We start from the raw sequence: 288,358 nt of genomic DNA, 5'->3' as shown, positions 1-288,358 counted from the left end.
TAACTTATAATCAGATAACTATTCTATTTTCAGTATGGACAAACTTGAAGACGAAAATAAACAGAAGGGAAAACTATTTCCAACATTAAACTACGAACAAGAGATAACCACGATTACTATGTTGTTGCATGTTCTCTCAGACTGTGTTCAATACATATACCTACCTATATACATTTCAAACAAACTTCTAACCTTACTACTTTATGATCCAACTTTTAATATAAACACTGAAGGAGGAAATATACATATAAACTGATTCCCTGTCATAGACACACACACAGAAATTTAAGGTTCATATTTTTCCCTTCTCATTATTTTCTTGGCTAATTTTCCCACCCACACTTACCTGTAGGGATGGGAAGTTATAAACTTATAAAAAAAAAGGATGAGGGAAATTTCAATGAATACTAAACATTAAAGTTGGATTTATGTAGTATTAATATGTGGAACCACCCTCACTAATAATTATAACAAAGTAAATAATTCACTGATTTTGTAAAACGTGTAACAGATGTATCTTTCAGGGAAATACTATATATTAATATATATACCTCTGTTTTCCACCTCCCTTTTTAACAGAGACATATTTTTAATAAGATGTTTACTTATTTTATTGCTTTATTTAATGAAATAAATTGTAATTAGAGAGAAAATATCTACAGTTCCATATTTATGATATATACATGCACAGAGCACAAGCATATATGTGTCTCTGTGAAGATATACGTGTGTGTGTGTGTATATATATATATATATATATATATATATATATATATGACATATATGGAAAGTGATTTAGACTCTATCCTTTTAAATTTATTTTTAATGATTATTTGTTTTTGAGAGAAAGAGAGAGAGACAGAGACAGAGAGAGAGAGAGAGAGAGCACGAGAGGGGAGGGGAAGAGAGAAAAAGAGGGAAACACCAAATCTGAAGTAGGCTCCAGGCTCTGAGCTGTCAACACAGAGCCCAACGCAGGTCTTGAACTCGTGGACCATACGATCATTACTTGAGCCGAAGTCAACACTTAACCAACTAAGCCACCCAGGTGCCCCTAGACTTTTAAAATTATTTAAAAATTATTTCTATATTCTTATTCTAGTTACTTTATACTAATGGTATAATGTATCAGAAAATATAAAGTTATTATGATTTAAAATACTAGTTATGCATCATATTCTGTTAAGTACCCATCATATTTATAAAACAAATAGAAGTTTAGTAAGGACTAGCTAACATATCTTTATCTTGTTATGGATAATTATATTTATTAATGTAATTGTAGTCAGCAATTTCTGAAAACTAAAAAAAAACACAAGTTAAACTCTAATGTGCTATTTTTAAAGTTGTATGTATATGTATATACTATACATATACACATATACATTTACTCCACCATATGACTAGGGAAATTAGACTGACATTTAATTTCAGTAATAGAGAGATAAATTGTTCAAATCACTTGCAGTTAGAACTACACGCTCATAATAGAATATTCCTACTTAAATATCCATTTCAATCTTATTCTACTCTTTTGAGAACTTTTATCATAGATACTGAATTTAATAGTTAACTTCATGCAACTTCCTAATTACTAGAGGTGGAAACTGGGACCTGTCTTGGAAAGGTCAGGTGACCTGTAAATTGTTACTTTGCTAATATACATATTGAAAGTAGGATAAATCAGAATCTCCTAATTCCAAGACCTCTGTTCTCTCCTCCATATAAAATTGTCATTCTCTTTTTTATTATAACATAAAGGTACTCAATATCCTTTTGAAAAGCTGCTGGAATTTGGAACACTAATGGTATAAAATGTAATATTATATTAGTGTTGTATTTTTTAGAGTCCACCCCATGCTCTACATATATCTTGGTATGATTCCTGTGATAATTTAAACACACTCTGAGCTTGCTACCTAAAAAGTATCAAACATCAATTTTTTTTGGTCAATATTAAGTTCTAGAAAATAATAAATAATTTATCAGATATGCATATATAACACTAGTAATAATAGTTTATAACTGTCAAAAATAAAAATAACTATAATGTCCCTTAAAAAGGTGTTTGAATAATGGGAGATTTATTGAGTGCTTATGTGCCTGGCTGTCTGATAAGCTTTGAGATACATTCATGTGAAGTCTGTCTTCACCGGGCTGACAATCTAGCACAGAAGACACAATCACACGATATCCATTAAATGCAATTGGATCACCTAACCTAAGCTAATTGGATTCAGAGGATATTTTTCAGTAGATGTGAAACTCATGTGAGAGTGGAAAGAAAAGTTTCAGTCTAATAGAATAAAAAGTATGAAGCTCCCAGCCAGGGAAGAGATGCTTAGGAAATTTTAGTGTGTCTGAGGTCATAAAGAACCTTAGGTCTATAGGTCCTAATTAATCTTGGTGCTATGCCCCAAATGTTTGTGTTCTCAAAACTAATATATTGAAATCCTAACTTCTAATGATGATGGTACTTGGTGCTTAGGTCACTCTGGTAGAGCTTTCAAGAATGAGATTAGTGCCCCTAGAAAAGAGATCTGAGAGAGCTCCCTCACCACTTCCATTCTGTAAGGATACAAGAAGTCTGTGACAAGAAGTTTCTCACCTGACCTTGCTGGCACCCTGATCCCAGACATCCAGCCTCCAGAACTGTGAACAATAGATTTCTGCAGTTTATAAGCTACCCAGTCTGTGGTATGTGTTATAGCAGCCCACTAGCAGCAGACACTTGGAATCCATATTTCAGGGGTTTGAATTTTATTCTAAAATCAAAGAGAAACAATAAAGCATGTCAAACAAACAAACAAACAAAAAGAGTCACGATCCATTTTTAGAAGAATTTCTCTAGCGGCACAGGGAAGCATCAGTTGAAGGGTAGTGGGATGACATGCAATTAAGTTGACGTAGTAATTTTAGATGAAAGTCATTTTTCAAAACATTAATGCCATTGTGGGTTAAGAAGGCAATTAAATTCAAGTCCTTTGCTCATTAAAGGAGGGGAAAGGGTCAAGTTCACCTTCCAGGTTTCAACATGAGTTACTACTGGGTTTATGGTAGGATTCTTCACTAAGATTAAGAATTCGTGATGAACAAGGTACTAGGAGGGTAGGATGAATTTCCATAAGCAACGCACACTGATGTTTCCCAAACAGAAGTGATTTGTGTAGATTCTGTAAAAGGATGTTAGGGAATTCTTGGATGGTTTCATTATTTAAAGAAAAACTATAGATGAAAATGTATTGAGCTGGGAAAATGTTAAAGATACAGTGAATAAACGTATTACAAATATGTATCTTTAGCATGATGTAGAAAATGTCTGGAAAAATACACAAAGTATTAATAGTATTTATGATTTGGTAGTATATGTTTTATTACATTCACTTTTATTATTTTCATTCTCAAATCTTTACCACTGTATGTATGCTTTCTTAATGAAAAATAAAGTAGTAAAATATTCATCAGATACCTTGTTCCTATGTACTTATGCAATAATCCAAAAACCTGCGGCTTGTTATTTTGTCTCACCATATTGTTTTTTATTATTTTAATTTTCATTTTAAAGCATCATATCCATATTTTAGAGGGTACTATATGTTAATAACAGCACTACTTATATTTTCCTCCACTAAATATTCTTAACTGTACTTCCATTTTTGTTTCATATCTTTTCATAACAGCATTTGGTTTCTCATCTAATAGCATCTCTTTTCCATCAGCTCTATTAAAGGTGTAATTTTTAAATGTTATTCCTTTCTTTAGCATTAAGACATAAATTCATCTATAACAACTTGCAGGGATACTCATATGGTAGTAGATGATTTTCAAAGGGAACTTACATATATTTTTGAGATAAGTTGCTAAACTTTTTGCTATGCTCAGAAAAAAATGCTCAATTCTAGTATCTAATCATATATATATACAGATAATATACGATAAATTGATCACATAGTGATAGTGATTAAACACTGACCCAGGAACCAGAACTAATTATGACTTCTACAGATAATAAAAAAAGAAAAAAGTCAGACACACTAAAAGAAACCCAGTCTGAATAATCAAGTGAAAGAAGTATTGTGTGATTATAATTATGATTCTTCTGGATGTACAATTCATTTTAGGGATGTTTCAATAAGTCAGATCCTTTGTATATAACTACAATAACGTATGTGTCATAAAAAAAAAGACTTGAGAAATGTTTTACAGGCTAAAGTTAAAATACTAAATATAACAGGATAAATAAAACAAGAACATTTGTCTTACAAAATGACTACATGATAAGCCAATAGAAATGCTCTAGCAACATCAATAAAATTAATTTTAAGCATTCATCATAGGCTCACATAACCAAACCACTGCCAAATGTGAAGTATACTTTTTATATATTCCCCTATAAAGAATAGCTGTCTTTAATTATTTCCTTATTTTGGCACTCTGAGGAATGCAAAAAGTTTAATAGAGCTTTAATCATTGGGGATGTCTGTCTAAAAATAAGGCTCTTCAGACTGTAAGTATGGTATGAATTGTGAGGAAAGAAAAGTGAATGAGGATTCAGCAGTCAAGAGACTTTGTAGGGCTGGTTTTAAAGGAGGAAGAGGTAAAGATAGGTTAAGTCTTTCATGAGGAGAAATTTGGGAGAAGCAAGCTACTGCAGTTGAACCTTACCACAGTTACACACATTCAGTATAAACTAAGGAAAATGTTAGGGCTAATCCAGAGCACAAGTGGTCAGAATATTATGTAAGAATCTTTGAGTCTGACATACAAACAAGAGTCTGGATATATCTAATTCTGATGGTAACATGAAAATGGGATGCACTGGAAATATTAGTTGGTATGGTAATTTTAATTTGTAATTTCTTATTGCTATTATATTTTAATTTATAAGTAGACAGTAATTTGCACCTTTCTTTTGATGGATATTGCAATTGCTTCCAATTTAGTATACTGTAAACAAATCTACTATAATTATATGCTTTAGCTACACATATTGCCTCATGTGACTTCCAGAATAAGCTAGAGGGAATGCAAGGGTTAATAAAAGCAACTGCTGCATACATAGTGAAGTCTTCTGATTATTTTTTAAACATAAATATTTTTTTCTAAACCATTTGAGAGTAGATTACTTACATCATACATTAGTGTTTATTTCTTAAGAACATATATTAAGGAGTGTAATTTCTGAAGTATTAGTAAGATATTACCCAGAAGTTTTCTGAATAGATATTGAATATATATTTCCATCATGAGAATTCCTTCTTATTGTTGTTTTCAGGGTATATGAGTGTGAGAGCCTATGTATGTGTCTTGTAATCCATTGCATTATGTCATTGTGGTTTTAATTGATTTCATTTCAATAATGTTAAGTGCATTTTAATAAGTTAACAGAATATTATGTTATTCCATTTTGTTAAGCACTTATCAAATATCAAATTTGATTTCCAACAAAAGCAGGGCCTGAGATGAGTTCAAGCAGTTATCTGGAAAGTGCTCCAAGGAAAGGCCTATAGAGAAATGGTAAAGAGGGATAAAGGAAAGCTACTAAAGCCTGTGTAAGTGAATGGCTAATTGTTGTGAGAAAATAGAAATGAATCCACTGGGGATTGTGAACACACTTAAAAATTTCACACTTAGGGCCAAATACATTGGGGTATGAAGTGGGCAAAAGATGTTCCCTCAAAGCGTCTATGTTCCAATTCCCAGAATCTGCAACTATTTTTGGTTATCTGACAAGGGAGAATTAAGATTACAGATAGAATTATAAATCAACTGACATAAAAATAAGGAGATTAGATTATCCAGGTGGGCCCAACAAAATCATCGGGGTCGTTAAATAAGCATTCGACAGGTGGAAGTATTAGAATCAAAGAAAGCATCGTGAGAATGTGTCAACCAGCCATTGCTCGCTCTGAAGAATGAAAGGAGACACAAACTAAGATATGTAGGCAGGTCTAGAATCTGGAAAAGGCAAGGAAATGGATCGTGCTACAGAACTTCCAGAAAGAATATTAGTCTAGCAAGATGCATTTTGCACTTATGACTTACAGAACTGTAAGATAATAAACTTTTCATTTTAAACAATGAAATTTATGGTAAAGTGTTACAGATTAATAGAAACTACTACAGGGAATGTGTCCATCATTTCATTCCTCATTTGTTAAGGGTCATATCTGGGATATTTCCTTTCTTCAACCTTCCCCCTTGAAACCTAGTGCAATCCTGTAGCTAGAAAACTCTTTTGTGGGCAAAGGTTCAGGAAGACTTCGTCTGAAAAGTGCCCTCCAGGGTAGGGTGTAATGTATTTGTTAGAACATTGATAGCATCCATTACATGCCTTTCTGGTTTTCTACCCTTTTTAAAATAAACATATATTTTTTTTTCCAACGTTTTTTAATTTATTTTTGGGACAGAGAGAGACAGAGCATGAATGGGGGAGGGGCAGAGAGAGAGGGAGACACAGAAGTGGAAACAGGCTCCAGGCTCCGAGCCATCAGCCCAGAGCCTGACGCGGGGCTCGAACTCACGGACCGCGAGATCGTGACCTGGCTGAAGTCGGACGCTTAACCGACTGTGCCACCCAGGCGCCCCAACATATATATATTTTTGAAACCACTTGAGAGTAGCCTGCTTATATCATACCCTTAACTCCATAAAGTTCAGTGTGTATTTCCTAAAAAATTGATTAATTCCCTATGTCACCATAATACAGATACAGCACAGTGTTCAAAATCAGAAAAGTTAACACTGATGCAATACTTTTATTTAATGTAATCTCAGGGGTTTTTGTTTGTTTGGTGTCTAGGAGTATCTACTTCACCTTAATTTTCAAAAGATAATTTTTCACAGTATAGAATTTTAGATTTCTTTTTTCCCCCTCCAAACATTAAAATGTTGTTTGTCTCCTTACTTCCACACTCTAAGTTGAAAGGTCATCTGTCTATCCTTGTTTTGCTCCTTGAAGAGAATGTATCTCATCCATCTGGCCACTTTAAGATTTTAGATTTTCCCTCAGGGTTGACATTCAGAAGCTTTACTTTGGGAGTGCCTGGGTGGCTCAGTTGGTTAAGCATCCAACTTAGGCTCGGGTCATGATGTTGCGGTTCATGAGTTTGAGCCCTGCGTCGGGCTCTGTGCTGACAGCTCAGAGCCTGGAGCCTACTTTGGCTTCTGTGTCTCCCTCTCTGTGCCCCTTCCCTGCTCGTATTCTGTCTTTCTCTCTCTCAAAAATAAATAAAAACATAAAAAAGAAAATAAGAAAGAAGCTTTATAGTGCTATTCTGCGGCTTTCTTTTCTTTGTAATTATCCTACTTCTTTTTGACAGAGACAGAGACAGAGACAGAGACAGAGACAGAGCATGAGTGGTGGAGGGGCAGAGGGAGAGGGAGACGAAAAATCTGAAACAGGATCCAGGCTCTGAGCTGTCAGCACAGAGCCAGATGCAGGACTTGAACTCACAGGCAGTGAGATCATGTCCTGAGCCGAAGTCAGCTGCTCAACTGACTGAGCCATCCAGGCACCCCTAAAATACATTTTAAACCCTTTTTTCTTTCATGCTTGAAATTGGAAAAGAAATAAGTAGAAAGCATCCAGTTTGGAATAATGAGAGAGAAAAGATTCAAAACTATAGCTGGGTGTGTTTATAATCCATTCCTATATTATTTTCTTTTTAAAAGTTTTTTCCTCTTTATATTTTAACACTTTGAACCTGGTGAGGAGTTTTTGTAGAGTTTTTTTGTTTTTTGTTTGTTTGGCATGTCTGGAAATTTTTTACTAAAAGCTCTTCAAGTTTATTAAAAAATTCAGTCATTGGTTGATATACTCTTCCTTAAGAAGGGCTTAATTTTCCCCTATTATTTAGAATTAAGACAATACATTTGATTCATTTGTGTCTAGTTTATTTATGGTTTCATCCTAGTCCATGGATACAGATTTTACTCCTGGAATACAGCCTTTATTATTAAAGTTTAGAACTCATGGACCCTCCTAAAAAGCCATCACTTTACTATGGCATGCCCCATACTTTAATCTCTGCCTCTCAGAACCAGACTATACATGCCTAGTTTAGAAGCTGACAAATGACTCACAAAGGCTGTATGCATGGAGAATTCTTGACCACCACATTTTTTTTTTTTTTCTCTTTAAGACCCAGCTGCCTTGGTAAGTCTCAGTTTCAACCTGTCTACAGAATCAGATGAGACTAGTGAAAACCCAAGGGAGTATCTTTCTTCTTAGATTCTATTTTCTTTGCTGGAAATTAAAAAAATTTCTTAGAGAAAAAAAAAAGGCTTATCTCAGTGCACTTCCCTTTTCTGTTGATGCCACACATTTTGTATTTTAAAAAATGGCTTATATTCTTTCAGAGAATTTTTGTGTATTTTCTAGCTTTTATTGTTGTTTTTGGCAGAAAGCTTATTTTTATAAAAACTATTCAGTCATGACCCAACGTGTAATTCTTATTTGTAAATATTTTTTAACATTTTTTTTACAATTATAAATAAGACATTTACATGTACATATGAGAAAACTCTGTAGTTAAAATTATCTCACTTGATGATTTTAAGTTAGAACTGTCATTTAAAACTAATATAATAGTCACTATCAACAATGTATGTTATTTTCATTCTATTTGGCTTGTTTTACAAATAATTTTTACTTGATGTCAAATGAAACATTAACATTTCTTCAAATACCATCAATAACAATAAGTTACAATAAGTTCATGTATTTATTTAGCAACATCCTTCAATAATTTAAGAGTACTTTCAAGTTTAAGGAGTTTAGGAGTGAAAGAGTGAATCTTATTCCAGTTAACACTATTTTAAAATACAGTCTCCCACATTACATAATTAAAGCTTTAATTAATACAAAGACACTTCAACAGAGGAAATTTGATGTTTTTCAGTATCAAATACTTGGAACTATTGCGGGGGAGAATCCCTCTTTTCTTTAGCAAGATCTTTAAAAGAACTTCAAGAAGACATATAGAAAATTAAGGGCAGTGACACTGAGCCACAGAATGTACTTTTAAACATTTACAAGCTTTTATTACTGAAGATTCTAAGTTTAAGTACAGTAATAAAAATGAAAATTATTTCATTTCTTGGCAGAATCTATAAATATTAAATAAAGAGACTATGACTTAGAGTTATCAAATAGAATTGCAATTTGTCTACTCCTACCTGGATATGTCTTTCTATTCTGAGCTTTCTCAAGAAACAGTATAAGGCAATTTGTGAGGTATTCAAGTTAGTTAGAAAGTAATTCTTTCATCTTGAAATTTACATAAATAATTAAAAAAATATATTTTCATGAAGTCAGTATCATGAAGAATTTCTCTTAAAAATTTTAGGCAACATATTTATTTATTTAGAAAATAATAATGATAGATTTTCTCAAAAGTAAACTTACTTACATTTCTAAATGTTTTTTTGTAACTTAGCAATAATTCAAAGAATTTTCCCTAATTCAAAGTGGTCTTACATTCTAGTATGTTCCATGTGATCAAGTTTGTTGCTAATTTTTACAAGAAGAATTTGGAGAATAGCTAGCTATGATGTCTCCTTTTTTCCCTGCAACTCTTTCCCCTTTTCCTTCTCATCTTCCTAGTCGTATATACACAATATTCCTTCAATTTTGACTTCCATATTAGAATAGGTTTGGGTTATGAGTACCCTGAGGTAAGAAATATATTATGCCAAAGCTCTATGAAGGTGGATATGTTTGTATAAGATGACAGATCAAGAGATTCAATTTGTAAAGGACGTATAGTAATTCAGAAAGACCAATCTGTTGGGTAGCATGCTTACAGGTAAAAGTCAAGAGATATATTTCACACAGACAAGAACCAGAGATGTTAAGAACTTAGGAAGCAAAAAAGTAAAGCTTAAATCAAACAGTCCAGATGGTTTGCAGCATTAAATCTGAAAGAGACATATAAGCCAAAAAATCTTTTCATCAAATAGACAACCCAAAAAGCTTGCATAAAATTTAGTACCACTGATTCAGTACATTGTGGTGTTTTATCATTAAAAAGACATTTAAAGTGAGACATTGCTTTTTAGCAGTGACTATAATTTTTTTTAAAGTGAAAGTGGTATACGAAATTAGAAAGGGAAACATTACTGGGTCTTTTAAGACAGTCTAAAATGAAAAGTACTTGAGTTTTAAGAAGTAGTGATAATGAAAGTAAAGTATGAGGCAAAGTGTTATCTCCAGCATATAAACATAGTAGTTCTTTACTGCAAAATTATGAGAGGGTATTCTGACAAATTATATATACTATCTCTGATAATGTTGACAAAAAAATTATCATATTACAAATAAAGAAACTGAGATATTTAGAGTTTGAATACTTTTCATAAAGTCACATATTTGACAGGTTTTAGAGTGTCTAAGCAGCACATAGGAAAGTGATAACAAATGGTACTTATTATTTGCAGCTTTGATAATAAACTCTCAAATATTAAAATCACAAAATCAGTAAACTATGATCATAGTGTTCCTAATCAAATATGTAGAAAGTACTTTTGGAAGACTATCCAAACAATTTAAAATTAAATAAATCATTTTCTTCATTCAAAAATATCTTAGGAGAAGTTTTTCAAAAATGTATATTATTTTCTTCTTTTAAATACAGGGTATTTATATTTATATTGATGTAAGCAACATAGAAAGTGAAACTTTTTACTAGTTGTGAAACAGTGAAAGTTTATATTTCATTATTTTAATCAAATACCTAAAAACATGTGGCATTATAGTCATATAAAACTTAAATATATGTAGCCCTGAAACTTTAATGTTAAAAAGATATTTTATGGTATCTTTAAGGAGCTTGTCTTTTTAAAATAGGGATTTTTAAAATGTAGAAGTCACATTAAATAATAATATATAAACCACCAAGAACACAGTATATAACCTGTCAAACCTCTGTGACATGAGAAGCAAACACGTTTCACCCAAGAGCACTGCTTGTCAGGAATGAATCATTGCCTAACAGATACCACTAAAAAGATAAATGTTTAATAAAAGAAAATTGGTATTTCCAGATGTGTCCCAGAAAATCTGTCAATTATGAGGTTAAATTCAAGAATCCTTTAAATGCAAAAGCCACAATGCTGGTTCCACTGCTTTAATAACTGCCTGTAGAATACAAACAAAATGAACTTTCTATTAATATATAAATAAATATCAATATATTAGCTAAGGAGGGAATTTCCTGGAGCTCTAGTACTCTGAGATTGTTTAGATACATAGTGGATGTTCAACAAATATTTGTTTTATTAATACACCAAAACCATCTTTTTTCTGTCTATAATACCTGCACATCACACTTGCATCTGTATTTAGATTAACTTTTAAATCTCTCTATCTGTGGATATGAGTGTATACTTTTGCTGATTTCTTTTGTTAAAAATTAGATTTTCCATTGCTTTAAATAAACATTTTTTAAATGTACTAGTAATTAGTGCAACTGCCCTGTAGCTGTGCTATTATCTCACTAAGGTAGCCATCTCATAGATGGGAGATTCTTGTGGTTCACAATGAATCTTTGCACGGCTCTTCCCCCTTCCCTGTTTCACTGTTATGTCTCTCATTTCTGTTCTCTGGTATCACATCATTATCACTCAAAATACACTTCTCACATAGAAGTGTTGCCTTGAGCTCTGCTTTGGGGTAAGAAATATATTAATCAGATTAAGAAACTCTGTTTATTTGAAATTCATAATCAATAATTCATATTTAGGAGTTAGTGAATGTGGCATTAAATTCCACCACAGAGAGAACTTACTGCTTTTACATGAGTGTAGGATTTTAAACAGTGATGATCTGTGATAAATTCATGCTTGTAATCCCAATTACAAGGATTACTCTCTTGTAATCCCCAGAGAGTCTAATGCAATGCCTCATATACATGATAAAAAGTTAGTTTAATACACTCAATAATGCTTACTGAAATAATTCTATCAAGTGTTTTAATTTATATAATTATGACTTTGTTACAGTAATGTTTCATACAAGGGTTTTTTTTTGCTAATAAATGTATTTAATAAAAATTATACTTACAGTAGTGACAAATGATACAGTCCCCTTTTTAAAGGATATTTTCTTTTTTTTTTCAGAATTTTTTTTTTAATATGTGAAATTTATTGTCAAATTGGTTTCCATATAACACCCAGTGCTCATCCCAAAAGATGCAAGGCTTATTAATATAGTAACAATAACAAATCAGAAATATCTTAAATTTGAAAAATATAAATGATATAATTATACTTTAATTGTGAAAGACATACTCAAAATCATAAATTTACTTAAAAATTGTGTTTCTACAGGAGTAGAAAGCATTTTCTATTTGCTAATCACAAAAAAAGTTGTTACAAAGAAAATGTTATTTCTCTAAATATAGTTGAGTTGATGCAATGCCATCTATGTAGATGCACATTTGCATTCTTAAAATTATTTATCCCAAATTCTTGAAATATTTTGAATAATGTTCTTTCACATAAATAACCTGATAATCATCTCCATTATTATTGTAACAATAACAATGCAGTGTTTCTTTTAACCATAGAATAAAATAATATTCCAAATATAAGGAAAACTTAGAAAGTTATAAATTATTGTTGTTATTTACTCACTAATTATTTCTATTACTATCTGAAAGTCTATAATCTTAATCAGGAAGCATTGCATTCAAAATAAGATTTGTTGCTATTTAAAATAGTTTATATACAACCAAAAAACATTTTATATGATTAGTATATGAAATGTCTAGGTCACCAAAATATTAAAATACATAATTTATTTTTTGCTACATCATGTAGCTTACACAATTTACAGTTTGCAGCTGCTCAGCTCACTGCAATCTGAAGTTAAAAGGAAACCTGATCAATTCAAAACCGATGTTGCCATATTTCAATTACTATTACTGCAGAAAAAATACTCAGTTAACTAAGGTAACTACAATTCTATCCCACCCAGTTGGTCCAGTGAAACCAAGCAGTTTTAATACCAGCCTCTGGGCCAGTGGAAGGGAGTACAAACATAAAATACATAAACATAAAGCTTATCTGCTGGAGGTACTGGTGAGGAGTAAAGATGTATAGAAGATGTTTTCTATAAACCTAATGGTAACCACAAATCAAAAACCAGTAATAGATATGAAAAAATAAAGAGCAAGAAATCACAAAAGTATATCACAAAAGAAAGTTAGCAAACTATGAAAGAGAAGGAAGGAACAAACAACTAACTACAAAAACAATCATAAAACAAGTAACAAAATGGTAATAAATACATACCTATCAATAATTACTTTGAAATGGACTAAATGCTCTGGTCAAAAGACACAGGGTGAAGGAATGGATATAAAAGCAAGATCCATCTGTATGCCATCTACAAGAGACTCATTTCAGACCTAAGGACACATGCAGATTAAAAGTAAAGGGATAAAAAAGCATTTATCATGCAAATGGAAGTGAAAACAAAATCACACAAAATAGGCATTAAAACAAAAACTGTAACAAGAGACAAAGAATGACAGTACATAATCATAAAGAGAACAATCTAAGATGATATAAAACTTGTAAATATTTATGCACCCAAAATGGGAGTACCCAAATACATAAAACAACTAATAGCAAACTAAAGAAAGTATAATACAATAATAGCAAGAGAGTTTAAACCTAACTTACATCAATGAATAGATCATCCGAACAGAATATCAGTAAGCAAAGAGTGGCTTTGAATGCCACATTAAACAAGATGGATTTCACAGATATATTCAGAATACTCAATCCTAAAGCATCAGAATACACATTCTTTTCGAGTGGAACATTTTCCAGAATAGTTCACATGTTAGGCCACAAAACAAGTCTCAACAAATTCAAAACAATCAAAGTCATACCATGCATCTTTTCTGGCCACAACACTATGAAACTAGAAATTGATCACAAGAAAAAATCTGGAAGGAGCACAAATACATGGAGGTTAAAAAATATGCCACTAAACAATGAATGGGTCAACCAAGAATCAAAGAAGAAATAAAAAATAGTTGGATGGCTCAGTCAGTTAAGCATCTGACTCTTGATCTTAGCTCAGATCTTGATCTTAGGGTTGTGAGTTTAAGCCCTGCATTGGGCTCTGCACTGAGCATGAAACCTACTTAAGAAATAATTAATACTAATGCTAATACTAATACTAATAATACTACTAATAATAATGATAAATAAAAATACATGGAGACAAATGAAAATGAATACACAATGTTCCCAAATTTTTGGGATACATCAAAAACTGTTGTAAGAGGGAAGTTTATAGCAAGACAGGCCTACTTCAAGAAGCAAAAAAATCTCGGGGCAGCTGGGTGGCTCAGGTGGTGAAGCGTCCAATTCTTGGTTTTGGCTCAGGTCATGATCTCATAGTTTCGTGAGTTTGAGCCCCATGTTGGGCTCTGTGCTGGCAGCTCATGCTGTCTCTGTCTCTCAAAAAATAAATAAATAGACTTAAAAAAAAAGTAAGCAAGAAAAATTTCTATAACACAACCTAAACTTACACCTAAAGGAGCTAAAAAAAGAACAAACAAAATCCAAAACCAGAGGAAGGAAGAAAAAAAGATTAGAGCAGAAATAAAATAGAAACAACAACAACAAAACAGTACAACAGATCAATGAAACCAAGAGCTGATTCTTTGAAAAGATCAACAATATCAATAAACATTTAGCCAGACTTATCAAAAGAGAAAGAGAGAAAGCACTCAAGTATATAAGAAATGCAAGAGGAGAAATAATAACTGACAGCACAGAAATACAAAGTATAGGAGTATATTATGAAAAATTACATGCCAAAAATTGAACAACACGAATGTAATAGATAATTCCTAGAAACATGTAACTTTCCAAAACTGAATCAGGAAAAATAGAAAATTTGAACAATTAATTACCAGCAATGAAATTGAACCAGTAATAAAAGACCTCCCAACAAACAAAAGTCCAGGACCAGATGGCTTCACAAGTGAATTCCACCAAACATTTAAAGAAAAGCTAATGCCTATTTTTCTTAATTATTTCAAAAAAATAGAAGAGAAAAGAAAACTTCCAAATTCATTCTATGAGGCAAGCATTACTTTAATACCAACACCAGATAAAGACCCTACAAAAAAGAGAACTACACGCCAATATCTCTGATGAACACAGATTAAAAAAAAATAAAAAATTTTGGTATTAGAAAACCAAATCCAACAATACAGTAACAAAATCATTCACTAAGACAAGGTGAAACTTATTCCTGGGATGCAAAGGTGATTCATATATTCACAAATCAATCGATGTGATACATCACATCAAGAGAAAGGATAAAAATAATATAATTTCAATAGGTGCACAAAAAAGCATTTGATTAAGCACAAAACCCATTTATGATAAAAACCCTCAATAAAGTAGGTTTAGAGGGAAAATAATACAACATAATAAAGGCCATATATGAAAAATTACAACTAACATCATACTAAATAAGAGAAAACTGAGACTTTTCTGCTAGGGTCAGGAACAAGACGAGGATATCCATTCTCATCACTTTTATGCAACATAGAATTGGAAGTACTAGCCACTGAAATCAGACAAGAAAAAAAAATGCATCCAAATTGGTAAAGTAAAAGTAAAACTTTCACTATTTGCAAATGACATGAATCTCTCTCTCTCTCTCTCTCCCCATAACCCTAAAGATACCACCAAAATCTACCAGAAGAAAGAAAAATTAAGAAAACAATCCCATTAACAATTGCATCAAAAATAATAAGACCTGTACTCTGAAAACTATAAGACACTGATGAAAGAAAGTGCAGATGACACAAATGGGAAGATATTCTACACTCACAGATTGGGAGTACAAATATTGTTAAAATTTCCATACGACTCAAAACCATCTACAGATATAATGTAATCCGTATCAAAATACCACCAGCATTTTTTACAGAACTAGAACAAATAATCCTAAAATTTGTATGGAACCACAAAAGACCCTGAATAGCCAAGCACTCTTGAAAAAAGAATAACAAAACTGGAGGTATGACAGTCCCAGATATCAAGATATATTATAAAATTGTAGTAACCAAAACAGTATGGTACTGGCACAAAAATAGACACATAGATCAAGGGAACAGAATAGTGAGCCCAGAAATAAGTCCATGATTATATGGTTAATTAATCTATGACAAAGGAGGCAAGGAGATTCAATGGGAAAAAGTCTCTTCAACAAATGGTGTTGGCAAAACTGGACAGCTACATGCAAAAGAATAAACCCAGACTACTTTCTCCCACTCTACACAAAAATAAACTTAAAATGGATTAAGGAACAAAATATGAAATATGAAACCATAAAAATCCTAGAAGAGAGCACAGGTAGTAATTTCTTTGACATCAGCCATAGCAACTTTCTTCTAGCTGTCTCCTGATGCAAGGAAAATTAAAGCAAAAAATATACTATTGGGGCTATATGAAAACAAAAAGCTTCTGCACAGTAAAAGAAACAAAACTAAAAGACAACCTTCTGAATGGGAGAAGACATTTGCAAATGGTGTATTTGATAAAAGCCAGTATCCAAAATATATAAAGACCTTAAACAACTCAACACCAAAATCATCATCATCATCATCATCATCATCATCATCATCTAAGTAAAAATGGGAGGAGGCATGAATAGACATTTCCCCAAAGAAGACATACAGATGGCCAACAGATATGTGAAAAAAATGCTCAAACTTTGTAATCATTAAGGACATGCAAATCAAAACCACAATGAGGTATCAACTCACCCCTGACAGAATTGCTAAAATAAAAAACATAAGAAACAACAAGTGTTGGCAAGCATGTGCAGCAAAAAGAACCCTCATGCACTGTTGGTAAAAATGCAAACTGGTGCAGCCACTGGGGAAAACAATGTGGAAATTCCTCAAAAAATTAAAACTAGAAATACCATATGACCCAGTAATTCCACTACTGAGTATTTACTTAAAGAGTACAAAAACTATTTCAAAAACATATATGCACTCCTATGTTTATTGCAGCATTATTTATAATAGCCAATTTATTGAAGCAGCTCAAGTGTCTATCAATAGATGAATGGATAAAGAAGATGTATATATATACAATGGAATATTATTCAGCCATAAAAAAGAATGAAATCTTGCCATTTGCAATAACATGGAGAGAATAGAAGTATAATGTTAAGTGAAACAGATCAGTCAGAGAAAGATAAATACCATATGATTTCACTCGGATGTGGAATTTAAAAAACAAAACAAATAAGCAAAGGGGAAAAAAAGAGAGAGAGAAGCAAACCAAGAAACAAACTCTTAACTACAGAGAACAAACTGACAGTTACCAGATGAGACATGTGTGGGGGGATGAGTGAAATAGGTGAAGGCGATTAAGAGTATACTTACCATGATGAGCACTGAGTAATGTACAGAATTACTGAATCACTATATTGTACATCTGGGACTAATATAACACTATATTTTAACTATACTGAAATTAAAATTAAACAAATAACCAACAAAGATAACAACCCCTCCCCAAAGTATTCACCTTACATACAGTTAATAATGTGTGCAGTTAATATTCTATTTACTAGGCCTACCCTTTGTCAACAATGAACTTTTGAGAAAACCCATTTCCTGACACCCAAAGCTAAATTACTCTTGACTAGGGAGTTGAATCCAATACATTTAAAGCAATTACTGATTGGGAAGGAAATACTATTGCCATGTTGTTTTCTGTCTTTCTTATAGCATTTGGTCACTCTTTCTTTTTGCTGTCTTCCTTTTTGGTTTGTTGGTTTTTTTTAGAGTGACATGCTTACATTCATTTCTCATTTTATTTTATCTACCTTCTATACATATTTTCTTTGTGGTCTTTGATCTCTCTTATTTTTTACATAAGCTTTCTGCTCCTTTGTCTCTCTCTTCTTCTAGGACTCCTGTAGTTAATGGTATCCCACAAATCCTGTAGGATTTCTTCATTCTTTTTTCATTTCTTGTTCTTCTGTTTCTCTGACTAGATAACTCCAAATGTTATTTAATTTCACCGATTCTTTCTTCTCCACCAAATCCACTATTGAACACCTCTAGTAAATTTTTCAATTCAGCTACTATAATTTTTAGCTCTAGAATTTGTTTTCTTCTTTTTAATGTTTTCCGTCTCTTTGTTAATGGTCTCATTTTGTTCATACATTATTTTCCTGAACTTGTATCTATATGGTGGTTATTTTGAGTTCTTTGTTAGGTAAGTCATATACTTCCATTTGTTTCCGGAGATTTATTTTGTTCCTTTAACTGGGCCATGTGTCTCTATTTCTTTGTGGCTTTTAACTTTGGGGTGGGGAGGATCAGTGGCTTTAGAAAAAAACAAAAACGAAAAAAACAAACTCTCCCAGTCTTTATGGACTAACTTCATACAAAGGAAAGACCTTTACTAGTCAGTTTGGCTAGAGATTCAGGGGCCCTCTAAAACCTTTTCTGTGGCTGCATCTCCTCTGGATTTGTAAATGCAAATTTCCAATTAGAGTGGTTAAAATTTTCTTTTTAAGGAGTTTATAATCTCTTGCTTCCAACGGTGTAAGCAGTATGCAGGTTCTCTGGAGCTGCTGCAGGTACTCAGCTCTCCTTTGTTTTCAACGGCCCCCCGGCTTCTATAGTATTCCAGTCTCATCATCACTCCAAGTTGAGTAAGACAGAAACCAGTCCCTTGAGCAGCCCCTGAAAAGCTGGAACATTAGACACATGCTTTCCTATTCTTTCCTACCCTTGCCCTCTCTCAAGGGAGAGGCTGTTGATCTGTACTGGCCTGTGTCTGCTGTACTGCGGGTCTTCTGGAGCAGCAGCAAGCCACCCAGCTCTCTCTTGTTCTCAGTGCCTCCCAGGTATGTAGAATAAGTTAAATCCCCTTGGTGCTCCAAGATGAGCAAGATAAATTATTCCCCTGAAGAGCTAAAACACTGGATGTGTGCTCCAACTTTTCCCCTCTTTAGGAAGACCTGGGAGAAAACCTCTCCCACTTGTTTCACACTAAGCAAAGAGGAGGGGCTTTGGAAAGTGACTACATGCTAGTCTAAATGCTGGTTCTCAGCAGACCCCAATTTAGTGCTTTCTTTTCAGTACTTTCATTCAGGCAAGACATAAGCAAGTCCTTTGAGAAACTTGTGGAAAGTCAAAATATTGAACGTACAGTTCAGTTTTCTCTTTCCCTTCCTGAAAAGAAGCCAGGAGCTGAGAGTTTCCTGCCTATGGCACTGCACTGAGCTAAGAGGGATGGACTGTGGTGAGGGTCATGAATTTTCCTACTAGCTTTAATGTGGTTAATTCCTGGGGTACGGGAGCCTCTTCACTAGTTTCTGGATTTCTCACAAAGGGAATTGGTCTATGTATTGTTGTTGAGTCAGTGTCCCAGAGTCAGGGGGCACAGGGAATGGAGAGAATCTGTGGCTTTCTATTCTGACATCTTGCTGATATCATTTCTCTCAAATTATTTTGACCACATGGTGAATAGAGACCTAAGAAAATTATTTGGAAATATATATGAAGGGAGTATGATTTCCATTAAGATAACAAACTTTTGATGCAATCAATCTTAAGATGTAATTTTTATTTAAGAGTTCTAAAAAATATTTCATTTAAAACCTAGAAAGTGACCAATATTACTTTATATTTCATTATGTTACATTATATCATTACTTTAGCTCAACTGTAACTTGAATTTGAAATAATAGGCTACAGAGCTGAGAGAATGACTATATGGATAGACAATGGCCAGACCACATACGGCAAGAGAACTCTAACCTACATAAGTCCATGAAGCCAATCCACAACCTCTGCATCTATTGGCCCAGAATGTTCAGGGCTTGGTTATGACTACCAACGTATCTACCCTTGTCTCTACCTCCGACTTAGGACCAACCAGAGAATATCAAATATGTTCCCCAAAACAATTACATAAAATGCCCTGTTAGTTAGCTAAACCTCAAGCAACCTCATGAAAATGACTTCCAATTAGCGTATTCATGAAGACTTCCATTGTTTCACTATAAGACATTCCCACTGCACTGCTCATCTTTGAGTCTCTGCCAAACTGAGTTGATCATAACAACCTCTGAACAGACTGTCTTCATTTGGGTGACGTTCACTTATTTCCAAAGAGCATATTAATAAAAGAATCCTCAGGTATATAGCACTTGCATTGACAGTTATCTTGACTGAATAATACTTGAATATATAATTACTGACCATTTCCTTCAATTCCAATTTATATGTTATACTGGCAACTTTGTAGTTTTCATGTACTGGCCATCAGAAAAACAAAGTAGGCATTACACCAGGTTTTCTTTGATGGGAACTGTTAAACAGTTTTTTCATTTCCTATACATAAAAGTCAAAAACGTGAAATTTTACCATTTTAACAGACCTCATCAATGCGGCGTATCAAGCAGACAACAATCCCTGGAGAAATGCAGAGAAAGTGATAGAAAGGGTGAAAGAGAAGAGGCTCTGACTACTGTGACATAATATGACCTTGTGAATTTAAGCACGCAGTGAATTTAACCCAGTGGTATATTATTTTGGGATTAAATCTTAGATTGTCTAATAAAATCTGCATTTCTTTACTGTGATGCCACTCTGCCTTACACCACAATGACCCTCTATTCACACAAATTTTTGTGTTTAAAATATATGGACGATATGTGAGACTATGATTAATGCGTCTAAGAAACCGAGTAGCTACCCAAACTTCACATGTAGCTCAGGGATGGGATAGCATGAGAAACACATTAAAATAGGGGAAGAAAGGGAGCATCACTGAAGCCTTCTTTCATCTGTACTGTGTGGAGACTGTGTAGTTCACCTTAGTCCATTCTGGTTCACACTCTAGAGTTTTCCTAGCCTTTTAACAAGTAGAAACTTAAAAATGCAGGCTATTCAACTATATATTTAGATCTGTAATGATTATAAATTTGGAAATCTATACTATAAAAGTGTATTTTATATAAGTAAACCATGATTGTAATCGAAAGACATGACTTTATATTTCTAGTTAAACTATAATTATAATATTTAAAACATGTCATTCAAAGTGAACCTCTTATGGTTTATATTATATCAAAGTAGTGTAGCTCTTTTTTTTTTATTTGAGAGAGAGAGAGAGAGAGACAGAGAGAGAGAGAGACAGAGAGACAGAGAGACAGAGAGAGAGAGAGAGAGAGAGAGTGAGCATGCACGTGAGTGGGGAAGCCAAAGAGGGAGAGAGAGAATCTTAAGCAGGCTCCATGCTCAGCGTGGAGCCCGACACAGGCCTCAATCCCTCAATCCTGGGATCATGACCTGAATTGAAATCAAGATTTGACCGGTCAACCAACTGAGCCACCCAGGTGCCCCAATATAGCTCATTTTTAACACAATGTTAAAACATAGGCTAAATAGAGTATATTAATAAAAATGATATCAACTCTGAAAACAAGAGGACCTCAGAAATGTTTAGTAAAATTTAAGTTCCGAATTTTTCAACATAACCTAAATGGTCCTACCAAGATATCTCCATGACTACTTCTTTGACTTTTGACTTTATCTCCTGCAATTATTTTCCTCATGTTCTAGCTCCAGCTGGAATATTGAGTATTAGACTGTTTTTCTGTTTCTAGAACATACCAAGCCTTCTTATATCTTCAGAATGTGCCACTTACTTCCTCTACTAGAAACACATCTCCAATGATATTTTCCTTTATCTTTATCCTTCACTCTATTCAACTCTCTGCTCGAATGTTGTTTTAAAATGGCATCAATTATTCTCTTTCCTATAAAACCCTGCTGCTTTACAATATGCCTTTGCAGCCATTTTAAGAGGGCTGGTCCTATGACTTGTTTTGACTAATAGAATGCAGCAAAAGTGACATTTATGCCTCTTCCTAGACTAAGATTTAAAAGGTTTAGAGCACTTTGGCTCAGTTTCTTAAAAGGGCTCTTTCATGTAAAGAAGTTCAGATTTCTCTCTTTGAGAATAAGAGGTGGAACAAAGAATAAGACATGGAACAAAGAAAAGCCATCCCAACTGAGATCATCCCAAACCAGTCACTTTAGCAACTGATCACAGATGCATCAGTGAGGCTGAGATTAGAAAAACACCCAGCTAATCCTCAATCAAATTATCAAACCAAAAAATTTTAAGTAAAATATGTCATTGTTGTTTTAGGGTCCTATATTTTAAAATGAGTTGAGAGATAATAATAAGTAATACATTTTCTCAGGTGGGTATATAACCCTTGTTAAGTAGCATTTGTTGATTTCATCTTTTTTTTCTTCACAGAACTCATACTGATCATTGAATATATGTTTATTCTTACTGAATATATATGTATGTATTTATCTGTAAGTGCCATTCAAGCTGTATCACCAGCACTCAGAACAGGGCTCAATACAGAATGGTCATTAAATAAATATTTGTTGAATGAATGAATAAATGATTGAATTTTGTATTTTACATTCTCATAACGTACAACTAAAACAAAACAGAATAAGTAAACAAGAGGCCACAAAATGTCACAAAATGACAAATATTGATGATTCTAACTTATATGAAGTACCTAAAATAGTCAAATTTTTAGACACAGAAAGTAGAATGGTGGCTGCTTGTGTCCAAGAAGAGGGGAAACTGTGAAGTTGTTTTGTTTAAGGGGTAGAGAGGTTCACTTTAAGAAGAAGAAAAAGTTCTGGAGAATGATGGTGGTTAGGGTTGCACAGCAATATTAATGTATTCAATATCATTGCACTATAAAGTTTAAAACACTTAAAATAGTGAAAATTTTTAAACATTTTTTGTGTTTCTGGACCTTTAGAGAGAAGGCCATTAATAGATGAAAATTTACATTTTTAAATCATGAGGAAGTCACTCTTGACCAGAGTATACAGGAATAAGAAGTGTTTCCAGAACTGAGTTTTGGAGAATGGTATCTTCCTCCAAAAGTCCCAATTCTTTTTTTTTTTTTTTTTTTTCTTTTCAAACCTATCTCTCTACCCACCTCCATTCTGGCAACCACTAGTTTGTTCTCTATATTTAAGAGTCTGTTTTTTGGTTGTCTCTTTTGTTTCTTTGTTTTGCTTCTTATATTCCACACGAGGAAAATCATATTGTATTTATCTTTCTGTGACTTATTTCATTTATTATTATAGCATCTAAATCCATCCATGTTGTTACAAATGGCAATGTTTCATTCATTTTTAACAGCTGGCTGAGTAGTATTTCAGTGAGTGTGTGTGTGTGTGTGTGTGTATGTGTGTGTGTGTGTGTGTGTGTATGTGTGTGTGTGTGTGTGTGTACCAGCTCTTTATCCATTAATCTATCGATGGACACTTGGGCTGCTTCTATATCTTGACTATTGGAGGTAATGCAGCAATAAATCTAGAAGCACCTGTATCTTTTTAAACTCGTGTTTTCATTTTCTTTGAGTAAATATCCAGTAGTAGAATTACTGGATCATACAGTATTTCTATTTTTATTTTTTTGAGAAACCTTCACACTGTTTTCCCATTTGTATTCCCACCAAGAGTGCAGTAGGGTGCTTTTTTCTCCACATCCTTGACAACCCTTGTATTTCTTGTTTTTTTTTTTTTTTTTTTTTTTTTTATGTTAGCCATTCTGACATGGGTAAAGTGATAACTCATTTTTTATTTGCATTTCCATGCTGATGAGTGATTGAGCATCTTTTCATGTGTCTGTTGGACACCTGTATGTCTTCTTTGAGGAAATGTCTATTTATGTCTTCTGTCCATTTTTAATTGGATTATTTGGGGTTTTTTGCTGTTGAGTTGTATAATTCTCTATGTATTTTGAATATTAACCCCTTATGAGACATATAATTTGCAAATATCTTTTCCCATTTGGTGGGTCACCTTTTAATTTTGTTGATTTTTCTCCCTGTGCAGAAGCTTTGTATTTGGTGTAGTCTCAATGGCATATTTTTTGTTTCAATTTCCCTTGTCTCAGGAGACATATCTGGAAAAATGTTTCTATGGCAATGTCAAAGAGATTACTGCCTATGTTTTCTTCTAGGAATTTTAGAGTTTCAGGCCACATTTAGGTCTTTAATACATTTAATTTTACTTTTGCATGTGGTATAAGAAAATTATCCATTTTCATTTTGGTTTTTTTTGCATATAGCTGTCCAGTTTTCTCAACACCATTTGTTGAAGAGATTTTGTCCCATTCCATATTCTTGCCTCCTTTGTCATAGATTAATTAACCATATAATCATAGGCTTATTTCTGGGCTCACTATTCTGTTCCCTTGATCTATGTGTCTACTTTTGTACAAGAACCCCACTGTTTTGCTTACTACAGCTTTGTAGGATAGCTTGATATCTGGGACTGTGATACCTCCAGTTTTTTTCCTTCTCAAGATTGCTTTGGCTATTCAGGGTCTTTTGTGGTTCCATACAAATTTTAGGATAATTTGTTCTAGTTCTGTGAAAAATGCTGGTGGTATTTAGATATGGATTGCATTATATCTGCAATGTTTTGCAGACGTTTTGCGTAGTATGGAGATTTTAACAATATTTGTTCTCCCAATCCGTGAGTGTAGAATATCTTCCCATTTGTGTCATCTGCACTTTCTTTCATCAGTGTCTTACAGTTTTCAGAGTACAGGTCTTTCACCTCCTTGGTTAAGTTTATTCCTAGGTATTGTATTATTTTTGATGCAATTGTTAATGGGATTGTTTTCTTAATTTTTCTTTCTTCTGCTTCATTATTAGTGTATAGAAATGTGACAGATTTCTTATGTTGATTTTGTGTCCTGTGACTTTATGGACTTCATTTTTCTGGTCTAGTAGTTTTTGGTGGTATATTTAGGGTTTTCTATATATATAGTATCATGTCATCTGCAAATAGTGAAGGTTTTACTTCTTCCTTACCAATTTAGATGTATTTATTTTTTTTCTTGCCTGATTTCAGTGGCTAGTACTTCCAGTACTATGTGCATAAAAGTGATGAGAGTGGACATCCTTGTCTTGTTCCTGTTCTTACAGAAAAAACCTGAGAGCTTTTGAGCATGATGCTAGCTGTGGGGTTTTCATATATGGCCTTTATTATGTTGCAGTATCTTCCTTCTAACTTAATTCATTGAGGGTTTTTATCATGAATGGATGCTATACTTTTCAAATGCATTTTTTTGCATCTATTGAAATGATCATATGGTTTTTATACTTTCTCTTATTGATGTGATGCATTACACTGATTGATTTGCAAATAATGAACCATCTTTGCATCCAGGAATAGATCCCACTTGATAGTGGTAAATGATTTTTTAATGTATTATTGTATTCATTTTACTTATATTTTGTTGAGGAGTTTTGCTCTATGTTCATCAGAGATATTGGCCTCTAGTTTTTGATTTGTTGTTTTCCTCTCCCCACAGACAACTTAGTTTCTTCCTGGATTTGCTGGGTTAAACACATTTTTGTATCAATTATAAATGTTACAATAACAATCATTTTTCTAATCTAATTTCTTACTCTACTATTATACTTTAAAAAATCTTTCTATGAATTTTAGGTATCCTATTACACAAGAAAGAGGAAAAGGACTTGGGATCTCTCAGTCCATACAAAGTTCAATATCCAAACAGTCATAGTTTCCAATGTCCCAGAGTTGAGTCCCTCTCTCTGGTTAGACCTTTACAGATAAAATCTGGTCTTTGCCAGAACTGTTTCCTGGCTAAGCAAGAGAATATCATTGAAATAGTTACTTTACACAATTTGTCTCTGTTTAATACCAGTTAGCACTTCTACCTTCAGAATGCCTGCTCTTTTTCTGGGTTATGTGACAAAGTTCAAGTTCCTGCTGTTAGCTTTGTCTATTTCCTATGCTGAGACTTAGCTTTCAGCTACTTCTACTCCATTAAGTCAGTTGAAACACCATGTTCCCAGTTTCCAAAAATATTTTATTCCTTTCCTATGAATTTATGTTTTTGACACTATTACTATGATTTAATGCAAACACAAGAGGAAAGAAGTAAGATTGTGTTCAGTTCATCATGCTTTTCTTCTTCATGCCAACTTACTCTTAAATTATTTACTTTTTCAATTCTTTTGTTTGTTTAAAATTGAATTACTTTGTTCTCTGAATATGCTCTCTGTACTTTGGTTTACACTATCTTTTCTTTCATAGTCACCTTAGCTTTTACACAAATTCGAGATTATTTTACATGGCACATGCTCCTGGGAAACTTCATCTTCCAAACTAACATATTAGTATCTTCTCAATAGATGATATTAAGTGCTTAAACTCCAAACAGATAAACCATGGAGAATGAACATATGTTACAGAAATAAATGCCGTACATATTTGTGTTTGTGTATGTTTTTGGGTTATTTTTGTTAGTATATAAATGAGCATCCCTATTTATGTAAATAGTTCAAAAGGAAAACTGAGGAAAAACTTAAATCTGGGCATGTATCTCTTTATTATCCCCAGATATAAGGTAAAAGTACTACCTTAGGAAATTTTAAACTTTAAAAGAAAATTTCTAGAGATTTTTTTAAGGAAAATGAAATTAGAATTCCACAATGATAAAAAGACAATCAATTAAAACCAGTAGGTTTATTGAAAAAAAAATTAAGTGATTAAGTGTTTAAGTGTGCAAATAATTAATATGTAAAAATTAATTATGATATAAGGTATCTAAAACTGTTTATTTAGGAAAGGGTTGAGCATTTTTTGGCATAGGAAACACAGATTAAGCTAATTAATTTACTGACATTATAAAAACCACATATTATTAAAAACAAAATGATAGGCATATGATTATATATTTGTACATCCATACATATATATGTATATATAAGAGCAAATTATTAAAAAGAATACACTCTGTAAAGGACTTGTCAAACACATAGGTGTATTTAATCCTACCTTTTTTGTTGTTGTTCTAGGGATAAAAGCAGTGAAATTAATTGCTTTGACAGTTATAATAATAACTAGTGGGCAACAAAAAATATGGAGACTAGAAGCAAAAGGGAATGCAATGTATTTATAACATTTGTCAAAAGTTATTCAATGAAAAGACATCACAGTTAATTGTAACTAGTACATTCTATTCAATTATCAAGTCGTTTAACGTTTGAAAATTCTACAATCCTTGAGAATAGGTACAATTTTAGAAAACAAGTTATTCTATTAATGCTACATTTTAAATTGATTTAATGGGTTGAGAAGCATCCTACCAAAATATTACTAGTGAAAAATTACTTGATATATAGATTCTTTGGTCATGCATATAATTTTCCATAATTCTTTAATTTATTCACCCATTTCATAAATAGAAAATTTAAAATACAAGCAGTCGGATCCCATGGTAAAAGTTAAAATAGAGTTGCCTGGCTGTTAAGATTAATTCTAAAGGTATTATACTTTTTATTATAAAACAAACAAACCAAAATACCAGCAAAGAGGTTAACAGAGACACAGAGAAGTGAGAATTGGGAAACTGAAGACTGCTTGGATTGACATGGACAATCAAAAATGGGAGAATGATTAGTCCTATCCATATTAAGAGAAGCAAGAAGTCATAGGAAAACTTATTTTTGCAAAAACCTTACCTTTCTTTTGTTTTACTTTTTCAGACAACATTCAATGTACTTCTTCAATAGCTTCTTGACTTAGACATTAAACCTGCATTTTAAAACTTCTATTAATGGTGGTGATGGCTTCCACCTTAGGTGGGAGTATTAATTTTGAGTTCAACATATTGAATTCCATAATTATTCTTCATAGTATTGAAAGAAGTAAAATCAACCAACAATAATCTTCTACTATTGACAGATAAAAGTGAGAGTATTGGTTTTTTCCAAAAAAAGAAAAAAAAAAAAAACTGGTCTTTCATACTGAGCAATCATAACTAAATAAATTTATATTGATAAAAGGTGAAAAAACATATTTGTAAAAAAATAAATTATATGTGTACAATATTGCATTACTATTCTTCACTATTAACTGGCATTTTGCAATTGTGCTCATTTTTTTTTTTTTCAACGTTTTTTATTTATTTTAGGGACAGAGAGAGAGACAGAGCATGAACGGGGGAGGGGCAGAGAGAGAGGGAGACACAGAATCCGAAACAGGCTCCAGGCTCTGAGCCATCAGCCCAGAGCCTGACGCGGGGCTCGAACTCACGGACCGCGAGATCGTGACCTGGCTGAAGTCGGACGCTTAGCCAACTGCGCCACCCAGGCGCCCCATCAATTGTGCTCATTTTAATGTATTTTAAAATTCTGTAATTCTATGGGACTTTTTTTTTTTTTTTTTTTTTTTTTAACGTTTATTTATTTTTGAGACAGAGAGAGATAGAGCATGAACGGGGGAGGGGCAGAGAGAGAGGGAGGCACAGAATCGGAAGCAGGCTCCAGGGTCTGAGCCATCAGCCTAAAGCCCAACGCGGGGCTCGAACCCGCGGACCGCGAGATCGTGACCTGAGCTGAAGTCGGACACTTAACCGACTGAGCCACCCAGGCGCCCCTCTATGGGATTTTTCAATACAAAAACATTCACATTGTGCTATTAACCCTCTTAAAATAAGAACATTGATTTTGACTTAAAATTAACGCCCAGGATTTAACATGTATACTTTGAAATTTCAAGTCTTTTAGATTGGAAAAAAGGACAGGTTTTAAACAAACAAACAAACAGATATAGATAGTGACATAAATATATTTGAGGTAACTCATCTGCTAATTATTTTTAAGTGAATTCACTATAAATTTTTTTTGCATTTCTTCAATTTGATGCATTTCACCATTTCAATGAAGTATTATTTAATTACCATTAGAGATCAACACGTCAAGAAAATAACAGATTTGATAAAACATGATTAACTTTGTCTTCTGGGTAATAACTGTCATTATGTGAGAATTAACCACTTTAACACAAAAATGTTTTTTGGACTAAAAGTATTGTCTGTTTGTACATTTTTAAAGGCAAGACACCAAACTCAAGTCTAAATTCTTATTTTGATTGCACTTTTTAAAAATGAACTAAAACTCCAAACTGTTTTCAAATCTTAATGAGTTATTACATTAATGGTCTTTTCTGTTCTGAGATTACAGTACAGTAATGCTCTTTTCTGCTCTGAGATTACAGTACAGATTACCTCATTGCATTTACTTGTCATGTCTTTAGTCTCCTCCAGTCTGTGATAGTTTCTCCAACTTTCCTTGTTCTTCATGACCTTAACAATTTTGATGACTCAGATTCAGATCTTTTGTAGTATATCTCTCAAGTTGCGTATGTTTGGTGTTTTTCTCATGATTAAGGTGTGGTTATGTTTTCTGAAAAGAACTCTACCCAAAGTCATCTTCTCATCACACTGAATTAGGAGTTATAGGATATCCACATGACATCATTTGTTATGTTAACATTCATCACTTGGCTAACGTAGTGTTTGCCAGCTCTTCCAAGACTTCTCTTTAGAGGCCTATAGAGTGCCCTTTCAATACTCTTATGATTTGGAAGCAAGTCACAAGTCTGAAGAGGGAGATATTAAGCTCCTTTGGGACGGGGATTACCTTACTTATATTATTTGGAATTCCCCTGTAAGAAATATGTTTCTTCCTTACTGTTTATTTATTCAATAATTTATATCAATTTGTATTTATTTTATACTTGGGTTTGTAACTTAACGATATGTTCTTTTTTTGCTCCAGATTTGGCCATCCATTTTATGTCAACTATTTTAAGTTGGCTCCTTTGTCCCTTAACACACTCTCATCCTTTTGCTTTTTGATCACTTCCTTATGTTCCAGCATAATGCAAGATGCTCCAGATCCATTTTGTATTTGCCCTGTCCCTGCTGTATAGTCAACCATTTCTCACAGATGTCCTGGTTCTCGTAAATGAAGAATGGTATTTAGTGCCTAGATGTGGGGGCAAGGTATGCCTTTGTTACTGGCATGTAATTGATTCAAGGTCTTCTCAGCAGACAGAGTTAGTAATATATTTACATAGGTCAATCCATGCATATCTATAATTGCATTTATATTAAACTTACCATAAATTCATATTGTCTTCAATTCTAATTAATAGTTTATTCTAGCCTTCCCTTCTTGCTTATCTGCAACTTCCATGCTAACAGTGAGAAGCTTGCTCCCATCATAAACCATATATTTACACATTTGTTCAATCAAATATACATGGAAAGGAGTTTCAGGATGTTAAAACTGTATGGCTATAGGAAACTAATTTACAATATGAGTACAGTGTTTATTATGCACAATTCACTTTGTCTTTAGTCTTACAGATTCCATTCAAAACAATTTTTTTTTGTAATATTACTTAGGCCAGCTCCTTTTTCTCCCCCTTGAACCATTTAAGGGTAGTTATGTCCATGTACTTATAATGTAGTTAAATTCATTTCTCATAGTATACATCCTATCATAGGATCCCCAACCTCCTGGTTGATTTTGTTACTGTTGTTTGTACACATTAAGTTTCACTATTTGTGATGCATGCTTCTATGAGTTTCCAACAAATGCACAGTCATGTATTTACCACCCCAAAACTATAGATAATGCTCCCTTTACCCTAAAATGTCTCCATTGTTCTTCTGCAGTTAACCACTTTCCACCCACCAAAAACTGGAAAACATTGACCTTTTCCTAGTCTCTATAGCTGTTTTTTCTTTTTTGTGATAAAATTCACACAACCATACAATTAACTTTTTTAAAGTGTAAACTCAATAGTTATACTCACAAGGTTGTGAAATATTTACTAATATCTAATTCTAGAACATTTTTATCATGCCTTAAAGAAGCCCCATATCAGCACCATTCCACAATCTTCTCTCCAGTCAGCAATTGGCCATCACTTTCTGTCCCTAAGGATTTGCTTATTACAGACATTTTGTATAAATGAAATCATAAAATATGTGAATTTTTTTCTTTCATCTAGCTTCTTTAATTTAGCATAATGTTTTCAAGGTTCATCTGTTTGACACATTTATCAATACTACATTCCCTTTTATGGCTGAATAATATTTCATTGTATGGATATATCACACCTTGTTTATCCATTCATCACTTAATATGCATTGGGTTGTTTTTATTTGGGGGGTATAACGAATAATGCTATTAAGAGCATTCATGTATAGTATTTTGGTGTTAACATATATTTTTAATTCCCTTGGGAATTTACCTAGGAGTGGAATTGCTGGGAGGAAATGTATAACGGTTCCAATTCCCTTATATTCTCATGAACATTCATGAGGTTAAGTAATTATACAAAGGAGCACAGTGGAATTTGTTGGGTTGGTGGATTTTCCTTTATTTTGATTGTTGTAGTGGTTACAGAACTGTATGCATTTATCAATACTCACAAAACTTTACACTAAGAAAGGATTAAGCATGCTGTATGAAAATTATACCTTAAAATATTATCATTTAAAAACATGATTTAAAATAACCACAATAATTCTGTGACACACAAACATCACTGGGAAGAGATTGATATAATTAGATATACAGTGTTGAATAGTTCACTCGGTTTTTGTGGTAGCTGTAAATTTAAAAGATGATAATTTTTAGTTGAAGTTCATGGATTGGTGTCAAAAATCCCTAAATATTTTCATTTGTTTAATCTAATTTACCAGTGTTACATAAAATCAAATTGAGCACATATTTATATGAGGGTAATTAATAGTGTTTGTCACATTTATCATTACATTCCACAAATGCAATACATAACTTACTTTATCTTTCATGCATTATAAAACTTGCTTTCTCTTTGGAATTAACATAAAGTACTTCCAGATTTACATGTATAGCACGCCAAAGAAAAGGAAACTCTTTGTAGATTGTGACATAAATATTATTGACTTATCTTCAGAACAATGGGAAAATTTTATTTTTTTAAAATTTTTTAATGTTTATTAATTTTAAAGAGGGAGAGAGAGACAGAGCACAGGCAGGGGAAGAGAGAGAGAGAGAGAGAGAGAGAGAGAGAGAGAGAGAGACAGAATCCGAAGCAGGTTCCAGGCTCAAAACTGTCAGCACAGAGCCTGCTCTAACTCATAAACTGTGAGATCATGACCTGAGCTGAAGTCAGAAGCTTAACCGATTGAGCTACCCAGGTGCCCCATCTCAGTTTTGACTATTATATTAAGTATCTAGGGTAACTATCAATAGGACTGAATGTGTACTTCCCTGGGTGTGTGTGTGTGTGTGTGTGTGTGTGTGTGTGTGTGTGTGAGAGAGAGAGAGAGAGAGAGAGAGACAGAGACAGAGAGAGAGAGAGAGAGAAAGAGAAAAGGCAGAGGGAGATCACATTTAAAATGCTTCTCTAAGTACAAAAGGGCAAGAGTAAAAAGGGCAGTTATTAATATTTAATGTATAGTTTAAATCTAAGCACATCCACTCCTATGTAGAACTGCCAAACAGGCAAAATTTCAATCAATATATATATATATTTCTATATAGAAAGTCTTGTGACAGACTCAGTACTAGTCATTGGAACTACTGTGATAAATAAATCAAGCTCCTGCAATGGAAGCCTTTATAGCACATTGAAAGAGAGAAGCTTGTTATCAGATAAACTCACTAAAAAGTCATGGGTGCTTTGAAAATGGCAAAGGTGAAACTGGAGAAGTCAGAAACCCACTGTTTCACTGAATGCCCTCATCATTTTCCAAATTCAATTTATTTTAATAAATATTGATGACGCTATATTCTGATTACTATACACGTCTGAGATTACTTAACTGTATAAAGCTATTCCTCAAGAAACTCACAGTTAAAAAAAAAAGACTCATAGTTAAGTCACTTAATTTCTACTCAAATGATGTCTATACTCTATTTACTGTATGTATAAACCAACTTTCCCCAGTACAATTTTACTCTTAGTCAGATGTCTAGTCAGATGATAAGCTTTTCCTTGATGTGAGTCTTCCCTACAATATATTGATGAAAACTGAAAAGAAAATGGAAGAATAGAAAAAAAGCATTAAGAATAAGAGTACTAGCTATAAATCTTGAATAAATAAATGTATACATGTGAGCCTAGTCACTAATTATTTGCTCTTATAAAGATATGTGATTTACTGACTCCCTTGGAAGTTACTAGAGGACATTCTTCCAGGCTATGTATCTGATTCTAGTCTTCCATTGCCTTTGCTCTATTTTATAATTAACTCTGTAGTGGCAAGAGACAGCCAAGCAAAATTGTTCCTATGACATTCAAATTCCGTTACGACCAGTAGATTTTCCATTAACTAACTTCTTACTCTCCAAAGAAAAAAATTGCCTTCTTTTACATATTCAACATTCCTGATTTGTAAATGTGTCTCTTCTTTGCATTCCTTTTTGAATCAGTTACATTATCAGCGAGGATCCCCCATGAGTTAATAAAATCTCTAACAGTTTCAAAGTTGTACCAGTATGAGAGTCATGATTTTACTCTTTTTTAAAACCATATTTTAACACTATTAATAATACCCTCTCTAAGTGTCTCTAAGTTTTGTTTGTTTTTGTTGTTGTTTATTTTATTTTATTCAGAAAATATATAGTAAGCTGGACTCTTAGAACAAGTTCACTAGAAGCAGGACCTGAGACAGGTCAAGGGGTGCTTGAATTGGGGGAGGAGGGAAGTACTCTTTAACGAAAGAATTGAAGCAGGATAGGGAAGGGTCAAAGAAGAACAAAGATGTTCTTATCTACAGGGGAAAGCCTCTGGACTATTTGTTATTCCACAAGACTGTCCCTCCTTTAGGTCAGAGGGTGGAACTCTTGAAATTTCTTTTTTTTAAATCATGGACTGAAGGCCAGTCTCTAGGGAAGGGATGGTGGTGTAAGTTTCCTAGTGAGATGGCCTCTATCAGTCAAGGGTAATTCTCTGAAAATATGGGGTAGTTTTGAACCATTACCAGTGAACAGCTGGGATCTGGATGTAATAGTCTAGGCTTGACAATTCTACACTTGTCACTACTCATAAAGATTCTCTATTTTAGACTCTCATACAACAAAGTCTAAATGCAGAAAATATTTATACTTAGCAAATTATATTTATTTACCAGATATATATAAACATTTTAGCAAAGGATATTGGTAATCCTATATACAAAGCCATAAATTTTCTTCACTTTTACATTAAACTATTTCAGAATTTACACATTTTTGAAAAACTGCTATCATTCTTCCTAAAACCCAGAAGCAGACCATTCAGGCATAATATGTATGGCTGACTTCAATACAGAAATGGGCAGAAGGAATTCACAAAAGAAGAAATACAAATTTTCAGTTAAAATGTAACTCAGTATTTACCTTTGCTAGAAATAATAATATTTCCTATTTTTAAATTTTTTAATGTTTTATTTATTTTTTTGAGAGAGAGAGAGAGAGTGAGAGAGGGGGAGGGGCAGAGAGAGAGAGATAGAAAGAGAGAGAGAGAATCCAAAGCAGGGTCCAGGCTCTGAGCTGTCAGCACAAAGCCAGACATGGGGCTCCAACTCACAAACTGTGAGATCATGACCTGAGATGAAGCCAGATGCTTAAACAACTGAACCACCCAGCACCCCAGAAATAAGAATACTTCATTAAAAATGAAGTAATTCTCCCACCTAACTTACTAAAATTTTACTTTCTTCAGTTAATAAAAGTGGCAGTAAACAGCTTCACTTGTAACTGTGAAACTTTACTTCAATACAACTTTTCAGAGCAATTTGGTAAACAGGAGAATGTTTTTTGAAACATCAATTCCACTGATGAAATTATCTAAAAGAAATAAATGAAAGCTATATAAAACTGAAAGTCACTTTACATAGGCAAGGTTGGAGGAAAGATTCTGTCTGAGCCATATACTGAAAGTACATGTAGTAAATTCCAATAAACTTCTTTGTATAAGAGGACTTCTGTCATGGCAGGCCTGGGAGATGTACATGACAAAATTATTTACTCTAAAAAATTATTCAGGGGCGCCTGGGTGGCTCAGTCAGTTAAGCGACTAACTTCGGCTCAGGTCATGATCTCGCGGTCTGTGAGTTCGAGCCCCGCGTCGGGCTCTGTGCTGACAGCTCAGAGCCTGGAGCCCGTTTCAGATTCTGTGTCTCCCTCTCTCTGACCCTCCCCCATTCATGCTCTGTCTCTCTCTGTCTCAAAAATAAATAAACATTAAAAAAAAAATTAAAAAAAAATAAAAATAAATAAATAAAAAATTATTCACGTATAAAAGTGATACAAAGGAAAGAAGGAAGGAAGAGAGGAAGGGAGGGAGGGGAATGAAAAAAAGGGAAGGGAAGGGAAGGGAAGGGGAAGAGGAAGAGGGAGGAAGAAAGGAATGAAAATCTTACAGATTCAAGGATATAGGATTATAGAAGTCCTTCTTGAAAAAACAGTGTCAAGATAATAAAATTCCAAACCAAGAATTTAGACATAGTTCCATTTCCTTCATTCTTGTCCCCACTCCAAAAGTGACAACATGGCACCCATGATATGGTACTTCCAGGTCCTTTAAGCCTGTATTAATACTTTCTAATGTTGCTTCTCAGAAACCTTTGAATTGACAGTACAGGGCTTAATATTGAAAAATCCAAGTTAAGTTAGTCTTCATTATTTTAACCAACTAGAATTATACTTATCTTTCTTGATCAAATAAACTGTAACACCAGACTATAATATGACAGCACATAAAAATATAAACTATAAAATTTCAGTTCTAAATTTTTTGCTACTTTAAATATTTAATAACATTTCACCATAATGTTAATTTCTTGTTCCCACAGAAAAGTGCCTTAACAGTTACAGAGGAAGGGATATTTTTCATCGGAGGGTGCAATATGGCTGGTCTGATCTGAATCAAAAGATTACATTCAAATTGTATTATCCCAAGCCTAAGTATTCAGTATACACATTTTTCATGGCTCTGAAGATCCTGGGCAGAGAATAAGACCCATTGGATTAGCAGGGCAATAGCTAACTGTCCATAGGTTCTGTCCTGATCATTTAGGAGCTTTTAAGAACTTGTCATTCACTCAAGGTTGAAATAGACCTTCCCTCTATCTCAAGTATAAAGAGGCTAGAACCCTCAGTAGCCCTGAGAAATGACTCAGACTCAAGACTCATACCATTCTTTGGAACTTTCTTGCTCAAGTGTAGTATGTAGTTTCTACCATGTTAACTTGTATTCAGAAGCGCTAATTGTCCTAATTACAAACTGCAATTCAGATGAGTCTCACTGTCCCAAGTAGGAATTATTCACAACTCCAAGTTCTTCAGTCAAACACTCCCTCCTGTACCAAACCCCTGCTAATTAAAAGCTTCCCACCCAACAAAATGAAAGGAATTCAAATACATCTTTGGCTCTTTACAGGATACCAAAACAACATATTTGCAAAGAAATAACACTAGTATTTTGGTTTCTCTTCAATCATTCAATACATGAATTTTATTTCACTATGTAAAATGTATTAGAAAGAAATACAGAATTTAAAAAAAATCTCTTTAATTATGAGCCACTGACTTCTTTACCTTTATAAAAAGTAATAGCAAGAACAGTCATGCAAATCAGGTTCATAACCAACCACTTTTGTATCTCTTTTCCTACTGTTATGTGACAGAAATAACTGTTTTGAAATAACTAAAGCCATATCTACTGAACACAATCATAATTTTATCTATTTTGAATATCTTTGAACAGCCTCCCAGTGGGGTCATGGTCTCTAACAAAGCCTATTCTCTACTTTAAAGAAATACCTATGAGCATTTGTGAAAAAGTCAGGTATTTTCACTCATTTTATGCACGAAGAGAAAATACAGTTATTTTAAAAGCCTGCTAATAATTAAGTGGAGATCTAAGGGACCAATTTACAATAAGCTTTTTTTTAAGAGGCAAGTTCATCATGTTGAACGGAATTTATAATTGTTCATGAAATAATTGCATATGAGAATTATCTGCATTCCTCAAAACAGTGGGTTGAAATTGGAATTCTCTTTCAATATATTTGAATGCATCTACAGGTACACAGTGAATTGGAGAAACATGGTTAGTAATGGGTAATTCATGTAATGGGTGTCATAAATCTTTGTCCAAATGTATTATTTTTATAGAAAATATGAAAGTTTCAGTCCTATTGATTCCAATATTGTTTAATAAGCATGGCTCTGAAAAAGTATCTAACTCTGTCTGCTACTTATAACACTTGTTATGGCATCCCATTAGATAATTCCATTATCTTATCAGAGATATTATTATTTTTATGCATAATTTCAATTGAAAATTGAAGATGACAACAGTATTAAAAAATCTAAAAATAAAAAAAAAATCTGTAATTTCTACTTTCAACCCTTAATTCGTTTAACAATTTTTTTCTATTAAAACATTCTAGTGTTTTTATTATAGTCTTTCTTGGCCACAAGTGTAGTAGTTAACTTTACATGTCAACTTGAATGGGTTAAAAATGCCCAGATAACTGCTAAAACATTATTTCTGTCTGTGAGTGTGTTTCTGGAAGAGATTAGCATTTGAATCTGTAGACTGAGCAAGGAAGACTGCTCTTTCCAATGCAAGTGGGAATCCATTGAGGCGCTGAATAGAACAAAAAAAGCAGAGGATGGGTACATTTGTTCTGTCCTCCATATCCACACTCCTGGGCCTTCAAACTCAGACTGAATGAATTATACCACCACCTTTCCTGGGTCTCTAGCTTGCACATGATGGCAGGTCATGGGACTTAGCCTCTTTAACAACATGATCCAATTCCTATAACTCAGTCTCTGTCTCTGCCTCTGTCTCTCTCTATAAATCCTATCAATTCTGTTTCTCTGGAGAATCCTAATACAAACATACACAAATTTCCTAATTACAACTTTAGTGCACATATCCATTTTCCACATTATTCTTAGAACAATTTTAGAATTAAAGAAATGAGAAGTTAGTACAGAGAGTTCCCATATACCTCCCCACCCCATGCAGTTTTCCTATTTTTAACATTTTACGTTGGAATATATTTGTCATAATTAGATGACTGATACTGACAGGTTATTATTAACTAAAGTTCTGGATTTACCAGATTTCCTTAGTTTTTACCTAATATCTTATTTTTGTTCCTGAATTCCTCTAACACACCACATTACATTTAGTTGTCATATCACCCTCTTGGCTGTGATAGTTACTCAGACTTGCCATGATTTTGAGCACTTTTTGGAGATTATTGTTTTGAGGAATACTGGTCAGGCATATTGTAGGATGTCCTTCCATTAAAATTAGTCTGAAATTTTTCTCAGGAGTATACTGGGGGTATGGGTTTTGGGAGGAAGATCATAGCTAGTGCTATTTCCATCACATCATACAAAGAGCACATACTATCAAGTTTTATGACTGTTGATATAGACCTTGATCTGGATGAAGGTTTGTCATCTGGATGAAGGTTTGACAGTTTGTCATGTTTCCCACTGGATGAAGGTTTGTCATCTGGATGAAGGTTTGACAGTTTGTCAAGTTTCCCACTAGAGAGTTACTGTTATTTTTCTCCATTCCCACACTGTACTCTTTGAAAGGAAGTCATTGTGCACAGCCCACACTGATATGGAGAATCATGTTCTCCCTAAGAGTGGAGTTTCTGCATAAATTATTTAGAATGCTGCATGGATGATTTGTCTTTTCTTTTCCATTTACTATTACTTGATCACTATGTGTATCAGTATAGACTCATGGGTATTTCTTGTATAGTTTGATTTATAATCCAATATTACCTTACTTATTTTTTGCTCAAATTGTTCCCACTTTGGCCACTGGGACTTCTTTCAGTTGGGTCTTGTGCCCTTCATCAATGTGAAAGTTTTTTTTATTTTTGTTTTTGTTTTGTTTTGTTTTGTTTGAGCACTTCTTTCTTTATTTTTCTGGTACTAAAAGATGCTCCAGGTCCACATTTTATATTTCCTGTCCCAGTCCTAGAATAAGCTATTTCTCCAAGGAGTTCTACTTCATTTTATTGCAGAATGATTTCAGAAACTAATATTTGGGTGCAAGGTGTGCTCTTTGCAATTCAGAGGTAATTTCATTTAGGATCTCTTAGCTGATAAAGAATGGAAATATGTGTGTATATGCTAACCTCTGGATATACACACAGATCTGTAAGTATTCTTTATATAACCATCTGTATTTTTATTAAACTAAACATAAATTCTAACAACTATCATCAACTTGTATTCTATTCACATAACGACATGGACCACTGTAGCTTCCTCTACTGTAAATTCCCATTCCAACAGTGAGAAACTTGGCTCACCATCCACCATGATTTATTTAATTCTTAAATTTCAGAACAGATTTATGATTGTGTCAGAATTTTTAAACTATAATCCCATGGAAAGTAACTTTATCAACCAGAACATATCAAGTATCCTTTATTTTTAATTCTTTTTACAGATTGCTTTACCATTTGCAAGATCTGTTTAAAATTAATGTAGGTCCACTTTCAAATAAGTTCAATTCCAAATTCATGAGTAGTGCAGTTACTTTATAATACAGTTTTCCTAATTCCTTCCCCACCATTATCACATTCTAGTTATCTATTAAACCTTAATTTAATCTTTAATATCCCTTCTGGGACATTTTACCTTTCTTTAAGATAGATGTGTTATTAACCTGTTCCGCCTCTCTAAAAAATAAAAAAATAAAAAATAAATCTAACATTTCTTTTTCTTTTTCTAATTTTTTTAATGTTTATTTATTTTGAAAGAGAGAGACACACAGGGACAGAGAGATAGAGCGTGAGGAGGGGAGGGGCAGAGAGAGAGGGAGACACACAATCTGAAGCAGGCTCTAGGCTCTGAGCTGTCAGCACAGAGCCCAACGTGGGGCTTGAACTGTGAGATCATGACTTCAGCAGAAGTCAGATGCTTAACCAACTGAGCCACCCAGGCTCCCCAAAAAGTCTAACATTTCTTAATTCCTTCTATTTCTGTTCAGCTGAGAAAGTCATTTTTCTACTTTACATTTGAAGAATAATTTTGCTGGATACAGAACTCTTAGTTGGTGGATTTTGTTTGTTTTTTTCTTTTTGGTTTTTGAACACTTTAAATGTTTCAGTCCATTTTCCTCTTTCTTGCATGGTTTCTAATAAAAAATCTCTCATAATTTTATCTTTGTTTCTCTACAAGGAATGTATTATTTATCATTTGGCTTCTTTAAAGATTTTCCCTTTTTGTTTTTGGTTTCCTACCATTTTAATGTGATATGCCTAAGTGCAGTTTGTTGTTATTTGATTAGTTGGTTGGGTTTTATTAGCATTTATTCTGTTGTTCTCAGAGCTTCTTGGATCAGTGATTTGGTTTCTGTCATTATTTTTTCAAAATCCTCAGCCATTATTACTTCAAATATCTTTTCTGTTTTGTCTCTCTTTTTCTTCTGGTATTCCAATTATGCATATGTTACATTTTGTTAAAGGTGCCACAGTTCTTGTTCTTTTCTGTTATTCATTAATTTTTCTCTTTGTATGTCAGCTTGGGAAGATTTCTCTTGACCTACTTTTGAAGCAAAATTACTCTTTCTTTGTCCATGTTCACCCTACTGATGAGTATATCAAAGGTATGTTGCATTTCTTTTCTCTTTTTAAATGTTTATGTATCTATTTTTGAGAGACAGAGAAAGAGAGAGAGAGAATGAGCAGGGGAGGGGCAGAGAGAGAGAGGGAGACAGAGAATCCCAAGCAGGCTCTGCACAGTCAGCAGAGTCCAACACGGGGGTCCAACTCAGGAACTGTAAGATCATGACCTGAGCCCAAATCAAGAATCAGATGCTTAACCTACTGAGCCACCCAGGTGCCCTGGTATTTCTATGACAGTGTTGTTGATTTCTAATAATTCCTTTTAATTCTTTCTTAAAGTTTCCACTTCTTATATCACATGTTGGTTCTTGAATGTTGTTCATTCTTTCTGTTAAGGCTCTTAGTGTATTCACCAAGGTTATTTTAAATCCCCTAACTGATAATTCCAAAATCTGTGTCATTTCCAAGTTTGGTTCTGATGCAGGGTTTATCTTTTCATCTTTTTAGACTTTAGTGTTTTTTCTTCTTGTCTTTAGTATGCTTTGTATTTTGTAGTTGTTGTTATTGAAATGAAGGCATACTATAAGACATAATAGGAACTGAGATAAATAGGTCTTTAGTGTGAGGTTTATGTTAATCTAGCTAGGCTGGGCTGGGTTTAAGGTTTGTTGTAGCTGTAGTGCCAGAGGCTTCACTTTCCTCCAGTGTCCTTATTTTTTTCTTCCCTATTTTCTTCTGGTTACTCATTCATTTGTGGTATGATTTTGTGGACTCAATGAGCCAAGAGTTTATGATCCCAACACTTCAATGATATAAAGATTATATCAAGATATAAAGATTATACCAAGATTATATCAAGGTATAAAGATTGTACCTCTGCTGCTACAATTATGACTTACAGACTTGAGAATGTTTATAGCATATACTGTATTCTGTGTGTCCTTTTCTCTGCAATTTGTCTTTAATCCCTCAAACCAGAACCACTTCTCTCAAATTATGCTTTTATTATTGAGATATTCCCATACATAAAACTAGCCCACAAATGGAAAAATGTATAATATGGAAAATCACCATGCCAGTTCCCTCATGTTACTAATTATTCTTTATAGATACAGTGCTAATGACATGGGAAAATAAAGAAAATTTACATGTACAACCATAACCATTGTGGTTATTCTGGTATGACATTCAAACTCATACCTTAATTTTACTGCTTCTTAAAAATGCACCATTATAAATATTAACTAAATCCCAGTGTCAAAAGTAGTCTTCTATGCTTTGTTACATCCTGTATCCACCCATTAAACCTCTGCAGAAACAGTGAAAGTACATGATAAGACAAGCATACTCCAAGGATGATATATATTATCATAAAGCAGATTAGGGAAAATAATAACCTAAAAAGAGAAATACGCCTGGATAGTTTCAGGGCTAAGTTACTCATTGCCTGCTATCAGCTCACTATACAACCACCTGATTTCCATCTAAAGGTATGTAAGTGGTTCAAGGGACTTGGGGGTTGATCAAGGAAAAAGGTATGACCACAAGAGACAGTAACTCACAATGAGTTTTACTGGGGAATACTCAGGCAGGATTGTGTAAGAAGGGAAGTCCCTGAGACCATGAGACCATTCAGAGACTTAAGATGGGACCACCATCCAGAAGGAGACACAGGTAGTGGAACTCCCAGGGAAGACAGGGATAGGAGAGAGCACTTATATGTGTAAATGAAGTTGCTCAGGAGCATGCCACAGAGTCTCTGAGTCAGAGAGCTACAAAGAGCCTTAGAAGCCTGGGGCCTTAGAACTCCAAGGTCCTAGGACTCTAAGGTCCTGTTTTAACAATGGACAGCACATCCTGGGTGAAGTTTCACAGGTATGCAAAGTAGGCAAGCTCTAAATGGCTAAAAATATGCTTTTCAAGGCTATTTTTTAAATAATTGGATGTGTGAGAGTTGGAGTCTGGTGTTGGTGGGCTTTCAAACTAACGGGTTTTAGCCTGCAGTAAGAAACCAAACAACCTACACAGAGGCCATCTTTGGCTCATTTATATTAAAAAGTGGGAGGATAATTTGTGCCACATACCTGCCACTTAAGTGTTGGGGGATTAATGAAACAATATTTGTGAAGCCTTTTGGGGTTCTTCTCAAGAAAGTACTTTATTAACATAAAACCGACTATTCTGGCTGAAGACTTTCACCAAAATAACTTACACACAACCACTGCTGGTATATTCATTGCACTGAAATGACCTGTTCATGGAGATTATAAAAATTAAAATTATTCTTTAGATTTTATTGGGAGAGCGCTAGTTTTCCTATTAAAAATATCTCACGGACTTTTAAAAAATTCAACTTAAAGCATGGCTTAAATAGAATTATACAATGAACATTTGGATTTGAATGAAAATATATAAATGATTAGTTTCCCAAGGATTATTTCTATTTAAATAAGATTTTCATTAAACTAAGGGAAATATTCTTACTATTATAAAACATAAAACATTGTTGGGTCAATAACTTGTTTCAACATATCTTTATAAACTACTGCTATATAATTTAACATAGATCTACATCTGTACCTACCATCCCTTTAGGGGAAAATATTTTATTTGACTTTTTAAAATAAATGAATTAGTTCTTAGTATTTGAATAATATTCATATTCTTCATACTCTTTTAGTCACTTTAAATTAGTCACACTTTAGAAAATGTGTGTGTGTGTGTGTGTGTGTGTGTGTGTGTGTGTGTGTGTATGTTTCTGGCCAACTTTTCTCTAGTTTTTTAAAGACATAAATTCTTTTAGTATTTTATTATTTTAAAGAAAATTCTCTCTTTCTCTTTATACACACACATATTTAGTGAGATTAAATGTACACATTGAAATTATCTGATTAGTATACCAGTGGAGCAAATATGTCATGGTTAAGTGTAGGTAAGCGAAAAGTTAATTCAAATAATCCCACACATTAGCCAATTGTATATATTTTCACTGTTAACTTTTCATCAAGTATAGAGTAAATGCTAAAAATGGTAACTGGGGTGCTTGGGTGGCTCAGTCAGTTGAGCATTTGACTCTTGACTTCAGCTCGGGTCATAATCTCACAAATGGTCCTGGGATTGAGCCCCATGTTGGGCTCCATGCCCAGTATGGAGCCTGCTTGAGACTCTCTCTCTCCCCTGCTCCTCCCCCACTTGCATGTGCACCTGCATGAGTGCATATGTATGCTCTCTCTCTCAAAAACATAAAAATAAGTGGGTGCCTGGGTGACTCAGTTGGTTGAGTGTCCCACTTCAGCTCAGGTTATCTCACTGCTCATGGGTTCGAGCCCTGCGTTGGGCTCTATGCTGACAGCTTGGAGCCTGGAGCCTGCTTCAGAATCTGTCTCTCTCTCTCTCTCTGCACCTCGCCCACTCATGCTCTGTCTCTTTCTCTCTCTTCCTCTCTTTCTCAAAAATAAATAAACATTAAAAAAATTAAAAATAATAACTGATGCTTGCATTTCTTCTCATTTTTTAAACATATCTTCTCTTTAAAATGTGAGTTTTATGAAAAGAGAAGCAAATATCTAGGCTAGAGAAAAAAGATGTGTAAAAACTACATAATCTGGCCTGATTATTGTTAAAGTACTATTTAATAGTTATATACCCAAGATGTTACTTTCCATTTTCTCTTACTGGATCTATGAACTTGTTACATATTATCTACTATGGTCATAGATTCCTGTGAAACATCAGTGGGCAAGTGGACACTCTATTTCTGCTTGGGGTCTTGATACTGAACTTATCCTTAGTCAATGTTATCAGTCCTGAACAGTAATTAGTGTCAAAAATATTTATTGTTAGAACTACCCTATGATCCAGCAACTGCAGTAGTAGGTATTTACCCAAAGAATACAAAAACACGATTTCAAAGGAATTCATGCACCCCAATGTTTATAGCAGCATTATCTACCAAATTATGGAAACAGCCCAAGTATTCATCAACTGATGAATAAAGAAGATATAAACACACACACGTACACACACGCACACACACACAATGGAAAATTACTCAGCCATAAAAAAAAGACTGAAATCTTGCTATTTGCAATACATGCATGGGTTGAGATAGAAAGTATTATGTTAAGTGAAATAAGTCAGTCAGAGAAAGACAAATACCATGTAATTTCACTTCTGTGTGGAGTTTAAGAAACAAAACAAAGAAGCAAAGGGGAAAAAAAGAGAGAGGCAAAGCAAGAAACTGGCTCTTAACTATAAAGAGCAAACTGATGCTTACCAGAATGGAGGTGGGTGGGGGGATGGGTTAAATAGGTAATGAGGATTAAGGAGTGCACTTGTTTTGATGAACACCAGGTATTGTATGGCAGTGTTGAATTACTATATTATACACCTGAAACTAATAGAAACATCTATTGGTGTAAATACAGACATATTGGGTAATTTAAGAAAATAGAGTTAAATAACTCCTTTTCTGTGTTCCTACTAAGTCATTAAACATATCCTCCAATAATTAAAATAACCAGATATTAATAGGAGAAAAAAATCCAAAATATTCAGGATAGTCAATACTCCAATAAGGTTGGTACTGTCATTTTCACCTCATTTATTCTAGGCTAATCATCATGCTCAACTTTCAAGGAGACATTAAAAAAAACTATGAGTACCAGGTCCAATTTTCCTTCCAGTACATAGAATTGTGAGCTACAGTGTGGCCACATCAATAAATTCTCTATATTTCACTTACTCTATTTCTAACACATTTCTGGTCTACTTACAGAGTGTTCCCTCAGTTTTTGCAGGAGTTATTTAACAGATACTAGACTCTTCGTGGCAAATAAACTATTTCTTTTTGACGGATGAACCACACTGCCCTTCCTAGGCTCTTATCCCGATTAATGGCCTACAGGCAATGAGAAGTGATACAGATAGACACTAAGGAGAAAGCCCATCTCATTGTGGGGAACTTGCTTCTTGAGAGGTCACTGTACATGTTTAGGCATGAGGACATTTTTCACATGTGATACTAGAAAGGGTGTTCTGTTTATGTTGGCCCAGAGGCTTCAGAGGAATATAAGCATTCAAATATCTTCAGGTTCAATTTCCTGAATCTCCTTGCCAGGTTGAAAGTTCCCAGTATTTACTTATCAGAGCCTTGCTAGAATATAGGAACACTGTCAAGGCTGGCTATTAATTTTAATTGTCAGCTTTGGCTACTTTTACAATTATGTCTGTGGCTTAATTTTCAATAAAAGCTTAAAAGCTGTCCTAAGCCAGTAAGAGATGAGTCTACCCAAAGCTGCCACAGCAGCTCTTCACTTTTACAGTCTTACGTACACTTTCAATTTCTAGTTGGCTGCCCTGAGCCTATAATTTTCTTTCTGCAGGCCTTCCAATGTCATTAACAGAAGCCTATCCACTCTTCAGTCATTATCATTATCGTTGCCCTCATACTACTCAGGAGCCACAGGCCCATATATCCAACACTGCTCCATGCACTTACACCTTGTCCCAATTAATCAAATGTGATGCCCTTAACACCTGGGAAGTGAATGCATGCCGTATTTTATCACATTTTTATTTCTGGTATCAGCCCTTTCTTGTGGGCACTTCAGAAAGGAGACCTTGAGGCAAACACGTTTGGATACTACTTGATAAGGAAGTATAATCCAAAAGAAATCAGAGGAGAGAAAATGTGACCAAGGCAAGCAATGTCAGAGAGAAAATAAAACCCCATGTTACCAGGGTGGTTACCACTAAGTTTGTACCAAGTGACACAATTTTTCTGAAAACAGTATGTTACTTTGCCTGTCAATAACCCAGGCCTGGGTGGAAGAATAAGCATTTATCTGCTCACTTCTCTCTCTCATTGGTCAAAACTGCTTTGATGTCTCTTTAGAGTGTGACATGTGACAGGGATATGCATGTCCCATGGATTTGCATGTCTGGAGGTCACAGGATAAAAACTTAGGGGGAGGTGAGAAATGCTTGCTGTAGACACAGGTAAAGTTACACTGGGTTGTGCCAGCTACTTGGGCTAAGCTTGGTTGAGCCAAAACAGAGGTTGTTGTAAGGTTAGTCGGCAAAAAACAACTTTGCAAGAACTCCAGACATATATAAACCACAAATTTATGAAACAGTGTAAATGAAGTGGCTTAGACAAATTTCTACCAAAAACTAAAGCAAACAGAACAGCAGTTTTCTTCCCCATACACGTCTGCCCCCTTGATTCTTACCTTGTAAAGGAAAAACTTTCAGCTCTTTTTCTTCCAGTGTCTAACAATATATATATATATTTTTAATTTGAGAGAGAAAGAGACAGAGTGTGCACAAGCGGGGGAGGGAGGAGGGGGGGAAGAGAGACAGAGACAGAGACAGAGACAGAGAGACAGAGAATCTTAAGGAGGCTCCGCACTCAGCACAGAGCTTGACGCAGGCCTCGATACCATGACTCTGGGATCATGACCTGAGTCAAAATCAAGGAGTCACTCAACCAACTGAACCACCCAGGTGCCCCAGTTTAACAAAATATTTTTAAATAACATACTTGGTATTTAGGCAAACATTTAAAAGTAACACACTTCTGTTCTTTGTTCTTTTAAATCCTTTAAAAATTATTTAGGCATTAATTACTGACTTTCTTCTGAAGCTGACAATTAGGTTACTTGCATTACACTACCACATTCAATATTTACACACGCACATCATACATAATGCACAATACTCTAATAAACATACACACACATATCTGTTCTACCCATTTTATAAGTAGGATTTCATTATAATTTATTGAATTAGTATCATGACCTCTGAAATGCCATTCATAGATGTCCACATTCCTATATAAATTTTTGTTGCTGTTCCACTGATTCAGTTTTAATAACTGACTAATTTATTTACTTGCATCATTTCTCCTAATGCTTTTAGTAATTCAGCATCAATTTTTTTAAGTCCCCATAATCTGCAGCAGAGCAACAGAGGATCCTATATACCTTTTTCTTTGCATAATCATTCCTAAGAAAACACAGAGATTTTAGAGGATGCATGAATTTCATGTATCTTTTCATTCACATTTTAGACAATATTTTGATGTGACAGAAGGAGTTTTACAAAATGTGATATTTTTTCTTCTTTAAACTTAGTTTTAGAAAGCAAATATTTTAAATGTGACACTCTACTAAACTCACATTGAATTTTTGCCCTGTACATTCTGCAATATATTTTAAATGCAGTATCAGTCTGTGGCGTCAGATGGTTGGGTATATGAATTATTAGAAGTGGAAAGGAGTTAAATATTCCATTGCTATGACTATAATTATAAAATAACATTTTTACATCAAAAGCTCCTTTTAGAGAAGTAAAAGCATAATAAAGAGCTTCTTGTCTAATATCTTCAGTAATGGAAAGAATGAGAAGTGTAAAGTGCTGTAACCTGTATAACCAACATTAAAGAGATTAGCCTTGGTTCTGTAGAAAAGTCAAATTAGCCAATTCTACTTTTCAACATGATTGTGCTAAAGGAATTTAAGAAGAAGCAGCTGAAACTTCTTGATGTTGTTAAGAATCAGAGTCTTCTGTTTTCAGATGGCTCACTAAATAATTTACCTACATATATTCTGTATTATCTGAAATCCTAAATTGATTTCCTTTCCATTTCTGACTAACTTTATTCTAACCCCTAATGTTTTCCTTTAGTAATAAATGCATTCTCATTTAAACATGTTCAACACTGATTCAATTGTATAGGTTAGTTTTATTTAAGGTTTTTGATAGCATTTTTTAAATAGATAAATGGTCTAATGATTTATTACATTGCAATGATGCTGGGAACAATAATAATGGATCTAAAGGCCAATGGCCTTTTAAAGAATATATGAAAACCTTTTGGGTGAATGATTAATACAAAGTACGTACAAAGACAGATGGCGTAAGATCTTTGACATTATACCATGTTAGTATTTCAGACCAGTTTGTTATAGAAAAAGGTCACTCAATATTAGAGACAGGCTGTAATAGAAAATGTAGCTTGAAAGACTGAAGAAACAGAAGTTGAAAATGTGGTAGGAACTCTCTCTTTAAGTATTAGCTGTATTATGATTGCAGATTTAAGTAAGTATATTTATAAGTTCTTAAAATGCATAAAAGGGTAAAAATGCTGTCTTTGATACAACTACTAGAGTACTTTCAGGTATTTTCATTTCCAATTAACTCAATAGTTAAGCTTTATGATTTTTAAACAATAATTTTTTAAACAAAAATCTGCCTTTGCTCCTCTAACTTTCTCTCTCTGATCACATTTCCCCATGTATGTAAATACTATACATACTGCTGACTCCCAAATCTATGATTTTTAGCTCCATCATCTCCACAGACCTTGCATGTACAAATTTCCTTGAAATCTCCACTTGAAAATCTAAAACGTATTAATGTTAACATGGACACAAACAGAATGATTGATTCCTACCCTCCCCAGTGATCTGTGCCTCTGCAGTTTTTCCCAATTCTGTTTACCTATCACATTTACCCAACATAAAAATCAAGGACATATTCCCTTTCCCAAACCCCTAACTCATCCATCATCAAATTCTTCAATTTAAGATGTATATCAAATTCCCTCACATATTCCATCTCTACGACAACCATCCACATCACCATTAAATGTCTCCTAAGCTACTATAATATGCACTCTGCTTCTAATAAGGCCTTTACAATTCTTTCTTCACACAGCCAGTTATTCCAGACAAAATTATTTATGGAATTTCATTGCTTAAGTTGTTTCAGTGGTTTCCCAAAGCAGTAAGAATAAAACCCCACCACTTTAAACTGGATTACAAAACCTACGTGAATGATTCTACCAGTATCTCCCTTAACTACCTCCACTCCCACATTCTTTCAATGGCGCTGGCTTTTTAAAAAGTCCAGACTGTTCCTGTCCCAGGATCTTTGCAATAGTTGGTTACTTTTCTTGAGATATGTTTTTCCTTGGTTTTCATATAGCTGACATCTTATCTTTTTATGTCTTAGCCTTAATGCCCCATTGCAGAGTGGCCTTTCCTTAACCAGAGACTTAGTAATACATCATCACATCATTCTATTTATCTGCAGAACTCTACTCACTTTCTAATATAAATTTTCATTTATTTCGTTGATTTTTAAATTAATTTCTGGCTTCTGACCAAAAAATGGCATATATAAAAATGAAATAAATCTGAAAAGAAAATATAAGACCCAAAATATAGGCAAAGAACAAGAGGAGAATCCTGGAGTCACACTGAACAGAAGGTGTAAAAGATTAATGCAGAAGCCTAGACTTTAGACTTATTTTTCAACTATAAACTCACTTGGATGTTTTATAGCAAATTACTGATTTTTGCCACCATGTCAAATATGTCTCATATTTGCTTATCAATTGATGGCTAATACATCCTTCTAATTGCTCCTGTAAAATTCCATACAGATCATCTTTGACAACTATCTTTCTTTCATAAACTATGTCTTATCTGTCTGATTTTTTTGGTTATACTTTTCTAATATATCAAGAGTTTGATCACTTATCAACACAGTCATTACTACATTTTGGATTAAATCACCATTCCATATGGCTACCTGCAACAGCCTCCACATGGATCTTAACAAAAGTCAGTCATATTATATTTCTCTTCTGCTCTAAAACCATCCATGGACTTTCTACATCACTCAGAGAAGAATGAATGGCTATTAAAATGGATAACAGGCATGAGAGATTCTGGCTTCCCACTCAGATCTGGTGTCATCTTCCACTTATTCTCTCTGATCTTGTCACAAAGACCTCACTGATCTTTTAAATCAAACTAAGCCTACACCAGCCTCTGGGATTTGTCATTTCCTTGGCTCTTTGCCTTAAATATTCTCTCCTCTGGTAATCGCCTGGCTTGCTCACTCATCAATTTCAAGTCTTTTCTCAAATGCTGACTTCTCAGTGGGAGACATCTAACCACTATGTATAAAATTAAATTCTCCCTCTCTTCTCATTCTTCCTTTCCCTTTCCTGTCTTATTTTTATAGCATTTCCTGCTATCTAACTTACTGTAAACTTTACTTATTTACACACTTGTTCTTTTTCTCTTTTCTAAATAAACAAAAATTATACAATTGTAGGGATTTTTATCTGTTTTGTTCAATTCTTTGTCCATGAGCTTACTAGAAAAGATGGAAATACTAGATGTAAAATAAATACATAAATAAATATATAAATGAACACTTAATGAATAAATCTAACACCCAGTGTGAGAACTTTAAAGGAGAAAAAAATAAACTTCATGGCATGTCTTTAAAAGATACATAAATCAACATTTAACCCATTTTCACAGATAAGAATGATCAACATTACCAATTTATCAATCTTCAAATAGGTTACCAGATTCAATGCAATTTAAATCAAAGTAGCAATACAAATAGTATTCTTCTGGAACCTTTGTAAGCTTATTAATGTTATATAAAATAATAAAGGCTCAAGGATAGTCAAGATACTCCTAAAGAAGGATACATTGGTGGCACTTCCCTGTCAGATAGAAATTCGAATTATAAATACACCTTGTGGTAGGCAGCTTCAAGGATGGAGTTCAATACTTTGCCCTTCCTGGTCTCCACACACTGTAATCCTCCCACATTAAGTGATCCCTGGATTTACTGACTTATATGTAACAAATAGCATGGGGCAGGTATTATGTAATACCAACTTAGATAATAGGTAGAAAAGTAAAAAGATTGTGTCTTTTGTCTTGAGTATACTCTTTCTCACTCTTCCTCAGATTGCTCTCTCTGTAGGACAGGAATCCAGTTACCATGTCATGAAGCAGCCTTGTGGAAAGCTCTAAGTGGTAAGGTACCAAGACTGATCAAATTTGGTAGATCTTCCCCCAAGTTGACACTGCCGCCCAGCCAATAGTTGGATTACAACCTCATAAGAGACCTTGACCCAGAACCACACGATGAAGTCATGTTTGGATAGCTGATCCAAAAAAAGTGTGAGATAATAAGGGCTTGTTATTATTCCAAGCTTGGGTATAATTTTAATGCAGCAATACATAACTAAAAATCATTGTTTTTAGGAAATGATGTATCAGAAAGGAGATATATTAATATTAAAAGAAGAGAACAGAGGCCAGAAACATAACTATTCATATATAAAATTAATACAAAATAGATGTGGAATTGCAGATTAAAAAAAAAAAAAGAAGAGTACCACTTATTGCTGACTTGTGTCTAATTAAATCTAAAATGTGATTTTTTTTCCTTATAAAATTGCCAAAGTCAAATGGAAAATTACTAACCAATCTAGAGTGTCACTTGTTTCCTTAGAACTGATGCACTGAAAGTTTATTCCCAGCTTGTGGAAGGTAAGAGTATTATGGCAAAATTCTTATTGTTACTAGAATATCAAATGTTATAACAAATTGGCACTGACAGAAGGACTTGATTGAATTATCAAATGCACTCAGCCAAAATTCTAATACAACAAAGTCAATTGCACTTCTGTTCCTTTGTCATTTAAGTTAATTTATCTTAAATAAATGGAGAAAGAAATGGGGGAAAAAAACAAAGTCAGGATATAATTTCACTCATTCACCAGAATATTCCAATTTGGACATAATAAAAACTATATAAATTACCCAATTTTAATGCTGGCAGTAGTCTGAATTGCCTAGTCTAACAAACAGGACATGGAAACCTCTCATTATTACCCATTATCTTAGTAAGTGTATATATGTGCCCATGTAGCTAATTAATCATCAAAAGCTACTGGAAGATACACTGGTAAACTAGTACCAATCATCAGGCATTTTACACACAAGGTCATCTGAACAACAGCGGTTAAGTGCCGTATCAAAAGTCACACATCAATCTGTTAAAAAATAAAAATCTATTCTCATGTTTCACGATGAAGACAAACTGCTCTGTTGTCATTGCACAAATACTTCTTGAATAAGTGACCGTTATGTATAACTAATCACTGTTTTGGTCACTACCCTTTTTATTAAAGTCAATTAAATATGTGCTTGAAATAGAACTGTTTTCTTTCTATACCCAATCTAATTTTTAGCCTTTATGCTTTCATAAAATAGGATATAAACATCAAGATGATCTCCAACAGTATATAATTTCTTCATGATGCTCACTAAATTTCTGAGTTGTAAAAAGAAGAGCTTAAACTATAGCTTTATCAGACCATAATGAAAAAGGCTCAAAGTATCTGACCTCATAGACTTTGTATGAATTAGTATCCATTATGGATGATGAAAAGCTATTAATTGAAAAATATGAGTATATCATAAAAGTTCTAATAGAAGTTTAGGATTCCCATCATCCATTGATAATACATAATTTTAGGAATTATTTTGGCAAACTGTCAGACTTAACTGTGTGATGGAGTTAATGACATACATGTAATGGTCTTAGCAATATATCTTGCAATTAAAATATGGAGTGATTTAATTTCTATGATTCCTTAAGATAAACTTCTGGTAGCGTATGATCATATATATGTTATATATGTGTAGTTCCTTTAAATCCTTTCTTTTGTATATGTGTGTGTGTGTGTGTGTGTGTGTGTGTGTGTGTGTGTGTGTATATATATATATATGAAATATTTGAAATGGGGTGGGGCGTCTGTGCTCTATCATTTTAACTTATCATAATATGCATAAATTCTCTACCTTGCCCTTAAAAGATAGTGCTGCCATCAGTCACTGATGGAAATTATAGGAATTAATGACTGTTATAACAGGTTATTTAAATTTCACATATGATGCAAAATCCAAGATAAGAAAATATCAACTACTCATATATTGAAGTTAAACGTACATCTATTCTGCAAGACAAGCAAAGAAGTAGCCTGAAACGTCTGTGACTCCTTCAACATCACCCACATCAGTACACAAAATGGTGAGGACTGGAGATTAAAATAGAAATAGGTTCACTGAAAGAAAAATCAATAAATTGTATGTCATCCAAATTAGAAACTTCTGCTCTGCAAAAGACCTTATTAATTAGATGAAAAGAAAGGCCATAGAATGGGAGAAAATGTTTGCACATCACATGTCTTACAAAGGATTTTTACCCAGACTATAAAAAGGTCCTTATACTCAACAGTAAGAAAGCAAATGATCCAATTAGAAAATGTGCAAAGGAGTTACACAGTGACCTTCATTAAAAAGGACAATTTGGAAAATAAGTACATGAAAAGATGTTTAACATCATTAGTCATTAGGGAAATGCAAATTCAATCTATGATAAGAGAGTACTACACACCTATTAGAATGGCTAGAATAAAAAATACTAACTATTCCAAGTGGTGGTGAGAATGTGGAAAAGTTGAATCTCTCATACATACATTCCCAGTGGCAAGTAAAATGATAGTCTTTCTCGAAAACAGTTTGGCAGCTTTTTATAAAAATACAACATGCATTTGCCATACAGTCGAAAAATCACAATGTTGGATACTTATCCTAGAATAATGAAAAAATTATCTTCATCAAAAAACCTATTCATCCATAGTCATAGAAGCATTGGGCTTATTATACAAGCCCAAAACTGGAAACAATCCAAATGTTCTTCAATGGGTAAATGGGAAAACGAAGGGTGGTATACCCATGCAACTGAATATTACTCAGCAGTAAAAAGGAATTGACTACTGATTTACACAACAGTTTTGATGGATTTCAAGATTATTATGCTCAGAAAAAAAGCCAATCTCAAAAGGTTACATAATGTGTAATTCCTTTTACACAACTTTCTTCAAGGTACACAATTATTGTAATGGAGAACAAATTAGTGTTTTTCATGGATTAAGGTCTTGAGGAAGGCTATAACACAAAGAGCTTCTTTGGGTGATGAGACCATTTTGGTTTTCTAATGGTGATTATGCTTATACAAATCTACACATGTGATGAGCTTACATAGACTTATACACCAAAATATATATCTCCATGTAAAATAAGTGAACCCGAATAAGGTCTGTAACTGTGTTAGTACTGTGCCAAAGTCAGTTTCCTGGTTTTGATACTGTACCATGATTATGTAAGATATTATCATTGAAGGAATCTGGGTGAAGGATAGAGAAGAACTCTCTGCATTACCTGTGCAGTCTCTTGGGAGTCCTTTTCAAAATGAAAAGTTACGAAAAAAACTCTAAAATTCAAAAGGACTATTGGTGTAGCCATGAAGGGGATATTTGTGGTGACAACGATTCTCCTGATACCTGCCTTTAATTCTCTGAAAAGTTGGTAGTAATAAAATATAACCATTTATTGTGTTTTCATTCCATTCTCATCACTTCTCAGTGCCAAAAATAAAGGTTGGGAGGTACTTGTGCCTCACCTCAAGCCTAGGAAATGGAGCTTCACCAAGAACATTTGATAGTTTCTTGGCATTTTAGAGAACTCAGTAGAATTGCCTCAGACTCACCTTCAAAAATGTTTAAGAAAAAAGAAGGTAGGTGGGTAGGTGGGAGCTGTTACACAGGGAAGCCAAGAACATGGACTATGCTAGCACTGTCCTGTAACCCGGTAGGGATTCAGACAGCTATCTTGAGTGATGGAGAAGGCACTGGGATAGAGTTTGAAAATAATTAATGGAATACGAAGTTCTAACGGTTTCCAAAGTTATTACATGTTTGACTTATGTTTGGCATATAAAGCCAAAACTGCCAAAGTTCATTTAAGGAATAGTGTCTTTTTTCTTTTTTTAATGTGGCCACAATAGAAATTTCATCAATTAATATTTTTCCCCAAAACTGAAAGGATTAACAAGGAAATGTATTAAGAGTTTTATGGAAAATTTCTTTGCCCTGACTCTGGTACCCCCAAATCCTGGGAACTTTTCTTCCTATTGCCTATTTTTCTGTTACTTCTATCCCTAGAAACCTAGTGTTTCTTCTCAGTCCACTTGCTCAGGATTCTGCCCAACTTCTATTGGTTCTTTTCTCCATAGAGAAGTGATAAAAGCAGCCTAATAGTGATGTTCAAATGCTCTGGTAGGAGTGCAGAGGAAAGGTATAAACACCAACACTCTGATATTTTCATCCTTTCAATACTACTTGTTAATTGATCAAATTTATAGAATTTTTTATTTAAAATAATTTTGGGGGAGGCCTGGGTGTCTCAGTCAGTTAAGTGTCTGAATTTGGCTCAGGTCATGATCTCACGATTCTTGAGCTCAAGCCCCTCATGGGGCTCTCTGCTGTCAGCACGGAGCCTGCTTTGGATCCTCTCTCTCTCTGCCCCTCCCCCGCTCTCTCACTCTCTCCCAAAAATAAATAAATGTTAAAAAATAAAAAAATAAAAATAAAATAATTTTGGGGGGAATTTTGGATCTTCATACTTTCCACATTATCACTCCTTATTCAACAGTAGATATATTAGTCTTAAAGTTCTAAGATTAATATTTGTTAATGTCTATTTCTAATGTTTGCCAATGAGTGTTTTTTTTAAAGGATAACTGAACAGTTATAAGGACATGGCTTTTCATTGACCAAAAAAAAAAAAAGACTTGTTTATAAGTACAATTCGTATTAACAGTATTATATTTTCTATCATTTCTAAGTAAATTAAAAGTAATTTTCCCATTTCATTGTTAATAAACATTTTTTTAAAGTCTTGCTAAACCTACTACTATTTATCATTTGAGTCTTGTCCACAGTAAATTTTTATATGTATATTTTTTTGAAAACAATATTTAAAAAAATTTTTTTTTGAGAAACAGAGTGAGACAAAGCATGAGTGGGGGAGGGTCAGAGAGAGAAGGAGACACAGAATCCAAAGCAGGCTCCAGGCTCTGAGCAAGAAAGAGGTCAGCACAGAGCCTGATGCGGGGCTCAAACCCATGAACTGTGAGATCATGACCTGAGCCAAAGTCGGACGCTCAACCAACTGAGCCACCCAGGCGCCCCTGAAAACAATATAAGTTTAATTAGGTATGGCCTTAATCAGTACTATAAGGCACCGATATGAAAATTAAGTGACAAAACTACCCAGAGAATAACTAAAGGAAAACACCTCAGTATATTATAGAGAATTCATGAAAATAAACTTCATGTATTCAAAAAATACTTATTTTTCTAATTCTATAAACCATTACTAAATAAATAAGCTGCTGACATTTTATCTGTTTGCAACTTAACAGAACATGAATTTGTTTTAAATGTTACTTTAAATATACTACTGTGTGTTTTTCTTTAAATGTTATTTATTTGTTTTTGAGAGAGCATGAGGAAAAGCATTTGTTTTTGAGAGAGCAGGGAAGGGGTAGAGAGAGATGGAGAGAGAATCCCAAGCAGGCTCTGCATTGCCAGCACAGAGCCTGATGTGGGGCGTGATCTCATGAACTGTGAGATCATGACCTGAGCTGAAAGCAAGAGTCTGATACTTACCCAACTGAGCTGCCTAGGTGCCCCTACTGTATTTTGTTCTTAAATTTAGAATTTGTTGTTGCTTTCCAAAAAATGGAAAAATAACTGTTTCTTAGTGTTAATTTTTAGTCATCTTACAAAATAGCAACATGCAAAAAGCGTTATGTCTAATAGCCCCAGGAGGGAATATTCTAAAGCTGACAATCATTCCCAGTTTTATTAGCATTCTGATTACATAAAACTAAGTATTAAAGCAAATCAAAATTCCTGGCCTTAGAGGTCAATTTTTTTATCACAGATAGAAAAATATTTTTTACTTTTCCTTATATCTAATTTTTTGTCACATTCTATTTTTTAAAGAAATAAGAAGTGAAAGCCTAATGTTTTAAAAATATACAAAGTATGGGTGATATTCCTGATCAAAGAAATCATAAGCAAAGTGGGCTCTTCCAGAATACATGGAGCCTTAGCAGTCATGGAGGTATGATTTATGGGGTCTCATCCACCAACCTACTTCAAGCTAAGCAGTCTTGGTTTATTGTCTATATTAGCTGTTACACGCAATTCTACCTGAAGAAAGAGATCTGCTGTCGGAAAAAACAAAGAACATCAAACTCTCTCAAGAACTTCAGAGTTAATCACGCTTTGTGTGATAGGCTCCTAGAATTCATGTAGTATCTGGAGTGGCCAAACTTACATTATCTTGACCTAATTCATTTCTCCTCCTTTCCCTTTGGCCATGCTTTCTGCAGTCTTTTATTTTATTTAATTTTATTTATATTTTATTTTATTTTATGCATTTTTAATAAATATGAGTGATGAGTTTTTCCTTATGCTGTGGTTTTTCCTTCTTTGAATAGTTCAAAGAAAAATAGGGCACTATAGGAGTTACCACACAAAAATATTCTGGCGTAATTTTGTTTCAGTTTGTTTCCTTTGTTGTTATTCTAATTGTTGGCTGTACTTACAAAGAACTGGAAGAACAGGAATTGGGGAATGTACATAATTTAGAGGAAAATATTCTCTCAGGAATACAAGCATACTTAGGCCTAAAATAATCTGCTTAATCTATAGTGAGTATTCTTCAATTCTCTTGTGTTTGTTTAATTGTGCTTCAGTGGATAACTTTTATTTATTTATTTATTTATTTATTTATTTATTTATTTATTTAATTTTTGAGAGCGAGAGACAGAGTGTGAGCAGAGGAGGGGCAGACACTGAGGGAGACACAGAATCCAAAGGAGGCTCCAGGCTCTCAGCTCCAAACTGTCAGCCCAGAGCCCAATGCGGGGCTCGAACTCACAAACCATGAGATCATGACCTGAGCTGAAGTTGGACGCTTAACCAACTGAGCCACCCAAGTGCTTCTCACTGGATAAGTTCTTATGACCAAGGCACTTCTGTTTGGTTAGTTGGTTTGGAAAATAATATGTATGTATTGTCTGTCTTTTGGTTCAATTTGGGAATGTAGCTGTCCTTTCACAGAAGAGTAGTTAAATTTTCCTTAAATTTAATTAACCAGGCTGTCACATGCATCAATTTATTTTTTCTTTTTGTATAATTTATTTTAAGCATGTGTGGGTAGAACAAATTAAGATAGAGATCTGACATATTTTCCTTGGTCCAGTATGATCAGTCTTCTGTGATTTTACTTTGACCCATTACATTATGAGAACAAGAAAATTTAGGGCTTGGACACTGTCTAGTCCATCCTCACTTAGCATCACTGATGACGTCATATACAAGAATGAGTGCAAGAAGTGTACATCACTCAGCTTTGCCTTAGTACAAGTGTTAGGAGATATTGTGTCATGTGTTAGACACCATTCTCAGTTACTATTATTTAAGAGGTTTAAATTAACTGTCTTTGGGACATGTTTACAATACTAAAACGGTAGAAAACCTTCCACATCCAGGAGAAACAGCTGATTGCAAATAGAAATGTGTATAATAAACTAACATGGTATAGATGTTATTAATATTAAATTACTATGAAAGCAATGTGCTCAGTTCTGTAAATACCTTGAGAATTTAGTTGGCACATATTAGAACACAAAACTCTAGTTTCATATTTATCTACTTTCATTATTAAAACAAGCACTTACATTTTCCTTTCAAATATATTTAAAAGTTATTTTCTAATATGGAGAAGCTCAATTATTCTTTACTCAAATACTTTCAGTAACATTTCCAAAAACTATTTTAGTTGTAATAGCTTTCTAATATACCTATTGTTTCCTGTGTAATCTAGCTTCAGCAAGTTCTATATCATTTCATTTCTCCCAATGCAATCAAAAGGGTATGAAGCAATAAGATGTGACAGAAAGTGCTTTTCTGGGGGATGGTTTCCTATCTCCTGAGTCTTATAACCACAAAACCTAAGCCTTTTTCTTCCTATTTTAAAGCAAGACAGCTGCTTTTGGATAACTTCCATAAGGGGTACAGACAATTAGGTATGTGGGCTTATGATCACGAAAAAAATATATATATAGTGGGTTTGTAAAAGTGAACCAAGAATGCACCAAATTAAATGGAGAGAGAACAAGAAAGGCCCAGAGTTGTGCCAGAAAAAGCTTTAATCCACAAAAATGCAGAGGGTTAGTGATTTTAAGATTGTGAGTCAATATAAAATTATATTCCAGTGTGTTAGCTCCTTCAAGATTAATATTCTTTGCTTGTGAGAAAAGCAGGAAATTAAGCTTTTGAATATGAGCTTAAATTTAAATCAAAATAGAGGCTTGAAAATGGCAGAAATATATCACATGCCAATAAGATTTCATAAGTATTATATACACATGTACTTAAAAATGTGTATATGAGTGTAGATTACTTATGATTAGAGACAGCACTAATTAATTACTCTAAATGGATATTAAAATTATCAGGTAAACAACTTTGTGCTTAAAAATATATACCAAGCATTTGAAAATTTTTCTATGCTATATAAAGCTTTAACTCTTATACATGTACCTTATGTTTAACCATGTATTTTACAAGAGTTAGTTTAAACTTAGAAATTTTTTGGCCATTATGAATGAAACTGCCTTAAACTTTCAAGTTAAGGTGTTTGTATGGACATAATTTTTCAACTCTTTGTGTAAATACCAAGGAATGAAATTGCTAGATCATATGGTAAGGATATGTTTAGTTTTGTAAGAAATCATCAGACTGTTTTCCAAAGTGGCTATACTATTTTAGATTCCCACCAGGAATGAATGAGTGTTCTTGTTGCTTCCAGTACCTTGTAAGCATTTGGTGTTGTCAGTCTTCTGGATTTTGGACATAGTAATAGGTATGTAGTAGCATCTCATTGTTAATTTAATTGGCATTTCCCTGGTGACATACAGTATGGAACACTTTTTCATATGCTTCTTTGCCATGTGCATATCTTTTGTGGTGAAGATTCTGCCATGCTCTTTGCCACCCCCCCCCTTTTTTTTAATGTTTATTTATTTTTGAGAGAGAGAGAGCAGGAGCAGGGAGGGAAAGAAAGAGAAAGGGAGACAGAGGATCTGATATGGGCTCCATGCTGACAGCAGAGAGTCCAATGCGGGGCTGGAACTCACAAACCGTGAGCTGAAGTCAGATGCTTAACTAAGTAAGCCACCCAGGTGCCCCAGGCCCATGTTTTAATAGGGTTGTCTATTATCTTACTGTTGAGTTGTTCAGAGCTCTGTGGAATTTGGGTAGTAGTCCTTTACCAGATACGTCTTTTTCAAATATTTTCTCCCAATCTAGGGCTTCGGTTCTTATTCTCCTGACATTGTTTTGCACTAGGCAGGAGTTTTTAATTTCAATAAAGTTTAGTTTATCAATTATTCTGTTTGTGCATTGTATCTCTGGTGTTATATGTAAAAAGTGCCTGTTATAATCAAAGTCATGCAAGTTTTCTCCTATGTTGCTATGTTGTCATCTAGGAGTTTTGTAGTTTTGAATTTTATATCTAAGTCTGTGATACATTTTGAGTTAATTTTGAGCTAATTTATGAAACAGGTAAAATCTGCTAGATTCATTTTTTTTTTTTTTGCATGTGAATGTCATTATTCCGGAACACTTTAAACTTAATACCAATGCAAAGATGGCATTTTAAGTTGTACATAATGGGAGACAGCAGCACTAGCATCTATCATTTGGGGGGATGGGCACTAAGGGCATCAGAAAATCTGGGTTGTATTCCTTCCTTCTGTCACTTGGTAGCTCAGCTATGTGCCTTCTTTAGACTTTAATTTTTTATCTATACAATGAAAATAAAAATAAATATTGCATAATGTTTATTTGGTTATCCAGATTATGAATTTGAAATTGGTTTATACATTCTTGGATGCTCTAACAAACTCTCAACACATTTGAAACTATTGAGGACTCCTTGAAATACTTTTGCCTGGTTTCACAGACACCACAGTCCTATTACACCATGGTAAGGACTACTTACCAATCGTGTTTGCTGAATTTCCTCCTCTTTCTGACTCTAATTAATGGAGTGCTCTAGGAATCTGTGTTCACATTTTATGGCTTCTCTGTCTACCCACTACTTGAATGACTTCATCTAGTTATACAATTTTAATACCATGTATTAAATGTAATAAATACATTATTACCTCTTCAAAAAAACCCCAAAATATTATTGCTTCAAACCAAGATTCTATTCTTCCTCCCCTTTTCTTTAACGTTCTTAGTCTTCTTGACTTTCCTCTAAATCCCAAACATTCCCATTTATGGCTTTATTTAATTTGGTAAATGCTATTTACTAAGGCTTTCTCCTGCAGATTTACAAAACAGGTTATCTTTGCATAATCTAAGAAGTCCCACACTAAAAATAAACTGTTAACATGGATGGGTTTCCAAAAATCTTGAGTTAACCTCTGGAGTCATATACATTTCTTTCGAGTCTACACCTTCGTACTAGTGAGCTTCATATCTGCCATTGTTCTGCCTTACCGCCAGCCCATCCTACAAGTGGTAATTTATGTAATTGCTGGATTATCTGCCTCAATCACTAGAATGTAAACTCTATAAGGACAAAGCCTTTATTTATTTTTACTGTCTTATTCTAAATGTTTAGCACAATGGCTCACACATAATATATGACAGTTTCTTTGGGTGAGTATGTGTGTGAGATAGAGGAGAAGAGGGGGAAGCAGAAGGACAGACAGATTGAGAGAAAATAATGTATAGAGTACTGTGGAATCATCTCATGTCCATGTTCGATAGGCAATAATTATGTTTTGTTTCTCTTTCTAAAGCTCACATCTTCTATGTTGTAACTTACAAATTAGTTATATGCTCAGTGTATAAATTAATTTTTTTTAAATTTTTTTTAACGTTTATTCATTTTTGAGACAGAGAGAGACAGAGCATGAATGGGGGAGGGTCAGAGAGACAGGGAGACACAGAATTGGAAGCAGGCTCCAGGCTCTGAGCCATCAGCACAGAGCCCGACGCGGGGCTCGAACCCAGACTGTGAGATCATGACCTGAGCCGAAGTCGGACGCTCAACCGACCAAGCCACCCAGGCGCCCCTAAATTAATTTTTAATAGCATAGGGCATAAAATTTTTTCTTATTTCCTATGTATGTTAATAGTTTAAATCAGTTTTCAGAATTTGGCATATGCAAATGTGTACCACAGTAACATTAAATTGTGCTAGTAAAGATGCATTGACTATTTGCAATGATGGTAGAGAGGTAATCAGTTTGAAAGAATTTCACGTTGATTTTTTTATTCATGTAGCAAATATTTATGGAGTGCCTAGTATGTGCCAGGCATAATTCCAGGCACTGAAGTAAAACAGTGAACAAAACTGATAAAATTCTTATTGACATGATCTAGAGAAGCCGATATTTTTGCATATTTGAATGTTTTGTTATCTCACAACTTTTTCCCATGATATGTAAGCATAATTTAGTTTCTTTACACTGTAAGAGAAATTACTGTGGTAGTTGAAAATACATTTCGAATCACATCAAAATATTATAAAGTACTGTATCACTCACTAGATGAGTACATGAACATTGAAAACTAATATCCATAGAGATTAGGGAAAAGCAAAATCCAAATACAGAATTTGTTGACTATTTTATTGTTGAACCACTGGTGAGATGTATAATGTGGTTATTTACAAAGAAATAACCTGGGTGGCTGAACTGGTTGAGCGTCCGACTCTGGCTCAGGTCATGATCTCAAGGTTTGTGAGTTTGAGCCCTGCGTGGAGCTATGTGCTGACAGTTCAGAGCCTGAACCCTGCTTGGAATTCTGTGCCTCATTCGCTCTCTGCCCCTCCCCCCACTTGTGCTCTGTCTCTGTCTCTCAAAAATAAATACATGTAAAAAAAATTTTTTTTAAAGAAATAATTATTCTTCCAATTTTAAGTAATGATATTGATGTTAAAAATACTTGCTAAAATGGAGAAAGACAAATACCACTTATACATCAAATTTAAGTAACAAATGAATAAACACACAAACAAAAGGCAGAATCAGACCTATAAATAACAGAGAACAAACTGACGGTTGCCAGAGGAGAGCGAGGCAGAATTAGGCAAAATGGCTGAAAGGGAGTGGGAGATACAGGCTTCCAGTTATGGAACAAATAAATCATGAGAATTAAAGACACAGCATAAGGAATATAATTAATGATATTATAATACTGTTGTATGGTGACTTGTGGTAAGCATAGCATAACCTATAGAGAAGTTGAATCACTGTGTTGTACACCAGAAACTAATGTAACATCGTATATTAATTCTACTCAAATACAAAAAGTCCTGCTAGGAAGAGCAGTACTGTCATTTATTTATGTGTGGCTCTAGCCTAAATTAACATTGCACTCTCCTGTCTTATCCTGTTGTACCCATTTGATATTGACCAAGTAAATTTGTGATGGTTAAGTTAAATTCTTTACTCCTATCGGGCACACTGCTTACCATTTTTTATGAGAAATTATGTCAGTAATACAAACATTGAATGTTGCAGATTAGTTTCCTGATATCCTTGGCGCTTAATATTCTTAACTCTATGACATGTTCTTATATCCAATAATGCTCAAGACTACTCCTGCTCAAGACCATAAAGTGTAAAAAGTTCACTGGAGTGAGAAACAAAGAGTTGGATTCTGTCTTGGGTCTACACTTTAAAAGAAAAATATTATTAGTTATAAAATAATTCTATTTGTTAAAATTAGAGCATTCACTAATTACTTGAGCAGAGATGAAAATAAAGTAAAACTATCAAAATGGCAGAGTTTCAAAAATCTATTCATACTAAAGGGAACATATTATTATTCTGTCTAAAAAGAGTCTTTGGGTATAGTTTGCAATTTTACACCATTTTACTTTTATTTAATAAGAGTTCCCCATGTTAAAATTAAATTTACCCAAACTTGTGATGACTTAAGAGAATTAAAATATAAAACCAGGAAATTTACTCCTCAACATATATTTACACTTGGTCAAATTACTTAAAAGTTCAGGGGTTGATTTCCATGGCTGGCCTAAGAGGTTAAATTAATAATAATACCACCAATTTCTATGTATTTAGGTTTTTCTATGTGTCATGTTATTTACATACAATGAATCTAACCAGTTTCTGAATAACAATGTACCCAAATTCAAAGTTTTGCTGCTATAATGTTCCCACATCAGAGTGTATGCTGTAAAAAAAAAATGAAAAAGGTATGATAAATTGCTATAAATTTTTTTTTAATTTTTTTTTTAACGTTTATTTATTTTTGAGACAGAGAGAGACAGAGCATGAACGGGGGAGGGTCAGAGAGAGAGAGGGAGACACAGAATCTGAAACAGGCTCCAGGCTCTGAGTGGTCAGCACAGAGCCCGACGCGGGGCTCGAACTCACGTACCGCGAGATCATGACCTGAGCCGAAGTCGGTCGCTTAACTGACTGAGACACCCAGGCGCCCCTATCAATTTTTTATAAAATTTGTCAAATATTTATTTTTAAAAATTGAATGACATAAATGATGAAAAAATACCACTCAAGCTATTATGAATATAAAAATGTAATCAACAAGGTTATAAAATGCTAATATAATGATATTAGCATTTTAAGATCTATGATAGCCTGAAATTATAACCATATTTAAAATATTTGATGGGTTATTTTGGGAAGTGTTAAACAATATAAAATATGCGTACCTTTAAAAAATTTTTCAATCTTTGAAGTACATTATATAGAAACTACATGAATTCTAATAAACATATTTTCATTTAGGTTTGATAGTTATTGATCATTTGTAAAACGAACCAGGAAAACCTGAGATGGTGTAAGCCACCTTTTACGCCATACTTTCTTTTCATTTTATGGTAAAATAAAATCCTACTTTGCTATTCCTTTTCAGGATAAGTTGATGGAGAGCACCAGAAATACAAGAAACTAGTAAATAAAAATATTCTTAGAAACAAACTTAAGTAAAACCTTTAGTTTTAACAGAGAAGCCATTTTTATTTGCATTATATTTATCATAAAAATAAGCTTCAACATTTGGTTAAAACAAGGGAAGATACATTAGTCAGATAGGATAAACCAGAACGCCCAATTCTACTTTAAAACAATTTGAAGGATGCCTGGGTGGCTCAGTTTGTTAAGTGTCCACCTCTTGATTTCGACTCAGGTCATGATCTCAGGGATCATGAGGTCAAGCCCTGTGTGGGGCTCTGCACGGATAGTGTGGAGCCTGCTTGGGATTCTCTCTCTGCCTCTCTTGCACACTCTCTCTTTCAAAATAAATAACTAAACATTTTTAAAACATAAAGTAAGATGAAACAAACTAACAAAGTAGTAAGTTATAATGTAAAGACACTGTTCTCATTAGAACTTGGGAAAAGAAAATGAATACAGACTCATTCTTTATTTTTTATTTCTGCTTAATATTCAATTCTAGTACTACGATAATGAAATAGTATTCTTGCTAACTTGCTTTTATGTACAACTGTAGTTGGGTGAAATAAATATTGCCTGATTTTTTTAAAGTTCCTATAATATTTTAATAATTTGTTTTAGATCTTCATTTACTTTTTCTTTTTTTAAATTTTATTTTAAAAATTAGTCAGCCATGCCTGGTAAAAGTTAGCTGCTTATAGACTTCAGTAAGTTTAAAAAAAAAAAAAAAAAGGAAAGAAAGAGTAAGGAAAGAGTAAGAAATTTCTATTTACATAGAAATGCCCTTTATAATTTACTACCTTTTCTAATTTGTCAAGGAATATGGTTATAACAAGATCCTACTATTTTTAAAAGGCCTAATTTTTTGTTTGGAGACCTGCGACTACCAGGAGGTTATTTTATCATATACTGATATTGTTTCCCGCATTCTCAGCCACAGGGCACTAACTACTGGCAGGAATTACTAGACCACATATAGCTTCAGCTTCTATTATATTCCCAGTAGGAAGCTTTGCTGACTGAGAAATCTTTATGTAATTAGTTGGTTGCTTGCAAGCTTCATCCACTAAAATAATAAATACTTTCTATATATTTACATTCCACTTATGGTATCTTCTGCCTTCACTTTTTTCATGAATTATTATTTAGTTTCAGAGCCTCCCTTCCTCTTAACTAGCTTTAAAAATCTCTTGGCATTATGCAGACTTACGATCCATTATCACTCTTAATTCCTCCAAGATCCCAGTCTGTGGTCTTTTCAGTTAAGCTTTCTTTCTTGTCTCCAGTACCCAATGTTTTCAAATGATCACTGTATACCAAAAACTAGTCCCTATATATAAACTATATATTTGAATCAAAGTCTTCAACTTTAAAAGATGCAGAAATCCAATGCAGATGAAAATATTTCAAAGCATAGAGAATAATGAATATTTAACAGGCTATAAATCATGTATGATGCATATCCAAAATTATTTAAAAGCAAGAAAACTTTTGCAATCATGTTAATAAATATTAACACAATGCTCCAAATAAAACATTAGAAAACTGAAGCCAGCAGAGTACTATTTCCTATGTCTTATTAATTACGATAGGAATAATTACTAAAAATAACTTATTAATGTATTTAATCAAAATAATACACTAAAGTCATATTGAAAAAATCCAAAATTTATAAAATTCAACTAAATGTTTATGATAAAAATATTTTATATGAAATCATACAAATATACTCTGCAAAATATTTTATGTATAAAACAGGATAATCCACAATAAAATTTAGGATAAAAGTCCATTCAAAGGCATGGATATTATCAATGATTAGTACTCCTAATATTTGAGCCAGTGGAAAAAGATAACATAAATATATAAATACACATAATTGAAAGGAAGTTTCAGGATTCTGCTTGTATAAATCCTATGATTATTTACTTATAAAATACAAGGAATGCAACCAAAGTAATTAGTTCTATAAATTATGTTTAGCAAAGTGATCAAAGTTACATACATCTTTTTTTTTTTTTTTTTTACATATTTGCAGAAAAACTTACCCTGTAAGTAGTTACAGTAAAAGTGCAGGAGTTATTTAAAGAATATTACAAAAAGTTACTGAAAAGAAAAAAAAAAACACTTAGATATAGTGCTATAAAACGTACACTATTCCCAAACTATTGATGTAATCCAGCCAATTTCATCAAAACACCAAAGTGATTTTTTATTTGTAGTAACCTAACACAATTATTGTAATTAATACTCATCTGAAATAGCAACAAAAGAACAGCCAAAAACAGTTTTCAAAGACAAAAACATTGAGAGGTCAAGCATGACCAAACAAAATATACTAAAATTTATTGAACTTAAAATCTATAGAACTAAAATCTGTAGAAGTATAGGAGTAGAAAGAGCTTTATTTCTTACTATTACCCTTATCTTTATCCTTTATTAAATTAGTTCTACATTTATTTTCAACATTTTCAAGTCTGTTAATTATGGTTCCATATCTATAAAAGGTCATAGTGCTTTCTCTCTAAATATGCTGTAAATTTGAAACCAATGTGTTCTTCTATATATTTTGTAATTGCTTTTTATTGCAGGATCACATTACTATTTTATTATTGCTAAAGTTGCATGAATCCTGGGACTCTGAGACACATTCACTGTTCTTTTTTCCTTTTTTTAAACACTGATTACTGAAAACCCTTTGATTACTGAAAACCCTGACACATTGTTTGCTTTGAATATGAATTAGCAGGTGTTTTTATGCCCCTTGTGTTTGTGTCTGTCTGTCTGAGCATGTGTGTCTGGATGTACGTGCTATTTCTAAATTAACTTTATGTTTCTTCTTACAAAAAGTAGGTTTGCTTTATTTTTGCACTTATCTAGATTGGTAAAATCGAGGATATTTAACAGAATCATTATTTCTTCCCTGTAGACCTCTCTTCTAGTACCCATTGTCTTCCACCTCTAATTTGACCTATTTACTCTCCAGAGTTGCACTGAAGCTATTGCTCCGGAATTACCCTCTGCATTGTTTTCCACATGGAAGCCACTATTTCCTTGTTCTCACCTCTTCTCTCGATATCTTTATTTCATTTTTTATGGATTTTGATATAATCCATATGCAATCCATTTTCATCTCAAAGTTTGAAGAGCTCTTGCATTGTTTTCTGGCATCTGGACTTGCAGATAACAAGATTTATGCCAATCTGATATGCATTTCTTTGCAAATGACATGTATCACTTGGGTTCTCTTTATTCTTGTTGACATGAGACTATAAGCATGTGAATAGCATGGGTCAGATTATTTGATACAGTACTCAGAAAGGTGTTTTCCAAACGTTTTTAGAAATTTTATTATCTGATTGATAATCTCTATTCTTACATACTCTTCGATTCTTATTCTCAGGTACTGTATCTTTCAGGTGTTGACACTTCTCATATATTTTCCTTATTTGTATCATTGCTTATAATTTTAGAAGAATTTCTTTGTAGATAGTTTCTTTTCCTTTTTTCTTTTTCTTCTCTTTCTTTTTTTATTTTTAAAAATTTACACCCAAATTAGTTGGCATATAGTGCAACAATGATTTCAGGAGTAGATTCCTTAGTGCCCTTTACCCACTTAGCCCATCCCCACTCCCACACCCCCTCCAGTAACCCTCAGTTTGTTCTCCATATTTATGAGTTTCTTGTTTTGTCCCCCTCCCTGCTTTTATATTGTTTTTATTTCCCTTCCCTTACGTTCATCTGTTTTGTCCTTATAGTCCTCATATGAGTGAAGTCATATGATTTTTGTCTTTCTCTAATTTCACTTAGCATAATACCCTCCAGTTCCATCCACGTAGTTGCAAATGGCAAGATTTCATTCTTTTTGATTGCTAAGTAATACTCCATTGTATATATATACCACATCTTCTTTATCCATTCATCCATCGATGGACATTTGGGCTCTTTCCATACTTTGGCTATTGTTGATAGTGCTGCTATAAAAATTGCATGTGTCCCTTAGAAACAGCACACCTGTATCCCGTGGATAAATGCCTAGTAGTGCAATTGCTGGGTCGTGGGGTAGTTCTATTTTTAACTTTCTGAGGAACCTCCATACTGTTTTCCAGAGCCGCTGCACCAGCTTGCATTCCCACCAACAATGCCAAAGAGATCCTCTTTCTCCGCATCCTCGCCAACATCTGTTGTTGCCTGAGTTGTTAATGTTAGCCATTCTGACAGGTGTAAGGTGATATCTCATGGTGGTTTCGATTTGTATTTCCCTGATGATGAGTGATGGTGAGCATTTTTTCATGTGTCGGTTGGCCATCTGGATGTCTTCTTTGGAGAAGTGTCTATTCACGTCATTTGCCCATTTCTTCACTGGATTATTTATTTTTTGGCTGTTGAGTTTGATAAGTTCTTTATAGATTTTGGATACTAACCCTTTATCTGATATGTCATTTGCAAATCTTCTCCCACTCTGTCAGTTGCCTTTTAGTTCTGCTGATTGTTTCCTTTGCTGTGCAGAGGTCCCAATAGTTTGATGAGGTCCCAATAGTTCATTTTTGCTTTTGTTTCCCTTGCCTCTGGAGAAGTGTTAAGAAGTTGCTGCGGGCAAGATCAAAGAGGTTTTTGCCTGCTTTCTCCTCGAGGATTTTGATGGCTTCCTGTCTTACACTGAGGTCTTCATCCACTTTGAGTTTGTTTTTGTCTATGGTGTAAGAAAGTGGTCCAGGTTCATTCTTCTGCATGTCGCTGTCCAGTTTTCCCAGCACACTTGCTGAAGAGACTATCTTTATTCCATTAGATATTCTTTCCTGCTTTGTCAAAGACTAGTTGGCCATACCCCTTTTCTTTAAATATCCATTTCTGGGGGTGCCTGGGTGGCTCAGTCAGTAAGCGTCCGACTTCAGCTCAGGTCATGATCTCATGGTTCGTGAGTTCGAGCCCTGCATCGGGCTCTGTGCTGATGGCTCAGAGCCTGGAGCCTGCTTCAGATTCTGTGTCTCCCTCTCTCTCTGCTCCTCCCCCACTCACACTCTCTCTCAAAAATAAATAAAAAACATTAAAAAAAATTTAAATCCATTCCCACACACTGGGAATTTAAAGTTTCTTTTTTAAATTTTTTATTTTTTAAATTAAAAAAAATTTATTTTAGAGAGAGAGTGAGTGGGGGAGAGAGACAAAGGGAGAGAGAATCCTAAACCATGGAACATAATGCAGGCTTAATCCCATGATGTGATCATGACCTGAACCGAAATCAAGAGTTGGACGCTCAACCAACTGAGCCACGCAGATGCCCCTGTAGATAGTTTCTTATTCTTTTGAATCTTTGGTTTCCTTGTCAATCATATTTTTTTTTTTCCTGAGACAGAGTGTGCACGTGCATGTAAGAAGGGAGGGACAGAGAGGTAGAGAGAATCTCAAGCAGGCTTCTCACTGTCAGCACAGAGGCCAATGGGGGCCCAATCCCTCGAACTGTGAGATCATGACCTGAGACGAAATCAGACGCTTAACCAACTAAGCCATCCAGGTGTTCCTGTCAATCATAATTTTTACTTCCATTAACTCTACATTTGTTTATTTCTTCATAATATTCTTTTAATCCTATATTTCTATAGTTCTTATATTATTATAACCCTATACCAAGGAGTATATATTTCACCACTTATATATACTTTGATCTCTAAGAAAGTTTTTTCATATATTTTCACCTATAAGTTAAATTGTATTTTTTCTACATTTATACCAGATTTTAAAAATTTGTTGTTTATCTTATCTACCTAGCTATTTTCACTTTTTATACTGAAAGCTATCAACTTGGTTGTCAATTTATATTTAAGAATGGAGTACTGTATTATTTATTTTAAATTAGTAAGGTGTGTTACTTCTGCCTCAGTCTATATAAGTCTATTCCCCTGAGGCACCTTTAAAAAAATAATTGGGACACTTATTCCGTGAAAGCTGCATGCTTACTAAACAGCTTCACTTTAAGAGTGCTCACTAGAAAACTAATGCCACCTGCCTCACACAGGGTATTTCATAAATAAATGCTTACCCTGGATGACCACAGACACTATAAAAACATCTGCTCTCCCCTGAAGCATATATAATTTCTTTAGAGAATTTCCCTATATCTTTTTAATTTCCCTGGTGTTAAACTCCTCACTTTATGTTATATCTTTACATTTAAATCCTGCAATCAACTCTCCCTGCCAAATTTCTGCTAGACGTCCTCTAGCATTGCAACTGAGACAGAGACATCCTATTCTCTTTTAGGTATCAAAGCTGCAGCTGCTTCTACTCTGCTTACATTTAAACAATATTTATCAATACTTTATATTCATGAATATAGTCAAATGGATTTATCCAATGTTGAAGGTTCATCCTCTCTCCAACCCTTATACCTACCCTCTTGACTGTTATGCTGTTTTTACTTTAGTCACTTGGCATCGTTATTTAGTAGAGGTATTGTGTATTGACACTCAAATGATCTTTTTACTCAATGGATGAATTATCTTAGATTCCAGTATGTCAAATATATGATAATTTCATGTGAGTTGCATGTACGTATGTATCTATGAGCTGTGTATATGTGTGTATACAGATGTGTGAGCTGTAAATATATGTGTGTGTGCGCGTGTGTGTGTATGTATAACTGATGGCCTATTTGTATTGTTCTGGATGCAAATTCAATTAATTTATTAATATTATATTCAATATTTTGCTTATGGCATGTCTTATATAAGCTATTTTTAGTTGAACAGTAAAAAAAAAAATCTCAAACTAAGCAACAAGAACAAAACTTTTATAGGTTGGTAAAAATACATGTCCTTCTGTTTTAACTATTATATGCTAGATATACACGGACTTTTTAAAAAAAACAAGGTCCCTGACAGTTTATTTGTAATAAACTAGACTGGTCAGACTTAGGTACATATAGTCTAAGTAACAAATAATATTTACATTACTCTCTGTTCTGAAAACATATTTTATATTTAAAATTTTTGTTTTTACCTTTAAATATATATTTATAAGCATCTTTGATCTTTTGATTTATTGAGACTTCTGGTTAAGTGAATTTCTATGTTTTACTGTGTAATATATGGCAGTATTTTTAATGAATAAAACTGGTCAAACTATGAACTTATTAATACTTCTTTAAAAAAAGTTGTTTTCCCCCCTCTTTTCCATTGAAAGACAATGACCACAATTAGATTAAATCCAAAATTCTAATACTAAACTTTTAGAAAAAATTTTAATTTTAATCATTTTTCTTTCAATAGAAAATTCACCTTGTGACCATGAAGAATTAACTTGAAGGCACTTTAAGGACATTTCTGTCCTTCTCAATTGGCAATTGATTTTTAACATATTTTTTAGAAATATATTTAATTCTTTTAAAGTATCATTTATAATCGACATCATACATTGGACAAGAATGCATGTAAAATAAATGTATTATGTAAATGAAACTTCAAATAAATTAGAAAACCGGTAATTTACATTTCATGTGTTTAAGTTCATTTTTTTTATTTAAACTCTGCATTTTCAGAGTGACATATTAAAAGGGATAGATAATGTTTTCCTTTATAAAACACAATGCTAGGAATTTTAATTTTTATGGACTATATTAGATTGGATACGATGTATTGTCATCCATAGGAAAGAACTGCATATTCACTCAGTGTAAGTTCTATTTTTAGTAATCTATTCATTTGGTTGTATAACTTCCATTGCAATTTACGTTCTATTTTAGCAATGTAAACTTCAATACTTTGAAAACAGTTCTCCCAAAATATGAATCTGAACTTTTATTTTCAATCAGTGCAATGTACCTAGACTGTCTCCATATAGTAAACATAAACTGAAGGTTGCAGCTATTCAAATGTCTCCCTAAGTTAAGGAATGCAAAGATCTTTTTCTTTGTCATTCAATTTTTTTCTTCAGTTTCCTTAATTTCTGTATCTACTATATGTCTCAGCATGTCCAATTCATGTTTGTGGTGCAAATCTAAAAAAAAAAAGTGAACTTCTATGACTGATGTCACCACTCACACATTTTAAATGACATATGCTGAAAGGATGACAAGCTGGAGAATATAATCTGTGCAGCAACATGACTTTTATTGGCACATAACATCTATGTGTAACTGTAACAAACACTTTGCTTACCGAACATTCTGGTTGGCACCTCTGAAAGGCCATAGGACATATTTACATAGTGTTATAAAACCACAGTTCACACTGCTGGCAAGTTTTTGCTTGCAGAAAGGCTTCATTATTTATATTTCCCATAAATTATATTTATATTTTTATAAGGGCTTGAAATGTTCTATGATATTAAATCTTAGCAGCATCTTAGAGGATGCCTAAGTAATTTTTCAATATATGCTTTCATTTTTTATTTTACCCTTGGCATTTTTAGTGAGTCAAATAATTGTATAAGAATACCTCCTTTCTCTTTTTGGATCTTATTCTAGCCACTTGGTCATTTTCAGTCTAAGGATCGAGGCTACACTTCAGTTCTCACAATGTTGGTATACTCGGCGTGTGTGTATGTGTGTACATAATAATCCTTCCTCTCCAGTTTCCTTCTTTTGGGAGATTCTATTTATGTATCATCTGCTCTTATATACTGCTTTTATATATGCGTCTTTTCCCTCATATTCTCTGGGATCCCCCCCCCCCCACTATATTTGGAAACATTTCAGGATTTTTATCTACCAGAAGTTCCATATAAGTTTTATTTTCACCAGTCTTATACCTAATATTCAGGACTCTTTAATTTTCAGCTGCCCAGATGCCATATCTGTTATTTAAATGTATTAAGTACTCAATATTTTATACTAACATTAATTGTGTTGTTGATTTAACCTTCTTTTTTTCTTCTGATTTACCTCTATGCCCTTGTGCCCTGTTTATCTTGTTGTTGTTGTTTTCATTGGGTACATTAAGGTCCTACCTCATTCACATTTCTACTGTCTTTTCTTATGCTCTCCCAATTCTGTTTTCCTACTCTCTTCCAGAATTTTTTAATCATGTTTCGTGCTTCACTTCCTCCTGAATTCTGTATTTTTTTTTCAAGTCCTTTATTTTGTGCACTTTGGCAGTGTTACTCTCTCATGAAAGGTAAGGGGAACACATATGAGTTTTGAGTGTCATCTAAATGTTGTTTAGATTTTATACAGAAAACATATAAATGACAATCCTAGCATATCTGTTAAATTGAAGCCTACATAATTTATGAAAAATGAATATGCAGTTACCCTAGCATTAATTTCATACAGTGTACATAAGTATATCTCAACTGTTATTTAGACTATAAAATAAAGAAATTTAAATCTTTCAGATTATCTCAAATATGGTGGACTATAAGCTGTAAACACAGGGTGATGTTTAGTAGTAAACAGTAAAACCAACAAAATACACATTGATGAGAAGGAAATTTTTTATTTGATACCAATGATCAATTTTGCACCATTAAAACATACATCGTTTTATGGACTGAATTTCAACTCCTCCAAATTGTGTTGAATTATTACCCCCCAGTATTTTAAATATGACCTTATTTGAAAGCTGGATCACTGCAGATGTGATTAGTTAAGACGAAGCTTTTAGGGTGGGCCCTAATTCCATATGACTAGTATCTTTATAAAAATAGGAAATCAGAACGTAGACACACACAGGGAAAACGCCATGTGAAGGTTGGAGTTATACTGCACAAGCCAAGGAACTACCAAAAGGTAGGAGAGAAGTGTTCTGGTAAGATTCTTCCCTAGTATCTTCAAAGGGAGCATGGGCCTTCCTACATTTTGATTCAGACTTCTGGCCTCCGAACTGTTGAGACAATACATTTCTGTTATTCTTTTTTTGTGTCGTTTAATGTTTATTTATTTTGAGAGAGTGCGCATGAACAGGAGAGGGGCAGAGAGAGAGAGAGAGAGAGAGAGAGAGAGAGAGAGAATCCCGAGCAGGTTCCTCCTCCTAGCTGTCAGCGCAGAGCAGACACAGGGCTCGATCTCATGAACCATGATATCATGACATGAGCCAAAATCAAGAGGTAGACGCTTAACTGACTGAGCCACCCAGGCACCCCTACACCTAAGACACCCAGTTTGTGGTACTTTGTTATATCAGCCCTAAGAAATTAACACATCTTCCTTATCTTCATGAAATATCGTCATTCGGTCTGCGAATTTTTATTTTCTGGGTTTTGTTTGTTGCTGTTAGGATACGTACAAAAATACTGATAAATGCAAAGCTGTGCACGGTCTGGCATCTGCCATCCATTCCGGCTTTATCCCATCATCTGACATGATTTCACTCCTTGCTCCCTGCTCCAGCCACACTGGTTGCTGGCACTACTACTCACCCGACTTCCTCCTTCCCCATCAGTGGCAGCATCTACTCCTTGAATGGGCCATTCTCTCGCCTATTAAGTGTCATTTCAAATATTGTTTTTATCTTCTTAGAAAAATTTCTTCTCTTCCCACACATTTCACATAGTTAACTACTATTTATCTATTTATTTACTGGCTTAATTCTTGGCCAACATCTATAAACTGAAAGCAGAGTTGTAAAAGTTTCCACTCATCACTGCATTTCCATTGTCAAGCGCATTCCTTGATACATAAATAGATGAAACACAGAGAAACACTGCTAATTTTAATAGCTGTAGCTGAGAATGTAGGAGTAGATATAACAAAATTACTGCATTTTGGTTACATGGGCTTTGAATATTCTTTATATATATGAGAAAATAAACATGGTCTAGCTACATGGAAATAACTCCTACCATTCTGATGCTTCTCACTGTTTCAATACATACTCTCTTTAAACCCTAAGAACAGACTTGTGAGATATGTATAACATCACCCCTCTTTTTTACAATGAGGAAACAGAGCATCCTTCAAATTAACTAACTTCCATGATCTCACTGCTAACTATCCTATTAAAATAACCTATCATGGGTTACACTTTAAGTAAATTTAAAAGGTACTGTAGTCACGAAAGTCAGGAAAAGTTTCATGTGTCCATGTTTGACTGATGTTTGAGGAAAGACATAATTTTCCAGGAAGAGAATCGAAGGTGGGAGGAAACATTCCTGAAAGCAAGAACAGAATTAGTATTCAAAGTTTCCTCTCCCATCATCCCCATCAGTGAGTGAATGCTTCCCATTTCACTGATTGCCAGATATAGGCCCATATTTATATCAATGAATCAACAACTGAAAAGTGCTTTCATCAATTGCCCACGTTATTAAATTAAACAGAGCGATCTGCTAGCCCATTAAATTCATCTCTACCTGAAATTTTACTTACTTTGTACATCCAAATCAATCACACAGAAAATGCTTGTACACATAATATTTCATGCTCCTTTTTGGCCAAGCAATTTTTCTGGATGGTGATTTCTCTCACGTTTTGTTGTCACATGTGCTTTTTGGGGGCTATGGCAGTACCAGCAGATATATTTCTGGTGTCATGTAAGATCAAGACAGAATGAAGGTGGGATGTATTTTTGAAGAGATGGATAGAAGGTTATCAGAAATGCCTAATATTTGATTCCTCCAAGTATTTAAACTTCAATATTTAGGAACTTTGTATCTGCAAACAGAGAAGCCTAAGGCAGTAGAGAATTCAAATGGTGGTGTAGTTACACGATGCAGAAGAGCATGATTTGGATCAAATTTTCAGCAATCTCAGAGCTCTGGCTACATCTGGAAATGGTCCTTGCTGTAGCAATGACATCACCATTAACAGCAGCAACAACAGATACTTACATTATTGTGTGCTTATCTTATGTCAGGCCACGTTTAAGATTTTCATATGTACTGGGGCGCCTGGATGACTCAGTCAGTTAAGCGTTCGACTTCAGCTCAGGTCATAATCTCATGGTCCATGAGTTCAAGCCCCGCATCAGGCTCTGCGCTGACAGCTTAGAGCCTGGAGCCTGCTTCAGATTCTGTATCCCCCTCTCTCTCTGTCCCTCCCCTGCTCGTGCTCTGTCTCTCTCTGTCTCTCACGGGTGAATAAACATTAAAAAAATTTTTTTTAAGGTTTTCATATATATCAACTGGTTTAACTCAAATCATATTCCTTATCTACTTAGATGATATAGAATTAAACTGGTCTGATTCCTGCTGCAAATTATTTAGTGACATTTAAAACTCTCAAATTTGGGGGGTGCATGGGTGGCTCATTGGGTTAAGCTTCCGACTTTGGCTCAGGTCATGATCTCACATTTCATGAGTATGAGCCCGCATTGGGATCTGTGCTGACAGTGCAGAACCTGCTTGGGATTCACTCTCTCTTCCTCTACTTCTCTGCCCCTCCCCTGCTTGTGCTCTAAGTAAATAAATAAACTTAAACAAACAAACAGAAAAGAGGAATGCCTGGGTGCTCAGTCGGTTAAGCACTTGACATCAGTTCAGGTCATGATCTTGCGGTCCATGGGTTCATGCCCTGGGTCAGTCTCTGAGCTGATAGCTCAAAGCTTGGAGCCTGCTTCAGACTCTCTCTCCCTCTCTCTCTCTGCCCCTCTCCCACTCTCTCTCCCTCTCTCTCTCTCTCAGAAATAAATAAGCATAAAAAATTTTTTAATAAAAATAAATAAAAGAAACTCAAATTTTTACCTTAAAATTGCCCTAAACCGTCAGCAAGCAAGGTTTCCATGAATTTTAGATCCCAAATGATAGCCAGCAAAACACTATTAAGCACATCAGCAACACAAACTATTTGCTACCAGCCTGATCTCCAGACACTGGGAGATTCCCATAGCCTGCTGTTCAGGGTTATGCCTCAACTGGCTCAATAAGCCCTCTGTAGCTTTGTTCCTAGACTCCCCCTCCACCTTTTTGTGTAACTTATGCTTTTCTGACTCCAAGGAACACAGACTGATGCATTAATAATATCTACAAATTATAACCCAATAAATAAAATGAGAATGCAAGTATTCATACTTAAATAAAAATATAAAGAGGGAGAAGGAATGTTATGCATTTAGATTTGAATTCCACTTAATGTGCGGGAATGATAGAACGACGAGGATTTTTAAAAACTTCCATTTAGCAAACATGATATTAATAATAGTTTCAGGTAAATGGATGCTAACACTCATCGGTAAAATGTTGATAAGAAATGGTATAAGAACGATGTATGCATAATATATGCATACAGACACTAAAAATGACAAAATTTTAAAGTGAAGAGTATAAGGAAATTATTTTTACCACTCCTGAAACTGTGTAAAAACAAAGTTATTAAAAATGGGAAATTATTTGAGGCACCTGGGTGGTTCAGTTGGTTAAGCGTCCGACTTTGGCTCAGGTCATGATCTCACAGTTCGTGAGTTCAAGCCCCGCATCAGGCTCTGTGCTGACAGCTCGGAGCCTGGAGCCTGCTTCAGATTCCGTGCCTCCCTCTCTCTCTCTCTGCCCCTCCCTCACTAGTGCTCTGTCTCTCTCAAAAATGATTGAACATTTAAAAAAATGGGAAATTGTTTAACACTTGTGAGCCCTATATTATTTGGTAGGAAATGGGATACATGGTTTTGACTATGAAAATTACTTAAGTAACATACTACATAACTAAGCCATTGTAAAGTTTATATTCTAAACATATATCGGTTTTCTCCTCTTCCTGAAAGGTGTCAATATGGGTGGTGAAAATATATTTTAATCAAGTCACAAACAATTCTGTGGTGGATGCTATTACAACACTAACTTCTAACAAAGTTTCTCTGCTTAAAAGTGAGGGTTATCAGAAATCATTTTCAAAACTGACAGAAAATATATGGCATAAAAATAAGAACGAGATTCTGGAAGCTGACAGACCTGGGTTCAGATTCCAGTCCAGCAGCTCTGAGCTCTTTGATATTGGAAAAGTTCCTCACATTCTCTCAGGTTTTGTTTTCTCATCAATACCATGAGGATAATTAGTAGGAGTCATTTTATGGAGTTTTTATGGAGCCCAAGAAGAAAATTCAAGAAAATATCTAGCAGGGTCTGCACCAAATTAGTTTTTGTTTGTTTGTTTGTTTTTTTAACTACATGTTGGTTATTATAATTAATAAGAATTACACATAATAAACAGAGTTAGGTACTGTTTCTCCTTAAACCACTACATATGAAACCCTTCAACAGATATAAAATCTTAACCAATTCACCATCTAAAATTAAGTTGGTTGTTTATTTTATTCACACATCAAGGTGAATGAACATAGATTTCTTTTTCAATACCTTTCTTTTAGAAGAAAAAAAAATAAAAGCAAACTATATCTAAAGTAAGTTTTTCGAAGTGACACTTCAAATGATTTCCATTGCTTTTCATTTCTACTTTCATTAGATATGCTCTGAAAATACTTCACTGCCTGAACAACTACTTGATAGTTTATAGGAGTGCTTTTTTATATTATTTGCAGGAGAGAGACACAAAGTTCAATTGAAAATTCCAAAAAGCTGTCACATTTCTTTTATTTGCCATTCTGTAATTTATTAAATATCCATTTTAAAACATTTTTATTGTTAGTTACTAAGCTTTACTCTGGAAGCTCAAATGCTTTATTATTGTTTCACTTTGCTAAAAAAAGTCAGTATTGCAAGAAGAGCAGAGAAAATCAGTTTTCTTCTCAATTTTTCAGGTTCACATGATTGGACTGCTTCTCTGCCTTCGGACACTGCACACTTTGATGAATACTGACTTCAAGAGTTTTAGAACAAAAATAATTTTTAGCAAAAAAAAGTGTGGAATAAAGGCATTATTTTAGAAACATCAAAATTACATACAATGAAGATATATTAGTCATAGAGGTTTTAATATGAATTTAGGAGCTATGATGCTAAAAGGCTTGTATGGTGCTTGATTAATTTTGCTGACTTAATTCTATAACATCCAATTATAGGAAGAAGAAAATGCTATTTTAAAAGATTTAAAAAATAAAGGTACCATCTATTTTGTTTTCATTCTTTTGATAATAATTAACATCTTTATTGCTTTAATTATTTCACAGTCACTATGTATTAGTAACATGCAGTATTTGAAAAGATGCAAGTCCTGATTTAAATGAGTTACATGTTTCATTAGAAAAGGTAAGCTTTTTTTAAAATAAAATGTATATTTCCTGAAAAGAATAAAGGAATCATCTTAAAGACTCTTTCTTCCAAGGATCTCTGATTTTCTCTTAAGTATAGCTGTAACTACATTGATACCTTGATATCAATATCAAAGTAATTTATAGTAATTTATAAATTTAACAAAATATCACTGGGCCATTTACAAAAGGCTCCAGTATGTGTGGCTTAACACCTATTTGCCTTCATGAAGCATAGTCTGAGTTTGAACAACTGGTGACAGTTTAAAGTCTGCAGTGTTCCACTTCTTTGATTTTTATAGATCTGTATAGTAGTCTTTATCCTAGAAAATTAGCCATTGAATTCATTTGGGGCAGCATGTGCCCTGAGAAATGTATTCTCAGGCCCAAGCATATCAATAATTTAAAATAAAAGGGTGAAGTGGTATTAACAATTAAGCTCTTAAAACGTGTCTTTTAATTAGAAAAGGATGTTAAAATAGGGCAACACTTTTAAAGTAGTAAAATGAAACCCATTTGTAACATATTGGCAATTAAACTTATTCCTTTTATTATTCCTTAGACACCCTGTGTTGTACTTATAAGGCAATCCTAATTCTTTAATGCTAGTTTTGAATCACAAGTTTAAGCTGACAGTTACTAGGTTTCTTATTCCAGGTCTTTAAGTTCTTATGTGCTGCTCTTAACAACTGAAAAGCTATTTCCTTCTTTAGGTCTTATGTATTTCTTTAAAAAAAAAAAAAAATGTTCTTTTCAGGGCATCTGGGTGGCTTAGTCAGTTTAAGCGTCCAGTTTAGGCTCAGGTCATGATCTCATGGTTTGTGGGTTGGAGCCCTGCATTGGGTTCTGTGGATCCTGCTTGGGGTTCCCTCTCCCTCTGCTCCTACTCCAGTTGCACTCTTTCTCTCAAAATAAATAAATAAAAATGTTAAAAGTGTTCTTTTCTTGATTTGTAACAGTCCATCTTGTAGACTGTACCAAGTACACTCAAAATACAATGAAGTATTAAGTAAACTTGATGTTCAGAAGTCTGATACTCTTAATGAGGGTCTGAGAATTTTTATACATTATATTTAATACATTTAAATGAACAAGAACTTTTTCTAGAGGCAAAATGTAAGATTTTTGCCTGACAAATGATGATATTTTCAACAACTCACCTGAGGTTCATTGTCATATATTTAAGGACAATACAATGAGTGCTTACCATTTGGCAGCAGTATGACCATAATATATTCTTATTCTTCAATCAAAAAAAATGTTCTGCAGGGGAAAACTCTTTAGTTTACATTGTATTTTTATAAAACACATTAACACTTCTACTTCAAAAAAGTAAAGAGGAATTTGTACCTTAAACCACTTGTAACACTAATAAATCTGGAGATATGACCATACCTACGGTCCAAAGCAGTGTTGGGCTTGTATCTAGAATATCTATTACATAAGAAAATACTTTCTGCGGTGAGCAGAAACATGATTGATCAATGAAGCACACTGTCCCCAAGAGCAGCAGAAGTGAATATGTTGTAGAAGACATAGAAGTCTTTCTCCATCACATGAGCTAATGTGGATGAGAGTTCCACTCAATAACTCCATCTTCCTCTATATCCTGATATCTTTCATAATTTATCAGAACCATTCTTCAGGCTATTCATATGGAGGGGCTAATTACTACGGGATTAACAAATGTCAAGGATTTATAATTCTATCATTTCTTTATTTGACTAATATTTAATGGAATCAATTATGCCCCAAGCATTTAGTTACATTTGCATGCCCCTTTCTTATGTTTTAGATTTACTCTCGTACCTTTGGGCCTTAACTTGTGTCATTCCTCTTGTCTGTAATGACCTTTTCCTTATTCTTTACCTGGATAATTAATTTGCTTTCAGGTTTTAGGCAAAGTTTGACCTCAGGGAAGCCTTCTCAAACTCTCCATTATGATTCAAATGCTCATCTTCCCTGTTCGCAGATGATTCTTTGCTCCATCTATAAATGCATTTACTGTAATACATTATAATTATTATTTTACTCATCTATCCTATAGTCAGTCCTCTACAGTGGGTAGTTTATACAACAGTTAAGGCTTTGAACTGTTATTCATTTAAAAGAATTCACTCCACATTTCAGGTAATTCTCAAAAGTACTCATAGATTTAGAATTTTTCATGGTTCTCATTTCCATGTAGTTTTAAGAGGTTGTATTATTAAAGTGGCTTGTACAATGTTTCTTTAAACTAATATTTATTGAGGAAGTATGTGTGCTACGCGCTGTGCTGGGTACTGAAGGGGAAGTCAGGAAGGCATGTAAAGAGACTATGACAAATCTGTTTCTGAACATGAGACAGTAGCTGATGTTACCCAAATCCTGAGAAAAAGTCAGTAAAAAATTACCCCCAGTATCTCAAAAAAAGCCACTCTCCTCATTGCAAAGAGCAATCAAGTCAGCCAAAAGACTGCAGAGAAAGGAAGGCCAATACAATAAGTGGAGAGAATAGAGACTTTCTGGGAAGTAGCAGCTTGGTGTTTCTATCATTCTAAGTAAACTGGAAAGACTGAGATTGAGGTTTAGACTTTGGAAGTGGTTATGAGTTGAAAAGCCAAGATCCCAGAGAAAAGAGTTAGAAATGACTGAGTATGAACTAAGTATGAACTTTCCCTGGAGATCTGCTTACCCCCAAGTCATATTTGTATACTAAAGATCTATGCATCTCTGCATATTATACATGCATCTGTGTACATAAATGTCTTTCTAGAAACAAATGGAATTTAAGAGTTGTTTTCCTTAAAAGTGTCTTAGGTCCTTCCTATTCTTAAAATATAAAAATATTCATTTTGGATGCACTGTAACAACTCAAAGATATATAATCATTACAGTAAATTTTTAAAAATGATTAAAAACTATTTCTATTTATGTATAATTAACATAAAGCATTATATTAGCTTTAGGTATAATTATAATGATTCAATAGCTTTATACACTTCTCAGTGCTTATCACAATAATTGTATTCTTGATCCCATTTATCTATTTCATCCAACTCCCCAACCACCTCCCCTCTGGAAACCACAAGTTTATTCTCTGTACTTAACAGTTTGTTAAACCATTTGTCCCTTTTTATTGTTTGTTCCTTTGTTTTGTTTCTCAAATTTCACATACGAGTGAAATTATATGGCATTTGTGTTTCTCTCTCTGACTTATTTCACTTAACATACCCTCTAGGTCTATCTATGTTGTTGCAAATGACAAGACTTCTTTTTTTTTTTTATGGCTGAGTAATATTCTGGTGTGTGTGTGTATGTGTGTATGTAAATATATACATATAAACACACCACGTCTTTTGTATTCATTAATCTATTGATGGATACTTGGGTTGCTTCCACATCTCGGCTATTGTAAATAATGCTGCAATAAACACAGGGGTGCATATATATTTTCAAATTAGTGTTTTTATTTTCTTTTTTGGGAAAGGGGCAAATACTCATTGGTTGAATTACTGGATCATATGGTATTCTATTTCTAATTTTTTGAGAAACTTCCATATTGTTTTCCACAGTTGTATTAATTTGCATTCCTACCAATAGTGTCTGAAGACTCCTTTTACTTCATATCCTCATCAACACTTACTATTGTCTTTTTGATTCTAGCCATTCTGACAGATGCGACATATCTCATTGTACTTTTGATTTGCATTTCCCTAATGATTAGTGATGTTGAGCATCTTTTCATGTGTCTGTTAGCCACTGTTCCATTTCTTTGGAAAAATGTCCATTCAGGTCTTCTGCCCATTTTTTTTTTTTTTTCTAATGACTTGGCAATGGTCAATTTCAGTAAGTGTTTTATAGTTTGAAAAAATTAAAATTTGTTATTAGGCTTGGTGTCACTCAAGGCAAGTGTATGAATTAGTTTCAGCTCTGATGATAAAAACATTTTATATCTGAGCATTCAAACAAGATAACCACTCTTCACATGTGGCTATTAAGGATAGGAAATACCTCTGCCTATTTTTTAATCAAATGGTCATTACTCTTTTTAGTTGAATCTGATTAAAAAGTGATTAAAATTATAATCACAATATTCATAAAGGGATACACAGGATAATAATAAGCATTTGATTCATCTAAAAGAAGGTAAAGAGAAAGAACAAAGAACAGATGGAAAAATAGCAAACAAAGAGTATGGTGGCAGACTTAATCTCAAAAGTATGTGTACCTTTAAATGTCAATCAAAGAAATATTCCAATTAGAAATATTAGAGACTAAATTGTCACCCAACAACTGCATAATGTAACTACACTACAAAAGTATACCACAACTATTAACTGTTTATGAACTATGTATTTTTAAAGATATACAGCACTTAAAGCAAAAGAATGACAAAAAGATATGTCATGCTAACATACACATGTGTGCACACACATACACTCACAAATGCTAGCATAGCTATACCAATATCGCCTAAAATAAAATGTTAGGCAAGATATGCTACTAGAGATAAAAAATGATCGTTTATATTTTAAAAACTATGTTTTATTTACTGTATTCATAAGTTGTGATGATTATAACAAATTCTTAATTATACTGCAGATTTTAAAAATAAAATCAGTAAATTATAAAAAGATCACAGTATCAGTAAGTAGATAATGGATTGGACAATATGATTGACAAGTTGTACTTTATTTTCATATATAAAGCATTATATGTGCAACAGCAGAATATTTTATTGTCTAATTCACAGGGAGCATTCACCAAAATAGGATACACATAGCCCAAATTTAAACCACAACAGGCCATAAATCAAGTGTCAAAAATTTTTTAAATAATAATTTTTTTTAGAATGTGGTGTCCCAGCACAGAATTAAACTCAAACCTAGCAATAACATAACTAAAACATCTACATATTTAGAAGTTATGGAATTGACTTATATGCAAATAATAAAAGATTAAATATAAATTTGAAAATAATTACACTTGATATATAATGAAAATACGATATAAAATTTTGTGGAAGTGCTAAAAGCAATTGTTATAGGAAAATTTACAGTTGAAATGCATTTATTAGAAATAAAGAGAGGCAGGGGGTGCCTGGGTGGCTCAGTCAGTTAAGCATTGGACTCCTGATCTCGGCTCAGATCATGATGTCACAGTTCGTGAGTTCAAGCCCAGCATTAGGCTCTGCGCTGATGTTACAGAGCCTGCTCTGGATCCTGTCTCTCCTCCTCTCCTCTCTTGCGCTCTCTGGCTCTCTCGCTCTCTCTCTCTCTCTCTCTCCCTCCCTCCAAATAAATAAACTTTAAAAAAGAAAAAAAGAAAAAGAGGGTAAAAATCAATATCCTACATCAAAAAGGATATAATAGGGGTGCCTGGGTGGCTCAGTCGGTTAAGTGTCTGACTTCAGCTCAGGTCATGATCTCATGGTTGGTGGGTTTGAGCTCTGCGTCTGGCTCTGTGCTGAGAGCTCAGAGCCTGGAGCCTGCTTCAGATTCTGTGTCTCCCTCTCTCTCTGCCCCTTCCTCGCTTGTGCTCTGTCTCTGTCTCTCAAAAATAAATATTTTTTAAAAAAATTTAAAAAAGGATATAATAAAGGTGATAACAAAAGCAATGAGTTAGAAATTGGTCATATAAAAGAGTAACCCAACAAAACTAAAAGCTGGTTTTTTGAAAAGTTAATAAAATGCCCATATCTCTAGAAAGACTGGTCAAAAACTAAATAAAAGCTACAATTTATAGTTCACCAGAATGAAAATAAATGGATTCTATCAGTTAGATATTAAGATATCAGAGGAAAATTTTATGCCAATAAATGTTTTAAATTATATGAAATAAATGAATTTCTTGAGAAATATAGACTTTCAAATTAATTCAATAGGAGTTAGAAGTATAAACGGTTCTATATTTATGCAATACTTTAATCAAGGTTTAATCTACAACCTTGCCAAAAAAGGTTGACTAGAGAATTCTTAAAATATTTTAAAGAAGCATCAATGCCAATTTCATAGAGACTCTCAGAGAATAGAAAAAAAAGGGAATATTTCCAAGATATTCTATGTGGCTAACATATCAATAGTATTTAAACTTCACAAATACAGTACAAGAAAGGAAACTATGAAGCTGGTATATTATTAGTACCATACATAACCTTGCAAAGACCATGCAAGAAAAAAAAATACCAAATCACTGGCATAAATACAAATTCAAATATGTTAAGCAAAATTAAATTGAATTCATCAACACATAAGTAGAAAACATATAATGGATGGCAAGGTTTACTTTATTGCAAAGTTGAATTGATGTTAGATGATAAATCAAACTTGGATGTTTATACTAGTTTTGTTTGTAACTGCCAAAACTTAGAAGCAACCAAGCTGCAGGTGAATGGATAAACTATGGTACATCCAGACAATGGAATATTATTCAGCAGTAAGTAAAAAGAAATGTAGTATCAAGTCATGGAAAAACATGGAGGAATCTTAAATGTTTACTACTGAGTGAAAGCAACCAAACTGAAAAGGCCACATACTGTATGATTCTAACTATGTGACATACTGGAAAAGTCAAACCATAGGGATAGTAAAAAGATCAGTGGTAGACAGGGTTTGGGAAAGGAAGGAAGGAATAGGTGGATAATAGAGGACTTAAAAAAAATTAAGCTTATGTATTTATTTTGAAAGAGAGACAGAGAGAGCAAGTGGTGGGGGGCAGGCGTGGGGGGATGGGGCAGAGAGACACGGAGAGACAGAATCCCAACCAGGCTGTGCACTGTCAGCGCAGAGCCCCATGTGGGGCTCAAACTCACAAACCATGAGATCCTGACCTGAGCCCAAACTAAGAGTCAGACCCTTAACCAGTTGGGCCACCCAGCTGCCCTGAGAATAGAGGGGTTTTAGGGCAACAAAACCATTCTGTATCATACTTTACTGATGGGATATAGCCCATCATCTATTTTTCAAAATCTAGGGAATATACAGCACAAAGAGTGAGCTCTGATGTAAACTCTGGGCATTGGGTGTTAATGATGTATCAGTGTAGTTTCATCATTCATAACAAAAGCACCACTGTGGTATGGGATATTGATACTGAGATTGTATGTGCATGTGTGAGGGCAGTGGGGATAAGGAAGTTCTCTGTACTTTCCAATAAATTTTGTGTGAGTCTAAAAATCACACACCTCTCATTACATGCAACAAAGCATATGCAAGATCTCCACATAGATAAATATGCAATGATATTCAAAGAAAACTTTAAAAAATTAAGTAAATTCAATATTCCATATATACATGAATAGAGAACCTAATACTTTATGCTGATCTTCCCAAAATTGATCTATAGATTTAATACGATACTGATTTAAATTAATTACAGCAGTGTGTGTGAATGACAAACTAAGTACAAATTGTATATTAAAATGTAATGGCCGGAAACAGAAAAGATATTTTGAAAGAGGAAAAAGTTGGTGGACTTGCATTATCAAATATAAAGACTTTTCATAAAGATGTACTTCTCACCATTATCTGCAATATATTTGTTTAGAACTATGATAGTATGCTTTTTTATAAACAGTTTTTGGAGCATTTGCATAAGTCAAAGGGATAATTAATTAAAAAGTAAATGGAATGTTCATCACGTACTTTTACCAAAAAACAAAGCATGTCCTCTCCTTTGTCTCTTAGGAATTCCAGAAATTCCTAAATCTCCTTCTTAAGGTTTTTATTTATATCAGAAGACTTCTTTAAGTGTAACATTTCCCACTGTTCTCAGTCACCCTTTCTTTTCCTCTCATGCACAGAGAAAAACCCAGGGGCTGTTTTAAGTGTGGATGGTAAGAATCCTTTCAACTTAAAGTCAGATTTCATGATATAACATAAATTGTGTGTGAGGCATATTTTAATAAAGGGTGGGGGAGGGTGCACCAGCATAATGATGATGTTATCTATCTTCATTTATATAGACTTCTAAAAAGATAGAGCTCTCTGTAACAGATCCTTTCTTTTTCTGCATCTCACCTCAAGGCCAACCTGTTTTCAGCATGCCAACGCAAGTGCACGGTATACATTTTTCTGCTTTCTGCCACAGATTCTTTACTGAAACCATAGACAAGCGTAGTTGGGAAGTGAGTTAACGTCTCTCATCCCTCCTAACAAGAACACTGAAAGGATGGGATCCCAGTGATATATGTCCCAGACAACCTTCCTTTGAACAGACAATTCTGGGAGGTATCTATGATTCCCAGTTGCCCTGGATGAATCGAGTCTTTTACAACTGGCATGAGAAGTCACTTGCAGATCTCTCCCTCCTCCCCCGCCTCTAACTTTTCCTTCTGTCACTCCTATTCACCCACACCACACATACCATACCGCCTATACCCTCACCCTGTTTCATACTGTGCTTTTGAGGTAACATAAGATAAAAACTATGCTTTGGAACAAAGCAAGACCTGGCCTTTGATTTAATATGTAAAAGGCAGAGGGAAGTGTAAAGTCACACAGAGGTTTATATTTTAGGATAGCATAGAGATTACTATGGGATTACAGCCAGGAATGGAAGCATGCCCATCCCCTTCCAATGTTAATAAAATTATAGGTCATGCTGTTTGCCATTTTGTAGATAATGAAATGCAAGTTGGAGGGTAGAATCCTTTCAGAGATGGATGTAGAACTGAGAAATCCTTAATCCCTGTCTGGTCTGACAGAAATACTTCTTTTCTGTGAACTACTTTGTTTAAACCTCTGATGAATGCTCCTGTTTAATTGGAAGATAAAATAATAATTTTACAACAGAACTCTTAATGTTTCAGTGCCATTTACAATAAATGTCACATTCTGAAACGCATTGTGATTTGTATGCAGCCTTCAAGTTTTATTTTTGAATCAGTTCCTTCTATTTATTTATCTCTTCTATTTCCCTACATTCCTATGCAATTTAAGTGCATAGACCACTGAGTTTAAAAATAAAATCTTCTTAGTGAAAAAATGAAAATTTTTCACAATATACTTTTCAATGTATTACTGCCACAAGTACTTATTTATGTGATACTTTTGTTTTATTCCTGTTGCATAAAGCAGAAAATATATAGAAATTAATGGACCATCATTTATATTTTCCTCCAAATTACAATATTTAGAGACCCTTAGAAAATTTTATTGTACTGCCTACCTAATGTAATGTGCTCATAGTAATCTTTTTATTATAGTGTTGCTTAAGCTACCACTGCTTTAGGTGTTAACAGCCATATTATTTAATCAGTGACATCAAACTGTGGTGTCGAGAGTATAACCGTACTTCATAAACTGGTAGGTCGTAGTGCTGGGTTAAATAAAACAAAGAACAATTTATGCCTGTTGTTACGACATATTTTTACTGCTCATTTGCTCTTAAAGTCTTTTCTGTTAAATCAATGGCAGGAGAGTATTTCATACTAATTTTTGTTTTTAGTCTTTACTTTAAATTACATTAATGACATCTCCTGGTCTCCCTATTGAGTCTCCTGAAATGGAAATTTGACAGCTAAGTGTAATATATAGCTTATTCAGTTTGAAAATAAAGTGAGTATCTGTATATTTATAGTAGTACAATAATGGATTCATCCTGATAATTGCTAAGGTGTTTTGAGCCAAAAGTATTTAGAGAGGTTGAAAACATACTGGCATACATATTTGTTTTTTAGGATGGGAAAACTGCGAAACAAAATAGCCCAGGATATAAGTGTAAAGTAAGTCAAATAAGCAAAGGTTTCTGGAGTTGAGCAATTTCCTCCTGCAAGGCAAATGTAACTGTTTCAGGAGAGCAGGGTATTATATACAAAGGTAGAAAAGATGATTAACTAAATTACCTGCTGTCCTGGAGAAATTAATTTGCTTCACTGGGAAAGCTATTTATTCTCAGAGTATTTTACTGATTGAGATTCATGATAGGGTAGAACGCATATCTTCCTGCTCATAAGTCAACCCCACATTAAAGTATTCATGAAGGATAAAAGTAAATTCATTATCATTTATTTCTCAAGTTCTTTTGAAGGCAGAAAGTAGATTAAATTGAGAACATGGAAGAGTTTAGGCTTCAGATAGAAAATGTTACATGCTTGTTAATATCTCAATGTGTAATTTAAATCTAAATCTTTTTTGAATTTAATGACATCCCCAATTTTTGGTATTTTAATGGCTGACATTGAAAACAAACATGTAATATCTGTGTTTTCATAATCACAAATAACAAGGCTTGTAGTTCTATTATTGTAATTATTTTTGTCATTATATAATATATTGAGTTGCATGGTGCAGTATCTATTTAAAAATGAGAAGTAACTAAATACTGAGAGAGTATAGGAACTGAATACTGAGATGGGTCCAGTTGGGGCAATCCACCAACCTGGACCGTGGTCACTATTCAGCCCAATACTGACACCACCTGGATGGAAACAGGAACGAATCACAGCAGCCAGTGTACTGAAGTTAGCACTTTGGCTTATGATCATTAAGGAGTCCTGCCATGAACCTTTTGCAATGACATTGGACTGTTCTAAAGGGATTAACCCTATGGTCAGGATGGTCATGAATAAACCAGAATATGTAGAATGATATTTGGGTTCACTTGCAAGAGCCTGAAGCAGTTCTTGCTATTTTCTCTGTTCTGGCTCATAAGGTGCTGCCACCACTGAGACTCAGGAAGCTGATGATCTTCCCCAGGTACAAGCCCAGGCAACCAACAATTCGGTAGATAGAGCCAACTGGGTGCTTAGAAAGGGTTGCTACTGTAGTATCTGGGTGGGATGGTACATTGCCAAGGATGCCAGATTGTCTTTGAGATGCAGTGACTTGATTAATGAAGTGACAATATGTCGTGTGTATTCTAAGCAATATCCAAAGCAACTGCCAAAGGAGTTGGGGACCATGCACCATAGTTCTCAACCACTGAGTCCTTGGCAAATTGATTACATTGGCTCCCTCTCTCTGAGTGAAAGTTTTAAATATGCCTTAGTCTGTGTGGACTCTCAGTGTGGCCTAACCCAAACTTTCTTGTTGCCAAGCAAACTGGGCTGCCACCATTAGGCAATTAGAAAAGCTGACTACCACGTACGGATACCCTTATTGAATAGACAGTCATCAGGGGTCACATTTCAAAGGTCACTACGTGCAAGACTGCAAAAGAACATGACATTGAATGGAGGTTCCACCTCCCCTATAATCCGCAAGTTAGCAGTGTTGGTAGAAAGGAAAAATAGAATATTAACACAGGTTAAATTACTAACAAGTAAAACCACCTTGGTTGGCCTAGTGGACTGAAATACTCTCCCAAGCTTTAATATTTTCCAATAAGAAGCAAGTTGGGCATGTTGTCCCATATGCCAGATGGGAACTCCTGCCAAGGCATGCAACACCACAGAGGTATGGAAAGGGAGGGAAACAGCCATTGCCCTCTCACTATGGATCAACGTATTATGTTGCTGAGAACACCTAAGCCCCATCATCTGGGAAAGGCATGATCTATTGGAATTCACAATGGGGTGTCCACCAAAATGGGTGAATTACAGTTCACCTGAGTGAGGAGGAACTACTCAATCTCCAGTGGAATCCTGTTTTCCTCCTGCAAGTTGCACCTGCTGTAATGCACTATACACAGAATGGAACATACATCATTGAAAGAGGGGTTCTAGTCTGGCATACCTGAACCCCAGTCCATCTCTTCATGCCTGACAGTGCTGCTTCCTCTCATCAACATGTATGGAACGCACAACTAGGTTAAGTTCTTAAAGTTGCAGCAACATTAATATCCAAGGATTGGGCCACAGATGTAATTTTTATAGAAGGGAAGACGTGATTTTTTTCTATTAATCAAGCTACACAGGCAACCAATCAAATAGATAATTGGAAGGGTCCTAAAATACCATCATCAGAGCCATGGGTGGCTACATTCAGATTTGAGATGGGTTCGTGTTGTTTACCTCTGGTTATGGACATTTGAGCACTCACACACCCCTGTGTTGGGACTAGAAGAATCTAAACAGAACCAACCCAACTGTACCAGTGATGTGGATATCACTAGAACTATGTAGTCATTCTGCTGCATTAAAGGACAGCAACTGGTTTGATGCTGACTGGTAGCACAGCCCAGGTATGTACCGGGTAGCCACCAATGGGACCCAATAATTGTGCGGCACAAATCTTTAGCCCTGGCTTCCAACCCGGGTGGTTGGACCACTGCACCCTGGGTTTTCCATGAGCATAGGACAGAATCTGCCCTACTGTAAGAAAAGTTGCCAGGCACTCTCTCAAGGCCAAACGGGCACATTCTGTCTTCCACTGGTATGATCATTTAGCCACTGCCTTTGTTCCCTTCACTGGCCCAGAGAGGTTATTGCAGCACATACAGAGCCCTTAGTAAATTCACCCAGCACACCTTAAATTATACCTAACATTTCAGTGTCTCTAATGAGAAAAACTGTCCTCCACAATAGGACGGGTCTGGGGCATTATTACTATCTCGTAAAGAGGCACCTGCACCATTATCCAAACAGAATACTGTGTGTTCACAACGGATCATTCTGCTAACATGCCATCTTTCTTAAGTCACACGAGGACACAAGTGAAGGCATGGACTGTCTGACCCCAGCTCAGGGGACTTAATAAATCAGTAATTCAGATCATGGGGCTCTTGGTGGAAAAAACATACTTATTTTGGGAATCATTATCTTAATCTGTGTCTTCTCGTGCATGTGTCTCTATTGTTGCTGTGGCATCTGCCTCCGATGCAGCCAGACAGCCACCAAATGAGACACTCACATGCTAATAAAACCCCTTACTGACCGATTAAGTCACATGGTCTAAAATGGGCTGTGTGGGATTTTATGAGCTGGTCAAAAAGCCGTTGGGAGGACCCGACCACCAGTTGACCAGCAACCTGGACCCAGATAATTGGAGAGGCTCCTTACCCCCCCCCCCAACTCCCATCCTTGGAAGGTGCATTGGACCCACTTTTCCCACACTACGAGCCACTTTAAGGCTGCAGCCTTGAGGTAGTGATGTATTACTGAGACCATTTGAACCCCATTGAGTCCTCTTTATATATAAACTCAAGATTCTAGCGTGTGGGTGCAGAGATTTACTCATTTTGCAGCCACCAAGACACGCCTCGTATGTGAGCTCCCTTTGTCTAAAACAGACAAACAAACAACAAAAACACAGGCCCCAAAATGGTGTCACTTGGACCAAGTTCCCAAACTGGGGCTTGATACCTCATCTAACTGCAGTTTCAAAGTCCCCCCCAGAAAAGGAGTCTTACGCGGTCAGTCAGGAATTTTTCCATCGGCGCCAATGAGTCTGCCACTTGGGCCCTCTCCATGCCCCCAAAAAAGATGAGGTATTCTGCAAAGTCTTCCGCAGATTAGCTCATAATCAGCTTTTACCCCCAAGGGAAAGCCACACAGCAGGAAACAATCCTTTTCTTTTGTTAATAACTTTCTTGCCCCTCCCTCCTTCTATAAAAACTTACTTCTTATAAACACCTCAGAGTGCCCCTCTATTTCACAGGTTACTGACCAATTCATGAATCATTTAATAAAACCAATTAGATCTTTAACTTTTACTCAGTTGAATTTCTGCTACTTAACATCTTGCTTATTCAACTGCCACTTACCAATATGGGGAGCTCTGCTTGTTTCTTCACTCTCCGTGTTCTCCGGGTAAGGGGCCAGTTTCAGACTTCAAACAGAAAAGTCAGACTTCAAACAGACTTCAAACAGAAAAAAGTTGCGAACAAGCATCAGAAAGACACGTTTTGAGACGTGCTGAGTATGGAGGGCAGCTCCGAGCAAGGCAGAAACAGGCCTGAGCCACTGTGGACCCAACCACTCTTCCCTGAGGCAGCCCAATCTCACAGGATCTTGGGATCTCGCGGGATCTCCAGGGTTCTGCGCGGGAGGCGTGAGAAACTCCTGGATGACCCGGATACCGGATGGCCCCTGGTGCTAGTCTTTTCAGTACGGAGCTCTGGTTCCTACCGCCTATACTGCAAACCCCAGTTTTCGTGGTGGCCCGAAAACACCCCATGCAGAGGCACCACGCTAGAGTACTTCGCCCAGAGGCTTGCCCAGGTATGGGGGAACGGGCTTGGCCAGAGACTGCACAGGGCAGGGCCTACCCAAAACCAGAAAGGGGGCGGGGTGCCTGGGTGGCTCAGTCTTAAGCACCTGACTTCGGCTTAGGTAATGATCTCACAGTTAGTGAGTTTGAGCCCCTCTTCAGGCTCTCTGTTGTTCGTACAGAGCTCGATTCGGATCCTCTCCCCACCCCCACCCCTCCCCCATTCATTCTCTGTCTGTCTCTCTCATTAATAAACATTTTTAAAAAATGGGGGAGTGATGCATGCTTGACTGGGTTGCAAATCTGTAACCTTCTTAGTACCCCCAAAGGTCCTGGGGCAGGTTTACAGGCTTCTAGCACAAAAGCATGGGTCCCCGGTTTGGTATCTACAATGTTCCAAGGCCATAGCAACCTGAACGCATACTCCATTGCACATCCTCAGTCCAGTTGTTCCTCCTGGCAGCTTCATAGTATCTAAAATTTGCCCTAGGAGACTGTTTCTGAGAGTTCTTCAAGTTTTTCCCCTGAAGACCAACCTGAGGACATTACTGTCTCTCTGAACCTTCGCATCTCTCTATCTAGCTATAGATCTCTCTCTATCCATAGATCTATAGGCAAATGTATAGCGATATGTAAATATATAGATAGGTATATAGGCAGATAGAGATAGGTATATAGATAGATATAAATACAGGTACAGATATCAAGAAGAGAGGAGAAATTTATTTAAGGAATTAGCTCATGTGATTGCAGAAGCTGGCCGGTACACCTTCAGGCTAGAGTTCTGGAGAAGTTTATGTTGGAGCTTGAGTCTGAAGACAGCCTGGAGATAGAATTTCCTCTTCCTTAGGGAGCCTCAATTGCTTTCTCTTCAGGTCTTTAACTGGTTAGATGATGCCCATCTACATTATGGATGGTAAGCTGCTTTAATCAAAGTTACTAATCTTGAGGCATCTGGGTGGCTCAGTCAGTTAAGCTTCTGACTCTTGGTTTCAGCTCGGGTCATGATCTCACAGTTCCCGAGTTTGAGCCCCATGTCAGTCCCTGCACTGACAGTGGGGAGCCTGCTTGGGATTCTCTCTCTCTCCCTCTCTCTCTGACCCTCCCCTGCTCGCTCTTGCTCTCTCTCTCAAAATAAATAAATAAATTTTAAAAATTTATTAATCTTAATGTTAATCTCATCTAAAAAATACTTTCACAGAAACATCCGGACTGGTGTTTAACCAAGTATCTGGGTGATGTGGCCTAGGCAAATTGACATATAAAATTAAACACTGCAGTCACCTAAAATCTGACATAGAATGCATGTCTATATATACCTGTGTTTTTAGTTTTGCTGCCCATATTGCTTCACTTTATCAATTTAATTTTTCTGCCTCCAGCTATGTCTATTCATATTTTCAAACTTTTTTTTTTGTATTTTCAAAGATTTTAGGAGAAGTCTTTCATCCAATGCAACCCTAGGATATTTCCTCTGTATCTGCAATTTTCATCACAATTGGATTCCTTATGCACTACTTCTTTCTGACTTTCAGAACTCTGCCTTTTTCTGCATACCAGGGAGAGATCTTTTTAGAGTTCACCTGGCTTTTGGATGAAGACAGCCAGCCTGTCAGTTGAGTGCTACTCCATAAAAGGCTCTCTCATTTTAGAGATATGATGTTTTATTTGGTGAAGTATCAAAGTTCATCTATTCCCCAAATCCAACATTGTCAAATGTTTAATAATCTCATTTTTTATTCATGACAAACTATAAAAACCCTAAAGTGAAATCAACTCAGCATAAATTTTTCATTAAGCATAGACTTCATTAGGCATAAAACTTTTGAGAGTGCATGTGCACACAAGTGGGGGGGGGCAGATGGATAGGAAGGAAAGAATATTTTTTAATGTTTATTTATTTATTTTTGAGAGAGAGGGAGTGAGCGTACAAGTGCTGGAGAGCAGGGGAGGAGCACAGAGAGGAAGAGAGAATTCTAAGCAGTCTCCACACTGTCAGCACAGAGCCCAATGTGGGGCTGGAACTCACTAACCATGAGATCATAACATGGGTGGAAATCAAGAGGATGCTTAACTGACTGAGCCACCCAGGCTCTCCAGGGAGGGAGAAAATCTTAAGCAGGCTCCACACCCAATGCACAGCCTAACAAGGGGCTTAATCTCTGGACTTTGAGCCAAAAGGAAGAGTCAGACACTTAACCAACTGGAGCCTCCCAGGCGCCCAAGCATAACACTTTTAAATATACTCTTCCATAAGTCACCAAATTAATAAATTGCTACATGCTACTAAGAGCCTGAGTAAAGCTTCATGGTAATAGAAACAAATGTACCTAACACCCAATACAGTGTCTGGCACATAGTAGGTAGGCAATGAATAAGTTATAAATATCAATTAAATGAGGTTGGTAGATTGACTTGCCAAAATACTTAACCTTATGGTATGTACCATGTGGTGTAAATGAAATACAAAATATAGCTCATGGCCACAAATGATTTTTAAATTACGTTGAAGACTTTAATCTTTAATACATAAGCCACTAATAAGTATCATGAATGATGTTACTTAAAGATACTATAAATTCCTATATTATACTGTTCAAAATAAGGCAATACATTATGGTGTAATTTTGTAAAACAAAGAGGCAGCATTTTCAAAAGGCATAAAGAATAGTTTACTAAACTTTTCTACGGCTATGTGTAGAATCCTCTAAGAATTGGGATCTTTAATGCTACATCGGGCAGATCATGAAGAAAATGTTGCAGAGATGGACAGTGTGGAATTGAGTATAGGGTGCTCTCTACACAAAATACAACAGCAGGAAATTATGGGAAGGGCACTGTGATAGCTTTATAAATACTGATCAGATATCACACACACACACACACACACACACACACAAAACCTTACAGCGATATGTGTGTAAGAAATGCCTTTATCCTGCAAAACAAAATAAAACCAGTGATCCAGCAAGTAAGAAAGAGAGCTTGAAACTGTTTTTCAGGAATGTACAAGTTTGTGTGCTCCAAACTGAGGACAGGCACCTGACACAAATTATCTTCCAAGAATAGTACACCCAAACAATCCATGTATAAAGTTAATATTAAATGCCAGTTCTCAGTGTTGAAAAATTTGCTGGCTTTGCACAGTACATAATTTAAGCTAATTTGCTTCTCTGACTAACATCTATAACAAAATCTCACTGGTATAGTAATCAGTGACTTATTGGCAATATAAAATAATTGAAATTATCAACAGATAAAATTAAAGGAGAAGGTTTAAATGATAGAATTATGGTACATGCCAGCAATTTCTCAAAGTGAATTACTCAAATATAATTGCACATCTCTGCTGTGTTCTAAAGTTCAACAGCCTGAAATGTTACTGAATTATGTATGCATTAATAAGACACTTCATATCAAAAGGGGGAAAATAACAGAAATGGCTTAAAATCTGTATGGGATAGAAATCTATTAATGGTGTGTATGGATTATATGCTCCATTTTCTGTTACATTCACTTCCACATACATCAACTAAAAAGTATAAAGCTAGTATAAATTAGGCATTTATATATTATATTGATCTTATCACTAAAATCTTAAAACCTAAGCTCATGCTTTTTACATGATTTTGCTTCAAAACAATTGACTTTTTTAAAAAATTTTTTAATGTTTATTTATTTTTGAAGGAGAGAGAGACAGAGTGTGTGAGTGGGGGAGGGGCAGAGAGAGAGGGAGACACAGAATCTGAAGCAGGCTCCAGGCTCTGAGCTGTCAGCACAGAGCCCGACACGGGGCTTGAACTCACAGACCGTGAGATTGTGACCTGAGCCGAAGTCGGACGCTCAACCGACTGAGCCACCCTGGCGCCCCAAAACAATTGACTTTTTATGTGCCTGCTGTCAATAGAGTTTTGTATTGTAACATAATAAATTTGAATTTTTTAATTTGGTCTTGTACATAGTCACAGATAGATGACATGCTTTTGAAGACACTTGCTAACCAATTACCTTTTTGAAGGGTTATGTTTCTATAAAAGAGATGGAGCATAGATAGTATAAAGTGATGTTGATGGTCTCTCTGTTTGCATTTCTAATGAAACCTCTATTGCTTAGTGGTGACTCATTACCATTGGCAAACTTACCAATTTAGTATGTTCACTACTTAGATATAGTAACTTGTCTTAAGTAATACTGATGGAGGCATTTAACAATAGGGATTAAAATCTAGCATCTTTTAAAGAAAAAAATTATTTGCAATATGTTCATAGGATCGGAGAACAATGGAAGGGATACTCTAAAATGCTAAGGAACATATGAAGAAAAATAACAAGTGAAGTTAAAAACAGTCCAATTCTACAAGTGTAGAGATACAGTTTTCTGATGACTGCAGGTTTTTCTCCCAAATTGTAAGATCTGAGACAGCAATTCCAAACTACAGCTTGAGAATGCACATGTACTCTGAGAACTGTCTGCAGACTGAACAAATAGGCAAGACATGTATGCCTGCCTACAATCATATTTATATTTAAAAAGTCTCAAATATTTATAAAATAAATGTAAATCTGATCAACATTCTCTGGATTTATAATGCTTTCCTCTCAATCAGTGTATGCATAAAGTATAGATGCTCCTTAAAAAAGATCTGCAGGGGGACCTGGGTGGCTCGGTCAGTTAAGCATCCGACTCTTGATTTCATCTTAGGTCATGATCTCGCCATTCGTGGGTTTGAGCCCCGTATCAGGCTCTGTACCAACGGTGCAGAACCTGCTTGGAATTTTCTCTCTTCCTCTCTCTCTGCTCCTGCCCTGCTCATGCGCTCGCTCTCTCTCTCTCTCTCTCTCTCAAAATAAATAAACAACTTTAAGAAAAAGAAAAGATCTGCAAAATAAATGAAAAAAAAAGACTATTTTGAAACAGGATACCTGGACAGATCTTTTCTTTTTTTTCTAACAGAGGCAACTGAATTTTACTTTATTTTTTTCTTGTCATTTTTTTAAGTATAATTAACATACAGTGTTATGGACAAATCTTTGTGTATAATTGAAGGGATATATGTTATAGAAAGCAACTCTGATATAGAATGTAATTGTCCATGTTTGAAAATAAAGCTGCTTGCTTAAAACATATATTTTAATGAAACAGAAAAATCTATTCTCCAACAATAAATTTTTAATATTTAAAAAATGTTCATTGATGTAATATATCCACATTGCTTTAAAAACATATGTCTAGAAGTCCTATAATAAAAACTTTTACTCACATTCCTTATCTCTTCTCTGCTTTCAAAGCAGCCCTCCTCAACTCATATGGTAATTTTTTATAGAACTTATATCTATATTTCTAAATTACATAATTGAAAGGCTCTTTTATGATCTATGTATTTTTTACATAATTTCATGACGGCTGCAAGGTAGATACACCATTAGCATTTTCATCCTTGTCATCCCTCACAGGTAAAACCGTAATAGTTTGTTAAATAGATAATATCTGCACTCTGTCTATGCAAAGACTCACTAATTAATACTCAGGGGCACTTGGTGGCTCAGTTGGTTAAGCAACTGACTCTTGATTTCGGCTTTGGTCATGATCTCATTGTCATGGGATCAAGCCCGGTATAGGGCTCTGCACTGACAGTGTGGAACCTGCTTGGGATTCTCTCTCTCTCTCCCTCTCCCTCTCCCTCTCCTTCTCCCCCTCCCCCTCCCCCTCCTCCTCCCTCTCCCGCTCTCTCTCCCCATCTGTCCCTCCCTTAGTTGCTCACACATGCATGTGTGCAAGGACATGCTCTCTCTCTCTCAAAATAAATAAACTAAAATACTCAGTCTAACTAATGCAATATAGTTCCTGTTTTCTCTTGAATATCTTTATTTTTCTTTGTGTAACTATGTAACTATTGTCTAATTATTTTCACTTACATCATTTTCTATGTAGTTACTAATTTTATACAAGCAATTCATCCACTTGCCTTCAACAATGTATTTAAATGTTAAAACACATCAGTTCTATTTCTTTTTCCTTTAAAGACCTCCACCTGGAATCCACAGTGCTCTGAATGCTATTTGGATTGTATGCTCTTTGGATCTGAAATATGGACATCCAACTTATATAATTCAATTATATAATCATTTTAGGATTCCCAATCACCTATCTCCTGCATAGATCCAGTGTCATATGAATTCCTTATTTTTAGGTTTTTTGATTTACATTCTGTTTTACTGCGACATATCTTTCACTAGCTTCACCAGCTTCTTAAAAAGAGCTAGAGATTTATAAGTTACCAGTTAAAAAACCTAAATGTACATGTAAGAGCACATACAAGACAGTATCATACAGCATTGTAAAGAAGGGATAAATATATACTCAACATGTTAATCACTCTTTATTGTTAAATTAACCAAAAATGCTTCTCACATTGAGTTTTTTGACCATTTGGGGAAATAAGTTTAATTCTTGTAGGTATAATACATTTAATATTATCTAGAAATTATTATAGTGGTTACCAGTTAAAAATAACTTGAAAAATCTTACTAGCAAAAGAGCCTAAACATTTTGTTAGATTATTGTATTTTCATACATTATCCATTTTATACAATTAGCTTTATCCTGGTTCATATCATTAAAATTTAATTTCATACAGTCTTTGCTTACTATTTGTTAAAGTGATAAGTGACTTATTAAAGCACCCTTTGAGGTTTGTTTTCCTTATCTGTAACATAATGGAGGGAATGTATAATTTCCAGGATTGTATATATATTTTTTAAAGTACATGTGCAAGTATAAACAATTGGAATTTATTGAGTGCTCACCAAGTGTCAGGCACATTTCTATGTAATTAATGTCAATTAAATAATTCAATCTTCACAATTACCCTGTTAATGTTGATACTAAAAGTACCCAGATTTATAGATGAGAAATTGGCTTAGGCACAAGATATTCAGTGGTTTGTTCAAGTTACAAATTCACTATTGTAGTTTTATACTTAATAGCTACTAGATAAGTGATCATTTATTATCGGTATAAAACTACTTAGCTTTATGAATGTGATTAAGCTGTATAATTTCTAACCACAATTATATTTTTAAAAATACATATTACTGTCAAAAAGTAAAGTCTACATTATTGCTTACCTAAATATTCTAGAGTGATACAGACAGTAATTTTTTTTTTCAATTTCTGTTACCTAATGTGAGTATATATCAAGTGTTAAAAGAATCGTTCAGTCATTCTTTTAAAGCAAATATTCTGACCAGTTGAACAATTATTTAATAAATTGAACTAGATTTTTTTTTGGTTACAATTTGCTATGAAATTAATACTACATTTAATCTAACTTATAAATTAACTATAGTTATTTGTAGTTTCTTAAAAGCTGGCATAGTTACTCATAGCTACTTTGAGTCCCTTATTAATAAGGAGAAAGAGAAATGAGAAATCATATTATTGATAATATGGAGAACTTTTAATGGAAATAAGAAAAATAAAATTTATATATTGCTATTTGTATACAGTTATGATATGTTTAACAATAACATTAATGGGGCACCTGGGTGACCCAGTCGGTTAAGCATCGACTTAGGCTCTGGTCATGATCTTGCAGTTCAGGAGTTTGAGCCCTTATTGGGCTCTGTGCTGACAACTCAGAGCCTGGAGCCTGCTTCAGATTCTGTATCTCCCTCTCTCTCTCTGCCCTTCCCCTACTCATGCTATCTCTCTGTCTCTCAAAAATAAACATTAAAAATTTTTAAATAAAAATTGCTTTTTAAATTATGTTATTTAAAATACATTTTTGTACATTCGATGTACATGTACATTACACAGGTAAGTGAGATGGCATTCTGCTGTTTGGTATGCCTCACTACTTTTCTGAAACCAAGTTTATGTTAATAAAGGGATAAAAACATTTTAACAAAAGTGATAGCTGGCTTTTTGCTAGAGATTTCTATTTGCTTGCCATACCCATTATTCACTGTCTTGGACACATACGTAGGCCACACTTACCAGACTTTCTTGTATTCGCTGTAGCCAGGTGGTTGATTTCTGGTTAACATTATGAATATGCTAATGACATTTCCAGGCCAGTCACAAAAAAATTTCCCCTGTGTAATCTTACTTTTTTGTTTCTCCTTCATCCATCTCACTGGTTAAGACCTCAAGGTCATAAGGAAGGATGTAGCCCTGAATGGATGGAATCTTGCTCTTGGAATCTTGGGTTTTATATGAGTATATATAGATCAATATCCATGTAGGCCAAAAAGATTTTCTCATTGATTACAACCACTTACAGTGTACCCTGACTAAAAGAAGGCCAAACATTAGTCAGTCATTACAGGAAATAAAGGTATTTTTAAATATTCAAGGGCATAGAGAAAGCTATAAGAAAATATTCTTCACCAAAAACAGAGATTTGTGAGATCTATTGGCAAAGAATGCAACCGGTCTAAAATAAAGACACATGAAAGAGTGATCATTAAGAAGAAACATAAAACTAGTATATTATTTAATGTGTTCTTTCTTTAGGGAGAGCAGTATTCAAATTTTACAGCTTAACAGAAATTTTCAGATTAATGAGGGTTTATCTGCAAGGAAAAAAATCTGAAAGAACTGGGAAATATGAATTCTGAGTACAAGAGACCATTGCATAAATTACTTAGTTATTAGATAACACAGTATGTATATTAAATAGATAAAAGCAAGTAAGTTGCATAAGCAAAACTTAAAGTTTGTCAGATCTGGTGATTCATAGATAAATGTGTACATAGAGGAAACTGTTATTTCTATAATAAGCCTTATAGTATCTTTTTATTATTTTAACAATATGCACTTAATCATTTCAATTCTTCATATGTTTAGGAGGTAAAGGACATTAATACCTCTACCTATTTACAAAATAAGAAATGGAGAAATTTACATGACTATTTTCCAGGTTGTATTAATCTTTGTTGATGGACATTCAAATGAGAAAAAAAGAAAAAGAAAATTTCCAGGCCTTGAGTGTCTTATTTAATTGAGTCTATGATTTTTTTAAGAAAATAGTAATTGTTAAAATTGGATTAAAATAATAGTTGCTGTTTTTGTCAACATAGCATAGAATTATGGAGTGTTAATATAACATATTTGGGCACACACATATACATATATATATATATATAAATGTCTATTCTCTTTCTATTGATTTTGAGTACATAGTACTAGAAATTAGCTGCTGAAATGCTTGTTGAAAATTTGTTTTTCTATTGCTTTGCACAGATTACTCTCATGACATTAGGTGGGAATTAGTGTGATTAGTTTGATGAAATGTTCTGATTGAGACACCTCAGGTATAAATCAAAATTGACTTAATTTAATTTCTATTCGTGATTTGATTAGAATCATATTGCAGCTAAACTTATGCATATGGGCTAGAATTGACAATCTTTTTTTAAAATTATTACTTGAGTTTCATTTTTGGAAAACCTAATCACTAAAAAATATTAAGTGATATTAATTTAAAGAGCATAATTTCCATATACCTACTGATTTAATTCCTTGATTTATTTGGAGAATATTTTCTAATGCTCTCATTTTTTAAAGTTTGCTTTTTTGGCATTGTATCTGTTTATGCAGTGTTCTAAGATATTGTAATTTTTTATTTCACAATTTTAAAACCTGTAGATTCCAATGCAAAATATGAAAATATTCATACTCCCAAGAACTTAAAATAGAAATATAATGAAATAATACTCATATAAGCATCAGATTCTTGAGGAAAATCTTCCTTAAGCTGTAGGGTAACATGTTTATAGATACTCTAACATGTTAATGAGAGTTTCTGGGCCACCTAGCTGGCTAAGTCGGTGCAACACACAACTCTTCATCTTGGGATTGTGAGTTTGAGCCCCATGTTGGGTGTAGAGATTACTTAAAAATGAAATTCTTAAAAAACAAAAAGAAGTTTCTGACAAAAATCTATCTACATTAGTTTCTTGTGGCTGTTCTTAACAAATAACCTGGTGGGTTAATACTACACAAATCAATTTTGTCTTGGTTCTGAATTTCAGAGTCTGAAATCAATACCACTGCATGGAAATCAACATGTTAGCTGGACCTTGCTCCCTTCAGAGGCTGTATGGGAGAATCATTCCTACCTCTCCCGGCTCCTGGTGTCTGCTGGGATTCCTTGGCTTGTAGCTGTATCACTCTAAACATTCAGGTCAGTCTCTTCAAATCTCTCCTGCTCCATCTTGACATTGACTTTTCTGTGTGTAAAGCCTTCTTAAGCCTCTCTCTCATAAAAATGTGCATGCTTATCCCACTAGGATAATCCAGGACAATCTCTCCATCTCAAAATCCTTAACTTAATCCTATCTCCAAAGACCCCTTTTTATGCCATGTGAGGTAATATTTATAGTTTGCAGGATTAGAATGTGCATATATTTTAGGGGTGCAGTTTTCAGCTACCCTACTAGTACTTGAGCCTTCAGGACTACTAGGTCTCTCTGATTTCTCTAGAACTAGTGTAGAATCCCTCAAAGGTACAACAGTTTCAAAATTGCATGTTTTGTCTCCATGTAGACCAGAAGTTCTTATGACCTGATAACATTCTGAATCTTACTATTCAACATGTAGTCACTAGGTTAGACTAGTACCATCAGCATCATGGGAGATACTGTTAGAAGTGCAGAATTGGCTGGATCCATCCCAGAAGTACTGCATCAGAACCCGAATATTACCAGGATGGCTCATATGTATAGGTGGTTCATAGGCACATTGAAGTTTGAGAAACACTGTGCGTGTTAGTGTGTCTTTCCAGACATTGTCTAAGAACAAAATCACAAACTTTTTAAAAAGTCAGAAGTGATATGACTTATGAAAGATATGAATGACTGAAGACTACATGTTTCTGTCACAACAGTCTTCAGAAACATGAAATCATAGATAATCATGTAAGTAATTGGTAGAGTTGTCAATTTAAATGCATATAGTCTTTATCATTTCAGGGTAAGTAGCTTTCTTAGACATGTAACTTCACTAATGAAAATGGATTTTATTTGCATTTCAGATGATTTGTTGTGCTTTATGTTTTTTCTGTTATGAAGCTTTGATTATGAGTAGGTTCTCTCTAGGATGTGGTATGTTAGTTTCTTGAGCATATTAAAATATATTTTGTTTTGACCAAAGAAAAGCTAAACTGCACAGTGTTTAGCAGAGCAAGGGTCCTTTTCCAGTAATGCTAGTTGTTTACACAAGCAATTATAAAAATATGGGTCCTGGAGTGCCTGGATGGCTCAGTCGGTTAAATATCTGACTCTGGATTTTGGCTCAGGTCATGATCTCAGAGTCATGGGATCAAGCCCTGCATCAGGTTGTGTGATATCAGCACAGCTTGGAATTCTCTGCCCCTTCCCTGCTTGTATGTGCTCTCTCTCTCAAAATAAATAAATAAACTTAAAAAATATATACATAGGTCCAATATGTATTTAGGAAATCACATTATGTAGTCATAGATTACAACTCAGTATATATTAAGGATTTTTGTAGGGGTCCTGAAAGTATTCCCAGACTTCTGAAGTAGACACTATGAGAAGTCAACATTAAATTAACTCATAAAATATCTATTGATCCCATGTGCAAAACAAACATAATTGGCATGTCAGCATGTTGAACAGAAAAGAAAAACCTTTAGCTTTGGAAAGCTTTCTGATTTAGGAGAAGAAAAATACATCAATATTTACTATGATTTTATTGTTTTCAAAGTAATCTATCATGACCTTACCATGTGTTACCATTTCTGTGTTATAAGGGAAAATATGATGTCATAGTATTTTGTGTTTCACTGGTAATGTAGAAATGACATTTCACTGGTAATGTAGAAATCACAGTCTTAGTTAAATGTATCTAATTAACTTGATGAAGAACAACATAAAAAATAAGTTTTAAAAAAACTAAAGAAATATTACTGTATATGGGCTTAATTTCTATCACAACTTAAAGTTTTAGCTACCAAGGTGCACCTGGGTGGCTCGGTTGGTTGAGTGTCCAACTTCGGCTCACGTCATGATCTTGCGGTTTGTGAGTTCGAGCCCCGCGTCGGGCTCTCAGAGCCTGGAGCCTGCTTTGGATTTTGTGTGTGTGTGTGTGTGTCTCTCTCTCTCTCGGCCCCTCTTCCACTCACACTCTGTCTCTCTCTCCTTCAAAAATAAACATTAAAAAAATTTAAAAAAAAGTTTTAGTAACCAAGTTATCACAAATCTTCATGTTGACCTCAAATGGAGAAATCATTCCTTGGCTGTAAAACTTATATATACATACACATAGGTGTATGTACACACACACACACACACACACACACACACACACACACACACACAGTAATTTGGCCACATGTTGAAAAAGTTTGGCATAGAAGACAGAGTAGTTTGTTAGGATATAGCAGAATTTCTGCCTTCCAACTTTCTTTGTTATCTGGGCCTCTCAGATGCTTCATATATAACCTTAGCACATTAATAACTTACCAGCCTGAAAATGGTGGGCTGGTCACAATAATTTCCCCAAATTTCCATCAGATCCATATTTATAATTCTATATTTCTACTATATTCTTCAACCAGATTTTTAAAAAAATTTTTAATGTTTATTCATTTTTGAGAGACAGACTGTGAGCAGGGGAGGGAGGAGGGAGAGAGGAAGACAGAATCTGAAGCAGGCTCCAGGCTCCCAGCTGTCAGCACAGAGCCCCACACGGATCTCAAACCCATGAACCAGGAGATCATGACCTGAGCTGAAGTCAGACACTAAACAGACTGGAGCCACCCAGGCACCCCTTCAACCAGATGTTTTTAAAATATATCAATAATGTTGAAAATGATGAAAGTTTATTAAAGAAAAGCTAGTTTTCATTTTAGAACATTTGAAATTCTTCACAGTGAAAATATATTTTATGAATGCTAAATGTCCCAAATTTTGTTCACTGACTTTGCTGTTAGTACACTGGATAACACAAACTTCAGGTCAGAGTTTTATCTAAAATGTCATATTTTATTCTGACCTTTTTCCTTAAGAGTAAATATGGAATAGATGAGCATTTTGTTTTTTTTTTTTTTTTTAATTTTTTTTTTTTTTTTAACGTTTATTTATTTTTGAGACAGAGAGAGACAGAGCATGAACGGGGGAGGGTCAGAGAGAGAGGGAGACACAGACTGTGAAACAGGCTCCAGGCTCTGAGCTGTCAGCCCAGAGCCCGACGCGGGGCTCGAACTCAAGGACCGCGAGATCGTGACCTGAGCCGAAGTCGGACGCTCAACCGACTGAGCCATCCAGGCGCCCCTAGATGAGCATTTTGAACATTAATATGGTCAAATAAGGATAGCTGAAATCTGATCTATTTTATTGTCCTTGTAAATATTTCCATATGGAAGTTTGTAATATGTACAATCATGGTTCAGTGAAAGTTTGCCTTTCAAGATCACACAGTATGGCCTATCACTTGGCAATTATTTGTTTATTTGTATACTTAGGAAAAATTCTTTATCTTAGAGTAAAACTCCTAAGAGACTTCAGCTTTCAGTATAGTGGATATTATCTGGATAGTATGAAGTTACTGGAAGACAAAGAAAGGTGCATTTTTTAAAATTCTTATCTTCCTATAAGACACAAACTAAATATCCATAAGTATAATATTGTAAGGACTATCAAAAAAGAAAATAATTTTTTACATATTTTAGATCATGAAAAAAAGATTTTAAATATGTATATTGAAATATCTTAGTTGTAGAAATGATTATGTCTGAACGAAGTTGTTATGTATCTGCTTAATTCTAACAGTTATTGGCCATTGTTTTTTTTCTCAAAGATCTATTAAGAAGAATAAGGTGTATTCTCCCTGAATGCAAATAAGGCACCAAATTCAGTTTCTAACCAGGTAATGCCCCTAGTTTATCTTTTAAGGGATTTCTGTCTTCAAAGTAGAATACAGATCTATTTGTATTCTTTCTTCTTTATAGAACAATCATATGACCCACTCTTTGAGCATTTTAACCAGAACAAGGTTGCTTTACTATTTTTTTTCCAAAAAGAGGAAACTTTTATATTCAGTGACAACATTATCAGTGCTCCTTTTGTTTCTGTTTATGGTTTTCTCATTCATTTTGTGGTGACTTTTTGTTGTTTATTTCAATGCTATTGTAATTCAGTTTGTAAAAAGATCAGCTAAATAGTTACTCAACAATAGATCATTTTATTAAAAGAGTATATCATAGGTAGGACTCATACAGTTTTACCCAATTTATACATCTGCCTAAAGGTAGATTTATTTTGTTTTTTTGTTTTTTCAATATATGAAGTTTATTGTCAAATTGGTTTCCATACAACACCCAGTGCTCATCCCAAAAGGTGCCCTCCTCAATACCCATCACCCACCCTCCCCTCCCTCCCACCCCCCATCAACCCTCAGTTTGTTCTCAGTTTTTAACAGTCTCTTATGCTTTGGCTCTCTCCCACTCTAACCTCTTTTTTTTTTCCTTCCCCTCCCCCATGGGTTTCTGTTAAGTTTCTCAGGATCCACATAAGAGTGAAACCATATGGTATCTGTCTTTCTCTGTATGGCTTATTTCACTTAGCATAACACTCTCCAGTTCCATCCATGTTGCTACAAAAGGCCAAATTGCATTCTGTCTCATTGCCACGTAGTACTCCATTGTGTATATAAACCACAATTTCTTTATCCATTCATCAGTTGATGGACATTTAGGCTCTTTCCATAATTTGGCTATTGTTGAGAGTGCTGCTATAAACATTGGGGTACAAGTGCCCCTATGCATCAGTACTCCTGTATCCCTTGGGTAAATTCCCAGCAGTGCTATTGCTGGGTCATAGGGTAGGTTTATTTTTAATTTTTAGAGGAACCTCCACACTGTTTTCCAGAGTGGCTGTACCAATTTTCATTCCCACCAACAGTGCAAGAGGGTTCCCATTTCTCCACATCCTCGCCAGCATCTGTAGTCTCCTGATTTGTTCATTTTGGCCACTCTGACTGGTGTGAAGTGATATCTGAGTGTGGTTTTGATTTGTGTTTCCCTGATGAGGAGCGACATTGAGCATCTTTTCATGTGCCTGTTGGCCATCTGGATGTCTTCTTTAGAGAAGTGTCTATTCATGTTTTCTGCCCATTTCTTCACTGGATTATTTGTTTTTCGGGTGTGGAGTTTGGTGAGCTCATTATAGATTTTGGATACTAGCCCTTTGTCCGATATGTCATTTGCAAATAGCTTTTCCCATTCCGTTGGTTGCCTTTTAGTTTTGTTGGTTGTTTCCTTTGCTGTGCAGAAACTTTTTATCTTCATAAGGTCCCAGTAGTTCATTTTTGCTTTTAATTCCCTTGCCTTTGGGGATGTGTCAAGTAAGAGATTGCTACGGCTGAGGTCAGAGAGGTCTTTTCCTGCTTTCTCCTCTAAGGTTTTGATAGTTTCCTGTCTCACATTCAGGTCCTTTATCCATTTTGAGTTTATTTTTGTGAATGGTGTGAGAAAGTGGTCTAGTTTCAACCTTCTGCATGTTGCTGTCCAGTTCTCCCAGCACCATTTGTTAAAGAGACTGTCTTTTTTCCATTGGATGTTCTTTCCTGCTTTGTCAAAGATGAGTTGGCCATACGTTTGTGGGTCTAGTTCTGGGGTTTCTATTCTATTCCATTGGTCTATGTGTCTGTTTTTGTGCCAATACCATGCTGTCTTGATGATGACAGCTTTGAAGTAGAGGCTAAAGTCTGGGATTGTGATGCCTCCTGCTTTGGTCTTCTTCAAAATTACTTTGGCTATTTGGGGCCTTTTGTGATTCCATATGAATTTTAGGATTGCTTGTTCTAGTTTCGAGAAGAATGCTGGTGCAATTTTGATTGGGATTGCATTGAATGTGTAGATAGCTTTGGGTAATATTGACATTTTAATAATATTTATTCTTCCAATCCATGAGCACGGAATGTCTTTCCATTTCTTTATATCTTCTTCAATTACCTTCATAAGCTTTCTATAGTTTTCAGCATACAGATCTTTTACATCTTTGGTTAGATTTCTTCCTAGGTATTTTATGCTTCTTGGTGCAATTGTGAATGGGATCAGTTTCTTTATTTGTCTTTCTGTTGCTTCATTATTAGTGTACAAGAATGAAACTGATTTCTGTACATTGATTTTGTATCCTGCAACTTTGCTAAATTCAAGGTAGACTTATTTTGTAACAGACAAACCTACTTAAGGGAAACATTTCCCTAAAATATCTATAAAATATATTAATAGAAAACTTTAATTTCATAAAATACTTTATTGCCTAATAATTATTCTAGATATTAAAATCAATTAATTCTTTAATTTAGATTCAACATAATCAGCAGTTCTTTTCCTTGAATGGTTTTCGTAGACCATATTCAGAAAAATAAAGTATGTTGTTTGATTTTGCTATAAATGTTTACATATTCCCATCAACTGATTAGATATAAGAAATAAACAAAATGATTATATTCAATGACAACTGAAAGATTAGTCTCACTGTTATATATGAAGTTCCCATTGAGTTACCTGAAAAAAAGTTTCCTACTAATCAAAAAGATAATCTAAGTTAGTTTGAATATTTGAAACACATTGATCAGGGAATATTTTGGGTAAGGTAGTCTATTTGTTCATAAACCATATCCCAGGTTTCTGACTGAAATATCAATGAAAATGGATATCATTGAAAATATGCATATAATAAAAATTAGTAATAGTCCCAAATATAAAAGGTTTCAGTCTACCATGTGCCTAATTCTGATCTTAGGTAGTTAGCTTTTGAACAGCAGCAATAATGAAAACAACAGGACCAGCAAAGAAGAGAAGGTTTTGGACAGTCATCATTCCTAATTTTATATGTGGGTCAGTGAAATGTCACTCACTTAACGGACAGGTGATTGCCAAGGATAGCAAATTCTTTAGAATGTCCATTTGGGTTCTATAGCAAGCAACATTTATATCATTTTTTTTTTTTTTTAATTTTTTTTTTTCAACGTTTTTTATTTATTTTTGGGACAGAGAGAGACAGAGCATGAACGGGGGAGGGGCAGAGAGAGAGGGAGACACAGAATCGGAAACAGGCTCCAGGCTCCGAGCCATCAGCCCAGAGCCTGACGCGGGGCTCGAACTCACGGACCGCGAGATCGTGACCTGGCTGAAGTCGGACGCTTAACCGACTGCGCCACCCAGGCGCCCCAGCAAGCAACATTTAAACTTCATTTAACTTCTGCATATCAGCCACATTCAATTCTTATAGTTAGGCTTTAAACAAGATAAACCACAATAGGTTATTAATCCATTAAACATACTGTTATTTCTGTGTGAAGTCCTGGGAATCTAGATATTAAAACAACAGACCTTGTCCTTAAGGAGCTCAGAGGCTAACAAAGGAGAGAGACACAACTTCAAGTGTGTTTTCATTGTTAGAGATGAGTGAAACAATAGGAAATGCATAAGATACACTAGAGCAGAATAGAATGAGATCAATTTAGAGTTAGATATATATGTTTGCCTTTTACCAAGGAAATATCAATTCAAAATACAGAAATAATCATAAAATACTACATATTTAAAATCTTGTTATATAGAAAGCTAAAGATGCTTAAAATATGTTAACCTTATGGTAAGTATAGAGAAAAATTAACACATTAAGTTCCTATGGGTTTAACAATCACCAATGAACACAAAATGATTTAAATCAAACATAAACATTTTTTCATGTTGTTTAGACCTTAAGTAAAACCACTAAACCAAATAAACAACTCACCGGATATTTTAAATGGATTATATATCTTAATTGAGTGAAAACTTTGTCAATGTAAGAATATCAGTAGGAACAGCAGGTAGCATAGTTTTAAATGTGTCACGTGCCTAAAAACTATGGTGGTGGTGCTTATGGAGTGAAGGGGTTACGTCTGCAGTGGGACCTGTGCTGGACTTGGAGGCGGAAGCCTTGGATTGGATTTGCAGCTCTGCCACCTGACAGATATGTGATCTATACCCAATGCCACTTCTCTGAGCTTCTATATGTACATTTGAAACCATATGTATTTTGCTCCATATAACTGTGAGAATTAAAGATCGATATTTCTTAAAAGCATTTGGAAAAGAGTCTGGTACACGATGAGTTCTTACTAAGATTACACTGACTTGAATTATGGGTAATCTCTACTGTGTCCATATGTTTGGCTTGACAATTAAGTAGAAAGACGTGTATTTTAAATTTTGACACGCATTTCAAATAACATTTATTCATTTTGTGTTACCCATATGCATGTGTTTAAAAGTATAGTTTTGTTTGTCATATTTATTGTAGTGTGGTGAAACAGAGTAAATTGAATCTTACAGTGCAGTCCTATATTATGATTAGGGCTTGATTAGTGCGCATGATGTAAAAAAAATAAGTATCACATGTGTTCCTTTTAAGACATGATTATTAACTTATTGGAATTAGTTGAAAGGAAACATAGTCACTTTTCTTACTTGGATTTTTTTTTCTTCAGTTTCTTAAGAGTTAACAGAGATAGTCAAGTTAGGGAAAATAAAATGCAATTAATATGTTTTTAGACATGTTTCCTGTTTTTCTGCCTTCACTACAGAAGGTTTCACAAAGTGTTGACAGATACAGTTGCTTGCCTGTGTCTGTCCTTTTGTGGTTACGGGTCCCTTTGCTAAGCAGATTTCCCTGTGTGAAATATTTTATCCTGCCGGGGTCAATAGATACAATACCACCGTGACATGAATTTATTTTTTCTTTTTCACAGGAGAATTTCTGAAACCTAGTTATTTCCCTGAGGTTGTTTAGGCTTCTTCCTTTTACATGAAGTCCCAGTATTTTTGTCTTTAACACCTTGAATTTTCATTTGAGTTAATACAGTTTTTCTTGCTATTTTCTTATTTTATTATAAATCAGACATACTAGAATGTAGGGAAGTTTCTTGAATCAAGACAGGTGCAAGCTACAGCAAGATGTGAATGTGTTTTAAATTGATTTTTGAATCAATTTTGAGATGTTGAACAACTGTTCTTTACAACATTATGGAACGTATTCTGAATTTTTCATTTGATGTCATAGGTGGGTTCCATAATTTATCCATTTATATTTTCCTTAAACTGTGTATGGATTACAGGAGGGAGTTCTCTAGTATATAATCAATTTCCTTGGCATTAACTTCTTGATTTTCACATGAAATACTTTTGCTTTATCAAGAACATTAGTAAAAGTAATATGTAAGACTTAACCTATGCTTAGTCCAAAATGCAAAATAATGAATTAACCCTTTGAGAATCTCATGCTTGTTACAATCCAATTCCATATGAATGTAGAATGCTCTCAACACACTACCCTAATCACCAGGCAGCCTACATGTTCTCACATTCTTTCAAGACTTTTTACTTTTAACTCTTTCATAACATTGTATTATCTTTTGGGGTTTTTTACTGATAACATATGGTCTTTTATTTCTACTAAATTTGATATAAACAATTCATTTTGTTTAATTTGTGATTATTTTTGTAACATTTACTTCTTTTTGAAAGTAATTTTGTGTCTAAAAAGTAAGTCCTGGTAACAGATTTCTCCATACGTAATGTTATGTAAAAAGCTATTAATAACATGGAATAATAACTTTATTGCCCCCATTATAATAATTTCCAATCTTCCATGGGGCCTGTGGAAAAATTAGGAAATGATGGTTTTTTTATAAGTCTGAGAAAAATAACTTTTTTAGGGTAAAGATGCATTCAAGCTTGACTAAAAGGCTATCAATTTCCGCAGAATTTCAGATCTACCAAAAAAAGATGGAATAGTGTTTTGTATAATAGCATAGAGGAATTTTGCTAAAAGAGGAGTCATGGTAGTTACAGAATACCAATAATATGAATACTGCCTGTTATGGACTGAATGTTTATGACTCCCCAAAATTCATATGTTGAAACTGTAATCCCCAGTGTGATGATATTAAGAGGTTTTAGGAGGTAATTTGGGGGGGGGGTAATTAAGTCATGAGAGTGGAACCCTCATGACATTAGTGATCTCTGTGTTCTGTGCCATGTGAGTATACAAGGGGAAGATAGCTATCTTCAGGTCAGGAAGACGGCCCTCCCCAAATACTGGATCTTCCAGCACGTTGATTTTGAACTTTTAAGCCTCCAGAACTATGAGAAATAAATGTTTAAACCACCCAGTTTATGATAGTTTGTTATAGCAGCCCAAACAGAGTAAGACCACCAGAGGCTCAAAACTGAGGGTTGGTTGGTTTTTTGTTTTTGTTGTTGTTGTTGTTTTTGTTTGCAGAATGAGAAGCTGTATTAAAAAGAAAAAAGCTTGAAATAAAGAACAACATTCTTCTTCATATATCCTTGACTATTGCAGGAGAGTTGTTGGCTCTCCTGTAATAGATTAAAACGGATTTTTAAAATAGTAGTCATAAATGAGTGGTACAGTTGCATTTTATATGCACCACAGGGCTCACCAATAAGCCATGTAATACCTGTCAGGGAAGGGGTGCCTGGGTGGCTCAGTTGGTTAAGAATCCAACTTAGGCTCGGGTGGTGATCTCACAGCTCCTGAGTTTGAGGCCTGCATCGGGCTCTGTGCTGACAGCTCAGAGCCTGAACCTTGCTTGGGATTCTCTGTCTCCCTCTGGCTCTGCCCCTCCCTTCACATGCTCTGCCTTTCTCTTTCAAAAATAAATAAACATTACACAAATTAAAAAAAAAATACCTGTCAGGGGGGATGTGAGCATTCCTGAAGGTCCTAAATTTCCCAAGGAGGAAAATGTCTGACAGCTGGAGATTATTTCCTGGGAACTCTTAACAGATACAATGATTTATACAAACAGACTCCTCTTAAAGATAGAGAATCACCTCAGTGCTCAGGAAAAAAGATTTAGAGCTGCAGAGATTAGTAGAAAGGCATATGTGGTTTTTCTGGTGAGGAGAAAGTGGCTTCCTCATGAGGTGTGACATCTTCATCTGGATAAACAGAAGTAAGCAGTCATTAATAAGGTCTGTGCAAAGAACCACACTGCCTCATAACAGTTCTGTGTAAGCAGTTGGTCCTGTTGAGGGTCATATGTGAAACTTGTGGCTTTGTGGGGGAGATCTTAGAGCTGTTTGGTGAACAGGTAACTTAGCACTCAAACTACTACACTTTTGAGACTAAAATGAGTTAGTACTATTTATGATTATGTGGGGATAATCGGCATAAACCAGCGCTATCCTAGGCAAGCTGTAAATGTCTGCACTCTAAGTTTAAAACTTGGTTTCTCTGCTCTAAAATGGCAATGAATGTTTGAGCAAAGGTAAAAAAAAAAAAATAGTCTTAATGAATTCACTGGAAATGTTCAACAAATAAGACCAGGAACCTCCTAGATATAGCATGCATGTATTTGCATCTCTTCTAGACCATATAGCCCCTAACCAGGTAACATACCACATGTTCATCAAATAATATCTTGGCTACAGCTATGCACATCCTGTGAAAAATCAAATGGCTTCTTATGTGGAGTAAGTGATTTTTTTTCCCTTTATGGATTGGCCGTTTCCACATAGTATGACCCAGGCACTGTACAATTCATTACAAAACAGAGTGAATCCATTGGTGAAAATCTGAAAGATGAAAAGTACTTCTTAATTTAACAAAAGTTAAGATTATTCTCAGCATGGGCCTCAAACTGTGAGATTAAACAAAATTTTATTGATAACGCCACGAGCTCTTTGTTTAGAAAGGAAAATAGATTGCCTAGTCCACATTTTCAGAGAAATAGTTTCTCTTTATCTTGAAATACAGGAAAGAAACATGGCTCTCTGTTGGGTTGGCAACAGCAGAGCAGGTTGGAATAGTCTCTCTAAAACTGACAGAAAATTTGCATTTGGCTTACTGATTGGTTGTTGTTGGAGCTCACATGCATAGAAAAATATATACTCTGATACCCAGAGAGTGGATGGAAAGTGAGTATTCAAGGCTTGGTATGAAACTGGGAGCACTTAAGCTAGCAGACAATGGGAAAGGACCCTAAGATTTGACAACAGATATTAGAACAGCTTCCAGTTTAGAAACTGCTGCAGGACAGTGGAGCTACGAGATAGTACATCAAGCCAACATTTTAATTCACTAAAGAAATAGAGTGGAGGACATCTCTCAAACCAGAATATTGAGCATTACACCATCATTACAGGAGTGCCTTGTTTTCTTTGTCAGTGTGAGGGGTTATGTTTATTATTGTATTAATATTATTGATCTCATCATCATCATTATCATCTTACCTAAGGAGAAAATCATGTAGACTGACAGGGTAATATTTGATAAAGAAACAACAAAAGATGACAGTAACTCTCTTGTATCATTGGCTGGCATGCATATATGCTCTATTAAGTTTAAAATGTTTCTAGTAATGGGTTATACCTTCTCAACCTTTTATATTTAAGGCCTATACAACAAAAATGTGACACACACAGGTATCCAGACATAAAATTCTGTTTTCAATTTATTTATTTTTTGAATGCTAATGCTGGAAAACATTATGTGCATGAAGTCTGGGGAATCACATTACAAACATAGTTTGAGTACTTGTCTGCTAAATATGATGGGAATGGTGGATCAGTTGTTAAGCATTTAAAAAGGTATTTAAAATACACTGTGTATTCAAATTCTAGAGTTTTACTTTCCAACCTCAGCAAATGTTTTCTGTAATGAATTTTAATATACGTATGTTTCTCTATTTCCTTAATTGAGTTGTCTGGGGAGGTCATAAACTGCTTATAAATATGGAGCCTTTTGTGTCTATTCAGAATCACCAGTGCATGAGGGAAAGCAAAAGTGAAACACATTTAATTTGTCAAGCACACTTTTTTTTTTTGCAGCCCATGAATATTGAAAGAGAAATCTAATCTTATTTTTAAAATAAATGACAACAATTAATTTCCTATTGTTTTAGTATTTTTCTTAATTAGGCATTTAGATATTTTTCTGTGAAGTTATATTTAAAATTTGATGTCAGAAAAGTGTTTTCAAATTAATTCACGTATTATAATAAATTAAGAACCCATGGGTTTTTGAAAAACTGTGAAACTAGCCAAATGATGTCGACTTTCAATATTCTTCTATAGAAAGAACTATCCAGTGTTTTATTTTGTGGGTCTTTTTTTTTTCATATTTCAAAGTTGAGTTTATTCCTTACGTTTTAACTAGAAGCTTTAGATTATAGGTTAAATAGATTCTATCTGGTTCTATAAAAGGCTTTCATTTAGGTTAATCCTAAATTTACTTTATTGTTAAGATATGACTGGTTTAATACAAAAGCACTTTAGCTGTATTCTGTTAAAAAATATGCAGTGATATCTGTGTATTATTGAAATGGAATAAGACTTTAATTAAAAAAACCTGTTTGAACCTTATTTATTGTAATTTAATATGTTTATGTATATTTATATATTATTTATGTATATTTAATTTATGTATATATTAGCTTTGACCACATTCGTGTTTTACTTAACTGGAAGTTTAGTTTTTATGAGTATTTGTTTTTATATTGCAGACATTGAAACATCTACAAGTGACCATCATTGCTCCCTCTCAAGTTCCTTTGATGAACTTGAGTGGGTCATAAACATCTTCATTTAGCTATTACATTTGATATTTGTAATACATTTCTGGAATTGTTGCAAACCATTTCCCATTTAAACTACTTCTCTTTCTGGAAGTTTTTTCTGTGGACCCCTTCATCATCTCATTTCAGCTGCTTGAACTTTCTTTAATACACTCTACCCTGTGTCTTTGGATTATTATCGTAAGTTGGAATTTTCCCTGTTGTTGGAATTTCTTATTTAACCTAGTATGTCACTTTCTATTCTATTCCTGAAGCACCCTCATATTTACCTTTAAAAACTCTACTCTGATTTCTTATTTTCTAAGTCATCTATTTTTGTCACTCTCCTTCCATCCATCCAATAGAAATATGATACTTAAAATTGTCCATGTGTGATGAAATAATAATATTTATGTATGGAATATTTTAAAAATCTGTAAGTTAGAACGTATGGCTTCAATTAGGTGAGTCCTAGTTTATTTGCTAGAAATTACATTTGAGTAGCTTGTTGAGTAAATAATGACTACTAGGACTTTAATTCTAAAAATCAAAATTGTTTACTCTTCATTTAATCTGTTTTCCCTTAGATTGGACTCTTATTCCAAAGACATGCTTTTACGTCTTTGAGAAAAGCCAATAGTTCCAATATGTTTAAAAATAATAGAAGATAAGAATTATTTTAAATGTGACCAATGAGAAAAAAATTTTGATTTCATTTTATTGAAATAATTACAGCTTGAGATTTCTTTCTAAATAATTTTATAGTCAGGTATCATGAAATTCATTTTTCCTCACATTTACAATATAATGCCTCTGATATAATATTTCTAAGTTTTGGATAACTGAGTCTTAAAAATACTCTCTGTAAATCCATTTGACTATTTGACCTAGAAATACAATATTTCAGTAAACCTTTAACAAAATCAATAAATGTATGGCTACCTAGAGAATAATTTATCAAGGCTATTGTATTTTTAGCTGTACTTGAAAAATTTGGACAGAAGTTGGATCCATTACATTATGATAGGATACTTTATAATAGTATAGTAAATTAAATATTTCCATTTTATTTTAATTATGGCATTGATACTTATTCCTATGGGAAATTTTGTTAAGATTTAGAATACTACTTTTAATATAATAAATTATATACTTTAGCTTATTATTTATGTAGTTTAGCATGTATTTAAATCACTAACATATTTCTACTCTCAACAAATATAATTTATAATTTCAATAGGAAATGAGATTTGAACTACACTAATATTAATTTTACCACCTGAGATTTTAACCCACCTCAATGCTAAAATGTAAAAACTAGCTTGATTTTGTCAGATGGAAATATTTGATAGATTAAAAATTATTATCAAATGCTTAGTGTCAAATAATCCTTTTAAGTGAAACTGATAGATTATATAGTTATATGTATATACAAAAGTAATTTGGTTATAGGAAATTATTTTTTTTACATAATTGGTTATTTTAATAATATCCTGTTATATGTATATACATATATATATATGAAGTTCCTATTGCTAGAGAAATTTATTCTTATAATATTTATATAATTTAGACAAATTTCTTTACCTATTGAACAGTTTTTCTTTTGTTTTAAGAATCCCTCTTGACCACACACATTATTACCCCTTGACAAAGAAAAGCTCAATAAAGATCAAATTAGTATCTCTTTCAATATCTCTTTCACAAGGGTATCTAACCTAAGATCAAATTCAAGATTCCCAAATCCATTTTTCATTTGGTCACATGCATAGGTGGTGAATGAAGACCACTCGTTTCTAAAACAACAGACTAACAGTAACCTGTCTATGGCCCTCAGATTTCCACCCTAGATAAGACTGTACAGCCATCAGCTAGGTGGCAGTGAATCATTGGTGAAGCAGTAAATCTATTAGGATTTTCCTCTGTACATTGATGTGTCCAGAATCATAGCCTCATGACCCCTTCTTGATAATGTGTAGCCTTAGAGGACTCCTCAGCTTAAAGTATTCTCAGAGGTTTCCTAACTCTGAAAAATCTTGTGTACTCTTTATTCAAGTATTGTCATGACAGGGAAGAAAACAGGCTGAGATTCTGTAACTCTCAAAATCTTATGTTTGAAGATTCTCATGAATGTATTCTTTAACACCATATCCTGACAGTCATCTTTGAATTTGGCCAAGCACCAGGCAAATAAATTCCTGTTTTAATATTACCTGTTCACTTATTCAGGCAAATCTTAAATAGTTATCATAAAGTGACATCTCTCTGCTTTAAAATATATCAGTAAAAATATATTGGCAGTGCTTAGGGAGGCAATACAAAAATCAGCTTTGGTATATGGCTGCAAAGTGTTGGTCTTAAATTAGATTCACTGACCCAACATCATGACTATATTAGCTCACACTACTCCCAAATTCTTGAAACTCACTTGAGCCTGTCTAAACTTGTTTCCTGCATATTCTAACTTTTTCTTTTCTTTGTAAGGAATCAGAATATTTGCAGGTGTTTAAGCTTTAAAAGAATAAAAAACTTTTTTTTTGAAGAAAGAGTGATTTTTAAGATCTCATTTTAAATAAAAGCTAAAATACGGTTATTGCAGATACATGCTCATAAAAGAATGACCAAGTTTTGCATCACAGATACAAAGATTTATATTAAATGCAAAGAAAACATACAGAGAATGTGTCACAGGAAAATTGAAAAGTATTTTATTTATACTGTTGCATGTTAAAAGCCCAGACTCTAATTTAGTTTTTTTTTCAATGTGACCTAATTTTCTATTAACACTGTAAGTTCTGATTTTTATTTGCTACTCATTATAAAAGCCTCTATGTTCAATTAAAAGAAAGAATTATTATCCTTGGACTAGAGAATGATACCTTTTATATTAGTGTAACTGGACTGGTGTAGCTGAGCCTCTGAAAGAAGGAATCCAAAATAATCTGAGATTTTTTCATGTCTTATTTCAACCTCAAGTATATGGTTTCATTAAGTCATTTAAAATAGTTTCAACCTTAAATACAGTATCACACTTTTTTACTTGAGAAATAAAAATAAATACATCAGGAGGAGGAGTCAAGAAGGTGGAGCAGCATGGAAGTTTTCTACTTCTCTTGTCCCTGAAATTCAGCTAGATCAAAACCAAACCATCTTGCACACCTAGAAAATTGATCTGAGCATTAACACGACAATCTGCATAACTTGAGCCACAGAATTCAGCAAGTATGTGGCACAGAGAGGTGAACTGGGGAAGAGAAGCTGCAGAGGGTAGGTAGCTGTTTTTGCTTGCAAAGAGAAGATGGAGATGGGGAGGAGTACAGGAAAAGCACTCCCTCCAAAAGCAGCTGGACAGAAAGAGAAAGACTGGAAACACCCATAAGGGAGTGAACAAGAAAGAAAGGAGAGTATTTAAATACCATTAGGACTCTATAAACAGAAGAGTGCAGAGTCTGAAACTCTGCAGCTCAATACCTGGCAGAGCTCTGGTGGGAAGGGTGAATCCCCAGGAGCAGACAGTGAGGACTGAGGGGTCTTCGGGCCACACAGGGAGAGGTGGTTCCCCTGATGAAAGGACATTTGGTAGAGGCTGTGTGGCCTCCCCACAGGCAAAGGTCCCAGCGGACCCTAGAGAACAGCCATGTTTGCTGTTGGCAAGAAGGACATGGGGGTGGTGAAGCCTGGTGCCATATGTGTGTTGTGATTTACCATAATCCCTGAAAAGCTGCTGCTACATGATTGCACAAAGTTTTTCTGGGGCGGACTGGCACCCGGCATCAGTCTCTGGGAATCTGCAGTCACAGAGAACTCCCATTAGATTCAACAAAAATTGACCATCAACAAGGCATATCATAGTCAAATATGCAAAATAACACAGACAAGAAAGGATCATGAAATCAGCAAGGGAAAAAAGTTCTTAACCTACAAGGGAAGACAGGTCAGGTTTGCAGCAGGTCTATCTACGGAAACTTGGCAGGCCATAGAGGAGTGGCAGGATATATTCAGTGTGCTGATTTGGAATAATATGCAGCCAAGAATTCTTTATCCAGCAAGGCTATCATTCAAAATAGAAGGAAAGATAAAGAGTTTCCCAGACAGACAAAAACTAAAGGAGTTTGTGACCAATAAACCAGTCACGCAAGAAATTTTAAGGGGAACTCTCTGAGGGGAGAAAAGACGAAATAAAACAAAAAAAGGCAATAAAACTAGGCAATAACTAGGCAAAGCAAAGGCAATAAAAACTAGAAAGGACCAAGGAACACCACCAGAAACTCCAACTCTAGAGACAACAAAATGACAATAAATTCATATCTTTTGGTATTCACTCTAAATGTCAATGGACTAAATGCTCCAGTCAAAATACATAGGGTAACAGAATGGATAATAAAACAAGATCCATTGGGACACCTTGGGGGATTAGTCGGTTAAGCGTCCAAATTCATTCTCAGGTCATGATCTTTCAGTCCATGAGTTTGAGCCCTGCATCAGGCTCTGTGCTGACAGCTCAGAGCCTGGAGCCTGCTTTGGATTTGTGTCTGCCTCTCTCTCTGCCCCTCCCCACTCATGCTCGCTTACTCTCTCTCTCTCTCTGAAAAATAATAAACATTAAAAAAAAAAAACAAGATCCATCTATACACTGTTTACAAGAGACCTGTTTTAGACCTAAAGACAACTTCAGATTGAAAGTAAGGGGATGGAGAACCATCTATCATGCTAATGGTCACCAAAAGAAAGCCAGAGTAGCCATACTTAAATCAGACAATGCAGATTTTAATATAAAGACAGTAATAAGAGATGAAGAAGGGCATTGTATCATAATTAAGGGGGCTGTCCACAAAGAAGACATAACAGTTGTAAGCATTTATGCTTCCAACATGGAAACACCCAAATATATAAATCAATTAATCAAAAACTAAAGAAACTTATTGAAAATAATACCATAATAGTAGGGGACTTCAACACCCCGCTTACAACAATGGACAGATCATCTAAGCATAAACTCAACAAGGAAACAATGGCTTTGTATGACACACTGAGCTGGATAAACCTAACAGGCACATTCAAAACATTTCATCCTAAAGTAACAGAGTACACATTCTTCTCGAGTGCGCATGGAACATTCTCCAGAATAGATCACATACTGGGACACAAATCAACCCTCAACAAGTACAAAAAGATCAAGATCATACCTTGCATATTTTCAAACCACAATGCTATGAAAATCAAAATCAACTATAAGAAAAAATTTGCACAGACAACAAATATTTGGAGACTAAAGAACATCCTACTAAAGAATGATTGGGCTAACCAAGAAGTTAAAAGGGGAGTTAAAAAGTACATGGAAGCCAATGAAAATGATAACATCACAGCCCCAAACCTCTGGGACACAGCAAAGGCAGTCATAAGAGGGAAGTAGATGGCAATCCAGGCCTTCCTAAAGAAGGAAGAAAGGTCTCAGATACACAACCTAACTTTACACCTTAAAGAGCTGGAAAAAGAACAGCAAATAAAACCCCAAACCAGCAGAAGATGGGAAATAATAGAGATTAGAGCATAAAACAGTGCTATTGAAATCAAAACACAGTAGAAAACATCAATGAAACCAGGAGCTGGTTCTTTGAAAGAATTTTTAAAAATTGATAAATCCCTAGCCAGTTTGATCAAAAAGAAAAAGGAAAGAACCCAAATAAATAAAATCAAGAATGAAAGAGGAGAGATCACAACCAACACTGCAGAAATACAAACAAAAATAAGAGAATATTATGAGGAATTATATGCCAATAAATTGGGCAATCTGGAAGGAATGGACAAATTCCTAGAAACATATAAACTGCCAAAACTGAAACAGGAAGAAATAGAAAATTTGAACAGATCCATAACAAAGAAATCAAATTAGTAATAAAAAATCTCCCAAAAAACAACAGTTCAGAGCTGGATGGCTTTCCAGGGGAATTCTATCAAACATTTAAAGAAGAGTTAACACCTATTCTTTTGAAGCTGTTCCAAAAAATAGAAATGGACGGAAAACTTCCAAACTCATTCTATGAAGCCAGCATTACCTTGATTCCAAAACCAGAGACCACACTAAGAAGGAGAACTATAGACCAATTTTCCTGATGAACGTGCATGCAAAAATCCTCAAGATACTAGCCAAGCAGATCCAACAATACATTAAAAGAATCATTCACCATGACCAAGTGGGATTTATACCTGGGATGCAAGTCTGGTTCAATATCCACAAAACAATCAATGTGATACATCACATCAATAAAAGAAAGGGCAAGAACCACATGATCCTCTCAATAGATGCAGAGACATTTGACAAAATAAAGCATCTTTTCTTGATAAAAACCCTCAAGTAAGTAGGGATAGAAGGATCATACCTCAAGATCATAAAGGTCATTAAGGAAAGACCCCCACTAATATCATCCTCAGTGGGAAAAACTGAGAGCTTTCCCCCTAAGGTCATGAACAAGAGAGGGATGTCCTCTCTTGCCACTGTTATTCAACATAGTGTTGGAAATCCTGGCCTCAGCAATCAGACAACACAAATAAATGAAAGGCATGGAAATCAGCAAGGAGGAAGTTAAACTTTCACTCTTCACAGACAACATGATACTCTATGTGGAAAACCCAAAAGATTCCACTGAAAAAACTGCTAGAACTGATCCATGAATTCAGCAAAGTTGCAGGGTATAAAATCAATGCACAGAAATTGGTTTCATGCCTGTACACCAACAATAAAGCTACAGAAAGAGAAATCAGAGTCAATCCCATTTACAATTGCACCAAAAACGATAAAATACCTAGGAATAAGCCTAACCAAAGAGATGAACAATCTATACACTGAAAACTATAGAAAGCTTATGAAAGAAATTGAAGAAGACACAAAAAAATGGAAAAAGATTCCATGCTTATGGATTGGAAAATGAATATTGTTATAATGCCAATAATACCCAAAGCAATCTACATATTCAATGCAATCCCTATAAAAATAACACCAGCATTCTTCACAGAGCTAGAACAAACAATCCTAAAATTTTTATGGAACCAGAAAAGACCCTGAATAGCCAAAGCAATCCTGAAAAAGAAAACCAAAGCTGGAGGCATCACAATCCCAGACTTCCAGATATATTACAAAGCTGTAGTCAAAATAGTATGGTACTGGCACAAAAACAGACACTTAGATCAATGGAAAAGAATAGAGAACCCAGAAATGGACCCACAAACGTATGGCCAACTAATCTTTGACAAAGCAGGAAAGAATATCCAATGGAATAAAGACAGACTCTTCAGCAAATCGTGTTGGGAAAACTGGGCAGCAACATGCAGAAAAATGAACCTGGACCACTTTCTTACACTATACACAAAAATAAACTCAAAATGGATGAAAGACCTAAATGTAAGACAGGAAGCCATCAAAATCCTAGGAGAAAGTAGGCAAAAATATCTTTGACCTCACCATAGCAACTGTCTACTCAACACGTCTCTGAAGGCAAGGGAAACAAAAGCAAAAATGAATTATTGGGACCTCATCAAAATAAAAAGCTTCTGCAAGGCAAAGGAAACAATCAGCAAAACTAAAAGGCAACTGACAGAATGGGAGAAGATATTTGCAAATGACGTATCAGATAAAGGTTAGTATCCAAAATCTATAAAGAACTTACCAAACTCAACACCCAAAAAGCAAATAATCCAGTGTAGAAATATGCAAAAGACATGAATAGACACTTTCCCAAAGAAGACATCCAGGCAACTAACAGACACATGAAAAGTGCTCAACATCACTCATTATCAGGGAAATACAGAGTAACACCACAGTGAGATACCACCTCACACTAATCAGAATGTCTAAAATAAATAACTCAGGCAACAACAGATGTTGGCAAGGAGGCAGAGAAACTTTGCACTGCTGGTGTGAATGTAAACTGGTGTAGCCACTCTGGAAAACAGTATGGAGGTTCCTCAAAAAGCTAAAAATAGAACTACCCTACGACCCAGCAATTGCACTACTAGGTATTTAAACGAGGGTTATGGGTGTGCTGTTTCAAAGGGGCACAAGCACCCAATGTTTATAGCAGCTTGTCGATGATAGCCAAAGTATGGAAGGAGCCCAAATGTCCATCAACAGATGAGTGGATAAAGAAGAAATGGTATGTATATACAATAGAGTATTACTCAGCAAACAAAAAGAATGAAACCTTGCCGTTTGCAGCAACGTGGATGGAACTAGAGGGTATTGTGCTAAGCGATATTAATCAGAGAAAGACAAATATCATATGACCTCACTCCTATGTGGAATTTAAGATACAAAACAGACTAACATAAGGGAAGGGAAGCAAAAATAATATGAAAACAGGGACGGGGACAAAACATAAGAGACTCAAATACAGAGAACAAACAGGGTTGCTGGAGGGGTTGTGGGTGGGAGGATGAGCTAAATGAGTAAGGGAAATTAAGGAAGACACTTGTTGAGATGAGAACTGGGTGTTATACATGGGGGATGAATCACTGGAATCTACTCCTGAAATCATTATTGTACTATGTGGTAAATAACTTGGATGCAAATGTAAAAAATAAATAAATAAAAAATTAAAAAAACCAGATACATCAAATTTTAATATCACATTTTTATTTTAAGAGCATCAGCTTGACTGGCTTGGCTGGAGGAGCATGAGACTCTTGATCTCAGTGTTGTGGGTTTGAGTCCCACATGGGAGGTAGAGATTACTTAAATAAATACAACTTTAAACAAAAATAAAAATAAATAAAATAATTTACATCAGTATTCCAAAGAGTGACTGTTTTAAAAATGGATTCTTCTGAAAGTTTGGAATTTGTTTTCTATTGACAGTCTCATCTCTTTAACTTCAATTTCAATATATTTATTATCATTTGGCTGATGGCATACAACAGCTACTTATTTTACCTTGTGCTGATCATAGAGATCTTTCATTATTTTCATAAATTCAGCTTAAAATATGAAAGATAGAATTTTAGATAATTTTCATCCTCAAAATAGTTGATCAATAGTAAAAAATAATAGCATTGTGTGTTGTGCTAAAATAAGTTGTAAGCATTATATTATTTGTATCTCAAAAGGAACCTCTACACTCAATACAGTTTGATAATATACTGTTACATGAGATTTAACATGGCAAGAATGCAGATAGGAAAAGCTAATTTCCTTTATATGGTCATGCCCCTAGTAAGTAACAAAGTTGCTATTCATATTCACATCTGTTTTACTTTGCATCTTTTATGGTGTGATGTCCTTTCATAGTTTCTTGGAATTATACTGTCCAACATACTTTGGGTAATCTGAACTATCACTGTATCATTTGTGGATTATTTTCTGTATTATAAAGCTTTATACCCTACCTTTTTTTTTTTTTTTTTTTTTTTTTTTGCTTTAGACATTTTAGAAAAATTTAAATAGCAGGTGTAACAAAACTGTGCATAGCTTCATAAAATAACTTTGTGACCAAACCTTACACTCTCTCTGTTTATATATCGTGGATTCCCAATCATTTTATAACTCTAAAATAATACATGTGGTTTTATAAGTCTATAATGTCCTTTCCTTTTGGAGAATGGCATTAATAAAATTTAATTTAAAATAAGTAAGTGAATGATTTAATTTCTGAATATTAGAGAAATTTTAGAATAGTATAAACTGATATGTGACAGAAACTTTTACTTCTGTAAAATTTTCATATGTTCCCTCTCTCCAATTCTCCAGTCTTTTTTAGTTTTAGAGTCATCCGACCAAAGTTCTGTCCAATCAACATTGATAGTAAATGTGTTATTCCCACACAAAAGCATTTAAGACCTAGTGTGTGACCCTCCAACTTTCTTTTCCCCTGCTCTGAGCAACTATGAAACTCTCTATTGGCACAGGAGACTTACGGTACACCCTGAAAATGAGCAAGAAATAGAACTTAATAGTGTTATGCCATGGAGATTTCAGGGTAAATGTTTTACTGCTGCATAACTTTTTGACTAATACAGAAGAAATCTTTTTGTTTTTATAAATTATATTATTGTATTTGTAGGAGAGGAAAAACTGTTTTCCTCTACTCATCTTAGACTCATTGGTCAGATCACTATGAATCAGATAGAGGAAGACAGATCAACAAGAGAAAAACAGAAGTTTATTAACATGTGTATCCTGCATAGACATGGGACACCCAGTGATGAGTAACTGAAAGGGGTGGTTAGAATTACAAAAGAATGATCTTTTATTTAAGTTTATTTATTTTGAGAGAGGGAGAGAGAGTGCGTGCCCATGTGCAAACAGGAGCAGGGGTAGAGAGAGCCGAGAGAGAATCCTAAGCAGCCTCCACGGGGCTCAATCCCACAAACCATGGGATCATGATCTGAGCTGAAACCAAGAGTCCTATGCTTAACCGCTCAACTGACTGAGCCACCCAGGTACCCCAAGAATAATAAATCTTTAGAAAAGTGACAAGACAAAAATAAGGACTTTGAGTTTCTAGGAGAGCAAATTGTGCAAAGGCAAACATAGGGGGACCTGATGGAAGATAGGAGCTAGTTAAGTGAAGTATTACATAGTTTCCTCTAGTGCTATGTATAGAGTTGTCTCTGGTGATTTAAGAATTATCCTGTATCCTGCTCTTTCTGGTAGAGAAGGCAGTGGGGAGAGCATAAAGTTTTTCTGTGTCTGCTTTTTTTTTTTTTGGTTGCCTTCAGTTCAAAATAATCTTTATACCAAAGTGGCAGTTTTGGACATCATGTTCTGCTACCCTATATGTTCCTTTTATATGTGTCTTATTTTATACTAGAAATGATTTGATGTTATATTGCTTCCAGCCATCAGATTCTATACTTTTTGTTTTTCCCCCTCTGCCTGAATTACTTCAAATTTTATATATTAACTACAATTAGACACCATATAGTAAATTTAGAAGCATGATAGGATATTGGGGATGGAAAAATGCTTCACTTTTTTCCACTAAGGTCAGTAATTGCTTCTCAGAGTGGATAACATTTGGACCTGGTCTTAGATATGGATGGAAATGTTACAACATGGCTTAGTTCATGCCATGCAAGAAAAAGAAAACAAGAGAACTTCAAAATATAAAGAAGAAAATATCAGAAGGCCCTAAACATTTTTTATTGTTAAAATTGAGGGAACAGGACAGATATTTCTCCTGGTAATTAGTGTGTACCACTAATTAACATTATCTTGAAGTCAAAATGATTTTTAGATACTGAGAAGTCTAGCTCCTAGTTAAAAACTTAGGTGTCATTTTTTAGGCCTGACCATGGGTGCACAGCCAGGGCATTGTAGTCTTTGAAAGGTATTGTGGTCAAAGACTCAGGCTGCCCTGTCTGGCCATGCTCTTACCCATATCCACATTCCTAGCCAGGCATCTTCAGTCCAAGATCTCCTTTTAGGCCATGGATGGAGGTCCTCTTCAGGTACCTCCACTGAGACCCTACTTACAGGAAAAAGAGGAGGAAACCTTGAAAGCACTTCTCCCTACTCTGACTCAATACTCACTACTATTCAATTCTTAGTATTCCTCCCTCCCTCTCATCTCAGGATCCATAAGTCTTCCGGAGACTTTTCTTCAGGGCTCCCTCAACAGTGAGAACCCTCCACATCCATACTAATCCATCTTACCTTCAACCAGAGTGCTGCTGTTCCATGCAAGAAATTGGGGGAGACGGAGCCAGCACTTTCTCTGGTTTTAGACTCTTGTTTATACTATGACAGTAACTGATTAAAGGTTTAACTCTTTATTTTTGGCTTGTTGCTTTAATCAGTTACTCTAATAACTGAAAGTAGAGTTCTCTCTCTTCCAGTTTAGCTGGGCTCCTGACAGCCTGTAAACTGTAGATCAAAATATAAGCCCAGATAGCAGACAATATACTCGATGTGATACATTTTACATTCAGAATTTACATTCTACCAATAATGTTGTACCTCTTTCTTAAAAATGACTTGCCCTTGAATTCAGAAGACATACCTTGTCATTCTGCAAAGAGTGAAAATTAAAAAAAAAAAAAACATTATGTGGTAGCACATGTAATTTATCTTTCATTTTCTAACAAGCATATCTCTTTCCTAGAAATCTAAGGTGAGTTACTTCTTGCTTACCCATTCTTATCAGAATTATCTCCTCAATATAGTGGACAAGGTTGTCGTCCTTTGGGACATTGAGATTATCAGTGTCCCTGTTGGCAAAACTATATCAGAGAGTGGAGAGATTATACAGCTATTAAGTAAAACAGGGAAGGATATTAAGCTTCCCAGTTGAAAGCACATCGCTTTTTGTGTTCTTTAACAATTACTATAGACCAGAGATAATTTTCCAAATTGACAGTTGCATGTAAATTGTGTCTATGTTGATTTTTCTCCAGTAAAAATACTTCACTGTAAGAGCAGGTATACAATTGGTTCATCATATGGTTAAATTTATCATAATCCACTGGCATTGTCCAGGATCCATAGATATTCTGCATAAGCTAAACACACAAGCTGAATGAAGTTGTATTTGGAATCCTCTATCTTTCCTCTCCCCACGATTGTTATTTTCATTGGTTTATTACCTGTATAGGAAATGTACTTCCAGTGGCTTCTTCACGACCACTTAAGTCATTATAATTCTCATTCTAAGTGAGCAATGTAGGAACGGAAAACATATGCCAAATAGAAAACACAGAAAAGCAAAACAAAACAAAACAAAATTGTGTATTACCACAGGATGGAGTCACGTATACATCAGGGACCCTGTGAGATGATATTCTTTCAAAACTCCCTTTTCCATTGACTCCAAGGATGCACTCTGACTAGTGGATTAGACTTGCATTCTCTGGCCAGGAATTAGTTATTAGCTAATAACGGTATCATAAATCCATTTATCTGATAGAAACCTAAGAATTTCTGGTCAGTTTCAGAATATATGTATTCCTTATTTGTTCTCAAGTTTAAAGATCTTACTCTTTTTTTTTGATTTTTTTAAATGTTTATTATTTTTGAGAGAGAGTGTGTGTGTGAGTGGGGGAAGGACAGAGAGAGAGGGGGACAGAGGATCTGAAGCAGGTTCTGTGCTGACAGCAGAGAGCCTCTATGAGGGGTTCAAACTCACAAACGGTGAGATCATGACCTGAGCCAAAGTCAGATGCTAATCCAGCTGAGCCACCCAGGTGCCCCAAGATCTTATTCTTTAACAAAGAAACACTACATTGACACAAGAGAGAACAAATTTCCCCCAGCTATAAAGCAATAATGATTTTTTAAAATTTATTAATCATGTTTAGTTAAATTCAGTTAAAGTGGTCCGTTTTTAAGACACGAGATAACTGGAATGTGTCTTAAGTGTAAAGAATTTTTTACTTGCCTACTTGTTATCCAACTAATTGTTTCATCTAATCAGTAGAATTTTTTTTTTTTTTTACCACTGATTGAACGTATATTTAACTGCATTATATGCAATGCATCTAAGTGAATTTTAACTTAGCTTTTTGGAAGTAAATAGAGAGTTTCATTTGTTTTTCTGAGATACTTGATGAAGTTGACAAACTGTACATATTTCTTATAAAGGTGAATTAAAATATTATATATCATCAATTAAACAAATTCATCATAAAGGCCACCCTCTTCTGATATGAAGATAATAGGAAGGAAAAGTGTATGTCTATGAAGAGAGATACCCAAGGTGAGGTTAGACTAATGCTGAACTGTGCTTACAACTCTACAATGTTTTATAAAATGTTTTATAAAACACACTTCTAAAATGCTAATCAGGATTAGTTTCTAGTTTTTATGACATTAAATACTCCCTTTTCTTAGAATGAGAGAGAAGAGATATTATATTCTTTCACAGAAAGGCAATCATATCCCAGGAAAATTGAAAATGTGTTACTCAAAAAAAAGATGTGATATGCTTTAGCTTACTCTATGTAGTTATATTTTACCTTATTAAAGTAAATTATTAATATTTACATTCTAGATTATATTCAATTAAACTGTTATTCTTAAATTATTGCATTTTTGCAGCACATGAATAACATCTACTTCTTAAATATTATGCTATTTTTTTGCTATGTAATTTTATAAGACTTATATAGTCATATTTTTAATACAGTAACAAAGACCTTCCCTTTAATGCTATTTAGCATTTTTGAATTTTTCATCATGACTTCACAATCAATTGCCTCTCTGCATATTGTTACAAACAATCTTTCCTTGAATAATATTTATACGGTACCCAATACATATTGGTATTAATATGAGCACTTGCTCTGTCACGCTAAATAGTATCTCTGGTTTTCTTAAATGATCAATTTCAGACTAGGCTGTTCTCCAAAACCATCATGACGTGGCCCCATAATTCCTTTGAGTAATCATAGTCTTCCAGGAATGAACTCCCTGAATAAAAGTTCAATGCACCTTTGATGACATGCACTTACTCTTTTGGAAAAGGTATTAATACCGTCGAGTCACTTGGGCAGCATTTGCTCCACATAACCACACAGTGGCTGCACATCTTAATGCAAGAATTATCATATAACATTTGGTTGGGGTGAGGTCATAAACAAGTAGAGGGTGAGTCTTTTATAAATTTACGTTTTAGATATAAATGTCTTCTCTGCCTCTGCCCTCTTAGGTCACAGGTTATCCCTTGAGACTAAAATATGACCTCTTACTGATCTTATTCCCTGAAACTTAGTCAGGACTTCTTAATTTCTCTACACTAACAGGCCAGTGCTGCACACTTGAATCTTCAATTAATTTGCTTGAGAGTGTCTTTCTATGCAAACTTTGCATTCTACTGATGAAATAGGTTTGCTTTTAGAGTAAATTTGCCTCCCTTATTTTGAATATTATAAAAATCAGTTAAGTTACAAACAGGAATGGAATTAACTAGAGCTATGATAAATTGAAAATTCTGTACAGAAATATTTAATTTTTAAATATTGAGGAACACCGTCAAAATGTTTAAGGACTATTTTACACAGAGTTGAATTTTATAAACTGAACAAAGTATGAAATAGGTTAATAAGGGGATGTTTTAAGATGTGGATATTAAACCATGACAGAAAATCTTCGAAATACAAATATATATTACAAATATATATACTGTATATATATATACACAAATATATATGTATATATAACTTTATATATACTATACATATGTACATATATGTATATACATATACATATATATGTATATATATGTGTGTAAATATATATGTATATATATATTTACACACATATACGTGTATATATATATATGGCCTAAATCAGATGAGGAATGTTTCCCTTAGCCTCTCTAGCTTATATATAAGCAAATTCCTAATGGAGATAAATTTGGTTTAGAATGAAAACAGTGTTTAACATTAATATTTTCCATGGATATTTAACCTTTAAAACGGTTGGAAAACAAATGATCATGCATCATACAATAGAATTATAAAGATCTATTTTGTTTGTTTGTTTTACTTCCATGTTACTATTGATGAAGATACTCAGTGTAAATATATTTGCCTATTTTCTAAGTCATCGGAGTTGCACCCAATACTGTGCTGGTAAGTGTTTAATAACCTGACCTCCAGTATAAACTGTATCAAATTTTACCGTTTTCCATTTTGTGTATGTAAGTTTCCTCCCATGACCCATTTCATGCTACTAATGTGCTGTTGCTGCAAAGTGGCAGCAAGGTACCATAAGTCAGCTTTCAAGAGTTGAGAAGCATTGGCTCCAGCCCAACACTGGACTCAGTCATAGATGAAAATGCATTACTCTGTTATTATTGTGATGGTTAAAGTGGCAATAAAGGGATCTGTTTCTCTATTTTTCCTAGTGGTTTACACTTTCTAACTCCCCACCCCCCCGCATGTCAGCATTTATTTGGGGCATCTCTGTACATATGTCCATTGCATGTAACATACCTTTATTGAATTTATATATAATAAATGTGTCCTATTGGGAAATGATGCTACCATGCAACCACCAAAAATCTATATCATGTAAAAAGGCTTTCTGGTAGCATTAACAAATTTAAATGAATTAGTCCACAGTTTTGTACCTATTCACTTTTGTTACCAGTACATTTATGTTTCCAAACACTGATATGCTCTTTTTTATGATCAGTCATAGACAAGTAATCCCATTAAATTCTCTTCATTTCTACAAACATATTATGAGCAGTATTCCTTACTGTTCTTTACTCTTTACTCACTGTTACGCTTATTGCCATGGACTATGGAAACAAATGCTTGAGTTAGTCATCTCTGAGTTGTTATGAGACTTACATGTGTTAATACAATATTTAGGAAAATGCCTAGATGTAATTAGTACTATATATATATATCGTGTATCCTTACTATTATATATATAATAGTATAAGTATACATATAATAAATATATAAGTATATATATCCTTGCTATTATATTATTTAGATTCTAAACTTTTTGCTTAGCAATGCAGCTAAAAAGATAAAAATGATAATGATAATACAGATGTATTGAACACTTAATATGTGCAGGTAATTGTTCTAACCACTTTGCAAGTATTAACTTAATTTCTCCTCCTCAAACCGCTTTGATATGGGCTTTATTACTTTCTTTTATATATATGTGAGAAAGCTGAGATGCACAGAGATTACTAAGTAAGTTTCCGAGATTGTGAAAGTGGTAAATACCAAGTAAGAATTTTAAAACATGAAGTCTACCAACTGAAAAGTTTTCCTAACCATTCCACTGCATATTTTCACAGAATACTCATTAAGAGGTCAAATGATTCAAAGAGGTGGGGTTAATGGAATGGATTTATTATATATAAACCCTATTGCTGACCAGGTTCAAGCAGTGAGACTAAGGCATATTCCCTTCTTTAAATAGTAAGAAACGCATTTGGAGAAGGATGGGCCAATATCATTGAGAATCTTTGCTTGAGTGGCTCTGAAGAATTTATTTTCTCCATGTGCTAAGCACCCTAGTAGAATTATGTTCCAGTTACTCACAGTTGTAAGTTGCACTTGGGCTTTTTTCTTCATTCTTTTTCCTCTTTGTTTCTCTATCTGGTTATCTTCTGCTGATACACTTACAGTATAATAAAATTTTTGTCTGATGTGACCATTCTTCTGTTAGATGCATCTTAATTTATTATATTTTTCAATTCTATAATATCTATTTGATTCATTTTTATCAATTTCTAATCACTGGTGATAATCTCCAATTTTCCACTATTTTGAATAATTTAATCACTTATTTTTAAGTCTGATATTTATAACTTCGATATCTTGTGCAAGTTTGAATCTTGGTAGTATTGTCTTTCATACCTTGGTCTTCTCTTGGCATGCCTAATAAGTCTTGAAATTCTTGAATGAATGAAAAATATTGTGTATGAAAAAATACACATATATAAAACTTTGGTTGAAATATTATCCCAATCCTATCTTCTACCAAGCAACAGAGGAGTGGGTCACCTTATTCTAAAGACTTCTTTTTGTATCATAGAAACTTTGTAAACTTTATAAAGTTTGGTCTATCTCTGGTTCGTTTGCACTTCTTAAATATTTCCCTGTAGGGTCCTAACTTTTTGTGTTTTATTTTCTTACTTATTTATTTAATTTTTTGTTTATGTTTAGGACCACCCTCCTTTCATAATCCTGAACTCTAATTTTTTGTTTCCTTAGCAACATATGATTGCTAAAAATTCTGCTTTATTTTTTTTTCCTTTCACTTTTTACTTGGCTTTCCACCTCATGTCCTTCAAAGCTGAAGATTTAGCAAATGTCTACATGAGCAATCCAAGTACCTGGCTCACTTCTCTGCTTCTTTGTTCTATCCAAGATTTTGGATCTTTATGTCTAAGGACCCTAGAAAGCATGGAGTGTCATGTTTAATTTCCATGTGACTGTGGTTACTCGTGTGGTCTATTCTGCATATTAGCAGCTGTCTTCCACAGTTTGTAGGACAAGAGTTGACAGATTCTCCAAGAGGAAAAGCAGCATGCAGAATATTGGGCTCAGTTCAATGACTCATTCTACTCCGTTGGATCTTGTTTTAAAATACTGTGCAGATACATTTCCAGGATCCACTAAAAGTTCCCTGAAAAAATTCCTCTAAAAGAAAGGAGTCATGAAACATAAGTCTTATTGACCTAACAATAAACCCAGCTGTGATTAAAATATTTTAATAAATATCATAGTGCTCCCTAAATATTAATAGATTCCATAAGATGCTATGGGGAAAAGGGTAGTGATCCGAATTCAGACTTTGCTAGGAGAGAGCAATGAAGGTTTTCTATTAGAGTTCATATTTAATCTAGATATTAAAAATCATTAATAAAGAGCTAAAGAAGTTTGAAGAGTCTGAAGGAGAGTAGGAACCTGTTGTAGCCTAAAGAGATATAAAGCAGTATGGTCAGTTGCTCAGCACAACTGGAGAATAGAGTATGACTGGCAAATGGGTGGAAATGATAAATAATAAAGGTGGGCAATCAGCCATAAGGCAGATCATAAAGATCTTTGTATATCATGATAAAGATCTATTCTGTTAGATATTATTCTTATAATAATAATAATTATACTTTCTAAGGGCAATTAAAAGTTTTAAGCACAGGTAAAACAGTGAATTCATTTTTTAAAAGGTGAGATTAAATGCTAGAGGACGTGGATATCATTATTGATCCTTTCCTTTTTAGCTATTTCAAATAAGGCAAGCTGTTTAATAGCTTTGAGATTTTGTTCTTAATCTATGATAGTATCATTTTTCCTACCCTCTGTGTCTCATTAATATATTCAGTAATGATTTATTATGGAATAAAATAAATTAAAATATTTCTAAGTAACTATATGAATTCAAGACATTAGAGAAATATGTTAGACTGACAGCATGGTATTTGATTCTATATTTTATTAGGGGCTAGACTCTCACTAGAAGACAATGAGTTTATGGTCAGTGTTACTGTGTTAGATTAATTGCAGAGGAACTCAATTCAAAATCACATATACTTGAGAATAATGTGTGCACAGCAGTCAGAAATCATAGGATATTTACATATTTAGCAAAACCAAAGTCCAAATTCATTTAAAATGCCCTGTCAGTTCTCAAATGCAGTAATCCCTCATGCACATTGTAGGGAAGGTCACTGAAAGAGTAGATCCAATTGCCTTATTAAAATGGCTATGAAACCAGTCAATATTGCCACACAAATGAGAATTTGAAGAAGTGTTTAAGCTTTCACTGGAGCATGTCCAGATGTTATGTGACTACATCATTTGGCTTGTGTTCTGATTTCATTTCATTGACCCTTGGGAATATTTTCACTTTACCACAGCTCTTACATTTCAAATGGCACAATGTTAATTTGTATTAACTTTAGTTCGTTTTGTATTCACTCTCTCAAATCTCTCTCATCTATTATCTCTCATTCCTGCCTATATCATTATCATTTTGTCCTTAATTTTTTTATTAAGTGGTTTATTTTTCTGAAATATGCACATTTTCAGGGAAGACACACCACTTGTGAAATATTATCTATTTCTTCATATGTATCTGGAAGGGGATTTTTTCTTTTCTACTTGCTCTTTGAAAATTAAGTCCTTGGGGACTTTTTTTGTATAATGAAGCTTACTTGTTAATTTCTATATTTATTTATTTATTTATTTATTTTCAAGTTATTTATTTTGAGAGAGAGAGTGGGGGAGGAGCAGAGAGAGAGAGGGAGAGAGAGAGAGACTCCCAAGCAGGTTCCACACTGTCAGCGCAGAGCCCAGTGAGGGGCCTGAACCCACAAACCATGAGACCATGACCTGAGCTGAAACCAAGAGTCAGATGCTTAACCGACTGAGCCACCCAGGCTCCCCTAATATCTATATTTAAAACACGTAAGATCACTGAGGTCTGTGCAGGTCCCAACCTGTCTATGGTTTGGGGTTGCTATCTGCCTCAAGTGGGAAGACAAAGTAGTCTCCTCTGAAAAACCTTCCAACATAGTTGGCTTTGGCATCTTCAGGATTAGGAGAGCAGGAATTGAGACCTCGTGAGTCTGGGTTTTCAATAGAGGTAGAGAGAGAAGACAGAGATTATAACCAGAAAGTCCAAACTGGGGTGCACTTACCTCAAGCACTCATCACTGTTAGCCCAGTCTGGGCTGCATGACAGTCATAGAAGTGGATACCTTAACAATAAAATAATAATAATAATACAGTTCTTAAAAATGAAAAAAATAAAGCAATATAATCTAGAGAAAAATTATTTGCTATGAAATCTCAATGGGCTAAGAATTGATAGGTCAATTGAACACATAGCTGATTTCAGAATATTAAAGGGTAGACAGACTAGGCATTAAATAAATTGAAAAAAGAAAATATTGATAATCATGGTATATAAATGTTTTAAAAATATTACATGTATTTTATGAAACAGTACAATAAAATATAAACATTATTTATAAAATCAGTTATTTTCATGGAGTGCGTGGGTGGCTCAGTCAGTTAAGCATCTGACTTCTGCTAGGGTCATGATCTCACGGTTCGTGGGTTGAAGCACCACATTGGACTCTGTGCTGACAACTCAGAACCTGGAGCCTGCTTCAGGTTCTGTGCCTCCCTCTCTGTCTGACCCGCCCCTGCTCACGCTCTATCTCTCTCTCTCTCAAAAATAAATAAACATCAAAAAAAATTTTAAATAAAAATACAAAAAATCAAAATTATAAAAATAAAATGATTATTAATAAATATTGGGTCTATAATAAATGAGAGACAATAAATTGTTAAGAAAAAGGGAAAAGGTTGTTCCAAAACCAGTGTCAAAAAATGATCTTCTGAGAAAATGTTAAACTAAATAGTAATTTTGAAAATCAAATTATAGCAACAATGTGCTATTACTTTTTATTCCCAATCTCCCAAGTTTAGAGCTCCCTTGAAAATCATAACTCTCCACTTGGCTTATTTACAGTAAAACAGTCGTTTTTATGAAGCTAGTGGAATTTTAGATTTGCATAATCTACCTGGAATGATATTTGGCAAAGTTTATTTTTCACCTCAAAGGCATGAAATAATTTATGGTACATCTGTTGGCTGAAATATAATTTAACCATAAATATTATCTTCTGATAAATACTTAATTGACATGGGGAAATTATTACCACATAAAACAATAAATACAGCATATTAAAAATAGCATGATCATAATATATAAGAAGCCTGTTTTTCTATTCAGCCATCCACCCATTCATCTATTTGTCCTCCATCTAAATGTCACGAAGATGGAATTAACACCAGACACCCTTTCTTTCCAAATGGTTGTGTTGCATTTGCTTTGTGGCATTTGTTTTTTCTAGAGAGGCAATGCATTTTTATAACTATTTTTAAAATGTTATTGTGATAAGAACTCTACCCTCTTAACAAAATGCTAAGTGTATTATACAGTATTGTTAACTATTGATACAATGTTTTACCAGAGATCTCTAGATCTCTAGATCTTCTTGCATGTTTGAAATTTATGTCAGTTGATTAGCAAATTCCTGTTTCCTCTTGTCTCTCCAAGCCCCAATCCACCATTCTCTCTCTGATTGTATGAATATGGCTATTTTAGACAATTGCATGTGAAAGGAATTATGCAGTATTTGTCCTTTTGTGACTATCTTATTTTCCTTAGAGTATTTCCAAGGTTTATCCATGCTGTCACAGGATTTTCTTCTTTTATAAGGCTGAATAATCCTGTGTGTGTGTGTGTGTGTGTGTGTGTGTGTGTGTGTGTGTGTGTGTGTGTTTGCGCACGCGCGCGCGCCATTTTATCTTTATTCATTCACCCTTGGTGGACATTTAGGTTGTTTTCACATCTTGGCTATTGCGAATAGTGCTAAAGTAAATGTCGGAGTGCTGGTATCTTTTCCAGGTCCTGATTTCAATTTTGGGGGCTAAATAATTCAGAAGTTGTATTGCTGGATCATATGATAGTTCTGTTTTTAAAACTTTGCAGATATTTTTTAATGCAAAAAGAGATAACTATACCCCAATATGTTAAAAGGTTAGGCCAAAAAAAAAAAATATAAAAACTTTCTCCAAAGCTAAAATTTCTAAAAGTAAAATTTCTGAAAAAAAAAAAAAAAGAGGTATTACACTTAGAGAGATATTGATGATTTGCTGCCCACTGATTCTTCACTAGTTTAAGCTTGCACAGTGTGTTTATATATATTTCCTCTCACCCATGCTAACATTATTATCAAACTTTTGAACTTTCCTCCTTAGGTAAAGTTCTTAAAATTAAATCTACATGGTTTTAATTATGTGTCAGGTTAGGCACTTCATGTTTTAAGCCTTGTGAACATATTTTTCCTACATAATGCTTATCCTTTTCTACTACCACTTTTTAGTTAACTGCTATTATTTTTAAAAATGGATTTTTAAGAACTGATTACTCAAGGACTTCTCTCCAACATATGTCCTATCTTAATCATTAATTTCCCCTTCTCTACTAAATTTATCCCTCTGGGAATCTATTCTAGCCAACATACTTTGATATTTTTCTTAAAAAATATTTTCTCAATTTCACATTATTTTACATTCCCTTTGGCCACCAAATTTATGGTGAAAATTATTATAATAAGCAATTATAATTCATGTCTTTGCCTTCTCATGATCCATTCTGTCCATATGTTATTCTGTATTCACTTTCACCTTATCTGGTAGACTGAAATGTTTCTTCCCAATCAAACCAAACTTTATCATGCTTCTTGATATATATATTTTATTCCAGTTTCAGACAGTCTTCTTCTTCGGGGACCACTTCATCTTCCCAAACAGTATCTTCCTTTGTGTCTAATAATATCATACTATTTTGTTTTGCTTCCTATGCCTAAACCTATCTGTTGACTTTACTGTGTCTTCCATTTCAGAGTAATGTCTAAATATTTCTTGAGTGAGACTCAGTCCTTGTCTTTTTACTTTCTAGGCAATCCCTTCTACTACCATGAATTTAGTCTCAATCAGTATGCTGATGATATCAGGGCCCTATGTCCATGACTGACTTGACATTTCCACTAAGATACATGAAATGCACCTGAAATTGAGCATGTCTGAAATAAAATCAATTCTGCATCCACACATACCCCAGTACTTCCCTGCTGGTAAATACCATGTAATTTCTTACGTAAGCCCCAAAACAAGAGATTTCCTTGAATACTCTGTTCATTTTATAAGCCAAAATTATTACAGCAACCTAGCAATCCTAGCAATATTTTATTCTAAAATATGGGATGACTTCAAGACCAGCATCTACCATCTAAGACTAGCAACCTTGTGTCTTAGTCTTCTCAGGCTGCTATAACAAAATACCATAGACTGGGGTGCTTAAATAATAACACATTATAATAACACATTAATAACACATTGATAACACATTTTTGTTTCTCACAGTTATGGAGGCTGAGAAGTCCAAGGTAAAAGTGCCAGCAGATTAGGTGTCTAGTGAAGGCCAGCTTCCTAGCTGGTAGACAGCTGCTTTCTCTCTATAACCTCACATGACCGAAGAGATCATCTCTCATGTCTTTTTTTTACAAGGGCACCAATCTCACTTATAAGAGCTCCATACTCTTTTTTTTCTCTTCTGAGATTTTATTTAAATTCAAGTTAGTTAACATACAGTGTAATATTGGTTTCAGGAGTAGAATTTAGTGATGCATCACTTACATATAACACCCAATGCTCATCCCAACAAGTACCCTCTTTAATGTCCATCAGTCATTTAGCCCATGCCCCCACCCATCTCCCCTCCAGCAGCATTCAATTTGTTCTCTTTAATTAAGAGTCTCTTATGGTTTGCCTCCCTCTCTGTTTTTATCTTATTTTTATTCCCTTCTCCTGTGTTCATCTTTTTTGTTTCTTTACCCCATGTATGGGTGAAATCATGTAGTATTTATCTTTCTCTGACTGACTTATTTCATTTAGCATGATACACTCGCTCCATCCACGTTATTGCAGATGGCAAGATTTCATTCTTTTGATGGCTGAGTCTGTGTGTGTGTGTGTGTGTGTGTGTGTGTGTGTATGTGTGTGTGTATATATATATATATATATATATATATATATATATATATAAAACCTCTTATTTATTCATTTATCAGTTGATGGACATTTGGGCTTTTTCCATAATTTGGCTCTTGTTGATAGTGCTGCTATAAACATTGGGGTATACATGCCCCTTCAGATCAGTATTTTTGTATCCTTTGGATAAATACCTCATAGTGCAATTGCTGGGTCATAGTGTAGTTCTATTTTTACCTGTTTGAGGAACTTCCATACTGTTTTCCACAGTGGCTGCACCAGTTTGCATTCCTACCAACAGTGAAAGAGGGTTCCCCTTTCTCCACATCCTCACCAAATCTGTTGTTTCCTGACTTGTTCATTTTAGTCATTCTGACAGGTGTGCAGTGGTATCTTATTGTGGTTTTGATTTGTGTTTCTCTGATGATGAGTGATGCTGAACATCTTTTCATGTGTCTGTTAGCCATCTGTATGCTTACTTTCAAGTAATGTCTGTTCATATCTTCTGCCCATTGTTAAACTGGGTTATCTACTTTTTTGGCTGTTGAGTTTGATACATTCTGTATAGATTTTAAATACTAGTCTTTTATCTGATATGTCATTTGCAAAGATCTCTTCCCATTCTGTAGGTTACCTTTTAGTTTTGTTGATTGCTTCCTTTGCTGTGCAGAAACTTCCTATCTTGATGAAGTCCCAATAGTTCATTTCTGCTTTTATTTCCCTTGCCTCCAGAAACCTGCCTAGTAAGAGGTTGCTATGGCTAAGGTCAAAAAGGTTGCTGACTTTGTACTTCTCTAGAATTTTGATGGTTTCCTGGCTCACATTTAGGTCTGTCATCCATTTTGAATTTATTTTTATGTATGGTATAAGACAGTGGTCCAGTTTCATTCTTCTGCATGTTGCTGTCAAGTTTTCCCAACACCATTTGTTGAAGAGACTTTTTTTCCATCGGATGTTCTTTCCTGCTTTGTCAAAGATTAGTTGACCAAATAGTTGTGGGTTCATTTCTGGCTTCTATGCTCTTGATCTAATTACTTCTCAAAGGTCCCACTTCCAAATGCCATCACAATGGAGACTAGGGCTTCCACATATGAATTTGGGGGACACAAACATTCGGCACACAACACCCTGTTTCTACTTTTATATCCCTATAATAAATTCTTCATATAGCCTTTAGGTGACCATTGTAAAACTTAAAAGAATGAAGCATAGTGGAGTGGTTATACATGCAGACTTTGGATGCAGACTGTGAAGTTTATACCATGCCATTTACAAAAGGTGCAGTTTGGGGGAAAATTTCTTAATCTTTCAGAACTTCCATTTTTTTCACCCCCAAATAATAATAGTAACTCTCGAGAGGGATTTTTGAGATACACTTTAATATCTGTCAAGCCCCTGGAATAATGGTAAGTGATACAGGCTTAAAGTTAACTTTTGGGGATCTTTTGAAAAATCACTCTCTCCAGATAAAATCTCCAAATTGTTTACCGATACACTTAACACTAACCACATATTGTACAACCTCAGTCATATGTATTTTCTTTGTGTTCTACCAATACGCCAGGAGTCTTCCTACTAAGTACACTGTACTTGGAGTCCCTTCTGCCTGGGACATCTTCCACCAGATCTTTGTATGGCTCTCTCCTTTCATTCAGGCCCCAGCTCTAGTGCCATTTCCTCAGGCTGTTAAGTCTTAACCTTCATGTCTAGTAGTTATATTGCACAAAATGCTATTATTTTACAGTTTCATTTTCACAATAAATCACATTGCCATATATTAATGCTTATTACTTTGGTGACTGTGTTCTATCTGTAGCAAGACTTTGTCTGCTTTCTTGCCTTGGATTATAGCAGTGCATGTCGTACCATAGAATCACCATGGACATTTGTTGTAAGAATAAGTATATGAATGAGTACTTCAGTGAACACATGGGTGAATAAATCTCATCCACTGGGACCTTGAAATGAGCTAGTAATGCCTTTATGACCACCTGGGCCAGTTCCGTGAGATCATATTCTCCCATTCAGGGATTCTGTTATACCCCACAGGTCCCCTTTTTCAATTCATTAGAACCATGCCCACTTCTAAAGATGATATACAAGGTATATGAGAGATTTTATGTCTTTGAGGAAATTCCATGTTAACATATACCACAAAGTTTTATGAACTTTGGATAAGCAGTATTGATAAAACATTTGACTTTCCATACCTATTTTCCTGCTCAGGAGTGTTTCAAATAATGGCAATAATTTTTAAATTATTCTTCAATTATCAATCACTAATTACTCTCTTCAATTAAAGAGTCATCTATTTACCAAGAGAAAAGAATTAAAAGTTCAAGGCAAGTATATCATGCTGTCATAAATTAATTTGTTCTGATTTATTGGTATGGAAAGTCAAATTTTATGCTGAGATAATATACTTTTGTATAAAAAATATATAAATTTTCTAATTTGTAAAATCTGTAAGTATCAACTTTTTATTCAACAGGAATAGGAGGCTAAATATTCCTTCTGATTATGGTATTTATTCAACTAATAGTTAAAATATCTGTGTTATGTATATGTGATTGCGCAGTAATTATCTGTGCCTTTTAGCCTTTTATTTCCTTTGGGTTTTTTGTATGTTTGTTTGTTTGTGTAATATTCTGTGCTTTACAGAGAATATTTCAACATACCTAGGAGTTTCAAAGAATATAAACAAAGAAAGAGAAAATGTGTTTTCTCTAAGGAAATTCAAATTCCCATAATCAAGTAGCTTTAGAGAAGGACATGAAGTTTATTCCTTACTGTGAGATTGCTTTGCCAGGGTTCTAAAGGACATGTATCACTTTGCATAATAACTTAAGTTCAGAAGCACCAGGCAAGAGGTAGCATCTTAGCAGTCTTCCATATTTACCTTTATATAATTGTTCTCCATTTCTGACAGCAACTAATCTGAGCCCCTGTCATACATTTAAGTTTTCAATAGAAATATTCCTCCACGACTATGTCTTTCTGCTGTTCCTTGTGTAATATAATTTATTTGCTTTACTAAGAAAAATAGGAATTTAATTATTTCAAAAGAATAACACATTACTTAGAATTTGGGCATGTTAATTAAAATATGACCAGATAACCTGGCAATATTTTTTTAAAATAAATGTATGCAGTAAGTTTCTAGTACTAAAAAACATAAAAGAATTGTTGGCTTCCAAGAATAATATATTGAAGACGTTTTTTATAAATTTGAATTGCTGGAATAATAGATTGAGTTTTAAAATGATATACTACACTATATCTTGTGTTCAGTGACTGTAGATATTCTATTACATTATTTTTTGTGTGTTTTAGGAATGTAAAAGTCAATTAGAAAGTGTATTGAGGTTCATTGTTGGGGATAACATATTTTAAGGTCATGTATTGCTGAATAATAAGTCAGATTTAGAACAAAAGACTTATTTTTATGTGCTTATGATTTTTAATGTTTGACTCTAACTCAAACTTTGAAAAATGATGAATATTTTAAATAAATATGATTGTCCAAATGCCCATATTACTGCATTGTGACTATTTTTTAAATAACAAGTCCATTAGTTCCTATTGTTTTTCTGAAGTGCTGAGTTGGAAAGGATTTCTCATCTTTTCAAGTACAAATGTCAGAATTACTGTGGGTTATCATAGTAATCATTCCAACTCTTATGTAAAATTAGCTAGCATTTTCTATAAGAAAAAAAAAACATGTATTATGGTTATCATTTTTGTTTTTTGCCTGTTAAATAATCATGACTATTTTATGAATTGGTAGTCTATAGCACTTGAAGACTGGAGTGAGGAATATATTTTGTAAAAGTTATAAGAACATTGATAAACTTAATGCATTTATTTAGATTAAATTTAGTACTCTTAAAAATAGTAACTATTATTGGGGTGCTTGAGTGGCTCAGTTGGTCAAGCGTCAGACTCTTGATTTTGGCTCATATCATAATCTCATGGTTCACAAGTTCAAGCCCCATGTTGGTGTGGTCAGTGTGGAGCCTGCTTGGGATTCTCTCTTTCCTTCTCTCTCTGTCCCTCCCTTGATTGCATGCATGCTTTCTCTCTCTCAAAATAAATAAATATATTTTTAAAAATAATAACAATTGTATATTAATGGATTTAACTTATTACATCAAATATAGCAGAGTATATTTATTATAACTTAAAAAAGAAATTAACGGCAAAAAACCACTTTTTCTAAACAAACTATTCATATTAAGCATTGTAATTTCACAACAACCTTGTGAGTTAGATACCATTGTTATACCTATGTATTGATGTAAAAACTGAGGTGTAGTATGGTGACCTAACTTGTTCAAGATGACTTGGTTTATAATGGGTTTGGGATCTGAGTTCAGTCCTTAATTTGTATCTGGTATAAGCATAGACTACGTCCTATACATCTAAATCTATTTATTATATATTTCTTTAAAATTTTGTATACACATATGTTTTATCAGAGATACAGATATATATACATAGATAATTTAGAAATCATGTATGCATATTTTAAAATAATAGCAAAGAATTGTCTTATTTTACAAAATTTACAAAGATTATTTAGTTATTACTGTATAAAAAGATACTATAGTTATAAGTTTTAGATTTAATTTTGAAATAACCTATAACTTAAATGACCTATTCAATAATCTAATGATTAGCTTTCCAAATACTTTTAACAGACATGATAATGCTGTTTATCCTTGAGTAATGGCTCCTCAAATTACTATGATGATCAGGAGCTAGCTGTAGTAAATGATTTGGTATGGCATTCCAACTGATGTTTTTAGTTTAGTTTCTTTCTTCCCTTATTTTAACTAAAAGGATTATTCAGCAAGCCTATCTATACTGAATATGCCAGATATAAAAATAAAAATTTCTTCTTCAAATATGTATTATTTTTATTACATAATTAAGCAATAATCATTAGTGATGACAACTAGAATGTAACAGATATTTATTATTTAAATACTTCACAGCCATATATATTCCTCTTAAGTGTTCTTTTTCCATGTTTAGATTTGTTAATATTTCTCATTCAATCTCTTCTTTCCTTCCTTCCTTTTTTCTTTTCTTTCTTTCTATCCTTTTTAAAAAAAAATGTTTCTGGGGCGCCTGGGTGGCTCGTCGGTTGGGCGTCCGACTTCAGCTCAGGGCATGATCTCGCGGTCCGTGAGTTCGAGCCCCGCGTCAGGCTCTGTGCTGACAGCTCAGAGCCTGGAGCCTGTTTCAGATTCTGTGTCTCCCTCTCTCTCTGCTCCTCCCCTGTTCATGCTCTGTCTCTCTCTGTCTCAAAAATAAATAAACGTTAAAAAAAAAAAAATTAAAAAAAAAAAATGTTTCTACATACTTTGAGCCTTGGTCATAGTTCTCCATGTTACAGTTTCTTTCTTTAGAAAAGATGTAAATATTCTCTGAATAAAATTTTAGATTTTGAAATCACTAAAGCTTAGAGGTTAGTTTTACAAGAGGAGAATATACTTGGAAATTATTTACCACATATAGAGAGAATTTCTTTTTAAAATACTGTTGAATCATAGATATCATTTTAAAGACATAACACCTGTAAAGTAACTGAAACTATGCATAGGGAACCTGATAAACCTGTTGTTAAAATTTAACAAAAGGATAAAACAATACTAACTAAATACTAATTTTGCAGTAAAGAGCAGAATTCAAGTGAAAAAAAAAAAAAAACTAAATCAGTGATATGTAGTCTAGTCCTATAAAGAAAAATACCCCATAATGTGAGACAAAGTTAAAAGACTAAAAAAAAAGAGTATAAATGTAACAAACATGAATTATAGAATGGATTATGGAAGACCCAACACATGGATTAAAAATTATATGAGTAATGTAATTGGATAAATATGTTAGAGGCAATTTTCAAGTAATCTCTTAAAGATTATTTCTCAGCTTAAAAAAAAAAAGAAAGTTTTTGTTGAAAGTTTTTTTTTTTCACTCTGTGAGAAGCAATGTGAAAATATTTATCTAGAAAATCTGTGGTGAACATTTCAAATGACTAGAATAAAGAGAATAAGAAAGTATGTGTAATAGAAGCAGGTTCTTAAAAAGAAAGAAGCAATTGACCCAGGCCCTGAGATTTCTGTTGAGATCTCTTAAAAGGTCAATTACATATATCATTTCCTATTGGCAGCATATTTATGCTACAAAAGTTAACTCAATATCTGAATAACAAATGACTGTGAATAAAACTGAAAAAGTATCAAAGAATCCATGTGAAGATGCAAGACCTACATTTTCATGTTTCACTCTTTTCAGCTTTTAAGTTATGGCTGCATCTTATGCAAGTTGATACATAGCACAGTAAAACAATGAAATGTCCCATTTTGTTTTATGAAAAGGCAAAATTATCATCTCAAAGATTATCAACTTATAATAATTTGCCATAAAATAAATATAGACTCTTTCATTAAATACTAGAATATAAAAAATTAAATACCACACACAAATAGAGTTCATGCAAAAAATATAAATATGGCTATTAATGAGTTAACATATTATAATGATAAATTCCTTAAATATATTTATTATAAATGAAAAACTATTGCCTGTATTATTCTCAGAAATTAGGACTAGAATATATTCTTCGTGTGTAAAAATAATTATATTAGGCAAACAGCTTATATCACAATAACAGAATAGCTCCTCCTAATGAGGTTCTGTGAAATGCTACTGAGGCAAAAAATTAATGAATTATCACAAATAAAATAGCATCTATATACTGATTTTAGAGTAGGAAATTCTGCATGGGTGAAATGAAAGTGGCACATGGATGGGACAACCAGAAGTGGCACTCTCTATTTCTCTAAAACACTAAATATTCCTGACCTCCCCAAAAAGTAAATTAGCTCTCTGTACCAAGATTGTAAACACACTATATCTTATATCCTAGAGTTTTCACAGAGAGAAATTAATCATAGGAAATATTTCATCAGTGCATGTTTTGAGCAAAAAAAAAAAAAAAAACAAAACAAAACCTTGGTAACATAAACATAATATTTAAAAAATATATCACCGTAAAATGTTACTTTGACTATCAATGATTTGAGAAATTCTTAAAGATAATGTCAAACAAACATTTGCATACAAAATACAGATTTTCAGTTTTACAAAATTCTTATTCTTTCATTTCTGTTTGCAAACCTGCCCCTAACCCAGTGTCCCACAGCAACCACGACCCATTAATTCTTCTAATCCATAGAGAAAACATTTTGAAATAAACAACCAAAAAATAGGATGTAACCCTTTTTAACAAGCAGATCAAAACACGCCTGGTAAAACTTGCCACACACTGAACAAAGTCCAAGCACTTCCTTCTGCAGGCAAGGAGAAACTCTGAAGACTGATCTGAGGGAAAGAGCAGCCAAAACACAATAGAGTGCATACAGCATACACCAAAACACTTCCTGAAGCACCAGGACCTGGACAGTATATGACCTCTTCTTAATATAGGCTATACTCTCAGGAGCAGAAACATAACAGACTTTTTAACACACAAAAGACAGAGATCTAGACAAAATGTCAAGAGTGAGGAATTTATCCCAAAAGAAAGAACAAGAAGTCGCGGGAAGGAATCTAATCAAAACAGATATAAGTAACATGCCTTAATCATAATTTAAAACAATAATGATAATGATACTAGTAGTTGGGATTGAGAAAACCATAGAAGACCCTAGGGAGTCCCTTACTTCAGAAATATAAGACCTAAATATTAGGCCAAAGTAAAAAATGTTATAACTGAGATGCAAAGCAAACTGGATGTACTGACAACAAGGATGGAAGAAGCAGAGGAATGACTAAGTAATATAGAAGATAAAATGATGGAAAATAATAATTTTCCATAAAGGAGGGCTGAAAAGAAGAGGGAAAACAAAAAATATTGGCTCATGAATGTAGACTTAGGGAACTCAACAACTCAATAAGGCATAATAACAGTCATATCATAGGAGTCCCAGAAGAAGACAGGAAAAAGGCAGCAGAAGGTTTATTTGAGCAAATTATAGGTGAAAACTTGCTTAATCTGGGGAAGGAAACAGACATCAAAATCCAAGAGGCAAAGAGAACTCCCATCAAAATCAACAAAAGCTGCCCCAAACCAAGACATACCATAGTAAAATTGCAAAATGAAAAGATAAGGAAAGAATCCTGAAAACAGCAAGGGAAAAGGAGTCCTTAACCTACAAGGGAAGACACATAAGATCTTTCTACAGAAACTTGGCAGGCCAGAAGGGAGTGGCATGATATATTCAATATGCTGAATGGGAAAAATATACAGCTAAGAAAACCTTTTCAGCAAGGCTGTGATTCAGAATAGAGAGATAAAGAATTTCTAAGACAAACAAAAACTAAAAGAATCCATGACCACTAAACCAGCCCTACAAGAAATACTAAAGGGGACTCTTGTAGTGGGAAAGAAAGACTAAAAGCAACAAAGACTAGAAAATAACAGAGAGAATCTCCAGAAACAGCATCTTGACAGGTAATACAGTGGCACACCATTCCTATCTATCAATAATCACTCAGGCAAATGGACTAAATGATCCAATGAAAAGACATAGGGCATCAGAATGGGTAAAAAAACAAAAACAAAAAACAAGACCCATTGATATGTTGCCTATGAGGAACTTATTTTAGACCTAAAGACACCTCCAGATTGAAAGTGAGAGGATGGAGAACCATATATCGTGCTAATGGACGTCAAAAGAAAGCAAGAGTGGCCATACTTTTATCAGACAAACTAGATTTTTAAACCAAAGACTGTAGCAAGAGATGAAGAAGGGCACTGTATCATAATAAAGGGATCTATCCAACAAGAAGATCTAACCGTTGTAAATATTCATGCCCCTAGTTTAGGAACACCCAAATATATAAATCAATAATAAACATAAACTCATTGATAAGAACACAATAATAATAGGGAACTTTAACACCATACTTATAGCAAAGTACAGACCATTAAGGAAAAGATCAACAAAGAAACAATGGCTGTGAATGACATACTGGACCAGATGCACTTAACATATATTCAGGACATTTCATCCTGAAGCAGCAGACTACACATTCTTTTTGAGTGCACATGAAGTATTCTCCAGAATAGATCACATACTGGGTCGCAAACCAGGCCTCAAAACGTACAAAAAGGTTGATATCATACCACGCATATTTTCAGACCACAATGCTATGAAACTTGAAGTCAATCACAAAGAAAAAATTTGGAAATACCACAAATACATGGAGGTTAAAAATATCCAATTACAGAAGATGTAAACAAAGTGCATGGAAGTAAATGAAAATGAAAATATGACAGTCCGAACCTTTAAGGTGCAGCAAAAGTGGTCCTAAGAGGGAAGTATATAGCAATACAGACCTACCTCAAGAAACAAGAAAAATCTCAAATACACAACCTAAGCTTACACATAAAGGAGCTAGAAAATGAACAGCAAATAAAGCCTAAAGTCAGAAGAATAAGGGAAGTAATGAAGATTGAGCAGAAATAAATGATATTATCAGCACCTGGGTGGCTCAGTCAGTTGAGCGTCTGACATCGGCTCACGTTATGATTTCTCAGTTGTGGGTTTGAGCCCTGTGTAGGGCTCTGAGCTGACAGCATGGAGCCTGGAGCCCTCTTCAAGTTCTGTATCTCCCTCTCTCAAAACTAAATAAACAATTTTTTTTTAAAGAAAGAAATGATAGTAGAAACAAACAAACAAACAAAAAAAAAAAAAAACAGTAGGCCAGATCAATGAAACTAAGAACTGGTTCTTTGAAAGAATTAATAAAATTTATAAACCTCTAGCAAGACTTATCAAAAAGAAAAGAGACAGGACCCAAATAAATAAAATCACAAATTAATGAGTAGAAATCACAACCAAAACCATAGAAATACAATCATAAAAGAATATTATGGAAAATTATATGCCAATAAATTGGGTAAACTGGAAGAAATGGACAAATTCCTAGAAAAATATAAACGACCAAAACTAAAACAGGAAGAAATAGAAAGTTTGAATAGACCCACAACCAGGAAAGAAATTGAATCAATAATCAAAAATCTCCCAACAAATGAAAGTCCAGGGCCAGATGACTTCCCCGGGGAATTCTACCAAACATTTAAGGATGTGTCAGTACCTATTCTTCTCAAACTGTTCCAAAAAAAAAAAAAAAAAAAAAAAAAATAGAAATAAAAGGATAACTTCCAAACTCATTCTATGAGGCCAGCATTACATTGATTTCACTTGATTTCAGAATCAAAGTCCCCACTAAAAAGAATTATAGGCCAATATCCCTGATGAACACGAATGCAAAAATTCTCAACAACATACTAGCAGATTGAATCAACAGTACATTAAAAGAATTATTCATCACAATCAATTGGGATTTATTCCTAGGCTTCAGGAATGGTTCGATATTCACAAATGAATCAACATGATACATCACATTAATAAAAGAAAAGATAAGATCCATATGATTTTCTCAATAGATGTAGAAAAGGCATATGACAAAATACAGCATCCATTCCTGATAAAAACCCTCAACAAAGTAGGGATAGAGGGAACATGCCTCAATATCATAAACTCTGTATATAAAAGACCCATAGCTAATATCCTCAACGGTGAAAAACTGAGAGCTTTTCCTACAGTCAGAAACAAGATAGGGATGGCTACTCTCACCATTGTTATTTAACACAGCATTGGAATTCCTAGCCTCAGAAATGAGACAAGAAAATCAATAAAAGCATTCGGATAGGCAAGGGAGAAGTCAAACTTTCACTATTCGCAGATGACATGATACTCTATGTAAAAAACCTAAAAAATTCCACCAAAAAGTTGCTAGAACTGATACACGAATTCCGCAAAGTCAGAGGATATAAAATCAACAAACAAATCTGTTGCATTTAGATACACCAATAATGAAGAAGCAGAAAGAGGAATAGATACCATTTATAATTACGCCAAAAAACACAAGATATCTAGGAATATACCTAACCAAAGAGGTGAAAGATCTGTATTCTGAAAACTGTAAAATGCCTATGAAAGATACTGAAGGTGACACAAAGAAAGAGAAATACATTCCAGTCTCATAAATTGGGAGAACAAATACTGTTAAAATGTCTAAACAACCCAAAGCAATCTACATATTTAATACAATCCCTATCAAAATACCACCAGCATTTTTTGCAAAGCTAGAGCAAACAATCCTGAAATTTGGATAGAACCACAAAAGACCAGGAATAGCCAAACCACTCTTGAAAAAGAAAGGCAAAGCTGAAGGCATCACAATTCTGGACCTCAAGCTACATTACAAAACTGTAGTGATCAAGACAGTGATCAATACTGGCATAAAAATAGTCACACATGAATCAATGGAACAGACTAGAAAACCCAGAAATGTACCCACTACTGTGTGGTCAACTAATCTTTGACAAAGCAGGTAACATTATCCAATGGAAAAAAGTCTCTTCAACAAATGGTTTTGGGAAAACTGGACAGCAACATGCAGAAGAATAAATGTGGACAACTTTCTTGCACCATACACAAAAATGAATTCAAAATGGATGACAGACCTAAATGTAAGACAGGAAACCATCAAAATTCTAGAGGAGTACAAAGTCAGCAACCTCTTTGACCTTGGTCATAGCAATGTCTTACTACACAGGTCTCTGGAGGCAAGGGAAACAAAAGCAAAATGAACTGTTGGAATTTCATCAAGATATAACGCTTCTGCACGGCAAAGGAAGCAATCAACAAAACTAAAAGACAACCTACAGAATTGGAGGAGATCTTTCCAAATGACATATCAGATAAAGGGTTAATATCTAAAACCTATGAAGAATGTATCAAACTCAACACCCAAAAAAGTAAATAATCCAGTTGAACAATGGGCAGAAGACATGAACAGGTGACTCCAAAAAGATATACAGATGACTACTGGGAAGCCTGGGTGGCTCAGTTAAGTGTCCAACTTCAGCTCAGGTCGTGATCTCCTGGTTTGTGAGTTTGAACCCCACATTGGGCTGGTTGCTGTCAGTGCAGAGCCCGCTTCAGGTCCTCTGTCTCCCTCTCTCTCTGTGCACCTCCCTATCATCTCAAAAATAAATTAATTAAAAAAACAGATGGCTAATAGATACATGAAAAGATGCTCAGCATCACTCATCATCAGGGAACCACAAATCAAAACCACAATGAGATACCACCACTTCATATCTGTCAGAATCGCTAAAATGAACAACTCAGGAAATAACAGATGTTGGCGAGGATGTGGAGAAAGGGAAACCCTCTTTCACTGTTGGTGGGAATGCAAACTGGTGCAGCCACTATGGAAAACAGTATGGAGTTTCCTCAAAAAGGTAAAAATAGAACTACCTTATGACCCAACAATTGCATTACTAGGTATTGATCTAAAGGACTCAAAAATACTGATTCAAAGGGGCACATATAACCCAATGTTTATAGCAACACTATCAACAATAGCCAAATTGTGGAAGGAGCCCACATGTCCATCAACTAATGAATGGATAAAGAAATTGTGGTATATATCTACAATGGAGTATTACTCTTCAAAGAATCTTGCCATCTGCAATGACGTGGATGGAGCAAGAGTGTATCATGCTAAGTGAAATAAGTGAGTCAGAAAAAGACAAATACTATATAATTTCTCTCATATGGGGAATTTAAGCAGCAAAACAGAAGAACATATGAGAAGGGGGAAGAAAAAAGCAAAGTATAAGATACTCCTAACTATAAAGAACTAACAGGGTTAATGGAGGGGAGGTTGGTGGGGGATGGGCTAAATGGACGAAGGGTATTGAGAACACTTGTTGGGATGAACACTGGGTGTTGTATGTAAGTGATAAATCACTAAATTCTACTCTTGAAACCAATATTACACTATATATTAACTAATTAGAATTTAAATAAAAACTTGAAATAAAATAAAGAAAAACTGAACCCAAGATGCTAACAAAGAGTGAGTTGGAATAGGGATGACAACGTTAATTTAAATTCTTTTTTTTTATTGGCAATATGCAATCACTGTTGGCTAATATAATCTGAAAGAAATGTATAAAAATCAAACATCATTTAAGAAATGGGATATGGTTTGTCTATTTCAAACTATGTTTTTATTCTAACCATATTTTAATGCTTCTCTCTTAAAATTTTTTTTTAAATGTTTATTTTTGAGAGAGACAGAATGTGAGCGGGAGATGGGGCAGAGAGAGGAGACACAGAATCTGGATCATGCTATCAGCACAGAGCCAGATGTGGGGCTTGAACCACAAACGGTGAGATGATGACCTGAGTGGACGTTGGATGCCTAACTAACTGAGCCACCCAGGTGCTCCACTCCCTTTTTTTTAAAAAACTTTTTTTAATGTTTATTTATTTTTGAGAGAGAGAGAGAGAGAGAGAGAGAGAGAGGGAGTGGGGGAGGGGCAGAGAGAGAGGCAAATACAGAATCCAAAGCAGGCTCTAGGCTCCGAGCCACCAGCACCTAGCCCGACGCTGGTTCCAAGTCACAAACTGTGAGATCATGACCTGAGCCAAAGTCAGATGCTGAACCAACTGAGCCACTCAGGCACCCCAAAATTTCTCTCTTTTTAAAGATAGTTTGTATGATTTAAGCATAATCAACACTGATAACATTGTTACCTAATGTAATAGCTAAGAATTCAAACAAAGTTTTAAGTAATCAGGTCACTATATATGTATATATTGCATAGATGTCAAACAAGATTCAAACAAAATAATAATTGCTGTCATTCTAAGGATTTGGATTTTTGTGTACAGATTAAAGATCATGTGTTTATAACAGTATTATGAAAATATGCATATTCTAAAATATATTTCTTTACAGATATGATTCATATATGTATATAGTTATTGTTTTTTGAAATCTGAGCTCAGACTTGTAAAGGCTACCATTATAATTCAGATATATTCCCTGAACTCAAGGAAATAATATTCTAGTAAGAAATCACACAATAGGGGCGCCTGGGTGGCTCAGACTTCGACTCAGGTCATAATCTTGCAGTTCATGGATTCTACCCCGCATTGGGCTCTGTGCTGACAGCTCAGAGCCTGGAGCCTGTTTTGGATTCTGTGTCTCCCTTTCTCTGCCCCTCCCCTGCTTGCTCTCTCTCTCTCTCTCTCTCTCTCTCTCTGTCTGTCTCTGTCAAAAATAAATAAATAAACATTACAAAAAAAGAAATCACACAATATATCTATATAAAAGTATGTTAAATACACACACACACACATGCAAGCACACATATATTTGTTATTAACCACTTTGATGGTGGTTGAATGTTGAAATGATGGTGTATCTCGATTTTCTTCTATTATCACCCTCCCCACCCCCCCGCTTTCAGGGCTACTCTGACCTTGTGTGTTACCTATGGTACAAAAAGTTCACTGTTGCTCCTGGGATAGCCAGAGACTCGGCCTGGAGAAGCAAAGGCAACTACTATTTAAAGAAATAGGCACAGCTTCATGCCAGGCCAGCACATAGGCTACATTTCAGGTTTTACTAGCCCACCCCACCAGGTGCAGTGGAGAGGTACACAAACCACAGTAGCACATGCTTGCCACCCTGCTTCATAATTGTGCTCATGATGGGTTATTACTTAATACTTCTGGGACCTACCATACTCTTGATTCTAATACTTTGTGGGATTATTAACTTAGTGTCCAGAAAAATATAATTTTATTTTTTTAATTATTTGCTATTGTAGAAATAGCTACAGGTACGATATATAATTTGGATAAAATAACTACAGTGACTTAGAAGTAACCAAACCTTGGGGCGCCTGGGTGGCTCAGTCAGTTAGGCGGCCGACTTCGGCTCAGGTCATGATCTTGCGGTCTGTGAGTTCTAGCCCCGCGCTGGGCTCTGTGCTGACAGCTCAGAGCTCAGAGCCTGGAGCCTGCTTCATATTCTGTGTCTCCCTCTCTCTGACCCGCCCCTGTTCATGCTCTGTCTCTCCCTGTCTCGAAAATAAATAAACATTAAAAAAAATTTAATAAAAAAAAGAAGTAACCAAACCTTCATTATTCTGTTAATATGAATTTTAAAATGTAAGCAATGATTTAAAAGAAGAAAAAATCTGTTTCACAATTCAATTTCCATTTTTTTTATTTAAATTTTAGTTAATGTACAGTGGATTATTGGTTTCAAGAGTAGAATTCAGTAATTCATCACTTATATACAATACCCAGTGCTCATCACAACAAGTGCCCTCCTTAATACCCATCACCCATCTAGCCCATCTTCCTACCCACCACCCTCTATCAACTCTCGTTTGTTCCCTTTTGTTAAGAGTCTCTTGTGGTTTATTTTTCCCTCTCTTCTCTTTTTTCTCACCTTCCCAAATGTTCATCTCTTTGTTTCTTAAATTCCACATATGAGTGAAATCATATGGTATTTGTCTTTCTCTGACTGACTTATTTTGCTTAGCAAAATACATTCTGGCTCCGTCCACATCATTGCAAATGCCAAGATTTCATTCTTTTGATGGCTGAGTGATATTCCATTGTGTATGTGTATATATCATATATACACACACACACACATATATGTATTTTTATCCATTCATCAGTCGATGGATATTTGGGCTCTCTCCATAGTTTGGCTACTGTTGATAATGTTGCTATAAACATTGAATACATGTACCCCTTCAAATCTGTATTTTTGTAGACTTTGAGTAAATACCTAGTGGTGCAATTGCTGGATCATAGGACAGTTCTTTTTTTTTTTGAGGAACCTCCATTCAGTTCTCCAGAGTGGCTGCACCAGTTTGCAATGCCACCAGCAGTGAAAGAGGGTTCCCCTTTCTCTGCATCCTCACCAGTCTCCAGGATTATTTTAAATTAGAATTTTGGAGGACATTGGTCACAATGAATGTTTATGTTCATTAAGATTTGCCCTACTATTTGTTTATTATATCTGAAATTTCCTATCATATTCTGAGCTTTCTCAGAGGAGAAAGTTAGGAAGTCTTCTGGAATATAAATATGCTCAGAAGTATTGAAGTTTCCTAAGTAATTACTAGAGAAAATCCTAACAATATTTGGAGGGAATGGTAAACACAACTACCCAGTAGTATTGTTAGTGTCACTAATTAATACACTCGAACTTCTATTGGTCTTATAAAAATATCCCTTATCCAAAGTTAGAAAATTTTGGATACAGAAAGGAGAGCATCATTGTTTTTCATCAAAATACTATTTTCTCATGTTGAATATTGTGCTGTGTCTGTAAAGTTTTTGTACATATGATTCTATTTAGATGTAGTATATGATTATATACTAGTATTATAGTAGTATATGTAGATGTAGTATATGCATTAATTAAAAAAAATATTTTTTCAATGTTTACTTTTGAGAGACAGAGCATGAATAGGGAAGGGGCAGAGAGAGAGGGAGACACAGAATCCAAAGCAGGCTCCAGGCTCCAAGCTGTCAGCACAGAGCCCAACACGGAGCTTGACCTCACAAATCATGAGATCACGATCTGAGCCGAAGTCGGGCGCTTAACTGACTGAGCCGCCCCAGTAAAGCATTATTTTTAATGCATTATATATTATTTAAATATTATAAGAAATTTTGTTTTAAAAATTATTCATGGATCACAGAAACTAAAGGACTTAATCTTCTTTTAAAACTCACTTATATTTAGTTGCTGATTCACCTTCACATTATTTTTACAAATAAGTTTTAGAATTATACTTTACAAATTTCCCTTGAAAATCATTTGCTCTGATTTACTGTAAAGAAGATGCCTATAAGTTAACATTTCCTGATTCATGAGACATAGGAATGCTCTTAAATGTTGCTTAAGGTAGTGATCTAATTTCTAGACTCCCTTAAGATAAGCAGATGTGTTTGTGAAAAAGAATCATTTATCTCTCCACTTAAGTGATTGAGAAAGGGATTGCTAGTTTGGTTTAGTATGTTGGCTTTTGTAGCATATTTAAGTGCTGGAATAGTTTCACCACTATGTCACTGTTTCTTCTGGAAAGGAAAATCATTGTATTTTAAGGCTCAAGTGACATTCAGACTGTGAAAAAGGTTACTTTGACTTTGAAAGTAAAGGTTTAATCAAGAGGTGTATTCTGTTCTTGAGCAAGGAAACCAAATTCAATATAGAAAGCAGGCAACTCTCTGTAAAATAAAATTTTAAAATTTTAAAAACTGTGAAATAAAATTTACTTTTATGCAATTTTACAAATGTACTATGCAAACAAAAATAAAATTAGTTTGCCAGAACTTGCATTCTGCCTTCTGCCACCAACTCAGTCCTGTAAAGGCATATCCCATGCCACTAATTTGGTCCTGTGTTGGGCTAACAGCTGCTCTCTTGACCCTTTTGTACAGTTCACGTTCTACCAAGAATCCTCCGCACCAGCCCCTCTGCCCCTGCTGCTTTCCCTTCACTGCCAGCCACTCTTCAGAAGTGCGTGTGCATGACTTGCCGGCCTGTTATGTAAGCAGGCGGGAAGCCCTGGTTCTCTTGGCAGGAGGTACTTGAGTGAGGAGGTGTGTGTGTCCTTTTCTTTGATATTTAGCTGTTGTTCAACCAAGATTTTTGGTGGGTGTGTTCTTCATTTCAAACTAAAACCATCATTTTACAAGTGTATCCAGTTTCCTCTGATACTCAAAAGTGTGTGGGGAAAAAAATCGATCAAAATGGAATAGTAAACAGAATCAAGAATGGGAAATGAAAATTTAATCATGGACTATTTATCATCTTTTAATTTCTTGGTTATGCTGCTACCTGGGCCTTTATGGTCTCTGTAGTCACAAAGATTACACATGTCTTTGATATTATGCTGAATAAATACCCCTAGGTAATGGGGTATGATCTTGAAACACTATTGCTGTTAGATTATACGTTGTTAGCACTTTGACACAAGAGGTACTTGATATTTCAGTCAATGATCGCTTCACTGAGCACTATTCTTTTCACCCTTTCATCATGTTGTAAACTGTTTTCTAGCTCAGGCAGGTAATAATTGATCTCAATAATGTGGCTATGTACTTAACCACTGAGTAGCAACCAGATGTGAGGGTATATTTCCAGTAAAACACTTGAATACTGCCCATGGTGAAGTGAGTCTAATGTCAGTTCTACCCTTGATGTAACAGGTGCTCTTTGGTGAGCTGTACTCTTTTAATGAGATTATTTGTAAGCATAATGGGGAGTATGGAAATGTGCCAACTGAAGAGTCAATGGGAGAGGAATAATAGGGATAATGAGTGGCAGGGAGAGAGAAACAGGTAGACCAAGGAAATCAGGCACACTGAGAACTCTGTAAAATCAAGTGAGTGAATTATAGCTGCAAGAGGATGTCTAATGGTAACTTTTGATGTGTTTTATACTCAAGAGTGTGAAAGTCACTTTATGCATTCTATTTTTGATAATTAAGAGTAATTTATAGGTTTGCCACCTTTCCTTTCTCCAGTGGCAAGCCTCCAGATCCTTTCTGTGCCGTCATGCTGTAGAGTGAAGTGACAAGGGAACACACATAAGCATGTTAAATTCTTAAGCTATTACCATCAAATACATGTTTTCTGAAATGACTTTGTTATATTTTTCTTAATTAACATACTTCTTTTTAGCAGAGATACTGAAGTTTATATCTGACTATAGTTTATGATTATGTATTTTCCTTATAAAAGTATAAGGAAGAGTCTAGCTTTAAGAGAACCAGAGAATGGATATCTAAAATAATTATTTTACAATATCTATATTCATCTTCCTATCTCCTGGATGTTTATGCATGTAAAATTATTGAGAAACATTTATTGGATCATCTCCTCAGCACTTTTATCTCTTCCAGATGGTTTTTCTTTAATTGTTGTTTGTCAAACTATGATCCCTTTCCCTTTCTATAATTCCAAATTGTGGTATGTTTCAAGCTGTTGCTAATTAGTATAGTTTTAAATTTTGAACAGTGGTTGGAGGAGGAGATTATATTGACAACAAATATCAGGAAAAAAGCCTGTTGCTTGACATCTATCAAGAAAAAATGGAAAACGTGTCTAGGATAGAGAAGCAATGCCAACATGAAGGAGGGTTTTGTTGTTGGTTTTGTCTGTTTTTAAATTTTTCTGCATGTTTGGTTAGTTTCAATAGAATCGGACATTGAGACGTAAAATCCTGCTTCCGATATTACATTAGAACTCTAAATGAATGACTTCATCTTCCTGAACTTTAGTTTCCTTTTCTTTAGAATGAAGATTATACTTACTTCATAGATTTGTAGGTCACACCTAAAATGAAGTACTCTCTTCTTTGATTTATATCCCAAGTGTATTTCTATTCACATGCTTCTGCCTTGCTCCACCTCCCCTCTGACCCATAATGCAATGACTCTACAGGAAATTCTCCATAATAACAATTTGACAGATGTCATCAACATTGGCTGTGCCCTTTGCTCTCATGAATGTGAGGCTCAGTTTATAACAGCACAATGCCATCAACATGTAAAACAGCACATTATGAAAAGATCAGTCAACATAGACACACACACACACACACACACACACACATACACGTACTTTTCTACATGTCTTTATCAAGTAAAATATGTTTCACTTAAGGAGAAAAGAACAGGGGCGCCTGGGTGGCTCAGTCAATTAAGCATCCAACTCTTGATTTCAACTCAGGTCATGATCTCATGGTTTGTGAGCCTGAGAGCATGGAGCCTGCTTGGGATTCTCTCTTTCTCTCTCTCTCTCTCTCTCTCTCTCTCTCTCTCTCTCTCAAAGATAAATAAATAAACAAACAAACTTTAAAAAAGGAGAAAGAATACCTAACATCTTATTAAAGGCATAAAAGTGTGATGATAAAAGTAGGCTAATAAAGAGTCTGTGGAGTCAATCCTACTGCAGACTTCACATACAGAATAATCTTGAAGTTAGATGAGGCCCTGTATGTAAATGATTCTTGTGTGTCATTTCCTAGGGCAGTATCATTTTTTGTTGCTGTTATTGAATCAAGTATAAAGGCAAAACTCCTCAATTGTAGCTACAGTTTTCATGGGAAAGCCAATTACATAAAATAAGACTTCAGTTTCTTATGTTAGTAGTTAAAAATTGAAACTATAGACATCTGGGAAAGCTGCATTGATATTTACTGCTAAATTGAGATCAAAGTTGAACTAATTTTTCTCATCTTTTTTTTTTCAATATGCAACTGAGTAAAAGAATGTGTGCCATCTATATACATTCATTTTTTTCCAAGATAAAAATCAAATAGCTCATTGGTGTTTTAGAACAACAATTTAAGTTTTTTTTTTAATTAATAAAATTGGGAAGAAGAAACGGCATCCTTATATATAAAATATTTTCCATTTTTTAAAGGTTAATTTGACATGTTTTGCCACAAATTCACTGTTTTAAACCTTAAAAATAACTTATAAGTAAAAATATAGTTAAGCTTTAGCTTTTGAAAAAATACAAAATACTACTAAGAATGGAATCCAATGATAGTATCATTTTTCCATCTATCCACATAACATTCAGTCTTTAAAGGTACTTGAGGGGCGCCTGGGTGGCTCAATCAGTTAAGCGGCCGACTTCGGCTCAGGTCATGATCTCGCGGTCCGTGAGTTCGAGCCCCGCGTCAGGCTCTGTGCTGACAGCTCAGAGCCTAGAGCCTGTTTCAGATTCTGTGTCTCCCTCTCTCTGACCCTCCCCTATTCATGCTCTGTCTCTCTCTGTCTCAAAAATAAATAAACGTTAAAGGTACTTGAATCTGCACATAGTAGCTTTAATTGAAAGGGATAAAGCATGTTATTAAATCTGGCAGACTAATTTATCATATGCATTTATAACAAGCCCTTCAGACCATTTCATTCTTTTACCTGTCCAAAACCAACATGTTCCATAAGTTCATTAGACTTCTTTCCATATTATGTTTCCAAACAGGCACCATGAGATTAAATCTCAAAGAAACAAAAGAACGTATTGTCACAAAAGGAAGATAGAGTGCATGCTTTGGCAGCACATATACTAAAATTGAAATGCAGAGAAGATTAGCATGAGTTCTGTGCAAGGATGACACCAAATTTGTGAAGCATTCCGTATTTAAAAAAAAAAAAAGGAAGAGGGATATTGGAACTATATCAGCTTAATTTTCAAAACCCTTTTGATCAAATAACAATTCAAGTTTTGTAAATTTATCTCTGAGCTTAAATTTACATATAAATATGAAGTCTTAATACTGAAAGTGCATTTTCACATTAAAAAATGCCCTTTAAAACTTTTTAAATGACATTAAAATCTTTATTTTTTAAGGAAGAAAAAGATCAAAGCACCTGTGTCATTTCTTCCATTGGCATGTTGACTCAAATTGCTGTAAACTTTCCTATTTAGGTGAATCATTTTATAGAATTCTGCATAAAACCCATTATCAGAATTTAGGAAGAAAAGAAAATTTCATTGAGGAGCAAGAATTGGCACATTTTCAATGACTGGATATGATAACAAATGAGACCATCAGACTCATTTGTCATGGAATGTCATCATCCACCCTCATATTCCTATTTATTCCCCTTACTGCTGCCTCTTGCTAACTGTGGGAGGACAGTCCCTGCATATGGAAAATCCTGAGGTATGTGGGCAATGGCGGCTTTGCAGTTATACAGAATCATTTCAGCAAATAAAATGACATGAGCAGTATTTTCAAGCATAGTCACAATGTAATATTTAAAACGCTTCTATTTTTGTTCTTTTCATTCATTTATTCAGATTAATTTTCTCAAAAATACTATTATCCTGAGCACTCTGATAGATGTTGGCATATAATCAGAAAAATGAGGCAAAATACCCATTTCTATGGAGCATCTGGTTGCCTGCTGTCCCCATGTATGCTCACTCTGTACTATTAGAAGTAGGAAAATCATTAAAATAATCTTTTTTTTCCTGACTTATTTATAATAATATAGTTTTTACAAGGATAAAATGACTTTATGTAGATGAGACATTTAAATTCCTTTCTTGGTCCATGTTAAGTGTTAAAAACAAGTGTTTTATATCATTATAATTAACTCTTTATCAAGGATTTGTTGATGAAGATAATACAATAATTTTAAATTTTATCTTTGATAACCTGTTACTTCTTCTTTTGATTTTCACAAAGAAAAGTTGTTTACCTAACCTAATCTAACATTCACCATTAACATTATTTTATTGTGGGAAATTTTTTTAAATGCTTTTCATCACACGGAAAAGAGCTAGAAGTTTCAGATATTCACAGAGCAAATTAGACAATAAAAAAGTATATCTACTCCAAAATGCTTAATATTGAGGCATTTTAAAGTTCAGAGCAAACTGTGCCAAATGTTTATTTTCTTAAATTACTTGATAAATCATTTTTCAGGTGGTGTTTTCAATAGGTCAGACTCATCAGCAGCCTGAGGCAGTCCCCAGGGGCGCTGGTCCCATGGCTCTGGGGCAGGGGTGGGGAACACTGCACCATGAAGCTGTACAGCCTTAGTGTCCTGTAAAAAGGCAAGCCCAAGGTGGTGCTGCTCAAAGCCACATACGACGTGTGCTCCTTCAGCTTCTTCCAGAGGTCCAGTGATCAGAAAGTCATGACCCTCACAGGTCAACGGGCTGTGGAGCACTCAGCATAAGGCAGCAGAGCTTCTGTCCAAGAACAAGAATATCTGTGCCATGTCTACGTGTGAAACCACAGTCTTGCAGGAGTGGTCATTGCAGATAGTGAATTGCCGCCCTGCATGGCTCTTACCTTTCTAGAGAAGGTACTAGAAGAATTCTCCAAGCAGGTGGACAGGATAGAGTGGCCAGTCGGATCTCTTGCTACCATCCGCTAAGCAGCCCTTAGATGGCAGCCCCAGTAGATACAAGAACTGCTGAGAAACTAACCCCATGACTAAGGTACAGGATGGAGCTGGATGAGACCAAAATCAGGCTGCACAACACGATGGAGTCTCTGTTAGAGCAAGGGGAGAAGCTGGGTGACCTGGTGTCCAAATCCCAAGTGCTGGGAACAGCCTAAAGCCTTCTATAAAATGGCCCAGAAAGAGAACTCGTGCTGTGCAATCATGTGATGGCATTGTGCAGAGGCTCCTGTGCTGAAATGCCCCAGTCATTTGCATCAGCACTGCAGCCCAGAGAAACAGAGCCACTGTGGGAAGATCCACGTAGAAACGCTCTCATTTTTCTCTTTAGACTCACTGGCAGGACCTAAGGGGTCATGGAAGGGCCTGTAACACTTCAAATTTACATGTCTGGTAATTTTTGGAAAGATCATGTGGGGTCCTCAGAGGTGTATTATTGGGCCAAATGAAGCCATAAACTCTGAGTGATTAAAAAATTTTTTTGAACAAATAAATCGTGCTTTATTAAAAAAAATGAACTTCAGCCATCACAGCAAGATCTTCACACACACACATTTGAAACAAGGATTTTCTGCTGTGACTGAATAAGTTTACAAACATGCAGTATCAATACCAAGAAATTAAAAAAAAAAAAACAAAAAACCTGTTTTTCATTCCTGATACAGTATGTCTAACAAATTGACAATTGACATGGAAAACATAGTATTTAGCCAAGTTATTCTATCAACAGTGTTAGCCTGCCTAGATAATTCAAGTTCTAAAGACCTCTCTTCAATAACAGATGGCCAGTGATAGTCTGAGCAAAATAGTTAAATTCCCCAAGCAGTGCTCTTGGCTTAGCCAATGTATACACTGTCTTAGTTTCTTTGGAATAAAAATTTACCCAATGGAATTTTACAAGTCTGTAGATAAAGTGGATTTCCCAAGAGTACCATATTTTCCTGATTGGATCCAGAGCAAAAAATCAGATACAGCTATAGGGATGTTGCATATAGTCTTTGTTCTCTGTACTTCAATTATCATCCAGAAGTTTTCTGACTTTATTAATTTGATGAGTCATCAGTTTAACAACTCATCAAATTTGCAGCTTTGTGGGAACTTCTTTCTGGATTTCTCCATAAAAGAAAGAGAAGGAAATTATTGGAATCAGTTTTATAAAGTTGTGATTTTTCCCTAAGCAATATTATTTTAAGTGTAATTCTCCCCCAAGCCCTCCAGAATCAATTACAGGTATGAAGGAGTTCAAATGAGCACCAAAAATAAATGTACAAGCAAAAATACTAAGGTAAGGAAGATTACCTGGGTCTTTCAAAAGGCCAAGAGTTAAGTTATGGGATGTTTAAGATTTAAGAACAACTATATAGGATGTTCAGAAACCATCTTCTGTCTTTACAGGGTGTCTGAGTGGCTCAGTCAGTTAAGCGTCCTACTCTGTTTGGGCTCAGATCACAATCTCACGATTCATGAGTTTGAGCCCCCACATTGGGCTCTGCACTGACAGTGTGGATGGAACCTGCTTGGGATTTTCTCTCTCCTCTCTCTCTGTCCATACCCCACTTGTGCACACTCTGTCTCCAAATAAATAAACCTAAAATTTTTTTAAAAGAAATCATATTCTTTCTTTAAATATAACATTTATTTAGACATAATTCATGATAAATTTAGCATTATCTTTAATATTAGAAATATTTAATTCATATTTTTTCTGCTAAATGACTTTTTAAAATTAAGTTATGAATACTAGAAAGTATGATATTATAACTCATTCCATTCTACATAACAGTTTCAGACTGTTAGAAAAGGTAAGGAAGGTTGATTTATGAAATGAAGTACCTGGGAACACAGATGGAAGCATGCATAGATATATATGTGCAGTATAGGCTTTAGTATTTGATACAGTTAGTAAAACAACTGTAAACATTTTTATTTAGTTTGTATTCTAATCGAATACTGTAGACAAAAATGTAGATTTCTGCACAAATTCTACTTAAATTTTTAAGTACCTGAAATTTTAAATTATTTTTATTTTGGAAAATGATTTAAAACAAATTTCCAGAGAAATATTTCTTGCTTAATTCCTCTGGATGGATATGTGTAAAAGCACTGAAGGAGATGAGTGTATTAGAATCACATAAGGCATATCAGGGTCTCATTTATAGATATCTCTCTGCCCTCAGCATGACTGTTGCTCTTCTCTAGGAATGCAGAGTTCATCAAACTTATATGGATCAAGGAGCTAAGATGGTCCTTTACTCAGGACAAATTTCAATTTCTCTTATTTTCTGTGTATACTTTAAATCATGCTACCAAAGAAGACAGTCCTTGTGAAACATGTAAAGATTTCTGATGATCTCACTACACAATCTATACTGCCATAATTTTTTCTCTGTGCTATTTCAGTCTTTCTCATATATATATGTATGTATGCATACATACATACATATTTGGGAATACAGTTACCTTCTGTTTCAATCAGTACTTCAACAATAAGCAAATGCTATGGTTCTAAATTTAGCCATGAGTCAAAGAAAAAAGGGAAAATGAGGATTATTTAAAGACTTGACAATAGCAGTACATAGATACTAAATAATTCAGTAACAAGTAATGTATTTATAATAAACACACACAGGCATATGTATGTCTATATAATCAAAAACAAGGCAAAATTTATTTGGAACATCTGGTTGCCTACTGTGCACATGTGTACTCTATTATGTTAGAAGAAGGAAAATCAGAAAAATAGGTATTTTTCCTGATTCTTTATAATAATAATAATAATAATAATAATAATAATAATATAATTTAAATGTATGTGTATACTCTATGCATATTATATCATTCTAGATAATGAAGGGGAAAAAGCCCATTTTTACTTAAACTACTAATGCTATAGGCATTGTATCTGTGTTGAAACAGATATTCGTACTTGTCAGCATGACCTATGCAATAACTTGACCTTTCCAATAATCTTGGTAATATTACCACACTCTGAGTGGGGAGAGACTCAGGTGGCTTGAGATCTACTCCTAGTTCAGACATTTTCTATACAGGAATAGACAAATCACTTACTCTCTGGTTTAATTCTCATTATCAGGCAAAACGCGAAGAAAAAAAGTGAGATGGAAAAAAAGAGCTGAAGCCAAAACCAATGGTAGGAATTGAATGAGGAAAGGGGAAACAGTGCCTATGCTTGCACCTGATAATGTTGAAAATAGTTGTGAACAAAGCAAAGTAAACTGATGGTAGTAGAAGGCATTCAGTCCTGTTCTTTAATCCTATGTGACTCGGCCAAAGGATGCCGAGATAGCTGGTAAAACGTTATCTGGATGTGTTTGTGAGGGTGTTTCTGAAAGAGATTAGCATTTGAATCAGTAGACTGAGTAATTAAAATCACTCCACCAATGTAGTAGGCATCATCCAATCTGCTGAGTGCCTGAATTGAATAAAAATGTGAAGGAAGGGCAAATTCTCTTTTTCTTGCCTTGTGCTGGGACATCATCCTTCTCCTACCCTTAGACATTGGGGTTTCTGGTTCTTATACCTTCAGGCTTGAACTGAATTATACCAAAGGTTTTTCTTGTTCTCTAGCTCATAGATGACATGTTGTGGCATATCTAGGCCTCCATAATTTCATGTGTCAATTCCTGTAATACATTTTCTCTTGTATCTCTTTATATATCCCAATGATTCTGTTTCTCTGGAAAACCCTAACAAGTATAGACATTAGTCTTGAGAAGCAGAGTGCTGCTGCAACATATAGCTAAAAAAGTGCAAGTGGTTTTAGAACTTAGTAAATAGGTAAAGGCTAGAAGACTTTGGAGTTACATGCTAGAGTAAGACAAGATTTCTGTGAAAGGACCATTAAAAGCAATTCTGGTGAGGATGCAAAGGAAAAAAGGAGAGCTATGGAGAAATCCTCAATCATCTTAGAGTATATACCTAAGTGGTTGTGAACAGAATGTTGGTAGAAATATGGATGGTATAGGCCATTCTGATGAGGTTACAGACAGAAATGAGTAACATGTTATTGGACATTGGAGAGAAGGTGATTCTTTGTTATAAAATGGCAGAGTTTCGCTGAATTGTGTTCCTGTCCTAGTGTCTTGTGGAAGGTTGACCTTGAGAGTGATGAAATTAGATATTTGGTGAAGGCAATATCTAAGCAAAGTGTTGAAGGAGCAGCTGGTTTCTCTTGAATGCTTATAGTAGAATGTGACAAGAAAAATGATTTTAGGATGGAATTCTTAATAAAAAAGCAGAACTTAAAAATTTCAGAAGTTCTTAGCCTATCCATGTTGAAAGGAGTAAAAAAATCTTGTTTAGGAGAGAACATGAAAGATGTGGCCAAATTTGATAAGGGTATTAATTGGCCATCTCAACAGAAGCCAGGAACTACCAATCAAGACAGTGATGATTTGATGAGGTACAGGTGGAAACTAAGGCATTAATGTGTGGTGTTTGTCATCTTAGGGCTGTATGGGACAATGACAGGTTGCTCAACAGCTAATTCCTCTAATACCTGGGCATCAAGTGATACCTCATGGCATACTATTAGTAACTTCTATAAAATTCTTCAGGAGCTGCAATCTCAAGGTAGAACCTAATTGTAAGGGAGTTAGATTATATGATATAATTAACAAATCTCATTTGTCAATGTCAGGACTCTCATAGGACAAGAGTAGAACTCTGAAATCTGTGATGGGGAATATGGATCGACAAGTCTGCTAAATTTGAATTCCTAAATTCCACTGAATTCATTATTTCAGCAGAAGCTGCCTGCCTCCTTCCCCCTTGTTAGAGAAAGGCAGTCCCTTCCTTGAGTGGTGAAATTGAAATGACCCACTTGAATCACACACAGAGATGGAGCTTGTTTCCATAAAAGAACCTTCCTTACTTCCCTCATTGCTTCTAAGACAATTACAAGTTCAGGATTAAGCAGAAACCAAAAGGAAAGTAAAATCTCTGTTCTAAAAGGAAATAGCTTATACATTAAAGGAAGTATAGAACCCAGCTAATGTCTGCTGGCCATGACCTGTCAACATAGATCTTGAGGGTTGGGAAATATGGTGGGTTTTTTTTTTTGTTTTTGTTTTTGTTTTAGTTTATTTATATTTATTTTTGAGAGAGAGAGAAAGAGCACGAGCAGGAGAGGGGCAGAGAGAGAGGGAAAGAGAATTCCAAGCAGGATCCACACTCATCATGGAGCCTAACATGAGGCTTGAACCTAGGAACTATGAGATCACGACCTGAGCCAAGATCAGAAGTTCCACATTTAACCAGCTGAACCACCCAGGCACCCCAGGAACTACATTTTAATAGGAGACATCCAAGTGTTGGGAAATAGGTTTTTTTTTAAATTTTTTTTTTTTTCAACGTTTTTTATTTATTTTTTTGGGACAGAGAGAGACAGACCATGAACGGGGGAGGGGCAGAGAGAGAGGGAGACACAGAATCGGAAACAGGCTCCAGGCTCCGAGCCATCAGCCCAGAGCCTGACGCGGGGCTCGAACTCACGGACCGCGAGATCGTGACCTGGCTGAAGTCGGACGCTTAACCGACTGCGCCACCCAGGTGCCCCAGGGAAATAGGTTTTAATAGGAGACAATTTACTTACCTTGGGGAATTTATATCCATTATAAGGACTCCTAAAATATCCTAATAACCTATTAAATTGACTGTTTAAATCCTCCACTCAATTATCTTAAATTAGGAATAAATGTTGTTACTTCCTTACATAGTGGTAAGGATGAAATCAGAAGACTCTGAGAATATGGGAAGGTAAAATAGATTTAACACTTATGAGCTAAGAACCCACTACAAGTCTATAATTTTCAGAATAGCATAGATAATACCCTCATCAATCGCTTAAGGAATGAATTGAGGGGGTGCTATGGTCCTAGTAAGAAATATTCTTTGCTAGGAACACCAAGTGGCTGTATTATTGGAACTGTCCATTTTGAGGGATGTTTTACCATATCATCTTGGCATATTATCAAGCAGAATAGGAATGATCCATGTGAAATTGGAATATCACAGTCGAGGTTTGTACCAAGCAGATCAAGTGCATATTTAAATTACATGAACATGTAATTCTGATGCCTATGTCACTTATCTCTTTATACAAATGACTTTCAGCTTATACTTAAGAATTCATGGATGTTGTCTATAACTGATAAAGTAGGATGAATTTCAACCCACTCACAGATGGATTATTGCAATATGTTTGTGTTAGGTGAGAAGGAACTGATGCCTCATTATAGCCCCACAAAGGGGAAATACTAAAGTGCAGTTATAAAGGACATCGTTTCAGTAAGCAAAACTGTGTGCGGTCACTTAGTCATCACTTTCTAGGGATGAGAAGTGGCCAGAAGAATGAGTATACATGACCTCCAGGACAGAGGTAAAGGTCTGATTGATTTATCTCGATTTGGGAAGGGGGAAAAAAAACTTAGAAGGTAAAAAGTCAGAGTTCTGGGGAAAGACATATGGATAGACCCATAGCAGTGAGCAAAGGCATGTGGATCTTTATTTTTTATGTAATGCATATAAAAGTGACTGACACCGTGACTTTCAATAAGCCTTCTTCTTATCCCACCCAAGTTTGGGCAATGGTCCACGGACACCACAATCATGTGAAAAATGGAATCAGTGCATGGGCGCCATAATAAATGCACTTGGACTTGTCGGTGCAAGCTAACTAGCTAACTGAACTAGCTAACTGTAACTGCTACTGCCATACAATTAACCTGCCAGTAGTCGACACCAGTGACAGATCTTAGAATATCATCATCCTTCAAAAGGACTGGTTATGTACTTAGTGTCATGTCACCTATTTCAAACACCTTCCCACCCTCCCCCCAGAAAGGGCAGCAGTGCATACTCACTGGAATCCATACTTGATCTGCATATGAATTTCTCTTTCCTTCACCTAGTCTCTGTCATCACCATCATACAACCTTTTACTCTCTTACTGGCTCTTCTTCCTTCCTACCTTGTTCTCCTTTTCCCTCAACCCAGCACCCTAGTATTGTACTACCTCATAAAGTAGTAGCACATAGCTTTTACCTCAGGCTCTGTGTTCTGTGGAACCTAGAGTAAGACAATGAGTACACGAAAATTTTAATCATTCTTTGTCTAACATCCATATCAAACCATTTATTTCAAGCCACCATTTTTCTCTTTCAAGTTATTTTGACAACACTTCTGTAGTCTATTTGGCATTCAGAATTATCTTCCTATAACTCAAATATCATAGTCATCCTACTCAGAAACTTAAAATCATCGTATGGCTGCTCATTTTTGCAGGTTAAAACTCAAAGTTCACAGCCGGGCATGCACAGTCGTCCATCCTTCAGAATAAGCTCAAGTTAACCTCACAGACTCTTTTACCCCATCAGTGACTCTGAGCTTTACCCACAGCTTTAAACTTTGTCAGCCATTTTATTTCCTTTGTCTAAAAAAGCCTGTTATATTTACAATTCCTTGGTACCTACTCTGTGATTTTCACAACTTATCTTAGATCTAAGAAAACAAAAATGTTAGTTGGAAGCCCAAGTAACAGGATGTGACATATACAAAGAGATTACAAATGAGGGAAAATACAGAAGATTTATAAGTATATTAGTGCCTTACATATTTCAAAAAAAAACCCAAATTGGAAGTGTTTTAAGTATATTAAGGCTGATACTAGGGGATAAGTACTAATTATCTATTTAGGCCTCAGAGTATGTAGCTCTGAACCAATACAAAAAATACTTTTTGAATGTCAAGGTGTTAGTCAATCAGTTTACAAAGTAAAACTCAGTGAGATTACGTACATTGTGTATTGGTTTCTGCAAATATTATATATGTAATTTAAACATATATACCATATTATTTATAATGTGTATGTAGAAAGACACACACACACACACACACACACACACACACACACACACACACAGAAAGGAGATGGTGGGAGGTTTCGCAAGGAGGAAAGTATGTTAGAAGAGCTGTGTTGCCTCTCTGATAGTTAGCCCTGAGAGACCAAATCATCTCTCCATATTCTATAATGATTTGTTTCTGACAAGAAGCCTGAGACCCTTCTTTTTCTGACTTATTTTCTGAAGCAGTCTAACAAAGGCTCATAGTTCATGCGTCCCGACCATTGGTGAGTCTGAAAGAGAAGGAACTTGACAGTACACATTACTAGAAATATTTATATTGTTGCTTTTAAAACAAACTAAAGTAGCCTTTCTGCATACCGTGTTGTTCTACATGCCCACTGTAACTTAAAGGTAAACTCTCATAATGTCTGGAGCCCTCAATCTCTTGCAAATGAAGGAGGAGTCTGTCCTCAAATTCCTTGCAGCAGGAACCTACTTAGGTGGCACCAACTTTGACTTCCAAATGGAAACAGTACAGTTACAAAAGGAAAAGTGATGGCAGCTATATCCTTCTGAAGAGAACCTGGGAGAAGCTTCTGCTGGCAGCTTGTGCTATTGTTGCCACTGAAAACCTGGATGTCAGTGTCATATCATCCAGGAACACTGGCTACTGAGCTATGCCAAAGTTTGCCACTGCCACTGGAGCCACTCATGTTGCTGGTGGCTTCACTCCTGGAACCTTCACTAACCAGATCCAGGCAGGAGCCCAGACTTCTGATGGTTACTGATCCCAGGGCTGACCACCAGCATCTCATAGAGACATCTTATGTTAACCTACCTACTGTCACTCTGTGTAACAGACTCTTCTGCACCGTGTGGACACTGACATCACTTGCAACAACAAGAGAGCTTACTCAGTGGGTCTGATGCAGTGGATGCTGGCTCGGGAAGTTTGGCACATGCGTGGCAACATTTCCCGGGAACCCATGGGAAGTGAGGCCTGATTTCTACTTCTACAGAAATCTTGAAGCGTTTGAAAAGGAAGACCAGGCTGATGCTGAAAAAGAGGGATTTCAGGGTTGAATGGACTGCTCCAGCTCCTGAGTTCACTGCTACTTAACCTAAAATCAGAGACTGGTGTGAAGGTGTGCAGGTGCACTCTGTGCCTATGCATCAGTTCCCTCCTGAAGCCTGGAGCCCTCAGCCTGCCCCTGAGGACTGGTCTGCGGATCCCACTGCTCAGGACACTAAATGGAGAGAGACAACCACTGAGTGGTCTTAACCTGCTCCTCCACAAAGGCAAACAAAACAGAAGTAAGGTTGGCAGATTATACAATTTCTAAAAAACATAAAATAAATAAAACCAAAGGCACAACAAATAATCATCTGTGTGAGCAATCCCATCTCTTCACTCAGGAAATAAAGTGACAACAACAATAGTAGTAATAGTAGCTGCAACAGTCTTAGTGCAGAACCAGCAAGAGTTGTAATATTCCTTGTAAGAATGTAAGAGTAGCAGTAAGTGACTCGTAAGGGAAAGAAATTGTAGGTTTCTTACAAAATAGGAGATAATGTTTCTTTCTGACCTACAGCAGTCACCCATTTAGTGAATGAGTAGGAAGAAAGGAATGATTATTCCTACTGGAGACATTTATTACAGAAGTTAATTGTCACAAATTGTTTCACACAATATGCTAATGAATAAGTCCGAGAATAAAAAGTCTTGCAAATTGTTAAGTCAGACACTGTGAGAATCTTTTATCTCCATAGAATGAAGAGTTAGTGCTACAGTTTAAAAAAAAAAAAAAACAAACAAACACTATTAACAAGTTATAAAGTAGAGAATTTGGCTTTTTTCATTTTATTCTGAGCAGTTGACTCCTGCTTTGTTACTAGTTCCCCCTGTTCCTGATTGTCCAGACATCCTACACATCCATCAGTCTAAAAGTTACCAGGATGATAAGTGAAATCAACCTAGCAAATGTATTCAGTAGCTTCTTCCATATGATATTCAAATTCAATCATAAACTGAAGAAGCAATACACTGAGGTTTTCATTATAATTCTAAGATTAAATGGAACTTTGCTAATTTCTCTTTATGCACAATCCATTTACACACTGTCGTATTGCGTTGGAGGCATATTTACTTATTTTTTGCTGTGTATATATACTGTTTCAAAGCTTTTTCAATGGGCTCCTACTCCAACACAGTGATAGGGGCACCATAGACATAAGATAATTTTTTATAAATGACTAAATCCATAAAATGTCTAATACTATGTGCTTTGCACTATGATACAGGAACACTTAGGACATTCTCAGCATATTCCAACTCCCTGTGGTCACTTCTACTCAGAGACCAGATCTTATTTACTAGATGCTCAATTCTTTTTTTTCCCCTCACTTCAGAGTAGTATTTCTACATAATCACTTTCAGCTCTTTTCAAGATTCTTTTTAATCCTATTCATGTCCTAAAGAAGCAAAATTCTTAGTTTTTCTTCTCTTCAACCATAAGATTTTCCTTTGAATGGCTCTATCACCTCCAATAGTCAGGCCATGAAGTGAGACTTTCCATAAGGTAGCTGCATATGGAGTATCATCCAAGTTGTTTGAAATTTTGAATGACTCAGGAAAACGTTAGTAGTCTGAGGCCAGTTCACTGACTCTTAATACCTTGAGTGGGGGAAGAGGGTAAGGGATTGAAGGGGTCAGAATGCAATTCTCAGATTCTCTTAGGGACAAAAAGATAGATCCCATTCTCCCATTTTGACAATTGTCAGAAGAAGAAGAAGAAGAAGAAGAAGAAGAAGAAGAAGAAGAAGAATTATTATTATTATTATTATTTCTGGAGAGAGGAAGATAATTTGTGTCCTAATCTCAAAACACCAGAGAAAGCAAGTTCTATTTGCAGTTCTTCAAGGTAGGTATGAAAGTAAATCTAAGAATAGCTTTGAGTTATCCTGCCGTGCTCACATGAAGAATGATTGTGTACACAGCTTTACATGTGGTTCACAGGATGGGGTTAATATGTGGCTAATGACTGAGACTCTTGAACTGCTCTCATGGTCTTTCAAGTCTTTCATCTGGAAGCATTTAAAAGTGAGATAAAGCTTATTTACAACTTTAGGTAACAAAATAATACATAGGGTTCTTTGGGGGACTGTCGCAGACTGTGAGTCTGGAGTTCTCTTTTATCCAGCAAGAGAGCGGGTGCAGAAGTGAAAACGAGAGAGACTAATGTCTGGTAGGAGACAAGAGCCCCGAACAGGAGTTTCGTCTTCGTATTGAGCTCTCACGATCTTACACACATGGTGAACGTGCAGAAAACTATCAGATAGTAATCACTAACTTGTGTAAGAAGCAAAGGGGGTCGGGAGTGGGGGGGGGGTGGCAAGTGGAGTTCCAAGTTGTGATCAAAGTATATTGGCGCCAGATGGAAAGTAATTTCCTGCAGATGATATAAAAAGTTACTTGTGATGCCATTATAGTATCTCGCTAACCTCGGGTGCTTTCCCCGCCCTATAGCAGTGGCTTTCCGCCCTAAGCTTTTTTTTTTAACCCATTTATGTAACTATAAGGAATTCTTCAACCTATTTCCCCACAGGGGACATACCTAAGACACAGAGGCCAATTATTAGCAACAGAGGAAATGGCAGTGGGTGGGTAGGGGTATTACCAGGGTTCAGAGCAAGACTACCATAGTATGCATAGGTTTCAATTTTTTTTGATGCCCTCACTCTGTATTAATACTTCTAGTCTCAATAAAACCATAATAGTGATAAGACTCATAAAAATGTTTTATCCTTTTTTGAAAACTCTAAATGAAGGTATGAAGTACAAGGTACATGCCCATCATGGGGCTTAAACTCACAACCCCAAGATCAAGAGTTGCTTACTGTACCCAGTGAGCCAGCCAGCTGCCCCTAAATGAACTTTGTTAAACTAATGTTCACGTCCCTTCTTTTGTGAAGAGTTTATTAGACAGCTGTAGCATAATTAGGCCAGCTCAGCATTCGAACAGGTTTCTCATTTCGTCTGCACTGTAAAGTGAGCATGGTGAGGGAACCTAGTGATACCCATTTGGGAGAGGGATTGAGGATGCACTCAATCTCTCTCAGAACTAAGACTCAAATTTCAAGTTTCCTCAAAGATAGTTTTAAAATAACACTTCAAAGAGATGATATAGCAAACATTGCTGTAAGATGTTATGGTTGACTAAAAATTTGAATTTGAAATGGAAATCAAGTTCATTCATGGAATCCTCTGAAACTAATAATATATCATTTTAACGGCAAAGTGTCTAGACACCTAATGTCAGCCCAGATGATGATAATTTTAGTGTTTTATATCAGTCATATTCATAAATATAATTATACTTTTCTGGCCATAATTGAGTATGTTAAACAAGAAATCTGATGACTTGAAAAGAAATATTGGAAAGCATCTCAGGTAAAAAAACAGTTTACATTTTTTTATTTAGGGAAATATGTTAAAAATCTGGAATAATGCATAAAACTTTTAATGTTTTTAACACACATTGATTTGCCTAATATAATCCAGCTTGAACAAGTGTTAGTTCATTGACTATACCTTCCTCAGATTATTTCCTAATAAAAGTGATACAGTTGGAATTTGCCACTATATCCCTTGCTAATTCCATTCTCTTCCCCTTTGCCTTGAAATAACCAGTATCTTGATGATAGTATTTATCTTTCCAGACCATTTATTTATAATGTCATTATGTATGTATGTGTATCAATCAGAAAAAATAGAATCAGTAATAGGTGAAATGCTATGGGGTTTAATGTAGAAAACAGGGCAGCAGGGTGGGAAGAGCTAAAGTCAGAGAATCTGTGAAAAAGTCATTCTATGTTCATCCCTCTCAATTTCGCTGTCAACCTAAAACTGCTCTAAAAAAGTAGCCTTTAAAAAACAGTCATTATTGGGGTGCCTGGGTAGCTTAGCCACTTATGTGTTCAACTCTTGATTTCGGCTCAGGTCATGATCCCATGGTTCATGAGATTGAGCCCTGCATCAGGCTCTGCACTGATAGCACAAAGGAGCCTGCTTGGGATTCTCTCTCTTGCTCTTTTTCTGCTCCTCCCCTGCTTATACCAGCATGCACACTCTATCTCAGTCTCAAAATAATAAATAAACTTTAACAAATAATAAAAAAAAATAAATTAAAAAAAATCATTATCAGAGTTAAACTGAAGCCCTGGAATAAACATGGAGGGGGAGAGTTGCCAGTCGTGGGAAAGACCTAGAAGGGGAAGCCTGAGCTGCTTGCTGGTCCTGTGGTAGTCGTCAACAATTGACCTCTTGGCAATCTAAAACTGCCGGTTGCCTCTTCATTTCCAGCTTCTGAATCTGTGGACGCCTCTCATTGGTGCACTTGAACTTGACACATAAGGGGAAGGTTATTCTGGGAAGTGTAGTTCCCAGGGTTCAGTAGGGTGATGGTGGTGCCAAGCCACAACAGAAAGCACAGCACAAAGTGCCTCCACAAAATGAATGCAGCATGTTTTTTGCTTTTTTTTTTTTTTTTTTAACTTTACATATTGGTCTCATAATGTTCATATCCTACTTTAAATGTTTTCTGTAGAGGCTCCAAGAGTTACCCATGTGCACTTTAACATTTGCCAAGAGTGATTTTATTTCATTCCTTTGAATCATTTTACCTTTTATTACTTTTCTTTTCCACTGCCTACGGACCATGTTATACTTTTGCATATACTACCACATAGTAGCCTTATAAAGGGTACATCCTTATAAAGGGTATCCTCCTAACATTTTTCTAGGATTTTTTCTAGGATTTATTACATATTCATTACAAAAATGTTTTACTCTAATGAAAGTTACCTAAATTATTATAGATTAGAATATCACATTCATTTTTGTATCTGTTGAGATCATAATTATTTTCTCCTGTAACTTATGCAGTGAATTATGTTAATCAGTGTTCTGATGATAAAATTTCATGGCTTTTTGGGGTAATCCTAAGGATAGAGAGATAATGTGGCACAAGCACACACACACATACATGCACACATGTAGAATTTGTATATAATATACATAAATAACTTAAGCATCTGGATTCATTAGGGGATATTTAAGATATTTATATTTTCATTTCAACAAAATAGGTTTAAATTATGTTTTTTGAGTCCTTATGTGTTACTGAAGTGAATGCTACAGTAGATTACCCTCTTCCATTTGATAAGAAAGACTGTATAAGACTTTACGTGCTTCATTAAGAGTTGCTAAAACTCAATGCTTAAATCATTTTGGGGTAGTACACTTATTGTGTCTTTACTGTGGGAAAATTAGGGTTTTTATGTTTAATATTCCTTCATTTTTTCAAACATTTTTTAAAATGTAGTCAATTTGGTAATTAGTGTTTTCCACAAAATTAAAAATTTATATTTTGGAATGCTGGGACAAAGTAAATATACTGCTTTAATCTCTTTCTCATTTACAATTTGTCTCCTTTTTTTTTTATTCCTGATATTATTAAGTATGTTTTCAATTTTATGCTGAACTCTCTTAACTGAGGTTTCCACCTGGTATTGTTTTTTTTTCAAAAACCTGCTTAAAACTTTTTCTTTATGGTTGCTATTACTTTTTGCTCTTCTTTTTCTTGTCCCATTCACGCTATATTATTTGGTTTAGCACTTTCTAAGTTTTTAAACTACATTGTCTTCTTTGTAATTCAGAAAATGTCTGACTCCAACTTATATATTGAAGTTATAAGTTTCCTTCCACTTAGTGCATTAACCGTGAAATGTAGTTAGGGATTGTAGTATTTTATGTGCTGTTCAGTTTTGAATATTTTATAAGAGGCAATGTGATTATTTCTTTGACCAGGTGTTAGTTAGAACCATATTTTCTAATTCTTGAAAAAATACAGATTTCTTTAAAGCTTTATGGTATTTCTTGCTATTATTTTGTTTAGAGAGATATGATCATAGATTATTATTTTGCATATTCCTTTTGTATTTTATAAATCTATAAAGGTATGTTTATATAAGACTACAAAATTAAGCTTATATTATGTTGTTAAAATCCTCTTTACTCTCTTTCCACTCTCCCTCCCTCTCCCCTTCTCTCCCTTCTTCTCTGCTTTTCTCTCCCTTTCTCTCTCTTTCTTTCTCTCTTTTCTCGTTTTCTGCTTAATATGTCAGTATAGAGCTAACTGAAATGTATAAACATTCACGGTGTTATCTTCTTAGTGACTTTTTTTTTTTTTTACCTTTTATGCTTAAGTAATGACTGTTCAGATCTCATAAAACATTTTTATCATATGATACATTGTGTCTGATATTAATATTTTGATACCATCTTTTTGTCAATTTGGGGTTTGCCTTTCGTTAGCATTTGGATTAGTATTTTGAGTGAGTTGGAATTCTCATGAACTAAGATGGGAAAGACTGTCCACAAGCAAATTTTAGAACATCCCTTGAATGTAACAGATACTAGATATCTTTTGGAAATTGAAATGAAATTTGCCTAAGAATCTGTAATCACAAGTCTATAGTTTAGGGGATGTGTCTGTTCTAGAGATACAAATTTTAGAATTGTTAGTATAATGATAGTGTTTAAAGCCATATAACTGTATCTGATCCAAAGACTATTATTGTGGGAATAAAACAGGAACATAATAGAAGGGATAGTTTGTAAAAAAGGAATAAAAAGAGAGTATGTTTCCTATAATCCAAATGAAGAAAGGATTTCAAAGATAAGTAGTGTCAAAAATTACTGATAAGTCAAGTAAGAGGAAGACTAAGAATTGACCATATAAGCATTGTGGAGGATACGTTAATCTTAGGCAGAATAATTTCCCTAGGGTGTATGTGGGGTAGGAAGGAAGAGATCTCTACAGAGTGAGTTCAAGAGAAAATGGTAGAAGAGAAATTGAGATCAACTATTATTCTAGGATTTTAATTTCACAGAGAAGTTTATAAATGGAAGATTCAAATGGGAGAGAGAAAAGAAGATTTTATTAAAAAACTGTGAGTTCCAGAGCTCCCATTGGATCAAAACTTTTAAGGTATTGATCCAGCCCAGAGGAAAAACAAAATTATATAGGAATATGAAGGTCACAGATTGCTAAGGCTACTGCTCTTTCATTGTAGCTAAAAAAAAACCAGAATAGAGAGAATACTGTGAATAATCCTGATGATCCTAGGCAAGTAGCGATAGGAAGAGTCTCAGAATTAGAGGTGGGTTTCCCAGAAGCAGGTTGAGCTATGGTCCTTCTTCATTCCCACAGTTGTAGTGTGGAAGAGAGAGTTTGCTCTGAGGAGAATGGCTCAGTGACAGTCCTCTGGCTTTTGTACATGAAGGTGAGGAAGCTGGAAAGGGTTATCTCTCTTGAGCACCTGAAATACTTGCCTTGAACTCTAATGAATGTCGTATGAAGCCTGGAGGTGGGTAATGGGCATAGATGTGGTGTTTCTTAACTCATATGTTGGAAGTATAGAGCGGGGAGAAGTTACTCAGTTTTTGCTTTTGTTCTTCATTTTTCAATTTTTTTTGTAAAGCAAATATAATACTGGAATCCAGAACCTATTTGAGGATTTCAGAAACACAGTAACAAGTTGTTGATACTCTCTGTCTTGCAACGTAGTAGTGTATTCACTGGTTAATAATTTAGATTAACAGCCAGCCTGCTGGGCTTGATTCTCAGGTCCATCATTTCCCAGATGGATACTTTCATACAAGTTACTTAAACAAGCTCCTACTTATCCACACAAGGAGGATGTGCCTGTCTTACGAAGTTGCAATACTGAAAAAAATTATTTAATGCATATAAAGTGTTTAGAACACTACACTGCCTAACAAATATTAAATGCTCAACAACCATTAGCTTTTAGATTAATCATTCTGCTAGGTCTCACCTGGCTTCAACCTTTGGACAACTCATAATAATGACTAGGGCTGCAAATTCAACCTGCCCTTGCCTCATAGCTGCCTCTTTAAAACAGAGAAAAGTGTTCCTTTTTCAACATGGGAAGTGCATTTAGAAAAGAAGCTTTATGAACTACTGGGACCTTATGAAGATAAAAAGCTTCTGCACAGCAAAGGAAACAAACAACAAAACTAAAAGGCAACCAACGGAATGGGAAAAGATATTTGCAAATGACATATCGGACAAAGGGCTAGTATCCAAAATCTATAAAGAGCTCACCAAACTCTACACCCGAAAAACAAATAACCCAGTGAAGAAATGGGCAGAAAACATGAATAGACACTTCTCTAAAGAAGACATCCAGATGGCCAACAGGCACATGAAAAGATGCTCAACGTTGCTCCTCATCAGGGAAATACAAATCAAAACCACACTCAGTTATCACCTCATGCCAGTCAGAGTGGCCAAAATGAACAAATCAGGAGACTATAGATGCTGGAGAGGATGTGGAGAAATGGGAACCCTCTTGCACTGTTGGTGGGAAGGCAAACTGGTGCAGCCACTCTGGAAAACAGTGTGGAGGTTCCTCAAAAAATTAAAAATAGACCTACCCTATGACCCAGCAATAGCACTGCTAGGAATTTACCCAAGGGATACAGGAGTACTGATGCATAGGGGCACTTGTACCCCAATGTTTATAGCAGCACTCTCAACAATAGCCAAATTATGGAAAGAGCCTAAATGTCCATCAACTGATGAATGGATAAAGAAATTGTGGTTTATATACACAATGGAGTACTATGTGGCGATGAGAAAGAATGAAATACGGCCCTTTGTAGCAACGTGGATGGAACTGGAGAGTGTGATGCTAAGTGAAATAAGCCATACAGAGAAAGACAGATACCATATGTTTTCACTCTTATGTGGGTCTGAGAAACTTAACAGAAACCAATGGGGGAGGGGAAGGAAAAAAAAAAGAGGTTAGAGTGGGAGAGAGCCAAAGCATAAGAGACTCTTAAAAACTGAGAACAAACTGAGGGTTGATGGGGGTGGGAGTGAGGGGAGGGTGGGTGATGGGTATTGAGGAGGGCACCTTTTGGGATGAGCACTGGGTGTTGTATGGAAACCAATTTGACAATAAATTTCATATATTGAAAAAAAAAGAAAAGAAGATTTAAAGCACAGAAAAGGAAATTTTTCTTCCAAATTCCAATCGTCTCTAGTTTGCACTCCCTTATCACAGTTCAAACTAATCTCAATCTAGAAAACCATTCTTCCTTCCATTTTAATTTTCAGACAATAGATAGAAAGAACTTCCTACCAAATCCATCTACTTCTTTTTTTTTTATGAATGTAATTTATTGTCAAATTGGTTTACGTACAATACCCAGTGCTCATCCCAACAAGTGCCCTCCTCAATGCCCATCACCCATTTTCCCTCTCCCCACCCCCCATCCACCCTTAGTTTGTACTCTGTGTTTGTCTCTTATGATTTGCCTCCCTCCCTCTCTGTTTGTATCTGGTTTTTTTCCTCTTCCCTTCCCCCATGGTCTTCTGTTTAGTTTCTCAAGATCCACATATGAATGAAAACATATGATATCTCTCCTTTTCTGACTGACTAGTTTCACTTAGCATAATACGTTCCAGTTCCATCCACCTACTTCTAAATAAGATAGCTTAAGTCTGACATAATTTTTTTATATAATGTAATTGAAACTGAAAGCAAAAAGCATTACATCCCCAAATCCTTTTTTTCTTTAGCAAGTACTTTAGTATTTCAGATATCATTGTGCTCATTCATTCCCTATACCTCTCTAGAGAGTTATAATGCCACCATCACCAATAGCTTGCCTGTTCTTTTGGTGACTAGTTATGCTCCTCTCTACCACCGATGATGTCTCATTCTTGTGACTTGCCTTAGCCCATGAGATATGAACTGTTAAGCTTTATGCCATACATGTGTTTAGTGTTATATGTCACAAAGAGCAGAAGATACCAATGGAATTGCATGGTTCAACTCACTGCATTTACCTCTTGCCCTTTGCCACAGAAGAGGGCATGTTCCTCATAAGGGCTGCTCCTTCAACTTGAGTTTTGGAATAGAGACCATCCGAGACAGTTTGAGATAAACTGAGCCAAGGCTCATCTTTGATCATCAGTCTGTAATGTGAGCAAGAAGTAAGTGTTTTTCTAAGCCACTTAAATTTTGCAGTTGTTTGCTATGCATCAAAGTTGAGTGATACATGATAGAACTTCAGAAGCACAAGTGGGAGCAATTATGTATCTATCTGTTTCTCTATTACCAGACCAAAATATAAGTGTCCTTACTTTTTCATAATGCTCCTGTTACTCAGTTTATTCTGAATTGTAAGGATTTTTAATTTTAATTTTGTTCTTTAGTATTGACCCTCCTTATGTGCAAGTGACAGAAAATCTAAGCCAAAATTGCTTTAAAAAATGTGAGTGTAATTTATTGGCATACATAACTCAGAATCCATGAGCTTCCAGCAGAAATGAAATCTGAGATTCAAATAATTTCCTCAAGACAGATTCTTCTCCAGTTTTACTCTACTGTGGTTTCATTGTCAAGATTTGTGTGGTATCATGGTCACTGCCAACTACTCTTGGCTTACACTCTCAGAGGTACATTTACAATTGTAATACCCAATCTTTGAGTGCTTCCAATGTGCCATGCGCTCTTGTGAAGAATTTATACGAATTAATTCATTTCATCTTCACAATTATTCCATGAACTGGAAACTAATATTGTTTTCATTTTATAAAGATATAGAAGTATAGGAAATTAAGATGCCTTTTAATAACCACTATTAATAAAGGTCTAATAGAAAAAATACATATACTTGCAAAAGCATTTCAACACAGATCTAAACCTCATTTTCAATAGTTCAAGTAGTGTCATAATCCTTCTATTAACTGAATTTCTATGTTAAATAAATTCCAACGCTCTAAATGTCCACAGCTGAGGTTAACTGTTCTCTGTTTAACTGGGTGGAATTTTTCCACCTGAAGAAGAATATATAGAGCGGAACTGATGGGTAAACTGTTCCTCAGAAGAAAATAAGGGCATTGTTACTAGACAAAATGATGATGTATACAGTGGCAAGAAGTTTTAAGTATCTGAGATTTTATGCTATTTGCTGGCTAACAATTAACATACCAAAAAAATGATGGATAGCTAGAGAAGACATGAGATTCTTGGTTCAGCCTCAAAGGACTTTGTTAGGACATAGACACAGCATGAACTTTGTGTCTTCAGGGCTCTGTCCAGAGGAGGTGAAGCAGAGCAGTCCAGGTGCATGATGGGAATTTAAGCTTAAAATGAACTGGCCGGTTAACTGGCTCATAAAAGCCACAGAGTTAGTCATTCCATATTCTTCAATTTACTAGTAAATCCAAACAAAAGAATATACATTTAATAAATTGCTAGTTTAAGTACACATTGGTAACTGACTAGGTAGGTATCTGGGAGGGTATTATTATCATTATATTCATCATCATTATATTTAGGTGAGATTTTTTAAAAATAAATTTTGCAAAGTTTTATAGAAAATTCATGTCTGGTTTTACCCATAATGAAAGTAATTGTTATGTGCAGTTAAATATGCAAAGAAATCATTTTAGAAAATTAATATGCAAGATATTGTCATTACTAATATTTAAAATCAAACCTAGAATAAATTAAAGAAACAGGCTCTTGCACTTATTGACACTTAAAATAAGTTTCTTAATTTAAATTTACTTTCTTAAGTAGAAGAGAATGGACATTCTTTTATTGTGCTTTGAGACCACAGATTTTCTTCACCATTATTTTTCTGCCTACTCTAAGATACTTTTTAATACTTTAATGCTCTTGCAAAGATGCTGTTCCTGATTATGTATAAGTTGTTAAAGTCAATTATGCTTCTGTGAGTGGATTGAGCTATAGTCAAAATGGCATAATACTTAGGCTTATTCAACTTAAATAAATGACACAAATAACATACTAAGACTCAAGTTCACTTAGAAGAAGCAGATTGGTTTACTTATATAATAGGAAAGATCTTAGTCCAAAGACCTAGAGAATAAGAAACGTGATTTTATTTGTCTTTAAAAACATGTATTACTATTTCAAGTCCTCGTTTCATTGGAGTATGGAAACCTTAATTTGCCTCTTAACATTATTCCCATTTTCCTTAGGGCTCTTTCTAGGACCAACATGGTCTTGGTCTCCATTGTATTGTTCTTCTAATTTGAGAGCCGTCACTTGTCCCTCAGCTTTGGAGGATGTACGGATCACTGTGATTACTCATGTCAGGATGGGGTTCAGGAAACTGCCATCTCTTTAAATCCATGTGACTACATGTCCTCTCTGTTTCCCTCCGCAGTCCACCGCTTCTCTGGATCATCCCTTCTCCCCAAGAGTGTGGAGGGGCTGAGGAGAAGGGGGAGAACAGCCAGGAAAGCCTTGTTCTTATTGACCATTTACCTTTCCATCTTTCATAAAAGGTTTTGTTCTCATTTTTCTGAAAGAATTGAGGCCTCTAAAGAGTAAAATCTAGCCTACACCTGGTTTCTACCCCCCACTCTTTGCTGTCACTTCATTTCTCTGAAATGGGAAATTCAGAATAACCTATTGAAGTTCAGAAAAGAAAACTAAATACTGGAGAAAAGTAATTGTTGATGTTTCAAAATATACTTTCCTGTCACATTCATTTATTACATTCTAAAATCAAGACAGTAGATTAAAGAACAAAGAAAACCATGCTGAGATGGCCTGCCTGAGAAAAATATTGATATTCTATTTTAGAGTAAAAAAATCTAGGAAAAAAAGAACCCTTCAATTCACTGAATACACCTTCTTGTGTGATATTGGATATGGTGTAGGAAATAAACTGCTTGAAATCACTATAAATTATTCCCTTAGAAGATTAGGTGTAAGATGAAGATCAGAAAACTAAAAATTTTCTGTAAATCATATATGTACCAACATGAAGAGGTTTCCATAATAGATCAAAGGAAAGCAAAACAAATTGAAAAATAAAAACAAAAAAAACCCAATATAAATTGATTTCATTTTTTATGTTAACAAAGTGAGAATTTTTATTGTATAATTGTGAATTTTAATTAAAAAAAAAGCATTAGCAATGTGAGTTTTAAAACTTTATACAAAAACTTGCTAATAATATTAAAAGAGTGAATACATCCAATCCAGTATAAATATCAGTCCTGATCAATAACCTGAGGGGGTTATTAAGCTTTCTTAAATAATATATTTGTAAGCATTTAATTAAATATAAGGCATTTTAGTGCCTATAAGACTCCTTGCTCCTTGCTACATACACAGTCATCTTACAGATAGAGGAGACAGGTAGTGGTCACATTAGTCTTACATGTCTTTTGTTTTAGGTACCTCCTGTGTCTTTAATTTTTCATTAGCGCTTTTCAGTGATACTTTGAATGAAGCTACTTTGGAATCTCTTAAGAGGTCTTAAAAGACCTCTTAATGGCGGCCATCCACTGGGGACTCCCAATATAGCCTTCTTGGAACCTTTCCAGATCCCAGAAACTTTCTGGGAACTACATGTATTACATGTACTATATATAGTATATATAGTATATATAGTATATGTATATATACATATGCATACATAGTGTATGTATATATACATATATATACACACACACTATATATATAATATATATATATACTATATATATAGTATATATATATAGTATATATATATCTATAGATACACATACACACATATAATATAATATAATATAATATAATATAATATAATATATATAATATATATATATTCTATAAAGTTTTTTGGTTTGGAAAGTTACACACAAGGGAGTAGAGCTCAAATACAGGAGTGACTTACCCATGGCCCTCAGCGATGACCAGAGGAGCAGCAATCTCCAAGTGTTCAGTGAGCACCCTGCCTATGTGTCTTGTCCTGCAGGCTGTTGTTAGCAGTCAGTTTTGGATCCCATCCTCATCACCAGAAACTGTTAAAAAGTGATTAAACAAGACAATTTAGGTGATACAAGCAAACTCTATTTAACGTTTCATGAAGTGGAATTCTTCTTTTGGAAAACTGCAAAATGGGGCAGAAGTCAAGAAGCTTTTATAGAATAAAGAGTAAAGAACAATGTAGAGAAAAATAGAAAAATAAAAAGCATCTGATTATCTCAGGCCACATAGTCAACTTTGTTTGGGGTGAGAAGGCCCAGAATTAGCTTGGTGTTTGGGGATTGTCTAAGTAGTTGCACTTTATTTCTGGCCAAGCAGAGCATTTACAGGGACACAAAAGTTATCTAACTTTCAGTTTGCTGACATGGCTTTCTGGGCATGAGTGGCTCCGTCTTGGACCTAGAAAGTTATTTCAACACATATTGTGTAGGATTGCTTTAATTATACAGGCATGCTTCTTAAACTTTTATGGGTATGTGGCTTTGTGTCAGGAGGATGGTGAAGCATATATTTTAGTTTAACTTTTGACAGATTGTTTAGGTAAATTAATTGCTGATTAATACATTTAGTATTGAAATAATCACGTTTATAGTAAGTGTACAAAAGTTCAAAGTAACTCACTTATTTTGTGAATGTTTAACAAGACTAGCTGAACTTATTAAATGATATATGCACACGTGTACACATACATTTTTTCATTTACATTTTACAACAGTTCTATGAGTTTAATAACATTACATTCTCGGGGCGCCTGGGTGGCTTGGTCGGTTAAGCGTCCGACTTCAGCTCAGGTCATGATCTCACGGTCAGGGAGTTCGAGCCCCGCGTCGGACTCTGTGCTGACAGCTCAGAGCCTGGGGCCTGTTTCAGATTCTGTGTCTCCCTCTCTCTCTGCCCCTCCCCTGTTCATGCTCTGTCTCTCTCTGTCTCAAAAATAAATAAACGTTAAAAAAAAAAATTTAAATAACATTACATTCTCATTTTTTTCCCATTGAAAAACTGTGGCACGAGGAAGGTTTCAAAACGCCCAAGACACAAGAGCACAGGTTTGAACTTTGGAGTCAGAATCCTTTAACTTTTAGCAGCTCTATCCCCTCATTTTAAATAGGACAATGTACTTCAAGTAGTGTTTTCTTTATTGAAAAGTCACTTTAGAACGTGTCCTCAGGTTCCCCAAGTACTTCTCTTCTTAATAGTGCTATAATGTGGATTCAAAGCCAATATCCCTTTTGATGTAAATTTTTATTTTCCCAGTTAAGAAAGCGACAACAGCAATACATTGAAATTATGAGAAACATAAAGTTGTTGGAAGTGGTTGAATTAGTTTATTCTAGTGGGTAAAAACTTATTTAAGTGAAATTAAAAGAAAATTAAGCAGAGAAATTGAGTACTCCTATTTCAAATGTGTATATTCTCCTATTAAATTGTATTGAATCAAGCAAGATACTGTAAGCTTTGGGGATTGTTTGTTTGTCTGCTTCCAGAGTATAATTTAATTACCATAACAGCAGACTCATAGTGGACTCTAGAGAAGAAGAAGTCTAATCAGTTATATAAAAGGTTAGAATGATACTTTCTACAGTTCTTTGAACATTTTATGGTCATCAGCGTTTTCATAGTACTCCTATGAGCATAGCACATGATTAACAGGGCCTCATTTCAAAGTCACCAACTTAAAAGAATTAGAAAAGAAGATTAACCCTAATTTCCATTTTAATAATGGAACCTACAATAGATATGAGGCTGTGTATCCACCACACCTCTGCAGGAAGTTTATTTGTTATGTTTGCAGGTGGGCTTCAGAGGGGTCTTGAAATCAGAATTTTAAAACAAATTATCTATAAATATAGGAAAGCAAATTTTTAAATAGGAAGTCTGTAGTTTCATCAGATTCTCACATTGAAATGTATGCCACAAGAAGCATTAAGAATCACCACTTCATGAATTAAAATGTGGTGTATCTCCCATTACTCATATGGCAGTCTGCATTACAAACTATTAGCAGTTTAGTTGTTTGGTCTGTTGCGTGTATAGCAAGGCGCTTCTGTCGTCTGGTGAATTTTATTTTAACTACAGATGGTAGTGAATCAGCATCTCTCTCAGACTAATGGTAAGGTTTCCAGATTCAGAAAATCATTCCAAGAGGGACTTGCAAAGTCCATTCAGGCATAAAGAAATCCAACAGCTATATATTTATAATTTATCCTATGAGAAATACATATATTTTCACATTTGTATCTAACATTCCTCTGAAGTAATTTATTTATATTGTGCTTATGAGAATTTGAATCTCACAGAAGGGAAGCAGTTTTCCAAAGTCTGATTGCTTAGTGACATCAGAGAGTTAATATAACTTATCCCATACGCCACTGACAGACTAAAGATTCAAATATCATAGCAGGAGTGCAAATTTGATAAGAGAATATTACTTTTATTTCTCTTTGTGGTAACATTTGTTACTATTACAAAGTTTGAAACTGAATGTGAATGTTCTTTATTTTCCCAGTACTACTCTCTTCCATCGTTTTTTTTCCTGGGATAATTCATAGTTTCTGGAGAACTATCTGTCCAGGTATCCAGGTCGTTTCTTCAAAAAGCATTCTAGGATGGAAAGAATAGATATCTCAGGTAATAAACATACTCCTCTATCACTGGAAATGCCCAGATCTTTTTATCATGTTAGATAAGGAATACTTCCTTGCCATTTTAAGAAAATGCTTAGAATGTCCCCCTAAGACCTGTATTATGCAGGGTTTGGATTTCAGACAGATTTCTTTAGCCTGTCCTGCCCTTCCCTTACAGTCTGGCTTGCACTGTATGCCTCTGCCAAAACAGGGATCCTCAAGACTCCCGATTGACTCCAGTCAACATTCTGAGCAACTGCCAGTGGCCATAGAGAAGAGTTAGTAGAGAGATAGAGAGCCTTTAGTTATGAAGCTTCCAGAGATTTTCAGTGGCTATGTAGGCTCACATTGGCTTCTTAGAATTCATTAACATTCCAGCTGAAAAGTAAAGGAGATGTAGAAATACATAGAATTTTCACAATTCAAGGCAAAGCCATATGTTGATTTTAAATGCATAGAGTTGTAATTTGCCTTAAATGATTAAGCATTTCTATATGTCTTCCCAGTACCCATAGTGCAAACTTGTTCCTGTTCCTGTGAAAATATATTTGATCATGTCTTCTAAAACAAAACATGACTTTGAAATTTATAAGGCTCTAAGAAATCAAACAGGAGTTAGTGGTTTTATAGATAGCAGAAGGTTTGTTTATTTTATGTATTACTGTTCATATTGTACTGTTAGTTGATTCTGTTGTCTTAAGCAAACTTTATAAATTCTGTGAGTTTGATCTAAAGGAAAATAACTTACTATGTTTTGTCAATGTTTAAAAGGATATTATTAGAGTTACTCTTTTATCTGTATTTCCTTGTTTAAACAGCTGAGAGATTTACTACAAAACGACTGTATAATGAGACAGTCATGCATATTATCCACTCCTACTAAATGTAGAAATCTCTGCAGGATTTCCATTGGCATATTCTTAAATACTTAATATTATCCATTCCAATCATTGCTAACCAATTTTGGGGTGTCTAGAAATTAGTCCAAATATCAGGTATTGATACTTTCCTGTTAAATCAGTTAGAACTTTGAGGATCTCTGTATCTTCTCCTTGACGGGAAAATATGCTTCTCTTTGATCTTCAGCCCTCTGTGGATTGTTATTAGTGTTATTAGTGTTATTACTAACTATGGGTGTTAGATGTGTTAGTAGTAACTCTTCATGTTTACATACCTATTTTATTTTCTTGAACTGTAATCCTGTCAACATCAGCTCACAGAGGCAAAAGTGGCATCCCCATCTTAGATTATTGTGTCTGAATATGGAGAGTAAAGCCAGCATAATGTAAACAGGTTGCAATCTGCAACATGTTTAAAACATTAGTTACTAAACACAAAAATGTCAGTGCAATCCGGGTCCCTTTCATGAGGAGTTTCCTGAAATAAACACTAACAAGAAGTTACTTCAATGGCAAAATGAAAATAGTAATTATAATAATATTGCTAATATTTAACACAATGCATTTTAAAAATCCTACCACAGGAGTGCCTGGGACGCTCAGTTGGTTAAGTGTCTGACTCTTGATTTCAGCTCAGGCCGTGATCTCACAGTTTGTGGTTCGAGCCCCATGGCAGGCTCTGTGCTGACAGCACGGAGCCTGCTTGGGATTCTCTCTCTCCCTCTCTCTCTGCTCCTCCCCTGCTTGCATTCTCTGTCTCTCTCTCTCTCTGTCTCAAAAATAAAGAAACATTTTTTAAAAAATCCTACCACATTCATGATTTCATTTAGTACATTTTGGGCAAGAAATTCAGTTGATTGAAAATTAAATTATGAAAGTAAACACTGCTAGTTTTCCTCATAATTGGAATTAATGTTGTTTTGATATCCCCTTGAAAATACTAGACCAGAAATTAAAATCAGTGTACACAAGAAAGAACAGGATAAAAATTAGGAGACCAATTGTCTCTACCTACCACATTTTTATAAAAAAAAATGATATCATGTTTGTCCTCCATTGTATTTACTCTACCTGTTCTATGGGGATTTGTTTGCTCTTATTGGTGGACTGCTATGGTAACTTAGACTTTGTATACCCAGCATAGAAAAATACTAGGAGCATTATTAGTGGCACAACTTGACATTGTTGATAGTTGAGTGTCCTTCAAAACGTGTCCAAAGTAACTTCATGGTGATTCATGAACTCTATATCATAAATATTTCTAAATAAGTATTTCTGGTCATGTATTTTTAATAAGAAACAGGAAAGTTATTATGAGAGTATGTATCTGTAATACTAAACTGCCTGGGACTAACCCTGCCATACACAGAACTGAGAGTAAGCTGAGGACAGATCAAGATGATAATTAGATGTGAGTCAACTAACAAGGGATGTGTGGCTGTAATTTGATTTTGGAAAGGGGGCAAGACAGCACCTATAACTTGTGTCCTTAGAAATTGTGAGAGTAACTCTAAATAGAAAATTTGGGATCATTCAAGAAGGGCAGAGATCTCAAGATAGTTTAGGGAGTTTTACAGAACACAATCTTAAAAGGGTAAATCCTTCATCTAAATACCTTTTGCAAATTATTAGACATTTTTTTGAAGAAACACTAGATTTTGACATATACAAAACTGCACTGTAATCATCCATTAAAACTACTTGAGGGGAAAGCAAATCACAAAGTAGGTATATGGCTAGAAGATATGTTAATTGTTGAAGAACCGAACAGATTAAAAATATCTACAGAAGTTAAGAGAGCTTTCTTTTGGATGCAGTAATTGGACCTGATTAAAAGGATTTCAACTTAGAGAAGAAGTTATTGGATCATTTTATATTTTTTATAATTTATTATGAAGAAATATTATAAGGGGTATCATTTTCCTTTATGATCATAATATAGTAGTAGAACATATGGGAAAAATAAGTGCAATAGGGAAAACAGATGGAAATATTACAAAATGACTTATAACTCTTTAGAAAAACATATGTAAAAGGAGAACTCATTGAGGGGAACCACTGATAGGAGTTGGAGTTTGGGGTGGGGGCATTGACCTGTGATATAGGAGGAGGAAATGACACAGAAGGTTAACATTAAAAAAAAATGGATAGGACACCCTGATTTAGATGAGAGAAAATCAGACTTTAAAAAAATAAGATAAAGAAAAAACAAAGAGAAAACAGGCATAGTTGTAGACTGGTCTTCATGTTTTTAAACATCCCAAGACTAAGGTCATCATCACAGGATGATCAGACCAAGTGGGGTTACATTTTGTAAGACAATTAAACCCTGATCATTACACCCTATAGTCATGGCATTTAAAGCTGAAAAACTGCAGGCAGCTGGTATGACCTATATCACAGGTGGAATGATATGTGGCCTGTTTGGTTCTACATATTTAGTTCTACCAGAAAATCTGAATAACTGAGTCAGAGTAAAAGGTGAGAAAATATGAAAAAAAATTAGGCTCTATATAAAATAAAAACCTTACCCAGCCTACACAAAGCTTTTCATCCTTGAAGATACTGTATTTCTTAACGATCCTTTTCATATCAAACTTTCTGGATTCAGAGCACCTTAGTATTTCAGTAATTTTTCACAGCTTTCCTTGGCAAAAAAGAAATTCATAACTGAAATACATTAGGTACAGACAACTTAATAATAGTTATATATAGTTTTTGACAAATCACTGTAATTCTCTCAAAAATTTTAAAAATCCTGTGATCCTTCTATAATACCCCAGTGTGCCTCAGCATACCATTTGAGAACTGTATGTGTGGTTACATGTTAGCTTACCTATTTTCCTCATTAGTATTGCTGTCACAAGCAAACAATTGATTATAGCCCTCGACAGTTTGTCTAGGGTTTGAAGCAATTCAGTGGCTTGCCTTTTTTGAACTCTTGTCCTTCCATCTCTCTAGAGTTTCAACCTTACACAGGATTGGGTCTACAACAATGGCCAAGTCAACTAGGACATCTGGAGTTGGTGTGAAGTCGCTTTACAAGGAAATAAAATGATACAGAAAATGTTCATTATACTCATGTAATTCTGTGTTTTTATAACAGACACGTTTGGATTTATGGAATAACATAGCAATAGCACCATGAACCTCTATGATGGTGTACTTTGTGAACATCTTCCTATTTAACTCTTTAAGTATACAAAGTAGGCAATATAATTATTCCAGTTTTTCAGATAAACTACGAATTAGGGAAGCTGTGCAAACTTCCCAAAGTAGGGTAGATAATATGGGATTCACACCAAAGTTTCCTGATTCCAAATTGCATAGGATTTCTTTCCAAGTTTATATAAGTATACTATGTGTTATGTGTGTCAGTGTTGTAAACAATAAGGTTTAAGATTTAATGATTTAAATTCATTACAAAAATTTAGTCATTTCATAAATTACAGGTAAATTTATAAATTAAAAGAAAAAGAATTATAAAATTATACATGTATCTGTGGATAGGTATAAATAGATGATGATGACAGGTAGGTAGGTAGGTAGGTAGGTAGGTAGACAGATGAGGAGGAAGAGATACTTCTTTCTGCTCCTGAATTATGTCTTCTTTCATATTACTATGAAATTAATATTTTGGAATGCATTTTTCCATAGCCTGACAATGAAGTTATGAAATGTATTATACAAAGAACACTTAAGGGGTGACTGGTGGGCTCGGTCAGTTGAGCATTTGACTCTTGATTTCTGCTCGGGTCGTGGGATCCACACTGAGGGTGGAGCCTGCTTGGAATTCTCTCTCTCTCTCTCTCTCTCTCTCTCTCTCTCTCTCTCTCTCTCTACCTCTGCCCCTCTCCCCTGGCTCTCTTTCTCTATCTCTAAAATAAAATGTTTAAAAAAGAAAGAACAATTAGAAGATTTTTTATAACATTAGAATCCTGACTTGAGCGGCAGAAAAATAAAAATAAAAAGAACATTACAAAACTCTAAAAGAGTTAAACCTTTAATCACTTACTGTGATAGTATAAGCAAGAGTCTAAACCCAAGAAAGCATGGACAACCCCTGATCCATTTTCCCCCAAGGAACCGTGCTCCAGGGGAGGGTCAGGTACAGCAGCGTGCATATGGGGGTCATCTTACCACTGAGAGAGCTCCAAACAAAAGGCTCTGTCAGTTTTATGGACTCAGGGGGGAGAAGGTGAGGGAGTAAGATTAGAAGTAGAAAAGTAGTCACTGTGAAGGAAAGTAAGACTTCAAGGGTTTTCCCTCATTCTGTCCTGCACTCCCACCCTAGGAGGTTTCAGCAGAAAAACCTAAAGAGGAACTGTGCCCAGACAAAGAGAGCCAGGAGTGAAGCCCATCAGACTAAGAATGCACATATGTGAAGAGCATGACTATGACTGGCAGGGGAGTCCACCTCCTAAACTACAGCTTCCTTCAAAGGCTCCAAGGCATTGACTATCTCCAAGTCACTGCAGGGAGGACACCTTTCCCCGACTCAGGCCCACCATGGAAAGACTGTTGGTAATTGCCTATGGCCAAATCTGAAGAGTTAGTTACATATTGATTTTTAACTAGGAGCCCAGACTCAGGAGTGGACACAAGCCTAAAGGAGCAGCAAGTATGTGTTGATAGTTACAGAAACTTTTAGTGATAGAAGTTACATCTGTTAACAATACTTCGCACCATCTGCATGGGAGAGAGCTAAGATATATTTAGCACCTTGCACATGTTATCTCACTTAATTCTCGTAAGAATTGGTGAGATTGGTGTTATTAGACCAAGTCTGTTAATGTGAAAGCTAGAATTGAGAGATTAAGAAATTTCACCAGCTCCATAGTGCTTTCTGCTACATAATGAAAAAGGAGAAGCTTTATACTGTATAAACATATTATTAAGTTTTCAAAGATACAGTCTTACATGACTTTCTTCCTATCATTTCTTTTTAATATATGTGATTTTTTTTTATAAAACTAATGTTGGAAACTGTATTGTTTTAAATTTTCACATGATCACATTTATCAATATTTGTCTTGTTTTGCTTTCCATGAGCTAAGCAAATCTTTTGAACTACAAATGCAGAAATAAGTTTGTTTCATTTCCTTACTTTTATTTTTTTTAATTTAAATAGTTTTAAAGTTTTGTTTTTCAAAAATATGATTATAATGTAGTTTGAGTTAATGGCTAGCAGACAATGATTATCCCAACACTAGGATCATTGATCTAATGTGATTCATTCCAGAGTCCATTTTTCTCCCTCTAATTTGTAATACCTACTATTTCATATTTCCATTTGTGCCTGAGTTATTTATAGACATTTTTAGTTAAATATAAAAGCAAATCCTGAATTGCTATACACAACATTACTGATAGGAATTTTCTCTGGTAAGAAAAGGATATGATAGTTTGGGAGAGTCAAGTAAAATGAGCATGTATTTTATCTGTAAAAAATGTTCTGTTAATATCTGAAGGAAAATAATGGAAATATGAGTTAGTACTGATGATTATTTCACAGTTATTTGAAACATTCTGTAAACATTTCTCTGTGTATGTGTGTTTCCAGTGCAAAAGACTTTGTGATAAAAGTTTAGTATTCATTCTCCTTAATGTCATAATGAGAACATTTTTTGGCTCTTTACTAATAAGGAGGTTTTAGACAATAATAATTGCACAACTAGATTTAACTGAAGAGTTATTTGTATTAAATACATCCCTGAAAATGACTTCCAACTGCCAGCAACCGCTTTTGTTAACTTATGATCCGTGCTTCATCTTATTATTACGAATGACCTTAATAAGTAGGCAGGACTCAGAAACCATCTGTATCATGCTACTTGATGGGCACCGGGAAGGCCAACTGCCCAAAATTTATACCCTGCAACCTGTTATGGTTTCTGAACTCAATTATTAGAGATTTAGCCTTTCCTTTTCTCAAACCCTTTTAGTCTCTTCTGAAACACTGTCAGAATGCAAATAGCCCTCAAATTGTGAACTCTGAAACCATAGCTTTCTGAAAAAAAAAAAAAATGATTTGATCCAGACTTCTTGCTTTTTTAATTATGAGAACTGAATGTAAGCAAAATAACTAATTAGGAATTGAATCTGGATTCAAACCCAGGACTCCTGACTTTCAGGAGTATTGTATGTTTTACAATACATAAATTTCTACCAGATATCCAAAAGTTTTATGCATTTTTTTCTACAAGAATATCTCTGTTACATGATTGTCTTTCTAAAATCCACAAATAAATTCTCCTTAAATATAAATAAAATAGTAGAAATAAAAGAAAATTTTAAATGTATTTTACATTCTTCCACATATTCTTATAACATTAAGGAAAAGCCTCACACAAACACCACTTTGACTTCTTTACCATCTTACATTTACTTCCAAAAAATGCCAACAAAAAATAAAATAATCCTTTATTTATTAAAAAAAGTTTAAAATAAAAATAATGAAGTTATTCTCTATTTGTCATTCATTTACTAAGGAACAGCAAACATGCTTATGCTTAAAATTTCATATATATTTCAGTTCCTCTTCTTTCTACTCCCAATTTTCTATTTATTTATTAATCTTATATGACCAAAATAAAATACAGATAATATAACAAATATCTATGTGTTTAGTATCCTCTAATGACTTCAGAATAAATTAAATTTCTTGCAGTTTGAAGAGGCTGTTTTTCCTTTCTTACATCCTACTGGCCTTAAGATTCATTCAGCCTCCATGGTGATGCACCATGGTTCTAATAACACCTCACCCCGCTGCTGCATTCAAAGGAGCCTGTCCCATGTCTTATTGCTTACAAGATGTTAACATTGATATTTATCCTCTCTTTTATATTAATTCCCCAATAATTATACATTTTACAATCTGATTTCCAAGCAACTTTCACAAGTTTCCCCCCACGTTTAACTTAAATATCTTGTGTAATGGCTGGTACCATCAGCCTTAATCTATTAAGGCATTTAGGTCCTTTCAATCCACATTCCTCATGCCTCCTGTTCTTTTTTTTATTTTATGTTTTATTTTTTTTTTAACATTTATTTATTTTTTTTAATTTTTTTTTAACATTTATTTATTTTTGAGACAGAAAGAGACAGAGCATGAACAGGGGAGAGGCAGAGAGAGAGGGAGACACAGAATCCGAAGCAGGCTCCAGGCTCTGAGCTGTCAGCACAGAGCCCTATGCGGGGCTTGAACTCACGGACTGTGAGATCATGACCTGAGCTGAAGTCGGACGCTTAACCGACCGAGCCACCCAGGCGCCCCAACATTTATTTATTTTTGAGACAGAGAGAGACAGAGCATGAAAGGGGGAGGGTCAGAGAGAGGGAGACACAGAATCTGAAACAGGCTCCAGGCTCTGAGCTGTCAGCACAGAGCCCGACGCGGGGCTCAAACCCATGGACCATGAGATCATGACCTGAGCCAAAGTCGGCCGCTTAACCGACTGAGCCACCCGGGCGCCCCACATGCCTCCCGTTCTACACGTGACAAAGAGGAAGTATTTTGCATGTCAGAGTGTGTTGGGACCTGCTCTGAGACTATGTGTCTGAGGCAGTGCTGTGGACACTGGAAGAGGAGGGGTCATGCAAAGACTGTGTCACTACTGCCTCAGATGGCATCTTGTTTCATGCCTTCCCTTTTATTCCTTTATAGCAAATTGAAGTCTCTCCTCCACTATGTATCCATTACACTTGGTGTTTATTTCTGATTCAAAAAATATGATACTCTATCGGAACTCATGGCTTATACATCTATTAAGCATTTAGCCCATTAAGTAAAGAGTTTCATTCATTTGTGTATTTTCTGTGTCCAGGAAGATGTTTAGCATAAAGCACAGGCCCAATAAATATGTTGAACCAAAGTACGAGAAAATATGAAATATATTAAGCTTATTGTTGTGGAGTGAGAAATCATTAACTTAAATGACACATCTAAAGTGAAACACACATTTAAGAATTAGCAGATGTTATGGTGTTTAGTTTCAGAATGCTTAGAGAATGAATTGTGTATGGAAATTATCCATAAAAATTTGAGTCAAACAAAAACTAAAAAATTTGTATATATGCATATATACATGTATATATGTATATATATGTATATATACATATATACATGTGTATATGTGTATATACATATATATACATATATACATGTATATATATATATATATATATATATATATATATATATATATATATACATATATATGTTTAAAGTACAGGTGTTGTTCAAGTGACAGTTTCTGTGCCAAGATTAATGGTAATACAATGGATGGCTGAATAAATATGTGAACCTTTGAGATTATATATATCAGGTATAGAAGGGAAAATAAGCTCTAGCAGATTACCCTAGTTTGCAGTTTTTAGTGAATTTTTCATGCTAACTGAACTTTACAATGCAATCAGATATGTTGGATTATTAATGACCCTAGAAAATAACATTTTGGCTTTAAAAAGTTAAGAGTATGGAGAGAGTAGTATCAATTATAGACATATAGAGCGAGAATCTGTTTTGTGAAAGTAAGCTTTTTGCATTAAAATCAAGAATATGAATTATAAAATGTAAGCGAATCTGAAATGCATTAATTAGCATTTCTTTTTAAGAACATTATACATTTAAATATTGAGTACTCTTTTGATTTTTATCCCTATGCTGTTGCTTCATTTTTTCCTCACTCAGCTTTCTAGTTAGATAGTTGTTAATATTTTGATAAGAAAGAGTGAACTGAGCATAATCTTTCTTAAAGTAAATATGATTTTACTTCTGCTCCAATAAGAATGCTCAGAGCTGAATAGGCATATCTAAATCCTTTAGAGGAACTCGTTCAATGTGAAATTGAATAGATATTCTGATAACCAACAAAACATATCTTCTCAGAAACTAAATTCCATATATCCAAACTTGAACCTTTTCTTCAAATCTTCATCCCTGTCAATGGCAATAGCATTTATCTGATACCATATAGACACTGTTCAAGAAAAACTTTTTCATTTCTTCTTTTATTCTTCTTTGTATTTCTGCATATCTGAGCTTCAGTTTCCTTATCTGAAGAAATAAGATATAAGATATATAATAAGATGGAAATAAAGCACCATAGAAAACCATCGAAACTCACTGGCATGTGGTAGATATTGATAAATGGTAGTCCTCAATATCAACATTGATTTCACCAACACCAGCACCAAGTGTTCCTGAACCTTCATATTGAACACACGCTCATCTGCACAGATCCAGTTTTGTCCAGGTTATTTTAATTTCCTGTTTAATCGTTGCTATATATTGTTTATAAACTCTTAGATCTGTATTTTTCATTTTCATTGTACATCAACTTTACAAAACAATATATTCTCATATAGTTTATATCAAAAATTTTAAACCATCTAAGTCAGAAACCTGGCAGAAAAATCTAAATTTATAATCCTGATATTAAAAGTTTGAATTCATTCACTCCAGTTTACCCCTCCTTTATTCACAAATTATTTCTGCTTGGTTTTAACTGGACTTTACTGAGAAACTACTCTGAGATTGTTAAAGCCTGACATAATTTACTCTAAAGGTAGGAATGGAAATATTACAACTACTCTAGAAAGCAGTTTGGCTAGGCTTAGTAAAATTGAAAATCTGAGTATCTATGTTTCACCTAAAGCACTCTTAGGAATACACCCGATGGAAATTTTGGCTACTCTATACAATGAGATGTGTATTCTGTTCATTGGAGAATTGTTTGTCATAGGAAAAAAAATAAAATGGGTACATTCATACAATTACAAGTAGGAGTAGATACCACTGTGTAATGACTGTAATGCAGGTTATATTGAGAACTGTTTAGGGATTGCAGTTTAGGACTGCAGTTTAGGACATATGTTGAATGCCCCCCTACCCAGGCCAATTCATATGTTGAAACTCTAATCCTAATGGGATAGTATTTGAAGGAAGTAATTATGCTATGAGGTAGAGCTCTCCCAAATGGTATTAGTAGCCTTATAAGAAAAGGCCAGAGAGCTAGCTAGCTCTTTCCACCATGTGAAGATAAGAAGTCAGCTGACTGAAGCCCAGAAGAGGGCTCCTATCACAACCTGACCATGTTGGCATTCTGATTTCAGACTTCTAGCATCCTGAGTTGTGAAAAATATTTTTCTGTTTATAAGCCATCTAGTCTATGGTCATTTTATTTTAGCGGCCTGGACTAAGAGAGAGGTATAAGCAAACATGATGTAGAGTGATGACTTTAGGATTATTGGAAGGGACAGGAATAATTCCCACAATGTACTAAAATGGATTAGGAAGTAGGTAGTGGAAGTTGGATGATCTTAGAGGTTGAAGAGCCCATAACAGTTCATGAGTAAATTTCCTGGATACTAAGGAAAGCATCAGCCATGTAGATATGACAAGAGTGGTCAGGGAACCTTGTGTCAAATGACAAAGTAGGATAATTGCCAATTTTTAGACAGCTGAGTATTTTTCTCTAACCCCACAAACTGCCATTACAAAAGTGCTACTTTTTCCAATCCGACTGTATATCATGATATTATTCGTGTAAAATATTTGTAGTGATATATCATGTATTTTTATCATTAATGAATGATAGCATACTATATGATAGTATGATACAAAAGCAATGGCCAGATAATTTCACAAATTATTAACATTCATTGAGAGTTATCGTAGACTAAGTATTTGTGTGTCTCTCCAAAATTTGTATGTTGAATTATAATGACTCATGTGGCGGTATCAGAAGGTGGGGCCTTTGGATCATGAGAACAGAGTGCTCACAAATAGGATCAGTGCCCTTACCTAAAAGAGATCCATAGAGATTCCTTGCCCCTTCCACTACATGAGGTTATAGTGAAAAATACAAAAGTCTAGGAAGAGAGCCCTCACCAGACACCAAATATGCCCTCACATTGATCTTGGAAGTTCAGCCTCCACAACTGTGAGAAATGTATTTCTGTTGTTTATAAGTTACCTAGTTAATGGTATTTTTTTAAGTATCCTGAACAGACCAAGAGAGGGTTTACTATGTGCCAGACATTGTGCTGGTTTCATTTGTTGGAATTTATACTTTCAGTCCGCAAAACCACAATAGAGGAATGATATTCTGAAAATTACTATTGTAGAGATGATATAATGGAGGTCTAGAAAAGTTGGATCGTTTTTCCAAAATCATACATACAACTAGTTGGTTGTGCAACTGTAATCTCTTTGCTTTGAGACCACAGATTTTAAACATAATTCAAATTGAGTTGTTATATAATTATCTCAGAAGCTATATATATTTATATACACATATATTTGTATGTAATTTAATAGATCTTTACATATATATATTTAATATAGATATGTGTTCTATGTCACAAAATTCAAAATAATGATAATAATGATATTGGATTGAGTTTCATTAACAGGGAAATGGCAGAGATCAAGGAACAGCAAATTAGAGTAGACAGTGGGGAGATCATCAAAAGAGTTTAATCCAGTCAAGCTGTCTAGAGAAAAATTGAGTGCCAGTGTTCTCCTTTCTTCTAACTGTATACTTCACTTCAGATTTTTCTATAAGTGAATGAATCGTATTTTAATTTTACAGATGGATATTTGAAACAGAAGAGAGTAGCAGTGTTCGATGTAGTTCTTGAGTCTGGGATATCTGATTTTTACTATATAACATACAATTTAACTTAAAAAACTATTTATAAGGTTGGCAATTTAGTTGGTTTTGCGTTTGTTTTCCTGCTAGATTAAATGTGAATGAATTGTCTATCCTACCTAAAATATATCTTACATGTTCAGATCTATGCAGTTTCAAATATGTCAAAGCCTACCTATATATTGTCCCCAGCTGGTTCAGACTTACCTAAAAGTCTCAGCCTGTCCTCATCCCTAGTTTGTAAATGTTTTCTTTGCTTTTGTTCTTGTTTATTTACTTGCTATTCTAAGCATATGAACCTAGCAATATAAGCTATTTGCCTGTGTTTGTGCGTCCCATTAAACTGCCTTTTAAGGGCAAGGAGCAAATAAAAACTCTAAATCTCAAACCACTTACTGCAATGTCAGGCACCTGGGAATGCACAATAAATATGAGTGGATGACAAATAGTGGAGCATTGAGAGGCATAAATAAAGACAAGGAGAGTGAAAATCTAGTACCACACAACTCTTAAGCAACTTGCCTTGCCCTGACAAACCTTTAGAGTTAAGGTCAAAACATCACCAAGTTTTGTGTTGATTAGCTCTGTACACTCTCCCTTTTACAGTACAGGGAGCATAATGCTTAGTATTGATTTTACTCTGATGATTGCTTAACAAGCTCAGTTATGCCTAAGTGACTGATGAGACAAGTGACCTGCCAAAGGGGCAATGGGAGAAAGAAATGTATCTACTGTAAAAGTAAAACAATTAGAATGAAATATACCAACCAGGCTTTGCCAGTGTTGACTTGCTGAGTCAAACTTTAAGTGTCTTTTCTTAATAGGAGGAGGAAAATGAACTGCACAGGGATATTAGCACATCTTTGCCAAGTATCTATTTGGTTTCTGAACTGGGTTCCAAAATAATTATGCTGATTATTCTTATGTAGTGAGATTGAGATTATGAAATTTAGGCATCATGGTCATCATTGTGTTATTGAAAGTTCTACCTTACTGAAAAATGTAAGATTAAGAAAAAGTAGTCTGTTTTAAGGAAAGTGTTGGAGCTTCCAATTCTTTTATTCTTTTATTTTATTTAAATCCAAGTTAGTTAACATATAGTGTAATACTGGTTTCAGGAGTAGAATTTAGTGATTCATCACTTATATATAACACCCAGGGTTCATCCCAAAAAGCGCCGTCCTTAACGCCCATCACCCATTTAGCCCATCCCCCCACTGACCTCCTCTCCAGCAACCCTCAGTTTGTTTTCTGTATTTAAGAGTTTCCTATGGTTTGCCTCCCTCTCTGTTTTTATAGTATTTTTCTCTCCCTTCCTCTGTGTTCCTCTGTTTTATTTCTTAGGTTCCACATATGAGTGAAATCATATAGTATTTATCTTTCTCTGACTGACTTATTTCACTTAGCATAATACATTCTAGTTCCATCCACGTTGCTGCAAATGGCAAGATTTCATTTTTTTAATCTCCGTAGTATTACACTGTGTGTGTGTGTGTGTGTGTGTGTGTGTGTGTGTATATATATATATATATATATATATATATATATATATATACCACATCTTCTTCATCCATTCATCTGTCAATGGACATTTGGGCTCTTTCCATAATTTGGCTATTGTTGATGGAGCTGCTATAAACATTAGGGTGCATGTGCCCCTTCGAATCAGTATTTTTGTATCCTTCCAATTTTTATATGGAATAATCTTCAGCTATCTAAAAGTTTGCTTATCAAGCTGTCCTTAGCCACATCTAATTATAAACTGGAAACACATGTGAAAAGTTATCAAACAGGCATATTCTTTTGCTTGGAATTTCTAAACCATTTTATTTTTACCTTTTGTCATCATTAAATACCCTTTTGTATAAGGGCTCGGGCTAAATTGACAAAGAATTAAAGCCCAAATTCAGCTTAATTGAGTGATAAAATAAACGAAAGAGAAAAACATGACTAAAGTAAAGCCTGCCCTGAGACAAAGGTTAACTGCAAGACTTAGCCCAAAATGGAAATTTTATATTAGCAGTAGTGTCCACATTTTCTGAATTCTCTTTTCAAATTTACTCAAAGTTCAAGTTGATATTATTATTTTATCTATTATGCCTCTAGACATTTATAAATGTTAACTTGCAGCTGTTTAACTTATGACCCGCAACTACTAAAATGACTTCTAGGAAAGTTTAATATTTATGTTGCAAAGGGCATAAGCACAGGTTTAAGTAAATATAGGGTTGGGATTTTTCATACTTTTTCATTCTTTGCCACCACCAAGACTAATTGGGTTCAACCAAAGAATCTTGGTGATAGAAAAGAGCTAAAGCCAGGCGGTATCGATGCTTGTTAACTGTAGCTTTCATTTCTTGCAGAAAATTCTGTGGCATCCCCTGCCAGAAAATAAAATGTGAAAGTCAGAAGTTATAATTTTTTAAATAATAGTAATAATTAGGCTTCCATGCTAGGGGCAGGGTGTGGGAAATTGAAATGCCTGGTACTTCATTGACAAATGTGTATTTTTAATTATCGTGCATCCAGCAATGGGTAGGAAAAAGGAGAGAATCGTGATCAGCAGGAAATAAGTCAAATGAAGCGCATAAAGAGGAAATAAATAAAGAGCCTGGGTGGCTCAGTCGGTTAAGCATCTGACTCTAAGTTTTGGCTCAGGTTCGTGGGTTTGAGCCTGCATCTAGTTCTGTGCTGACAGCATGGAGCCTGCTTGGGATTCTCTCTCTCCCTCCTCCCTGCTCACTCACTCACTCACGCTCCCTCCCCCACTCATGCTCGCTCTCTCAAATAAATAAACTTTAAATTTTTTTTAACGTTTTATTTATTTTTGACACAGAGAGAGACAGAGCATGAATGGGGGAGGGGCAGAGAGAGACGGAGACACAGAATCGGAAGCAGGCTCCAGGCTCTGAGCCATCAGCCCAGAGCCCAACGCGGGGCTCGAACTCACGGACCGCGAGATCGTGACCTGAGCTGAAGTCGGATGCTTAACCGACTGAGCCACCCAGGCGCCCCTCAAATAAATAAACTTTGAAAAAAAGGAAGAAGGAAGAAAAGAAAAGCTAAATTCTACAGCATTGAATTCATGAATGCTGGACATTCCTTTATAGAGGGAATACTATTGTGTGTTCTTTTTTATCCAGAGTGGAATCATGCTAAAAGAATGGAAATGTGTTGAGGATCCTTCATATTGATTAACTCTTGTTTTCCCAATTTGCTAACTCACCTTCATTTTTACCCTCTTTCTTCATTGAGAGTGCACAGGGGGCATTTACATTTGCAGAATAAGAAATGATAAACATTAGCATAAGTCAATGAGGTAATTATTATGTGTCAGACAACCCAATATTTCTGAGATACTCAAACTGAGAGGGCAATGGATGGATGCAACAGTGAGCAGAATAAGTCAAGATTCACTCACTGTCCTCATCTCTCTTTGCTAACAGCTTACTGATTTCCTTTTTTTTTTACATTTTTTTTATTTTTTAAGAAACTGCTAGAAATATTAGTAAACACTATTGGAAAGCACACATTTTTCACTTTTTTCTAATGGGAATAATGACACATTTTGGTTTTATCTCATCATATGTGTAAGAGCACTGGTCCCAACAATAGTATCATGTGATAGTACTCAGCTGTTCATCAGCTGACAGTGAAGGAGTGGGGCCATTATTACTCTACTAGAATTGCTGGCAGCCCAGTTTTTCTATTTAATAGCCACTAGAAAAAATCATGGAACACAAACATGAAAGCGTGTCTTGCATAAGAAGACATGTATCACCTTTCATACGATGATCTGTCTTGCCTATCATCTATTAGAGGCGCCTGGGTGGTTCAGTTGGTTAAGCATCTGATTCTTGACTTTGGCTCAGGTCATGATCTCGCGGTTGAGCCCCACATCAGGCTCTGTGCTGTTGGTATGGAGCCTGCTTGGGATATTCTCTCTCTCTCTCTCTGTCTCTCTGTCTCTCTGTCTCTCTTTCTCCCTGTCTCTGCCCTGCTTGCACTTTCTCTCTCAAAATACATAAACATTTTTTAAAAAAAATTTAAAGAATAACCTCTATTATATGTGGTTAAAAAAACATTTGAGAGCATTTATAGAACAAAAACAAATATACATAACACCAGCCTGCAGACCCACACACATGCGCACCCACACCACAACTCTATACAGATTAATATAAGTTGCACAGCAAAGTATTTTAGTTAAGATGAATTTTTGTTTTGCGTTTTTGCCTTTGCACAATAAATTGCATTTCCAGTTGCTTACCACTTCCCCACTTCCCAGTGGTTTTGAATCAGGACACTTAGGCATGTTTGGGACATTGAAAAAATATATATATTCATAAATGTGAAAGCATACCAAAACAAACCTTATAGGATAACACATATGGTGAACTGAAGCGACTGGTAGATGTTTGAGTGGTGTGCATTTTTCTTTTCCTACACAGAGTGTTTGGTTCAGCTGGGTGCAGTTTTCTGTGTTCACTCAATATTTCTCACAAATTATAGCATACACAAGCAAAGAATTCCCATTACATTTAGAATTTTCACTAATATATCAATCATGTGGGAAGAAATTTATGGTTTCGAAGAAGCATTTTTGTAGAACTGACTAAATTTGTGTATCTTGATGCCTTCTATATGGCCTCAAGGCTGTACATTTCTAAAACAATTCTCACTATAGTACTTTTCTTACTTGCTTTTTGAAATTTTGTACTCATAACCCTTTTATGAGAGAAAGAAACTAGTGGTAAAGAAGACAGAATGAGAGCGATGAGGTTCAGGAGTAAATACTACAAACATTCCACTGTTTGTTCATGGAACATCTATGCATGTGGTCGCAAATCTTCCCTCCCTCTTGAATACCATTTAGAACATTAAATTAATATAATACATGGTATGGGCATTTTTTACTTGGCAATAGGTCGTTATTTAGAATTTAGGCACAACACACACAAAAAGTAAAAGTCAACATCCTTCCTACAAGTGTTCTCCATTAGGCAAGTTTCTGGGTTATCAAAAAAAAAATCATTGGGCTCCACGGCCACAAATGATGAATCCCCACTTTTAGGTCAGTTCTAGCAAGGTACATAGTAAGGCTTAGAGTGTTAATTCAAAGGTGGTGGCATCACTTCAAGCATGTGTGAAACTTGAAAGCTGACAATAAGGTTTTAAAAAGTGAGGAAAGAAACAGGGATAAAGAAAAAAATTGTAAAAGGAGAATGATACATTATTATAAATCAGAGGTCTCAAAAGTAGTCTAGGGACTTACAGGGTTTTTCAAGTTCAAAACTATTTGCTTGATTCTAAGACATTATCCACTCCCATTCTCTCAAGAGAAAAATGTAAGGTTTTCTAGAGGCTCTACACGACTTGTGACATTGCAAAAAAATTAAAGTAGAATAGATTTAATAATCCAGTTGTTATCCATTAAACCAGACAATGTGAAATGCAAAATGATGCTACTCTCCTCACTAATATTTGTATTGGAAAATACAGCAATTTTTATATACATGCTATTTATATTAACATATAATGGCTGTATTACTGCTATTTGTTAAACTAAAATATAAATTTTTATAAAACCAGCTTAATTCTTAATATGGTAAATATTGATAAATATAATCCACATAAAAAAGCTATCCTAAATCTTCACTTATGTTTAATAATTTAAAGTTGTCTTGACCAAAAAGTTTGAGAAGCAATTAAAATTCTATTGAAAAAAATAAATAGTTGGAAAAACCATTTTGAAATAAAATTTTAAAAGTGATTTGATTAATGCCTGTATCATCAGTGTATAATCTCATAAAGCGATCTGTTTGGTAATAGTTTGGGTCAATATTTTCTCCTTTTTTATTTAAAAATTTTCCAATTAGTTCAAGTCACACTACAAATAAATGATAAAATCAGGAAGAAATAGTTATCTATTACTGTTATTAAATATGCTGAGTCAAATTTATGGACCCAAATTGTTGGGTCCATAAACAATTTTAACTATGTCAAATCAGGGAATGCTGTTAATTTAAATGAAACCTCCATGAAAACAAATGCTTAATCTAAAATGATTATTATATTATATGGAGGGATCACATTCTGAAAAATAAAAAATGTTAATTACAGAGACACTAGTTGTTTAACAACAACTGCCTTTCCCTGAATTCCAGTTTTATATATTCTACTATCCACTTGAATTCTTGTGTTGATATTTTATTAGGAATCCTTAACTTGATGTAGGCAAAATAAAGCTCTTTCCTTTTCCACAAACCTATATTCCCTCAAGTTATAACAATCTAAGTTTTACTACTGTGAACTGAGTAGCTCAGGTGAATAAAAAAAAGAGGACAGCTAGATTTAACCTACAAGCTCTAATGTGTCACCTTTTCTATCTCCTAATGTTATATGATCAAACAAACAAACAAACAAAAAAAAAACATTGCGGATCTAAACTACTAATACATTACCGCTAAGTTAATCAGTAACAAATGTGTTGGAGGTGGTGTTGTTTCTGGAGTCTTTATTTTGAATCATTTTTTGTTTGTATAGCTAACATAATTGATTGGTTCTTTTTGTTACTTGGTTTGTTTGTATTGTTATGAATGGGTTTATTTGTTTTATTAGAGGCATTCATGGAAACAATATTCCTGAATTTTTTAACTCTTATGAACATTTTCATTTGATGAATATATGAACTAGGATGAAAATTATTATGTAAAAAAAATCCCCTAGCAAATCCTCAGGGTTATTTTACTGCATTGATCTTGTCAGTCTTAGACTTATTGAGGGGACTTGATTTGGTCCATTGACTTTGCAAACCAAAATGTTTTGTTTAGTTAACTTTATTTCCTCCAAGATTTTGTTTGGAACATTTATCTCCAACATATGATTAAACTCCCCTGTGATATGCCACCTTTCTCCACACCTTCAATATTGGGTTGGTTAGTCCATCAGTGTTTCTAACTGGAAACTTATTTTATTTTATTTAACTTTTTTTTTTCTTAACATTTATTTGTTTTTGAGAGACAGAGAGAGACAGAGCGTGAGCAGAGGAGGGGCAGAGAGAGAAGGAGACACAGAATCTGAAGCAGCCTCCAGGCTGTGAACAAGCTCGTGGCACAGAGCCCAACACAGGGCTCGAACCCACAAACTGTTGAGATCATGACCTGAGCTGAAGTCAGATGCTCAACTGAGTAGGCACCCAGGCGCCCCAAACTGGAAACTATTTTACTCTTGCTTTATGGCACATAAGGATATGTTTAATTGACCTACTCTACTCTCCCTAGAAGTTCTGGGTTTGGTCCTTTGATGTCATAAAATAAAATGCAGAAAATTATAATCTGTAGACCTTATTCAGTTTATTCTAATATTGAATATATAATTTTGGAGAATCTGAAGTTAGCATTTTATTTCATGTGTGATCTACCTGTGAAGGTTTTTTATTTTCTTCCTTTATGTAGATGAACAATAATACATCTTTAGAATTAAGTTATTAATATGTATACCTTTTTAAAAATAGAATTAAATGTTCCCTACCAATCTTTAGGTCTTTCTATATTTCTACAATGTTCCTACATTTTCTTTTATTATTCCTTTCAATATCAATTATCTTATATTTATAATTATGTCTTTTTCAGGAACACCACTCATTTTCTTTTTTTTCTTTTTCTTTTACCTTCTTTCATACCAATTTTTTCAATTTATTTACATGTTTGTATATTTTCACTCATACAGTTTTCTTGTAGATTAATAATTTTGTTAATTTTCATCTTTTTGTTGCTTCTGTTAAATTTTGATGTGTATAATGATACATTGTTGCTTTACATAATATTTTTATTTCCTTTTGTAGTTCTGTCACTTATTCTGCTCTATATTTTTATGGACTATATTTTTGACCACATAAATTTCTTTGAGAGCATATACAAAATAAAAATGATAACTAACATTTGTTGAGCACATCCACAATTTCTTCAAACCAAAATGAAGCCATTTCACTTTTGTCAGGGTATTTCTGATTCATAAATATTAAAAACATATCTGGGATTTAATACGAAACACTATGATAAACTAGTTACTGTGCTATATGATTTATTCATCTCATCTAATCTGTAACAATGCTCTGAAATTTTGATTTTAGACATATAGATGAAGGAACTGGAATTATATAGTTGAGAGAATTATCTAGGTGAAAAATAATAAAAATTACAGCGAAGTCATAGAAAATGAGACACTAGGGGCGCCTGGGTGGCTCAGTTGGTTCAGTGTCTGACTCTTGATCTCAGCTCAGGTCTCCATCTCAGGGTCATGAGGTCAAGCCCCACATTGGGCTACACCATGGGTGAAGAGGCTACTTAAAAAAATGAGAAGCTAGATGCCGAAGCAGATACTGTCTAATCTTAGGTGGGATAGCATGTAACCCTCCCTCTGCAGCCTGTCCAGAAGCTGGTGTAATCATGCGCTAAAGGAAGTCATTTCAGTTTTATATGTGTATGGGATACTTACCTCTGCTTAGAAAAATCAATTCCACATTCAAAAAAATCTTGAAGAATAATAAAAATATTGTCATTATCGTAAAAGCACTAAAGTCCTAGGCGTATGTATATGACTCCCATGAGGCTCTCTGATAGGAACCCATCCTGAAAAACTATTCTAAACTTTGATGCCATCTCAGAAGAAAATACGTTTCTGGATAATTGACAACCCTTGAGACTCCAGAGGGAAAGAAGCTGATGGATATGTATGAGAAATGAAAAGTTAATCAAGGAGGTTTTAGTGACATAAGCAGTTTCAGTATTGAGATTTAGTCTTCTATAAATGAGGTGATTTTCAGTGATGTTAAGTGATTCTGAACTCTTCAGAGAACGAATGCAAGGCTTTAAACCAACTTTTAAGTTACATTATTACCACCAGGAAAGAGGACTTTTATAGCTTTACATCCTGTTGTTTATGTAACCTAGATATGATATATGTGCTATTTCAAACTCTATTTCTTTGATCCAATATGATACCTTCTTGTCTTTCTTCCCATATCAGGCTTGGATATACTGTCATGGTTTGATTTACAGAAAAAATGTTATTTTCTTTACTTAATTACTTTATACTAAATTTGGAGTTTCTTTTTAGGTTATCCTAGTTAAAATTACACCACGTGTAGTGTTGATAAAGCCACTGAATATCATTGATCTTTCAACAGTTCCTGTATAATTGGTAACACAAGACAGAAAAGCTAATTTGGCAAAAAAAAAAACCCAAAAAACCAAAAACAGTATTGAAGTAGAAGCATGGAAGTGTTGAATTTATAAATTAGGCAGAATCAATTCTCACTGTTCTTTAAAGTACCCAAAGATGAAGTGGCACGGACTGAAATCCTGGTCTTTGTTATTACTGGGTCATTCAAAGTCTTGAGGAATTACAAGGAGACAGTTTAGCAGAGAGTGACAGACACTGAGCTTTGAAAGCAGATGGAACCAGGTATGGACACTGCAATTCATATGTGGGAGTACCTTCAATAAGCAACTTGGCTTTTTTAACTTTCCATTTATTTTGTTTAACTCTAAAACAAAAGAAAGATGTTATATATCATTCAAAGATTTTTAGATGAAATAACAAATGTATTTAGGCTGCTACATGGTGTTCAATATATATTAGCTTTTATTATTTGCATAGTTTTCTTTTATTTGGATACTTTTCTATTATTTGCATATTAATTTCACATGGCTGCTCACATTGGTAAACATTAAAAAGAAGATGTTAAGGCTTTCCTTTTACTTTCAGTCAAGGGCAAGTTCTGTGATACAACAGAAAACAGGTATTGCATCATTTTTAAAGAGTAAGTCCTTGAATTTTTAATGCCACTGTTTTGGGACATGCCTTCATTATTAGCGCATCATTCAGTTCTCTGTTGCTAGACTGTATTACAACTTTCTATGCAAATTGCCTCCACATTTACATATCTAATGAAGAGATCTATCATGCAATGTCATTACTCAAAAAAAATCACCCTAGCTTTATAAAGCATTTCACTTGAAATTTAAATCCTTTAGAATAAAACTTAATTATCTTCTCAACCTGACCCCAATCTTGGTTGCCTAGGATTCTAATACAGCATTCCTACCCCCATTCCTTCCATAACATAAAGTATACTTATTCTTTTAACATATGGACAGTTGAATTCTAATGAGATGATTTGGGAATATTTTATTGCTTTGATATAAAAATTTTGGCCAAAATGCTCAAAGTAGAGCCTATGAATAAATATTTCTGATTATTTAGAAAAATATTTTTAGCATTTCACCTCATAGATATTATCCTATGAAATTATCATGAAAATCAATATATTCAGCCATTAGATAATTCTTAATGCAATTCAGGATCCTTCTATGTTCATAATTTAAGGCTGAATTGTAACTGATATAATTGATACAATTGACATAATGGGTGAAAAGGTTCTTTAAAAATATTATTATATAAACCTAATAATAGTCAACAACTTTGTTCTCTAATATAGAGTACATTTTATAATATTTATTACTTAAGGTCTTTAGTTGATTAATTTTGTTAACCAAAAAATGAAATTCATGGGATCCTCTAGTTTAAAATGGGAATCTGAGCATGATATTTACATAACAGACTCTCACTACATCATCTCCTATAAATTACTGAAATTAGTAAAAATCTAGACACCATATACTTTCTGGAAATTCTGGAAATTTTTGATACATGTCATAAAATTATATTTATTCATGTAAAGATCTGCAGTTAGGGCAAGACTATGAAAACAAATATCCAATTTTTATTCAACTAATGTTAAAAATAAATATGAACAGTGAAACAAAACTTGCTTGGAGAAAAAGAAGGAAATTAATGAGCAAAATATAAATGAAACTCACTGCTGCTATGCAAAGATGGGCTGAAGACAGCACTGGGATAGAGAGCAAGTGATGGCAGCAAATACCCATTAGGTTCTAATGCCTGAGATGTGCACACACAGATAGATTTCATACTATGAGAATACATCATGGAGCCAGCAGCATCCCCCTATAAGACATTATGTGCTGAAAATAATGAGAGTACCCCAGATGGGGCTCTGAGGGGTGACAATCATGCAAATAGAGAGAGTATAGCTAGCCTCTATTCTTAAATAACTCTATCACACTAAGTCTAGAAAATAAACCTGTGCATGCATTAGTGAGATATGTCACAGCTATGCCTTATAGGTACATAAATATTAATTATATACATATACATACTCATACTACTAAACACCCATGTCAAGTAATTTTAACTTAAATATATTTCCTTTAATAATAACTGTACATAGTTTGCATCAGCTAATTTTCTCTACTTCATCTTGTATAAGATATTAAAAATTCTAATATTTAATTTATACCTTGTTCTATAAACTGAATATCCATATATAAATGCATACATATAAGCATATATGTAAGTACATAGCTAATATTTAATACTACTATTTTCTTCTTCCAAAATCAAAATGTAAAAATGTACTTGGTCTGTAAAAGAAAATACCCATAAGTGAATTATATTGTAAAAATCAGTGAAAAAAACTCTAGGGCTAAACTGTGTGAATAATCTATATTATAGAAGTTACTTCTTCCAGAAGTAAAATATGTTTTATCACAGAAAGTCTCAGTCAAGTATTGTATAAGCACAACTGGAGTACATTATGAATAAATAAAGCAGCACTATCTATAAACAAGAATTTTATTCTCTACGGAGGAAATTCCTTAATCTTAAAACCTCATCGATTGGTATACTTTTTAAAAAGTGTTAAAAATAAAAGATAGCCTAACAACAATTTATCAATGTATTTTCCCTTAAATGATATTTTCACAGTTCAATATATGCTGAAAATAGTTCAACAAAGATTGCTATTGACAGGGTAAGGAAAGAGTGGCCTCTCTATAACATTACATCAAAGGTGGAAGGCAAGAAAGAGTGATTCAGTTTAAAAATCTTTTATGGTGGGAACCAACACAATCATCCTTCTATTATTAGGTGTTGAATTGATGACAATTTTCAAGTGTCAGTAAACACGGACACAGAGTCATCTATAGCAGCCCTCTGAGGTGTTTACAGATACTATACAGTCTCTAGGGATTCTATAACTGTGCTTAAGGCTATACTTCTTCCATTATGATTTTTCCTTTTTTACTATGTTTGGGCTTTGACTGAGTTTTCTTCAAAGGTCAAAGTATAAGTTTATTGCCTGAAGGCCTGCTTTTTGAGTCCAAAGATAGTGTCAACTAAAATAAAAGATCTTCCACTAACATATCTACTTCTATCTTCAAGTTCACCAACACCTTTAAAATGAAACTAAAGATAACTAAATTCCCTAGATGGGAAGAGGCAAGTACAGGGCTGAGTTAGTTATTTCTGTATTTATAATGATATAAAAATAATTCATTAAAATGGTTTTAAACATACTGCTATGAGTACAACCCATAATGTGAAGCATCATTTGACCCGTCCCCATAAGAACTTTTGTTATTTCCCTTTTAAATACAGTAAATTTCATTGTACATACTACCTGCCCATTATCCAGCTGAGATAATACCAGGTGATTTCCAAGGCAGGGCTGGTCAGTTTGAAAAAGGTAACAAGGGTACCATCTTCTCTCTCCAAATTGAGGAGATAGTACTAAACTAAGCCCACAAGAAACAAAGGAGTGAAAGGAGCTATAACTACAAGCATGCTTCTTGATTTACATACAGTCTCCTCTTCTTATTGTAAGAACACTTAAAATGAGATGCACCCTCTCAACAATGTTTAAGTGCACAATATTGTACTGTTAACAATAGACATAATGTTATACAACAGATTTCTAGAACTTAAACATCTTGCATAACTGAAATGTTCCACCGCATTAACATTAACAACCCCCCTTTCTCTATTCCACCAGCCTCTGACAACCACCTTTCTACTCTCTGATTCTATGAGTTTGACTCTTACAGGTATTTCATGGAAGTAGAATCATGTAGTATTTGTCCTTCTGTGACTGGCTTATTTTGCTTAATATAATGTGCTCGAGGTTCATCCATGTTGTTGCATATGACATGATTTATTGATTAAGGTTTTAAATATTCTATTGCATGTATATAGCACATTCTTTTCATCATTCATGCATCGATGAGCATTTAGGTTACTTGCACATCTTGGCTATTGTGAACAATGCTACAATGAGCATAGGAGTGCAGATCTCTCTTTAAGATTCTGATTTCAACTCTTTTGGACAAATACCCATCACTGGGATGGCTAAATCATATGAGAGTACTAGTTTACTTTTTTTTTTTTTTTTTAGGACCTCCATTCTATCTTCCATAGCAGCTGTAACATTTTATATTCTCATCAACAGTGTACCTCCTCTCCTTTTGAATTCCAAAAGTCCTATCAGGTGGGTAGTTTATTTTTTTCTTGTATATTATCATTCTTCAAAACCTTAATATACTTTTGGGGAACCTGGGTGGCTCAGTCAAAAATCCACCTTCAGCTTGGATCATGATCTCACAGTTTGTGACTTTGAGCCCCACATCGGGCTCTCTGCTTTCAGCCTGTCAGCACAGAGCTCACTTCAGATCCTCTGTCTCCTTCTTTCTGCCCCTACCCCACTGGTGCTTTCTCAAAAATAAAAGAAATATTAAAAAAAAAAAAACTTAAATATACTTTCAAGTAGGTCCAGTCCTGAGGGCCTCAACCTCTAGAGTAGAGAAAGCCTAATGTCCAGATCCCTAAGTGTGTTGTGTCTACTTTCAGATGAGACTGGTCATTAATTACAGTTGTTTGTAAATGAGAAAATGTGGAGGACGACTTTGAAACAGAGCCCAGCCTCAGGAAATAGGACCAGGAACACTTGTTGACTGAGTCAGTTCACGCAAGTTCATCAGCTGAGGTTCAAGAATAAGTAACTATTTTCATGTAAAATCACCATGAGAAATAAATAGAAGAAACTAGACAGAGTCAATGAGGCAGTTTGCACAGCATCAGTTTGGGTCACATAAAGTGGATACGCCCTGGTGACCATGGAAGTCTCCCAAGGAGCTAAATGTTCTGCAAAGACTAAAGGGCACTAGTATAGGGTGGGGGCAGGGGAGGGAGAAAGAACAACAAGAACATTAAGTAATCCATATCACACAAATTCTTGGAGATTTAGAGAAAACACAAAACTGAAATGAAAAAGCCTAGGCTAAAATCTTGTTCCATTTCTTAGCAGCAATGCCATATGAAATGTCATTTTATAAGAGTTATAATGATTACACACTATTAGGACTAATGCCTATCATTTACGGAGTCCTGTTACAGCAATTAGTAAGCAACAGGAAAACTTGTAGGGGGTGATGTTGAAAATACATGGTGACAGGTTCTTTTTCAAGTACTTCAAACTCATGAATACCCTGCTGCCTCCTCAACATTTCCATTTGGATATATGATAGGCATACCCACCAACATCTTTAAACTGGAGCTCCATAGCTCCTTCCAGAAACCTACTTTTCTGACAGTCTTTCTCAAATCAGTTGTTGGTTACCCCACATTTCCAGTTGCTGAAGCCAAAATCCTGGCGTCTACCTTCACTTCAAAATGTATGTCCTTAAAAAGATTCGAGGTGATGGCAGACACTTTTCACTTGAAATTGAAAAATTACAAGGTGTCTCAAGAACTAGGCTGAGAACTAGCATACTGTCAGACCAGTCTGATTTTAATGGCCCAAGCAAGTCACAAGCTGCATACCAAGTAATGAGGTGGAAAAATATACTCTACTCTTTTCATAGGCAGGTATACATTGTCTCATGACAAAAGAAGTGGAGACAGGAAGGTGAATAAGTGAAGACAATAATGCAATCCCCTAAAAGAAGAATTCTGCCTCCCTCTTGTATACTTGTATTTATTTATGGAACTAAATATGCCAAGTGTTCACTCTGCGCAAAATTTATATGGGTACTGACAAGATATTCTTCCTTCATTTTCTTATAAAGATAGTTTGAGTGGCAGAGTTCAAGAATTAAACAATAAATAAGGAAAACATAAGAAATTTATAGCTTATGATGAGTATTATGAATAGATAAGAAGAATGTTATGATTTTAGAAAATAAATTATTTTGTTTAGCCAGGCAGGTGACATTTAGCTGAGATATATAACAGGCAAACATAGATAGATTGATCGATAGATGGATAGATAGATTGATAATGATAATTTGAGGCAGAGCAGTGTTAAGCAGTGCTTAAATATTCAGAATTACACTTCATGCATTATAGTAATGTTAACATCTTGAATACTTATTTATACAAAAATATTTTATATAAGAAACAAATCACATTTTTGAATACTTATTTTACTTATTTAATATTCAGGTCATCTGTATGAGATAAATGTGATTATTATCTTCATTTTATAGATGAGGAAACAAAAATTTACAGAAGCTAACCATTTGCCTGCAGAGACAAAGTTAAGACAGTTGAGACTGAAATTTGTGCCCAGAGAGTCTGAGTCTATGATTAGCTACTGTACTCAGTGCCCTTGTATGTTTTGGAACATTTTAAAAACCTTTTGAACTTATGTCATTTGTGTTATACAAGCAACAGGTGAATTTGCAAAGGAAAACAGAAACATTGTTCTTACTTTTGTTTCTTCACATTTGAAATGTCTCCCTTAGACACCCTCACTTCCATTTCTCTACTCAGCAGTTCAGTATATACTCTTTTAAAATATTTAAAAATATTTCTATTTTTTATAAATTATTATAAATATTATTATATTATATTATATTATTATTATATTATTATAAATAATCTTTTTTTAACTTTTTTTAACGTTTATTTTGAGAGACAGAGAGAGGCAGAGCGCAATTGGGGAAGGGGCAGAGAAAGAGGGAGACACAGAATGCAAAGCAGGCTCCAGGCTCTGAGCTGTCAGCACAGAGCCCACAGAGCCCAATGTGGGGCTCGAACTCAACAACCATGAGATCATGACCTAAGCCGAAGTCAGACGCCTAACCAACTGAGCCACCCAGGCGCCCCTTTTTCTTTTTTTAAGAATGACCTATAGTGACACATTATAATCACCAAAGTTCATAGTTTACCTTAGGGTTTGCTCTTGGTGTTGTACATCCTATGGCTTTGGACAAATGTGTAAGAACATCAGACCAAGTATTTTCACTGCTCTAAAAACCCTCTGTGCTGGCCTATTCATCTCTCCCCACCTACCCCAGACAACCACTGATCTTTTTACTGTCTCTATAGTTTTGCCTTATCCAGAATGTCAATTAGGTGGGATCATACAGTATGTAGACTTTTCAGATTGGCTTCTTTCACTTAGTAATATGCATTTAAGGTTCTTGTATGTCTTTTTATGGCTTGGTAGGTCATGTTTTTTTAGTACTGAATAAGATCCCATTGTGTGGATGCATTGGTTTATTTATACCCTTTTATTTTCCTCTAAATTTTCTCTAAAACGTCAGTTTCCCAAGAATTCCATTCTAAGTTTTTTTTCTTTTATAAACTTAGCCCTTCAATTCCAACCATACCTACATTTTGTAAATTAAATGTTATGTTGAACTCTCTTACAACTACACTTCTAATCTTAGCTTGTTTATCCCATTGGCCAAAAATCCTCTATTACTTACAACCTTCCAGACGTTCAGTCTTGATGATCTGCAGTAACTTCAGTGAGACCAACAAGAGTTTACCCAAACCTGTTTTTAATTGCCAATTTTTTATCTAGTTAAAAATATTAATGCTGATGCTATTATCCAATTTCAGACCTGTTATCAATTCACAATTATTCTTTTCAATCTATAATGCCATTTTCTGCCTGACAATTCCCATTAATAGCAGTTAGGGATTTATTATTTTGAACATTTATTAATATTGCTATATTTGTAGGCCTTTCAGTTTTTTTCTGACTCCCATTTCTTCCACAGTTGGTTCTCTTGTCACAAATGTGATCGTTATATCTTTATGCGTAACATTTTATAATTGTATCTACTTTTAAATGATTATCGGTCAAAAGGCAAGCAAGCAAACAAAACAACCTAACATATGATATATGGCTCTCTATATTTTGTTCCCAAACTTCCTTTCCTGAAACTCCACACCATGTAGTTTCTAGTTTGTTAACACTATAAGCTTTTGATATTAATTGTCCTAGTGAATTCTCTTACACACACCAAATTCCCTTATTCTTCTAACCAGTTATACCTTTTGTTAGAAATTAACCTTTCAAAAAATGAGTCTATATTTGATTTTACTTACTAGATGTCATGTTTCTTCTATCAATAACATATCTTTTGAAAAACAGATTTAATTGAGCTTCCTCCTAATAATCATATTTAAAATCTTTAATAGCATCTTCAAAATACCTGCTCACATTCTGAATCAAGTTTTTAGTTTTGCTAAATACTCATTTATATGAAAATGTTCTCAATTTCACTGTGCTTTGCATTCTATTATTCAATAGCAAATGGAGCCATCTAAGGGGACAATTAACAACATTCATTTAAAAGTTAATGTCATGGCATTAACTAAAGTATATTTTCTGGAAACTCTCTTTGAATGATAATGTTAATATTTACAAGTTTGTATTAATACATTTTAATTATATTTGTGCATATATAAATTGTGTGTGTGTGTATGTGTGTATGTGTGTGTAATAGTCAATCATGACGTTTTATGTATGAGACACCAGTCTAATGGTAAATGTTCTGGTACAAGTCCTTTCCCGGTCAATTTTACTTTAACTTTAATGTATCAGTATGAATATTCATAATATGTAGCAATTTTACAAATGTGCTTGAGTAGGCAGCAATAATTGCTGCAATATGCTGAGAGTTAAATTAACTGAAGAAAACAAAAGTGGCAGAAACTAATTAAAAAACTGGAACAAGAATGAATGGGAATTTTTTAAGTGCCTTATGAAATGTTTAGTGGCCAATTCATTTGTGGGAAGAAAAATATATTATAATTAACAGATTATTTTTGTTCAGGATGTGTTGAATTTTTGTTAAATTTTTACTAATTATTTGGGCATTAACAAACATTTAAAAATAATTAGTTGAAATAGGTATCTCTCTGATACGCCTGGAAGAATTCTGGTTTTAGGGAGGAATAATGAATAATTAATCAATTCAATACGCATTTTTATTGTACATCTGCTATGTATAAACACATAAGCTAAAAAATTAATGGGTTTGAATACTAACTTTAATACAATATTTGACCTAAGGAAAAATAAAATTTGTTAGGAAAGATATATATATAAAGATAAATTTTAGATTTCTTTGTTAGAGGTATCAAATAAATTCGATGAAAGTGATGACGTTGGATGTTGAATCATAGTAAGAGAATATTAGGGAGGGATTTAAAAAGAAGAATATTTTATGGAAAGAAAATAGAACATTGCCTTGTGTCAAAAATGACATGTGTTTATAGAAATGGTGTCTTATTCTTCCTTGGTACTCAGCAAGAGTCAACTACACGCCAGCCTCCTTGGCAGATGACTGTGTCTGTATTACTGAGTTTTAACCTGGAGAGCCTTTCCGGGCCCTTGCATAAAGCTCCCTTCCTAGGTTCCATATTCTCACTGGGAGCAAAAGACTCCTAAGCCATAGAAAATATGGAGCCCCATAATGGAATGGTCCTGATTGCGTGATGCATCTGGTTAGCAAACACCATTTTAGTGACTACCCATGATGGACAGTATATGAGTGAGAAATAATCTGTGTATGTATTACGCCACTGATGTTTGAGAGTTTGTCTGTTACAGCATCAGAATGTTGTCCAACTAGTAAAGGAAACATACTCTTTTTTATTTCCAACTTACACAGATCATTGGTGAAATGGAGGAGTATAGTGAGAAGTAAAACTACAAAAATGATAAAGCAGATTGAAAGCTGAGTATAAATAGAATCACGGTCAGGAAAAAAAGAATTTTTGAATTTATTTTCTAGGCAACAAGATCCAATGAGATGAGATAGAATGAGCAGAGACAAACAGAACAGGTACAAGCAGGATTTCTCTGACAGCACATGACAGAGAACGGAGGAAGAGCAAACCTGCAAGTAGGAAGAGTTTAAAAGAACTAAGTTTATTCCGCAAAATGGAAGTGTAGGTATAATACAGTTTGAAGGATAAAATTATCAGGCTTTTATAAAGGACCTTTGTCTATCAGACAAAGAGGGAGTTAAAAAGTCTATCAATGATTCAGCACACAAGCTAAGAAAAAGGTAGAGTAGCTTGATGAACTAAAGCATAACTCAGCGTTGAAATCTGCCAAGGGATGGCCTACTGATGGACCGTCGATTCTCCCTGGCTGGTAGTAGATTCTCAGGAATGTGTTTGATCATCTTGTGCCACTTATTTGTGTATGATAAGGGGGTAACCTTATCATAAGGGGACCAGAATCTCAAATCTGGGGTGACTGAGAGAATGGCCCCACTAGAATATCATGCATGGTCCAATCATTTTCATGTTTGTTTGTTTATTTTTGAGAGAGGGGGAAAGAGTGCACACAAGGGGCAGGAGGAGCTGAGAGACGGGGGAGGGCAGAGAGAGGGAGAGAGAGAGAATCCCAAGCAGGCTCCATGCTGTCAGTGTGGAGCCCCATCAGAGGACTCGATCTTACGAACTGTGAGATCATGACCTGAGCCAAGATTGAGTCAACGCTTAACTGACTGAGCCACCCACATCCACCACACATGGTCCAGTTTTTATTTTGACATTTTTTTCCTAATGATAACTGGTGAATCTGTGTATCATTGAACATTCGAATTTTGATTACATGGAGTCAGTCTGCTTTGAGTCAAAATCGTTGAATATCTCTATCACTTGGCATTATATCATGTAACTATTTCCTTTGGTAATTTCCATCAAACTTATCATCATGTGGTGGTGAATCTCCACAGAGAAAAGAGTAAACAGAAAATTAAGCAAAAAAAAAAAAAGATGTTTGTAAAGAACAATGGAAAATCTATATTAGTTTTGTGATCTGGTTTAATCAAGGATACATTGGGACAGACAAGTTTTGTCTCAATTAGAATGTTTAGTTCATTTAGCATACATTGTTATCTGTCATATTTGGCTTTTGTCTACTGTCTTATGTTTTTTGTCTTTAGTTTGTCTCAACTACTTTATATTCTTTCTCTCTCCTATTAACTCCTTGGGGATTACTGTTAATACAAACATATACTCTTTAACTACTCTTTGAATGTTACCCTAGCAACATGAATCCTTGACATATTAGACTCTCATTTAAATGAGAAATTTTACCACATCTCAGATATTATTAGGTCCTTAAAACACATTGCCCCTCTCAACTTTTATGTAATTTATTTTATTTTATTTTTTTTAAATTTTTTTAACGTTTATTCATTTTTGAGGCAGAGAGAGACAAAGCATGAATGGGGGAAGGTCAGAGATAGAGGGAGACACAGAATCTGAAACAGGCTCCAGGCTCTGAGCTGTCAGCACAGAGCCCGACGCAGGGCTCGAACTCACGGACTGTGAGATCATGACCTGAGCCGAAGTCGGACTCCCAACCGACTGAGCCACCCAGGCGCCCCTATGTAATTTTTTAAATTAATTCAATTTCTCTGTATATAAATCATAGAGGACATTACTTCTTTTTTAGTTTTAAACAAATATTAATTTAGATTTAATTGTATAGTTACCATACCCATTGTTCTTCATTTCTTCCTATATTTCCCTCTGGGACCATATTCCTTCTGCCTAAACCACTACTTTAATATTTTTTTATAATAGGTCTGCCTGAGCGTTGCTCAAAATTGTACTTCTCTATGCTACAAGTTTTATGAAGAGGTAAGACCCTTTCCTTTTTGGGGAAGATGCCAACATTTAACACATTGCAGGGGGAATATTAAAAACTAAACAGGAAATGTGGATGCTAGTGTCTTACTTTTTCCTCTCAATATTTTATTGTTCTCATCAAACAATAAAGAACTCCTCTCTTATCCCACTCTTGGTTGACAAACTTCTTTTTGATTTACTGATGAAAACTTAAGAGGAGAAATTGTACAGAAATCATTTAATCACAACTCTTCACGTAGTAGCATCTACACATAGACATAAAGATTTAACATAAAGATATTACATTTTGACCTTGGTTGTTTGTAGAGAATCCTTTGACCTGCTTTGGACTCATATCATATAGAGAGGTAACTTAAAGTTTAAGCATACAATGGATTTTGACCTTGGTCTGCTATGAAGGGGCACTTACTCCCCAGGTCATGGAAGCCTCAGCAGTGACTGGAGGGAAGATGATGCCATGTGGAGAATAGGAAGCTCACATTCTTGATGTACTTTTATTGTATATAAAAACTCTTTGCATATAAAAAAATAAATACATTCTGCTGACTCATTTAGGAAAATTCTCCATTTGAGGGGTTGATGAATGACTGAAGAATGGAGAGGCTGAAGTCTGCCTAAGACCAGTGTTGTCATTCTTAAGGAACAATAAGTCTTTAATAGTAAATTACATACACAAATTAGAAAAACCTATCAGTAATAAGGGTAATACCTTATTATTGAAACTTGGGCTGCAGAGAATTAGAGAGTCCACCAATTTTTGTTTTATCCCTAAATTATTTAAGAACCTGGGCAATTATATAATATATACAAAAATATATGAAAATGTTGGTAAATACAATGGAGTATTATGGAATGAAATCGGAACAAATAAGGGGTGAGATCTATTTCATTTGAAGTGTTAAGAATATAGAGGGGTAGGGTCACTTGGGTGGTGCAGTTGGTTAAGCCTCTGACTCTTGATTTCAGCTCAGATCATGATCTCACATTGTGGGATTGAGCCCCACATTGTGCTGGGTGTGGAGGCTGCTTAAGATTCTCTCTCCCTCTCCCTCTGGAAGAAGAAGAAGGAGGAGGAGGAGGAGGAGGAGGAGAGGAGGAGGAGGAGGAGAAGGAGAAGAAGAAGAAGATGATGATGATATAGAGGGAAATGTTTTTAGGAGGAAATGATGTCTTATTCCTCTTTTACAAAATAAATGGGAGTTCTTTAGGAGGAAAAGCTGAAAGTGGACAGAGGAATTATGCCCAAAGAAATCAAAATATGAAACAGAACTAGATGAAATTTTGATATATTACATGTATCTCCTCCAGGCAGGCATGCCTTTCTCTCTATCTCCATTCTCAATTCAGAAAGTATATACCTTTTAAAAATATAAATACATTTGATTATTTTCTTTCTGTAAAGTTTTTCCCAAAAATAATCAGAAATTTTTTCCCCTTTTATATACACCTGAAGCACTTTCTCTTCTCGTTTCTAACAGGACATTTCTCAAAATGTTAGTCAACATTGGTCTTATGCCTTGAACTTCACTCTCTGTCTGGACATTTTAGTTTAGACATAGAAATTATGCAGATATATGCAGGAATACCACTTTTCAAAATACATACATACCAACAAATAGATAAGCTACCCTCTCCTTAGTCTGGCAACTGGTCTACCACCCTGCTTACCCTTACATACATACTTCTAGAAAGATTACCTTATACTTGCCTCCTCTACTTCTTCAGATACAGTAACTATTCAAGGCACGGATTTACCTTTCTGTTCCATTAAACTGCTTTTGTAAATATATCCCTTATCATACAAATGGCAAAATTAAAATGAAAGATTTCCTATCCTTATATATTTGTATTCTCCTGAGAATTTTTAACACTATTAACCATTTTTGTGTTTCTTTTGTTTTTACTTTCTTTAAAGTGACTGTTTTCTTTCTAGTCCTCCTCTTCTCCCTTAATATTTTTAGTACATCATTCTCTTTTGCAGCTTTTCAAATGCTGCAGTTTCTTTTTTTATGTTTATTTATTTATTTTTGAGAGAGGCAGAGAGAGAGAGAGAGAGAGAGAGAGAGAGAGAGAACAAGTGGGGGAGGGGAAGAGAGAGAAGGAGACAGAGAATCCAAGCAAACTCCAGGATCCAAGCTGTCAGCACAGAGCCCAACATGGGGCTTGAACTCATGAACTGTGAGATCATGACTTGAGCCAAAGTCAGACACTTACCTGAGTCACCCAGGCGCCCCCAAATGCTGCAGGTTTTATTCTAAGGTTTTATTCTGAGTCAGTCATAACCCACAATACTAGTTCTACTGCACTCCATAATAGTGAGTACAACATAATCATTTTGTGTCTGAAATCAATTTTTAGATGTTTTATTTTTATGAATTTTATATTTGCTAAATTAATCCAAACTCATATGGGTATTTTTTACTTAGGTATATTGTGTAAGTATCCCAAAATAAACTTGTTGTATACCTGGTTTGATTTTCCTGCTTCTCCTATATCAAAAAGTAGCACAAATTTCTTACCTGTTGTGAAAACATCATGAAAATATTGCATATGTAATATATATAATATTATTATAAGATATATTTATGCAATGTGCAGATATATATACATATATGTGATGTGTAGATATATACATGTAATGATGTAATGTGTGGCTCTCTCCATATATAATAATTAAGGCTTTGTGTACATGCCTATGTCTTTATGTATACCTATATCTTCCATACTGGAGAAAGTCTCGTATTGTATTGATAGGTATAGGTATATAGATAGATCAATGAATAGACATAATGTGGACATTTTTATATTTTAAAAAATCCTTTTTATATTTTGAGCATATGCAACACTATGATATAATTAATAAGTGAGTTAATCACAGTAGATATTCACCTTACTAACTTCACTTACAACTTGACAATGATTTTGTCAGTCAAATATACTCACTGTAGACTTTGAGTAGAAACAGCGTGATTAAGGAACCTGCATTATATGGATGAATGGTGTGTCAAAAGCTAAATCTCATTGGCAGAGATAAATTTGGTAATGGATCTAGTGGCAGCATCCAATGTCCAGTGTCTGTTAGCAGTGCTGGCTCTGAGTTCTTGAGGTAGTGGAGGTTAAGTCTTTCTTGGATCATCAATTCTTGGGGCAATGGTAAAAGAGTTAATTAGTTGCCACATCTTTAAAGAAAAATTTGATTATATTTATGCAAATTACACACTCTCATGCCCTTTCACCAAGCAAATTCACATTTATTAGTTTGTATTAATAGATATATTTGCTCACTAGCCATAAATCAGAATGATTTTTGCTTATGTATTTAGCAGAATTCTGAAGATATCAAAAGTTTTGATCAGCTGATAACTGTATATTTATAATATATGATACTATTATGTTGTTTAAAAGAATGAGATAAGCCTATATATGAATATGTAAATTTTCATATATGTATATACACACATATGTGTATATATTGGGTACATATGTGTATATATATATAGTATTTACATATATTTCTGCATATATATTTGTCTTTTATACACACACATATATATATTCAAATGAAAACAAGATGGACATATTAATGTGCATAATATGACCATGTTTTTGCAAATATATTTTAAGAATGTGTACTTTTATATGCACATATATATACATGTACACATTTATAAACATTTATAGAGTAAGATTTTCCCAGTCATAAGGATATATCCATGAAAAGTGCTTATATATATATGATCATATGTATTGGAAAATTGTATTTGGACAAATATATATCTCCAAATAAAAATTTAAGGGGATAAAAAAATTAAAATGACACTGGAAATATTTTTTAATAAATTAAAGTTTGAAAAGCCAATTACTTCCAAAATAAACCATACTTATAAAAACATAATGCTTTCAAATTTTATCTTCAATGCTGAGAGCTCTAAATGACTTCTGAATAATTCTATGAACCTTTTATTTTAGGGAGAAGATTTCTTTAAAAATTTTTAAAAACTTACATATCCTGGCTTGAGCTTTCACTGCTTCAATCATTATAGACTTGAAGTTTTCTGTGTGTTTGTAAAATCATGTGAAATGGGCGGTCTTTTTACAATTTATCATATGGCAAAGACACTTTGTCTTTTTAATATTTAATTCATGGAGTATGAAAATGAAGTAAATCTAGGGGCACCTGGGTGGCTCAGTGGGTTAAGTGTCCGACTTCAGCTCAGGTCATGATCTCGCGGTTCCTGAATTTGAACCCCGCGCCGGGCTCAATGCTGACAGCTCAGAACCTGGAGCCTGCTTCAGATTGTGTGTCGCCCTCTCTCTCTAACCCTCCCCTACTCACGCTCTGTCTCTCTCTGTCTCTCAAGAATGAATAAACATTAAAAAAATTATTTTTAATGAACTAATTGAAACTGTAGTTTTTATCTTTCTCACTGTAATGTACATGGTATAATCATGCTAACCGCAAGAGTAATATTTTATGTACATTCTTTTTGTAAGATAGTTATACTTCTTAACCTCAAATCCATGGAAATGGGTTACCTGATCCCTCTAAAAATTATATGCTTATTATTTTAAGCACGTGTTTCCTTTTAGGGGTATGCATTATATAAAAACAAACCCAACCCATGCAAAATTAAGAAATACTGTTTTAAAGAACTAAAATGAATATTAAAATATTGATATTTAATTTTAAATATATAAAATAAAGTTATATCACAAATATAATCATTAGCAAGTAGTTAATTATTACTGTATTTGTAGCACTTTTTGAGATCTTTAATGCTAGGGAGTGTGATTGTGTTTACAAGATCTGGCACCATCTTTGAAATTTTATATTTACTCAATAAAACATTTAATATTCATAATTAGTAAAATATTATGGAGCTTTTAAGAAAATAGAGTTTTTTAACATTAATAGAAATCAACAAAGACTTAATGTAGACCATGGTGTTTAATTTACATTTTTGATTTGTATATATAGGAGAGAAAGTTAACATAGACAGTGGAATCTGCATGAAAGTATAGTGGTGGGGAAGTGTATTACTTTTCTATGTTTTATGACAAATAATGCATATTTGCTGGATGGCTTGAAAGAACATTAATTTATTATCTCATTTTCTGTGCTTTAGGAGTTTGGGCATGGCATTACCTGGGTCCTCCGTTCAGGGTCTGACAGGCTGTAGTCAGCCAGGCTATGTCCTCATCTAGGGGCTCAACTGGGGAGTGATCCAATTCTAAGCTCACATAGGCAAATAGTTTTTTAAAGGCCCTATGGTTGTGGACTCTGGATTCATGAAGGCTGTCAAATGGAGGATGATCGTAAGAAATTGCTGTCTTTTGCAATTCCTTGCCATATGACCCTCTCCATAAGCCATTTAAAGCAAGGCAGTTTGGGGGCACCTGGGAGGCTCAGTCAGTGGAGTGTCCAACTCTTGATTTCAGCTCGGGTCCTGATCCCAGGGTCATGGGACCAAGTGCCATGTCAGGTTCTGCACTGAGTGTGGAAACTGCTTGGGATTCTCTCTTTCTCTTTCCCTCTCCCCTGCTCGCAATGCGCTCTCTCTCTCTCTCTCTCTCTCTCTCAAATAAAAAATAGCACACAAACAAAACAAAAAACAAAACGAACAAAACAAAAACATGGCAGTTTGCTCTTAAATTCCAGGAAGAGAGTGAGAGCTGGCAGAACAGTCTTATGTAATATAATGCAGTCACGGAGTGGCATTCTATCACCTTTGCCATATTCTATTGGTTAAAAACAAGTGACAGATCAAGACCACACTAGAAGAGGGGCTTACACAAAGATTTGAACATCAAGAGGTAAGAAACATATGGAATAACCTTAGGTTCAGTACACCACAAAAGAAAAAAAATCAAATATTAAGAAGGAAAAAAAGAAAAACATTTAATCTGGATAAAGCACAAAATACCCAAGGACGATAAGGAAATATGGTTGGAGGTATTTCTAAATTAGTAAGGGAAAATCCTTAGATACTATATTGCATTTTCAAGGGAATCCCAAACAACAAGAACCTTCTGAAGACTAAGCCCTAATAAAAACAATCTTTCTTTATTGTGTGATACAACACTATGACAATAATGAAATTCACTTCTGTTGACTAATTCATTATTTGTGTTCATAATTATATATATTTTGTGTAATAAAATTAAAATACATATTTTCAGAGGATTAATATCAGTGAATGTTGGGAATTTTTTATGACTGCTAATCTACTTCATATATTTTTACTGAAAATGTAATACTACTGTTTATATTACAGCACGGATTTTAGTTCAATAATTATAGAGTGGTATTATTTGTACAGCCTCAGATTGTCATTTTGGAATGCTTCTGATGAAATGATCCAGTGTTGGGTGTTTCCACCTTGTATAAGAGTCTTATTGTCCCTAGGTATTAATAATGAAGGTAAACTGAAGTATCTTAAAGCTTCCCAGCACCAAGAAGAGAAATCAAATACTATCAGGATATACTATTTCTTTTTAACTCTAGTCTCTCTTACCTTCCACAAACACCATTTAAACCCATCCATGTTGCTGACATATAGAAAGTTGCTCAATATGGTTTGGGACAAGGAAATAGGTAAAGAATAACCACATTGCAATGAAATATTCCTTGGTATTACCTATATTTTAATAAGGTAGCACTAGTGTTTTAATAAAGTTTATCTGCTATTAAGTATAGAAAGGTCATGTAGTATAAAAGCAAAATTGTCATACTTCATAGCCTATCATCTTTTATAATACATTGAAATAGTGTTCTTGAGACTGAAAAAATAAAAACTGCCTTTTAAAAGTAACAAAAAATAATTGAGTTATAATTGGCAGATGATTTATTTTGTTGTTCTTATAATTCAAAACAGTTTACTAGAGTAAGAACATCCAATGAGGAAAGGAATGTAGGCATTACATGCTGATATATAGTTTTATATTCTTCCATCTCTAGGAGTAAAATGCAGAGAAATAAACATGTAAAAACTTCATAGACATCATACCTATCACCTTCTAGTATACTATAAAATTTGGTCAGTCATTATCTTTATCACTATTTTTACATCCTTCTGCAATAATTTAAGCTCTATTAGTGTAAGAATCTCTGTCTTTACTGGTATCTGATGTAAACATATTGGCTACAACCATGGTGGACACAGAGTATATTTGTAATTTTTTTCAAAAATTATTAGATAGTTGCAAACTATATATCTTCAATAGTTTGTTGTTAAAAGGGGTAATTTGCACAGTAGACCTGCATTCTTCAACACATCCCAGGGTTTTTCATTTGCAGTCATTTAATGTTATGGCTTGTTCTGATAATCTTGATATTTAAATCTCTTATCTTCTAAACAGAAATCAACAGTGTTACATCAACAAGTGTTAAATCAACCATTTAGTGGTTAATGAAGTGGTCCACATTTCATTCTTATATACACTTATTACTAATTTAAAAAGTAAAAACTGTAATTAATGTTATAAGAATATAGGGACTCTATTACTAAACCAGCTTGAAGTACATGGTTCTAAAAAATTTGTTTTCAAAATCTGTTTTACCTACAAAACTAGGAGAATCTGTCATTTATCTCAAGGAGAACAGCATGAAGAAAAGACACTGAAGAAAGACAAATGACTATTTTACTGCATATTTCAGAAACTGTGGCCACAGAACCAACTTAGAATTTGGAACTTCCACAACAATGATTATTTAAAAATAGAAAATAAAATGAAAACTCTTATAATCAGACTGACTAGAAATATATCCATTTTTAATAACTGTGTTAGTTATAAAAGTTAGCAAAATAGTCATTAGCTATACAACCAAGTACAAGAAAAATAACTGTCATAATGATGCCTATATATTTCAAAGTTTTTATTTTATTTTTAATGTACTTTCATGTGTGTTTGCACATGCACACATGTATGTGTGTATTCTTTTCCTTTTAAATAGACTAATTCATAGCAAAATTAAGCAGAAAATACAGAGAATTCCCTTATATTCCCTGCTCCCCTTCTCTGTATATACATAGTTGACTCCACTATCAATATCCTACACCAGAGTGGGACATTTGTTACAATTCATGAATCTATGTTAACACATAATTATTCCACAAAGTTAATAGTTTACTTCAGGGTTCACTCTTGGGCACTGTACCTTTTCTGGGTCTTGACAATTGTGTGTTGACATACATCCACCATTATACCATGATACAGAATAGTTTCACTGCCCTAAACCCTCGGCTTCATCTATTCATACTTCCCTCCCCACTAATCTTTTATTAGTGATCCCTGATCTTTTTGTGGTCTCATAGTTTTTTGCCTTTTCAGAATGCCATATAGTTTCAGTCACATAATATGTAGGCTTTTCATATTTGCTTCTTTCACTTAGTAATATGCATTCAAGTTTACACCATAATTTTTGATGATTTATTAACTCCTTCCAGCACTAAATAATATTTTAGTATCTGGATATACCACAGTTTGTTTATCTATTCACCTACTGAAGGATATCTTAGTTGCTTCCAAGTTTTGGCATTTATGCATTAAGCTGCCACACACATATGCGTGTAGATTTTGGTGTAGATATGTTTTAATTCCTTTGTGTAAGACCCTAGGAGTGCAATTGCTGGATCACATGGTAAGAGTATGTTTAATTTTGTAGGACTGAGGAACTGCCTTCCAAAGCAGCTGCACTATTTTACATCCCCACCAGCAATGAATCAGAGTTCTTGTTGCTCCACACCTTCATCAGAATTTGGTGTCAGTGTTCCAGATTTTGATCATTCTAATAGGTATGTATTGGTATCTCATTGTTGTTTCAATTTGCATTTCTTAATAACAAGATGTGAAGCACCTTTTCATATGCTTACTTGCCATATGTATATGTTTATCTTCTGGAGTGAGGTGTCCATTCATGTCTTTTGCCTATTTTTTAAGTAAGGTTTGTCCTTTTCTTATGATTGAGCCCAATGCAGGTCTTGAGCTCACATCCCTGGGATCAAGACCTGAGCTGAGGTCAAGAGTTGATGCTTAACTGACTGAACCACCCAGGTGCCCCTCTTATGATTGAGTTTTAAGAGTTCTTTGTACCTGAAACAATTAAAATAAAGTTATTCTGTATATTAACCAACTGGAATTTAAACAAAAACTTGAAACCAAAAAAAAAGATAGTTCTTTATATATTGTTGATAACAGTCCTTTAATACATATATCTCTTACATATATTTTCTTGTAGTCTGTGGCTTGTAATCTCATTCCCTTTCACAGAGCAGAAAAAAATAATTTTAATAAAGTTCAACTTATCAATTGTTTCTGTCATGGATCATGCCTTTGAGTTTGTAACTAAAAAGTTATCATCATGACCAAAGTCATCTAGACTTTCTCCTATGTTATCTCCTAGGAGTTTTGTAAGTTAAGGTCTGTGATCCATTTTTAATTTCTGTGAAGAATGTAAAGTCTGTGTTTAGATTTTGTTTGTTTGACTGTTTTATATGTGGATATCCAGGGTTCCAGCACCTGTTGTTGAAAAGACTTTTAGTTTTTGCCTTTGCTTCTTTGCCAGAAATCAATTGACTGTATTTATGTGGTTCTGTTTGGGATCTGTATTCCGTTTTATCGATCTCTTTGTTCTTTTGCCGGTACCACACTGCCTTAGTTACTGTAGCTTTATAGTAAGTCTTGAAGTCGGGTAGTATTAGTCCTCCAATTTTGTTATATCCTTCAAAATTGGTTACCTTTCTTGGTGTTTTGCTTCTCCATATAAATTTTAGAATTGATTTGATGATATCCACAAAATAAATTACCAGTATTTTGGTTGGGATAGTGGTGAATCCATACATCAAGTTGAAAATAATTGACACCTTAACAATGCTGAATGTTCCTATCCATGAACATAGAATCTCTCTTCTTTGATTTTTTAAAAAGTTTCTTTCATCAGAGTTTTGTAGATTTTTATTATTTATCTTGTACTATTGGTTTGCCAACTCCTTGAGAATTTCCTCGGTGTAATCTGAAATTGGCCCCCATTCATTGAGGGTAGGGAGAGACCAAAGAAATAGAAAACCCACTCCATATTGGTAGGTGGCAGTCTTAATAAACAAGGGAAGTTACTTCTAAGGCTTGTCTTGGATGGCTGCGAGATGAGTAGATCTTCCCACCTACCCACCAGCATCATTAAAGTTTGTAAAAACACTTAACTAGGTTCAGTCATGTATACAGTCCAGATAGCCTCAACACCACATTTCTATCTCAAAGTTGTGCCCTTGGAACAGCTTCTGTGTATGGAGAAGGCAAGCAGAAAGCATATTTCAATAACAAGGGAAGGGGTAAAGAGTCTCTAATTGCCAGAGTCCAAGTTGAGGATCAACTGGTCGTCACATTTTCTTGATTATCTCCTCCAAATTCTTTCTTGATTATCTCCTCCAAAATTCTGTTAGATATATGGGTAAGTATTTATTTTTCTTTGGAGAAGGGAGTTTAATGTAAGTGGCATTGGGTTTCTAATATCAAGTCCCACTCATTAATTGTTGCTATGTAGGAAAGTAGTTGACTTTTTTATATTAACCTGTATCCTGCAACCTTGTTATAATTGCTTATTAGCTTGAGGAGTTTTTTTGTTGATTCTTTCAGGTTTTCTTAAAAAAATTTTTTTAACATTTATTTATTTTTGAGAGACAGAGACAGAGCATGAGCAGGGGAGGGAAAAAGAGAGAGAGTGAGACACAGAATCTGGAAGCAGGCTCCAGGTTCTGAGCTGTCAGCACTGAGCCTGACATGGGGCTTGAACTCACGAATCACGAGATCATGACTTGGCCGAAGTCAGAGGCCTTACTGACTGAACCATGCAGGCGCTCCAATTTTAGGTTTTCTTCATCGACAATTATGTCATTTGAAAACAAAGATAATTTTTTTTTCCTAATCTCAGGTTCTTTCATTTCCTTCTTGTCTTACTGAATTAGCTAGGATTCCAATATGATGCTGTAAAGGATAATGGGTGGAAATATCCTTGTCTTAGTGGGAAAGTTGTATGTATTTATCAATACTTTTTGTACATGGATTTTTAAAGAAAAAACAATGAAACCTCAACATAGGTTTTAGTCACTGACTAAAGTTGTATTATGCACTTGCTATAAGTTAAATATTGTACTAAAAGTATGCACTTACTGTCTAATCTAATAATGGCTAATCTTTTGTTTACTTTATGTCAAGGAATGTTCTTAAAGACTTACACTTATTAACTCATTTAGTCTTTTTTTTAAATTAATTAATTAATTAATTTATTTATTTATGTTGAGAGACAGAGTGAGAGAAAAGCACAAGAAAGGGAAGGACGGAGGGGCAGGGTGGGCTCAAACCCACCAACTGTGAGATCATGACCTGAGCCAAACAAAGTCAGATGCTTAACTGGTTGAGCCACCCAGGGGCCCCTTAACTCATTTAGTCTTGATTATTATTCTTAGTTGCCAAATAGGTAACCGGAAATAGGAAGAGGTTTAATAAGTTGCTAAAGGTTTCACAGCCACTATGTCATAGAGCCAGGTTGTAACATCATGGAATCCAGAAAGTCTTTGTGCTTAACTATGAAGCTATACAATTATGTAAAAAAAAGTCATGACATCTAATATTTTATAGTTTAGTTATGATGTTAAGGTATATGTTTTACAAGTTAAATGGCCTTAATATGATTTTGTAATGAATAACACCAACATTAAATGCGGTGAGGCTTTCAGAAAGAGCATGATCTGCCTGGATGAGATGGACTTTAGTCAGCAGAAGACCGCAGGTTGGCCATTGAGTTTCAGAGAAGAAGGGGAGGTATTGCTGAGTAGGGTTTATATTATGAGCTATATGTAGTTAAAAAGAAGATGAGGCATTTCAGTGGAAAACAGATTATTCAAGATGGCATAAGGAGAAGACAAAATATTGTATGCATAATTGCTCCTGAGATAAAGATCAATACTTACATAATTTTGGATTGGAATGGTATTCTTAAAACATAAAAGAAAAGCCAAAAATCAAATCATAAAGGTTAATCTCTCTGACTACATTTTCAAATATTAAAACTTATGTGTATTAAAGTAAACTGTAAGTATTGTAGAGAGCAAATGATAAATTGAAAAAAATGTTGGCAGCATATCTGATAAAGGGGTAATATATTTGTACCTAAATTAAAAATAGTATATCAATGAAATATATAAAATACAATATAAAATATAATAAAAAATCGGAGCCAATATAATAATGAAAAAATAGTCAAAATCTACCAAAAGGAAATTTACAAAAGAAATATGGGGGTACCACACAAGGTATTGTTCACAATAAATATTGAATAATATTTTTAATTGTTATTTGAATTAATTTTAAGTAATACTGTCCATTATTCTGTCCAACATTGTCAAAGATTATTTTACTTTGTTTGTTTGTTTGTTTTTCAAAGTTTGTTTATTTTTGAGAGACAGGGAGAGAGAACAGGGGAGGGGCAGAGAGAGGAGCAGAGGATCTAAAGCGGGCTCTGTGCTGACAGCAGACAGCCCAATGTGGGGCTTGAATTCATGAACTGCAAGATCACAACCCGAGTGGAAGTCAGAAACTTAACTGACTAGCCACCCAGGCACCCCTCAAATATTACTTTAAGTGATAATATGGGTAGGAGGGCCTGAATGTCTCAGTTGGTTGAGTGCCCAACTCTTGATTTTGGTTCAGGTCATGATCTCACAGTTCATGGGTTGAGCCCTGCATCAGAAGTTGGGATTCTCTCCCTCTTCTTTCTGCCCCCTCCCCACTCATGCTGTCTCTGTCTCTGTTTCTCTCTTTCTCTCTTCAAAATAAATAAATAAACTTTTTAAAAAGTGATAATACAGCTATTACAGAAATAGAATATCATTTTCTTCTGGAGGAAAAGTAAACTGTCAAATGCATCCAGGAAATAAATATGATATGTATCTCTCTGTTTCTCTTTCTAAATAAATAAAGGTTAACAAAAGTACAAAAACATAGACATGGATACTTTTCTATGTAATAAACTATCAGTGAATTAAATAGAATAAAAAAATCAAAATAATAAATTTAATTTTCAGTAAAATCTAAACTCTGTTCTTAGAATATGATAGAGGTGTGGATCATAGCTAAAATATAAATATTAAGCACTGATTTCCATGCAAATTTCATCTAGTTACTTGTTCAAGGAAATGTATGGTGTTTACCCTCATGGATATTTAATCTTAACGTTTTTCAGAATTTTTGTTGAATACAGATGTTTAAAAATACACTTAGATTGTGTAAGATTTCCAAAGAGATGATATCCTTAGGTAAACATTATGTAACATCTGAAATAGTTAAATAATTAATGTTCCTACCTGTGAAACCCTAAAAAGGTTACCTAAACTCTGTGCCTCAATTTTGCCAACTATGAAACAAGTATAATTGTAATTCCTACTTCACAGATTTGTTGTGAGGAACATGTACTAATACATGTAAAGATACCAGGACAATGATCAGTAATAGGTATTTTAGAATTATGTTATTTTGCAGCATTTTTGTTAAATTGTTAAATGATTCATATGGTTAGTAACTGTATAACAGTTACTTCCTGTATAACAGGAAGTCAGTATAGCCAATATAGAAGGGAATAAAGAGGTGTGAGAATTTGTGTTTCAATGTGTCCATATAAGCAATGCAGTTATTTTCCTGTAAATCAAATATGTTCTTGGTCTTTTCCAATTAAACTTCCATTGATTTTCCACGATGCAATCCAAGCACCTTCCCTTGGGAAAAGATATCCTCCAAATGGCCTCAATATTCCAATATCAATTCATCTCTTATCACTTATTCCACTTTCCCTTGGTGAAATCCAGACTAAGTTTCTTATGGTTCCCCAGATTTATTATATCCTTTAAAACTCTATATTTTGCACATGCTATTCCTTCTATTTGGAATACCTAAAAAAATAAAATAAAATAAGATAAAAGCCCTATTCTCAACCTAAAAACTTCTCATCGATCTTAAAGTATAGATTTCATGCCAACTCTTCTGAGAAGTTACATTCAACTTCCATTTAATTTCACATCTGTTTGTTAATAACACAGGTTGGATTGTATTTTGTCTTTTTAGAAGAATGTTCTCCCAAAAATTGTGAACTCCATAAACACATATGATGGCCACATTTGTACTTTTATTTTGTTTCTGCATATTGTTTTTTACATGGGGAAAATCATTGGTTGTTAAGGGAGTCAGTAGGTCACAGAGATTCATGAACTAAAGGGTTTTTCCAAAGTAAATAATCTTTATGTGCTTAACATGTGAGAGAAGAGAGAACTGTATCTGTATACTCACTGTGTGCTTTACATATACTGATTTCATTAATGTTCACACAATCCCAATTAAGTGCATAGTAGTCCCATTTTATAGATGAAAAAGTGGAAATCTTGTGCCTTACCCAAAACACAGAATTCTCTGATTCTGTTTGTTTTCAAAACAGTTTTTAAATTTTAATGTTTAAACTAAATAAAATCATTATGATTGTTAATGTAATTTATAAATAAATAAGATTGAAACTAAAACTGATTTATTTTTGACATGATAGGTAATGTAACAAAATATTTAATATTTTAAACAAACCAGTTTTTGTGATATTATCTATTTTACAATAACTTTCTTATATATCTGTCATGCAGATGATGTAATTATGAAATGTTTAGTTAGTCTAACTGAAAGAATTATTTATCATGTTTTAGTTGTTTGGAGATTTCATTCGAATGTTATAGCTACCTATGTGACAGTGATAGGAGGAAAATGAACGATATTATGTTTTATGTCAAACTCACTGCAATGGAGATTTAAAACTTTGATGAACAAAGGGTAGACAATTCTTCTAAAACAGAACATTTGAAGTTGTAACCAAAGTAACAAGTATGTGATAACATATTTTCCTTCTTTGTAGCCCTCAGGGTCAGAATAATAACAAAAGTTATTTTATATCATCTTATGTAGATATCACCTCCAAGGTAATTCATTTCATGCTGTTCTTTTTAAGAGAATAAAGAGACATGGTACAGTGTTACATAACCAAAAGGAAGGTCAAAATCTTAAAGTACTCTGTTGATATAATCTGGTTAGGTGTGAAAAGATTAAATGATAGCTAAAGAAAAACTGATTAGGTAGAAAACAGTAATCTGGAATTGTTTTCCTTAGTGAAATGAAAATATCCTTGCAAAATACTAAAAGCACAGTGCAATAAAGCAAAATCATAACCTTCTCACAATAAATTTTGAGTAATTGCTAATCTCTAGAATGTAGGGTCTTTGGAGATATGTTTAGTGACATATGCAGAAGGTTTATGAAAGTGCAGTATTCATATGCACAAGATATGTGCACAATATAATATTTAGAGTAAGAAAATAGTGTATGTGGGTGAGAGAGTGTATGTGAAATTTTAACTATATGAGAAAGCTAATCTTTATGGTTTTGATTAGGAACTATACTGAAATTGTTACATAATTATCAGCATGAGCATGTACAAAATTGCAAATATGAGACTATAAAGTAGAAATCATACATATTAGTTTTCAGATTGTACTATAAATAACCCTTATATTTTTATTTGGGTAATAATCTCAAGAAAGAAAAGCTATGAGGATTATAAAAGAAATCTATGATAAAGAGCCCAGCATGAAGCCAAAAACATCTGAAACATATCTTCTTGAATATATAAAATATAGGTTATTTTTCTTCTGACAAGAGTATATTGGTGTCATAATAAATAAGATCAAGGTTAGAAACTTGTATGGGTTCTCAGCTAAAAGAATTTCGCCATTAGTGTTTTCAGAATGAGAACAGTTGGTGCCTGAGCTTAAATAGTGTGCCTCCTTCTTGCCTTTGCTCGAACTGTCATAAATAGCTGTAGTGGTAAACAGCATAAAGAAACTGTGAAAGCTTCAATATTAGATTGGGTGGTAAGAAAGGGGTACAGGTCACATTCTATGTTTGAGCCTAACCAAATGAATCCAACAGATTTTCAACAAAACTAAATGTGTTCTGCTTAACTGTTAAAAAATAACAAACCTTTACCACATCATTGAAGGGAAAATCGATCCTACCCCCCCCCCCCAAAAAAAAAGGCAGGACATTTTGCACATTCTTCCCCATGTATAGAAAACTTGGTAAAATGGTGCTTAAGATTGTTAATGAGGAGATAGTGACAGAAGTCATGAAGACCTGCACTGTGACTCTCTTTCAAAGAATTCAGAATTTCAGTCTGTGTTACAATATAATTCAGGCACAAATGTAATAAGCACTAAGAGATAGTCACATTCAAAATTCTCAAAAACCTATTCCTTAATATATAGAATGCATTAGGATTTTAAAATTATTAATCTTTTTATCCACAATAAGCCATTTAAACCTTTCATTTTCTTTCCAGATTTCTAGAAAGCTTTAATTGGATTGAAAGAAACATTGAAGCCTGAAAAACTGTTATACTTCCTAGGGATAGATGCCATGTACATTAAAACCCTGGGGTTCTCTGCTCTTCAAGAAAGCAAAAAACCTCTTCATGTGCTACAAAGCCCATTCTTCTGTGTGTCATTTTTCAGTTTCCTCAGACATTCTTTTAAAATGCTATATAAGTCCCATATTTCATATATAGAAAATTTGTTATCTACAAAGATAAAAGCATAACTTTAATACATATTAAAATGTCAAACAGAGACATTTAAATTGTATCTCTGCCATGGGTCCTTACCAGTGCATTTCTAGTAGTTTAGTAAGGTCCTGGAACAATTTTGCGAAGAGACTTGACCTTCTCTTGGTATTATATACCACTACGTTATAACATACAACACACAATACACATTTCAGTGTGAAAATGCTAAAGCACACTTACAGCTAAGCCACCATAACTAAATGTTTTGTTTAAATTATATGATGTAATAAATAAAAGCAATGACTGTATTCCTGTGGGACAGAATTCTTAAAAGTAAAATTGTTGGAACGAAGAACATACACATTTTATTTTTTATTTACTTTTTTTAAAGTTTATTTATTTTGAGAAAGAGAGAAAGCTCATGAGCAGGGGAGGGGCAGAAAGAAAGGGAGAGAAAGTCCCAGGCACTTGTCAGTGGGGAGTGTGATGTGGGGCTCGAATTCACAAACTGTGAGATCATGACCTGAGCTGAAACCAAGAGTCGGAAGCTTAAGTGACTGGGCCACCCAGGCACCCCCAGGACATACACATTTTAAATGTGGAAGCTGCCAAATTAATATCCAAAAGTTTATACTACTTTAAGATTCAAACAACAGCACATGAAAGTATCCAATCTTTTTACCCTGGCTAGTTCTGGATTTTACTGATTTTTTTTCCACATTATAATGTTCATTAACTTTTTGCCAAATGCAGTTCAAAAGCCTATGTCAGTATTGTTCTAATTATCATTAATTTTAGAAAACCATTCCATTATTACAATTTGAGTAAACTGCATTTTTTTTCATTTATGAAGCCCAATATGTATTTTGTCAAATTTTCCTTTGGGTTACTTGTTGTTTTAAACAATAAAGAGAAACTCTGTATTTTACTAATGTCACATTTATTTTATGTAGCACAAGAGGACTCCATTAGTGATTTATTTGGTTTTTAACTTTTTTCAAGTGAGAATAATTTAATTATTAATAATTTAATGTCTAATGCAACATTTTCAACATTCAATTTTCAAAAATTGAAATTTAACTAACAATTTTATTTAAAAATTACACCTACCTCTATCCCAATTAATTTTCCCTTTAAATAATTTAATTCACTTTATACAAGAAATTTTTTTTTTTTTTTTTTTTTTTTATTTTTTTTTAAAATTTTTTTTTTAACGTTTATTTATTTTTGAGACAGAGAGAGACAAAGCATGAATGGGGGAGGGGCAGAGAGAGAGGGAGACACAGAACCGGAAGCAGGCTCCAGGCTCTGAGCCATCAGCCCAGAGCCCGACGCGGGGCTCGAACCCACGGACCGCGAGATCATGACCTGAGCTGAAGTCGGACGCTCAACCGACTGAGCCACCCAGGCGCCCCTATACAAGAAATTTATTGGCAAAATATCAACCTAGCAATGACAAAGTTTTGAAGTATCAAAGAAAACGTAGTGTATTTGATAAAATAAAAGGCAGCTTCAAAATAATCTTTAATATTTTACTTAGTAAATTTGAAAACTACATAGATGATTAACGTATTTCACTGGCATATAAGATAAACTTGCCTTACTTTATCAAAGTGATACAAAATGTCATTTCATGTTCCTTCTCTTAATAACTTTTTCAAAGAGTGTTGTGGATTTTTCCCCTTAATAGACACCAAGGATTATTTTGCATATAATACTAAGAAATATATTCATCTCTGCCAAGTGTTTACTCGTTGTATAGGCATTTCTTGGCATTTGCAGCCTGATATTAAGGAAGAGTTGAGTGTAAAAAGTACACAGCAAGTCTTGAAATATTAGAAAAGATTTCTGTGAATTCTAAATTCCGAAATATTAGTAATTAATTCAAAATCATAAAATGTTGTACACTTAGATGCATGATAAATAATTTAGTAGGAAACATAATCACAGGAAAGTAAAATGATCCAATATTTGGTAGTCATATATTGCATACATTTAACAGTATTACATGACAAGTGTTACAATACTCATGTTTTGCATTAAGGGATATGTTTAGTTGAGGCATAAATCAGAAACCAAATCTCCCAATCAAAAGTTATCCTAATCCAGTACCTAACCTAATATTGGGACAGAAATGTCCCACCATAAAACTATATATATTGCAAAATGAGTCACTAGCTCAAAAGTGGCCTCTCCGAGAGCCTTTGCCACCTGACTTTTAAGAAATCCTCAGCTATTTCTAAATCTGAAGCTTCATACAAAATGAAATCCCAGGCAGTGATCCTCAGAAGGATTTTTCAGTTTCTTCTCATGCACTGAGTTCCATCCCAACACTTTCTTCCATGTAATGAACCTGGCTCTGATTCCCACCAATATAGACCATTTTATTCTCCCATTACCCAACAGGACCCGAATTCCGGGCCACTTCAGCCTGCTCCTGGACTCCAAGTAGGTCTGAACTTCAGCCTAATTCACCTGTTTGCATTTCTGCCCTATTTTTAGACCACAAAGATATATATTTTTATTTGTTTGGTTAATTAAAATAGAATTTTTTTTCTGATTTCTAAAATGTCTGCATGTAGAAAGAAAAGATAGAAGCAAATACTGCCCAGAATCCAGCAACAAGCCAACTTCAGTTCTTAACACATCTATTTCGTAGATTCTGTTTATACGTGTGTACAACTCAGGATATCCTCCTCAAGCAGAAGTTGTTCTCACACGAAAACAAATGTGAAAAAAACTAATAACCTGTACTTATTACATATTTTAAAACCAGAAGAGTTAGTGACAAGGTAAGATATAAATTTAAAAGGAAATTCATGTAAACATTTGAAAAGAAAAGGAGTCATGGTATTCATTTAACAGAAGAAATTGCACTATGACACTGAGGGAGTAAATTGTTAAGGACTTTTTTTTTGGACTAGTTAAATTTTTTAATTATGCAATGCATTATGTAAAGTTCATTGGATTACAGAGGGCTGATTTATCAGGTCTCCTTTTGTAGGTATATAGATCTATGTTTTTATACTTGCATGTTCATGATGTTGAATTTATTATACCTTTCTAAGTATTGCAACTTTTTAAACCAAATATTGCAATTTTTTTTTACCTTCACCATTAGAGACACTTGAGGGAAGTAGAAGGGATGAAAGGCAGGTAAGCAGAACATCTGAACCACAGATGTAAGCCAAGTAAACCTCGATTAATTCTATGGTCAGGGTTAGGCTAGTAGTTTCCAATTCGTGCCAGATGACCTTCCAACTATGTGTCCTGTGGTCTCCTCACAGTTTTTTTTTTTTTTTTATTTTTTTTATTTTTTCCATGACTTTGTTTTGGTGTTCAATTACCCTAGAATATACAACCTAAATCCTTTTGTAACTTCCAGGCCAAAATACCACAGAGTGATAAAAATATAGAGGTGCTCCTCTAGACTTTTGATCAGAAATAGAATCTGTGATTTGTAGAAAATTGAGATTCACTTTATTTTGGTGTGGTTCTGATTTGTCTATTAACCTCTACTGGTTGGTAGAACAATTTGCAATGGAATGCATGTATCTGCATGAAGATGGCCCAGAAATTTCCACAAGGCACTGGCTAATTATTAGGGCTTTCTACACAATCCCTTTCCATAGTACCAATCTTGCAGCTAGAATAGGTCTGTTGATATTAAACCCTGTGCGGACACACTTAAACTAAAAAGGAAACTTAGAATGTAAGTGAGTATCTGACAAAAAAAAAAAAATGTTTTCCGGGTATTGGAATTTTCTTGAGCCTCCTCGTAACAATTTCCTGTAAACTGCACATGATGGTCTTATGAACCACAGTCTATAAGATCTCTTTAATCAACTAAATATACCAAGTTATGTATCATATCAAGTTTTGTAGTATATACAGCCAAGTTCCCAGTATCTCCATTTGTCTAACTGCACTTACCAAGACAGAATAAAACAGATATTAAATTTATTTTTAATTAAGGTCCATTGATCTTTTTTTTCAAATTTTGATCAATTTTTTTTTCAATTTCATTACATAACATTTTTAAATATTTTTTTTTTATTTTAAAGACATTTAGTTTAAAAAAAAAAACTCAAAATTTAGAAAGAATAACATGAGGGATACGATGGGACTCCAAATTTAGTCTTTACCAAAGGCAGTGCAGGCTTATCACATTTACACCCTCTTCTCACTTGCTCCTAAAAATACTCTAGAAACTGGGCTTTTACTATTAAGATAAATTAAAAGATTGTAAATACTCAGTAGTGCAATTACTGAATTATATGACAGTTCTATTTTTAATTTTTTGAGGGACAACCATACTGTCTTCCACAGTGGCTGCACCATTTGCATTCCCATCAATAGCACACAAGGGTTCCTTTTTCTCCACATCTTCACCAACACTTTTTGTTTCTTACATTTTTGTGTTTTTGCTGTCGTTGGATGAACGTTGGATGTCGTTGGATGTCGTTTTGCTGTCGTTGATGTCAGTTTTTTTCTGTTGATTGATGGTGTTGTTGAGCTCAACTATATCCTCAATGATTTTCTCTCTTCTGTACCTGTCCATTTCTGAGAGAGAGGCATTGTGGTCTCCAACTATGATAGTGGATTCACCTTTTTCTCCTTGCATTTCTGTTAGTTTTGGCTCATGTAGTTTGATGCTGTGTTGTTAGGTACACTCATGTTAAAGATTTTTATATCTTCTTTAGTAATTGATCTCTTTATCATTATGTAATGTAATTTATTCCTGGTAACTTTTCCTTGCTTTATAGTTTGCTGTGTCTGAAATAATACAGCTATTCCTGCTTTCCTTTGATTAGTGTTAGAATGGGATATTTTTCTCCATCCATTTACTTTTTAATCTATATGTGTCTTTATATTCAAAGTGGGTTTCTTGTAGACAACGCATAGTTGAATTTTGGTTTTGATCCATTCTGACAATCTCTCACTTTTAATTAGTACACTTAGGCCATTAACACTCAAAGTAATTACTGGTATACTTGAATACCAGAAAGCATGTAGAAAGCATGATTATGAATGTGTAGTTGTAACTCAATAGTAAGTCACTGTACTTTGTTAAGATAGATAAAATGGAATCAAATGGAATGAGCTATTAAATTTTTTCAAATATCCACTGTATTTACTACTGTTTTCTGTTTGTTGCCCTTGTTCAAAGTTCCTACTTTTGTCTTCCACTCTTTGTTTAACTTTTGTGGTTTTAATTTAACACTTTATATGATTCCATTTTTTGTCCATTCTTAACATGTCACTTGTACTTTTTCTTTACTTTTTTAGTGTTGCCCCAGAGTTTGCATTATCTATACATATATATTTACAACTACGAAGTTCACTTTGAAATAACATTATCCAACTTTATAGGTGGTGTGAGTACCTTATAAGTAACAAGTTAATCCTATTTCTCCTGTCTTGTATCATTGCTGTTATTCATTTCACTTATATATAATTACACATAGAATTGTACATTATATATATATACACATATATTATGTAGCTTATGTATACATCTTGTGTGTGTATGTGTGTATATATGTATATTATACATACTAATATGTATGTATATATACATATATATAGATAAACATATATAATCAAATATTATTTCTATTATTATTTTAGAAAACTGCTACCCATTACATCAAAGAAGAATAAGAAAAATAGATTTTATTTTACCTTTCTTATTCATTCTTCAAGGATCTGCCTTTCCTTTGTAGCTTGAACTTCCAACCTACATTGTTGTCCTTCTCTCTAAAGAACTTTTTTTAACATTTCTTTCAAGGAGAGTTTACCTGAAACAAACTCTCTTAATTTTTGTTTGTCTAAGAAAGTCTTTATTTCTTCATTTATGAAGGGTAAGTTTGCAGATTACAAAATTCTTGTTTGGTGGGCTTTTTCTCTCAAACTTTTTAAAAATTTTTTTTTAGCATTTTATTTTTGAGGCAGGGAGAGACAGAGCATGAACGGGGAAGGGGCAGAGAGAGATGGAGACACAGAATCGGAAGCAGGCTCCAGGCTCTGAGCCGTCAGCCCAGAGCCCGACTCGGGGCTCGAACTCACGGACGGTGACCTGAGCTGAGGTCACGGATGGTGACCTGAGCTGAAGTCGGACGCTTAACCGACTGAGCCACCCAGGCGCCCCTCTCTCAAACTTTTAAATATTTATTTGCTCTCTTATTTGCATGGTTTCTGAGAAATCAGATGTGATTCTTACCATTTTTCCTGGATAGTTAAGATGTTTATTTTTTCCTATGGCTTCTTTAAGGATTTTTCCTTTATTTTTAATTTTCTGTAGTTTTAAAATGTTCTACCTAAGTATAATTTTATTTATTTATTTATTTATTTATTTATTTATTTATTAACTGTTTATTTCTTTATTTTGAGGAAGGAGAGAGGGACAGAGAGAGGGAGGGAGGGAGGGAGAGAGAGAGAGAGAGAGAGAGAAAGAGAGAATCCCAAGCAGGCACCACTGCTTGGAGTGTAGAGCCTCTATACAGGGCTTGAACTCACAATTCATGAGATTATGACCTGATCCAAATCAAGAGTCAGATGCTTAACCGACTGAACCATCCAGGTGTCCCTAGGTATAGTTTTCTTGGCATTTATTTTGCTTTGTAAATTCTGAACTTCCTGGATCAGTGGTTTGGTGTCTGATGGTAATTGGGGGAAATTCTGAGATTAGTATTTCAAATATTCTTATTTTCCTTTCTCACTCTCTTCTAATATTCCCATTATGTGCATGTTATGCCTTTTGTCGTGTTCCACAGTCCTTGGATATTCTGTTCTAATTTTTTCTTTTTTTTCAGTCTCTGTTCTCTTTGTTTTTTAGTTGTCAAGGATTCTATTGAGATATTCTCAAGTTCAGATACTGTCTCCTCATCCATGTCCATGCTAATAATAAGCCCATCAAAAGCATTCTTTTTTCTGCTACAGTTTTTGATCTCTAGGGTTTCTCTTGGCTCTTTCTTAGGATTTATATCTCCGTACTTACATTGCCCATGTGATCTTGCATGCTATCTACTTCTGCGTTAGAGCTGTTAGTATAGTAACTATTGTTGTTTTTAGTTCCCAGTCTGATCCCTCCAATATACCAGCCATGTCTATTTCTGATGTTTACTCTGTCTCTTCAAATTATGTTTATTGTCTTCTGGTATGCCTTGTAATACTTTCTTGACAGCTGGACATGATGTACTGGGTAGAAGGAAGTGCTGTAAAAAAAGCCATTAGTAATAACATGTTAAAATATGAGAGGAGGGAAATCTTCTATAGTCCTATGATTATCTCTTTGTCTTTTCATGACCCTGGGCCTCTGGACTAGGAACTTCAAAAGTTCTTCTGAGGGATGCTCAGTAGGTGATTGTCTGACTTCAGCTCAGGTCATGACCTCACAGTTTGTGAATTCACAACCTGCATCAAGGTCTGTGCTGACAGTGCACAGCCTGCTTGGGATTCTCTCTCTCTCTCCCTCTGTCTCTGCTCCTTCCTTGATCTCTCTTTCAAAATAAATGAAAAAAAACTTAAAAAAAAAAAGTTCTTCTAAGTCTTTTCCCCTGTATGTAGGTGACACAGGATGGCTAGAGTAGGTTGGAGTGGGCTATTTTCCTGTCCACTGTGAAAGGCAATTTTGGGCCAAAGCACAATCATTTCCTTTTCAAGGGAGTTAAACCAAAGTCCCACCCAATTCCTGAATTCAGCTTAAAATTCAAGATTCCTGGTGATCTTTTTATCATGCTTAGATTTAGCTACTCTTAGACTGACAGAGATGAGTGAAAGAGAAGACAGAGAGGCGTCTTATTAGCTCCCTACACACAATGATGGAGCTCAAATAAAGTAACATCAATAAGGTTTTTAAAATTCTCAGTAACAGAATGAGAAGATATAGTATGCAGCTGTCCTAACAATGTTGTACATACAATGTTTGAATCCTATGCAACCATCATTGCAAAGGCCTTCCCTGAGAAAGGGGAATGATTCTTCATTAATTTATACATCTGCTGTGGTAGTAAGGGTAATCCTTTGGATTTTTGACTGTATTATGAGAAGTTCTTCATTTACCTCTCGTGGTCATTTCTTAATTAGGTGTTGTGAAATTTGCACTTGGAGTTCGTAATCATTTGCAAATCCCTTCCTGAATATGTAAGGAAGAAATAAATTTGTGTTCTGTTACATTCAGTTAAGGCTTTTTGAGTCCAAGCTGGAGATATCTTGGCCATAGATTTCTCTCACCATTTCAGTAGGGTTCTTTCTACTTTCAAACAATTTCATGTGCCAAAATATCCAAAATTATTTCCAAGACATTACTCTCAAACCTGGCGTAACATGTTTTCTCCACCCAGTCCTTCTCTCAAGTCACTGGTTAATATTTTGAAGCCACCCAGAAAAAAGAAGGAAGGGCCACTCTTTTAATCTGGTGTTTCCCTTGAGCCACTGTATTGAGCTGAGAGGTTTTATTTTCATTTGTCACTGAAAACATTAATAAATCCTACTTCTTACTCTCTGAGGTCTAAAAGAAGGCAGTGTTTTCAATCATAAAGAATGAAGAAAGAAATACGCCATCCTTACTCTCTCCCAACCTCTGATTTTCTGCTTTTGCTCCCCATTGGCCAAACACATCTCAATTCCAGAGAGCACAAGACACCTTTGGTGCAGGGAAGCCTGCCAGGGCACACAGGATGGAGAAGAATGGAAAGTGGATTTGGAGAGGCAAACGACAGGTAACTAGCACAGTCCTTATCTCTTATGTTTTCTTACATATGGATATGGAAAACTGTTTCTGTAATTCCAGTCTAGATCCTTCTTAAACTTTGTATCATTAAAGGAACACAAGAACATTTAGCAACATACTCCTCATTAAAGTTGATACAATTTTGTAACCTTTCAGTATGTAATTACATTTTCTTTTAGTCCTTTTTAAATTCACTATAAACCTCATAGACATTCAAGACTTTTATAGTTTTGAAACCACAATTACAGTCACTTGACATTCTAAAAATAATACCAAACGATATATCCTAAGTGATCTGATAAGGATTTTTTTTAAAGAAAAAAAAATGTATCTTGGTATTTCTCCCATAAAATATTGTTAATCAGTAGATATAATGTAATAAATATTAGTTACTCAACTTATAATATGTAAAAATTTTGTTGATGTTAAAATAGATCTTAAATATATAAATGTGTGTGTATGTGTGTGTGTATATATATAATATATACATATATAATATATATAATATATACATATATAATATATATACATATATATGTATATGTATGTATATATACATACATATACATATATACATATATACATATATAATATATATAATATATACATATATATGTATATATAACATACATACATATATATACTTATATATATATAACTTTTGTCTTATGTGATTTTAACTTTAATAATGGCTTCTTGGCATTTCAAGGTTGCCAAGAAAACATTTAGGAGAAACACCACTAATTCTAGTAATTTTTGTATATTTTACACAATACACTACCAATTTGAAAAAAAAATGAATACGTTATTATGGCTCTTATGGAGGATAGTATGAACTTATTTAGAGATTATAATAGGAGACCAAGAAATCATTAAGTATAACAAATTATTAAAATGTTTGATTCTATTGGTTCAGAAAACTCAAAAGTCCTTTGTGGGTAAAAACAAAAAATGAAAATATAAAAACTTGATGTAGGATATATCAAAACTAATGTGTATTCAGATTTTGTTTGGATTATGGAGTTGTTTGATAAAATGTATAAATAAAACTATTTTTTCCATTTTTTTAATATGAAATTTATTGTCAAATTGGTTTCCGTACAACACCCAGTGCTCATCGCAACAGGTGCCCTCAATGCCCATCACCCACTTTCCAAATACCATCATACAAATCCAATATAACTTCTTTTGAAATGAAAAGGTACATATATTTTTAGTGCCTTGCTGTTACATGTTTCTGCTTTGTTTCAAATGTCATCCAACTCTGTTAATAACAGTAAATAGATAGATGCAGAGGGATTGACTCAGAATACTTAGTGGAAGAACACTAACAGTCTTCAAAAATGTTTAACTTTATTTCAGCACTTGCTTGCCGGTATTATTTTAGCCACTTCTAATATCTTGCTGAGGATTGCTAAAAAAAAATTGTTAGCAATTTGTGAAAATGCCATCATGTTAATGCATACGGCTTTTTTTCCTGTTCACATTTTGCAAAGTAGCATACTTTATTTTTCTTTCATAGATTGCCAAAATAAAATATGTCAGAGAGTTTTCCTGTGTAAAAGCTTGGTATTATCATTTTTCCCTGCAATTTTGTTGGTAATTCATTTTTTTTGAAAAAAGCAATAATGATAAAGTTTACTAAAGTTTTAACTTAAATGCTGGAAAGGTTTGAACAGGATTTGATGTCCCCTTGAATAAGAAATTGCAATTTTCTCTTCATACATAGTTTAAGATCTGCCTGGATATTTTTGCTTCAGGAAAAACCTTTGTAATATTTTATTATTCCCCCTATGACAGCCTTGTCAAAATGATTAGATGTCATTTTTGAGGAATATTCATTCAACAATATTCATGTAGCCATGCATTTCACAATAGTTTTGGAGAAGCCATTGCCTCACCTTTTCTTCCTAGTGCTGTAATTTAACAGATAACTTATAACTGGAACTTAGAATTCTACTATATACATAATATTTTATTTTTTCCTTTCAGTAATCTACTCTAATAAGAAAGACAAAAATAAGAAGAAAACAAGGTGACACTATGGATTTTATTGAGGAAGCAAGAAATAAAGACTCCAGAGTTTGCCTGAGAAAAGCATAAATTTAACCCCAAATACTATCCTTTCATCTTGCAGATATGTACAGTAAAACACAATTGTCAACATGAGTATCCTGGAAAGTAAAGTTAAACACACACATACACACACACACACACACACACAGTCCTGAGTTATCAAAGATAAAAATCAATTTCGATCACCACGTTCTAGGAATAAAGCCCAGAAATTCAACACAAACTGCTTGAAATAAAAAAAAAGACTGTTGTCAGTCAGTGAAAGAATTGTCAGATTTGTCTGGGCTTTGGACATGTATCTTGGTTATAGATATGTGTCATTGGTTATAGATAGTGCCATTTTTAAATATAGTTGTGTCCAGTAATTCTGTTTCAGGCTACGTAAAAGTCATGTAAGGCTAATTTTTTTTTAAACAAAGTGAAGAGTCTAAGAAGGCTTAACTTTGCAGCAATTTAATTGTTCAGATATTCACAGCTCTTGTGATGCTGAAATCTGACCACAGGGCACTGAATATCTCTTACTACCTCCGTATCTCATGTAACAAATTAAATGATTTAGAATATACTTAACAAAATTTTCAGAGAAAATGTGGCCTAGAGGAAGAAATACTTGAATCATCTAATAGTGAAAATTATTAAATAAAACAAAAATCAAGAGTAAAGGAGAGGTCAATAATATGCTGCACATTATTTACCAAAGTTTGCAGCTTTATCACTGGTAACAATGAATTCTCAATGAATGCCAAATGGCCCCCCAATTAACCAAAGTGTGTTTTGCAAATGATAGCAGAATTTAGCTATTAATAATGGGGCACATGCATGCAGTTTGTCATAATTACACAGTACACTATGATTTGGGGATATGTTTTATTAATTATATATTAAAATGTTTAGTGTTTTAGGGTGTAAATGTTTAAAAGATGAATTGAAATAATTACTTAGTTCATGCATCAGTTTCAGCACCCCCAAAGCACGTGAATGGGAGCTGTTGAAGATCATTTTAAAAACATAGGATGTATTCAGATGTAGGGCATGTGTGATACAGGCTAAAAGTATAGACTTTACTACATATATTTAGGAAGCTAAGGAAAATCCATGAATATGGAAAAACCTGATCAGAAGAATAAAGTAATTGAATGCTTGGAAAACAAGGAAAAATCATGAAAACAATATAATATTTGTTCTCATGGAGCTAATATAAATTAAAGATAAAAGTGTAAGCAAATAGTCAAAATTCAGTAGGGAGCAATGTAATAGGTTTATTCATTATGTGCTGTTTGAGGTGGAGTTTAAAATTGTCTCTAGGGGCGCCTGGGTGGCTCAGTCGGTTAAGCATCCGACTTCAGCTCAGGTCACGATCTCGCGGTCCGTGAGTTCGGGCCCCACGTCGGGCTCTGGGCTGATGGCTCAGAGCCTGGAGCCTGCTTCTGATTCTGTGTCTCCCTCTCTCTCTGCCCCTCCCCCGTTCATGCTCTGTCTCTCTCTGTCTCAAAAATAAACATTAAAAAAAAAATTAAAAAAAAAAAAAGATAAAATTGTCTCTATTTTGGAGAAGCCACAAAAAACATTGTAACATGATATTATTCCACCTTAGTCATTAAGGATTAAAGGAAACCTTCAAATCCTGTCCCTCAAATCAGGCTCAAATTCTTTTATCACAACATATCACATCATATCAGATCCAGGAAAGCACAAGTAATCTCTATCTCCCTTGAATGTCCCCCAGACTACTTATGCTAGTTTATTCTTTGTTTGTATGCATATAAATTACCCATATTACTAAATCAATTTATATTTGATTGCAGTTTGATTACTTTTTGTATCTCCCTAAGCACCTACCTACTGCACTAAATGACTATAGTCTATTTAGGAGAGGAAATACCCAGAGTCATTTTCATCATGTAATGCTCAGATTAAATAGCTGAAATATTTGAAGACTCTATTAAGTATCTGTAATCTCAGTATCAGACCCAGTCATAGGAAAATTACTGGAACACAATTATGGGTTTTGTGCATGTGCGTGTGTGTGTGTATGAGTGTGTGTGTAAGATAGAGAGACAGAGAGGGAGAGATTAGTACAAGTTGATTGAAAAGCATAATGTATTAGCAGCCACAAATTCTTATTAGAGGTAGAAGGTAATTTTTTAATTTTTTGTTTATTTTTAGCTCAAGATCTGACGTTGCATGACTTTATAGGCATTGTATAATACCCGAGTACAAAGAAATTTTAAATAATTAATTTGTTGTGGTCTAAATGCAAATTTTATGTTAACAGATGTTTAAATGCATTTAAAGGTGAAATTGAAACTTAGATTTTTTATGATTGCTAGTCTCAGTCAGTTTTGTTCATAATCCCCTGTCACAATTACGTTCCTTTTGGCTCCTGCAACTTGGTTTACAGAGATGTGTCTTAAGTACAAATGATGCTTGTCATATAATTGGAACTTGGCAAGGGAGGAGTTCCTACCTTCTACATTAGAATGTCATCATGTATGGGGTATAAACAAGCAAATGGAGAATTTGGGCAGAATGTGGGACTGACTCCTGGGATGAATCCTTTAACTTACAACAAATGAGACACAACTATAATTGCAAAATTCTTAGCATCTAATCCTCCTGAAGATCAAGACAGATGAAGAAAGCAGAGGATGCGAGACAGATGAATGAATAAAGAAAACATGGTAAATTAAATGTGTGTGTATATATATATGTATATATATAAATTAAAATAAAATAATATATAATATGAATGTATAATAAAATATATAAATATATAATTATAATAAATATATTAAATATAATTAAATATAATTTATATGTGTATATATAAAACAGAAAGTTTTATTATAATTAATTATAATTATATAATTGCATATTTATATATATTTATATTTTATATAATATATATTGTATTTATATATTATTTTTATATATAAACATATAATGTATATATATTTATGTATAAATACATATAATATTTATATTTATATATATAAATTCATTCATATATATATATGAAACAGAAAGTAAAATGGTGGTTACCAGAGTCTGGAGGTGGGGATGGGATTTGGGAAAATAAAAGAGTAGGAAAAGCTATTGATCAAGGGTATAAACTTTCAGGGGCGCCTGGGTGGCTCAGTCGGTTAAGCGTCCGACTTCAGCTCAGGTCACAATCTCGAGGTCCGTGAGTTCGAGCCCCGCGTCTGGCTCTGGGCTGATGGCTCTGGGCTGATGGCTCGGAGCCTGGAGGCTGCTTCCGATTCTGTGTCTCCCTCTCTCTCTGCCCCTCCCCCATTCATGCTCTGTCTCTCTCTGTCTCAAAAATAAATAAACGTTAAAAAAATTTTTTTAAAGGTAGAAACTTTCAGTATTAAGATAAAAACATTCTGGAAACCTAAAGTACAGCATGGTAACTATAGTTAATAATAATGTGAATGAAATTTGGTAGGACAGTAACTCTTGTGTTCTCACACACACCAAAAAAAGGTAATTATGGGAGGGTGGGTGTTAGCTAGATGGATTGTGGTAATCGTTACACAATGTGGACATATATAAAAATAACATGTTGTGCACCTTAAATATATACATTTTTATTTATCAAAAATAAGTAAGTAAAATATTGAAAAAAAAAACTTTTAAAAGGCGGGGGGGGGAATGGCCCCATTTTCTGAATGGCGACTAAGTAACAAACATGTTTTCTTATTTGTTGTTGGAGTTACATCTGCCAATATGAGAATCTTTGAATATAAAAATAAGAAAATTTAAAAAAAATTAAAAAAAAAACATATGCAGCTGTCCTAGCAATGTTGTCCATACAATGTTTGAATCCTATGCAACTGTAATTGCAAAAGCCTTCCGAGAAAGGGGAATGATTTTTTATTAATCTATTCACCTGAAACAATTATTTTCCCCCAAATGAATAAAATATATTTTTGATCTATATTCACATTAGGGATGTATAAAGAAAACAACATACTGTTGTTGCTAAAAAAAATGTCTAGAAAGAGGTTGAAAATTAATGTGACCCAGCCTAATAGGTAACTTAATACATAGAAGTGTGTTTCCATTTTTGCATGTTTATTTATGCTGTATTGTATACACCTAGTGTTGTAAAGTACAGCAGATCATTGTAATTAGCATGCACACTGCACCTCGAAACCTAACAAACTGTGGTTGTTCTCTGCACCTTGTCACCACAAGGTGTAATGTTTGATAAACCTGGTGTCCTCCTGGGAGCTTACAAGGGGAACTGTCTTGACCAGTGCTGTGGCTTTTGTCTGTATTTTCTACTTATCACCTCTGTCATACTCTTAAATTCAAAAGAAGAGCACTTATTTCTCCTGGGCCTCGAGTGAGATAAAAATGTTGCTGCATTGCTGAAACAGACAACTCCCCCCGCCCTTCATTTGTCTTTACACTGAGCTTCTTTCCTTTTCCATTCTCATTTCCTGCATGAGGTCTATTCACTGACTTTCTTACCATTTGTGACACATCTTGTTTCTACTAGAGATAACTTGATAGTATTTAAAGCCAATAACTTCTATATTTACCTTTCCAATTCTTTCTTTTTTTCCTTTCTTTTCTTTCTAATGTCCATGTTGGTCTAAAAATCACTGTCAGGAACAGAACCGTTTCGCATAGAACTTTTTTTTTTTTTTTAATTTTAAACATAGGGAAAAAAAAACATTTCTGGAGCTTCTATTTAGTAAACTCTGAATTACATTTTAATTCAGTGGCTCCAATTTCACTGAGGCATGCATTGCATGAAATTCTTTGTTACCTTCTAGTACAGAATCCTGAGAAAATCCTGAGAAAATTTAGCTGCTCAGATTTGCTGTTGTTGTTGTTGTTAAAATGCTAACTTGTTAAAACATTCCCAAATCTTTCACTTGCACACAACCTTATTTATTACTGCTCTGGAAGGATGGCATGAAACTTCCAGACTGAAAAGTTCAGTATGCCAGCGTCTCAGGGCACTACTGTCCATGGCCAAGAATTTACAAACATATATATTGTGAGAATACTTGGATGGCCAAATTTTTTCAGTGTCAGGGAGGCACTTCTAATAGACTTCTACTATCAGCCTCTGTGAACTGGGACTGTTGGGATTTTTTATCTTTACTATCTATCTAGCTATCTATTTCATGTTTTAATTTATTTTACATTTTGTAAGTTGGGAGAATGAGGATTTTGAAACACTTTTATTAGCAAGCAAAGGAAACATTAGTATAAGTTTGTTAAAATTCATTGAACCTTTTTTGTTGAACCACAGTTTAACTATGTTTTAAATTTCTTATGTCTGAAGTGTTCTCTATATCGCATCTTGAGGGAGTAAGAATGAATTTTAACGATAGACTTGTGGGGAAATTTTATTTTGTTTTGAACTGACAAACCTGTAAAAATGTGTGTAAAGTCTCCCTATATACATATACATCATATACATATACATATACATACACATATACATATACATATTCATATACCCTGGGGTCATTAAGATGTCAGCAATTCACTAAAGATATGAATAAGTTATATTACTAAAAACAATAATTGGTATTTCAATTTAGTTTTTTTTCTACAGTTGAATATACTCTGAAATCAATGCATTTGCATTTGAAACAATATATTCAGAATCCAACCACTCCTCACTATCTTCATGGCCATGACCTTGGTTTGAGTGACCATCACCTTGCACATGTTTAGAGATAATCATATGAATGTTCTCCCTAATTCTTCCCTTATTTCTGTACAGTCTCAAAATAACTATCCCTTTAAAATGCTCCTTTGGGGGAGCCTGGGAGGCTCATTTGGTTAAGCATCTGACTTCAGCTCAGGTCATGATCTCACCATCCATGAGTTCGAGCCCCGCGTTGGGTTATGTGCTATCATAACAGCTCAGACCCTGGAGCCTGCTTCAGATTCTGTGTCTCCCTCTCTCACTGCCCCCCCCCACCCCACTCATATCTGTCTCTCTCAGCCTCTCAAAAATGAATAAACATTTTAAAAAATTAAAAATAAAATAATATTGGGGCACCTGGTCGGCTCAGTCGGTTAAGCGTCCAACATCGGCTCAGGTCATGATCTCACGGTCCGTGAGTTCAAGCCCCGTGTCGGGCTCTGTGTTGACAGCTCAGAGCCTGGAGCCTGCTCCAGATTCTGTGTCTCCCTCTCTCTCTGGCCCTCCCCAACTCATGCTCTGTCTCTCTCTGTCTCAAAGATAAATAAACATTAAATTTTTTTTAATAAAATAATAAAATAAAATAAAATTAAAAAATAAAATAAAATAAAATAAAATAAAATAAAATAAAATAAAATGCTCCTTTGTCCTAAACCTTTCAATGGCTTCCATTTCACACAGAGGAAAACCCTAATATAAATTCCTACATGGCCCTTAGTGATCAGGATTCCTGTTAACTCTCTAATCCACCCCGCTCATCTTTCTCTCTGCTCCAGCCATACTAGCCTTCTTGTTTCCTCAAAATTCCAACATCCTCCTTCCTTAAGATCTTTGTCCAAAATGCTTTTTCACCATATAACTACTTGGGTGACTTGTGCATCTTTATTCAATTTTTGTTTAAATTTACTTTTTATTGAGGTTTGCCCTGAAGACTCTTTTTAATGTCAGACTCCTTCACTACACTCCTAATGCCTTCCCTTTTTGGCTTTTCTCCCCTATAATAATTATTTTGCTTGTTTTGTTTATTTGCCATTAACTGTCTCTCCACCATATGGGGAAACTCCAAGAGGCAGGAGCCTTTGTGGTGTTCACTTATGTATCCCAACTGCTGAGAACACTGCCTGGTAGATGGTAGGAGGTCTATATATACTTGGTAAGTGATTGTACCTGTGTGTTACATTTGCGGCAGCACTTACTTCAAAATACTAAGCTGTTTTTCTGTTTTTTTCTTTCACTTTTTTCTCTCACTTATATACCTCAAGGGCTTTTTCTTTTTCCTTTCCTTTAATTCACCATCAGTTAGAAACAAAGATAAAGAGATACATAAGGCTGAATGCCCTCTTGTAGGAAACCAGGTGAGACTAGTCTTATAGAAGAGTAGAATGAAAATGGAAAAACCTTAACAAATACAAGAGAGAAGATGAGGTGGAAGGTCAAGAAGAGTGCGAAGCTACCACCAGAGATGACCAGGGACCAGAGGACAGAAATCTGATTGTGCAAGTTGCTTTCAGGTGTGCAGTGAACTCCTTCAAGTTGGTATTTGTGACAACCTAACCTTCATCCTCTTCTGTCCTAAAAGGAAATATGTTCTTGAATATTCATGATTGACATTGAGATTTGAAGGAAGAAAACATCTACTACTCTCCTAACTCACCCAAACAAGAAAATGGGGATTCCATAATATTGAAAACAAAGGACCCACCACCACAGTTATATGATTTAATCCCAATTTATCTTTAACTCCTGAGAACATACTACGCTATCATTAGACTTACCTAGGGAAGATTGAGGATCTACAAGTATAAAGGATACCTAAAATCGTGAAAATGGTGACAGAAAAAGCAAGTCACATGGTTAGAGGAGAAAAAAGCTTGTCTTAGAAGAATCCAATGGGAAATATGTCATATAGTTATTATAAAAATTATTTCTGGTTATCTTCATATGCCCTTGAATGTGTTCATTTAATGAACTATACAGCATACAAATATCAAATGTTGATCTATGGTTATGAAAAGACTAGATAGAGACCTCTCATGGAAAAATAAAATTAGCTTTCCTTATCTAAAAATACTAAAGGTATGAAAAGAAGTCCCACACAGTCAAAAACCAAAACAATGGGATTGATAATATCTCCTAGGATGTAAAGCAGTCACACTTCTAGATCAGTAATCCATTCCAGAGGGTAGATACACAGTTAAAAGATGATAACTCCTGAATGAGTGACGGTCACGTCAAACATAATGGACATTCAACTGCTCCTCTCCAAACCAAAATTTAAAGTTGGTTTACTTGCATACTTGCCACATTGGATATGTCTTTGATTTTTCACATCTGAACTAGGAGTATCCTATCAAGCTCTGTGTACTCAGGATGCAGCATGACTAGAGAGGAGTTGATGAGATCAGTTTCCTCAGGCATGTAAACCTATGTGTACCTTTATCAGCATCAAGTGAACTTGCTTCTTTCAAATACTTCTCTGAAATTAGAAGTGTAGGAACTGGACCAGGAACAGAATGACAACCATTCTACAAGACATTTAGATGGACTGTTAGAGTCCATCTTGAGGCTGAAACTCACACAGCAGTATTCCAAAAGCTATTTATTGCCTTTTGATATTAAAATCACAAAATTTATTTTCCTTTCAACCCACAGGCTATTAACACCTGAGACAATGCTCTTAACCAATATGCTACACTTCCTCTCTCAATTGATTCAAATCTTTTCCCCTCAGGCACAGCTGCCCTCACAGGTCTGTGGACTGATGCTTAAGGACCCTGCCCCACAAGGAAGGGTTTTCCTCTCTCAGAATATCTTATGCCTTTATATACGTGTGTGTGTGTGTGTGTGTGTGTAACATATAATTGTACCTAGAATACCTGCAAGGTTGCATTTATTATAACAGTCTTTGGAAAGAAATGATGAAAATAAGAAATTCTATTAATAGGGAATGATTACAGTGGTGCCTGGGTGGTTCAGTCAGTTAAACATCCATCCCACTTCAGCTCAGGTCATGATCTCGCAGTTCATGAGTTCAAGCCCCACATCGGGCTCTGTGCCGACAGCTCAGAGCCTGGAGCCTGCTTCGGATTCTGTCTCCCTCTCTCTGTCCCACCCCACAGTGCTGTCTCTCTCAAAAAAATAAATATTGAAAAAAATGTTTTAATAAGGAATGATTACATATGTTATACTCCATGCATATTATGTATTATGATTCAGCAATTAAAAATATTTAGCTATAGTGATATCTACTATATAATATGGATATATACATATATATGCATGTATAAGTTTATATGCATACGTATGGACACATGCATAATTGTGAACACATATGTGTGTGGGTATATATAAGTACATTTGTAAGCCTGGAGAAAGGTATGAATTTATGGTCACCAGGCTTACTAAATTGTTTATTCTGTATATGCATGGTGTTGGAGGATAAGAGTAGGGCTCAGTAAGGGCTGTATAAAAATTAACTTTTGGTTCATAAAAGTTTGGATTTTAGTAATTTATTATATGTATTAATTCTGATATATAATAGGATGATAATACTATTAAGAATTTAGAAAAGTATCAGAAAATACTTGATTCCCAATTTTCTAAAGCTATTTCACTTATCAAACTTTCATTAAGGTAGCCAAAATAAATGATTGCAAATGAATAATGTTGCTGCAGAAAAATTGAGCTGATCTAATACACCCGATAAAATGTTTTCAACTTATTGACCCTTTAAAACTGACATTTTTATTTGTGTTACACATTATGTTTTCCATGGTCCTGGTATTCTAGTGCTTTTATACTCAAAGGCAAGGTTATTTAATGAGGGGGTTTACATGTAAACTCTATACTTTTTTTATGGATATTAAATCTGTGAAGATTTTAAAATATATTGTCTTTTTTTTTTTTTTCAAAATGGACATTTTTGTTGTGAACCACCAGGGTATTTCTCAAACAATCTATTTTACTGAAAAAGAATAATATAAGCTAATATAATCCACATGAGTTCTAATAAAGCTTCCATTATAGTTAACAGAAGTTGTCTACTCAATTTAAAATCATACTAATCACTGGATGTCATAAAAATGTTTTTTTTTTTCCTCTTGGAAGAGCCAGTCATGAAAAAGTGAGTGGGAAGTCAATACCTGAACTGGAAAATTAGTTGAATATTGAAATAAAAATCATGTAACATACTTATGAAGTCCATTTTATCTAGAAGTCTTAATAGTAATTTTGAATTTGCTCTTTTGCTTGTGGCCACATATTAGCTGATCATAACTGAATGGTTCCACACTGATGTGAATCACAGACATAATTTCATAAGATTTTATCTAAAAATGTAATAAATTGACTATAAAATATCTTTGATAAATAGTGTTCAGTTGTTTCTCTGTGCAATGAGAATGGCTTTGTATAGATTTGAAAAATGTATTCTTAAAGCATTCTTTAAGTGTTAGCTTTAAATATGTATATAACCTAAACAAGACAGTGCCTGGAACATAGTAAACATTATAGAAATATTTTGCAGTTACAAACTCATTTAATCAATAGATCTCTTAACCCGCATATTACATGGCGTCTTGCTTGAATGAATTTAAATGAAGACCTAATTTTTGCTGGCCTTTCTTTTTCTTTTTTTTTTTTTTTAATGTTTATTCACTTTGAGAGACAGGAAGAGACAGAGTGCAAGTGGAGGAGGGTCAGAGAGAGAGACACAGAACCCGAAGCAGGCTCCAGGCTCTGAGCTGTCAGCACAGAACCCCACGTGGAGCTCAAACTCATGAGCTGTGAGATCATGACCTGAGCCGAAATCAGATGCCCAACTGTCTGAGCCACGCAGGCAACCCTGCTGACCCTTCGATTAGAGCTGAAGCTTTACTTTTCCATATAACAGTAATATTTATTCAGCATATTTATTCAGTTATTAATCGATAACATATTAATTGAGCCATCATATCTATTTTCATTGAAAGCACTATATTATTTCCTAACCACGAAGAAACACTGAAGGGAGCTCATTTAAATCCTACCAAGTGTCCCCTCTATGTAAACTCCGCTGCCCATATGACAATATATTCTTAGATTAGGTGCTAAACAATCTGTAATCTCCTCACAAATTGTTTACAATTGGCTGTCCACATGCCACCTAATGACGGTGTCCAACATCTTGGCAAGAATTAATCTTGGCAAGGATACAATAACTACACAAGGATCAGATTTTCAGACTCAGTGCCTCTTCACACAGTCCTTTCATCCTTCTTCCCAGCACTGCTCATCAGGCCTTTGAGTGTATACATTTGTGATATAACTGAGGGACTGTTTCATAGCCATATGAGAGGGATAGCCATGCCTTTCCTAATTTGAGCTAAAAAGACCATGCACCCTTGAACTCATTAAGTCTCAATATGTGCAAGAAATTGCACCCACATTACACCAAAATGTTACAACAGAAGCAATATTGCATCATAATTTTGGCTTATGTGAGAATATCAGTGTGGTCCATAGTGAAGAAGAATAGTTTTTAATTTTGTAAAACTGAGTAGATCAAACATTGAATAAAAGATAAATTATATCTTACCTGTAGACTGTCAGTAATTTATAGCAAGGCATAAAAATAAAATTTTACGCTTTATTGGTGTTTTGATTTGGAGTATGTGCATACACATTACCTATTTTTGTAGTAGTTTCTCAAGAATGAGTAGTACAGAAGTAATAGTACAAAAATTATTTTTACTTTTCTCCAAAGTAATCTCATTTTTATCTTCACATGCAAGTCCTTTATGCCAATAATATTTTTTGGTTCATCATCTATAATACACCTTTTGTGATCTTATGAAAATAAGTCTTACAAAATGCTGATGTCTTACATATAGCCTCCATTATAATATTAAATTATTAAAATAAATATTTAAAACACTTCTTAACTTGCCTCTGTTTTTCAGTTTTGTGTTTGAAATAAGAGAAAAAAATGAATAGAATTTTTTATCCCAGTTTTGCCGAATAGAATTTTTTATCCCAGTTTTGCCATTTAACCAAGAATCCATTCAGAAAATTTGAAGTAAAGATTAACATATAGCATCAGAAAAGATAATCTAGGAGGAGGTGGCCCAAGATGGTGGCATAGGAAGGTCCCATGTCAATGGACACACTAAGTTTACAACTATGTATACAATAATTTCTGTTGACAAAGAACTGAAAACTAACTAAACAGCTTCCTGTACAACAAGGTCATAAGGGTCACATCAAGACATGTGGGAGAGGCAGAGATATGATCTTATGGAAATCCCCACCCTTGGGTGGTAACACACAATAAGGAGATATTTCATGGTGCTGGATCCTCTCCCTGAGGAGCAAGAGGTTTGTGCCCTACATTGGGAACCTCAATCACTGGCACCTACCCAGATAGATGAGGTTCCAAAAATGTCTAGCTTTGGAACCCAATAAGGCTAATATCTAGGGAAGCCTGCAGGCAGTAGGGATCTGAAACCCTCCTTTCAAGAGGCTTATGGACAAGATCTCTCTTCCTGGGAACCAGCAAAAAGGTGGCAATTTGAGAGGTGACTGGATTATACGTAAAGGTGATTTAGTTTCTAATCTTAAAGCATCGTTGGAGAGGCAAAGACTAGTTGAGCTTTTCCTTGGGGACATAGGTGCTGCAGAGAACCATTTGATGCACTCTGATCTTGCTTACACAAGTATGCATGGGCAGACATGACCTTGCTGAAGCCACAGGTGTGTACTGTGCCTAGCACTTATGCCGGGCCTCAATAACACTGGTGGGCAAGTGCCATCCATGTAGGGAATGTGTCTTGATTGCCTGACTCTGGTGGCCAGAGGACTTATACTTCTGGGCCCCCCGAGGACTGTAACTATTGGAAAGATGGTTTTAAGCAACATACCACAACTAGGTCAGTATGCAGACAACAGACTGAAACACAACCCCAGTCTATTCATGAAAAAGGTCCATAATCATTGTCCTGGAGCTTCAAACCATGATACAGGCTTCAGGTTTTCACACATCTAATGGCTACAGAGGTGCTCTCATGGAATGTAGGCAGGGAGAAACCATCTTCACACCTTCCCTTGGCCTTACCACAGCTCACTGGTACCTCCCAGAAAGAGTATACTCATCCGAAGCCCTAAATCTTGCCAACTGTTTTCCAGGGGATACTTCCAGATTTCCTGGTATGGAAGTCAGGAGCATCTACAGTTATGGTCCCACAGGACTGCATATATTTGCATACTTTCTAAGCTGCTGTTTGAGGTCTGGCTTCTAATCAGCCTAGTCCAGGTGCTAACTGAGATCACTCCCTTTGGAACACTGACAGGTCCTGGCACGCCCTCCACAACTGGGATCTACTAAGAGTAAATAAGACAATTGCAAAAGTTCTATACACAACCTAGAGCTAGGGCAAGGTTGACCAGTAGGGATTGCCTCCTACAAAAGGATACAACCTTCAAGACAGGGAGAGGCAGCCTTTTTACATAATACCTAGAAACAAACACAGAGATAGCCAAGCAAAATGAAGAAACAGAGGAATACTTTCAAACAAGACAAAATCTCAGAAAAAGACCTTAATGAAACAGAGATAAGTAATCATGATAAAGAGTTTCAATTGACAGTCATAAAGATGTTTTTGGGACAAAACAACTTGGGACAAAACCTAGTGAGAACTTCAACAAAGAGAAAATATAAGTCCAAGATACGAGTCACAGAGCTGAAGAATACAGTAATTTAACTGAAAAATAACACCAGTGGGGGTCAACAGCAGACTAGATGACACAGAAGAACAGACCATTAACATGGAAGACAGGGCAGTGGAACTCACCCAAACAGAGCAACAAAAAGAAAAAAAAAAAAAAATGAATATGGCTTAAGAAACCACGGATCAACATCAAGTGGAATAGCATTTGCATTTTAGAGGTCCCAGAAGGAGAAGAGAGAGATAAAGAGGAAGAAAACTTACTTGAAGAAATAATGGCTGAAAACTCCCTATCCTGGGGAAGGAAACAGCATCTACCCAGGAAATACAGAACGTTCCAAATGAGATAAACCCAAAGAGATCTACTCGATGACACAATACAATTAAAATGTCAAAAGTTAAAGAGAAAATATTAAAAGCAGCAAGAGGAAAACAGCTTCTTACCTGCAAGAAAACCTCTATAAGAGTTATCAGCTGATTTCTTAGCAGCAGAACCTTTGCAGACAAGAAAGGAGTGGTATGAAATATTCAAAATGATGAAAGGAAAAAACTCAACCAAGAGTATTCTACCTGGGAAGGTCATCATTAAGAATTGAAGGAGAAATAAAGAATTTTCCACAAGCATATCTTTAGTTTGTGCTGTCAGTGGCTCCAACAGAGACCGACACTGTGTCAAAACTCACATATGGTGCCATTACAGACAGAGTTTTTCAGGCTTTGGAAAATATATAGTGAAATATTATGATTACTTTGCTTTGTCATGGAGACTACCAGAATTCTGGCTGATCTCTCCCTCTTCCCTTTTCAAATCTGTTCTTTCCACCTTCCACACTTCCCATTTATCTGTGCATGTGGCTTTGTGAAGATTATATTTCACAATTGGCCTTGCAAATAATGTTAACCATGTGACAAATCGCTTACCAGTAGAATGAGAGTGGATGTGACGTGTGCAATTTCTAAACCACTTGTTAGCTACTCATTCATCTCTACCCTGCTTTCTACCAAGTGGAACTTAGGCATGGGGATCCATGCCTAAGCTTTGGCTATGCAAAAGACACAATATTCTAGGATGGTGGAGTAAAAAACAGAAGGAATAATGGAGTAGAATTTCTTACCTACCCCAGAAAACTCATTTGTTTCCAGAATGTTATGTGAGGGATAAAAAGATGATTATCTTATTTTAACAAGGTATCTTTGAAAATCTGTTTCAGTACCTCAGCCTTATGTCTTCTTAACCAATACAGAGATTAGACCGCACCCAAGGTGAGGGTTTCTACTCACTCCTTATTTATTTAGTACCAGAAAGGAAATTAAGTGGAACATAAATCTGAGAAAGAAGAGCTTCATTCTCATATTTTTCCTACTGGTAGATTGAAATATCAAAGAATCAAGCTGTGGAGAAGCTTGAAGATTCTTGTAAATGAGTGTTGAGGTAGCTTCACAAGAATTAATCTGACTAAAAACTAAATAACAACTAATAACTTTAAATCAACTATTTAATAATTAACCTTAGAAAAATATAAATTTGTTTGAGAGTGAAAAAAAACTGGGAGGAAAAAAAAAGTGAACATATTTGTACCTGATATTTGTGGAGGATGTTTATGCTGAAGCTTTCTTTGTATATATGTCTTTGTCTACTTGTCCGTGTCATATTTATTCTGTGTGCATACTTGTGTGTGTACAAGAATAAATGATTAAAATAAAGGGATAGTTGTAAGAAGAAAGAACTCAATTATGAAAATAATTTAATTATTAAAAATCTCTTATTATTGGGGCACTTAGATGGCTCAGACGGTTAAGCACCCGACTTTGATTTTGGCTCAGGTCATGATCTCACGGTCATGAGATCAAACCCTATGTTGGGTCCGTGCTGGGCATGGAGATAGCCTAAGATGTGTGTGTGTGTGTGTGTGTGTGTGTGTGTGTGTGTACACATGTGGGGGTTCTCTTCCTCTCTCTCAAAAAAGAAAAAATCTCCAACTATTTTGAGAGTGTGATACTCCCTAAAATTTTGCTAAACATAACACATATAAATTTATACAAAATAACTCTCAATATTTTGTGTGTTTGTTAAAAGAAAAATTATGTTCTGAAGACACACAAACACATATATGCACACACCACACTTGCATGTGCACACACATTACTTCAGAGGACTCTGTTATTCTATGAAAAGTTACTTATTTTTATTATTTATAAAGTATATCTATAATACTTATAGTATTTAAAGTATTTATTATGTGTTTATCAATATACTTATTTTAAATTACTCATTCCTATTACTATTGCATCTTTATAAAGTTATTAAATTATCACTTCCCATTAATTAGGAGGTTATACAATTTCCTATTTTTTATGCATTGTAATTGCAAATATACTAAACGATAAATACATAACCTTTTCTGGGATTTTATATGTAAACCTAAAATCAACAACAACAAAAAGATTTCATATAGAAATCTAGAAAACTTTCTATTGATTATGGATGAATAAATTACCACATTTATTGTGGTAAATGTTTCCTTAAATTGTCCATAATTTTACCTCCCAAAATATTTCATTCGGTTGTTTTATTAATGACAGATTGAAATAGTGAATTAATACTCCTTTAGTCTGGTTAGCATTAAAAGGGGGGGGGGGGGCAAAGGCAATATGGGAGTGGCAATGGAGTAGTTTGAAGCTCTCCTGAGCTACCCACAACGAACCTTCCCCTCGGAAAAGAGAAATAATGTAAAACATAACAGAAAACACATGGACAACATCTAAACCCAAACCAACTGCCTACATGTTTCCATGAACCTCACTACATAGGTGGTGAAGTGGTGGGAAGTAGCAATGTGCTGTATCCTGCTTCTGCTGCTTCCTATAAGCTCCTGAGGGTCAATTATGCACACCTTTTCCAACTCCAAGCTAAGTGAAGTTGGCCCTGGTTGACAGTATTACCATCATGGAGGTCAGTGAATCCTACAAATTAGATCTTTCTTTACGAGGAGGTATTTTACGAGCATCCACTAATGGGAAGGTATTTGTCCCAATTTTCTTCTGCTGTATAACAAATTACTACAGTCTAAGAAGCTTAAAAAAGCAACTATTCACTTCTCTACTGAGGGTGTCACAAAGCTGAAATCAAGAGGTCGGATATACTGGGCTCGTATCTGAAGGTGGGGAAGAATCTATTTCCAAGTTCATTTAAGTTCTAGCAAGAATTTAGCTTCTTGTGGTTGTAGTAGGGATGAACCACTTGCTTTGCTGGTTGTCTGCTAGGGGGTGACATTCACTGTCAAGTCAGCAAAGGAATGTGGAGTTCTTCGGTGTCAAATCTCTTTGACTTTTCTGCTACCAGTTAAAGGAAACTCTGCTTTATTTAAAGGACCCATGGGATTAGTTTAGACATACCCACATAATATTCCTAAAAAGTAGCCTTAATTATATCTGAAAAATCCCTTTCCCATATAATGAAACATAATCACAAGAGTAACACCAAGAGGCAGATATAATGGGGGATACGTTAAGATTTTACCTAGCACAACCCATGCTCTGGTTACTACAATTGGTATCTGTTCAACATGCAAAATATGTTCATGTTCTTACCAGACTTCCTAGATTTCTCATGCCACTACAGCATTAGTTCCAAGTCAAAAATACCATCTAACTCATCAGCTCAAAAATTTCAAGATTTCATTTTCTAATTCAACTAAATCAGGTTTCAAGGCTTAGGACTATTCCTCTTCATTTCTCTTCCTCTTTCTGGACTCTGGACTAAAACCCTGAGTTATACTTTTGCCATTTGAGTCATTAGTTTTTTATGAAAAGTAGCATAATTGCAACTATTTTGGCCAGTAAAACTTGGGTTCAAAAACCTGCATTTGATACTCTCTTGTCCCATTTAGTATAAAATGACAGTGTTTCTGATGATATTAATTTATCAAGAAACTTGGGTTGTGTATAAATTGGACTGAGTTTTACTCCATTAATAAAAGCATTCCCACAGGTATTACTGAGATAGTATTTTCTTTCTTTTTGGGCTCTATCAAGATAGTTGTGTAACAATACTTTTAAACTTTACAGAGTCCCTCTGATTCGATAGAGATTAAGGGCATACTCTTAATTTATTATGAATTAATATTCTGACCTTGTGATTTTTCTAACATTTGAGCCAAGGATTATATAGTCACATACTCCCTCCACTCTATGTCATGCTTCCAATGGCATTTGGACTTTTAGTATTGTGTCATCTGGGGAGGTTAAAATTTCCAAATTCATCAACCTGCTTCCTTTGTGCTTAATAGCTATTCTATTTTTTTAAGTTTATTTATTTATTTTTGTTTGAGAGAGAGAGAATGCGCAGGGGTGGGGCATGGGGAATGAGAGAAAGAGAGAGAGAGAGAGAGAGAAAATCCCAAGCAGGCTCTGCACAGCAGGCTCTGCACTATCATCACAGAGCCTGATGTGGGGCTCGAACCCGAAACTGTGAGATCATAACCTGAGCCAAAATCAAGAGTCCAACACTTAACCAACCAAGCCACCCAGGCAGCCCAATAGCTATTGCTTTAATTTATCTCTCTCCTTTTATAATTTGCCATAAGCGGCGAGAAGACACCAAGCAGTGTTTTCAACACTGTGCTTAAAAATCTCCTTGGCGGGCACCTGGGTGGTTCAGTCAGTTAAGCATCTGACTCCAGCTCAGGTCATGATCTCGCTGTTCATGAGTTCAAGCCCCACGTCAGGTTCTGTGCTGACAGCTCAGAGCCTGGAGCCTGCTTTGGATTCTGTGTCTCCCTCTCTCTCTGCCCCTCCCCTGCTCATGCTCTATCTCTCTCAAAAATAAACATTAATTTTTTTTTAAATCTCCTAGGCTATTATATTCAAATTTGTCACTTACAAGTTCTGCTTTCCCAGTAACTGTAGGACACATTTTCACTAAGTTTTCTCCACCATGCAGAAAGGATTCTTCCTCCAGTGTGGAAGAACACGTTCCTCATTACTTCAGAGACCTCCATGGCATTGTTCCTCTTCAAGTCTTCTTCAAGATTTCTGCCAGCAGTCTGTTCATGTCCACTTAGACTTTCTCTAAGGCAATTTAGAATCTCTCTGTAATGTTCCTCACTTGTTTTTGAGCTCCCACGAACAGTTTTCAACACCTATGTTTTTACTGACAGTTTGTTCAGAGCAATGCTCCTCGTAATTCTTCCATCGTTCACACCCCGTCCAATTCCAAAGCCACTCCTGCCTTTTAGGTAGATCCGTTAGTGTCACTCCACTTTCGAGTACCAAAAGATTTATCAGTTTTCTATTGTTATGTAAAAAATTATCACAAGCTCAGTTCACCAAGCTTACATAATTACTCTCCCTGCCTAATCATCCAGTTGCTCTACACACGGCTGCCGCATCCAATTACCAGTTACATGATTACTCATAATTACAAAATTTTACATTAAACATATCATCACATTTCTCTAATATTATGCAAGAGCATAATTGCTACAGTCTTTTTTGGAGTAGGATTGGAATCAATTGGATGAATTAATAAAATATTTTCAGGTGTTATGATACGGTTATAGATATAAGAAGTAAAAAACAAAAAAACAAAAGAAAACCACTATTGAACTTTCATGTAAATAAGCTATGTGGTAATATACGAGCAAAAAATTAATGACTAAATGATAAAGTCAAGTATAGTCATTCGAACAATCAAATATTAAACTATATCAAAACACAACACCAAAGTGTATTTATCGTTTATTTCTATAAACTAAGAAGCCAGATCTCAAAAACACACTTTCATTAATGTAACTCCTAAAATAAATTCAGAGTGCCTGTCGACAGTTTTCTCATAATTTTATATACCAAAACTAGCATAACAATGGTATTAAACATTGGATAATGTAAGCTGCCTTAGAATTTAATGCTAGTCAGTTTTAATCTGTGTTTTGTAGGTTGAAATCACATGATTGTTACAGAAATTGATGTATTTTCATTTAGAAACATGTTAGCATTGACAAATATTTATTGAAGGAAAGACATTGGTCAGACATTTACCTGTCTACTACTTCATTTAAATATCACAATAGTCCTAAGTTGGTTATTATTTTTTATTTTTTTATTAAACATTTTTTTTTTATGTTTATTCTATTTTTGAGACAGAGAGAAACAGAGCATGAGTGGGGAAGGGGCAGAGAGAGAGGGAGACACTGAATCTGAAGCAGGCTCCAGGCTTTGAGCTGTCAGCACAGAGCCCGACATGGGGCTCGAACCCATGAACCATGAGATCATGACCTGAGCCACCCATGCGCCCCCTAAGTTGGTTATTATTAACCACAATATAAGTGGTGAAACTTAAGCTCAAAGTCCTTAACAACAATCACAACAGCTAGGTAACTGGTCAAAAGAGATTTATATCCAGGTATAATTAAAACCAATGCAATTATTTTTTTTATTATTCCATATAATAAGATGTTGGTTACTTCAGCAATGAAACATCATCCCTCTAGAATGGTAATATGTGTGTCCACAGACCACAAATAGATATATACTGACTTAATTCTTTTTATTAGTTAGATAATACAAACTGGATATGCAATATTAGATATTGTATCTAGTGTCTAATATTTATTATATCTAATATCTAATACTGTATGTCCAGTTAATATTTGTTTTAGATAATACAAACTTATAATCAACTGAAAATGTGTAACTTATCAATAGCCCCTTTTATTTTTAATATTTCTGCATATACAAAAAATATTTTCAAAATTTTACCTATCATGTTTTCCTTTGATTTTTGGTATAACTCATCAAGATAATTTTTTAATACACAGGTTTCTTTCTAAATCATTCTATATCACATTGACAGTCTTTATTGAGTCGTAATGGTACTGTTTAAATTTGGAAATCATGTTTTCATCTTAATAGTTAACATTATTAACTTCCATAATTACTTGTTTTCTGGTTTGTGTTTAATTTTGCTTTTGTTATGTGTAACATTTTCTCAAAAGTTGAGGTTTTAAAATTTTTTCTATGGCTTCTTGTAAGAATTATTTTCCAGATATTATGTGGTGTCTCCTGCTAGCTGAACATCAAAATCTTCCGCTCTGAGTGGACAGATTGAGTACGTTTCCCAGCCTCTGTTTTTAAGTATGGCGATGTGTCTAAGTCAATGGAATTAGAGTACAAGTGATGTGTGCCTATGAAAATTCTGGCCCATTAAAATCACTGATACAAGTCCTCCATATTCTTTTCCCCTTGGCTGGTTGGAAGGGGCACAACTCGTAAGGAAAACTCGGAATCCATATATGGAAAGTACAAAGGTCTCTGGCAGTCTGGGTCCCTGTATGGACATGGAAGAATGGAGAATGCATGTCCTCACAATATACACATACACCGGGGTGCTTGGGTGACTCAGTTGGTTAAGTATCTGACTTTGGCTCTGGTAATGATCTCCTGGTTTGTGGGTTCCAGCCCCCGTCAAGCTCTATGCTGATGGCTCAGAGCCTGGAGCCTGCTTCAGATTCTGTGTCCCCCTCTCTCACCCCTCCCCCACTCATGCTCTGTCTCTGTGTCTTTCAAAAATAAATAAATGTTAAAAAAAATTTAAACATACACGTATACCCTATACTGTTACATAATAAATAAATACATTTGTGTGTTTGTGTTCTGAACTATTAAATATTCTGGGTCTATTTGTTATAGCTATTAGCACCTCTTCCCTCTCCAAAAAATCAAGTTGTTTGTTCTGAATACACGTTTGGAACCATTGATCATGAGCAAATTTGTGAATTTTCTTAAAAAATTTGTTACTTGTGGGGCGCCTGGGTGGCTCAGTCGGTTGAGCATCCAACTTCAGCTCAGGTCATGATCTCACACTCCATGAGTTTGAGTCCCGTGTCAGGCTCTGTGCTGACAGCTCAGAGCCTGGAGCCTGTTTCAGATTTTGTGTCTCCCTCTCTCTCTGCCCTCCCCTGCTCATGCTCTGTCTCTCTCTGTCTCAAAAATAAATAAAAACATTAAATTTTTTCTTTTAATTTGTTAATTGTGACCACCGTTACCAATTTGGGGGGCTGATTTAGACTCTAAAATTATTTTTTGGTCTTCTTTCAATTATTTGCTTAGGCATAATTTTTTTTCATTTGTATCTCCTCAGGATGTCAAAGACCAGTGCAATATCATACTCGTTTTTAATTGCTTGTCTTCCTAGAAGCCCACTTCACTATGCTCATTCTTTTATCCTGACACTTGGGAAGGGTACATTCCTTCATATGATTCTTCTTTCCCTCAGAATCTGGGTCCCTACAGGATCCTTTGTTTTCTTTCTCTTTCCCATCTTTCATATATTTCTGCCTGAGTTCAGTTTTATCCTCATGTCTGTAGCTCTCATAGGATGACACTTTAAAAAATAATAATAACTCCCAAAAGGATTTCTGCCAAAGTTTAGGGGCTCCCAATCCCTCCGGTAGTGTCTAGGAGTCCCCCATCCCTCATTTTGCTGTCATCACCACCCACTATCTGTCAAATTTGTGGAAATTTCAGTATGTGGGTGGGAACCCTGATTTCTAGCAGTGTCACAGACAATAACATTTGATTTATTACATCAGTTTGGTCATTTCACTAGGAAATTGATGAAAAAAGGTATTAATTATTTGGGATTAGAATACTATCTTGAATTAGAAAGCCAAAATTCTATACTAAATGGTTAAGTGTATTGGATTTGCATATAAATAAATAAGCATTATAATATATAAAGTCTTACAAAAGACTACAGCATTACAACATTGAGTAGTCACATAAATTCTGTTATCGTTTGGTCTTTCACTTCCAAGTGCATATTTGCATTTTCAGCCAGGGCTAGGCAGCACAGGAATAGAACTATAGGAAAAAAGAGAGAAAAAGAGAGAGAGAGAGAGGCACAACTATTGTTGTAGAAAGTCTAGTAAGAAGAAGAATATTTAAGGATGTAAGATGTAAAAGTTGGATTAAAAAAAGAGGATACTTCTTTATGCAAAGAGAAATAATTTTCTAGAAGTCAGCTATTGCATCCAGTGTTAGAAAATATTTAGACTCTTGAGATAAATCCTTCAAATGGTTTTCAAGGGACTCACAGCTAAAGAAAATAAAAGAACTAGCATTTTAATATGAATCCTGACAAATATCAATAATCAGACAGACTCCTTCCATAAATGAATAAGCCAGAGATTATTCAAAGCAGGGCAAATAAATGAAAACCTTAATTAGAAGTAACCAAATGTTCAAGGTTCATATTCTGCGTACTAATTCCACCAGAATCATTGGAGAATCTAGAGCTTTAGGGAATACACTTTGGAGAAATCTATTCTCACAAACACTGTCATTTGGGAGAAAAAAAAATTCTGTTAAAAGCATTTTAATTCTAACCATTGGTATCTATTGACCATTTCTCTATTGAAAAGAAATATATGAATAGATTTTAAATGTATTTTAAGACATTAACTGCTTAATTTAGGGGAAAAAAGAAGATTTTAGTCAAGTAAAGTCCTGGCACATTAGTTGGCTGGAAGAGAAAAATAAATAAAATCTTAGTTCAACTCTTCTTGTTATGTTTACATAGAATTTTCTGTGCTATTGAAAATAAGCATTTGGGATACATGTTTAATAAACAGACACACTGCAAAGGATGATGTTAGTTGATTAAATTCTAATATTTTGAAATGACGTTTTATAAATGACTAAATAGAAAGAATTTTCAAGTGATTTGAAGGCATAGTGATTGTGTTACAAAGTATCACAAAATGTGTGACTTAAGCAACAGAAATGTATTGCCTCACCATTTGGGAGGCTAGAAATCCAAAATCAAGTTGTTGGCGCGTTTGGTTCCTGATGAAGGCTATGAGGGAGAATCGGTCACATGCCTCGCTCCTAGCATCTGTTGGTATACTGACATTCTTCGGCGTTCCTTGGCTCCTATCGAATGGATCTCAGCTTTTGTCTTTACATGGTATTGTGTGATACCTAATTTACCCCCTTATAAGGACACCAGTCATATTGGAATCCCATCCTGCTCCTATGTGGCCTTGTCTTAACTAATCATATTTGTAGCAACCTTATTCCCAAATGAGGTCACATTCTGAAGTACAAGGGATTAAGATTTCAACATCTGAATTTTTGAAGGACACAATTCAATTCATTGCAGCAATAAATAACACTTTTCCCAAAATTCTTTCCCCACAATCCCTGTATAAAATTGTGAATAGAATATGAAATGAGCAGAACATCTTTTGAGCATAATAAAATGAAAAGGCCTAGGGCTCATCACATTAATTCTTCAAGAAGAAAATAAAGATGTTGAGGCATCAAAGGGCAGAAAATGTGAAGTACTTTGTTTCATTCAATTGAATATGTTTGCTATAAAATTAATAATGTATTTAAAATATATTGTGCCAATGTATCATCTTAAGACTGAGGGGTATTAAAAAAAAGACTGAGGGGTATTAAAATGTTTGTATTTCTTACTGATACAGATGATGATGATAAATATTGAAACGGCAATATAGGGGAACAAAATGCTTTGTGCTAGAAGAGAAATAGAAATAACGCAGAGGATTTCTGTAGACATAGAGTTGAATTAAGAATGACTGTAAGCATATCTCAGAGATACTGTGCATTGGGTTCCAGACCACAGCAAAAAAGCAAATATGGCAACAAAGTGAGTCAAATGAATTTTTCACTTTCCCAGGGCATATAAAAATTATGTTTACACTATGCTGTGGTCTATTAAGTATGCAATAGCATTATGCCCAAAAAACTATTTATACACCTTAATTTGAAATACTTTATTGTTAAAAAATGCTAACCATCATCTGAGCTTTCAGTAAGTCATAATCTTTTTGCTGGTGGAGGGTCTTGCCTCAATGTTGATGGCTGCTGACTGGTAAAGGTGGTGGTTGCTGAAGGTTGAGGTGGCTGTGGCAATTTTTCATTAAGACAACAATATAGCTTGCCACATCCATTGAGTCCTTCTTTCACAAAGGAAGCACGTGATCCTGTTGGATACAATTGTGCCCACAGTAGAAGTTCTTTCAAAATTGGGAGTCAGCCCTCTCAGATCCTGCTGCTGCTACATCAACTAAGTTTATGTAATATCCTAAATCCTTTGTTGTCATTTCCAAATCTTCACATCATCTTCACCAGGTACAGATTCTATTTCAAGAAACCACGTTCTTTGTTCATGCATAAGAATTAACTCCTCATCCATTCAAGTTTGATCATGAGATGGCAGCCATTCAATCACATCTTCAGGTTCCACTTCTCATTCTAGTTCTCTTGCTTTTCCACCACATCTGCAGTTACTTCCTGCACCGAAAACTTTAGCCCCTGAAAGTCATTCATGAGGGTGGGAATTAGCTTCTTCTAAACGTCTATTAATAATGTTGGTATTTTGACCTCTTTCCATGAATCATGAATGTCCTTAATTGTACCTAGAGTAGTGAATCCTTTCCAAAAGGTTTTCAATTTACTTTGCCCAGATCCATCAGAAGAATCATCTGTAGCAGCTATAGCCTTATGAAATATATTTGTAAATGATAAGACTTGAAATTAGGGGCTCCTGGGTGGCTCAGTAGGTTAAACATCCAACTTCAGCTCAGCTCATGATCCCGCGGTTAGTGGGTTTGAGCCCCACATATGGCTCTGTGCTGACAGCTCAGAGCCTGGAGCCTGCTTTGGATTCTGTGTGTGTGTGTGTGTGTGTGTGTGTGTGTGTGTGTGTGTGTGTCTACCCCTCCCCTGCTCATGCTTTGTCTCTCTCTCTCAAAAATAAATAAAACATTTTAAAAAAAGACTTGAAATTAAAAATTACTCCTTGATCTATGTTCTGCAGAATGGATGTTGTGCCAGCATACATGAAAACAACATTAATCTCATTGTTTATCTCCATCAGAGCTCTTGGGTGACCAGGTATATTTCCATTGAGCCATATTTTAAAAGGATTTTTTTTTCTTCAGCAGTAGGTCTCAACAGTGGGCTCATAATATTCAATAAACCATATTGTAAACAGATGTGCTGTCATCCAGGCTTTGATATTCCATTTAGGGCACAGGCAGAGTAGATTTAGCATAATTCTTAAGGGTTCTGAATAGTAACAGAGTATTGGTTTTGCTTAAAGTCATCTGCTGCATTAGCCTGTAACAGAATTAGCCTGTCCTCTGAAGATTTGAAGGCAGGCATTGACTTCTCTTCTCTAGATATGAAAGTCTAAATGGCAACTTCTTCCAACATAAGAATGTTGTTTTATCTCCATTGAAAATCTGTTGTTTAGTGTAGCCACCTTCATTAATTATCTTAATTAGATCTTCGGGATAACTTGCTATAGCTTCTATATCAGCACTTGCTAATTTACCTTGCATTTGAATGTTATAGAGATGGCATCTTTCCTTAAACCTCATGACCCAGTCCCTGCAACCCTCAAACTTTTCTTCCACAGCTGGCTCACCCCCCTCAGTCTTTCTGGCACTGAAGAGAGTTACGGCCTTCTTCTGCAATAGGTTTTGGTTTAAGAGAATGTTGTAGCCCTAAAACTTTCTCCATGTCAGCAATAAGGCTGTTTCACTTTCTTAATATTTGTGTATTCACTGGAGTAGAACTTTTAGTTTCTTTCAAGAACTTTTCCTTTGCATTTACAACTTGGCTAAATGGTGCAAGCAGCCTAGTTTTGGCCTGTCTTGGCTTTCCACATGTCCTTATGAAGCTTGATCATTTCTAGCTTTTGATTTAAATGACAGATGAGCAACTCTTCCTTCCACTTGAATACTAATGGGCCATTGTAGGGTTATTAATTGGCCTAATCTCAAAACTCTTTCATCTCAGGGAATAGGGGGGCCCAAAAGAGAGGGCGAGAAATTGAGGAATGGCTAGTTAATGGAGCAATCAAAACACATGGAACATTTATTCTTCACATTCACCATCTTATATTGGTGCAGTGTGTGGCAGCCCAAATCCATGACAATAGTTAACACCAAAGAGTATTGATTGCAGGTCACCATAGCAAATATAATACTGATGAAAATGCTTGAAATAGTTCAAGAATTAATAAAATGTGACACAAAGACAGGAAGTGAGGAAATGCTGTTGGAAAACAGCACCAATGGGCTTGCTCAAGGCAAAATGTAGTATCTGCAAAGTGCAATAAAGTGACGCATAATAAAATGACGTACAACTGTACCAGGAAAACATTTCAACTTCAAGCTGAAGGGAGAAACTCCTAGTTGAACAAAAATGACATTTTATCACAGATATCTACTGCTAAATGATGTCTCAGTTTTTAGAGAGAAAGAGCACAAATTATTAAAAAAAAAAGTTATCAAAAGTGGCTACTGGAACAGAACTTAATATAAAGGTAAAAGAAGAATTGGAAAGGGAGACTTAATGTCTTCAGATTCTTCACAGTTAATGTAATGAATATGAAGTAAGAAATTATTATCACATTTAAGTTCAATATTAAAAAAATTTGATTTTTCAGTAAAATGTAGTAACATACCTTTTCTTAGTTTTCCTGAATTCATTACTTGTAAGACAATCTAAAATCATTTCAAAATGATTAAAGGTTGTCTCTCAGAGTAATATTTCAAAATATAAAACACATCATATAAATGATTTATTGTTTATTTTATTTGTATTTGTAATTTCTAGATAAATGATTGATCTATAGTCTCTCATATCAAATATATTCAAACCTAAAATACTATTTCCATGAAAATAAAAATGTTGGTGAAAAATAGGTCCGTTTTAATAGTCTATTCACTCACCGTTATTGTTCATTCATATTTATTTATATGCTATTTCCTGCATTTTCTGCAATGGTTATCATATCTCAAGCCAACAGCTTCCAAAATTAATATTTAGTCCAATTCTTTTTTTGAATGTTCATTTATTTTTCTGTTTTGTTTGTTTGTTTGTTTGTTTGTTTTAAAGAGAGTGCAAGCAGGGGAAGGGCAGAGAGAGGGGGACAGAAGATCCAAAGCAAGTTCTGTGCTGACAGATCCTCTGGATGTGGGGCTTGAACTCATGAATCAGAAATTCATGACCTGAGGGGAAGTCAGATGTTCAACTGACTGAGGCGCCCAGGTGCCCCTGAGTCCAATTCTTTTTTTTTCTTTTTAGTATTTATTTATTTTTGAGAGAGAGAGAGAGGGAGAGAAAGAGAGAGACAGAGAGAGAATGGGGAGGGGCAGAGAGAGAGGAGACAAGGGATCAGAAGTGGGCTCACTGACAGACTCGAACCCATGAACCTGAGCTCATGACCTGAGCTAAAGTCCCAACGCCTAACTGATGAGCAACCCAGGTGCCCTGAGTCTAATGTCCAATTCTTTTTGGTGGATGTAGGTGGAATTGGTTACCATCTCCTTCAAAAATCTTTTTTTTTTTTTTTTTAATTTTTGCATGTAAGCAAAATATTTAATGCCTGTGACTATAGGGTTACATGCTGAGTAATTGCTCAAGAAGTTTTTAAAATAAATGAATGTTACGGAATTAAGAATTAAGAAATAAGAGAACAAATGACAGAATGAATGTAGCAACAATTTTACGACATACACAAGGCAACCTGCTAAACACAAATTATAAATAATATTTTCCTCCTGTAGCCTTGCCAGTTTTTATCAATTGGATATTGGTACCATTTATACTAATGAAATGATTGTTAAATGTTTATTTATTTACTTTGAAAGAGAGAGAGAGAGAGAGAGAGAGTGGCAGAGAGAGATTGGAGAGAGAGAATCCCAAGCAGGCTCTGCACTGCCAGCACAGAGCCCAATGTGGGGCTCAAACTCACCAACAGTGAGATCATGACCTGAGCCAAAACCGAAGGTCCAGACCTTAATCGACTGAGCCACCCAGGTGCCCCACCTAATGAAGTGGTTATTAATAAGTTTGCTTAATTACTCAAAATATTGCCCTTGAAGAAATTAACATAAGGATATTATGAAGAGAGGAAGACCACCTCCAACTGTGAAAACTCAGAGATCATTATGTACTACCCTCATTTCAAAATATAAAAAAGAAAATTATACAGGAGTGATTTTATTTTATTTAAAAGATAAAACAGGTATCTATTTAATTAAATAGTTTTTGAATCATGCTTACACAAATGTTTGATTCTTGCTTAAAGTAATTTCTGCGTCTTTTTGGAGTAACATTTCTAATACTTAGTTTTGAAAAATTTTCTACAAGTAGACATATATTATAAAATATATAGTAATTCAAATTGTTTATAGCCTGATAGAATCATCTTTCCTAAATAACTTCAGAGATGTATTCGTAGAGATTTACATATTTCAATGCTATCTGATGCACATTTCTGTTAAAATTATATGGCCCTGTTTTGTTAGTCTGATATAACTTATTATTATATTGTGGATGATTTCTAGTTTAATCCTTGAGCAAATGCCTTTTATTTTTATTTCTGCTTTGCTTTTTCATGTTTTTTCAAATTTTATTGTGATAACTCACCTGAAAACTTACTTGGAAAAAAATCATGTTTTATTCCCAACTCAGTAAATGAAATATAGTTTCTTCATTGTCCTATGTGAAATGATGTTTACAAACAAATTTCATAGTATTCACTGTGAGATGATGGCCACTTTTTTTTTTAGTTCATATTAACAGTTTTACCTATAGTTATGGTTTTATTATGTGTGAATTAGGGTGCCTTTTTAATATCTTAAATACTGCATTTTGTAGTATTTATTTAAGTATTTATTTCCCTTTAAAGAAATTAACCTGTTTTTTGAGAGGAAGCTCAACAAAAATATATTTAAGTTTTATCATGTGATACTTTTTGCAATTATTTTTTACTCTGGGAAATAAAATTCAATTGGAAAATATCAGTGAGTAAAAGAAGAAATAATAGCAGACAAACATCAAATTGCTAAATTTCATTATCTGACATTAGAAAAATTAAGGGAACGTGTATCCATATTCTTAATAATTTTGAAGTTATTTCTAATCATAAGGATTTCGTCCATTATATACTATATGTTTTCTTAAATTATGGTGCCATTACTATTTTTATTTTAATCCTTATTATTCTCAATATATAAATTATACCCCTGAATAGTCAAAATGATGCTATTATACTAAATTATTTAGAAATTATTTTTAAATAATTAAATTTCGTATATATGCTATATTAAATATTAATTTTTATAGACAAAGTTAGGTTTTTACTTGCACAAAAATGTGGAATGTTAATGAATTAGAAAAATATCTTATTATGAAAAATATAATGGTAGTCTCAAGAAAAGAAGTATCCTAATGAGAATTCAAACATTTTACTTTATGTTTCACAACATTTTTTACAATATCATGACTCTAAGGCTCTCTTTCAAGTATAAGAATATATGTAGGGGCGCCTGGGTGGCTCAGTCGGTTAAGCGTCCGACTTCAGCTCAGGTCACGATTTAACGGTCCGGGAGTTCGAGCCCCGCGTTGGGCTCTGGGCTGATGGCTCAGAGCCTGGAGCCTGCTTCCGATTCTGTGTCTCCTTCTCTCTTTGCCCCTCCCCCATTCATGCTCTGTCTCTCTCTGTCTCAAAAATAAGTAAACGTTAAAAAAAAAAAAAAAAGAATATATGTAATAGATTTTTTGCATGGAAAACATTTTCCTTATTCTTATTGTTCCTAAACAACATTTCAGTGACTTGATCTTGGTTGAGTCTAATACAAAACTCAAAAATATTTACCTAGATATTTCCTTACCCATGTTTATGTTGCCCTAAGTTAGAATTTGTCCGTGTTGTGGGTTAGAGACAACCAGGTGAACTCTGATAAAAGTGTTCCCCTCTGTATGGTATGAGAACCCTTTAGCCTTAAACATAATTAACAAAGAAAAAAATATTGCATTCAGTCTCTCTCTCATGAAGTCTGCAAAGTCTAAGTTCTAGCAAAGGAGAAGTGACGGAAAATGTCACAGGAAACTTCTAGGAACACTCACTGAAAGAAATTTCTAATGAAGACTTTTGTTGCTCTTTCTCCATATTCCTGGAGCCATGGGCATCATCTTTGATGAGGGATGAAATTTTGAGCTCAAAGGAATCTCAATCTCTAAGGGCTTCATGGACTAAGACACTTCATCATCATTAGGCTTCCTAGGTCTTAACTACTATGAGGGAAAATAACTCTATCTTATTGAAGTCACATATCCTGCATATGTGCAATTAAGAAAGAACTTAATATTAATTGCTATAAATTTGTAGTAATACAATCTCTGTTTAAAGTTTACTGTGTGGGGCGCCTGGGTGGCTCAGTCGGTTAAGCCGCCGACTTCGGCCCAGGTCATGATCTCGCAGTCCGTGAGTTCAAGCCCCGCGTCGGGCTCTGTGCTGACAGCTCAGAGCCTGGAGCCTGTTTCGGATTCTGTGTCTCCCTCTCTCTGACCCTCCCCCATTCATGCTCTGTCTCTCTCTGTCTCAAAAAATAAATAAACGTTAAAAAAAAAAAAAAAAAAAAAGTTTACTGTGTAATACAAGTATATTTTTACATCTAACAAATATAATGTTAATCTCTGTTTCTATTTTATACAAATGCATGTAACACTTATAACAATAGGCAATAATGCCTCTTAGCTGAAACATTCTTGGTCAATACCAGATAGTGGATCCCAGATATTTTTGATAATGGCTTTTCTCCAAAGATAGCCCCAGGGTACCCCACTGTCCTTCCTAAACTCTTGTATGCTGTCTCTTTATTAAGTCATTTAAATTACTCCTTCTGGAGAGTACTTCCTGTTTCTTACCAGATACTTGACTAGCACAGGTTGATAACCTCTGAGCCAGGGGCAAACAGATAGTGGCATCATTCACGCTAAGCTCATAGCTGCTGTTGGCATCAAATGGAGTACAGGTGGAGGCAAGGAGTGAAAGATTAAGTGTGGTGGCAATTATAAACACTACATGATTTTGATTCTTTTTAACTTTCCTATAAGGAGTAAAAGGGAGTAAGTATTTAGGTCTTGAATACAAAACTTAAAATACATATGAAAAACCAGAAAACTTGGTAATTGCTCACCCTTTCTATCTGCAAGAATCAATCTTTTTTTTTTTTTTTTTTTGATAGAAAACAAGACTGAGCGGGTGAGAAGCAGAGAGAGACTTAGGCGGGTTCCATGCTCAGTGTGGAGTCCTACATGGGGCTTGATCCCATGTCCCTGGGTTTATGACCTGAGCCAAAATTAAGAGTTGGAAGGAAGTTTAACTGACTGAGCTGCCCAGGTGCCCAATCTTTCCTTCATAAATTCTTTCCAATGACTTCACTGGGAAAGTTTCTTCATGAAGAAATGCTTATTCTACTCAAAATTCACAACCATAACTTCTCATTCTGCCTCTAGCATTTAAAAATTAGAGGGTAGCATAGCCCCAACAGAAAAAAGTACAAGAAGTAGTGTGGAACAAAGTAGACTATACAGTAAGAGAATGCCAATTTGTACCAGCAGGAGTTGAGGCAAAATATAGGGGATGGACTGAAAGATGTTTGACCAAAGAGGACAAAACATGAAATTAGTGAAGCCAAAGGTATTTATATGGATACACCCTCAGGATTAGGGATTGGTTTAAGTACCTGGGAATTGTGTCGATTTTATTGGTTAATTACATCCTGAACTCAGACATCATATTTAGTCAGTGAGAGAAATTCCAGAATATCCCTGGAATATTGAAGAGGAAGAAATCCAAGGACTCAGGGAGACAAGCAGTCTGTTAAGAATAATCTGTAGACATCTGTGTGCCCTTTTCCCCAACCACCTTAATTTTTAGGCTGTGGGTCCATGTATACTTTTACCATGATGGCAAAGACAGAGGCTATTCATGGGCACTAAAACATGGATTTTCCCTTTATGGGAATGATCTGTTTACTGTCATTGCTAAGTGCCAACATTCAACCATAATAGAACCTCTTTCCTCAGGGGTAATAGCCAGTCACTTGAAATCAAGTTAACTAAATTAGACTACTTTTCATAGAGGGGGCAAAAGTTTGTTCTCAAGGGTTTAGATATATTCTGAATATTAAAATTTCCTTCCTGTCTGTAATGCTTCTGCTGTCATCACTGTTGATGATCTGACAGAATGCCTTATCGATCGACATGTAATCCCATAGAATATCTCTGTTTACCTATGGTAAAAATGTAGTATAACAATAAAACCACATGCACAGGACTCATTAGCTGAACATGATTAGAAAAAACAGGCTTAATAGAATAAGGGGATGATACACTAAAGACTTAGTTATAGGACCCATGGTCTAATAGATTAGATGTGATAACGTCTACTCCTTAGCCAGACTACAGGGATCCAAGAACCAGGCAGAAGACAGGGATGTGTCAGTATTATAAGTGATTATCTAGGTAAGATACTTTTTCATCCAAATCCTGAATCAATTTTTTTGGAATAGTAGGAAGTTTTGTTGCTCAATGGACAAATACTTTCCCCAAAAAAGATTCATATCTCCAATGGTTTGGAGACTGACTCCTCACATACCTACCAACATTTTTGATATCTCATACCACTGAACTAACAGGAAGGAAAAAGGGTAATTGTACTTACTGGCCAACATGAATAATTCCAATTACTAAGTATGAATTGTAATGTTGGTACAGAATCAGAGCAAATACGACCCCAAAGAGCTCACTGATTCTCTCTGTCTCTCTTTTTTTTCTTATGTTTTTGCTTTATTTTTGAGAGAGAGACAAAACACTAGCCGTGGACGGAAGAGAGATAGGGAGACACAGAATCCGAAACAGGCTCCAGGCTCCGAGCTGTCAGCACAGAGCCTGATGCAGGGCTCAAACTCATGGTCTGTGAGATCATGACCTGAGCGGAAGTCGGACACAACCGACTGAGCCACCCAGGCACCTCTCACTGGTTCTGTTTATACTACTTTGCTCAATAGATGCGGCCAATGGAAAATTATATGTATTAAGACAGAATAGAATTAGACCCAGATAATTCAGAAAAACATAGCTTTAGGTCACTCTTGCCCCAGGAAGTAACCCATTTTTTCAGGTTTCCAGCAAAGGATAAAAAGAACATGGAAAAATGAAAGCTGTAGTTATCAGATTAAGTCAGGATAAGTTATAGATATGTAGTGGCTCAGGGGAATGGAAGAGTTTAAAATATTAGCTATGTTTTAAGTTAATTTTTTGTTCTTTCCTTTTCCCAACCACTAGGCCCAAAGATTGAGAAGCAGTTCAGAACCTGAAAAAATTGAGTCAACTTCACAAGGATAAGTTAACTGATGCTAAATATAAATAATTTACAACCACACCTGAGTATACTTTTTATTACCTTAAATAGTTGGAGACTCTGATTAAAGTTAAGACTTTAATAATAATAAAAATAATTGTACAGAGTATATGTAGGATGTAATAAGTGTATTGGAATTTTGGATTTCATTCCAATGGATTAATAAATAAGACAGAATTTTCTTAAAGCTGAGATTCCATTGTTCAGGAAATATATTTATAATAACACAATTATATTTTAAAAGTTGCTATGAGTCAGACCACAATTTGAAGTGATAGTACTACTGATGGTTATGAAAATATACAAGAAAAGATATTTCTGGATATTCTACTTGCTAACCTCAATGATTTATATATATATATATATTACTTTATAAAAGGTTTGAATAACTTTCAAATAAACCATGTTAAAAATACAATAGGTGGTTAAAAGGTAATAAATAAATGAACAGATGAATAAATAAATAAATAAATAAATAAACAACAAATAGCTTCATCAAGAAGTCCAGAAGTTGCACTTGAAACCTGAGCATTATTTCCTGTCAGTTAAGAGTCAGAGATGTAGCGCGTGGTGGCTTAGTTGGTTGAGCCTCTGACTCTTGATATTGGCTCATGTCATGATCTTGCGGTTGTGGGATTGAGCCTCACGTAGAGCCCCTTGTTAGGGTCTGTGCTGAGTGTGGAGCCTGCTTTGGATTCTCTCCCTCCCTCTCTTTCTGCCCTTTCTCCACTTGCTCTCTCTTTCTCCAAATAAAAATAAAAAAAAAAAAAAATTGGAAAAAAAAGAGTTGGAGGGAAGTTTTCAATGAGTATTTATATGGAGTATACATTCTGAGTTCAATAACGTACCTTTAGTAAAATGAATGTATGTTAGTTTCCCAATACTTAATATATATTGACATGTAAAAATGTTAATCGGTTGTTTTCAGCTTTCATCTATTTCAGGCAGTGCTGCTATAACATATACTTGAGAATGGAATTACTGAATGCTGAATTCTAGTAAAGGAAGCCAAGGAGTTTTCTAAGCCATTTGTACTGACTTGCACTGTCATCTTTACTAAGAGTCCCAGTTGCTCTACATCTTGGATAACACATGCTATTGTCAGTCTTTTTCATTTTATCTGTTCTAGTGGTTCTGAAATTTAACTGTTTCTCACAAGTTTCTGTTGATTCATGTGTATAAGCTGATTCGTTTTGTAAGAGTTTCTTCCAGTGTTTACATGTTTTACGTGTTTCAATCTATTGGGTTGTCTATCTGTTATGGGTCGAATTGTGTCCCACAAAAATTCATATGTTGAAGTCTTAATCCTTACTACTAAGAATGTGTTCTTGTTTGGAAATAAAGTTCTTATATATGTAATTAGGTAACATGAGGTCCTACTGGCTTAGGGCCCATTATGCCTGGCCCTTATGAAAAGGACAGTTGGACACAGATGCATACACACACAAGGAGAATGCCATGTGAAGGTGAAAACAGACATCAATTTGATATGGCAGAAGCCAAGTAATACCAAACATTGCTAGCAAACTACCAGACTCTAGAAGCAGGGGAACAGATTTCTCCCTCACAACCCTCAGAAGGAATCAACCCTGCCGATAACCTTGATCTAGGATTTCTAGCCTCCAAAACTGTGAGACAATGCATTTCGGTTGTGTAGGACACTCAGTTTGTGGTATTTTGTTTCATAAGCCCAAGCTAACTAATACACTCTCTTTCTTATTGTACTGGATACATGCTGGCTAGGAATTCTTTGGCAGTAATATGAACTGTAAATTAGTCTGTGACTTACCTATGCATTCTCTTAATGGTATCTTTTGATGAATGCAGTTTGTTTAAATCAATACAGGTCAAATTATCTTTTTTTCCTTCATGTCCTGTTTAAAAAATATTTGCTTGCCTCAATATCATGAAGATCATGCATATCAAGATATATTTTCTTCTAGATAATATTGTTATATCTTTCATCTTTAAGTGTACAATACATGTAGAATTGAATTTTGTGAATGCAGTGATAAGATTAGTTACACATTATTCAGGTTATTAAAGTGATTTTATTTATCTTACACTCATTCAGAATACTTTTCCATTACATTTCATTGCACTGAAAATACAGAATGAATGCATCTGCAGAAGGTGCCTTAAAGTATTTTGAAAGCAGTATTTTGCTAATGGTTAACGATACGTTTTAGGGATGCAGTACTACTCATTAAAAGGAACTGTGAGGGGCTCCTGAATGGCTGTTGTTAAACCTCTGACTCTTCCTTTCGGCTCAAGTCATGATCTCAGGGTTTGTGAGATCAAGGTGCTGTGTGAGTGAGGCTGTTTGAGATTCTCTCCCACTCTGCCGCTCGGCTGCTTGTGCATGCTCTCTCTCCCCTCTCAAAGTAAACAAATAAACTTAAAAAAATAAAAGGATCTGTGAAATAATTTACTCTTGATTGTTATAAAATAGTTACATAGGGATGCATTTGTGATTTTTATTTTGCAAAGTCAATCAGTTTAAAAATCAACAAACAATAGGTGCCTTCTGTCTGTCAGGTACTTTAGCCAATGTTATTTTCATGTAATACTCAGAAATTTTTACATGTGACTTTTTTAATACTAAAAAAAAAAAAAAAAAAAAAAAAAAAGCTTTCTTGCTAGGCTTTGTCGGGTTTTATATTTTTAAGTAACCAAATCTAATAAAATGAAAAACAGATTTACTGAAACAGGTCCAAAAGACAAAAACAAGGAGATATGCTACACATCCAAAGTATGAGGCTCCTCATCGTCAGCACCTGAGCCCCACAGCCCTGACAGAACCCAGGGACTGAGATTCCGAACTACTTATACGCTTTGGGTTTTCTTTCCTTAATTTTAAGGGTTTTTTAAATGCTAGCCGCCGATTTGGGCGGTGGAACCCACTCACCGCCACTTCCGGGCCAAAGAGCGTCCTTTGTTTCCAGCCACCTCCGCAGCGCGCAACGCCCTGGGCTCGCTCCTGTGCTCGCTCTGGTGGGGCCCAGCTCACCTCCTCCTTGTACTACTTGCGCTTGACCTTGCAGGCGAAGGCTGCACAGCCACGTGTAACGCACAGGTTGGCCAGGCCGTCGCCCATGTTGCGGGCCGGCCCGCCGGAGCCCCCGGCCGGGTGGAGGAGCCGAGACCGCTCCTTCCGTGGAGCCGCTCCCGTCTGGAGCCATGTCTGGTAAGCCCAGAGTCTGGGGTCGCTTCTGAGTGCATCTCGTGCTTTTTGTTTTTCTTTCATTTCCTCTTCAGGAAATCAGTCACAGAACATTTTGGCTTTTGAGTTAAACTTCGCATTGCCAGTTGTGAAGTTCGAACTTCCTCTACCGCCCGGGGTGGGGCCCTTCTCCACTGTGAAGCTAAGGGGGTGAGGCTGGTGGAGACGGACCGGGCCCGGCTTCCACGTGTCCCTGTGGGCGGAAACCTGTGCTGGAGAGACACAGCTCATGTTGCACGTGATCTTCCATCGGGTGTTGT

The 288,358-nt window shown here is 34.7% G+C and overlaps 2 long non-coding RNA genes and 2 pseudogenes across 2 annotated transcripts in view; 3 read left to right on the top strand and 1 right to left on the bottom strand.

Moving 5' to 3' along the window:
* Window positions 1–94,249, bottom strand: part of LOC122230287 — a 110,424-nt gene extending 16,175 nt beyond the window's left edge. The window contains exon 1 of the long non-coding RNA XR_006207368.1: window positions 94,035–94,249. This is a non-coding gene — a long non-coding RNA (uncharacterized LOC122230287). The remainder of the gene's footprint in view (window positions 1–94,034) is intronic.
* Window positions 94,250–133,576: 39,327 nt separating this feature from the next.
* Window positions 133,577–251,495, top strand: LOC122230063. Its single transcript, XR_006207265.1, has 5 exons — window positions 133,577–133,642; window positions 216,276–216,368; window positions 232,455–232,584; window positions 249,065–249,154; window positions 251,158–251,495. It is a non-coding gene; the product is annotated as an uncharacterized LOC122230063 (long non-coding RNA).
* On the top strand, window positions 163,148–163,246 carry LOC122198996 (annotated as a pseudogene).
* LOC122230062 lies at window positions 164,634–165,230 on the top strand (annotated as a pseudogene).
* Window positions 251,496–288,358: the final 36,863 nt, after the last annotated feature.

The sequence above is a fragment of the Panthera leo genome, chromosome C2 (assembly GCF_018350215.1).
Source record: "Panthera leo isolate Ple1 chromosome C2, P.leo_Ple1_pat1.1, whole genome shotgun sequence".
Lineage (NCBI taxonomy): Eukaryota > Metazoa > Chordata > Mammalia > Carnivora > Felidae > Panthera > Panthera leo.
Note: the sequence above shows the minus strand (reverse complement) of the source record. Positions and strands in the feature narration are given on the sequence as shown.